At 45.6% G+C, this 288,358-nt stretch overlaps 2 protein-coding genes and 1 long non-coding RNA gene across 4 annotated transcripts; 2 read left to right on the plus strand and 1 right to left on the minus strand.

The window, feature by feature from the left end:
* Positions 1 to 283: 283 nt before the first annotated feature.
* Positions 284 to 154,730, plus strand: Odad2 (outer dynein arm docking complex subunit 2). Its single transcript, XM_021654551.2, has 21 exons — positions 284 to 305; positions 1,287 to 1,425; positions 4,378 to 4,639; positions 10,210 to 10,367; positions 13,381 to 13,567; positions 14,301 to 14,407; positions 14,613 to 14,749; positions 17,262 to 17,378; positions 23,654 to 23,850; positions 25,817 to 25,912; positions 27,193 to 27,340; positions 47,919 to 48,065; positions 48,431 to 48,640; positions 51,770 to 52,021; positions 52,789 to 52,899; positions 54,433 to 54,587; positions 57,335 to 57,577; positions 81,170 to 81,284; positions 118,004 to 118,192; positions 119,933 to 120,154; positions 154,488 to 154,730. Exons 3-21 carry the CDS (start codon positions 4,416 to 4,418, stop codon positions 154,599 to 154,601), a joined length of 3,129 nt encoding a protein of 1,042 aa, XP_021510226.1. The 5' UTR covers positions 284 to 305; positions 1,287 to 1,425; positions 4,378 to 4,415; the 3' UTR covers positions 154,602 to 154,730.
* A 58,995-nt stretch (positions 154,731 to 213,725) lies between these two features.
* On the plus strand, positions 213,726 to 279,158 carry Mkx (mohawk homeobox). Of its 2 annotated transcripts, XM_060380626.1 has the most exons (8): positions 213,726 to 214,029; positions 215,669 to 215,922; positions 217,591 to 217,750; positions 224,685 to 224,838; positions 225,224 to 225,559; positions 276,503 to 276,536; positions 276,646 to 276,793; positions 277,910 to 279,158. In XM_060380626.1, exons 2-8 carry the CDS (start codon positions 215,735 to 215,737, stop codon positions 277,970 to 277,972), a joined length of 1,083 nt encoding a protein of 360 aa, XP_060236609.1. In that variant the 5' UTR covers positions 213,726 to 214,029; positions 215,669 to 215,734; the 3' UTR covers positions 277,973 to 279,158. The 2 variants fall into 2 exon arrangements, with proteins under 2 accessions (XP_060236609.1, XP_060236610.1); XM_060380627.1 differs by having other exon boundaries at positions 276,646 to 279,158.
* On the minus strand, positions 241,976 to 248,469 carry LOC132653150 (uncharacterized). The gene is made up of 2 exons (XR_009590887.1): positions 248,233 to 248,469; positions 241,976 to 244,038 (listed from the first exon to the last, which is right to left on the minus strand). It is a non-coding gene; the product is annotated as an uncharacterized LOC132653150 (long non-coding RNA).
* Positions 279,159 to 288,358: the final 9,200 nt, after the last annotated feature.

A 288,358-nucleotide genomic window follows, 5' to 3' on the forward strand; every position in this document is an offset into this window, starting at 1 on the left:
CTGTGGCGTGTTCGGAGCTACCCCCACCCCCACCCCGAGTCACTGGACTGAGCCAGCCTGAGCCGTGGGGTTCCGCGGGGGGGGCGGGGCAGGCGGGATCCGAATGTTTCCAGGGCGCGGGGATGGGACGCTCAGGGTGGGGGTGGGGCGGGGTGGGGGCGGGGGAGAGGGTTCGGAGCTGCGGCGCGACGGGAGCCCGGGGCAGGGGCGTGCACGTTTCTTCCCGGGGCTGCGGGCGGGTGTTTACAGGTGTCCTAGCAACCGCGTGCGGGGGGGGGGGGGGCGGGCGCCTGGCGACCGTGCAGGTGAGTGGCCGCGGCGGCGCGCATGGCTTTCCCCCGGGCCGCTGTCCTCGGCTCTCCTCTCCTCCCGTCTCTCCCCCGTCTCCCTGCGTCCCTCGGTGGTGCACCTCCAACCCTCCGGGGTGGGTCGGTCTCCCACCCTCCCGGAGCCCCTCCAGTCCCCCTCCGCCCCCTCCCACCCGCTCGGGTCCTCCCCACCTCCCGTCCCGGAGCTGCCCGGCGACCTCCTGGCCTCCGCCACAGCCCCGCTCTGTGTTTCCGTCCCTCTGTCCCTCCCCGGTCTGAGGACAGGATTCCCCTCCAGCCCTCCTCTTGGCCTCCTGGCGCCCTTGACCTTCTTGCTCACCTCTCCCTCCATCCAGGCAGGGACTGGAGCTTGAAACACGCCCTCCAAGGCGCCCAGGTCCTCCAGACCACCGGGTCACGAATGAAACTGCAGCGTGCTCACGCCAGCGCTAAAATTCGTTTTTGTTCTTTTTTTTTCCCATGGGGTTTGCCGAGCGCCTTGTTCATGCACGGAGTGGCCACGCAAGGAGTGGGCCACCCACGTCCTGCCTTGCCACAGACGTTACACTTGAGATTTCACATAGCTTCCGGGAGAACTGAGTTGATTATTTCCAAAACTGTTGCGTTTTGTTAATGATAAGGGAAGCTTGGAGCTTAGCATAAAAGAAAAGTTTTATTAAATGAGTCGAGAAAACTAGCAATTAGATATTACATTGTTACACGTGCGCATGTGCGAACACACACACACACACACACACACACACACGGAAACATACATATTTGCTCCTTTGTAACTCTGAACTCTTCTTGGAAACATTAATTCAAAGATACGGATATGTTTCGTGTGTTGGCTGTAGCCGTGTACTCAAGGTGAAAGCATTAATGGAGTGGCGGTGATGGGCTGGGAGAAACCGTCCTGATAAACCGTCCTAGTGGTTTGTTTGAACACACCCCTTCTTCTCTTTTCTCACCTGCAAGTACTGGCTTTCCGGATCATCGCAGCAGCCTCAGGCTCTCAGGCGTTCTTCGGCCTCCTGCTAATTCGCAATAGAGGCCTTTCGGTCCTTTCTGGGCTCCTGGTCATTGACTGGGAAAAGGAATCTTCATAGATTGAAATGTGAGTTGAACGTTCATTTCTATAAACATTCCCTCATGAGCCAAAGAACTTTCTGATCGTCTCTGTTCCTTTTAACTTGTCTTCTAAGAGGTCGCGATGGTGTTGCCTCTCGGCTGCCGTATCCTCGCGTAATCTATAAAACCATTAAGAGCGATGGAAAGAAGGGGCGCGACGCTGCGTGCACACGCTCTGAAGCAAAGATTATTACCAATTAAACGTGGGCAGAGAGCCCACTGAAGCTTTTCTGAAGTAGATGAAGCATTTGCACACTTCTTTTGCTTGTTTATTCTCAGAACACTAGAAAACTAAAGTGTCAGGCACACATGCTCACACATTTGACACTAAAGCACTTTTTTTATCAATCAGCTATAGAAAAAAAGAAATCACAGGAAAATCTGTACATCACATTTTGTTTCACTGATACCTGTGTGTCTACACGTGTGTGTGAGTGTAAGTATGTGAGTGTTTGTTTGTGTGTCGAGAGAGAGAGAGAGAGAGAGAGAGAGAGAGAGAGAGAGTCAGAGACATACACAGGGAAATGGTTTTCTACAACACCTGGATTTTGCAACAAATATCTTATAATGACCCTTAGATATTTTGAATCCAAGAGTAGAGAAAATAATCCTAAATAGATAATATAAGATAGACAATCTAAAATAGATAATATTTTGAGCACTAATAATGCTCTGTGAAGGTACTATTATTCTGGAAATGTTTAGAGAGTTATCCAGCCTGGGATGGGTACCCAAACGTGGTATGTTTCCAGACTCCGGCCGACAGCAGCACGTCAGTCTGCATCTTAAAACCTGTGCCTGACGTTATTGTCACACTAAAGCTCTGTGTAGGGTGAAGTGTGCAAACTTCTGTTTCATTTCTATGATTTCCAATCATGTGACGGCCGATGCACACACAAGCTGCTTTGTGGCTCTCCTCAAGTGGAGGGAGACGTTAGGCTGCAGTGTCGCTTACCCAAAGTTTTCCAGATGCCAGGCGCCTGCAGGTCCTTCCTGCTGGGCATTCCTGTGCCCGAGGAGAGCATTTCCATCCTTGGCATGCATCCCCAGATGCCAGCAACCTCTCTTCCTGTCCTTTGGTAGCTGTGAGTTGACAGGTCCACACTGCTGCCGTCCTGCTTCCCAGTGTGACACAGTCCCCTGGAGAGAGGAACCCAAGTCCTGTTACTGGATTTCACATCGTAATATGGAACAGAAAATAAAATCCCCACTATTTGTGTCAAACTTGTGTTTCAAAGCCTTTGTTAAAATGGCAGGTGATGAGAAAAGCTCAGTTTATTTTTTATTTGATTTTATTACAATGTACTATTCTGGAGAGAAGGTCAATGGCATGACAAAACCACAGATGATCTTTAAACAATACTATCATTGTTAATAAGTTGTTGCTTTGTTCTCACTTAATTTTTCAGATAAACTCATCTTTTTAAAGACCCCCTTTTAGAGATTAACTTCTGTCTAGCCAGAGTGAAATACATTTTATTTGGATTTGTTTTTTTTATTTTTTATTTTTTGATTATTACAGTTTATTCACTTTGTATCCCAGCTGTAGCCCCTCCCCTCATTTCCTCCCAATGCCACCCTCCCTTCCTTTTCTCCCCCTTTGCCCTTCCCCTAGTCCACTGATAAGAGAGGTCCTCCTCCCCTTCCATCTGATCCTAGTCTATTAGGTCTCATCAAGACTGGCTGCTTTGTCTTCCTCTGTGGCGTGGTAAGGCTGCTCCCCCCAGGGGGAGGTGATCAGAGAGCCTGCCACTGAGTTCATGACAGAGACAGCCACTGTTCCCCTTACTAGGGAACCCACTTGGAGGCTGAGCTGCCATGGGCTACATCTGAGCAAGGAGTCTAGGTTATCTCCATGCATGGTCTTTCATTGGAGCGTCAGTCTTTGCAAAGACCCCTGGGCTCAGATATTTTTGGTTCTGTTAGTCTCCTTTTGGAGCTCCTGTCCTCTCCAGGTCTTTCTATCTCCCGCTTCTTTCATAAAATTCCCTGCACTCTGCCCAAAGTTTGGCTATGAGTCTCAGCATATGCTTTGATACCCTGCTGGGTAGAGTCTTTCAGAGGTCCTCAGTGGTAGGCTTCTGTCTTGTTCCTTTTTTTTTCTCCCTCTTACCATGTCTATCCCATTTGCTGTCTGAGTGAGGACGGAGCAATTTCCCTAGGATCCTCCTTTTATTTGGATTTGTTTTAAATTTTATTGCTACACTGTTTTAATAACCAGTTTATTATTAAATAACCAGTTTATAAATGGGCTAAAAATCTCGACCCTGTTTCTACAGCTGTCACACTTACTCTTAAGAAAATAATATTTATATTTTGCGCATGATCTATGAACAGAGAATATAGAACTTCCTCGGGTGCCCTGAATAAGCATGTGTACTATACTAACTTTCATCAAAAATTAAAATGACAATTCTCAGTCACACTTTGATCCTGTTTTTTTATTAACCCCAGAGGCATGTGAGGGACTCAAGCACTTGGGAGAGAGCTTGCCTGCCTTCAGTGTCCCCATGCTGATATTATGACAGTAAGAGGGCCAGAGCAACAGGCTTCATTTAATTGTCTAATTCTAAATAATGTGTAGCTCAGAGCAATGTGCGTTTCTCACTCAAACTCTAACTCTGTCAGAGTTAGCAAGCAATGTTCCTACTGCCAACCTCCTCTGATTCTGTTTTTCCATTCTTGAATTTTTTTTTAAGCGTCCTGTCCAGCTGTTCTTTTTTCTTGGGCTTTTGGAAATTAGAAAGATGTTATTAAATTTAGGGTAGGCTGATACTGGAAACTCCTTCAATACATGTCGGTTTTGTGTAGCCATGTTTAGCTGTTTTATTGCATTGAAGAGCAGTTAGACTGTTAAAAATGCAGAGTGTAGGTTGGGCTGTACTAGCGTAAAATCTCAACAGTGTGGAAACCTCTAACTCTTTCTCTTTTGCTGTAGTGTGTGTTCTGAGTTTGGCTCAGACTGTCGAGAGCGGCATGGGCGTGGCCCTGGCCAGATTGGCACAGTGGTCGGCTACTGGGTATGTGAATGGAAACCTGGAGCTGACCCCTCTGAATGAGTCATTATTGAATGAAATCATTACGTTTGTGGAGTCTTTTAGATATAACTACCCCCAAGAAGCAAATTTTGTTTTTGAAGAACCACTTGAGTGGGAATCAAGTTTGGAACCCTCAGCATTTGAATCAGGTTATATTGTCAGGTAAGCCACAGACTTGCTTCTAGAATTCAATATCAACTTGATATAGATTTTCATGGACTGGTTGAGGGGTTGGTGCTAATAAATAATCCTTTAAACTGGGAATTGCAAATACATAGGAAACTTAAGGGTATCTCAGGTGGAAACGCGGGCTTTACGAATTTTAATTTAAGTGTAATTTCTTTTTGATAGAGGATGCGCTCCCCAGATCTTAGCTACCAGTGTTCACTCCCCTCTCCTGCTCAGCTTTCCACACATCTGTATGACCTTCTGGACACGAGTAGCTACTGGCTGTGATGCCTGGTCTATCCAAATACTTACAGGACTGAACCATCCCATTCTCTAGAACGACGTGAGGAGGGCAGAGAGTTTTGCCCAATGTAAGAGAGAATAGAACATATGTCCTACATGTTAGACACGTGCTCTATTACTGCTATTCCTCCACAGTCCTTAAAGAAGAAACGTCTTAACAAAAAGAAGTCTTTCAAATCTGAGAGTGGTAAAGATCCTATCAGTAGCCCGAAGAGTGGAATATCCACTCATCTCTTCTGAAAACATGTGTGAACATATATGTATGGCATGCACACACACATGCATATGGACATATATTATCCATGATTAGATGGACCTACATGTATCACTGTGTGCTGTATTTGAGCAATAAGCAAGTCCAGGTGTGTATTTACTTGAGGAGGCAGCCTCAGTTAATTATGTGACTTCGTTATTCTCTTTCTACTCCTTTTTGAGGCTGCATTTTCTCTCTGAAAGACAGATCTCATAGCTGGGCACAGTGGCACATGCCTGTAATCCCAGCACTTGGGGAGGCAGAGACAGGCAGATCTCTGTGAGTTCAAGGATAGCATGGTCTACAAAGCCAGTCCAGGACAGCCAAGGCTCCACAAAGAAAATCCAAACCAAACCAAATAAAAGGTTGATCTCATAAAAAGCAGTTTTCTAGCCTGCTGAAGCCTTCCTACAGACAGATTTCCTCTTTCCCTTTGGGATTGTTTGGACAAAAAAGTCAAGATTTCATTTTCACAGTTGCAAACCCATCCCTGAACTGCATTGAAGAGGTTTTCAGTGCTCTTTAAAACTCTTCAGTCCCTTTTCTGAATTTTTAAATTTTAATATTTGCCAAAAGTGACTATTTGCTGAGAGCTCGCCATTTGTAGATGGCTGCCTAATTCTTGGATGCCTCCACCTAAGTACAATATTTTTTTTATAAACCATTGAAAGATAGACTCAGCTGTAAAACCAATTAGAAAAACGTTAACTACTTTGTGAAAAGATGGTTTTGCAGCAGACGAGAGAGAAATTATCATCATATCTGGCCTCTGCGTTACTTCTATGTGCCAAGTCTAAACATGACCACATCTGTCTCCTTAGTTGGTGGGGATACAACACACTCAATTGTGTCACTGTTTTTCTTTCTCTTGAACAAATTCCTTTGACTTGTTTTCCATATGTAGCCTCTGCCTGTCATCTTTCTGCTTGCTGTCTCCTCCTGAGGGAGATGTGTGGACATTTTGATACCTAGTGTGTCTTGAGACAGTGACCCCTCACTGCTTCACTTCTGTCAATTTCATTAGGAAACTTTCCCATTTTGCTGTCCGCCATGTTTGTTCCTGACCTTTACTGAAGATGTCTTTGATCTTGGAAGGGGTGAAAGAGGCCCAGTAGTGTCACCAAGAGCTAAGCCATGCTTGTGTGGCCCTGATGAAAACCAGATGGGTGCTGACCGCCTTAAAGATGACGGCAAAATTTACAGATAAGATTTTGCTGTTAGCAAAACACTAAATGCTTCATGTGTCTAGGCCACAAGGCCGTCTCTTGTTTTACACAGCTAATTAAGGAATGTAGTCACTGTTCTGTTCCTGTGACAAAAATACCTGAGACGAGCCACTTGAGAGGAGGAAAACTTTGTTTTGGCTCATGGTTTCTGATACTTTTTTCTGTCCCATTGTTTGGAAACTGTGGTGAGGTAGCAGGAGTCTGTTGTAAAAGAAACTTTACTCACCTCATTCATGGTATCTGGAAAACAAAGAAAGAGCTGAATGATCCAAAGCCCCATTATCCTCTTCAAGGGCATACCTTCTGGCATCTTAGTTTTCTTCCCTGTCACTGTCAAAAAAAGTACCTTAACAATTATTACCATTGCAGGTAACCATCCATTATGGCAGGGGAGTCCAGACTGGCAGGAGGGAACTGGTCACAGGGTACCCGAAGCCCGGAAGCAGAGAGAGCCAAATGCTCTCAAGCTCCAGCTCAGCTCCTGTCATTGTTAATTTCTGTCAGTTTGACACAAACCTAGACGTTCCTCTGCACAAAGCCTCTCTAGTGAGGAATTGCCACTCCAGCATGTCTGTGGGGGATTTTCTAAGTGGAACTGATATAGTAGGGCCAAGCTCACCCGCATGGTGCCATCTCTGGGCAAGTGGGTTTGGGCTGTGTATGAAGGGTGTCTGGAAATCTCAGGAGAGCCAAGTGTTCCTGCTTCTGCTTCAGTTCTTACCTCTAGGTTGCTGCCACAGCTTTCTTTGATAAAGGCCCAGAACCTGTAAGCCAAACAAACCCCTCCTTCTCCAGGTAGGTTTTGGTCAGTTCTTCACAACAACAGAAAGTAAAGCAGAACAGAAATTGGTACCAGGAGCACAGGGTATTGCTGTGTGGACTTGGCCATTTGGCTTTTAGCCCTTGGACTACTGTGGGAAGAAGGTGACAGTTTTTGGAACTTTGGGCTGGAAAAGCTGTTTGAGTGTTCAGAGCTGTTGTAGGAGCCTGGAAGATTAAGACTATTTAGAGAAATGCAAATGGTGGAGGCTAATGAAGTTTCAGGGGAATGTTTGAGTATCCCTAACATACTATTGGGGACATTTGTGTGCTATTTTGAATTTAGAGTCTGTGGATTCTGGTCAGCTGGGGCAGGAGAATCGCTTGTGATTAACATGAGACAAGCCTCATTAATTTGAAGTCTTTGGTGTACTGGGGCAGTCGATGCTGGTTAGCTGCCCCTAAACAGTCAGCATTGATTAATAGGAGACCAACTTCACAGAAGTGAAATCTGGGAACCATTTGCTCAGGGTTAGCACACAGAAGCTGTGGTCCCGAGGGGCCAAGGCCACACCTCCTTCTGGATGCTGAACTTGGCAATGTGTGAGATTTTCCCACGTGGTGTGGGTTTTGAAGGCATGAAGAGCTAGAGAAAGAACCTGAGGTTTGGAACCAGGCGAGGTCTGCAGAGAACAATGCTGCAGGTGCAAGCCCAGTTGTAGAGTCGTCAGGGTGAAGGGTTGGCCTCATAAGGAGCATCCTGTGGTGATGGAGTTCTTCCTCCTCTGCTGAATTATAAACTTCAGCTGGTGAGCAGTGAGGGACCCCTCCAACCCTTTCCTAGTTCCCACCACAAGTTTCATTCTCCCCAGTTCTACGACTTTATGCTTTTGGCTGTCAATCAGCCCATTGCTCAACCCTATGGCCATCTATTTAGTATTAAGTGACCAAGCCTTGACGTGAGGCACCTTTAGAAGTGTTCTTCATCCTAAAGAGGATTCCAGGAGCTTGTGTAGAAAAGTTTCTTCACAGATGTCATAGCCAAGCACACAAGCACATTGGGCATCCAATTATCCCAGATAATTCACCATCTATTCACCATCTTCTAGATGCAGTTACTGTTTGAGAGACTGGGGTGGAGCCAGGGTCCATGGGTACCAGGCAGTACCACACTGACAGAGACCCTGTGGTAGCTATTTGTCACTGCCACCAATGACCACAAAACCAATCACTAAATGAAACATAAAGTTTAGCATAGTTCTGGAAGACAAAGTCTAAAATGAATCTGCAGGGTAAAAAAAAAAATCAGAGTATGATAAGGGCACATTCATCCAGGAGACTTTAGGAGAATGTGTTCTTTTCTTTCCCAGATCCTGGAAAGTTCTTCCGTTCTTTGGCTTGTGGCCATACCTAGCTGTCAAACCAGCTTCCATCCTTGTGTGGTCTATACGTTTCTGTTCCTGTGAGGACTCTTAGAATCTGTTTCTCTCAGCGCAGAGGCAGTGCAGTCTTCCTGGGTCAAAATCTTTGTTAGTCCACCTGCTTATCCATCAGTTGAATCTCCTTTTATCCTAAGGGGAGTATTTGGAAGGCTGTTAGTCTGTCTCCCGAAGTTTCCTGCTCTCTTTGTTTTTATTTTAACGACACAGTAATGTGATGTGTGTGTCCCAAAGGCTCACGTGAAAAACGTGAAAAAGCCTTGCTCATCAGGGGAGTGCAGTGGGAAGGTGGAAGGGCCTTGAAGAGACAGGGCTACTGAGAGTCAGGCCGCTGGAGGCAATCAGCGGATAGGGAGGTCAGGACTCAGCCCCTCCTCTTCCTAACACTCCTCGGCCTGAGCTGTGTGGCATCTGAGCTGCTCTGTGCTTCTGCCCTTAGCTGCACCCCCAAAGCAGCAGGGCCAAACCAGTGGACTAGAGCCTTAAACGCTGTGAGCTCCAAACAGCCTTTCCTGTTCTGAGCTGATAATCTCAGGAATTTTGGTAAGGGCCCAAAACTGATTAACACAGCACCAGGAGCCAATCACCTGGATCTGCTGGATTTTCTCCTTCTGGCCAATCAGGATACGTCTACATCCCTTTCCCCACATTGCGGCTTCGAATAGACTGTCGGATCTTCACATGCAAGGGCCTTCTCAGGGATACCAGCATGTAATAACATAATACAAGCAACACCTAATTAAAAAACAAACAAACAACAAAACCTACACATTTAGTTTATGTTGCAAGTGATAGAAATATATCTCATGAAATTTTGGTTTTTTTTCGAGACAGGGTTTCTCTCTGTAGGCTTGGCTATCTTGGACTCATGTTATAGTCCAGGCTGCCCTCAAACTCACAGCAATCTATCTGCCTCTGCCTCCCTGAGTGCTGGGGTTAAAGGTGTTTGTCACCACGCCCATCTTTTGAAACTCTTAAAATACTTAAATCCCAACCTAAAAACAAAAACCAAAACAAAAGCCCAAACCTTAAAAATGGGTAAAAACACTGAAATCACAAGGTCTAATAATATCTGACCAGGAAAGGTTATTTAGAAAAACTAGCTATGATGCTAAGGGCAAAAGAAACTGCATTACGATATTTAGAGTGGTTCTAGTTTGCCTTTCTGTTCATGAACTCAAAGTAGATGTGAAAATTCCTAGCCACTAATTTCCGTGCCGTAAAAATTTTACAAATGAGGTAACGTTGGAAACCTTGAAGTGTGAGTGCCTGGGTGGAACCAGTGAGCTTTTCAAAAGACACCAGAAACAAGCACATCCTTAGAGAAACAAAGTTGACAACTGACTGAGTCCAGAGCAAATTCTAGGAACTGTGGGGACAATGTCCTGGGAGGCTGACAGCTCATCTTGGCCGCTGCCAGCTTGGGGGCTGAGTCACAGCATGAGATATGGAGGGGAAGGAAGAGCTTGCAGTCAGAGCCATGTCTAGTTCTTGAAGACTCCAGGATAGTCTTTCTAAGTATCTTCATGGTAAAGTCTTCTGGCGGGAAGGTAACTTCAGCTTTCATCTCATCCCATTCCGTAGTGAAGCAGAAGTCCGGTCAGAAGAGGTTGACCAAGATGGACAGCCCCTGCTGCTTCTCTGTATGCCTCATATCCAAGTCAGGAGCTTTGGACTGCTGTCACAGTTGTTATCATTTGAGAAAATCAACAAGCTGCAAGAGACACAAGCCTGTATTGAAGGTGATATGCACTCTCCACTTGGGATTTGAACTTTGAGACACAATCTTGGGGGAAAGGGGAGGCCTTGATTATATTCTGTTGAAAAAATCCTACCATGTACAAGATAAAAAGTCATGTGGACCATGAGAATCATTCAGCCATCTTAATACTCACATCCAGTTTCTGCTTCAGAAAGAAAGCCTGATGTGTCATGGGTAGGCTTCTCATTTTAGCATATGGCTTCCGGAAGGCCCAGTGCCCTGTGGTGTGTGGGGTCATGCTCAGCCATGGGTTACAGGGACCAGCTTGAGTCCGGCTCCCTGTGGCATGCTTGGCACTGTGTTTCCTCCAAGAGAGATGTAAGCTCTTTTTCTTTTTCTTTTCTTTTCTTTTCTTTTCTTTTCTTTTCTTTTCTTTTCTTTTCTTTTCTCTTCTCTTCTCTTCTCTTCTCTTCTCTTCTCTTCTCTTCTCTTCTCTTCTCTTCTCTTCTCTTCTCTTCTCTTCTCTTTTCTTTCTTTCTTTCTTTCTTTCTTTCTTTCTTTCTTTCTTTCCTTTCCTTTTCTTTTTTTTTTTGAGGCAATGGCCATTCATATGTTCCTTTTTTCATCTCTCGGCGTGCTCTGTTTGTGACATCTCAGCCTTCTGTGAGTAACTGTGTGTATTCAGCTCCGTGGGAAAGTTTTCCTTTCACTCATGATACACACTGACTTCTTTCTGTTCATTTCTAAGTGTCTAATGTGAAAAATCCTGACTGGCTGCCTCTTAAGCTTGTGTTATGTGCATTTCCCATCAGGAGGAAAGCCCACTCATGGGCAATGATTTATCCCATGTCTTTTGTGGGTTTAGACTAGGTGACCAGTGGATTCCAAGAACATAGTAACTGAATTCTGCCTACTTCTATGTGAGGTGAGAGTGTCCTCTTAAAAAAAGAAGACATTAGGGCTGGAGAGATGGCTCAGTAGGTAAGAGCACTATGCAAGCATGAAGGCTTGAGTTCAAATCCCAAAACTGACATAAAATTCTGGGTGTGGTTGTGTGTGTCTGTGGGTGTGGAGACAGGAGATGGTCTCAAGCTTGTTGGCTGCCAGCCTAGCAGATTCAGTGCAGACCCACATCGATAAGGAGAAAAATGACAGAGCAGGGCACTGATATCCTTGTAACCTCAGCACGCATGACTGCGTGCCACACATACATGTCATCTGAGCAGCAGTTTCATTTTATCTCTTTCCAACTATCCACCGTTCCTTACGTAGCCACCGATAAACAAAGTTAAGTAGGATGAAATTTCAAGTGCACAGCTGGATTTAAGACAGTAGTTAGCATAAGAGACACAATCTGGGGACTGCCACATTCACACTGTGGCTAACCATTCAGTCTCTCCTGGATTTTGTCCTTTCTGTAAGGGCTTTGTTCAACCTCAGGTCTCATAGCACATGGCCATTTGAAAGAAAGTTCATCTTTTGTGTCTTTTAAAGAACTTTTATTAGGATTCACCCAACAGGGGATAGAACCAGATGCTGAGACTCAGGGCCAAACTTTGGGCAGAGCGCAGGGAGTCTTATGGAGGAAGAAAGGGGTGAGGTTAGAGAGACAAGGAGGGGACAAGAACCCCACAAGGAGACCAACAAAACTAAAAGATCTGTGCCCAGGGGGTCCAGCAGAGACTGATGTGCCAACAGAGAACCATGCATGGAGAGGACCTAGACCCCCTGCTCAGATGTGGCTGACTGGCAGCTCAGCTTCCATGTGGATCTCTGAGTGAGGGGAGCAGGGGCTGCCTCTATCATGAACTCAGTTGACTGCTCTCTGATCACTCTCCCCTGATGATGAAGCCTTACCGAGCCACGGAAGAAGAGCATCCAAGCAGTCCTAAAGAGACTTAACAAGCTATGGGCAGATGGCAATAGTGGAGAACTCCACCTTTCAGTGGACTTGGGGAAGTAGTTGAGGGGAAGAGGGAGAGAGGGTGGGACTGGGGGAGTTGAGGGAGGGGACTTCATCGGGATATATAATGAACAAATTGTGAAGAAAAAAATAAAAAAAACAAATTATAGGAAATGAAGAATAAAAACTTTATTAGTCACCAGCTGCAAAGTGGGTAAGTTGAAAGTGCTTGAGAAGTGGTCTGTTCCCTGGTCCTATATATATATATGTGTGTGTGTGTGTGTGTGTGTGTGTGTATTTTATCTCACATAGGACCACTCCAGGCAGTCTTCTGTGGTATAGTTTACTTCCTGTTGCAGAATTATCATGTCAATCAAGTCAGACTTTTAGAATTCTCACGGACATTGTCTCTTCCTATCCCAGTATATTCAGATTTTTGTCTTGAATGTTATATTCTAAACAAAGTTTTCCTTCATTTTTTTTCTCTCAACTGTATTGTTTTTATACTTACAAACTCTGTTTTCTGCATCACTGGGATCCGGTTCTCATCTGCATCATTTTTGCCATGAGTTTTTACTTGTCCTTCACAGCCTTGATACACATGCAAATGCTGGCATCATTGACTTTCCCAACTCTTAGGTTCAAGAGGTATGCACCAAAAGGCATGGAGAAGTTGGCCCCTTCAGGCAGATGGAAAACTGCAGCAGACCTGTAGAGTGAAGGAAGCCTGCTGGGGAAAGACAGGGCTTGGGAACGAGGAAGAATGGCAGGCATAGACACAGGTGCACACAGCTTGAGTGGTGGTTCTTCTGGGGAAGGCTTCTCTTCAAAACAGTTCTGAACATGCTAACTGAATGTATCTGCCGTGCACAAATTTCCATAGTCAGTCAAAGAAGGGAGCTCATCTTGGCTTTGGTCTTACTGAGGAGAGGGTGCACATGGCTGACATGATACGGGGGAAAAACACAGGAAGAGGTGTGAGGCAGCTCCTAATACCATGGTCTCTCAGGAGGAGGGAGGAAGTCTAACAAGCTTGGCCAGAGGAAGCTGAGTGCAAGGAACCCAATGAAGGAGAATTTGGTGGGATTTCTCAGTCTTCGTATTTGTTACATGGGGTAATCTTTATTATTTATGTTGATGTTTTTGTCAGCTAACAGAGACCCTATAGTGAAAATCTTGGGATCCGATTATGGTGAGATAAAAGAAGAGTCCAGTACCATAAATATCATTGATATGTTCACAAAAGATAGCAAGTCCTATATTAAAAGGAAAATTGCCATCCTGCTGAAGCAGCTGGACCTGAATCTGCTCAACCACTCCCTAAAGCACATCTCGCTGTGAGTGTCTGAGAAATATCTCCAATGCAGCCGGGAAAAGTGCTCTCAGCCCCTTAGGAATACAAGAGAAAGGGGAGCATTTACCGCTGTCGAGTTAACATTTGCTTTTACAGGAACAAAATGTCCATTCTATTGGGTTTATTTACACAAGTTCCAAAAACAATTCTAGTCACTACTGCCAGGACAGTCTAGTGGGGTTTTCTCCAGGTCAGAAGGCATTGAACACCTGGCTATCTTCAAAGACTCTTTAGATAATTACACATGTTATTAAGTGATAGCACAAATAGAATATTGAGTTTGTGTAGTACAAATTGTGATCACATTTCTAGTACTTTTTAGGAGTATGGTACTATTGTTATGAAATGAACTCTTGAGGGCAGGCAACATAGCTTAGCAGGGAAAGGTGGCTGCTGCCAAGCCTGATGACCTATGTCCCATCCCATGGCAAAGGGAGAGAACTGACTCATACCAGTTGTCTTATGACCTTCATAGATGAACTATGGCATACGTGTGTGCCCACACACAGAGACACCAAATCAATAAAAGAGTAATGATTTCTTTATTTCTATAAAACCTTGGCCAATGTAAATTTCTTGACATTTTCGCCAGTAATGTCACATGATTCTAACACTGGCTAAAAGGAATTTCAGCATTAATTGTTCCGATGTAGCGGAATGTTTTTGTTTCCTTTAGATTCTGTTTCAAAGTACTTTATTGTTAATGTTTGTTTCAGAGAGATTTGCTTGAACCCAGCAACGTTTAAGAAAGATGTTGAGCTGCTCCAACGTTTCTCAGGAAAAGGGGAGCATACAGTGCTGGAGTCGATTGATTACACTTCAGGTTTGTCTTCTCAGGCTCATTTGATGTCACTTATATTTTCATAACTGTGTCCATACACTTTTCCGTAGTTGCATTCCAGACATTGGAATCTTCAAGACAATGCGCTCTCTCATTTCCCATAAGATCGGCTTTACTGAAGCTGATATACTTTCACCTCACAGAACTGAACTGCTCCTACTGATGGTTTAACCATCACTGTTTTCAGATTATGAATTTTCAAATGGGTGCCGCGCCCCGCCATGGAGACAGATTCACGGAGAAATTTGTTACTTGATGGTGAAGCCGCACGACGTGGAAGCCCTGTGCATTACCTGCTGCGTGGAAGGGGTGTTTTTAAATGGCGTGAGTGCTCTTTAAGGAAGTGTGTGAGGGGTGGCTCGAGTCGTGGGTTGTGTCCTGATGATGGTGGAAAAAGGAGCTCTGCTCTGAGGCTGAAGCCCCATCCCTTTCAGCACACGTCCTGGGCAAATCCCAAACCATCTTAGAACCAGGCGTGGTGGCTGTCACTGCGTGACACGGAGCCAGTTTTTGAAGAAACAGAAATAATCCTTGCCACCTCTCCAACCTGGACTGCTAACAGAATCCGTTCCCAGGTTTAGCCACACACAATTGAAGGTAGAAAAGGCCAAAAGGAAAAAAAAATGGCAATTTTGGAAGTAACAACCATAACTTCCATCCTGAGTGTTCTAGGGCCAGGGAAGCCAGGAGCAAGAGCCGCAGCAGGCTGGGATCAAGGTGGCTGGGGAGTGGCTCCTTCTAGCCTGCACTGCTTCCCACGGGGCTTGGACTGTGTTGACAAGCAGGCACGTGCCTGGGGAGTGGAGAGTGTCCAGTTCATGCTGGTGCCACAGGGGGTGGCGGACCTGAGCCTGTGAGGGGGCAGCGCTTGTCATCCACTAACCACATCTCATGGAGCCTGCAGGGAAATGAGGAACTGGACATGGGAACCAGCCATGCACCTGGAGCAAAAGCCTGTGACAGCAGTGGCCCACCGAAGGGCAGGCACGTTAGGAGGAGGGACATTTTTCTTTTGACCCTTGTTGTCTGAACTCAACCCAAACAAAACAAAAACCGAGTTTAGATTCCAAGACCAAGGATCCCAAAGGAAGTTTGGATAGGTGCCTCTGTGCTAAGAGATAAGACAGCATGTAACCACTGAGAACCCAGGCTGCAATGTGAATCTTGCTCTTTCTGAGTCACTGAACTAGCCAGGAGGGGCTCAGCTGCCTCCTCAGCAACACCTCAGTTGGGACCCTCAGTGTGAGTTTGGGACTCACAAGGAGGATCCGGGTAGTGACTGAGAACCCCACTGTCACAGGAGGTGGCCAAAGGTCTTACACCTTGTGTTGATTTCAGGATCCTGGTACCACCTCTAGGATGGCCCACTGGAGTCCTCCGCTAGCACCTTTGAGTTCCTTTTTTTAATTAACATTTAACTTGACTTATTTCTGCAAAGAGGATGTAGGCTATAATTCTGGTTGTTGATTTGTTTGATATTTTAGAAAAGTTAAAGTTCTAGTTAGAACAACATAAAAGAATGATTTCTTTGACCTTATAGAGAGGATCAAGCAGCTTTTGTTTTTGTCAAGATTATATTGGGAAACATTAAGTACCCCTCTCAGATTTAAAGGAAAAACTCAAAAACTGAGAACAATCAACAAAAAAACTTTTGTTAATTTCCAAACATTAAAGACAGCATAGTCGTGTGTTTCTGATGCAGGATGGAAGAAAAAGAAGTGAACTAAAGGCAGAGGCAGGTGGAAGAGGGGACAAGGGCAGGGGGAAGAAGGGACATTAAGTTCTCTAGAGATGTTTTCCCTAGAAAATGAACTCAATGTGCAATCCACTGCACACAGAGCAAGCCACAAGCATGCCTCTGACACAGAATTTTCTCTAGTGAAGTTCTAAGCCTTAGTCCCTTTGTGATGTCATCAGTTAAGGTTCTTTAAGTCCTATGTGTTTTCACAGTAGAGGAAAGTAAGGACTTCAGTGGTTGGCAAGCAAAGCTCTACATTTATAAAAGAGGTACTCAAATGTGGTGAGAGGCAGATGTTGTAAGTGACAATTAATATTTACTATTGATATATCTTCTGGTAATGCTGCTGTTAATCCTAAACAGCTGTATACCCAAATCACCACACAGAGACTAGGATTTATTATTTAACCTAGAACACAATGCTGGGCAATAGTTACTCCCTCCTAAACCTCCAAGCCCTCGTAGTTTCCTAACATTTAGATTTTACCACATATACTTGCTTTTTGTGAAATCTTAGGTCTGGTTCATGCTCCATGTCCTCCAAGAACTGTCCTTCAGCTCTCTCTCCCAGCTCTCCCTCTCCCTTTTTTACTCCCACTCATTTCCTGTCCTCTGGCTCCTCCCCTCTCTTTGCTCAACATTGTGTCTAGTTGCTTTATTTTGGCCTGTTTACACAAAGTTGAGACAAGATGCTTAGAATAAGTATCACAATGCAATATCCGGGGTGGGGGAGAAATCAGCATTTGAATGAACAAGGGTAAGGTGTATACATTTCAAAAGAACATTATACCAACAGGCAGATGGATGGATAATGAAATTAAGTCAAAGGAAAAGGGCCTTGCCAATACACATCATACACACAGGCTGCCACACGACCCCTTTAGCCAATACAAAAATCATGACCATTAATGAGGGTTTGTAGGGAAGTAGGGAGGATTGATAGGGGTGGGAAATGAGAATGATTAAAACGAACTCCTATTGTATGAAATTGTCAAAACAAAATAAAACATCAGCATGTACTCATAGGCCGTGGCATTCTGATCTTGCTGCTCTGTTGACTACTGTGTTAATCATTCCATTGAACCATTTCTCCCAAAGGGAAAAACAGACGACGAGGGGGAAATTAATTATGAGAGACAAGGTGAAGTTTACAAAGACCTTTTTACATGTTTAAAGGACAAATCACGAATGTTTTCAGAGAATATGTCGAAACAGGTAAGTTCAGGTCATTCTTTTATATTACTTGATTACAACTTTTTATAGCTTTTTCCATATTTTTGTTGCTCTAAACTCAAAGCATATACCTGTTAAGCAAGAACATTCTATTCTTCCTTCTACCTATGATTTCTGGTGAACACTAATATAGTCTAATTTACCCATTCTAGATGATTCATATCAGTGCAATCATAGGACCCACTTAATATCTATGTGAGAGGAATCAGATTAATGGGCACATGACCTTTGTGATTTATTTGGTTTATTCCACTTAGCATGCCGTCTGACCTATCATGTTTAGATTTTCATTTCTTTTTATGGCTTCATTTGATTCCATTTACATGTATGCTGTCCTTCGTTTCCTACTGGTTTGAGAAAACACCCCCCCCAACAAAAGCAACTTGGGGGGAGAAAGGGCTTATTTTGGCTGGCAGTTCCACGCCACAGCCCATCATTGCAGGGAAGACAGCGGATGCTTCCAGCGGCTGGTCACACGCCCAGTCAGGAGCGGAGAGAAGAAATCAGGCTTTTAGTGCTTAGCTGGCTCTCCCCACGCTCACATAGGTCAGGGTCTCCTGCTCAGGGGATGGCTTGCCCACACTGCAGGTCTTTCCCCCTCAATTAATGGAACAGTCTCCCACACACAAGCCCACAGGCCGTTATGGTCTGCACAATCCCTCCTGTAGGCCTTCCCAGGTGGCTTTAGACTATGCCAAGTTGACAATTAAAACTAACCAGTGCATACACATGTTAAATTGGGCTTTTTTTTTCTACCCCATGAACACCAGTCCACATGAATCCACTTGAGTTTGTACTCCTTTGGGTGGCCACTTGAAAGTGGACTTTTGGGTCACGTGGGAATTATTATATCATTCTTGTAGGAAACACCAAACTTCTCCAAAGTAGCTATAACATTTTAGATTGCAACAGGAATGTACAAGGAGTTCATTTCCTCCGTATCCTCTCCAACATGTACTTTATGTTGTTTGAAAGAATCTTAGTGAGTTACTGGCAGGCCTCTGAAGCCTAGCCTCTGTTTTCTTTTATCTCATCCTACTACATTCTGGCTTGGCATTCTGAAAACACCTAATTTGTCTTTCAAATGTTGTGCATATCTTTAAGTTTTAAGGTTTCTTATGAGATTATTTTAATTGATTACCTTTGTTCATTGACAATTCCATGCATGTATGTAGAACATTCTATTTACTCTACCCCCACCGTCTTTTGCCTCCCCCCCATGTCTGTCATCCCTAACACTTTTCACTGCACAGTTCCCTCCCAGTTTCATCTTGTTTTGTTTTGTTTTGTGACCTACTGATTTTAACTTTCCAAGTAGCCACAGAATTGGAACTATGCATTGGGACCTGGTGGGCTCAACTGCTTGGAACACAACTAAAGATAATGACTATTCCTCCCCAGAATCCATCAGTTGCCATAACAATTGATTCAACAGAGAGGGTTGGGCCCCCCCCTGAGCACCTCCTGATCTGTGATTGGCTGTTGACAGGCCTAGCCTTGCGTAGGCTCCTTAGTAGCTAACTGCAGCTGCCGTTGTGCAGTCTGGTTTGCAATGTCTGTGTAACGTCCCAAAGATATTTGCAGACCTTTTCCTGACATCCTTGGCTCTCACACTCTTGGTTCCCTTCTCTGCGGTGTTCCCTGAGCCTTAGAAGGGCAGGGAATGTAAACGTTACGTGTTGGGACACTGCTTTCCCATTCTCAGTGTTTTTATGAACTTTGTCAACCATTTGCTGAATAATCCACCTTCTCTCTTAATGTACTGCTGATAGTTGTTTCTAAAGAAGCTTTTGCTTTTGCATTTCCCTGTTCTCCAGAGATAGAGTCCAAGAGAGAGGGAAGAAAGGAGAGAAAGTAAAGAAGAAAAGGAAAGAGAGGTGGGGAGAGGGTGAGATAGTTTCAGAAAGTGGCTTCTGCAGTTTTGGGGGACAAGGAAGTCTGAAATGCAGAGGCAGGTCAGTCTCGTGGGCTGGAATACAGACATGCACAGAAATCGTGTCTGGAGCCTCACTTTCAGGAGACAGTGGTGTGGAGACTCAGGCAAGGTTCTCTGTTGGCAGCTCAGAGAGAGTTACCCCTCTGGGAAATCTCAGTCTTTCCTCTTCAGACCTTCAACTTTCCAGGTGAGGTAGATTCACCTACAGAGTACAATCTGCTCAGAGTCTACTGGTTCAAGTGGCAGTTCGTGCTAAGGCTACTTACACATCTGTGTTTAATGTGCAATGTTACAAAAGCAATAGACAACTTAGTCCAAGCAGGCAGACACCAAAGGAACCATTAAACCTTCTTCTGTTGTTTTCCTTTCCCTCTTACTTTTTTCCCTCTTGTTTTTAGCAGTGTGAAAGCTTCAGGGTCAGGCTCCCCACCCCCAAGCCATCCTGCCATGTTGATGTTCCTCTCGCTGCCCATCAGCGCTGGAGATTTTTGTTTAGTTTGTTTCACGAGGCAAGATCTTACTAGGTGGGGCGAGCTTTCAACTCAGGATTCTTCTGCCTAAGCTTCTAATCCAAACATGTGCTATGATCCCATTCCAACAATGAAGCACTTTATCCCAGGAGTCCCCAGCACACGGTGCTAGAGAGCGTCGCTCATGGTAGTTAAATCTCCAGACAATGCTAATCTGGTGTTTGAGCTGGGAATATAAACCTTGGTTGAAGGAAACAGCTCTTGGGTTGGTGACATTCAAGGCTCAGGGATTCACCCTAAGGGCAGGGATTCACCCGAAGGGCTCTTGCTGTAGGCTCAGGCCTCACTCTACTTCAGCCATACCTGAGTATTACCAAGTCTGAAGTGTCTCTGGTTGTTTTGACAATGAAAATAATTCATTTCCTCTAAGAATAGAGAAGAAGGAAAAAAATGTACGTTTTGATGTGCATTTGCATTCCTCAACCTGTGGGTCACAGCCCCTTTGGGGTAGAGCAGCTCTGTCACAGGGGCCACATCAGACATCCTGCATATCAGGTGTCTACATTATCATTCATAATAGTAGCAAAATTGCAATTGTAAAGCAGCAATGGAAATAATTTCATGGTTGGGGTGACCACAACACAAGGAACTGTATTAAAGTGTCTCAGTGTTAGGGAGGTTGAGAACCAGCAGGAGGGCTGGGATTGGGGTTAGGCTCTGGGACATCCATCAAGGCCTTGAGATGGCCTCTGAAGAGTCAGCTCCATGCCACATCCAGAACTGAAGTCTTCCCATTTTTGAGCTCCAAAAGTCTGCACTTTGCACCAAAATCTTTTCTGTGTATTTCTCCCATGAGAACCATTTACCGTGTGCTGTTGAAGCTATTTTGATGTGCGTCATCTGTCTTTGATAAGAATGGAGTTTTGTGGGGGTTTTCAGACCGAGAATAGTGAAGGCCAAGTCTATCTTGTTAGAATCAGAAATCCAGTATGTACATTTAATCATATCCTTTCAAAAAGAACATTTAGCACAATTCTCATATAGTAAAGTTTACAGATCTTGCATGTAGAGTTGCATGCGATTTGGATAAATATCTGTGGAGCACCCTGATCAAGATAGAGAATATTCTCATCATTATTGGAAAGTACCTTAATATTGACTTTGATTTCATCTTTCTTTCTCACAGATAACCACTTCAGATTTCTGCCCTTAGAGATTTTTTTTTTTGCTTATTACTTCATTTAATTAAAAGGATATAATAAACTTCAGTCAACTTGTTTCTGAGATTCATCAGTGTTTGTATTACAAGTTCGTTACTCTATTTCTTTAATGGGTATCATTTTATTGTGTGGACATTCCACACACGGTTTTACCCACTCACTTGCTGATAGACATGCAGGCTGTTTCATGGCACGGGCATTCAGAACAGTGTTGTGTAACTCTGGATGTCTGCAGGTCTGCTGTGGTGAGCCCTCTTTCATGCCCACATTCGTTCATGTCTTGTTTTGTTTTAACCCATCTGAATAGAAGCGTGCCCATCTTAGCCAGCTTTCTAAGAGTATCACCAATTTTCTCCAGGTTTGATTTCTATTTTACTAGTGCTCTTTACATCATCTTCCTTCCTTCTTTCCTTCTTTCCTTCCTTCCTTTCTTCCTTTTTTCTTTGTTTCTTCTCTCTTTAGGATATATTTGCTTTCCTTATTGAATTTCTGAAGTTGGAAATTTAGCTCACTGATTTGAAATCTCTGTCTATGCATTGTAGCTTGGTTATCATTTATTGAACAGATAATATCCAGATATAAATAAATAAATACCATATTTATCTTCCTGGGTCTGAGTTATCTCACTCAGAATGTTTTATTTTTTGTAGTTCCACCCATTTACCTACAAATTTCATGTCATGTAAAAAAAGCTGAGTAATACTTCATTTTATAAAGGTAGCACATTTTCTTTGTCCATTTCTCAATGGGGACATGTACGTTGTTTCCAAACCTGGCTACTATGAACAGAGCAGCAATGGATGTGGTTCAGCAAGTGTCTTTGTGGTAGGACAGAGTCCTTTGGGTATACGCCCAGGAAAGGTATAGCTGGATCTTTAGGTAGCTTGATTCCCATCTTCCTGAGGGACTGCCACACTGGTTTCCACAGTGGCTGTACACATTAGCACTCCCACCAGCAATGGAGAAGTGTTTCCCTTACTCCACACCTCACCAGCATAAGCTGCCACTTGTTTTATTGATCTTAGTTGTTCTGACAGGTGTAACATGAAATCTTAAAGTAGTTTGCATTTTGAGCGATTTGCCATAGGGTATCAATTTGCTCCTGCAAGGTATCGGACGGTCTGATGCTCTTTGGGTGGATGACACCTAAATGAACATCTGTACAAAGTCCCAATTTATTTCTAATATCAGAGATCAGACCTCTACTCTTGCCTGATGTGTCTAAAACAAAAAGGGGGAACTGTAGAGAGCTGCGGAATGCTATGCCTTAAAGATGGAGCTGGTTTCCGCCTTCCACCTTCCCGATGGTGAGTGCTCTCTGTCATGAACAACTCCACATTTGGCTAAGGCCGAGGATCTGGCTTGCTTCCATGTATGTGGACCTATCTGCATTGCCCCCGTGGCACGCCCCGTTGGCTACCCAGAGGCTATTTAAGCTGTGGGCTGGCTTTCCCCGGGGTCCGAGGATTGTTCAATGTTCCTGAATAAACTGCATTGAAAAAAAAAAAAAAGAAATATAAGACAAAGAATGTAAATGAGAAAAAAAAAAGTAGTTTGCATTTGCCTGGTGACTAAGGATGTTGGACATTTCTTTAAGAGTTTCTCAGCCATTTGAGTTTCTTCTTTTTGGAAGTCTCTATTTAGATCTATATCCCATTTTAAATATTAGGTTGTTTTTTATATTTTGTTTCAAAATTTTCTTTATATATTTTGGATATTAGCCCTCTCTTAGCTGTAGAGTTGGTAAAAATATTTTCTCGTTTTTTAGTCTGGTGCTTTTTCCAAATGATGGCATCCTTTTCCATGCAGAAACTTCTCAGTATCATGAGGTCGAATTTATCAATTGTTAATCTTAGTGCCTGTGCTAATGGTGCTCTGTTCAGAAGTCTTTTGTTGTGCCTGTGAGTTCCAGGCTATTCCCCGCATTCTCGGCTTTAGTGTATCTGGTTTGATGTTGCGGTTCTTCTATCTGGAGTTGAGCTTTGTGCAGGATGATACAAATGTATCTATTTGCATTCTTCTACATGTAGCCATCCAGTATGACCAACAGCATTTGCTGAATATGCTCTTCCTTTTTACAATGTATATTTCTGGCTTCTTTATTAAAAAAAAATCAGGTATCCATAGGTATGTGAATTTATGTCTGGGTTGTCAATTCAATTCCATTTATGAGGTAACTGAGACCCATTCTTAACTAGGGAGCCATCTCTACAGGTCCAGAATATGTCTTCTAGTTCTGGTTACTTTCAAGATGCTTCTGTTATTCTTGATTTGTATAGTTTTCATGTGATGTGTCCTGGGCAACCCAGGAATAGAGTTTTGTTTTGGGGGGGGGAGTTTTGTTTTTTGTTTGTTTGTTTTGTTTTTAATCCAAGAGATGCATGCTGCCATAGAGCTGAGTTCAGAAACATCACATTACTCCCTGCCTTAGTTAGCTAAGGTCTTGGTCTTGACATTGCTCTTTTTCAAACGATATGCTAAGCCACAGCAGGTAGATGCGTATGAGTTATCCATCCCTATCTTCAGATGGCGCTAAGTCGTTAGTGATGATAACCTACTCAGTGAGGATGAACTGAGAAGTTCAGGGGTGATGTCACTGTAACCATTACTCTCTCTCGTTTTTAAATAAAGGAGCTTAGATTGGCTGAGGAGCAACAGAAGGATAAACAAGTTTTTGAGAAACCCAAGGAAAATACTCCATCATTGGTAACTGTCTCAGAGAAGAGTAAAACTGCCTCAGAAAGGAGCCAGATTAGCTTTGGGAAAAGTCACATGACCAAGAGACTGGAGCCAAGCTTAAACTGGAGAGCAACTGTTGATTACAAAGAGTATGTGGTTGTTTAAATATGTCTTTAATCACTATGTATTTGCCTAACTTTTCCTGTAGTTGTGTGTCATGTTAGAAAACGGTACATGTATTCCCTGTCTTTTCTGTCTGGTTACTTTTTCCTTCTTTGTGTATCCTAAATGGAAAGATGTAACAGTAAGACTGCTTGTGTTTGAACCACCATCATGGGAGGAGAAAAAAAAATGTTACTTTTGTGTAATGGGTGAGTAAGAACAGCAGTATGAGACAAAAAAAAGATGCTAAAAATACATGGAGAAATAACATGGAACATGAAAATGTAGGGGTAAGGGGAATTTCATGATTACAGTTACATGGAGTTCACCAGGAAATTTTTTTTTCATAGCAATAGTTCTGCAAGCAGATCTTTACACTATAAAAAGGATGTGGTCTCAGCAATATTAACAGATTTATGTGAAGTAGATACTGGGATATTATCTTTGTTATGGTAACTATTGCTATGATGAATCACCATGCAAAAGCCACTTGAGGAGGAAAGGATTTATTTCACTTACAGTTCCATCTAACAGTTCATCAATAAAAGCAGAAAGGCAAGAATCCAGGCAGGGTGGGAACCTGGAGGCAGGAGCTGACACAGAGGCCATGGAGGGGTGCTGCTTACTGGCTTGCTCCTCACGGCTTGTTCAGCCTGCTTCTTACAGAACCAAGAACCACCAGCCTCCCTCATCAATCACTTATTAAGAAAAATGTCCCACAGGTCTACAACCCAATCTTACAGGACTTTTCCCTCAATTGAGGGTCTCTCCTCTCTGATGACTCTAGCTTGTATCAAGCTGACATAAAACAACCCACTACGCATACTAAACCTAATATAAATAAAGCGAGCAAAGATTAAAAAATATTGCTACTGAAGGCTCAGCAGATGGCTCAGCCAATAAAGTGGTTGCCTTGCAAGCATGAAAACCTGCCTTCAACTCCCAGAACTCCAAAAGCAAAAACAAAACAGGGCAGACATACCGGTACGTCCCTGTAATTCCACTGCTGGGGTCCTGAGGATGGGGGTATTACCTGGAGCTTGCTGGACGCTTAGTCCGAGTGCTGGATTCCAGGTTGAGAGACCGGATTGCAAATGGAACGTGACAGCGCTTGAGGAGCTACGCATAGCCAGGCTTGTCCTCTGGCGCCTGCATGCACATGCATGCACGCGTGCTCACCTACACGTATGGAATATGCATGCATATGTAGATGCCTCCCTATCTCTCTCTCTCTCACACACACACACCTTAACGCTCTCATGCACGTACGATGTTCACGGGTGTGAATGTCATTGCTGCTCAAACTCTGGGGCTGCCAGAAGTTCCTAGAGCAGATTAGCCATGTTGCCATCACCCTAACAAAAATGCCGAGTTATGCAACTTACAAAGAGGAAACGGTTGATTAAAACTCATGATCTTAGAAATTTCAGTCCAAAATCTGTAAACGATTATTTTTTTAGAGTCTGGTGGGCGCACTAGATGCCCAAAGCCAGGAACTTGTGGTAAAGCGGGCCTCCTAAGGCCTCTGTGACTGAGAGCTGAGGGGATGTGGAGGGTGAGGGGTTCACTTAGCCATGGCGACCTGTGAAGAGCTCCTTCGGCACAGTGCATTGGACAAAGAGCTGGCGCCTTTTATTATTGCTGCTATTATTGTTGCTTTAAGATGGTGACCGAAGCCCAAGCTTGCCTTGAACTTGGTGTCTGGAATTCCAAGTTTACCCTACCACAGCTAGCATAGCCAAACAGCACACAGCGCTTCTTCAGAATATAAGACACGAGGCTGTGCCTGGAGATGGCCCTGTAAGTGTGAGGCCAGAGTGTGCTAATCATTGTCAGGAAAGCGCACTGTTCGGGTTCATGAAAGTGCTCAGACATCTGTCTGTACCTCCATCTTTTATGTCCTGCTTGCCAGCGCAGCATACTAAAGTTCTGTTTTGTTTTATATTTATGTAGCCACAAAAGCTCAACGAAGGATAGCCATGAGGAAAAACAAGGAAAACAAGAAAGGTCGTCAACATCTGTTTCCTCAAGCCGGGCACAGACAATTCGGTATGTTTCGGTTGGTATGGCCACCCACACAAAGTACCCAATTGCCATGCAGGCTACAGCCCTCAGCACTATACCAGGGCCCACAGGTACTTAACATACCCATGATTACTAGTTAGCAAAGGGTGAGGGTGATGGGTCCCTCTACGTCCATCCCAGGATGTACCTCTAATGCAATTATGTGGCTCACAGAGAGGGAGGGCTTGCTCCCTGCTGACTCTAAAGACAAAGGCCCATCCGAGGCAAAGGCAGAGAACTGAGTGGGGCTGCTGCTCACAGCTCACCCTAGCGCTCACCTCCCAGCAAAGTTGGGACATTGTCCAGATCACTCCTTGTTTACTGATGACTCCTCCAGCCACTTAGGGACGCATGTGGTTTCTGATTAAAACAATCGACACAAGGCCGGCTATGAACACTGGGCATGATTTTCAGTTTAACAAAGAAACACAATAATGAGAAGGGTTGGCCATTTGCATTGGAGGCTTTCATAGCGGTGACAGGAAGAGGGTGAGAGATGCTCATGGCAACATTTGCCCCCATGGGCGAAAGCACAGTCCTTCAGACCCTGAACTGTATAGATGCTTTACTTTTCGGTTCACTTTAATAAACACATTCAATGTGTTTAAGGACTTTCATAGCTTTTTACCTTTGAAATAATCAGAGGCTCATAGGAAGCTGCATAAGGCAGCAATCTCAGTATCTCACACCCAGCTTCTCCAGTGACAACACAGTATGGGCACAACATGAGGCCGTGAACATTGCGTCAGTGTGCGTGTCATTTACCCAGCTGTGGCGGGGCAAATCTACCCCCTGCTGTAAGGAGTGCAGCAGTCACGACACGGGATGTCACCAGTTCTAGCCAAGCATTCCTCCGTTTCCCAGGGTAATAATTGGTCTTTAAGGCGTACGTGCCATCTGAAACACTGTTTTGTTTGTCTCTATGGCTTTCACGCTTTCCCTACATTTCTGTGGGTTACTGAAACATTTAGATTTGTCTGTGGTTGTTTTGGATTCATCTCTGACTTTGCTCCAGGTGAGTTGTTTTATTTTGGTCTCTCTCTCTCTCTCTCTCTGTGTGTGCCTCTGTGTGTGTGTGTGCCTGCCTCTGTGTGTGTGTGTGTGTGTGTGTGTGTGTGTGTGTGTCAGCACGTGTGTAGAAACCTTGCTTTCCTCCGGAAGCTCACAAGACGTAGCTGTCATGTGCGGCTCCTCTGTGGCTGTGTTATTGTTACAGTCCTGCTCATACACCGTACCTTACACTGTGGACTTGTTACTCTTCTTAGTAAGGGTGGCGAGAAGATTGAGGAGATGGCCAGTGAGAGCTCCTCAGAGAGTGAGGAGGATGAGGAACCTACGGAACACCGCCAGGAAGCCAACGCGGACCTGCCTTCGGAATACTGGCAGATCCAGAAGCTGGTGAAGTACTTAAAGGTACGAAAGCCTCCCATGCTACGTTTGCAGCTTTAGCAGGAATTATTTTCTAAACCCATGTCGTCTCCTCCTAAGCTGATGACACGCCTCTTAAGAGCCCCGTGCCCTGTGGTTGTCGTGTGCGCACTCACTGGAGAAGGTCTTACTGTTCTGAGGACCTAAGCCTAGACCTCATGAGCATCACTGACTGGTCTGCTGAGTGTGTGTTGGGGGTGGGGTAGGGATTGGTATTGACTTAGTGTGTGCTTTACGATTTTCATTCAGTGTGGTGGAAAGAGCTTGGTCTAGCTTCACTTCCAGCTGCGTCACTGGCTAGCAGAGGGGCAATGGCGGAGTCTGTGGTTTGAGCCTTGAAAAGCCTCAACTTGCACAATGCATGGAGGAAAGGCCTGTGCCACATTTTCAAGACTGAGAACCACGCTTGAAACAAGTGTCATACATGGCATCTACCCATTGTAGGTGCTTGAGATAGGCATTGGCTGGGACGCACGCGCACGCGCGCGCGCGCGCGCGCGCGCGCGCGCACACACACACACACACACACACACACACACATATCTGAATGGAAGATGAGGCAAAGAAAAATAGGTTGTCACAGCCCAGATTAACATTCCTTGCTGCTATGTTGAAGCCTTCTGGACAGCTGAAGTCTAAAAATACGGGTAAAAAAACCGAGACAGAAACATTTGACAACCTCATGTTTTCTTCTTTTTCATATCTTTGGCCAGATCAGCCAAGGGTATTGCTATTTAAAAGGTATTGCCATTAATAAGGGAGGTCTTCTTTTCCTTTCTTCTGATCCTAGTCTATCAGGTCTCATCAGGAGTGGCTGCATTGTCTTCCTCTGTGGCCTGGTAAGGCTGCTCCCCCTTCAGGGGGAGGTGATTAAAGAGCAGGCCAATCAGTTCATGTCAGAGACAGTCCCTGTTCCTATTACTATGGAACCCACTTGGACACTGAACTGCCATGGGCTACATCTTTGCAGCAGTCCTAGGTTATCTCCATGCATGGTCCTTGGTTGGAGTATCAGTCTCAGGAAAGACCCCTGTGCTCAGATTTTTTTGGTTCTGTTGCTCTCCTTGTGGAGTTCCTGTCCTCTCCAGATCTTACTGTTTCCCACTTCTTTCATAAGCTATCAGTGAACTTGGGGAGGGGCATGCATGCAGAGGGGGGAGGAAGTGAAGGATTGGGAGGGGAGAAGGGAGGAACTACAGGGGGGGATACAAAGTGAATAAAGTGTAATTAATAAAGAATTAAAAAAAGAAAAAAGTCAAATTGCCTTCTACTTACATTAAATAAACATCCATTATTTTTTGGCTTCTTTAAAAAAATAATTCATAATATAATATTTTCTAGTTGTTTATAAAAATTATTTCACATGCTTAAATCACCAGAGATAGAGATAGATATTTAAATGCATGAAGAATGTTATATAAGTTTAACTTAATTTTATATATCTTCCATTCCAATTATGCTTTCAAATTTTATGTTAATCATTATTAAATCATGCAAGTGTAATGTTTGCCTTCCATTTTATTTTGACATTATACATATGTCTTTGTAAATTAAAAAAAAAAGACATTGCCTCATAACTGTGAGGCAGCATGGAAAACAGCTTTTCTGCATGATTTTGAGACTCCGAGAAAAGCCTTCTGAATGGATGGTCTTAAAGGTGTCAAGGAGCTGAGGAAAATCTTGCAAGGAAAAAATGAGCTTCTCTCTTCTAAGGGCCATGCTTTTGGCAAAAACTGCCAGAGTTTCTTAGAAAAAAAAAAAATGTTTGCCTGAATCCCAGAAAACTTAGTGAAGACATTGTGGAATGTGTTTTAATTCTCCTTTGGGAATTCTGGTTCTCAGTCCCCTCTGATGTGGATCATGATGAGGTTATTGTTTAGAAGGGATTCATTTAACAGACAAGAGCAGAGTGCTTTGCCAGTCGAAGGCACAGGCAGGCACTTCCAGGTACCGGGGTAGGTCCGTGTTGGAACAAGAGCAACCACCGTCTAATTAGCTTTTTTGTGTCTGTTTTCGAGCTCTGAATGTGTGTCTGCTGCTAACCTGACTCATTCTTGCAAAAGTTAGTGCTGATTGGCGGGAGAGTCGGCTCAGCCAGTAAAGGGCTGGTTACATAAGTGTGCGTTTGGATTTTTGGAGCCTGTGGACGAGCCAGGCATGCATGGTTCCATATCTGCAGTCTGAAGCAGTGCGGCAGAGAAGCCCGTCCCTGAGCCTACCCAATCAGTGAGCTCTAGAGTCACTGAGCAAGCCTTTCTCAGATGATAAGGAGGAGACCAAGGGAGAAAATAAATAGCCCTACCGAGCCGTAAAACCTGCAAAAACTACTGGCTTGGCAAGTTGACCCCAGTGGAGCAATAATGGCACACCTTACTTGGGGTTAACAAATACCAGTATAATTGTACTTACGACCTGATAAATAGGAGGGAATTCATGCCAGGTGCTATAAACCCAACCACCTGCCAATGGCTGGAAAGGTCATAGACCCTAGAGGAGACCCCCTACTGACATTTCCCTTAACCAACATAAGTCCTAACTACTCTACTGACTCCTGACTCCTATTTCCACACACACACGTAAGTGTAGTTCTTGCCTGTAGTCAGAGAAACTTCTTTTTGCAGCAGAGCTCCACGACTGTTAATAATACAGAAAATAAGTGGCCATGGGTGCCCGTTTCCTAATGTCTGCAATGAAACTGCTATCCCTAAGGCTGAGGGAAAGTTGTGGAAGATGGGACGGAAAGATTGTAAAGGCCAGAAGACAGGACACCTGCAGTGAGGTAATACGTGATGCATATGAAATAGACTCTGAATAGACTCCTGAAATCTGAACAACATGGTCACCTAAACAGCACCTGCACGGTGACAACAGTGACAATGGCTGAGGAAACCTGCACAGGGCCCCACCCCTGGACGGAGAGCTGCAGGCAATCAGCGGTTCCCGAGAGAGGAAGAATCAGCTTTCCTCGGGGTCATGGGCCCTGATGAGTTATTCCGTTCCAGTGAGGTCCGCTCTAAACACACGTGTATATGAGCAACACTAAGCAGACTTGGTTGCTTATGTCCATCTATACATAACGATAGCTGAAGTTGTATGCGTATGTAAAGGGAGTTCCGATGGAATCAGCTTATGGTGGGGAGGAAAGGCCTCTCCCACACACCGTAACAGTACAGAACAAGATGTGGATTACTTCTTCACAAGATATTCACCAGTGAGATCCTGTGGACACCTCTCCCCAAACATTACATGATGTTTCCACTGCTTTGGTTACTGTGGAACTGATGATAAAGATCCTGGTCCTGAAGACACCATATACTTGAGTCATAGAACATGGAGCATTGAAGCTGGTCCTGATTTGGAAGCTTTATAGTTCAGACTCTCATAGAAACAGGCAAAGAAAGTCATCAATAGTCTCACCAGCTGCAAAACCCAGGAGCTATAAAAATACCTGGCGAGGTATGCCACTGCAACTTGAATGTTACGGGAAACAACCAACCACTTTCTAATTGGATTGAAGACTTCCTTCTCCACAAGAGCGAACTTATGCCTAGCACCATTGACTGGATCAAAAACCCATGGTTGGCTAGGTCATAGGTGCTAAGCAGGACCTAATCATATTCTGCTAAATGGAGAGACTCTTAAACTTCCCCTAAGTCCTTGTCTTTATATGCATAGACTAACCTTTATCATCTCTCAGGCTTTATCAGAGAATCTTCTGTTTGCAGCAAATGGTGGTTCAATGAAACAAACACCCACAGCTGCTGAGGGGGCACAGAATGAAATACCATAGAGTGCTCATCTCTAAACCGGAAATCTGTCACACTTCCTCCCCACAAGGCTCCAGGGCAACCACCAAGATTGGGTGTAAAGATTGCAAGAGCCAGAAAGAAGCAGGGGACTTTTGCAGTAAAACAATATTTGTCCGACATGACAGGACACATGAGTTCACAGCGTCTGTGACTTCCTGCACAAGATCAAGCCAGCAAAAATCCCTTCATGGAGAGGGAGGGCCTCGGGAAGACCCACCCCCACCAACCGGCAGTTCATGGCTTCTGGGAAGAGTCAATCTTTTTCAGGGATGTGTCTCATAAGACACTGCCTGTGCTCTAGTGTGTGGTCCTGTGTCCAGGCACATAATGGTTGTATTTAGTGGACATGGTGTTTTGTTGTCTTAAACGATTTATTTATTTTATGTATATGAGCGCTCTGTTTTCATACACACCAGAAGATGGTGTCAGATCATAGTAGAGATGGCTGTGAGCCACCCGGTGGTTGCTTGGAATCGAACTCAGGACCTTTAGAAGAGCAGCGAGTACTGTTAACCACTGAGCCATCTCTCCAACACCCCCCCCTCCATTGTTGCTGTCTTTTTTAAGGGCACAGGAGTTTTGGAAAGGAATTGAGGGAGGATGGGGAGGAATTGGAGATGAAGGAATGGGGCAGTTGATAAAAAAAAAATTGTAGGCATATATGAAAATTTCAAACAATAAAAAAGAGAATAAAAATCCCCACATTAACCTCTGGCCTCCACACATTCACAGACATGCACAAATATGTATATTCAAGTTCATGTGAACAAGATTATATGCACAAGTAGCACATAAACATACACGTGCAAAGATCTCTTTACACCATAAACAAAAAGAACTAAAAACGGAACACCTGGAATTGTGACATTACTAGGAAGAAGGAGCGCTGTTCTCTTGAATAACAGTCCGGACAGAATCTTCTTTAACGTGACTTCTAGAACATAGGCATGGAATTGAGTCAAACTGAATAGCAAAGGCATCCTAACAATGATGCAAACCACATGTCTGATGGTCTAATATGCAAAATAAATAAAAACCCAGCTCAATTACAAGAAAATAATACAGTTAATAAATAGACACATGACCTAACCAGGCTTTTCTTTAAAGCAAGCCTACACAATGACAAAGACAGATCAAAAAACGTTCACCGTCAGTGAGTATCAGGCAAATGAAAATTAAAGCCATGAGATAACCCTTCCTACCTGAGTGACAGTTGTCAGAGAGATAAAAGACAATGCACACTCCCTGGAGAAAAGGCAGCCCTTGCACAGGGTTGGTAGGCTAATACAGTTAGTGCAGAAAACAAAACGGAGGTTCTCGGGTAACTGGAAATAGACACGTGGCTGAACCATCCTACTCTAGGGCTCATCTTGGCTGTCACCTTTCACACCTGGAAAGAGAGACCCTCAAGTGAGGAATTGCCCGTGCATCTGAGGGACAGTGTCTGGATTGCTGATTGACGCAGGAGAGCTCATCTGACTGTAGCTAGTGCCCTCCCAGGTGGCAAGCAGAATAGGACCCTGGAGGCAAGCCAGCAAACAGAATTCCTCTATTATTAAGGTTCTTACCACTTAAAAACACTGGAAAGAATATTGGGGCAAATATGGAAAGGAGGAGTTTCTGGGAATTTCTATAAATTTTTTTTCTACAAATTTTTCACTTTTAAAACATTTTCCAATCTTGAAGATCCTTGTTTGTTGACCATTTGAAAGTGGTAATGGAGGAGATGAGGGACAGACGGTGGGCTTGGAGGGGATGAGGGAGGGGGCTACAGCTGGGATACAAAGTGAATAAACTGTAATCAATAAAAAATTAATTAATTAAAAAAGAAAGTGCCAATGGAGCACAGGTGGAAGAAGTGTGGCGCGCGCGCGCACACACACACACACACACACACACACACACATAACACACATTACCAGGACTGTGCCTGCTCCTCAACCCAGCTAGACAGCCAAGCCCTCCTTTCCTCATTTGTCTGGAGAACAGGGTCCCGGTAAGCAGCCTAGGGTAGCAAAGAATGTCCTAACAGCCTGGGTGTAGAATGCTACCTAGAGTCATTCAGCTACTTAGGATAAATCCACACAGCACTTGGGCCAGAAGGGGATGTGCTGTTTCTGTCCCAGAGCAGCTAAGGAAAACATTTATTGATGAAGTGCTACTTAGCCGCACACAAGTTATTCATCAGGAAATCATGTGCAAATGTGATACTTTTGGCCAGACACTAAATTGCTTGGAATTCTTATAGCTCCCACAGGTAAATACTCTTAACATAGCCAATAAAGGGAAAAGTAGATGTACAAATGATTTCAGTGTTTTTGACACAGGTAACTGGTTTATGCGGAGACACAAAAGGATATTAAAAAGTCTCTGAAATGCAAAACTGGATGTCTCTAGGAAATCTCAAAATAAATACACCTGACATTTTAATTTCTAAAATTGTGGCACCAGTGTAGGCCTAAACTAGCAGAGAAATGGTAATGTTGACTTTCTCTCTACCATTTTCTAAGGATAGAATGTCTGTGATGTTGAAAAAAAATTGATGAGCTCATTAATATTGGAACAGGTCAATGAACTGTAGCTTATTATTTATCCAGCATTATGAGCTCAGAGCCTGGCATGGAAGAAAAGGAGTTGATGTTTCATTCTTTGGCTTTAACCTACATTCACTTCAACTTGCAAAAGTTTACACACACACACACACACACACACACACACACACACACACCTTCTGGGATTTTAGAACACATTTTTGTTGTTGTTGTTAATTGGGGACTACGCTGCATTTTTTTCACTCATCAATCCTCCAGCTCCCCTTGTCCCATAACCAATGAGTCTGTGCACAGTCCCCCACCCAGTCCTAACCAGGCCAACTCTGCTTACCTCCCGACTTCACGCGTGTTCAGGGTGGTATGGCCGTAGCCTGTTCACTAATTCTAAATGAAGTGCTATGCTTCCTTTCGGCCCCCTTCCCTGATGAGTGTGCTCTGTATTCTGCTGCCAAGATGGCTGATGGCTCAGGTTAGCCAACTTCTTACCTGCTTCTTCAGTGAAGAGGCTGCACTCAGCTCTCTTCTTTACCTGCAGGGTGCCTTGCTAAGGGTCGCAGCTTGACCCCTGAACTTCTGCCAAAATGGTGCAAAGGAGGTTGAGGCTGCTCCTGCAGAGCAACTGCATCCTTTCTCCCAGCCCCTTGGCAGCAGCTAACCTTGCCTCCCAGTCGGGATCCTTTCCATGGATAACGCTCCTCACTCTCTCCCTTCCCTCTTAGTTCCCTGTCTCTTTAGAGATACACTCCTATTTTTGCGTCTGCTGTTCTGATATAGATACGCCTTCCTCTGCTGGCCAGGGGTGCTGTAAAATATTGCAAGAAAATTTTTCTTTCCAATAATTTGAGGCAATGGTTTGTTAATGTCCATGCTCTACATTTCTTCTGTGTCCCCGGCATCACAGTGATATTTCACTTGCTTCTAAACCTGGTGTGTGGAAAAATTGCTGAAATAAGAGAAGCATTGGTTTGGAAGAGAGGGCTTGTCATTCACAAGGGTTGTCGTAAATTGATACAGATGGATGGTCTCCGGTAAAGCCAGGTGGGACATAGGAAGGCAGATTTGAATCATAATGATTTACGTAGCCTGAAACGAAAGAATGAATGACTTTGCCCAATGTCGAACACTGGGGAGACTCCATTTCTGTGTGGATTATGCCCAGAATTTGACTCTAAATTAAAGGGAAAACTGAGGTGGTCAGGGAGACGTGAAGGGCACGGTGGGTGACAACGATGAGGGTGATGACTCAGGTGAGGTTGGTCTCTGGTAGTTTGGAGGGGTTTCTGGGACGTCTGGGATCATGTTTCTTTCACCTTTTGGTGTTGACTGGGGCTGTCGCCTCAGGAGAACATGTGTGAGCCACTCTGGCCTCAGCTCTAGGCTCAGTGAGGTGACGTTGAGAAGCAATGCTGGAGACACTGAAGTATTGTGCTCACAGGTCTGACCCCGGCATGCTTACGGAACAAGAGAGAAATGCAAGGCGGGTTCCCAGGGCCATTTCTCCATATGCCCCACTGGAAGAGTCAGGAGAGTGGGCAGGTTGAGGATAAAAGTACTAGGTTAGAAAGATGTGTCCAACAGCAAGGGGAGGAAAAATGCACAGGAGCGGAAAGGATCTGACCAGTGACAAACGCTGCATTGGAGGAGAGAGAATTTCAGCATCACACACAGGAGGGCCAGGAAATGCACTAGGTTGCTAGGGAAGGAGAGCTGACTTCAGAGTGACATTTAAAGATGCTCATACCGGAAGGACCACTACGCCATTGTTTCAGGAGACCTGGGGCTCCCCAAAGGGGGGTTCCTGGTAACAGATGTGTTTCCAGCTTGAAATCCTTGTTGATAATGCAGTACTGGGACTCTGTTCCTAAAACACCCCCCCCCACACACACACACAGCTCTTAACTGGTTAACAAGTTCTGAGTGGTAATTGGGAATTAAATGTTTTTTTTAATTGTAGGAATTTGATGTACTTTGCAATCAATTACACTTAATTAAATTCCATTCCCATTACTTGCGTCTTAGGCTTGGAGTGGCAGGAGGTTTGATCCCTGTTTCATTGGTGGAAAAGCTGAGAAATCCTTTCGCTGCAGGCCACACAGAAGGCGGCTGCGGGCTGGGACCATATCCAGCTTCTATCTTTATTGCCTGTTGCCTGGCGATTCTGTCCCACTGTCAGGAAAATCAGGGCCCAGGAGTCTTGTAGACATTGCTCCAGCATCTTTTCTCTCATTTGCTTCATTTGAGTGAGAGGCTGAACAGGAGCCTCTTAAAAAGGGACTTGGTGTTCACTTTTTGGAAGGCAGCACTGGTGTGTTCTTTGACTAGGTTTTTCAGAGATCGAGAACAGTGGTGGCACAGCTACGAGGGGGCGTTTGAAAATGGAAAGCCCAAGGACCTGAGTGTGGCTGTCTAGCTGGGCATGGCTGTGTAACGCTGTAAGCTCAGTGCTGGAGGACGTGCAGAGACTGATGGCTCTGGGACTCACTGACAGGCATTCTAGCCAAAAGAGTGAGCGTTGTGTTCAGGGAGAGACTCTGATTAAAAGAATAGAGGGAAGAGTCATTAAGACATTCTGATGTCTACCTCTGACATGCACAAATCTCCACCTGTGAAATTACCTGTTATAAATCATGCTTAAACCCTGTCATCTATAAAATTTCTGCAGGGTGGTGCACATTTATGTGCTCATAAATATACATTCTGGGGCTACATGAAATGTATATTATCTGTAAGCTCAGATTGTACACAAAATAATTTGGCGCATTGCAATTTTTCACTTAACTGGTGTGTGTGTGTATGTGTGTGTAAGTATGTGTGTGAAAGCATGTGTGTATGTGAGTGCATATGTGTGTGTGTATGTATGTTCGAGTACATGTGAACATGTGTGCATGCAAGCAGCGCATTATAAGCATAGAGGTTGGAGGACGACTTGCTGGAGTCAATTCTGTCCTTGTACCTCGTGAGGCCTACACTTCAAAACGACGTCACCAGGACTCAGAGGTTTCTTGGGTCTTTTTGGTTGGTTTTTGTTTGTTTTTAAGCACAAAAGAGGCGATGAAGGAAGGAAGGCACACGGGCCTTCATAGTGAATCTGAGCTCCACGAATGAATAAAAAGTTTTGTCCATCCTTGCCCTTCTGTCTGTCATCCATGAGGGAGGGGGTAACAGAGCAGTGAGGTCCGCTTGGTAATTCAGTGTGACTCACCAACGAGACTGCCAGGAGTTAGTATCACACCACCACAAGACTAAAAAGTGACCGTGCTAAAGCTCTCCTGCTGGACACAGTGCTACATGCTTGTAGTTTCAGCGACTCAGTCCATCGCCGGAACAGGAGGTCAGTGAGGACGCCATGGCAAGACCCCAGCTCAAAAACAAAATGTCAACACCCACGCTCACATGCACGCTCACAGACACCCTCTCTCTCTCTCTCTCTCTCTCTCTCTCTCTCTCTCTCTCTCTCTCACACACACACACATACACAGAGTAAAGTCCCTGCAAGTGCTAGAATTCATGCTTACGATGCTCGTGGCTCCGGGGTACATTCAGCACCCTCTCTCCTCACGAACGTCAGGAGAAGTTCATGAGCTTTAACTAATTCATTGGTTGTGCATCGATTTACACACAGGTAGTGTGAGCTAGCCATCTAGTTACCCATAAGATGGTTGTGTTGTAAAATTTTGATAGCTAAGACAGTTACACGGAATGGCCTGAGCATGCAACGTAATTTTGACATAATCCCATTCCTGTTGTGTGTCTTGCGCCACATTTATTCCTGAAAAATGTGCTTTTCTCCCAAACCTATTCAATTGGAGAAAATTTGCCCTGGCTGGTTCCAGTTTGTGTAATGTGAAGGACCGATTTGCTTTTAATAATATGGCTTCATGTTGCAGACACTTTTGTAGCAAAAAACAAAACAACTAAACAGAAGTGAGCGGCTCCCAACTTGCTCATTCACTTCACATCCGCATAGAGGCATGTCTGCCGTAACCGACAGTGCATCCTGTGTATTTGCAGGAAAACAGGAGCCTCAAGTCCCTTCCTGGTCCACTAGCCTTTCTTTCCCATCCTGGCTCTCCGGGTGGGTGTGGCTGTGTGCTGTGGCCTGCCAAGACTTCTGCCGTGCACAGAACAGCGGCATACGTAGGTGGGAGACATAGTCCCTCCGGTTTCAGCTCCTAAAAATTCTAGAAATGGTTAACTAGTGCATGTTCACTGTGAAAATTCAGGCTGGGTGAAGGAAGGCTTCTTGACAGATATTTCACAATTTGTACAGATAAAGTCACTTTTTTGTTGTTGTTCTTGTTGTTTGCTTTTTGAGACACGGTCTTATCAGAGCAGGGTGACCTGAAACTCGATATTTAGTTTGGGCTGTGTGTGAACTGACGGCGGAGCTGCCGTCTAGGTCCCTTGAGTGCCGACATTATAGATGCAAACCATCATTCGCAGGCGACACTTTTCTTTTTATATTTAATATTGTGCTTTGGTTTGGCCCATTTGATTCCCATTTGATTACGTGTAATACTTCATTACACGTAAACATTATTTTGTTTAGCAGTTCCTGTAGTGGTGATGTCTGATTTTCACTCTAGTTATCTGTCAAATAACTGGGTGCGTCCCTTAGACACGCACACACTACTTGTGTGGGACAGATGTGTTAAAGGGCAGTGTGGGAATGAGCTCTAATGTGGAGTTGTTTACTGTGTGTGAGTTTTTACTTAAATAAGATGTGAATACCTTTTAGCCCCGTGTAACGATGTATACCCATAACCCCAACACTCTGGAGGCTGAGGCAGGAGATTGAGTTCAAAGCCAGCGTGAGCCACATTCAAGGGCACAAGCCGGACTAGAAAGGTCACACTGCGTGTTTTAAACTCGCTGTCAGCCGACTGGGGTTGGAATCTCCAGAGGGACACGCCTCTGGGCTCGACTGCAGGTTCTGCGGAGCCCTCCCTGGGCCTCTGGACTGCTAAAAGGAGAGAGACCTGAGCACACGCGCTCTTCTCTCTGTCTCCCACTGTAGGTGTGATGTGACCAGCTGCTCCGAGCGGCCACCTCGACAGTCTGTGCCCAAAGCTCTGGTCCCTTGAATTGCTTTTGTTAGGGTAGCTTGTGACAGCAGCGGAGGCGGCTGAGGCACTCTGCCTTAAAAGGAAGCAGTAGGCAGCTGCACCACACGCATGCTCTTAAAATCTCAAGAGGCTTGGGCCAGGGAGATCAGTGTGTACAGTTCTAAGCCACAAGTCTCAGGACCCAAGATTGGAGCCCTGGGGCCCGCTCCTGGCACCCACATAGATCACCAACTTGTGTATATTAAATATGAACAAATGTTTGTGTATGAACTTATTCCAAAACAATTTTACCTTGGGGTGTGTGTTATATGGATATGTTCATATTGGTGTGTGTGTGTGTGTATGTGTGTGTTTGTGTGTATGTGTGCAGGTGTGCAGGTGTGTGAGGCCAGAAGTCAACAACTGTTTGTCTTCCCACCTTAATTTTTTTTTTTTTTGTGGCAGGATCTCTCTTTGACCTGGAAGCTCAATAATTTCAGCAGACTTGTTGGCCAATGAGCTCCAATTGTCTCCACCCTGGACCCAACACTGAGGTTACACACTCCACATGTGGTTTTTCTATGGGTTCTGGGCTCCCAAGTTCAGGTCCATGTCTTTTGAAAAAGGCATTTGCTGACTGCGCCATGTCCCCAGAGCCAATAAGGCGATCTTCAAAAGGGAAGAACATGCGCACCATAAAGTTTGAGAAGGCTTAATGACTTTCTTCTGTAAAGGGAACTAATGATGGAATTAAGTTTAGTTTACAGAAGAGAAAATCTGTTCTCTCCTGGCAAGAAGCACATGTCAGCATTCTACAGTCACTAATGTTTTCAGCTCCCAATGCGGAATTAAATCATCCGAGGGTGTTAAAATGAAAACTAACCAGCAGCAGGCCCTGAGGCCCAGGTAGCAGCCTATGTGGATTTGGTTGACTTGACCTGGGATAGGGTCTAGATACTCACAGTCTTTAATAATGCTCCCAGGACGATGTCCTTCCTCGGGGGCCAAACTCTGTTGCTACGAGTTCTCATGAATTTTCAGTGCTTTTATTTCAGCCAGTTCTGATGGGAAAAAACTGTGTGTTCTTTGGGCTTGCACAGTGCTGGCCACTAAGAAGGCTGCAAACCGTTGTCATTTGTCATAGAGCACTGTACCACACCCTCACCCTGGGCTTTGTGTGGCCCATGAGCTTCCCGTTGTACAAGCTAGGAATGTTTCCCAAGGCTAATCAAGGATGAAAGAAATAATTTTTGCTTCTGGTAGACATTTGTTTGTGCATTCAAATTTTGCTTTACTTTATTCTGTTGTTAATATTTTTCTTCTTAGTAGCTCTTTGAGAATTTTGTACAGTGTATTTTGGTCATTTTCGTGCCTCCTCCATCCTCCTCCAGATGCCTCTGTCTCCTTACCTACCCAACCTCGTGTCTCGCTTCAGGTTTTAGATCCATCAGTACAGTTTGTTCTGTCCATACATTCTCGATGTGTGGCCTTTCACTTTTGGCATAGCCGGCCTAGCATGGGCTACACTCTTAGAGAAAACAGAATTCTTCTCCCAGCACCTATCAGCTGCCAGCAGCTCCTCGATAGGAGTGGCGCTTCATGCCAGCTGCCGTCTCCAGGCCGCTGTTTTGTTGGCTTGAGCTCACACAGGTCTTGTGCGTATTGTCATGACTGCTGTGAGTTCACATGTGCAATTGCCCTTCTGAGGACAGAAAACATTGATGGCTTGTACTGTCGTGAAGGCATGGAGAACACCTTCCGTAAAGCCACAGAAGACACTTCCTCAGGCCTGCATAAACGCATGCCCATCCAGGTCTGAGAAACTGAGTTTTTCAGGTTTTACAAAGGAGCCCAGGTCCAGTGTACCTGGATTTCACTGCTGTGTGTTATAGGGACGTAGCTAACTGCATTCTGCCTCTGTTAGATGTCAGCACGGACAATAGGCTCATCCGTCCTCTCTGTCCTCCGATGGCCTTGTGCCACCGCTGTGGACCCGGCCCTCAGAGGGAGTTTTCTGCATTTCTTTGTTGTTGCTAGCTTGGTTCCATACTGCACAACTTTGCTGTGTGTTAGCATTTACTTGTCTTAAATGTTTAAAAACTAATTTCTGTGTATTTCCATTTCTGGTATTTCTGTTGTCGTTTTGCCACAGGATCATGCTATATAGGTCAGATTGGCCCCAAACTCATGGCTCTCCTGTCTCATCTTCCAGACCTGCTTCAAACTCAGGGTCTTCCTGTCTCAGCCCCCCAGAGTTCAGGAATTCCTGGCATCTGCCACCATGACTGGCTTCAGGTCAGCTTCATAGTGAGTTCAGAATCATGTTTAAAGGGAAATGGTTTGAGATTTTCACTGGTTTGCATAAATTTGTGAGTTACTGCTGGGTGAATGAAAACTCTAACAACACTTCAACACCTCAGTTAAGCCTGGTGTGACCCTCTAATTTGCTGTCACCTTCATATGTCACTAAAATTACCTAGCTTTCCCTGGACATAGCAGACGTGTCTTCTGAGACATACTCACAGAGATTTCCCCTATTGTTATAAACACGAATGTGGGGATTTTTCGTGCTGCCTGTGATAGTTTATTGTTCTGGGGATATGGGTGCAAGAGCATTCATTTTAAATGTCCTTTCTGCGTCTAGCTACTTTACTGAACTATTCTATTAAACATTGTCTTTGAGCTCATTCCCCTGTAACTTTTTAGGAAGGCACTTACATTTGCTACAGTGTTTCCACATTGTAGTCACTAACTCTTTCCAGTAAGTTGTCAGTGTCCACAAATGTCCCTCAGCTATTTTAAAGGAATGCATGTAGAGCCGTTGCATCGCTGCTGCTTACTCATTTTAAGTAAAAAAAATATAGTAAGCTTCTGCCGTGACAGCTTGAATCTAAACGTCATTAAGCACACGCGCACGCTCGCACGCACACACACAGACACACACTTTTTCCTTTTTTAAAAAGAAAAAAAAACCCAGTATTTTCTCATTTTCCTTGGGGTTCTGTCGAGTCTTAGGTTTACGAGTGCTGACTCATCAGTATAAAATAGATGTGTAAATAAGCAGAAGACCAAGCAATGGGTTTTACTGCTTTGACTCACTTGGTCATCTGCCAGGCGCTTGAATACCTTTTGCTATTTCTGATCCTGGGAGACGTCTCCAAGCTCTTGCTGGGCACTGGGCCTCTGTCATCATTACCAAGTAGACACTGGAAGGGGTTCACTCTTTTGGATTTCTGAGTGGTGTTTTTGGAGGGAGAATGCTAAGACTACCCCAGGCCATGTACTATGGTGGCTGTTTTTCACAGGCCTCCCTTTGCTAAATTGCCAGAGGTGGGGATGGGATAGGAGAAGCCTCTGGGTGGGCTTGTGCCTCCATCTTCCTTGCTGGCCCCCTGCCCAGAGGTCCCTGGCAATCCATGCCCTCTGGAGTTTCACCGCGTAGAAGCCTTTCCTGAACAAAGGAAAACTCAGCAAACTTCCATTTCTAAAGTTGCCTGCGGAGTGCTCTGAGTCAGTCAGCTCAGCCGCCCACTCCTGCCTCCCTCTCTTCTCTGGAACATTGCAGGGAGCCAGATGTTTCCCCACGTCCGCACTTAGCTCTTCCAGCTGAGAACTCCCACAGCTGGGGTGATCTTCTAGAAAGGTCGTCGGCTCATGCTGGCCAACCCTGGAATAAAGATTAAAATCCATCGAGGTGTGGAGGTGCACACCAGAGCCCGGCTGCTAAGGAGGAGCCGAAGGCCATTTTCGCCTGTTTAGTGAGTTGAGGGCCAGCCTGGGCTACCGAGGGAGACACCGTCGCAGATTATTAAAGATTAAGCTCTTCATTTGGGCCCTGGGCAGGAGCTGTGTTTGTCCACTTGCGGTCTTGGCTCACTGGGTCAGGGCCAGCCACACTGACTGTAAGAGTGCCTACCCAGGCTGTGCACCACACCATACGGGGATTCTGCACACAGACCATGTCCCTCCTCGGCCACCAGGGAAAGCTCCTCCTTCCCACCAGATTTCAGTTTACGCGCTCTTCCTCCAGGCCAGGATGGCCCAAGGTCATCCATGCTGCCCATGCTTCTGCCTTGCGGTACTTTTCAGACACCATTTCATTCACTCTAACTGTATAAATGTTCTCTGAGATCTGTAGACACTGGGTTTGATTAATTTCAATGTGTGTGTGTGTGTGTTACTTGCAAACGTTTATAATAAAGTTTGTTTTTTTCATTCACGTGGGCTTTAAAAAGTGAAGCCCTTTCTCTTCCACTTAACCCCCTACATTCCAGGAAGGCTGGAGCAGGTCTGATTATGTTTACTGGCATCTAGTGTCTGGGCAAATAGTAAGCATTGCCAGTCAAAGAATACAAGCTGATTTTGAGCTGGTTTGAAAATATTATTTATCTCAGCGCATTGAAAGTTTATTTCTTCCTCACAGGCAGCGGGAGGGAGCATTGTACCGTCCTGTAGATAGTATAATCTGTCCTTATTTCAAAGATTTTGTTTAGAAAAACAGCTTTATTTCATTTTGCCTTTGGAAAAGAAATGCTGAGCTGGGTGATGGCTCAGTGGCAGCAGAGTACTTGCTGTGCTTGCATGAGGCCAGGAGATCAGAGCCGCAGCGTTCGTGCAAATGCCAGCTAAGTCTGGATACCTGTCTGCATTCCCAGCACACGGGAGGTGGAGTCAGGTGATCCCCGAGCAAGCTGCTGAGCCAGACGAGGTGACCTGGAGAAATCAGGTGTGCGACATTGATTCAATACATGTAAGATGCAGAGAGACGGAGGAAGACGCACAGTGTCAACTTCTGGCCCCCACGTGCATACATACACATGTGTACTTACACACGTGTGAACATCCATACACAGGCAAATGAATAATGCTATATTCACTCAAGCGTTTACCGTAGGCCAACAGTTTCCTCACAGTAAAGGGAAAAAAGCAATTCTTTCTTATTTCTTCAATGCACGTGAAAACCCAGTATGACTAGCTTTTCCCATGACCGAGGTACCGCACCCCTCTATGCCACCTCAACACGGGCCGAGATTGTAGCCGGAGCATGTGTTTAGTAAGAGAAGGCCCATGTCAGTCCTCACCACCACAAACAAAAAACAGTGTAGTATTCAGAGTAAAACTGTGTAAGGGAAAAGCAAAGTGAGGTTAAGCGGGAGCACGGGTCCAAGAGAATGGTCTTTATTTCAGCTCTGTGTGTTGCAACCCAATTGTGACAGTGCGCAAGCATCTTCTGGATGAAGAAAGACGTCTAAGCTGCAGGGGATGGAGGCTGGCCTGGCTGAGCGGGGGCCGAGCCGGAAGTCAAACCAGCAAAAGAATGGCATTCATATCAGAAATGGAAAAGTTCAGGGGGTGCATTTCCAAAAACCCTTCAGAAGCTAGTGAAATATATTTTTGCTATGTTTTCTCCAGCTTTTGAATCTCCACAGATGCGAGTGTGTGATAAAATGTGAAAATAAGTATAAGCAACTACTTATGCTCTCGTCAGATTTAATTGCAAAGAGGAGATGGGGGTGAGTGGCTTCTGCCCAGCTAGATGTTTGTGGGGCATGGAAAACATGGGGTGAGCATTCAGGGTGCTTTACAAAGCTGATCCATAGAAGAATGGTGATGGCCAACATTTGTGGCTCTGTATGTTGGATATTTGGGCTCCTGTCTTCTGGTATTCATCCTGAAAGATTCATAATCCTTTTGGGAATGTGATCAGTGACAAGAGTCAAAGGAAATCCTGAAATGTGGAAAAACTAACTTTTCCTAATATAAAACTGTTCTAAAAAAACCCCTCAATCCTATGAATATGTTTCCAGATTTTCAGAAAAAAACGCTGATTTACAGATTTTTTTTTCCTTCGGTAAGGCTCTAACTTCAAACCAGTAAATCTGAATCTTCTCTTTGATTCTGGCATTGGCCTGGACATAGATAATTCAGAAGAACATAAGTCCGCACCTTTTGGGTACTTCCTAAAACAAATGGCTCAAAAGTGGAGAAGAGGCTAGAAGGAAAAAGGGAACTGGACAAGATACACAAAGACTGAGCTCAATATGAACCCAGGAACTCTACTAAAGAAAAGAAAAAACGGCAGTTCAAAAAATCTGGATTATGTGCAAGCAAGAATGTCTGGACAGGGCAGTCTGGGTCCTTGGAGGCTTCCAGGCTGTGACAGAGGCTGCATGCCCTGTCCCATGGCAAGCTCTCTCGTGCAGTTGCCCTGAAGACTTCCTTCCACCGCTCGCCCTCTGTTCAAATCCCCAAACTCCCAATAGAAGAAACTGGTTCAGAGCCTCCAGCACCTTCCTGGGACCTTCTGCTGCCTTTTAACCATGGGGACATCTCCTCTTGGGAGAATTCCTTCCTTGCCTGCCTTCCTCCTGCTGTGGACCCCTTTGTGTCGTTGCCCGAGGATGGACTGGATGGAGGGTTCTCTGGAGGGTTTCTGCTTCTTTTCTGCCTGTTTTTTTTTTTTTTTTTAATATGGAAAGTAGCAATCGGTAGTACTCGAGATTATCGCGCCCTCGCATGATGGAGCTGTTAACCCAAAGAGAAGGGGCGAGGGTGGTTTTGTACCTTGAAGCCAGCAGTGGGTAAGTGGTGGCTGCGTTTCTCTTGCTAGTCAGAAGGAAGAGACACGAAGCTATAAAACCACATACTTTACACGCAGCTGGTGAACTGTTGTTTCGTTATAAACCTCCTCTCTATCCAAGAATTACCTCAAGGGAGGAAAAATGGCCACCCCCAGTGACAGCACTACCTGTCAATCTCCAAGAAGCATAGGACATTTTCTTGGACTAGGAAAGCAGGACTCTAAATCCCTCCCTCTTCGCCTGTTGACGTACACCGTTAAAGGAGTCCCTCTTAGTTTCTTGTCTTAAAAATACTAAGTTGTGCATGTTCACACAGGGATTAAATATGCACATGTATGTGTGATATGAAGGAGGAAGCTTACTGCTTGCTGTTTCTATTCTGTGTAGCCTTTACGTATTATTGATTATATAAAAGTATATCTTTGATTGCTAATTTTTATATTTATATGTTAAAGTATGGATAAGTAGAAAATATAAGTGGACCATAAACATGTATTTTAACATAAATATGCAATGGTTGCAGTCTATCTTTTCTATATCTGTCAGTCTGCTTTTTGACACGATAACCCAGGACTTATTAAAGAAAAGACATTTATCTCTTCATCATTTTGGAGGCTAGGAAGTCATCCAGAACCGAGTCTGGGAATGGCCCTCTTGCTGTGTCCCTTGGGCAAAGGGTGTTCCATGGAGAGAGAGGCCGTATTCATGCTAACTCACACACTCCACGTTGGCATCAGCCCCTCCGGGAGGCAAGGTCCTCATCTCTTCCTTCATATTGCAGGCGTTCAGCTCTAAAGCAGGGCAGTGTGCTGCTGCCCTCCACCCGTGATTTTCTCCATTGGGCCACTGAGTCACTCCCAGCCTTGAGGCTTGCATTTCCTTCTTCCTGCCACACTTCTGAGGCTCTGATAGAACCAATTTCTGCTTCACAAGGCCCTCCCTGCCCTACTCGAGGTCCCGCTCTTCTGCTGCTTTCCGTTTGGTTTAACCTCTCCCCAGTTCCTCTGTTCCAGACCGTCCCGTGTACATACGTGAAGGAAAAACATTTTCCCCTTCTGCTTTCATAGCAGAAGACTTCTGTGGTTTCAGAAAGCGTGAGGTTTTTGTTTTTTTGTTTTTTTCCCCTGCCAGAGAACCCCTCTTCTCACGGGAGAACCTGGAGTGGCTCCAACAGAGGCTCCCGGAGGTGGTGCTCCTTCCCGCATCTAATGCCCATGACAAGGCCAACTATGACCCTGCTTCTCACTAGTTAGAAACAGGATTCTCACAACACTGATTTGATGAGCCTTCTAGAACCCCTCACAGGCCTCAGGAAAACATGCTCACTGGCTGCTCTAGCTTGTTTTCTATCCCTGTGATAAACGGCATGACCAAAACCATCTCAGGGAGGGGAAAGGGCTGGTATCATTTTACAGTTTCCAGTCTGCCGTGATGGGAAGTCAAGGCAGAAACTCAAGGCAGGAACCTGGAGGCAGCGACGGAAGCAGGTGCCATGGAGGAGTACTACTCACTGGGTTCTTCCTCGTGGCTTTTGGTGTCTGCTTCCTTATGCAACCCGGAACTACTCCCCCAGGGGAGGCACCCAGATAATGGGGCTGGGCCCTTCCATATCAACCATCAATCATTAATCAAGAACACACACCACAGACTTGCCTATAGGTCAATATGGTGGAGACATTTTCTCAAATGAGGCTTCTGCTGCCCAGATGACCCTTGTGTACACTAGCTTGTGTACACTTGGTAAAAACTGAACAGCACACTGGTTTGTTCCAAAGAACGTTACAAAGCCATGAAGAGCTGTACTGGGCAAGGGTTTCCCAGCCCTTTCTGGACACACCCCTCCCTCCCTCAGGAATGCTACGTTCTTTGGGATTTTTTTTTTTTTTTTTTTTTTTTGAGAGACTGCACTTGAAGACTGACTGATGAACTTTTTGGCCACTAGTGACCAACCTCACCTCCAGGCCTGCTCCCCTTCTCCGAGGCTAACTGCTAAAGCTACAATTCCCAACCCTTGGGTTTCCTTTACCCTCTTGAGGACAGCCAAAATCTTGACCCCAAACAGGTATCAGCCAACACATTAGGGTGTAAAAGGCATGGATCACTTTGACGATTACAAAGATCTAAGAACCGGATGTCAGAAAACTGGGCGAAGCCCCAAACACGTGCATTTCTCAATCTTAGTAAGAGAAAAGTTCAGATGCAGATTGCGTTGCCCAGTGCACTGGTCAAGAACTGGGGGACCATTTGTTACCTCGACGTACAACCTCCCTCCTCGGTCACTCCCTTCAGGTGTGCCCCTGGCTCTACTTCATGCCTCCATATCACCCACTTCTGTAGCTGCTTAAAAGGAGCCCAACTGTAAACGCCGGCGCTTAATTGGAGTAACATTTTATGACGCTCTGTACAGCCTTTCCACGCTCTGGCTCGCCATAATTCATTTAACAAATTATAACCCACTCAGAGAACTTTTAAAAGTTTTATGTGCTGTGTATGGGGAGACTCGTTTCCTCACTGTGGAGTCGTCTGAAAGGGATTGTGGCTCTATTTAACCTTTATATGGTATTGTATCTTCCTAGGGGGGAAATCAGACAGCAACGGTGATCGCCTTGTGCTCCATGAAGGACTTCAACTTAGCACAGGAAACCTGTCAGCTGGCGATTAGAGACGTTGGGGGTCTTGAAGTCTTAATAAATCTGCTTGATACAGATGAAGTCAAATGCAAGGTAAGACACTCCCGGCGATGGCCGAGAAGTCCCGTGTCCACTCACAGCCGTGGAAGCCGTGGCTGTCTTCTGCACCCCTCTGTCCCGTCCTTTACTGTCATTGTCGATGGCCCACCGGCTGCCCTTTCTTTTCCTTCTCCTTCTTTCCCTTCTTCTCTTTCTACAAGCAGCTGCTTGTGCTTTTGGAATGAGAACACAAGCGAAGGAGAAATATAAAGAAGGTGGGTAATCTTCAGGGGTGTGAACTGTTTCTTAAAAACCCTAATTGGGGAAGGCTCTCAGGTAGACTCAGACTGTTTAAAAAAGGATAGCGCTGGGGATATATTAAACTCTCAACCATCTGTCACCTTTTCTCCCCCACACAGATCGGCTCATTAAAAATCCTGAAGGAAATCAGTCATAATCCTCAAATCAGACGTAATATTGTTGACCTTGGGGGCCTACCAATTATGGTTAACATACTCGATTCTCCACACAAGAGTCTTAAGTGTTTAGCAGCTGAGACGATAGCAAATGTTGCCAAGTTCAAGAGAGCCCGGCGGGCAGTGAGGCAGCATGGAGGCATCACCAAGCTGGTGAGTACCACCACTACCATCTCCAGACACTGGCACCCACGCAGCCCTGCCTTCCAGTGTCACCTGCTGCTCGCCGCTGCTAGCCACCATGATGTGTGGCCCAGGACTCTTCTGTGTTCTCTGTCTTGGAACACGTCTTTAAGAATGATGTACACAAATTTACATGAGCAAGGGCCATAAAGCGATGTTCGGCTTTGGTTTTCAAATAATAAAGAAGTTCTCAAGTAGCGTCACCTGAGGCATTGGTTAGAAGCCACTGCAAGGACAGCAAAAACCAGAAGGTGGTAATTCCAAGGCAGCATGGCAGCTTCATGATAGACGGAATGCCTACTGTGTGTGAGGCCGTGGGCTAAATCCCCGGGGTGAGGGAGAGATTTGGGGGAGGTAGGAGTGAGGTGGGGAGGAGAGGGGCAGAGGAGGGGAAGGAGAGATGAGGCTCTGGGAGGGCAGCTCCAGTAGCCCAGCCTCTGGTGTGCTGACTCACATCAGAACCCCCTCCATGGGGACAGTCAGACCATATGAAGGCAGCCTGGGTGCGGACACTCTTCATCCGGTGAAAGTTTGTCTTGCGCCTCTGAAAAGCATCTGCGTTTAGCAGCGGCAGCAGCACTGCGTTTTGGAAGAGTAATATTACATTAATATTTTATGTTATGTAAAATCATAACAGGATCAAATTGTTGATAAAGAACTGCCCGCCACGGGGAAGTCTACACACACGATTAGAAATGTACACCGGAAACACACAGAAGGACTTCCTCACGGAGGGCTCTCCTGGTGGCTGCTGGACTTGAGGGGAAAGCTGTGGAAATTTTTAAAAAACATGAATTTCCCTTTACATTAGCTCATTGATCTTCTGCGTATAACACTTATGTTATTACTCAGGAAAAAAAAAATGATTATTTCAGTAACTGCCATCAAAAGAAAAAGCATTCTTCGCCCTGTTGCTCCATCATCACAGAGCTTAGAAAAGTAAATGCTGGGGGCTGGTGAGTGGACTGAGCAGGAGTGCTTGTCACCAACCTGACCTGTGTTCAGTCCTGGAACGCGCATGGTGGAAGGGGAGCGCCATCTCTCGCCTGCTGTCCTCTGATCTGCACACACACACACACAGCCGGACACACTACACCCACAGCAAACATACACACAATTTAAATGTCAGGAGAAATGCAATAATTAATATGACTACCACATTATGAGGTAGATAAGTGTGTCCGTCCATTAAAATAACTCCCATAAATTATAAGAATAAAAAAAATAAATGCCAAATACGGGTCTTTGAATCTCACATCACATTTGGGAACCTAGTGTTTGTCCAACTGCACTAACCTAATAAGATGAGGACTCCCATTTGATTGTGAGGTGAAATAATGGGCAAATTCGGAATAGGAATGGTCAGCATGGATGGCTGCTCTGAGTTCTGGGGCTGAGAATGTGACAGGGTGCAGCGTGCAGAACAGAAACGAACACACCTCTCTGTCAGACAGGGAGAAGACAGGTGTGTAAACTGTCTCGTGCTTGGTAGGCATTCAGCTGAAGCCAGCCCGTCCGGGGAATGGTACAGAAATAGAGGAGGGTGGGCGGTCACTTCTCCTCGAAGGGGGAACGGCAGGAAAGGCTGGAGGAGATGCTGCTTGATGGCTTGGAAGGTGTTTGGTAGACAGACACACCAGGAAAGGTGTTTCAAGAAGATAAGGCCGTGGCTGACATGGAAAGTTCCCAAGTTGCTCCTGGTTCAATGTGGCCGAATCCGTGATAAGTTGGCTGGAGAAGTGACGTGAAAACAGGAGGCTGTGTTGCCACTACGGGCCTTATCCAGAGAGTGAGAGGGGGTTAAGTAGTTTGAACTTTAGAGGGATAATGAGAATAACTGTTGCAGACAGACAGTTAGGGCTGTCTGCCCTGAGCAGCCCCACCATCTCAGAACCTTCTTTCTGTGTGTGGTGTCTCTTGCAGTTCACAACCGAAAGCTGCGGCCATCCTTGCCTCCTCACTCCTGTACTCTGTTGTCCTGGAGGCCATAACCAAATAAACCAAGAATATGGAATTGAGATTGAGGCTCTGTTTAGGATTGGGTGTTTCCTTCCAAATTTGGCACAGGTAGTTTAGACTCTGTGGTGAATAACAGTGGGATTTGGCCAACATGAAGAAACAATAGGTGAGAGTTGTGATTTCTACATCCCCAGAAAAAGATACGGAGCCTGAAGGCTGACAGGCAGCCTCCCTAGGGGTGGGGGGCAGCTTTAATTCCTCCACAGGGCATCCTGACCTACTGCTCTGTCCCGTTAGAAAATTGTCCCTTTAATGTCTTTGGTGATTTGGTCATTAAAAAGAAAAACGGAGGACGACACTGGCAATTTAGTTTAATGGGTTCTGTCAGTGTGTGTGCATAGCTGCGCCCTTCCCTCCGTGGTTTTGAGAGGCATAAGCCGTCTAGCTTGCTTTGCAAAGCTTTTCTGGCTTTGGAGAGCCTGGGGTTTGAAATGCTGGCAGTGACAGCGTGGGTTATAATAGCCGTGGTCCTGTTGCTTGTACAGAGGTTTCGCCCTACAGTCTGGGCTAGCCTCACGCTGATTAGCCCAAACTGATCTTGGACCCTCGATCCTGCCTATGACTTCTGAGTGCTGAGATTATAGGTACACACCTGATTTACAAACACTACCAGAAGTTCTAGAACTGTACTGGAAATACTATCTTGGTGAGTATTTTCTCAAGGGAAGAACGCACAAGAGGCCCAGAGCTAGAGGAAAGCGGCTGTGACGCTTTGTTTCTTTGTTTCTACTGCCCACAGCTTAGTCTAAACATGCTGTTCAGTGCAGTTTTACTTCTGACAGAGTTAATCAGTAGCTATCCGGTAGGTACTGAAGGACCGACTCACTTTTATTTTAAACACTTCCGTGTTTGGGCTGCTGGGATGGCCCAGCTGGTCAAGACGCTTGCTACCAAGCCTGTCATCCCAAGTTCAATCCTCAGGAGCCACATCACGGAAGGGAAAAACGGGCTCCTGCAAGTTGCCCATGGACCTGCACACACATGGGTTTTGTATGTACACGCCCTCACAGGCACACGCAGGCACACGCTTAAGGAGAAATGGGAAAGGTGGCTGAGTATGCTCTGCGTCTGTTCCCGCAGGTCGCCCTTTTGGACTGCGGACAGAACTCGACAGAACCAACGACCCAGCAGCAGCAGAGCCTGTACGAGACGAGGGACGTGGAAGTGGCTCGCTGCGGGGCGCTGGCCCTCTGGAGTTGCAGTAAGAGCCATTCGAACAAAGAGGCCATTCGCAAGGCCGGCGGCATCCCCTTGCTGGCCCGGCTGCTGAAGACCTCGCATGAAGACATGCTCATCCCAGTGGTGGGGACGTTGCAAGAATGTGCATCAGAGGTGCCCAAGCCATTCTGCATCTTTTCGTTTGCCCTTCCGTCCCTCCTTCTCTTCCTCCTTCCATGCTTTTTATGTATGCGGATGTGGTTGTGAGTGTGTACATGCGTGTTCATGTGTGCGGTCACAATTAGGCCAGAACCTAATTTTGAATGTCTTACTAGATTACTCTCCACTTTATTTTGGGGGGCAAGGATTCTTTTTTTTTTTTAATTTATTTTACATCCTGATCACAGCCCCCTCCCTCCTCTCCACCTAATCCCACCCTCACACCATCTTCCCCCTTTCTCCTTGCCCTTCTTCTTAGAAAAGGGGACCGCCGACCCCTGTCATTTCTTGATGCACCCGAAGCTTGCTGATTTGGCTTGCCTAGCCAGCTAGTGTGCCCTGGGAACCCTGTCTCTGCTGCCTGGCTTTCGGGTGGGCACTGCTGACAGGAAGTCTGTGCTCATGCCTTGCCTGCCAATCAGTTTTCCATCACCCCAGCCCACTTTTTCTCTCTTTAGTTAAGAAAATAATCTTAAATTTATGTGAAAGGTAAGGTTCCTCTTCTTCAGATGTCTGTTCTTCTTGAGAGAGCAAGAAAATCAAATGAATAGCACACTGGCTACCTTTCGTCTTCAACGTTGGCTAGCTCTTTTGCCACTTGGACACAGACTGGAAGCTTGGGCTTTGCTGTCTGATCAGTTTGTTCAGCATGGTCACCCATAAATGGTCACGACTGTCGTCATCTTATGCACACGTGAATATTTATATTTTGATATTTCTAGGAAAACTACCGAGCAGCCATCAAGGCAGAGAGGATCATTGAAAACCTGGTGAAGAACCTGAATAGTGAGAATGAGCAGCTGCAGCAGCATTGCGCCATGGCCATCTACCAGGTGGGGGCCGGTCTCTACCCTGGCTCTCCCTCCTCCTGCAACTAAAGGCAGAGTCTCTAAACACTGTCGTCTCCTCCTCTGAGGAGCTCGTTAGTTAGTGTACTGTGTCTCAAGCACCTGGCAAGAACCGGAGAGGAAAGACTGACTGGGGCTCATCACACCGGGGAGGGGAAGGGAGAAAGGAGAGGGAGAAGAGAGGCAGGATGCGGGCAGGAATAATGCTCTGCGCACTGCTGTTGTTGCGCCAAATCTTCATGCTGACACTCGGAAATCGGCAGTTTTGGCAGATAGCCCAGGGGTCTCTTATAGGGCTGAGAACCACCGTCGTTGGTGGCGAAGCATTCACTCAAGCATGTGACAATGTATCAACTAGTCTGCTTATTAACGTTCTGTGAGACAGTCGTGTCCTCCTCACTGTTTCTGAAACAATTTACTCAGGGTAAAATAGCTCTTTAGTATATGAGGACCCTACGTTGCTTTTCCCAGATTCTGTTCAGAGACAGTGATCTTGGGGAAAGAATGGGCACGCACGCTCTCAGTGTGTTCGGTTGTGGGTAGAGTTGGTTTTTGTTAGGAGTTCACTTATTTCATTTTCCACTAACTGTGGATTGTTTCCTGGTACACCGGGAGCACAGAGTAGGATGACCAGGTGGCCTTGAAAACGAATGTCTGGCTGGTTATGGCCACACCAGCTTCTCTGTAATCAGAGTGGAGTAATCGTAAGTGAATACTCTTAAGGCCAGCGTGCTAAGAGTGGACTACAAACGGAGTCCGAGACCCTAGGGGTATGTATTCACTTTCAAAGGCTTCTGCTGCTAACCACAAAGGGTGGCTTCCAAAGAATTTTGCTTCTGGAGTCTGGAAGTGGGTGTCAAGGTGTCCACAGGGTACTTTCTTGAGAAACCACTGTCCCTGACTTGCGGTTGACTGCTTTTTCCCGTGTTTTCACACCATGTCTCCCTACTATGTGCTGTAACCTCTCTTAGAGGAAGGGTATTCATCACAACTTAAGGGCTCGCTTTAGGTGCTCATCACAACTTCTCGCCTTAACTGCTTCTTTAAGCCTTGTTCCCCACAACCCCCGCCACAATCATATTCTGAGGCACTGGGCATTAGACCTTCAATTTATGGATCTTAAGAGAATATAGATAAATGTATATTAAGGGCAAATAGTCCCGATCTGCACACACACACACACACACACACACACACACACACACACACCACTGAACCACAGTTGAAATCACAGGAGAAAGCTGGTTCCATGTAATTTAGTTGTTAAGGCATGGACTCTCTGGCCCAGTTGTGATTTGAGTTTACGAACTCTCTCAGCTCTCTACCTCTATCCATATGCCCCAGCCCAATTCTTCCTCCGTGATACAAGGTCTTGGAGACACCACTGGGTTCCCCGGAACTCTGACGCACGAGGTTGTGTAAAGGAAACAGCTTGCGCTGAAGAACCCCCACAGATAAGCCTCACTGAATGCGCGATGGCTTGCTCTCTGATGGCCTCTCGTTTGACGTTTCGCGCAGTGTGCTGAAGATGAGGAGACCCGGGACCTGGTGAGGCTGCACGGAGGACTTAAACCCTTGGCCAGTCTGCTCAATAACACCGACAATAAAGAGCGGTTAGCGGCTGTCACTGGGGCGATCTGGAAGTGCTCCATCAGCAAAGAGAATGTGGTTAAGTAAGTAAGGCAATTACTGTTCCACAGCAATCTATCATACAAGGCAGCCGAGTGGTGTTTACTAAGGGTTCTCTCCGGCTATAGTCAACAATGTGCGTGATTAATGTGGACCAAGGGTAGGCTGCAAAGATTCTTAGGCATCTCCCCATCCTGCTTCCCAGAAAGTTTGTGTGTAACAGTGGCTGGCATGATCTTCTTGTGTGAATAGGCTGCTCTACATACGAAAACATAAATTTAAAATCTTTCTTATGTTCTCTACTGAAGTGAGAAAGTCTTTGCAAATAGAAGTGACCTACACATCCTTCCTTATTCATTTTATTTATTCTTCTCTCACACAACACATCCTGACTATACTCTCCCTTCCTCCACTCTTCCTGGTCCCCTTCCCCCCTTCCTCTCTCCTCCATATCCACTTCTCCATTTTCTTTCAGAAAACAGCAGGCCTCCCAGGGATATTTTTAAAAAGATTATTTGTGTGCGTACGTGTGTTCTGTGAGTGTGTGTGTGCTTCCGAGGCCAGCAGAGAGAGTTGGGCGCTTTCATCTGTCGCCGTTACCTATTCCTTTCAGTCAGGGTCTCTCCCTGAGCCTGGGCTGGCTTTTTCCTCAGCTCAGTTGGAAGCCTAGTTGGAGCTATGGCGCCTGGTGGAGAGCACTCACCCAGCTTGCTAGTTGTGCTTGTGTCCGAACTCTGGTCCTCATGCTTGCATGGCAAGGGTTGTTAGCTAACTGCTGGGCCATCTTTCCTCCCTAGTTTCCATTTTTAGGAGACAAAAGAGTCAGCTGAATGGTTCTAACCACTCTTAAATTAGTCAGCAGACGGCTACTCACCACCCTTACTGAGTAGGTATTTTCAGTTAGGATTCCATTTAATTTTGTTTTAATGTATTTGTAAAGGTTTGTGTGTTGGGAATGAAACCCAAGGCCTTATGCTTGACAAACAAGCACCCTACCACAGAATCTTTATGGTTCTATGTTGTTTTTTATTTTTAAAGTTGACTCTGTATCTATTTAGAATTCAAATTCTCCATGAATATTATAAGAAATTTTTTTTCTGTATTTTGTATTTTCTTTAAGAAATTTGCTTGTTCTAACGGAAAATAAGCTTGCCTCAGAGTAAACAGCAGAATTAGTCACAGATCAAAGGTAGCCTCCATTAATGCACATGCAAACCATGTGAATGGAAGCAATACAATTCATTCACATCTGTACACAAACACTGATGACATTTATGAGAAGGGAGAAAGAATGTTATACAGGGAAATGGGAATTCTGAAATATAAGCGATTCATTTGATTTACACGCACACTGAAAAAGATCAAAGTAAAATTACATGAAGATGGATTCTAAAACTTACCACTGACTAATAGTGAAGCAGTCTGAGAAGACCAATCAAAATGTTTTATTTAGTATTCATTCATGTATATGACATGTTTAGATCAAATAATTCACGCTGTTCTTACCACTTCCTCCTTTCTCCTCCTCCCAAGTTTACGTGCTCTATTTTTTATCATCATTTTTTAACATCAGGTGTTCGTGTATAGCCCTTTAGAGCCACATCCCTGAAGAGAAATGGCTCTTTCTCTTCTCATGTTGGGTGGCACATCAGGAGCCCCTCCCCTGCCCGCAATGGCTGGATTGATTGTGTCCAAGCCTTGTGGCGTGAAGTCCCAGGCCTTGCGAGTTTGTGTGCACAGGTGCGCTGTTGTGTCCAGCAGACAGGGTTTCACAATGGACATCTGCTCCTCTGGCTCTTATGGCATTGCTGGTCCCTCTCCCATGACTTGAGGGGGAGGTTACTTAGAGCTGACTACCTCACAGGGACTTGTTCTGTGCTCGCTGAGCTTGGGGGGTTTACTGCAAAAGCAGCTTCTCTGCTGGGATTCAGAGACGCACAGATCTATGGGTAGAAAGATGAGAGCTTAGAGGATGGCTTAATACTTTGCCCACCTAGCATAACAATCATCACTGGAGCTCTCCTGGGGCACGTGACCCAGCTTGTCCTGGGGTTCGGGTCCAGTTAATTCTGTCTCACCTCTCGAAAACCCTGTGGGCATCCTTGTGTTGTTCCTGATTTTAGCGAAGTGTTCTGAGCTTTTGTCTGTGGAGCATGCTGCTGGCGGTCATTGTTCAATGCTTGTACTGTGTTTGCATATGTCCCGTGTAGTCCTAGATCCTCCGGGAATTTTATCCTGAAGGGATGCTGGCCCTTTCCACAGCTAATGAAGATGATCACGTGGTTTTTGCCCTTGAGTCTGTTTGGTGGACTGCAATTGCTGGTTTCCATAGGTCAGAGCAGAAAACTTTTAAAATTTGAGTTGCAGTAGCTCTCCTGCTCATTTTTGAAACACAGTGATTCTATGTAGGTGCAAAAAAAAATAAAATAAAATACATAATGCAATTCATTCCTAATATGTGTTTAATATAGTTTCTTCTAATATAGGATTATTATAGTTTGTTCATGTAAGTTAATCTCTGTGAGAGGAAAAACTTAGAATGGATTCACAGATGCTAAGATTCATGGATGATCCTGGCTGTCTCAGAGGCTATCTAACGTCAGGATCCAGAACACAGTAGGCGGCAGGTGTCTGGGTGTGGGTGCCAGCCTTCCTGCCCAACAAGCTGGAGATCAGTTGTCTGATAAGACAAATTGCCTGATATAAATAGCTATTTAGGATAGCTGTCGTCTTCCTGAATAGCTTTCCGGCTACCTTGGCACCGTCAGCAGCCTCCCTTCTCTGCTCTTAGGTTCCGAGAATACAAGGCCATTGAGACCCTGGTGGGACTCCTCACGGATCAGCCCGAAGAAGTGCTTGTGAATGTGGTCGGGGCCTTGGGAGAATGCTGTCAGGAATTCGAAAACCGAGTCATTGTCCGGAGGTGCGGCGGCATCCAGCCTCTCGTGAACCTCCTGGTTGGAATAAACCAAGCCCTACTTGTGAATGTCACGAAAGCGGTGGGCGCATGCGCAGCAGAACCAGAGAGTATGGCGTAAGTGGCCCTGGACACACGGAGATTTTACCTGCTAGTGTGAAGGGAAACGTTTGGGTGGTCATAAAATGGTCTGTCTCATCACTTAGAATGCATGCGCACATGTGATGGACAACTGTGTTACCACATGAATATTCATGAGGTAGCTAACCAGTACGTTATTTTAAGAGAGGCGGACCTGTGCTGGGCACTGCTGGGAGGAGGAAGGATTTCCAAAAGCCAATAATCAAATTACCATGTGGAAATCATGCACAGTCAGTAAAAAAAAAAAAAAAAAAAAAAAAAAAAAAAAAAAAATTCTCTGCCTTTTAGAGAACAATTGTTTCCGTATATAGTCTCATTTTTCTTATTTCTGGTCTATTTAGAAAACATATTTGCATCACCTCTAAAGAGCAAAGAAATACCAAGGATTTTAAGCTTAATCCTTGAAGAGATTATTGTGTACATAAAAAATAGAATATTTAAATGTGAATTGAAAATATGTTGGAAAAGCCATTGGTCCTGAGCATTTGCGAACTTTTTCAGTGTTCTAACTACAGTGTGACATCAATTTGGGTGTGTAATATTATGCAGCCTGTAGAGCTGATGTGATGCATAAAGGAGGGTGTGCCTGCAGCACGCTCGGACACCGCACCTCTGTATAAAAGGGGTGCGAGCACCCGCGCACGTGGATGTTTGTGGGAGATCCTGCACCCTAGCCTTAGCAGCTGTCAGAGGACAGCTGTGTATTTCTTTATGCATACTTTATACATACGTACCTACCTACACTCACCTGTGTATGTATCTATGTGTGTGTCTACCTACCTACCTATCCTTGAGAGAAAAGTTTATTTTGAGAGTTTGGCTTCTACAATTGTGCAAGCTTGGTGAGTGCAAAATCTAACAGAGGTTGGGTTGGAGACTGGAGACTCAGGCTAGCACTGTGCTGGCAGAATTCTTTTCTCGTCCAGGTGATAGCCAAATGTATGACGAGGGGTGATCCGTTTTTACTCCAGCACCTTAAGTGTTAATCATGCAAAATACCTTCCATAGAAATATGTTGCATAACACTTGCCAAAAATGTGGGAACTGAGGACCAACCAAACCGACACACAAATTCAAGCATGACTAGCTCATTCATGCATGTCTGTAAGCCCTGTTTAAGACAACAAGGAGAGGATGCTTTTGTCCTGTGTGATTCCACAATCCACGAACAACTGGAGAGTTCTTTAGCCGTGTTTGTTGTTCTTTTCAATAACCCTTGATTCAGTCACTATGTAAAGTGAACAGCACTTAGATACAAGGATGTAACGTTCACAAATCTCCTGTTATAAAATGAAGGTGATAAAGGAAGGGGGAGGTAATATCCATAAAATATTTATAGCAAAATAAGGAAGGAATCATCATTTCTTGCAGTTCTTGTTACTGGTCACATGATATACCTCGTACTGTAAGCTTCCACTGTTACCCTTAGCAAGCACATCACCCAGCTGTGGATTTTATTTTTATTTGTTGAGTGACTCAAATTTATATTTCTCAAAGGTCTGGGGCCTTAGTTGTTTTCTATTGCCACAGTAAGACCCCATGAACAAAGCACTAAATAGAGGAAAGAGTTTATTTGAGGTTTTTGGTTTCAGAGGGTGAATTCATGACCTTGATTTGAGAGAGCATGGCAGCAGGCAGGCAGGCATGGTGCTGAGGCTGTGGCTGAGAGACTCTCTACCCACCAGCGGGAGGGAGAGGCAGAGAAAGCTGTTTGGGAATGGCCTGGGCTTTTGAAACCTCAAACCCAACCCCTAGTGTCCCACCCACTTCCCCTAACAAGACCATGGCTCCTAATCTTTCCCAAGCAGCTCTGCCAAGTAGGGTCCAACACTCAAATATATGAATCCGTGGAGGCTGGTCCATTCAAACCACCAGAGCAGTTTTGGCTGGATCGGGTTGCTGTACTTTTCCATTGGCTCTAACCACAGATTATGGCAGTGCTGAGCTGCATCAGGGGACCCCTTGTATTTCAGACAGACAAGTCCTTCTCTAATCTCACTGGAATGGCTCCTTGGTAGTCAGTGGTCACTTCCTTCTCTACATCATGGTAGACTGACTCACAAGTCATCCACAAGACACTATTATTAATCCATATCTTGGTCAATATACAGAGATTAGAGCCTGTTCTTACGGAATCCTTATATATCTCATTGTCAATGATCCTGACAAGCCATTTCAAGTTCACTGCTTCCATCACGCAGCACCCAGCTTCTCTTAATATTTTAAGTAGATGTTTTGAATTTTCAATCAAATGCATTGAAGTAAAGGTCAGGGAAATTACCTTCATTCTTTTCTTCTTCTGATTTTTGGAGATTCTAAATATGGAAACACAAAAATGGAAAAAAAAAAAACCCTAGGCTTCAAAGTTTCAGTTCTGGAGAAAAACAAGTAAAACGAAAACTTTAAGAGCTGAAAATGTCAATAAATGTGTCTATGAGTCAGTCTACAAAACTCTCTGTGGATCTTCAAGAAAGGGTTTACTTACTGTAGGGACTATAAAAACCATAAAACACTAAAAGCTAAAAATAAAATGTATTTTCCCAAGCAAGGAAATCATCAGTTCTACAGATCTGAACTGTGAGATACATTTGTCAAAGGTTGAATCGTTGACCTGAAAGTAATATAGCGGATCTGCCATGCCTCTTGAGGCTCCACCCCAAATAAGACCTGTGCATGCCCACTGCACAGACATCATTACTTTTTACGGAGAGCAGGTCGGAGAAGTGAATGGCCTCAGAAGAAGTATGGAATTCCCTGCGAGATATACAGTTACGCATTATAAAACATCAGGAGAAATGGAGTCAGGAGAGTCATATGTCAGCGCTGGGGATTCTGGGTGCCAAGGATGTGGAGACAGTGACTGTCAGATTGCTGCAGACTGAAGCTCTAAACCTAGGAGTCAACCTGATTAACTGTTGAAATGCTCAGAACTGGGTAGAGGTGTGTTCCCTAGACAAACAGGAAGGAATGCTTTATGGAGTTCCATGAAGAAACTATCTTAACGGCCAACAGATAAATTCAGATAAATCATTTTTTTTTCTGCAGCTGCCGAACTCAAGTTTTTAAAAAAGATTAAATAAGGCAACACAAACCACTTTAAGAAGCAGATGGTTATGGACTAAAGGAGGACAGAGGCCGGAGAGATGGTTTGGTGAGTGAGGTGTTGCAGTAGAAGCCTGAACATCTGTGTGTGCATCCCTAGCACATGCTGAAGAGCTGGGGTGTGTTTCTGTAATCTCCACACTGTGCGGTGGAGACAGGAGGATCCTGGGGGCCTTGGCTAATCAGTCTAGCCAGCTGGTGAGCTTCAGTTTCAACGAATGACTTTGTCTCAAAAACTAAGGTGGAGAAGAGTGGAGGAAGCTCCCCGGCATCCACCGCTGCCCTATACCCATTCACACACACACACACACACACACACACACACACACACACACACACTCACCCGGTGCATGGGTGTGTACCCTGAGAACCCATATTCATTCCAGAATGCACAGTTTAAAGAAGCTTGACGCGGTGGCTCAGGCTTGTAGTCCCAGTGCTGGGGATGTGGAGACAGGTGAATCCCTAGGCTCTCTGCAGGTCAGCCTAGACTGCTTGATGAGATCCAGGCCAGTAAGAGAGCCTGCCTCAGTGGTGGTCAGTATCAGAAACACAACACCTAAAGTTGGCCTCTGGCCTCCACATGCAAAAGTATACATGGACATACCCATATGTGCACATGAAAGAGAGCCAAAAGGAACAGAAAGTGAGGGCTTAGATTTTTCTCCAAACCTCCTTCACTTAGGGTTCTTAAACACCTTCACCTCCAACCCCCAAGCTTAGGTAGGAGATTAGTCGGAAATTGGACTGTAGAACTCTTTTATATCTACCTGCTGCTGATTAGAGTAGATGGGTCTTTAGGGGATTGTCAGGATACCAGCAGTCCAGTTCCAAGGCCAAAAATAAGCCGCAGCCCACATCAGCACAATTCAGAAGATCAGGACGAGTCAGCAAAAGCCGCAAGACTCATTTGTATTGCTCCTAGAAGCTCTCTGGGACGCTTCCCTCTGCGAAGTCAAGTGTCGAAACACGAAGATCAATGCAGTGAGAGTCCGTCCACGCTTGTTCTCAGCTGGCCAAAGTCATGCCCTTTGCCCGAGAGAGCTCACAGCAAAGCATCACGTGCCCTCTCACAAGACAGCTTGCTGCAAAACATCACGTGAGAAAACCGGGTCTTCACCGAAACCAGAAACTTCCACCTCAAGAAGGTACAGAGTGCACAGAATAAACCCTGGAATAAAACAAATTCTATACAGCAATTATCAAAGAATCATTACATATGTAACTAAAACATTCTCAAGATGAAACATTGATAGCAGAATTGCTAGTTATTCATCTTTAAAGTTACTTTTAAAACTAATGAATGCATTTGTTACTAACTGAAATTTGGTTCAACAATGAACATTTGTTCTTTACTAGCTACTCATCTCTAATCCATTTCCTTCAAACCTTCCCCCACTTCTGAATCTACAATCAAATAATGCATAGGAAGACCCTTACATCTTAGTATGTAATACAATTCTTTATATCCTTAATAAAAATGCTACTTGTCTCATAAAAAAAAAAGAAGGTACATAGGAGACAGCCGAGCTGATAATGTGCTTGCCCTGAAAGCATGAAAATCTGGGTTCCAACCTCAGAGCCCACATAAAAAACCAGGCGTTGTGGCATACACTTGAAGTCCCAGCCAGGCAGATCCCAGAAGCTCCCTGTCTGTGTACTAAGCACCTGGCAAACTGGCTCTGTGGATGGTGTATAGCAGAATAGCAAAGTAGATGGTGTCCTGAAGAAGAACATTTGAGGGTCATCTCTAGCCTCCACACACACTTGCACACATGTACTTGAGCACACACACAGACACACACACACACACACACACACACACAATAGAAAGAAAACAATTATTGAGCTAAACACTTGGGCACAAAGAAAATACAATAAATATAACAGAATAGTCAGGAATGTGGTCTCCACAAAATGAAATGAAAAGAACAAAGGTGATAGTCAAAAGCAAGGAGATCTAATGAACGGTTGTGTGCAAGCTGTAACACACTGGCACATGGGCTGGCACATGGGCTGGCACATATGCTTCTGCTCAGAAAGCACGTGGGGCTGAGTTCTAATGCCCAGGACTACTTAACACAAAGCCAAGTGAGGCAGCATGGGGCCGTGTCCCCAGCGGGTAGGGTAGGAAGACTCCAGGGACTCACTTGTCAGCCGGTATAGCCAAAGTACGAGTTCCTCATTTAAAAATGAGCCTCTCCTTCCCGGTAACCTCCATCATGTTTGACTCTCCCTACACTGTACTGTGTTTGGATAATTGCTCTTCCTCTCACTTTGAGACCTACTGTGACCTTGAGAAACTTTCTTCTAGTAAACTGTGCCTTCAGGAAGGAACGTTTGTTTCTGCCGAAGTCCGGCATTCTGGAGTCACCACCTTTACAACATGGCAGCAAAGCCAAGGGGAGCTAGAAGGCCCCTTTTAGAGACAGGAAGGGGAATTCCTACTGTGGCTACGTGACCTTGGTTGGGATTGGCTGGTGCCCGTGGAGGTTATGTGACTCAGGACTTAGGTGCTTTTCAAACCAGTAGTTCAACAACCTGATCTTCCCCAGACCAGATGTCTTGGCTGTTTCTGATTGGTTGTACCTTTTCTGTGTTTTTTCCTAACTCTTAGGCCTGTTTTGTCTAGCAAGACAATGAAGCTTGTCATGGAGTTGGTCAGGCTTATTTAGCCAGGCTCTTTCAAAGTCACAAATAAAGGCAGCTGATGCTAAGCCTGTGTAATATTAAGTAATGAGGAACAGAGAAACTGTCAGGTTCAAGAGCTGTGAAATATGAGATGACTTGAGTGGGAGTTGTAATGAAGAGTGGGAGTTAAAGACAGCTGTCAAATGTTCCACTCCCAGATGCAGGGAATACATCCAGGGAAATAGCAAGGGAGGCTAAACCTCACACCGGAAGACAGTTTGTTAGTCATACATCAGAAACATGATCCATACCCAAGCATAGGGTAGCCACTCAGCAGGCACTTGCTACCTAACAAATGATGGTGAGTTTAGCTGCAGTTGTGTAGATATTGAAATTCCTGTGGATCGACGCGGCCAAGGCTGCTGGCCAACCTGATGTTCATGGCTAAAGCTTAGGATGAAGACTTGAGATTGGCATCGAGGGTAGCCACGACCTAGTGACTGAATCAAGAGTGACAAGGAAGAGAGCAGTAAAAGGTGAAGTGTGTCTAGTTTTTAAGGAAAATGATAAGCCTAGAGTTGTGAGGGAAGCTAGACAAAGTATTGAAAGAGATAGGTAGGTAGGTAGGTAGATAGATAGATAGATAGATAGATAGATAGATAGATAGATAGTAGATAGATTGATAGATCATAGATTGATTGATAGATAAAAGAAAATGGAAGGGAAAGAAATTGATCAGAGTATCTAAAGTGCTTTTCTTGTGCAACTTTCTGTGTGTGCTCTGGTTTTCCCACACGTGTTTTTAGAAATTCACTAAGGCAATTTTAGAAGACAGTATTTTAAGTCTGGTAAAAATCCAAACAATATTACTCTTGGCATCATATTTCAGACATGGCTATTATTGCTAGAGTTTTTTGATTTATTGCTTCTTTAAGCCATAAGCTGAATGTGAGGAAACAGTAAACATGTCTTTTCTGTGCTGATTGTACATAATTCATGGGTAAGGAACTCGGTTTGATGAACAGCAGCTGTACCTGTTAGTGATTCATGGCTGTGGCTTAGACTCAGGTCACATAACTGTCTAAACATGTACACTCTCGGCAGCCTCGCTAACTGCAGTGTAGTGCAGGGAAAGCTCTCGATGCAGGGAGCAATGCCATCCTATTAATAACAGTCTGGTTGCCGAACCATGAGACCTCTCACAAAACGCTTTTATAAAATTCCATTGACTTTTTCAGTACCGTGACAATAACCGCAGACGTTTCATATTGATTAGGTGTCCCCTTGAGATGCTTAAAATATCTGTGACTAGGCAGATTTGTTTATGCTAAACTTTCCTTAATTTATGTTTGTCTTTCTTGTTGTGCGTATGACGTGTAGGCACCTTTGCGTGTGTGACTATCAGTGTGAGCATACGACAGCATGCCCGTGAAAGCCCAGAGACAACCTTAGCAAGCGTCAGTCTTTAGGAGTCATTTCCTAAAGCGGGATCTCTAATTGGCCTGGAAGCCCCGGCACGTAGAGTAGCCTTGCTGGACAGAAAGCCTCACGGGTTCATCTGTCTGCCTTCCAGCACTGTAATTACGAGTACACACCATCACACATCCAACTTGTTTTTCTTTTGACATGGATTCTAGGGATCAAACTCAAGCCCTTGCAAGAGAAGCACCTTTATGACTTGTCCTAGTTGCTTGGGTGCCATGGCCAAGGCTACTCTTAAAAGAAAACATTTCCTGGGGCTCACAGTTCCAGAGGGGTAGTGCCCGCCCTTGACCATCATGGTAAAGAGCATGGCAGCAACAGGCATAGTGTCGGAGCAGTAAATTAGAGCTTATGTCCTCATCCACAGGCAACAAAGCCAAGAGAGATAAGTGGGGGTGTCTCGAGACTTTTGAGACCTCAAAGTTCTCAGTGACACGCGGCCTCCAAGAAGGCCACACTTCCTACTTCCTAACCCTTCCCAAACAGTTCCATGATTTGGGAACTAAATATTCAAATATGAGCCTATAGGGGTTGTTCTAATTCAAACCACCATGCTAACTGAGCCATCTCTCCAGCTTTTGATGGTTTCTTTGTGTCCTAATAAAGGATGGATTTTTTTTTGACTCTCTGGCATGGGTATAGAAATGTAACTTTCAACATATTATAGAGTTTTAGGTCCTTTCTTCAAAGCTCCTGTGGCTTAGGTCTTTCCACTCATTATTTTTTGTGCGTTTGATTTCTAAAACTGAAACTGGTTTAACAAGCTTGTGTTCCCATCTATATCCTCCTTCCTAACTTGTGGCTTTGTCTTCTTAAGGCAGAAGCTGTATTATTTGGTGCATAAATTCTAATTGTTGTAGGTTGTGGCTTTTAACGTTCATGTTGCTGTTCTTGGCTCCTGGTTACTGCATATTTGGAGTTGTTTTATGCTTTGCATGGCATCAGGATGTCACTGCAGCCTTCCTGATTGTTTGCTTGCCTGTTACATCTTAGGCTAGGCTTTTCCTTAGTAAACTTTACCCATCTTTTGTATACAGTATGTATGTGAGTCTTGTTTGGAGAGCTGAATTAAACTAAGACTTAGTTCAGTAAGTGAATTAAGCCATTCACAAATGTTTATCAACAGGACGAAAATATTTGGGCTCAATGAATGTCAGACTTTCAAATTAGTTGTATTCTGTAGAATTTGATGTGGTTCTTTATCTGGTTTATAGTCTTTACAAAATTTGTTGTTTTTATTTAGGATGATTTGTTTTTGTTCTAGTTGTTCTTACCCCAACAAATTCTCTCACTGGACTTTGAGCTCTCTGCTTTTGCTAGACTGGCTGACTGACAAGCCTGTGGGAATCTACCTGTCTTCATTCCCCAAGTTCGTGCCTGAGCAGGTTACACCACTCCTGAATTTTGTATGAAGCCAGGTGGATCTGAATCCAGGTCCTCATGCTCGCGAATTAAACACATCAGCAGCTGAGCCGCCACTGCTGCCCCTGCTGGCATCTTTTTATTCACATCTGTACAATAAATCCGTAGGTCTGCTTTATTTCCTTTCCTCCTTCCATGATTTATCACATGATAATTAGTGTTATTATCCAGATATTACTCTTCCAACCTGTGCTCTGCCGTATATCGGCACACAGCACATACTAACCATTGGGTTCTTGCTGAAGTGCTGGTCTTATTTTAATTATTTAAAGCTTGTCCTCCAGTAGAGCCATCAAAGGCGGCTACTGGTGACTATTGGGTTAGGACTGGCTTTAAATGCATGCTTCGATGGGAGCCTGATTAGCTGAAACGTCTTTGGCTCCCACTCTCTTTCACTAAATTTAAACTATGCTGCCCTTGTTACTTTGCCGGAGGTCCTGGACACCTGCTTCTGGACAGCGCCTCCCATTGTGACATAGAAAACGAGCCCATGAAATCCCAGCCTTACGGTTGTCTGAACAAGACTGGCATCGTGACACCAGGAGACATGACAACATGGACATGGCCCTGCCCCTACAAGAAAAGCTATAGGCTGTCAGTGGCTGCTGAGAGACGGAGAATTAGTTTCCTCTAGGGAAGAGCTCCACATTGGGTACCCAGTCCTAGTGATCAGCCTTGGGCACATGACACATGAACAATGCTCAATGGGCTCATTAAGCTGTATAGTCATACATGCGTATTTAAATAATGGTGACAATTAAAGAAGAGGTTATGGATTTGAGAGACAGAGGATGAGTTTAAAGGAAGGAAAGAAGGAAGAGATGAAGTGCAGTGGATACAGTGTTCATGTATGAAGTTACCAAAAAAAAAATAACCCTCAGGAATTTTTATTATTTGTGATTAAATAGAAATTTAAAAAATTAGTTCGATACTCATCTAAGTTTTTTTTTTTCTTTGTAAATTATTCTGTAAATTATTCTCTTTGGTGCCTAGAAAGTGTTTTCAGTAAATAGTAATTTTCTATTTATAGTATATACGTGCATACTGTTTTGTGAGCCTTGTGTTTTTGCAGTGTGAGTGCTGGGTTTGACTGCTCTGGTGTCAATGGTGGCTGGCCTGAAGTGCAGCTCATGTAGAAAGGCAGAAAGGAAAATTTATTTGTCTCTTGTAATACAAAACCAACTTTCAAATACACAAATTTTCAGAGGTTCCCAAGAAACTTCAATAGTAAAAAGAGCTTTCTTTTTTCTCTTTCCCTTTCTTCCTTTGCTACAAGAAAAAGAGATTATGAACCCATACCTCTTCATGATTTTTTTTTCAGTCCTTAATGTTTTATACAAAGTGCCTGGTGCACGTGAGCCACAGTCTGCTGAAATCCTGATGCTCTGAGTTTCCTGTTGTATCAAAATAACCGCAACACTTAAAGGTCAGCTCTCAAACATAAGTGCGTTCTGCAAAGAGTTAAATGTCACCTTCTTCAGGAGACCCCATGGTGAAGTCTGTTGCACCCAGGATTCATTTACTGAACTGGCACACAAATTTCCCACAATTCAGCCTGCATTTTCCTCCCATACATAGTGAAATGAGTATTTGTTGAGCCGACTGTCACGGGGCCCAGTGTCATGTGATCAGGTAGTGAAAGCCTCTTCATACAGCAAACACAAGGATAGAATTAAAGCTATGATGGGATGGAGAACTCTTCAGTTTCCTACGTTCTGTGGTTCAAATATAATTATGCTGTGTTTACATGGCTTTAAACGACTTTTGCATTGGTTTATCTGTTCTTTTTAAAGGAAAAATGCCTAACTATGCTTGTATGTATCCAGAAGAGATTTAATCCCTCTGTGGCTTCCCTGATGCCCTTGTTGCTGTAAAACCAGTGTCTGTGAGCTTTTAGGGTTTACACAAAGCATGCAGCAAGTACATGACTTGTTTGTAATCATAACATTTTTCTTTATATTGCAATTTCTTCATTTTTGATTTCTGTGCTTTTAAAAGCATGTAGATGAAATTTAAATACAAAAACATAGGTCTAATTTTTATTTAATTTAATTTACATGTATGGTGTATTGCCTGACTTCATGTCTGTGTACCACTTGGGAGCCCGGTGTCCCCAGAGGATAGAAGAGGGCATCAAAGGCCCTAGAACTAGGTTTATAGACGGTTGTGAGCTGCCATGTGGGTGCTGGGAACTGAACCCAGGTCCTCTGGGAGAGCAGTCAGTACTCTTCACCACTGAGCCATCTCTCCAGCCAGAATTTCATTATCTTTAAAAAAAATATATTTATTTTATTTTATTTGTTTGTGTGTGTGCAGGTGAGTGCTTGTGTCTGCAGTGGTCAGAAGTGGCCTCCAGATTCCCCTAGGGCTGGATTCCCAGGCAGTTGTGGGCCACCGGATGTGGGTGCTAAACACTGAATCCGGGTCCCCCAGGCACACTCAGTCGCTGAGCAAGCCAGCCAGCCTCCATTTTCCTTTCAAACAAGCGCTGCACGCGTTCAGCTTAAGGTGGGAGTAGGTGTCGTTTCTGCACATTAAACAAGCCAGTCGTTGTACACATGTAGGTCAGCAGCTGCAGAGACGGCCAACTCAGGGTCCTCCCTCTCGTGAAAGAAGACCTGTGGACACAGTGAAGAAACAGTAAGTCCTTAACCTGTGATGTGCAGGCAGGAAGGCACAGCGCGCAGCTGAACACACGAGTGAGCTATCGGAATGAAGCAAAGGATGGTAACACTATCCTCAGCTCTGCTGGCTCCACCACGGCCTGCCACAGACATCCGTCTTCTGTCTTGTCCTTCTGGCTGTTTAGTGCCTTGCTGTCTTTAAGAAGGCCGTGCTACAGACTGATTTCATTTCTACTGCAAGCGCGTGTGAGAGGAAGCTGTCGTGGGCGCCGGTTTTGTCTGGTTTTTCTTGTTCCAGAATGACGGGCTGTCTTTTGCTGATTCAGTCTGATGAGTCTGAACAGCTGTGTACATCCACCTGGCCCCCACCCACAGGGCATACAGAGCATGCGCTTCCCCCCTGAAGGGCTACCGCTGATGGTTAAATTAGTTTTCATGCTGACCTAGTAAGCGCCTGCTTGATCTCTGGCTCGCTTCTGCACATCTCAGTGAGCCTTTCTGTTGCGGAGTAGATTGTTAGGAAGTGGTTGTGGATTTTTGCTCTCCTCCCAGTATCAAGCACCAGACTGTCAGTTTTCTTTCAGAGCAGTCTACTTGGATGAAATGGTTGCTGCCTGTGGGGCTCCTTTCTATTCTCTGATAATGATATGGAGTAACTTCCCTGTTACCCACATGGAAATCCTTTTTTTGTAGTTTCCGTGCTAATTTGAATAAGTCACTGAGATAGTCTGGACGCACACTCAGGCTGTCTTTTGAATGGCAATTTGTAATTTGATGAAGTTGAAGTTATTGCTTTTTAATTTTATTGCTAGTGGGCTTTATAACTTAGAAATGAGCTGTTTTGTTTTTGTTTGTTTGTTTGTTTGTTTTCCACTTTAAATGGAAAAGGTCAAAGTTAATATTTCACTCAAGCTCCAGGTCTCCCAGTCTCATTTGTGACCCTGACTTGGCGCCTTGGTTGTGAAGTGACTGGTTAGGAAGAAAGGCCTCATGCAGCTGTGCTCCGGTTTCCTTACAATCAGTTTGCAGGTATTCTATGGCTATGTTTGGATTTCTAGATAAAATTTTGTATCATTTTATCTTAATTTTTATAAAATACAATTATAATAACTTCTAGGGATTATTGATTAATTTTGAGAAATGTAAAAAATAAAATAAAATAAAATTTGAAACCAGAGCACATTCTGACCAATAGCTGGAACCCTTAAGATGGACTGGGTACCACAGCAGACTCCCTTGTGGGGTAAGCTGCTGCCCATTCAGAAAATCCAGGTCCGAGTCTGCAACAGACAAGATTCAGCTGCCTTCTTTGCCAGGAGCGTTTGATCTCTCGGCCTGGCACTCGGTGATACCTTTTCTTGTGCTGGGTAAGGCAGCTGCTTTTGCCTCAGGTCAACTCACTTCCGACCTTGGAGACATAGCTGGGCCACACTAGGTGCCTCCCAGAGTGATGCTCTTCAAATGGTTAGGTTCCCTTCACCGTCGTCTGCTGCCCAGGCTGCAGAGGGCAAAAGTGAAGGCACTTCCACTCTTTTCCTAGGATGCTATTGCGATTGTGAACATGTGTCTAGTATCTCCATTCATCTGAATGTTTCATTTTATAGCTATTAATATAGAAAATGATGTAGAAAATACGCATTTTTAATACTTTTCTAAGTATCTATTATGTTATCGTGATTAGTAATTATTTAAAATCTTTCCCCAGTCAGTGTAAGCTTTGATCATTCTTGGCACATGCCATAATTGCCTGCACATTAAATCACATTATCTACAAATAATGGCAGTTTGCTTCCCAACCCTCACCAGTGTGCACGCCTTTCATACCCTCACTATTTGCCTTTATTTTTCTTGTCTTACCAAAAAGTCCAGAACTTTATTTTCTGTGCAGTGAGAGCAAGCCTTTCTTAGCTGTTGCTGACCTGGAGGAGAAATCATGAATGTTCACATTTTGTGTGCCATTGTATATTTGTGTTTTGTTGCTGTCTTTTATAGTGCTCAAATTTCCATGTATGCTTAGTGTCAGTTTTGTTTTTGTTTTGTAAATCACAAATGCATTTTTTTTGTACCTCTACTGAGATGGTCAGATCCTTTTTACTTTGCTCTGTTGATTAGTTTTTGAAAAGTTGAGCCCATCTTCCATGCTTCCGCTGTCTTAGCTACTTTTCTATCACTATGACAAAACACCTCAAGCAAAAGCAGCTTAGGAAAAGGGTTTATTCCATCCAGGGACGTTAGGGTGAGAGCGTGGGGGAGCAACTGATGCAGAGGCCATGGAAGGGTGCTGCTTTCTGGTTTGCTCCTCACGACCTGCTCAGCCTGCTTTCCTGTAGAACCCAGGACCACCAGCCTGGGGTGGCGCCACCCACAATGGACAGGGCCTTTCCACGACAATAAGTAATGAAAAAGATGTCCTTCAGGCTACGACTCTGTCTTGTGGAGGCAAGATAGATGATTCTAACTTCTGCCAACCATCACACACTGACCACACAGCATAGTGTCCTCTTCACATTTTCTTGCGTCCAGTTTGATGGTGCTTTGTATCTTGTGCTTACACATGGGTGTTTTGGTTCATTTTATTTTCTATGCTAGTTGGTCAAAGTTTTTGTTTCTGTATTAAGTGGGTGATGCTGAGAAAACAATTTTCTCCTTATTTCTGATAGAATTTGCACATGATTATTCACTACTTAAATATTTGATGTAATTTACCAGTGTTTGATTTTGTAAATTATGAGTTATTTTCTTTATTAGATGTGGGTTTTCTACTTTATCTTGGGTTAGTCTTGGTAACTTCTGTTTCTCAAGAAATATGTTCATTTTATTCGCTTAATTTATTAGCATGAATTGCTTATTCTCTCTCCCTTATCTGGAAGGCTCACAACCCATTTGCCTTTTTTTGGTTTTTGACAATTTCAAGTACGTATACAACATATTATGATGACAGTTCCCCACTTTATCCTCTGGTATCTCTTCTCCTTTCTACATAAACCCAACTGAACTCCAGTGGCTACACTGTTAAATAAAATGGCAGCTCCTCTTTATTCAATTATTAAGTCAAAAACAACCTTCCAGACAGGTGGGGGCTCATGGCTGCTTTCTCTATTCAGGATGGGAAGTTGGAAGCCTAAATCTTATGCAGGTATCCAGAGCTGCCTCATGTCCGCGGTTACAATGGCTGTGTCCTATCTAGATGACAGTTTCATGACACTTCCTGCCATCCTTTGGCTTTTAAGATGTCTCCATGCCTCCTTCCATGATTTTTCCCGAGTCTAGTGTATATGTGTGCCCTTGTGCGTGCGTGTCTGCTTGATATAGATATCCCGTTTTGGGCTGAGTGCTCAATAGTCGTTTATTCTCAGCAGTCTGGCCTGATAGGAGTGTCTACATTAGCTATCACCCTCTGAAAAAAAGAATGTGCGTCTCTGCCCCAGGCTGAGCACTGTATGGGTGTAAACATAAACATTTAAAAGACTGCTTGACAGGGTATCAGTTGAGGGAAATGATAGTACGTTCTTCTTAGACCCACGACACAGGCTGAGGCTGCCAGACGTGTGCTCTGTCCTGTGGAGAGAGCCTACCACACAGAGGCTGGTCACACCCCAAGGAGCTGCACCACTATGGCAGCAGTGGGCGTATCTACCCTGGCAAGTACCCAGCTTAAAAACAAAGTGACTTGTATGTGACTGCTGCATTCTATGCAATTTTGCAAAACAAAAGAGAACTTATGACAGAAGCATGTCACGAAGAAACCTGAAATGTGTGTTCTCTGGCCCCTTACAGAATAGACTTGTCAATACTTAGTCCACTCTAGTAATTTAGTAATTGCATTCTTCGTTGACTTTGTTGATTTTGTTTTTGTTAGTTTTTTGTTGTTGTTGTTAATTTTGCCTTAATTTTTTGCTTCCTTTTCTGGTTCTTTAAGGTAGAAGCTATATTGTTACATCATTTTTCTTTCTTACATAATCATTTAAAGTTTTGCGTTTTCCTCTATGTGTTATTTTAGGATCTTCTGCAAATTTCGGGTCTGTTTTAATTTTCATCTAACTCAAAATATTCACCATTATTTTCTATTTAAAATCCTTAAGGTTAGAGAAATATGTGGACATATAATAATTGTAAATGTTTATGAGGTTAGTATGATGACCCCAAAAAATGTAGTGATGAAGTCAGGATAATAATTTTTTTAAATATTTTTTGAGATTAACTTTATTTTGTACTTGAGTGTTTTGCTGGGATGAATGTCTGTGCACCACATGTGTGCTTGGTGCATGTGGAGTTTAAAAAAGTGTTAAATGTAGGCGCTGCTTTTTATTTTATTTTATTTTGGCTTTTTATGCCTCTACCTTTCCTCCAGCCCCCTGACCCCAGGTAGGAGAGAGAGAAGGTTGAAGGGGCAGGAGTTGTAGACCTCTTTAGATTCACCTCCTTGGGGCAACTCCAGTCTTGGTAGTCAGGGTATCCATCAGTCCAGCAAACCAGCAACAGCACCTGCAGAACCAGCAGCCCTCCCCTTTCCTTGAAGCGCTCCCTTCCTCTCTCTGCGCTCTGGATCCAACAGTCTGCAGCTGGCAAGAACCACGCCCCTCACCAAGCCACACAAGGCTGTTCCCAGCTCTGGACAAACTATAAGACAGCCCTATATCCCACACTTGGGATTAAAACAAAAACATGTTTGCATAGCACAACAGAGTTTCTAAAGAAATCAAAACTTCCCTTGAAACTTGGGTTACAAATGTTTGTGAGCTATGGCATGGGAACTAGGAACCCAAACTGGGTCCTCTTCAGGAACAAGTGTTCCTTATTACTGAGCCACCTCTCCAGACCTGTGTCCTGGTAGTTACTCCCGTCTACTGAATATGTATCATTTCCTTGTGTTGGAAGATTTGAACAGAAAGAAGCTTTCCTTTTTCTAAAATGCATATTGAATTGTTGTAAATGACAGACACCTCACTGAACGCTTGAGCTTACTCTTAACTAACTGTATTTTGGTACCCGTCATCTGACCTCCCTGTATCCTCTCCCGCATGCCCTATTTAATCACTATTCTATTCTTCACTTGCATGAAGGGAACATTTTCAGTTGTTTTTCTATATATGGCTGAGACCAAATAATATCTTGTTTCAACTGTCTTATTTCCCTGAATATAATTCCCCACATTTCCATCTATGTTGCTAAACACTGCAGGCTTCCATTCTTTTTATGGTGGAATAGTCTTCCCTGGCGGCTGATGGAGACTTACATTGGTTTCATAGTTAACCATTGTACAAGCGCTGTAATAAACACAGGCCTGGACATTTCTGTTTGATCTCTCTGATACTCCCTTTGTTTTTTTCCTTGTACATGAAAGTTAGCAGCTACTGCTTAATTTCTAAAAGTTTCAGTATTTTGCATCTGCCACATTGTTACCAATTTCTGCTGAAAACAGTAAAGGCAGTGAATACATTTTCTGTGATCTCAGGCTTTTTTTCCTTTCAGTTTTAGTTTTATTGCCCAGGGATCTGGTCTACTTTGGTAAATATATACTTGCCCTATGGAAATGTATATATTCTTCAGTAGTTTCGTGTATCGTTTCTGACGTGATTATGGAAGGGATGTGGCTGCGTGGTAGCACACTTCCGTAGGCAGGGCCTAGGGGTTCAACCCCAACTAAATAAAACAACAAAAATAAGCGTTAAGCTGGGCCAGATAAATGTATTGTTTGATTTTTCTTTATATTGGTTAAATACTTTATTTTACAAACTCCTCAGAAAGGACTTGTGCTTTTTTTTTTATCACAGTTATAGATGTATTTGTAGTGTTTTCTTCTGCGATTCTTTCCCTTGGCCAGCATGAGCCCTCCTCTGTCTTACCTGCTCCTCGCTCGCTTCATTTTCCTGCACTCCCAGGGTTTCCATCATCCGCAGCTCCCCCCCCCTTTTGCATGTGTTCTACTCGCTCTTCTGGAACACTGACTCACCCTCAAGTTATTCAGGTTTCTGTTGCAGTGACAAAATTCCTGAGAAAAATAATTTAAAAGTGGAAAAGTTTATTTTGGCTCTCAGGTTCCATAACCGTCTCCACTGGTTTTTAAGCTGTTGTGAAATCCAGCAGATTGGCTCAGGACACACGGTGGAGCAAGGGACTTAGCTAGTGGAGCCAGGAAACATAAAGAAAGGGAGCGACCGAGAAAGGAAGAGAGAGAAGAGAGAATCTTTAGACACGGCTAGCCCTTTAAGAATATACCCCTTGTCATCTGATCTCTCCAATGAGGCCCCACTTCCTAGCCTCCACCACCTCCCAATAATGCTGTCACATTACAAACACAGCAGTTGGCTATGCACCAATTATGCCAGAGCACTCCTGGTCACTTTCCCCAGTCCCCACCTCTGACCATTCATCGGCCATGCCCCGGGGAGACACTGCACGCTCAGATCATGACTACCGTGATGGCTTGTTCAGGCATGTTCCTTCTGAGTTTCCCGTTCAGCCACGGGGATTTCCTATTGTTTCTGTCTTCCTCACGCTGTTCAGACCCCAATGCTCCACTCCAGGCTGCTGCATGTTGCCTACACTCTCCTCACTCAGTTGCTTCTTCTTCTTCTTTTTTTTTTTGAGAAATAGTTATTAAAATTTTGACAATGCTTTGCATAAATTGCTAAGGCAGTCTATGAATAATAAAGTATATTAAGGGTTTTAAGCTCATAATATCCAACTCACTTTGCATCTAACATGTCATTTTATTTATTTGCATTTTTAAATTTTTTTCTTTAATTACAATTTTTATTTGTATTATTTATTACAGTTTATTCACTTTGTATCCCAGCTGTAGCCTCCTTCCTTGTCTCCTCCCAGTCCCATTCTCCTTTCCTTCCCCCCACCCCCCATTCCACTGATAGAGGAATTCCTCCTCTCCTAGCCTATCAGGTCTCATCAGGATTGTCTGGATCCTCTTTCTCTGTGTCTCATGTCAGAGACAACCTTTGCTTCCCTTACTAGGGAGCCCACTTGGAGACTGAGCTGCCACGGGCTACATCATAGCAGGGGGTCTACGTTATATCTATGCATGGCCCTTGGTTGATTCATCAGTCTCTGCAGGTCACCCTGAGAACAGTTTTTTTTTGGCTCTGTTGCTCTCCTTGTGGCATTCCTGTCCCGTCCAGGTCTTTCTGTCTCCCCCTTCTTCCATAAGATTCCCTCCACTCTGCCCAAAGTTTAGCTATGGGTCTCAGCATCTGGTGGGTGGAGTCTTTTAGAGGTCCTCTGTAGAAGGCTCCTGTCTTCTTCCCTGTCTTCTACTTCTGATGTCTATCCTGTTTGCCCTTCTGAATGAGAATTAAGCATTTTTCCCTAGGGTCATCCTTGTTATTTAGCTTCTTTAGGTCTATAGATCAAATAGTGTGTTTATCCTATATTATATAGTGAACATCCACTTATAAGTAAATATTTACCATGTGTGTCTTTCTACTTCTGGGTTACCTCACTGAGGATGATCTTTTCTAGTTCCGTCCATGTGCCTGTAAATTCCATGATTTCCTTGTTTTTAATTGCTGAGTAGTATTCCATTGTGTAAATGTACCACAATTTCTGCATCCATTCCTCAGTTGAGGGACATCTGGGGTGTTTCCAGATTCTGGCTATTATGATAAAGCTGGTATGAACATAGTTGAGTAAATGTCCTTATTGAATGGTGGGGCATCTTTTGGGTACATGCCTATAAATGGTATAGCTGGATCTTGAGGTAGCACTATTCTTAATTGTCTGAGAAAGTGCCAGATTGATTTCCAAAGTGGTTGCACAAGTTTACATTCCCACCAGCAATGGAGGAGGGTTTCCCTTTCTCTACATCTTCTCCAGCATGCGTCATTCCTTGAGTTTTTGATATTAGCCATTATGATGGGTGTAAGGTGGAATCTCAGGGTCATTTTGATTTGCATTTCCCAAATGACTAAGGGCATTGAGCATCTCTTTTTAATTTAATTTTATTTTTATTAATTACAGTTTATTCACATTATATCGGAGCTGTAACCTTCTCCTCCATCCCCTCCCAATCCCACTCTCCTTCCCTTTTCTCCTATGCCCCTCCCCCAGTCCAATGATAGGGGAGGTAGTCCTCCCCTTCCATCTGACCCTAGCTTATCAGTCTCATCAGGACTGGTTCATCATCTTCTGCTGTGGGCTGGTAAGGCTGCTCCCCATCAGGTGGAGGTGATCAAAGAGCCAGCCACTGAGTTCATGTCAGAGACAGCCTCTGTTCTCATTACTAGGGAACCCTCGAACACTGAGCTGCCATGGGCTACGTCTGTGCAGGAGTTCTAGGTTATCTCCATGCATGGTCCTTGGTTGGAGTATCAGTTTCACAAAAGACCTCTGTGCCCAGATTTTTTGGTTCTGTTGCTCTCCTTGTGGAGCTGCTGTCCCCTCCAGGTCTTTCTATCTCCCCCTTCTTTCATAAGATTCCCTGCACTCTGCCCAAAGTTTGGCTATGAGTCTCAGTATATGCTTTGATACCATGGTAGATATAATCTTTCAGAGGCCCTCTGTGGTAGGCTCCTGTCCTGTTCCCTATTTTCTCCCTCTTCTGATGTCTGTCCCATTTGCCTTTCTGAATGAAGATTGAGCATCTTACCCAGGGTCCTCCTTCTTGATTAGCTTCTTCAGGTGTACAGATTTCAGTATGATTATCCTATATTATATGTCTAATATCCACTTATAAGTGAGTATATACCATGTGTGTCTTTCTGCTTCTGGGATACCTCACTCAGGATGATCTTCTCTATTTCCCACCATTTGCCTACAAGTTTCGTGATTTCCTTGTTTTTAATTGCTGAGGGTAGTATTCCATTGTGTAAATGTACCACAATTTCTGTATCCATTCCTTAACTGAGGGACATCTGGGTTGTTTCCAGCTTCAGGCTATTACAAGTAAAGCTCCTATAAACATGGTTGAGCAAATGCTCTTGTTGTATACTTGAGCATTTTTTGGATATATGCCTAGGAGTGGTTTCTCTTTAAGTGTTTTTCTGCTATTTAATAATCATCTGTTGAGCATTCTGTTTAGTTCTGTACCCTATTTTTAATTGGATGGCTTGGTTTGTTGCTGTTTAACTTCTTGAGATCTTTATATATTCTAGATATTAGCCCTCTGTCAGATATAGGGTTGGTGAAGATCTTTTCCCACTCTGTAGGCTGTCATTTTGTTTGGGATTTTGAAAAATGCTTTTTCAGCATCTAAGGAGATGATCATGTGGGTTTTTTTTTTCTTTTCAGTTTGTTTATGTGGTGGATTACATTGATGGACTTCGGCATATTGAACCACCCCTGCATGACTGGAATGAAGCCCACTTGGTCATGGTGGATGATATCTTTAATGTGTTCTTGGATTCGGTTTGCAAGTACTTTGTTGAGTATTTTTGTGTCAATGATCATAAGTGAGATTGGTCTGAGGTTCTCTTTCTTTGTTGGGTCTTTGTAAAGTTTACGTATCAAGGTGACTGTGGCTTCATAGAATGAGGTTGGTAATGTTCCTTCTGTTTCTATTTTGTGGAATGCTTTGAAGAGTATTGGTCTTAGCTCTTTGATGGTCTGGTAGAATTATGGGCTGAAACCATCTGGCCTGGGCTCTTTTTGGATGGGAAATTTTGATGACAGCTTCTATTTCCTTATGGGATATAGGACTATTTAATTTATTTACCTTACCTTGATTCAGCTTTTATTACTATGTGGGTCTCATGTCCCCACCCCCAGCCTCAGCCTCCCAGTGCTGATGGTGACAGGTGGGCCCTGCAATGTCCAGCTGTAACCTGCCCTCTTGCTTCAGTTCTTATCCAGTAGACAGATGTTCTGTTGGTGGCCAATTGATGACATGCCAGTGCCCTTTTGTGCTTTGGATTGGTGGTGACGATGTCATCAGATGCCCCTAAAGAAGAGTCCTGAAGCAATATCCAGGATCTGTAAGCACCAGAAAGCCGTACTGTCCCGTTCAAATACTTACATCTGATGAGTTTTGTTTGAGTGCTGTACCGTTTATTCAGTAGCTATTATTTTAAGATGTACATAGAACAGGATTCATCCAGCAATTAGTGAAAATGCTTGGGCCAGCGGCTCATAAGAAGGAGCCTCTTTGCATCAGCCATTCAATATTTGCTCATGTGAGGTTTGTGATGACTTTTGAGAACACAGCAAATCCTGCTAATGAGAGTTAGATGTATTTATTACTTCCAAATGCCCAGTCCTTAGAGCTTATAGGCAGTCACGGAGTTTTATGAGCAGTCGTTCGGATGAGAGAATTGGAAGGGCTAGATCAGTTTCTTGAAAAGCAAAACAAAACAAAAACAAAACACTGAATTAATACCACTCGGGCAACAGAGAGCCATCAGAGATGGTTTAGTCCCGAAAGGACCCTTTCATTGTGAATTGCTCAGCAGGTTGATGGACCCTGGAGCAAGGTGGTGTGGGGTCAGGAGCACCCCTGGGTCACAGGGAGCTTGTGTAGAAGCTCTGAGCATGGGGCGCGTAGTAGGGACAGGAGTGGAGAGAAGCCGGCCCATCAAGCCAAGGTGTGCAGGCTCTGCGGCAGAGCAGGTGACAAAGGGACAGACGACAGAGGGACAGACGTAGGGACCGAGGCTGTGAGGGTCAGTGACTTCCCGCTGAAGATGGAGAGTGGGAGGGGTGGAGGGTAGGGGGGTCTAACTTGACTCAGTTCCCGTGAGTGCAGATGGTTTTGGCATCTGTTTTAAGACACCAGTAAACCATCATGACCCTTATTTCTTGTAACTAAGCAGCTGATGGATTTCTGAGGCTACGGAGGGAAAGAGGGAACAATGGATCCCCTTTTACAACAAACAGCCAAATTTTGTAGGTAACTGTAAACATTTTTCTGGGGGAAAATGATGTCTTAGTTACATGTGTGTGCCTGTGTAAAGTGTATATGCATGTTTCTACATGTGTGCATGTAAGTGTGCATTTGGAGGTCGGAGGTTGACATAGAATGGCTTCCTGGATTACTTTCCTCTCTTTTAATTTTAAATAATTTAAAAATTACATATATACCTATGTGTTTGGGGGGTAGGTATATTCCAGAAGAGAACAGAGGATCCCCTAAAGCTAGAGTTTCAGGCATGCAACTGAGAGCCACCTGACTTGGGTGGATGAAAACCGAACTTGAGTGATCTCAGTAGGAGAAGGTATTTTCTAAAGATTCCTTTTCTAAAAAGAAAAAAAAGGAAAAAAAAAAAAAAGAGGCGGTTTCTAGCTTACCATAGGCTGTTAGCATCACCCATAACACAAAACTGCCCGTAACCTTCCCCCCACCCCGAACTGTTGGATTATGCAGGTTTCCGCCCTGCCAAACTCATCTCAAGTAATCAAGAAACGTAGATTTCTTAGAATGTCAACAGTAAAGGAAGGACTCCAATGGCATTTTAAAAGCTGGCCGAATTTACTCTTTTTGGGGCTAAATGCTGCATGTATTCAACCGAACTGGGGCGTACAAGTCAAAGGGACTGTGATGGCCCTTATCTCTCTCTCCATCCGTTCTGAGTTTCCTGCATCTCAGAACAAAGCCGTGTTTGTGACGGATGTTAAGGTTCGTTTGGCCTTCTCCCTCGCCCCCAGTACGCCGTGGACCTTATTGCAAGGTTCTGTTCGCTGGGCTGATTGATACATAAACAGAAGACAGATGGCGCGGAGATGGCTCGGATGATAACTCATCTTTCAGCTAGTCATGAAGATATTTTGATTACAGTGTGTTTAAGTAATTACAACCCTGTCGCTGTACCAGGCTTGCTGGGAAGGGAGCACATGGAAAAGCAGTTATGTGTTATCCGTGCCCAGCAAAAGCTGCACTGCGGCGTGACGGTTTTAATCCCTAATGCTATATTAGGACTGCAGGAGTTTCAAATATGTCAGACCTTAGGTGAGTCAATTAAACCGAGACCAAATAAAAAGGGTGTGTCCACAACTCTGAGGTACGCATGCTTTGTTTTGGAGAGGCTTTAGATGTTATTATGTGGGGAAAAAACAAAACAGTATTTTTACGTAGAGTTAACAGTCTGGGAACAGCTAATTAAGACATTGTGTGGCTTGATTTGAGATTACACGAATCCTAATTGTCATTCAGCGTGCTTTCTGAGTCAGGAGGACTGAAACTAAAATCAGAGGGCTTCAGCACTCAATGGTGTGTGGTTTCTCCTGTCCTGGGAGTCCTGATCCAAAGAGACCCCAGCAGAATGCCTGGGGAAAGCTGGAACTGTGCGACTAGGCAGCTGCTTGCCTTTTCCCACCCGTTTGCAGGTCGTAGTTGACACGGCTGTTTCTGGCTCCTCCACAGGATAATCGACCGCTTAGACGGAGTCCGCTTGCTGTGGTCCCTGCTCAAAAACCCACACCCAGACGTGAAGGCCAGCGCGGCGTGGGCGCTCTGTCCCTGCATCGAAAATGCCAAGGTAGAAGGGCTTGCAAACCGGCGTGTTCTAGAACTTCTGAGCGCTTGAGTAGTATCAGCACCAGCTGCAGATTTACCCGAACTCGCCCTCGGTGAGACTGGCCCGGGAGAAAAGGAAGGCTAAACATTTATGCTAAAATGATTTCCGGCTCTGCTTCCTTCTTGGAAAGATCTCACATGAGCCTAGGCAACGGTACCGGCAATGTAGCCTTGCTGAGACGAGAACGCTGACGTTCCACTTTCTGTTGCTTACAGGGAGGACAAACCGGGGGCCCTTGGCTGTTTTTCCAGGGTTACGGCAGCAGGAACGACAGGGTGTCCCTGAAAAGGTCACTAAACATTAATGGCCAGATCCAAAGTTTCTTCATGTGTTGGAAGAATCTGTTCGTTAGTTATTTTAGTTTTCATCTGTGCATTTTGTTATTTTTCTTCAGATATCCGTCTTCGGCCTTGTTCTGTTTTTGTGGCGCTGGGGCGGAGTCTGGGTCTCATGGGTGCTATGAAGGTGCGCTACTACTGAGCCAGTCGGTAGAGACGGAGTCTCGGTTGCCAAGCTTGACCGCAGCTTACAGGCAGGTCTTGGGATCCGCTCCCTCAGCCTCCCTCCCAGGCAGCCGTGATGTTAGGCGTGTGCCCACCTCTCTCACACCTTTACTTCACAGTGCCCAATTTCTCCGAAAGACTCTCGCCACTAAATGTCTTCTGAAGAATTAATTTCTATAAAAATGTAGCACGACCCAAATTACCATCCTAAATGTGAAAAGGTGAGGTTTGCTAAGAGTAGATTTTGACTTTGCTGTTGTCAAATCATTATTGAACCATTATTTTTATCACAGCAAAAATAAACGAAAAAAAAATAAAGATCTCAAGCGTCTACCTAGAGGAAAATGAACATTAGAACAACAGTCAATTCATGTTGTATTATATAGCACAGCAACAGAAAATAGGTTTATTTAAGTAATGTGTTCTCAGTGTTGTCGTGTCTTACAAATGTACTAAACCAGGGGATGAGTGGCAGTATCTGTATAACATGATTTCTATTAAAATGCAAACAAGACAATATGAAATTTAACTGTTACTTAGGAAGCAAGAAAGTAGCCCACTGGTTAAAAATTACCACATCCTGTGCTCATAGGGTAATTCTTACCAAGCTTCTACACCTGCCATCTCAGCCCATCATTCATAGATGTTCATAAACATTAAACCAAGAAAAAATATTTAAAAAATATTAATGGTGGTGAAACGCAAGCCAAGATTAGCAGAACAAGCTCACGAAGGTAAGGTGAGGCATAAAATGCACATTTAAAATTTCAAACACTGAATCTCCTTGCAGATCTAAAGGAGAACAGTGTGTCCAAATAGATGGTTATAACAAAAATTCTGAATAAGGGAAGTTTTTTCTTTCTTTTTTTTTTTTTAAGTGACTTAGCAAAACAGCATAGTAGCTCACACCTGTAATTCCAGAGCTTGGGGAGTCTGAGGCAGGAGGTCCACCATGAGCTCAAGGTCAGCCTGGACTGTATATTAAGTTATATATCTACCTGGGCTATGAAATGAGATCTTATGTCAAAAAAGCTTGAAACATTATTTAATAAAAACAATATATTTAACATTACTCCTAAGGTTGGTGTGACCAGATAATTATCTGAAAGATAAGGTCTGGTGATAGCCAAGAACGCAAGCAGAGTAAAAACAAAGCAGGACGTGACAACACGCGGAAAAGAAGAGGGGAACATAGGCAAACAATCAGAGGTTTTTTGAGGAGCTTCCCTAAGTGAGACTCTCTAAATTGGAACGATCCACAAGTGCCAGTCAGGGAAACCGGCCGGCAAATACCTATACCTGTACACAAATGTAAACACTCAATTCCCAGAAACCAAAGAAACAAAACAGTCACATGAACTTAACAGCATTTTCTTCTGTAATTTCTCACTAGCTCTCTGAAAAGTTTGAATAATGTATGTCAGTCATAGTCACCCTTCCTTCATCTCCCATCGTCTCCCAGGTCCACCCATTTGTGTCCTGTTTTTAAAAACCCAGCATGGCCGACTTCTCTGCCTATGCTGTCCTGGATGTGTGGCCTTCTGTGGAGTATGGTGGACCTACGAGGGGACATAGCACCTCAGCATATGTTTTGATACTCTGCTGGGTGGACTCTTTCAGAGGCTCTTTGTGATATGCTCTTGTCCTGTTCCCTGTTTTCTTTGAGGACTTGGGATACACCTTTCCTGACCCTTATATCTTTTTTTTCTCATTTATTTTATACACTTTGCATCCCTGTAGCCCCTTCCCTCTTTCCCTCACAGTTCTACCCCCTCTCTCTCTCTCTCACTTTCCCCCTCCCCTGTTCCTCAGAAAAGAGGAGCTCCCTTTCCCATCCACTCAGCTCAACAAGTGCATCAGGACTGACTGTGTCCTCTTCCCCTCTGGCCTGGCAAGGCAGTCCCACCAGGGGAAAGTGATCTAAAAGCTAGCTAGATGTCCCTCAACTGAATAATGGATAAAGAAATGGTGGCACATTTACACAATGGAATACTACTCAGCCATTAAAAACAAGGAAAACATGAAATTTGCAGGCAAATGGATGGAACTAGAAAAGATCATCCTGGGTAAGGTCACCCAGACCCAGAAAGACACACATGGTATGTACTCACTTATATGTAGATTTTAGCCATATAGTACAAGATAAGCAGACCCAAAAAGAAGATTAATAACAAGGAAGAACTGAGTGAGGATGCATAAATCTCACTCAGAAGGGGAGACCAGACAGAGGTAATGGCTGAAGAGAGGGAACAAGGTAGGACAGGGGGCACAGAGAGTTAAGAGGGTGGAGATCAGACCCGAGGAGTGAAAAGGTGAGAGGACAGAAGGCTGTAGAGAAAAGAGAAACTGAGGGTGGGGACATCTCTGTGACAAGCTGGAAGCCTAAGTCAGGGTAGGCTCCTGGGAGGACATGACGGACATTTTGGCCCTTATATCTTAAAGGTCTCTGTTCAATAATCAAGTGTTATTGTAATGGACCTGCCTTTATAAATGTGACCTGACTTTTTTTTTCAGTTTTCAATGTGTTTTCTTTATTCTGTGTTTTTAATGTTTTAACTATAATGTGTTATGGAGAATTTCCTTCCTGGTCTCATCTACTTGGTATTCTGTAGGCATCCTGTATCTGGGTGGATATCTCTTTCTCTAGGCATGGAGGGATTGTCTTCTATGATTTTACCTTAATTCTTGGTGATCACTGAAATTATCCTACCTGATGTAGAGTCCGAAGGTACGGACGGTACCTTTGTGTATTTTACATACAAAGCATTTCCACGTCGTGCTATTATTACATGCACGTTTTATCCTCTTTCTCATGGACTTCATTTCCAAATCTTCCTATTTATCTTCTCCTGGGAGTAAGAGAAACAGTCATTTCCATTGTCATGATGTCTGTACAATCATTGGTTCCTGAATATCTGGCCCGTCTTCTGTTAGATCAGTCTACAGTGGACTCCAGTCAAAGGAAACATTACCCTGCGCACTTCTTTAGACTGATGCTTCCTAGAGCGCAATTCCCCTCAGCCCATTTCTCTTGCATGCTGCCTGCTCTCTGCTCGCTCCCCATCAACTCAGCACAGGAATTTGCAACCATGTGTTCGTCTTACTCGTTCTGAGGAGGAAGGAGCACGTGAACGGCCATCTCTTTCTGGCACCTTCTGTCACTGACTGTTGGACTCTCCTGCCATGTCCAGTTGTTGCTTAGGCAGCGAGAGCATTTGAGGGGTCTTAAGCGAGCCTGGATCATTTGAGACTGCATGAGTGGTGACCAATGGAGCTGCTGCTGCAGTGTAGACGGGAACAATTGAACCCAACACAGCAGCAGGGTGACTGGGAAGAGCAAATGTGAGGAATACTTGAGAAATACAGTCAGAACTGGTACCTGAAGGGGAGGCTGTGAAGAGGTGGTCAGCAAAGATACACAAATGTATTTTTGTTTGCTTATCTTTGACAGTTGGCACATGTTGCAAGCTTCATCAAACCTAGGAGGAATACAATTTTGGGGGCAGGGAAAGATGGTGAATTTGCTTTCATTCAGGTGGAAAAGGCCAGGCATTTAATATATAAATCTGGAGATGTGTGTGTGAGAGAGAAAGAGAGAAAGAGAAAGAGAGAAGGAGAGACAGAGACAGAGTCAGAGAGGCAGAGACAGACAAGGAAAGGAGAGGGGAGAAAGAGGAGGGTGGGGAAAGGAGAGGGAGTAGAATAAATGGAGAACCTAGCAACAGTGCAAAGACAAAAAGGAAGTCTGGGGAGTGAGAACCTGACTAGGAAAGAGGACTGCAAGAAAATACAGGAAAGACCAAATCCAGGAAAGGGATTAGTCAACAGTGTCATTGGCCCAAAGACGGCAATTATTTAGTGCTTTGACAATGGAAAAGAAGACGTTAAAGGTGAGCTATTTATGGTCAGTGGTCATCACTTCCTAGTGGGACTTTATACCAGATACTGAAAGATGAGCAATGAAGTGAGAGAAGGAAAAGAGGGGGAAATTAATAGTTCTTTCTAGAAGTTTTGTGACAGGGAGGCTACATGAAAAAAATAGAGAAGATAATTTAGACTTACGTGACATAAGTTCCTCTTATTCCTTATGGGAGAGGCGTGTATGTCTATCATCTATCAAGTTATCTGTCATCTATCTGTATTTGTTACCTATCTCTCTGACTATCGTCTGTCTATCCAGCTGTCTACTAATTGGCCTCCATCCATCCATCATCTGTCTTCTATTATATAGGTAGAGATAGAGTGAGCTTCGACACAGGGAAAGGAAGCTCTGGCTCTTTCTGTGCCTCAGTTTTACAAGTGCATTGAGTAAGCAGTATAAAAATTGTTTGTGGAGGGGCATGTCAGTCAAAAGAACAGTGCTAGTGTGTAAATATCCTGACGGGAGTCCAATGAATCAAAGGCAAAAGTTTTCTGGGGAGAATCACCGAGAAAGATTCTTTCTCGTCCAGGAAGCAAACACATGGCTTTTCTATGTATGCTTCCCTGTCAATCACAGAGCTGGCTTTGAGTTTTAATTCCGAAGTTAGAAAGTTATTCACAGGATATGGATTAACGCCCTTATGTGGATTTAACAACTTGAAGCCACACTATCCGAGTCGATTACTAATTTAGCTTTCAATAAGGATTTGGTCTTTCTGGTTGGGTCATAAAGAGAACATTTATATAATATGAATAAATTAAACTCCTAGAATTAAAATGTTGATGTTGTATATCATATATATACATATGACTAAATATGTGATAAAACATCTTAGGTGCAAAAGTAGAAGAAGAAATTGAACATTTTTAAAAGTGTATTGAGCAATAGCTGAGGGAAAGTTCCAAAAGCATTATTCTAGCATTTGAGGTCTGGCCTGGCCTTTGAAGTGGGAGAAAGAAATGGCCTGATTTGCGGGGATGGGGGCCTTGTGAGGGTTCCAGAAGGAACTGGCCTTCCGTTTGCGTCTTTTGACCACACAATTTATTCTCCCATGGCCAAGGGATACTCAGGAATAGGGCACCAAAGATGTCAGGGAGGCAAGCAGAAAGAACTTACATTTATAGTTTTTAAAATATAGCATATTACTATGTCTACAGACATCAGTCAAGACACAATAAAAGAATGTTCTAGCCAGTGAAACTGCCTACAGTGTGGAGGATGTGTTGTTCAGATACGGCCACCAACAGATGCAGGCCCTGTAGGGCCCTTGGGGTATGGCCAACTTGATTTTTCTCAAAGCCAAGCATGAACACTCTTGCCCAGGCTGGGCTCTGACTCCTGGCACTTCTCCTGTCTAACCCTCTTGAGCACTGAGATTACAAGTGTGGGCCTCCATGCTGCCTTCCTATCATTTTCTTTGACTGAGTAGTGTTTTACACGTGGCCACATAGTTATTTATGTAATCAAGTTTCTAGTATTAAAAACAGAATGAGGTGAAGTGAAGCAAAATCTCCTTGGAGCCTTGAGAATGTTCTTTCATGTAGAAAAAGTAAAACTACCTATGCCTCCTCAGTAGAATTTTGAGCTTAGGAACGCGGAAGAGTCAGCATAATAGTAATTGTGTGTGAACGCAGGATATCTTTGACTTCCTTTGGTTATCTGAAGTAACGTGGACCGAGATTCATGTTATTGTGAATTTGCACACGTCTTCTGCTCTGTGATTTTTCCAACCAAAACTTTTTCCATGTGATTATACCCAGTTTTGCACTTTCAGCCAGAGTTCTGTACGCTGTTTTACAGTGCTGACACGAGCTGACATTTTTTGCTGATGAGATCATGAATCCTGAGGGATGGGCAAGGAACTTTGCTTGAGTGTGGCAGTAAAGTCAGGGAACTGGAAAAGCCTGGCAGATGCTTCCTGCTTCCTTCCCACTCCCCTACCTACCTACGCCCCTGGCTTCACTGGGGAGCAGGGAAGACGTTTCTCCTTTATTCGTTTGGTATGGAACCCTGGTCTCAGTTTTCACTGGTGATGCTCTTGTAAGCAACCTTAGATTTACTAACCCTGAATCATAAGATTTGATACCATTTTGAAATTAGTGTCATCACTGTTTGGATTCTTGGCTCTGACAGCCAGGCTGCAGAGGCTGGTCGCTGTCTGTCATAGATCGGAGCTGTGGGTTGAGGACAGAAGCACCGGCCCTGCCTCCAGATAAGCCCTTGCTTTGTTAGGAACCTTGCCGCACAAGTCAGATGCCATGAAACCCTAGGAAAAGATAGCTGTTCAAAACAAATGTTGACTAATTTTGTATTGCTGGAACATGTTCATTAGAATAAGCAATCAATCGTGTTGACTGCTTAAGAAAGCAAGATGTTACAAATAAAGCTGCTACAAACACAGTTGAGCAAATGTCCTTGTTGTATACTTGAGCATCTTTTCAATATATGCCTAGACGTGGTATAGCTGAATCTTGAGGAAGCGCTATACCTAATTGTCTGAGAAAGCGCCAGATTGATTTCCAAAGTGGTTGTACAAGTTTACAGTCCCACCAGCAGCAGAAGAGGGTTCCCCTTTCTCCACATCCTCTCCAGCATGTTTTGTCACTTGAGTTTTGATCTTGGCCATTCTGATGGGTGTAAGGTGAAATTTAGGGTTGTTTTGATTTGCCTTTCCCTGATGACTAAGGAGATTGAGCATTTCTTTAAGTGTTTCCCTGCCATTCTATATCCCTCTACAAAGAATTCTCTGTTTAGCTCTGTACCCCATTTTTTAATTGGATTACTTGATCTGTTGCTGTTTAACTCCTTGAGTTCTTTATATATTCTGGATATTAGCCCTCTGTCAAATATAGGGTTGGTGAAGATCCTTTCCCAGTCTGTAGGCTGTCGTTTTGTTCTGACCACGGAGTCTTTTGCTTTATAGAAGTTTTTCAGTTTCATGAGGTCCAGTTTATTGATTGTTGCTCTTAGAGCTGTGCTGAAGCTGGAAACAGCCCAGATGTCCCTCAGTTGAGGAGTGGATACAGAAATTGTGGTACATTTACACAATGGAATATTACTCAGCAATAAAAAAACAAGGAAATCATGAAATTTGCAGGTAAATAGTAGGAACTGGAAAAGATCATCCTGAGTGAGTTATCCCAGAAGCAGAAAGACACAAACAGCATATACTCACTCATAAGTGGATATTAGACATATAATATAGGATAAACATACTAAAATCTGTACACCTAAGGAAGCTAAACAAAAAGGAGGACCCTGGGTAAGATGCTTAATCCCCATTCAGAAAGACAAAGAGGATAGACATCGGAGGAGGGAGAAAACAGGGAACAGGACAGGAGCCTACCACAGAGGGCCTCTGAAAGGCTCTACCCTGCAGGGTATCAAAGCAGATGCTGAGACTCATAGCCAAACTTTGGGCAGAGTGCCAGGAATCTTATGAAAGAAGTGGGAGATAGTAAGACTTGGAGAGGACAGGAGCTCCACAAGGACAGCAACATATCCAAAAAGTTTGGGCACAGGGGTCTTTTCTGAGACTGATACTCCAGCCAAGGACCACTCATGGAGATGGCCTGGAACCCTTGCACAGATGTAGCCCATGGCAGTTCAGTGTCCAAGTGGGTTCCATAGTAATGGGGACAGGGGCTGTCTCTGACATGAACTGATTGGCCTGCTCTTTAATCACCTTCCCCTTGGGGGTGTGGGGGGGGCGAAGCAGCCTTACCAGGCCACAGAGGAAGACAATGTAGTCACTCCTGATGAGACCTGATATACTAGGATCAGAGGGAAGGGGAGGAGGACCTCCCTTATCAGTGGACTGGGGGAGGTACATGGGTGGGAAAGAGGGAGGGAGGATGGGATTGGGAAGGGAGAAGGGAGGGAGCTACAGGGGAGATACAAATGAATAAACTGTAATTAATAAAAAATAAATTAAAAAAGAAAGCAAGATGTTAAATTTGTTCCAGTGAATGTTTTATACCTTATTAGAAGACACTTACTTCTCCTTACCCATGAGGCAGCCAGTCAGCACAGCTCCGGAATCAAAGATTTCAGTAACTGAGGTGGTGATTTACAATACATGCTGACAATGCACTTGTACCGTAATTATTTGATTATTAGGGACATAAACAAATGCTGTGCTGTATTTTTAAGGTAATAGTAAAAACTATTGACTTTTTCAGCAGCACATTTATGCATCTACCTGTTTATTTAATCACTTTACAGACTGATCCTAAACCCTTCCCACCTCTCCTCCCAATCCTACTCTCACATCCTCCTTTCCCCATTCCAACCTTTTCTTCTCAGAGAAGGGAGACTCCCAAGGGTTACCAAGCCACCCTGGCACCTCAAGTCTCAGCAGGACTAAATGCATCCTCACCCACTGAGGCCAGACAAGGCAACCCAGCTAAGGGAAAGGGATCCAAAAGCAGGCAACAGAGTCAGAGACAGCCTCTACTCTCATTGTTAGCAGACCTACATGATGACCAAGCTGCACATCTGCTACATATGTGTAGGGGGCCAAGGTCCAGCCTGGGCATGCTCTCTGGTTGGTGGTTCAGTCTCTGTGAGCCCCCATGGGCCCAGGTTAGTTTACTCTGTAGGTCTTCTTGTGGTGTCCATGATCCCTCCAGCTCCTTCTATACCTCCTCCCACTCTTTCACAGAACTCCCTGAACTTGGCCTATTGTTTGGCTGTGGGTCTCTGAATCTGTTTCCATCGGCTGCAGGATGAAGCCTCTCAGAGGACAGGTATGCTAGGCTCCTGTCTGCAAGCACAGCAGAGCATCATTAATAGTGTCAGGGGTTGTCTCCCATGGGGTGAGTCTAAAGTTGGGCCACTCATTGGTTTGCCATTCTTTCGATCTTGGCTCCATCTTTATCCTACACGTCTTGTAGGCAAGACAAATTTTGGATCAAAGGTTTTATGGGTGGGTTGGTGTCCCCCTTCCACAACCTCATTACCCCCCTCCCACCCTTTACTCTCCCTCTGTCTACTTCAGATGTCTATTTTATTTTCCTTTCTGAGTAAGATTCATTTTTTAATTGGGTTATTTGGTTTGTTGGTGTTTAATTTCTTGAATACATATATATGTGAATATTGGATATTAGCCCTCTGCTGGATGTAGGGTTGATGAAGATCTTTTCCCAGTCTGTAGGCTGCCATTTTGTCCTATTGACAGTGTCCTTTGCCTTGCAGAATCTTTTCAGTTTCAGGAGGTCCCATTTACTAATTGTTCATCTTAGTCCTTGAGCTGTTAGTGTTCTGTTCAGAACGGTTTCTCCTGTACCTGTTGTTGTAAATAAAATGGTGGGCTATATATGTGTAATATTTACCTTATCATAGTTACAACTGTATTATTTAACCCATTATCACAATTGATAAGACAAGACAACTGTTAAATTTATAATTTCCTTGAAACACCTTGGGCTGGGCAGATAATTCACCTATGATGTCTCAATAATCTCACCATCTACCTCCCATCCCCATCAAATGCCATCCTCCTTAACCATCCTTATTTGGGCTACCTTCCATCCAGAATCTTATAAATATTTGCTTGTAGTCTTCATCCGGGCCTTTCCACGACGTTATTGGAGTTTTTCCTTCAAGCACATATGGTTTCTTCTCCACGCTAACCCATTATGATGTCCTCCTTCCTCCTTTCTTCCCATCCATTTTCCATCTCTTTCCCAGGATTCTCTTGAAACCAAAGCCCAGGAACCTTAGCCATGTTTACCGCATTCTGCCTTGACCAGATTTTTTTCCCCATTGTATGGTTTTTGGTTCTTTGCCTAAAATTATGTGTCCATAGCTGTGCAGGTTTGTTTCTGGGTCTTTGATATGATTCCATTGACCAACTTATCTATTTGTAAGACCAATACCATTTGGTTTTTATTACTATTGTTCTGTAGTACAACTTGAAATCAGGAACAGTGATATCTCTAGAAGTTCTTTTATTGTACAGAATTGTTTTAGCTATCTTGTTTGTTTGTGTTTTTTTTTTTCATATAAAGTTGAGCATTGATCTTTCAAGGTCTGTAAAGAAATTGTGTTGCAATTTTTATGGGAATTGCATTGAATATGTAGATTGCTTTTAGTAAGATGACCATTTTTATTAAGTTAATACTACCAATCCATGGGCATGGGGAAATCTTTCCATCTTCTAATATCTTCAATTTCTTTCTTCAAAGACTTGATATTCTTGTTACACAAGTCTTTCACTCACTTAATTAGAGCTACACCATGATATTTTCTATTATTTATGGTTTTGTGAAGTGTGTTGTTTCCCTATTCTTTTCTCAGCACATTTATCATTTGTATAAAGGAGGGCTACTGATTTTTTTTTAGTTAATTTTGAACCCAACTACTTTTCTGGAGATGTTTATCACCTGTAGGAGTTCTCTCATAGAATTTTGGAGGTCACTTATGTATACTATCATATCTGTGAATAGTGATACTTTGATTTCTTCCTTTCCAATTTGTACCTGCTTGATCTCCTTTAGTTATTTTATTGCTCTATCTAGGACTTCAAGAACTATATTGAAGAGATGTGGAGAACCTTGTATGGACACAAGGTATGGGCCTGTGTCCCTGATCTCTCCAAGACTTTTACCATGACAAGGTGTTGGATTTTGTTGAAGACTTTATGATCATAGGCATCTAACGAGATGATTATGAGATATTTTTTGTTCTTTCAGTTTGTTTATATGATGAGAATTACATTAATGAATTTTCATACATTGAACTATCCCTGCATCCCTGGGATGAAGCATGCTTGATCATGTATTTGATGTGTTCTTGGTTATGGTTTGTGAATATTTTATTAATTTCGAAGCAATGTTTATGAGGAAGACTGATCTAGAATTTTCTTTGTTAAGTCTTCTTGTGGGCTAGGTATCAGGATGACTGTGGCCTCATAAAATGAGTTTGGCAATGTTCTTTGGAATAGTTTAAAGAGTATTGGTATTAGCTCTTCTTTGAAAGTCTAGTATAATTCTGTGCTAAAACCATCTGGCCCACGGGTTTGTTTTTTTTTTTTTTTGTTGTTGTTGTTGGGAGACTTTTGATGACCTCTTCTTTTTTCTCGGGGATTATAGGTCTATTTAAAATCTTTTTTTACCTGATTTTAATTTAATGTTGGCAGGTGATATCTATATTAAAAAACACAGTCCGTTTCACTTAGATCTTCCAATTTTGTTGTGTACAGATTTTTTAAGTAAAACTTAATGAGTCTTTGGATTTCCTCAATCTCTGTTATGGCAGCCTTTTCATTTCTGATTCTGTTAATTTGGATGCTGTTTCTTTACCTTTTAGTTAGTTTAGCTAAGGGTTTGTCTATCTTGTTGATTTTCTCAAAGAACCAGCTCTTGGGTTTGTTGATTCTTTGTATTGTTCTCTTTGTTTCTAACTTATTGATTTCATCCCTGAATCTGATTATTTCCAACTATTCCTGTTGGTGTGTTTGCTTCTTTTTGTTCTAAAGCTTTCAGATGAGAATTGTTAGTATGAGATCTCTATAACTTCTTTATGAAGGCTATGAACTCTCCTCTTAGCACTGCTTTCATTGTGTCCCATAAGTATGAGTATGTTGGGCCTTTATTTTCACTGAATTCTAGAAAGTCTTTAATTCTTTCTTTATTTCCTCCCTGACTCAGTGGTCATTGAGTAGAAAGTTGTTTGGTTTACATGAGTTTGTTGGCTTACTGTTGTTTCTGTTGTTGTTGAAGTACAGCGTTAATCCATGGTGGTCTGATAAAATACAAGGAGTTATATTCACTTTTCTTGTATCTGTTGATGCTTGCTTCGTGACTGACTATATTTGGAAAGATAACATTTTAATAAACTTTAACAAGTTAGAGAGATAATATACTAGGTGAAACATATTTTTCCTGATTAATGATTTGCTATTCATTGTTCATGTGATTGAAAATTCAAAGCTTGAGATAGCAGTCTGTCTAAATCTGGATGAATGTTCAAGATAAGGGATTGGTGCCCAGTGTTCTTCAGTCTACAAAGGTCACCTGGTTACCAAAATGTTCACTGCACATTGTCTTCAGGAGTTGGATTTAAAAGCTTATTATTCATAATGTTTTCCACATGAGGGTTTGAATATTTTTCCAGTTATGATCAATTAAGAAAAAAAAAAAACAGATATTCTAGGGTTTCACCTCTCAGTGACATTATTTGGTCCCTCCCATATGCTAAAAAGCTGGCTGCAGGACTAATCAGGTCTAAAACTCTGTAAATGCACAGAGAGAGCCATTGCTTTCAAGCTGAGTGATCAGACACATCTTGGGAGGAACCCAGCAGCTGAACAGGTGTTCAGTGTTATGGAGCTATAACATAAAGACAGCAACAACTTAACCTGGCAGATGACATGTCATCATTCTTAGCCATTAAACAAAATGTCCTGCAGCTGTGCCTCTGCATGCCTCATGCCGTACTCTGTTGAACACTGACAGGAGCCCATGAAGGAACTCATTGTGGTGTCTTTACACACAATTCCTTGATGCCTTTGGACAATATCTGTAAGAACTGTATTTCTTTCTAAATAGTCATATTTTTAATATTTCTTTTGTCAAATGTCACTAGGTCAGGGGTTTCTCAACCTGACTAATGCTGCGACCCTTTAAAACAGTTACTCATGTTGTGGTGACCCCCAACCATAAAACTGTTTTTGTTGCTACTTCATAGCTGTAATTTTGCTACTGTTAGGAACCATCATGTAAGCATCTGTGTTTTCCCAATGGTCTTAGGCTGCCCCTAGGAAAGGGTCATTTGACCCCCCTGAAAAGGGTCAAGAACCACTGAAGGAGGCGGTATTTAAAGTGCTTTTTTTAATTCAGTTTCTTTCCATTCATGAATTTAAAAAGTTTTCATTGAGAAAGAACGAGAGCATGTGTACTTTTCATAAGAAGCACTATAATTCATAAAAGTGTGAATTGTATAATTCATATTAATTTATAATAGCTAAATCTGTGTGCATTAAATAGAAAACAGATATGTTTATTTCAGAATAAACAATAAAGAAATCAGTTATAGAATCAGGAAGAAACTCAATGGTTTCTACATCTGTTATGTATCCATGCGGTTATTTGGTCTCAAGGCCTCCTTAAACCTGATTTTGCCTCTTGTGTAGAAGATATTGTCTGGCTTTGAAGATTGATCTTGGAGGGGGGAAATCTCTAGTCTTTTCAATTCCAGTCACATAAGTTGGCTCCAACTGAGAAGTCAGTGTGAGACTATTAAGTACAACTCCCTCAAGGAAAGGTTAATTCTGTAAGGCTGGAGGACATGCTTGGGCAATTTTAGCCAGGAGTGCTGAGCCCTGAGTGTGGACAGAGCCAGCTTCCTGACCGCAGGTGTGACAGAACACAGCTGACCAAACAGGACAGGAATGTGACATCACTCTGTTTAACTTCAGATGCCCAATGAGCCATGGCCACTCGGGGAGCCAGAGAGAACCTGAAGAAGGCCTGCGGAGGGTTAGTTTCCTACGGAGTCCACCGCTTTTCATAAACACGGCTAGGAGCGTCCACGAGGCCAAGCTTGGCCCACAGAATGCACAGCCAACCAGCCTCATTAACAACAGCCTCTGTTGAATACACTCTGTGCCTGTGCTGTCCCATGTTTTGGGGACTCTGCTAGCATTTTAGCTTACCAAATACTTCAGAGTGTGCGCCTTTCTAACCCAGCTTCTAAAATCTTTGAAGAGGAGAGCAACAAACTGTTCTGCCCAGTTCACGAACCCCAAAAGACCAGGAATAACTAGACTCCACTGTAAATACATGAGGTTCTTTTTTATTACAAATTACAAGCTGCAGCCTGGGCCCACGCCCCCCACCGCTGAAGCAGTGGGAGCCAAGCGCCCTGTGCTCAGGTTAGTTGGATGCTTTAAAGATTCTGGTCCCTCCCAGCATGCCCAAGACAGGGGCAATTCCTGCCTGGCAAGCATCTATTGGTCAAAATGCTACATTTTGAATTGATTGGCTATAGGAAGGTCCCCAGACCATAATGACCTGGTGTCCCTCCCTAGGGGGATGGGCCAGTTTCCTAGCAACTGTATGTCTAGTGGATGGGGAAAGAGTGCAGTAAGGCGGTCCTTCCCCTCAGGGCATTACTAGACTTCTCCACCCACCTAGTTCAGGCCTTAATTAATAATAGCTGCTAATTTTTAATCTTTTGGTCTCTCATTTCCCCCTTTCCCACAATCATTTGAAGACCCAATCTTGGGTCTTCCAAATATGATCCCTTGTATCCTATAGATTTACCTTTTTATAGTGGGATCTGAATACCATTAGTGTATTGCTCTCAAGTATTTCTTTACGAAAGCCATCAAGCAATTGAAAATACAAGGCCCAAAGATAAAAATCAAAATGAGTAGGGGTCCCTTCAGGGTGGATATAGGGGTAGTAAGCCAAGGAAAATTATTATCCTTTCTCTCTAGGGTCTCTCTAGGCTTTTAGCCCAGTTGCTGCAATATTAGTTTCCATTTCAGCTAAGTAGATGCCCAAGATAATAGCTAATGTCAGCCCCTTTTGACAGCATTTCAGCCTGCTAGGTGGGATTTTGGGCCGAAGATCCATCTTCTGGAGCTTCTTCAATGATAAGAACCATTAGCATCAGGGGCTAGGGAGGCTGAAATGCCAGTCAAAGGCTGGGCAATGGTGCAGTCCCAAGCATCTGGTTAGTTGATCCACCCGAAGAGGCAGGGAGCAACCATGTCAGTTTCCAGGAAGTCCAGATTTCAGCTTGCAGTCCATAGCTGATCCTGGAACAGTCTAACAGGTGAAAATCTGCTGAGACAAATTCAGACTGGAGACAGAAGTTAAAATTTGTCTATTAAATGGGAAAGACCAGGGAAAATCTCATCTGTCATCCTTTTGAGCTATACCAGATCCAGGTCACATCCTGAAACTCATATGAATTTTTTTGGTACACAAAAGGAAATATATATTCAGCAAATCTAATATAACATTCTGAGAGTAACAGGTAAAACTGCATCCCAGTGAATGAGTATCAGTTAGCCATTTGTTTTATAACCTTCATAAACAACTTAAGTTTGTCCACGGTAACACTTCTTCTGTGGGCATAGCTGTTAGTAATCAGGCATGAATGGAGCTTGGCCATTTTTCATATACTCAGCATCTACTTTTAGCCCCCATCTTCATGTTCACACTGGAAAGTTAGGCAGAAATACATTACTGGCTTTAGTGCTAACCCCTGGATGCTTGGATTTTTCTTTATAAAGTAACTAGAAGGAATAGGTTTATGATATTGCTGTGTCAAAGTCTACCCCATAAATGGCAGATATTAAGAATACCATACTAAAAGCTATGACTTTGGGGTCAGATATACACATTAAATAGATGTTTTTAACATGATGAGAAGCACCTTTAAGTCTATCTCCAGAAGAGAACCAAAGGAAATCAAAATCTCAAGCTGGTGACTGAATAATAAGCAGTCAGTGCTCCATCAACTTATCAGAACTCTATTGATTAATGCCAAAACTCTGAACTTCTGAAATCTTATAACATAAGCACAACAGTAGCAAAGAGGGTGGAGAAATCTAAAATATCTCCCATTTTTAATATGCTTTAAATTATTTTTGTATCTTTATAGCTCATAATTATAAACCTTAAAACACCTATCTAGACTCTCCAATCTTTTGCATTTATCAACCCTGAAACATTTTTCCAGACCAAATAACATTCTAGATTTTTATGATCTAAACTTCTATATCCTCAGACCCTTCATAAGCTCTATATTTTTTTATCCATTTATTTATCTTAAGACACAGGCAACTAACATGAATCCTGTGAGCAAGGCAAACCTGTTTTTCTAAATAAAAGATCTACTTAGGAGTTCTAGCTAGCTAATGAACTGATCAATGAACTAACAGTGGATCTAATTGTCTGCTCTCTTGCTGTAAAGCTACCATAAGCTTAGCCTAGCCGTCAAAGTGATCAGAGACCTGAGAAGGATAAATTATAAGATAAATAAATATACCAATCCATGTGCCAATCAAAATGACAGAGATGACTAGTTAGTCCATCACCTAGGCAGTGTCCCTGGCTCCTGTGGTTTGGCATCATGAGCAGAGGCAGTCCAGCCAGGCACAGATAAGAAACTGCATCTGTGGAAAGAGGAGCATGAGAGATTGACCTCACCTTGCCTCTTGCAATGCGAAACAATGGCTCTCCAGGTGTTCACAGATTTGTCCACAGTTTAGGCTAGGCCCTAGCAGTGGGCCAGTTGAGGCAGTATTGCCCAGTGGTTAGCATACCACAATCTGAGTCACCATCATCTGTCTTGCCCAAATCTTCTCGGAGACCTTGGAGGAGCTACTGCCAGGATTTTGGGACTCTGTCAAAATAAGCTTACACATGTTAAAATGCCATATTCATCAGATCTCTGACAAGCTTGAAGGCCAGCATATCTGAGTTACTCTTTGTTTACCTTTATCTGCTCTAAACTGTGTCCTATAAAACAGAATGCTATGATCTCTAATTCTAGCATATTTTTAAGATGCATGTTTTAGAACTATATTTTAAGTAGCCTAGGCTTAACTTTAAAAAAAACCTAAACAATGAGACTAGGTAAGGCTCAACTGCAGTTATTTAGTATAACTTTAAATCTGGTCTTTCTGAACTTAACTCAAAGCAAACCTTTTAATCAGATACAGTTTATAGAGAGGCTAGCAAATCTTGCTGATCCTACCACTTTGCATTAAAATTGAACAGTAAAGAGCTTTGCACTTAGCACTAATCAGAGGACTGACCATAACTGATAGACCTAAACAAAGATGGTTGCAAACTCAAAGCGCCACCCTCTTTGTCCCTGAATCATCATGGCAGCTAGCCATGTGTTAGCACAGGCTGCAACTGACAATACCAAATATAGCCATTAGGTGCTGCTGATGATACAGCAAACACTGTGGAGTATCCACAATCCTCCACAACCAAAAGTTCTAACATAGTGATCAAATAAGTTTTAACTGCATAACAGAAAAGTACAGAACAATTTTAAACTGTATGAACTATTCTGGCCATACCAAACCTATCAGCCAGAATTCTTCCCCTTTAAAGAGCATAAGATAACATTTTGCAATGAAGAATCACCAGCCTTTTAAATGAATTATATTTTACAATACAGTACTTTCTCAAATCATATTAACTCTCTGACTTTTTATAATACATTCACTAACCTTCTGCAACATTCTATATTCCTTCAGGTTCCTAGCTTCGTTCTTCTGGCTTAACCAGACATTCTTATTTTAGACAAGCTATTTTTTTTAAATATCTCTTGCTCTCTCCCTTGCTTTTCAGACAACATAAAAACTCTCATTAAAATCCTTTCCATCCTGACATGATCCTGCTGGAGCCCAGCGACCAGTGGGTATAGGAGGCATGGGCCCCAGGAGACACTGAGAGTGGGCTGTTGCCCAGGAGACACCTAGTGGTGCTCACTGGGACCAGGCAGTCTGGGCCTGTGAGAGCAGGCCTTCCGGAGCTTACAGTGTGGAGGGGTGACTATGCCCTGCCCCGGAGCCGGGAGAACAAGGTCGCTGTACTCTGCCATGTTGGACAAGGTCACCGCGCTCCGCCATGTTGGTAGTGTGTCTGGCAAAGGTCTAACAGTTTCACTCCCAACAGACACACAAAAAAACCAAAACAGACTAGACAGATTACCCACCAAAATACTGATTAAGCCAGAGATGTCCCCCTGAACTTCGGCAGCTGTGACCACCAGTGCATCCACACTGATCACGTCTTACTACCCAGATACTGACACCCTGAGCTCTGAGGAATTTTCAGAATAGAGAACAGAAAGTACTGCACATACAGACATTGCACAGAGACATTTAGACACTTACTGCCAGCATAAAAAAACCTCTGGGTCAGATTCCTGGAGTCTTGGGATCCCGGATGAGCCCCCAAAATGTTTTGCCCAGTTCACAAACCCCAAAAGACCAGGAATAACTAGACTCCACTGTGAATACATGAGGTTCTTTTTGTTACAAATTACAAGCTGCAGCTTGGGCCCACACCCCCCCCACCGCCGAAGCAGTGGGAGCTGAGTGCCCTGTGCTCAAGTTAGTTGGGTGCTTTAAAGATTCTGGTCCCTCCCAGCATGCTCAAGGCAGGGGCAATTCCTGCCTGGAAAGCATCTATTGGTCAAAATGCTACATTTTGAATTGATTGGCTATAGGAAGGTCCCCAGACCATAATGACCTGGTGTCTCTTCCTAGGGAGATGGGCCAATTTCCTAGCAACTGTATGTCTAGTGGGTGGGAAAAGAATGCAGTAAGGTGGTCCTTCCCCTCAGGGCATTACTAGACTTCTCCACCCACCTAGTTCAGGCCTTAATTAATAATAGCTGCTAATTTTTAATCTTTTGGTCTCTCACAAACCACATTTTTTCTTTTTCTTTTTCTCTCTTTTTTCTTTTTTTTTTTTTGTAGCAGATATTCAGGTGGGGATGTTGTAGCAAATGCTATGAATGGGTGCTTAAAAGCCTCTCATCCAACATTAGTGTGCATTATGAGTTACATATGAAAAGACCGTCTTCAGAGCACAGCTGGAAGAGCCGCTTGCTGTGGAGCTGACCTGTGCTCTCACCTGGATTTCCATCACGCACACCTCTTGCTTTTTAGCTCTGATGGGGCTTGAGGGTCTAGCAAGGCGTGGGATGGCCACAACAAAAAGTCAGGACTGCGTTGTACTTCCTACTTTTGCACGTGGGACTTTTCTTTTCAGGTCTTGTGTTTAGGTCTTTGGTCTATTTTTGAGTTAATTTTCGATAAGGTGGAAGGTACACATCTTTATTGCTTTCACTTGTAGACAGCCAGTTTTCCCAGCACGTTTTGTTGAAAAGACACATTCATCATCGGATGGTCTTGATACTCAGGTCAAAAGTCTTTTAACATGAACATGCAGGCTTCTCTGGGACTGGGCTCTGTTTTAATGATCTGTATGTGTTTCTATGGCTGTGTGCTGTAACACAGTTTGAGATCAGGAGATACACAATCTTCTTTCCCCTTTCCAAGATTGTTTAGGTTTTTTTTTTTCAGCTGCTCTTAGGATTGCACATAATTTTTAAGATGGATTTATGTTTCCAAGAATAACTAAGATTTTTATCTTAAAATTTGTATGAGTATATTCATTATGTACGTGTGTTATGTATGCACATGTATGTTCATGGCAAGGCCCTCATGTGGCCATCAGGAGTCAGTCTCAGGTGTCAGTCCCTGTGTTCCAGCTTGCCATTTGCTGTGGGTACTCCTGACTCTGCCTCCCATGTCACAAGAGCACTGGTGTCACAGATGTATGCCATCGCACCCAGACTGACATGGTGTCTTAATCATTGCTTTGTTGCTGTGAAGAGACACCATGACCAAAGCAACTCAGAAAACGAAACGTTTGGTTGGAGGCTTGCTTACAGTCGCAGACGCTTCCTGCTTTATCATCCCGGCAGGAAATGTGACAGGCGAGTGCTGGAGCAGCAGCTGAGAGCGGCATCCTGATCCACAGGCAGAGGGAGACTCTAGGCTTGGATTTGAAGACCTTGAAATCCACCTCTAATGACACACCTCCTCCAACAGAACACACCACCTAATCCTTCCAACTCTTTCAAGCAGTGCCACTTCCCAGGAGCCGAGCATTCAAGGAGATGAGCCCAAGGCATCAATTTTTATTCAAATCACCACCCATGGGTTCTCAGGAAATGACGTTGGGTCCTCCCTGTTGTGTGACAAGCATTGTACCCACCAAACCGCCTCCCCAAACAGGGCCTTAGGACTTTGCTGGCATTACACCGAGTGTGCAGATCTCTTTGTGTAGACTTGATGTGTTAACACGAAATCTTCTAGGCTGTATCACAGGACTTATTTGCCTTCTTCTACTAAGCTTTGTCTTTTTCGTTTTTGTCCTAAACAGAAACGTTTTCCTAATTTTCACTTCGGGTGGTTGTCTACCCCTGTTAATGGATTCTCCTGCTGCAGAGACAGGAGCTGATGGGCATAAGCCTTTTTTGCCCTGTCACTTGGCTCAGTCCTTGCAGCTCTTCCCGGGTCCTCTGTTCTGTGGGTGAGATCTTGTCACTGTGAGCACAGCCAATGTGTTCTCCTCCCTTCTAATTTGAGGAACTTTGATGTGCTTTCTTGCCTCCCTTTTAAGAGCACCTCTGTGTTCTATCGGATGAACCTGAGGAGAGAGGGTATCTGTTTATTGTTTCTGATGTCAGGGGAAGTGTCTCGTCACTGACAGATGCGAACTGTGTGGTTCCCCACAGAGGGCTTTTATCAGTTTGAGATAGTTTCTTTTCCATCCAGTTTACTTGAGCTTTGCTTTGTTAATCGTGAAAGAACATTGACCGTTGCCAAATGCTTTGCATTTTCTCTTTTGGCATCAGTCCTGAGGGCGATGGATGTTTTTACCTTCTTTTTGTGTACGGATGGATTATGCATATTTTTCCTTTGTTTAACCATCCTCTTGTTCTCAGTATAAATAGAGTGTTGCTGTGAAGTAGCACCTTTCACACACTGTTTGATTTGGTGTGCTAGAAAGTCACTGCAGAATTGTACATCTGTGTTCGTAAGTGATGCTCGCCTGTTGGCTCGGATTGGTCACGTGTTAGGGTGTTGGCTCTGCTGCTACAGCGCCAGCTGTACAAGGTGAGCTCGGTGATGCTCCTGCCCTCTTAATTCTCTGAAAGAGTTTAAGAAGAACTGATGTCAATTCTTGAAATATCTCCACACTTCATCCAGAAAGCCATCTGGTTTACCTTTCTCTTTGGGACACCTTTAAAATGCTCTTCCAGTCTCTTTGGTCATTATCTATTCACTTTTTTTTTTTTTTTTTTTTGTCAAGATAAGTATTTCTAGGCTGTGTGTTGCTGGGAATTTGTCCATTTTGAGTAGGTCTGTTACATTCAATGAGTTGGCACGCAATTGCTCATAATCTCTTCTAATCTTTTTTATTTCAATAAAATCATCCTATACCTCTTCTTTCATGACTGATTTTACTTGTCAATCTAACTCATAAGTTTTCCTAGTCAGTGCAACTTATGGATTTTCAGTTTCTTAATTCTTTTTGATAGCTAGCTCCTGGTTTGATTGTTTTCTGTTGTTTTTTGTTTTCCTTGTGGTATCGTCTTTGATTCTTCATTTATTTATAGATGCATAGTTAATTTTCACATGACTGTGAATTTTTCCATTTCTTCCAGCAGCAGATTTCTTCTTTTATTTCACTTTGTTTACAGAGATACCTTATAAGCAGTGGCACATGCCCAGAAGCCCAGCACTCAGGGAAGCAGAGGTTGGCAGGTCTCTGTGAGTTTGAGGCCAGCCTCGAGTCTAGCACAGCCAGCACTACAGAGAGAAACCCTGTCACAAAACAAACAAACAAACAAACAAACAAACAAACAAATGATCCTTTACATGAAGACTTGGTATCTGAATGTGGCCTATGCACTATGTAGAACATAGAACTGTAGTAGAACATGCACTATGCACTTGGAACAGGCATGTGTCCTGCTATTGCGCGCAGTGCTTGCTGTACTGCTCATCGCTCAAGTTCAAGTCCTGTTTCCTTAGTCATCTGCTTTCTAGTTCTGCCCATGATGGACAGTGCAGCGTTGGTGTTCTCCACCATTGTCGGGAGATGTGTTTTCCTCTCTTCAGGTCTGCAAACACTTGCTTCTGATTTTTTCTGAAAACCAGTTTTTCTGTATTATATCTTAGTGAATTGCTTCTTTAGCCTTTCAAACTTTATCCATTCTTATGTGTATGGTGTTTTACTTTCATGCACATCTGTGAACCACATGCTTACCTGGTGCTGACAGAGGCCAGAAGAAGCTGTCCATGGAACTGGACTTAAGCTGGTTGTAAACCACCATTGGGTGCTAGAAATAAAACCTGGGTCCTCTGGAAAGCCATTCCTTCAGCCCCATAGTCTTTTTGTCTTTTACAATAATTTTGACTCAGTCTATCTGTCATTTAATAACAAATCTCCCCTTCTTTCTCGTTTCCTAGTTTCACAAATAGCTTTCTGAACCTTTTGTTTTCAACTGTGTATGCTCTTACATCAAGCGAGTGTCTGTGTGTGCAGCATGTTGTAGGAAGGTGGCTTGTTCTGATAACCCATCTTGGCATTCTTAGTTAATTTAATTTAATTCTTAAATTAATTCCATTTAATGTCATTACTGACAGGGAAACACTAATTTTTTGCTATTTTGTTGAGTTTTTTTTTTGTCTCTGTTTTATAGCTTTTCAACTCTTGTTTCCTTAATTACTGCTATCTTTTGTGTTAGTGACTATTCATAACAACACATTTTAATGATTTTTTTGTTGTTTTGTGTACGTTTTATTTATGTGTGTGTGTTCACCATGAACATTGACTACTCTATTTAAAGCTGCGTTAAATTGATAGCATCTTAATTTCAATCACGCATAACTTTACTCTGTCTACTCCTCACAAACTTTATGTCATTACTATTATAAAATACCCCGAAGTGTACATTGACAATAATATTTTTTGCATTACTTTTCAAATCTTGTAAAAAGATAAAAGTGGCAATACAAAATTGGTATCAGACTTATAATTAAATTTTTCTTCCATTTTTCTTTACTATAGAACTTGATTTTTTTTATATGTCTAGAATTCTTACATCGGTAGGGTCTCGTAAAGCAGGTCTACCGGTAATAGCCATTATTTTTGTAATATTCATTTTTTTTGCATTCTTGTCGAATGATTTGCTATATATGCTCCTACATTTACCTTACAGATTTACCTTTATTGTGCTCTGTGTATCACCGCTGTCATTTGGACTGGAAGCTTCCAACTTTCAGTGAGTTGCTGGTATGTGACTCACTGATTTCCCTTGCCAGTTTGGAAACTATCTTGGAATAATTTGAGTGTTGTATGTCTTTCTGATACTTCTTTGACTTGATGTTTGTATATTTTTACCTTCCGTTTGGAACATTTCAGCCAAGAATTCTTCAGAAAGTGTTACTCTTTTACATTCATCATTTTTTTTCTTTGAAATACAGTTCTTTTTAAGTGAAGTCCAATGGGGCCCCCTAGCCAAGTCAGGACTGCAGGTAGCAGAAGCCAGAAGCAACGGTAGGTACATGGAAATTGCCTTGTTTCACAGGGAAGACATCACAGGCAAACAGAAAAGATGAAACGTGTGCCCACAAGAAGCTGGAGTGAGATCTTGGGAGTTCAGACTTTTTTTTTTAAGAATGTATCCATGCTTCCTGACCCTTCCACTGTGCTGACTTTGGGTTACCCTCCTCTGGCCGACCTTTCCATTCAGGCATCATATTTAGGTTCAGAATTTCTGTTTGGTCCCTTTCATATGAAGAATTTCTATTTCTTTGCTGCCACTTTCATTTTTTTATGGCAGGTTTCCTGATTTCATCTAGTTCTTAAGTTTTACTTTTGGGTAAGTTTGTAATGCCGTTGCTTAGTAAATCTGATGCACTTGTTTCTTTAGAATTGGTTTCCAGATAAATTTATTGCATTCCTTTACCTGATTCATGCCTTCCTATTTCTTTGTATCCTGTCATGTATTTGCTTAAAATTGACTATTAGAAAAAGTTACCTTTAAAGGCGTTGTAGACTTGGCTGGATAATATGTACCACATTACCAATGAGTACAAAGGTGGAATTGCCCAGAATGAAACTGTCAAGTTTCTCAGGTACTTTATGGGCATATATTCTATCTGAATGTGTGTGTGTGTGTGTTAATTTGTCACATACACTTAGCAGCTTTAAATGTCTCCCAGGGAGCCTCATTCCCGCTTCTCCACAGACGAATGTGTGTTTTGTTGTCTCCATTTCCTGTAAAGTATTGAGGTGTCTGTGAAACTGAAGTCCCAGGGATCTCCACCCACCTCCCATCGCCTCTGCAGCCTCTGTCACCTCAGAGCCCAACTGAGCTACAGTGCCCTGTTTCTACTCATTTGCATCTTTCAAGATTCTGTCCTGCCACAGTCAGCTTATGGCATGCTTAAATTTAATCTCCTTGAATCTATCACACATGGAATTTGTTGATTTACTCGGATGGGTAGATTAAAGGTTTTAACATAACTCAGAAAAATCTTGAGAATTATATTTCAGACACTCCACCTGCCTTTTCCTTTCTAGAGCTGTCAGATGTAAATAGATGCACGTGATAGCATCCCAAGTCTCTGAGATACTGTTCAACCCTCTTCGTTTTTTTCTTTCTGGCTCTTCAGACCAGACAGTATGGCTTGACCTATGTTTATCTTTGCTGACTCCCTCCTTCTCCTCCTGCTCCACTGAGCCTTTCTTTTCTTCTTTTAGTTATTAAATTTTCACCTCACCTGAATAATTTTAACTCCAGAAGGTCTATTTCATTCTCCATTAAAATTTTAAATCTTCTTATTGATATTCTCTTATTCCGGAGAGAGTTGTAAAAATCTAATTATTTAGGGATGATTTTCTTTAGTTTCTTAAAGATATTAACAAGAGATGATTTAAAGTCTTTGTATGGTAAATCCAACATTTTACAGGCTTCTTCAGAGGCAGCTTCTGCTAACTGCTGTCTTTCCTTGGGAGTGCACTTTTTACCTTCTTTAGATGTCTCATTATTTGGATTGAAAACACTTGAAATGGTATGATTTGAGGACTTTGAGGACTTTGAAGACTGAATTTCTCCTTTCCAGAGCTTGTTGCCTCCCCACCCCGCCTCTCTCTGTGTGTTATTTTTTGTTAGTATTGAAGGTTACTAGTTCTGTAAGTGACAAAGTGTGTTGGTCTCTGAGGTGTGTCTGATTGGCTGATATAATCATTCGCCCATTTATTTGTCAAGCTCTTCCTTCCTTTGACGACAGCCATTGTGGCACATCCTGTCACACATTCTGCATCTCACTTCTGTCTGCATAGAGCCTCCAGAGTGGCTAAGGTGGAAGCCATGTTTATGTGGTACCTTCCTGTCTCCAGGGAGTGCTGGAACCTTGCCAGCCGATTATGAATGTCTCATTTCCAAGAGCTCTTTAATGTTCTGTCTAGGTACTTGTTCGCCTCTGTGGGTTTAGCCAGCTTCCATTCAGGTCAAAGCATCCTCAGTCTCTGAGATTGGAGCTCCAGGCCTTTCATGCCCCACTGTGGTTGCTAGGCTGCATATTTCCCTCAACAATATGCTTGAAAGGATGCTGAAGAGCCAGGCAAGAGCTGGGGACAGGGCGACTTACACCACCACAAAACTCTATTGCTCTTCCTGGGAGCTCTTGAGTAAGGGCTCTTTGTTTAAAAGTCTTCATTGAGTATAAGCATTTTTTTTTTAAAAGCTCTCGGCGTTTCTAATTTTTATTGTTTTTGCTTTTTTTATTACAAAAACATAATTTTTTATTATTAATTACACTTTATTCACTTTGTATCCCCCCCATAAGCCTCTCCTTCTCCCCTCCCAGTCCCCCCTCCCTCCCTCTTCTTCATGCATGCCTTTCCCCAAGTCCACTGACATGGGAGGTCCTCCTCTCCTTCCTTCTGATCTTAGTCTATCAGATCACATCAGGAGTGGCTGCATTGTCATCTTCTGTGGCCTGGTAGTTTTTGAAATTGGCATTGAGACAACTGTGTCACTGTATTTTCACAGCCCAGCCTTTGCTCACTTTCTGCTGGTGAACTTGTTGTGGGGTGTGTGTGTGTGGGGGAGTGTCTTTCGATGTCCTCGTGGTAGTGTTTCCAATCATGCGTGCATCTCATGAGTCTGTTCTTCAGCTAATCAAAGGCAATAGAGTTACTCATTTCCTTTCAACACCAATGCTGCATCGTTGGAGCAGTAACAGACACTGTGATTATCATCCATGGGGATGATTCCCTGTCCTCATTACACATTAAAAATGGCCTTCATGGATTTAAAAATAGTAAATCTCTATCATTGAGATTGGGAGCGGGACACCTGAGTTTTAAAATCACTCCAGATAATTTTGTGTGGAACCAGAGCTGAGGAACAGTTAGTTGTGAATCTGAGAACACGAAGCATAGTATCAGATATTCCTGATAGGTTTAACTCACCAAGGACTGTATGAATGAAGTGGTTTCAATTGTATAAATAAACATAAAGTTATTGTCTAAGAACGGTAAGAAGAACTACTTCTGAATATGCAATAAAATGCTTGCTGACACCTGAGTTATTGCTTTGAACCCATAAGAATAAATAAATACAATTAAGTTTTAGTACAAATAATAATAAATACAAATAAGTTTTAATTTTTATTAAGTTGACATTTTGATCATGCCAACTAATGATCAAATTAGCAATTATCTTCTCAAAATAGCACCAAAATAACTCAACAGCTATTGCCATATATTAGGTACGTGGCTATAGTCTCTTCCTTATTTTCTCTTCCTACACACACACACACACACACACACACACACACACACTTTAACAACCTTCTTTTTCTCAGATGAAGACATTAAAGCTTAGAAAGCAGTAGTTCCCTCAACATTACGCTGTTAATGATCATGGATCAGGATGCACCCCGAGGCTTCCATCCACTGACCTGTAAGTCTTAGGCTTCCAGCTCCCATGTCCACACATTATGACCCAAATGATTTTGAATATAACTTGGGTGTCTTGATCTATTTCTGCTGCTGAAATTTACTCCTACAGAACTTAAAACAAGAGGAATTTGGTTTTTGTTTGTTTGTTTGTTTTTTATGGTCTGGACCAGCCAAGTTCAAGACTTTGGCACTGTGTCTGGGGATGGATGCTCCCTGGTTTTTAGAAGGTACACAAAGCAGAGGGCAAGAAGAAGGCCTTTCTAGCAGGACTTGATATCATCCCCTGGAGCTCTGCCCCCATGACATAATCATCCCTAAATGCCTCTGACTACTGTCCCATTGATGGTCAAGTTTCACTCTATGAGTGTCAGAACCTAAGCCATAACATTGCGCTGAGGAAATTTTAAAAATTCCCAGAGTGACGCTAACATGCACGAAAGCTTGAGAATCACTGTTTGGTTTTGTTAAAAAGAAATGGCAACTATATTTTTGCCTCTCCAAAAAATTTGCTAAAACAAGAATCATTGAATGCCTTGCTCACATGAAAGGATTCAGACACCTCCTTAGTTTTTCCAAGATCCATACAAAAATCCACAGGGTGAGAGGTAAAACCTGAGAACTCCTATCAGTTATATGCAAACTATTCGACTTAATTATCACCATAAAGGGTGGCTAAAATCCCCTAAGTGCACAATAAGGGTGATGCGGTAATTTATGGAAGGCAAGGAGGGCTTTCAGCTGGCTTCAGAATTAAACGTAAACACAGCAAACCTGAAAGAGCTCATGGTCATCCGGTACACAGCAGGGGCCCCGTGTCCAGATCACAGAAGATAAGTAGCCCAGCGGAAGAGTGCTTGGGCCCACATCTGGAAATCTCCGTTAAACTCTCGGTGAGTTTAAAAAGGAATTTTGAAAATTGGGAGAGGAGGCCTATGAAAAGCATTTAATATGGAAATTAGTTAAAGGTATGTGAACACGAGAGACAGCACAGCTGGCTTCACACATCAGGAGAGCCTTCACACAGCTGAAGATCTGATACCATCAGTGTGTGTTACATATGTCCTGAGTTTAACAGGTTCTTGTGTGCCAAGTCAGTACGCAGACCACATATTTGTAGAAAAAGCTCAGAAAGCAGTCTCTGGAAGACGAGGGCTCCGTGCTTCTGGGGTTCAGTATCTCGTGGAGTCATTTTTTTCTGCCGTGATTGCCATTTTAGGTCCCCTTAGCCTGATCCACGCAATTCCCTGTCCAGAAGCATCTGAACCTAACCAGGAATTCACTTTTTCTGAATCTGTACCACGACATAAACATTTTTGTTTTTTAAGTTTTAAATATTCGATAACATCAAAACATACACAAATATGCACCTCTAAAATATATGCAAATACATGTGCATTGAGTTTGTGAGTCCCATCTATTTTAAGACGTGTTTGTTTAGCACCTTTCAAATACATCACTGGTGGAGAATGTTGCATCATTAACGCTGAGCGTCTGGTACACAACAGTGCCTCACAGTTTAGAGCTCATTAATGCGATATTCACCCAAAGCAGAGGCAGCACAGAGCACTGGCATGTGGGGAAAAAAATAAACAGCACCACTTTATGTAATGTTTAAGAAGATTATCCTGAATTAGTTTAAGGAATTAGGAAAAAATTAGAACCACTAATTTATATTCTTCTTCTTGAGAATCAGTTGGTTGAAAACTCCCTTCAGAGTAAATGTGGATTATAAGGCTTGCCCTGTTTCTTCTCCTGAATCTAATTTACATTGCCTTCAGCTCCTACAGAAAAGGATGGGAGCCGATACTCTGGTTCCTTTTTTTTTTTTTTTTTTTTTTAACCTGCATTTGAAAGTGTAAGAAAATTTCAAGTTATTCTGCTAGGCTAGGGGCTTTGTTAGCCACCAGGACAGAACAAGGGTCTTACTGTGACGGACCCCACAAACAATGCTCTGTTCTCAAGCACACAGAGATTCTACTGAGACTTTTAAAAGGTTGAAGTCACTGTCTACACTCTCAGGGTGGGATGTTCCCCCTGAGCTTTGGATTCTCTGACATGCTATTTGGATGCAAATGGAGGGGGTTGGAAATTTTGCAGGCCGTGAGCTGTTTTTGAATCGCTTTCAAATACTATGCCATGCATCGTGTGGCCACTTTTTATAGCTTTTCTGATTCAAAAAATCTTTGCCCGTAAGTCATATTCTTCTGGCCTTGTGTGTGCTTTAAAGTCATACTGTGTAGGTGTGACACACTCAGAAAGCTGCCTGCTTCTTTTTTTAGCTAGGGGTCAGACTCACACCCCTGCACACTAAGAGCTTTCTGTGCAAGTGCCTGGCTCTCTGTTTTATCCATCCATCAGTAAATAACTTACTATTTCCTACTGGTTACATTTTAGCAAAATGTTAGTATTTTGCCGTCTTTACATTTTCATCTCACTTCTGTATCCTGCTTGAAGTTGTTTAATTTGGACTTGACACTTTTTTCTAGGTCTTCAACAGCTCCACTTTAATAGCGTCCTCCACTGGTTGCTCTTGCTTGGTCACAGAACTCGGCCTTGCTTGGCGTCAGGACTCCCCTGCGTTGAGCAGAGGGTCCTCTGAGTCTCTTCCTAGAGATAAAGTAATAAATACAAACATGAGGGCTTAGGCTCTGCTCTGCGCTCCGTGTAAAGTGAAAAACAAAAACAAAAACACTAGATTTTTGCATCTATCTAAATACATTTGGCTGCTATCTATTTATGAGCTTTGAACCCTGAGTCTCTGCAGTGAGGCCCTCATATTCCTTTAGGTTATCTTGTCAGAATCAAAGGGAGAACGGAAATCCTTTCTAAACTGTGAATTATTAGGCATTTTTTATTCTTATTTCTAAGGGTTTTCCTACTACAGGCCAGCCTCTGAGTTGTGCAGGACAGCATCGCACCATGGTGAAACTGGCACAGACCAGCTTCTAGGACATGTGAGAAGGTGAAAAATGCAGAGGCTTTGCCCAGCCCGTTAGCATTAGTGCAGGACAGCTTTGGCAGAGCCACCGTTTTCCACCGTCAAATAGACTGACCCCCTTTCCAGAGCAACTATGTGAGTGAGGCAAGATGTCGTATGTTTAAAATCTTTAAATCTGAAAAGAAAAGAAAAGGTCTCGCCTCCAAATGAACAATCAACTCTTCAGGAGGCATGGGCGCTTGGGGCTGACTTTTTTTTTTTTTTTTTTTTTTACTGTTCCAAATACTGCGAAGTGCCGGTGAGCTGGGTGGCCGAGACGTGGTCTCAGCTGAGACTTTGGCTCCCTGTTTCTCATACCATCCACCTGAGGAAGTCCTTGGAGCAGACTCCGATGTGGTCACCTTTGTCATTTTTCCCAGTACAGCTCCCAGCACCCCAGGAGCTGGTAGGTCTATGAGCCGAGCTTTGTTGGATAAAGACTGATTCTGAATTTGACTCATTGACACGAGATTGACGATTTAAAGTCCAGCACAGAGACATTGCGTTCCTTAGTTTTTTGTGTTTGTGACTATGACTAATCTATGCATCTATCAATCATCTAGTTAGCTAGTTGTTTGCTTAATTATTAGTTTTGGCAGAGTTTGAGATTAAACCTTGGCTCCTGCACATGCTAGAAAGAGCTCTACCGCTGAGCCACATTTCCAGTCCTACGCTCAAGTGTCTAGAAGTTATGATTCTCTCAGTCTTAAAAGAGTCCATCAAACACTTAGTGAATGTCAACTGAGAGATGGGCAGAACCTATTTCCTAAGGGAGACAAAGAAGATGACTGAAATAATCTGTTCTTTTTTTCCTTTCCTTCCTTTTGTCTTTGTTTCTTTCTTCCTTCCTTCCTTCCTTTCTTTCTTAATTAATTAATTAATTAATTTTTTATTGTTCCCAAGACAAGGTCTCACTATACCAGTCAGGGTAGCCTCAAATTCAGGCTTCTTCTCCTTTGCTACCCCAAGTGCTAGGAGCTGCCCTACCTGGCTGGGTATCTCTGGTCTTCAAGAGAGAACCCTGAGAAAAACCACTGCAACATAATGAAACAAGACTCCGGGCATTTCTGCTGTCAATGTCAACTTGTGTGTGAGGGTTAGGGTCAGGTGACTCAGTAGCTCCGCAGGCATCATGAGGAGCAGACTTGCTTTCCTCCTTCTGTTCTGCTTTTCTTGGTGCAGTCAATTATGACAATATCCTTAAATAAGAAGGAAAAAAAAACTTTCCAGGAAACTTAACTGACACCATCTCTCAGCTCACTGGTGGCGCTTAGACCCTTAAACAAAGAGCAAGCGTCTTTGAAATCCATGACAGACTTAGGACAGCCTAGGGTCACGATCAACAGACGAACGGGTAAAGAAAACGTGTTGCCTGCACACGATGGAATAGTATTTAGTCATAACAAGGAATGAAGCCTTGTAATTTGTACCAAATGCATGGAGCCGGGGGACATCTTATCAAGCGAAAAAAAGGCAGAAACAGAAAAACTCACTATTCTCTTATTTACAGACACTAAAAATGTCAACCTGAACATAGAAAGATCAGGTAAGGTTGGTTTTGAAAAGTTGTGGCTGTGTGAATACAGAGCGGTGGACTGCTGGGTCTGTGCTATGTGAACCTGCTGACATGTTTGTGTTCTTTGTTTTGGTATGTGCTTTGTATCCCTTGATCTCTCCAGAGCTTTAAACATGAATGGGTGTTGGATTTTGTCAAATACTTTTTGGGCGTCCAAGGAGATGATCGTGTGGTTTTTTTCCTTTCAGTTTGTTTATGTGGTAGATTGCATTGATGGATTTTCATCTGTTGAACAATCCCTTTTTGCCTGGGATGAAGCCTATGTGGTCACGGTGGATGATATCTTTGATGTGTTCTTAGATTTGGTTTGTAAGAATTTATTGAGTATTTTTGCATCAATGTTCATAAGCGAGATTGGTCTGAAGTTCTCTCTTTTTTTTTTTTCTTTTTGGTTGGGTCTTTGTGTGGTTTATGTATCTAGGTGACTGTGGCTTCATAGAATGAGGTTGGTAATGTTCCTTTTTCTATTTTGTGAAATAGTTTGAAGAGTATTGGTGTTAGCTCTTCTTTGAAGGTCTGGTAGAATTCTGCGTTGAAACCATCTGGCCCTGGGCTTTTTTTGAATGGGGGATTTTGATGACAGCTTCTATTTCCTTAAGGGATATAGGACTATTTAGTTTATTTATCTGATCTTGATTCAGCTTTAGTAAATGGAATCTATCAAGAAAATTGTGTATTTCATTTACATTTTCAAATTCTGTTGTATATAGGCTTTTGAAGTAGGACCTAATGATTCTTTGGATTTCCTCAGTGTCATTTGTTCTATTTTCATTTCTTGTTTGGTTGATTTGGATATTGTCCTTCTGCCTTTTAGTCTATGTTTGTTTGTTTGCTTGCTTGCTTGGTTGGTTGGCTTTTTATATTTTTGGTTGTGAGCCTAGCCTTTCACAGCTGAGCCATCGACCCAGCCTGTTTGGTTGGCTTTTTAAATGTCTAATAGTTAGATGAAGATATGTCTTTGTGTGTAGCTCATGTTTGATAAGTTTTCCGGAGCACATTACTTCAAAACCCTTGGGTTTTACTTACTTCCGGAGAGAAATCTCTCAATCTATGTTTTAAATTCCTTTTCTAGCACTCTGCTTTTCTTCTTTGGGACTCTGGCATGTGTGCTGTGCCTCTGCTCATTCCTCTGTGCTTTTTGCATTATTTTGTTGTCCATCCTCTATTTGTTTAAAAAGTAAAGTCTTTGTTCTTTTTTGTTTTCCTTCTGGGTCAGTCTGATTTCCAAAATGAATCTTTCCTTCTTGATTTTAGATCTTTCCTTTCTTTTTAAAACTTTTTCTTTTTATAACCACAGAGTATAAGAACTGTTGCAAGTCTAATCCCTCTTGCTCTTGTGGCTTTTATGGTTTTCATTCAGTTCTTTCAATAAGATGACTAGGGTCTGGGGGCATAGCTCAGGGATGTTATGCACATCCAGCGTGCGTAAGATCCAGGTCCATCCCCAGTGTCATAAAGACAAGAATGATTTATTGATTCTCTGTGAGTTTCACATCATGCACCCCAGTCCCACCCTTGTCCCCACCCTCTGCCCTTGAAACCTCTCCTCTCTAAATAAACACGCACACACACAATAAACAAAGTAAAGCACAGAAAACATCTCATCGTGGAAGCTGTAGTGTGTCGCAGTGTGTCCTACAATATCCCCCTCTGTGCACGCATCTTCACGAGTGAATGTTCATTGCAATGGGTCATCGGTCTGGTTTGAGATCTCTCGCTTCTGTGACACCATCAATGTTGGCTCCTCACCGGGACTCCTCCCAGTTATCCTGTTGTTGCCCTGTGTTATGGAGATCCTGCAGCTGTGGACCAGCAGGACTGGCCCTTTTGTGCACCCAGCAGTTCACAGATGACAGATTTAGGACAGTCTAGGGTCACGATCAACAGATGAACGGGTAAAGAAAACGGGTTGGGTAGGTTAACTCAAACCCTAGGCCTGAGCCTGCGTGGGAGCTGAGCCAGTCAGTCCACTGGCTTTCCCTTGTCCACACTGCCAGGGTGAGCACTGCTCTGGCCAGCCACCCAGGGCAGCCATCATCAGGAGGCAGAGTCAGCTCACCTGCTGTGATGTAAGATGGAATCTCAAAGTCATTTTGATTTGCGTTTCTGTGATGACTAAGGATGCTGAACATCTCTTTAAGTGCTTCTCAGCCATTAAAGATTTGTCTGTCGAGATTTCTCTGTTTAGCTCTGTGCACTATTTTTTAAATTGGGTTGTTTGTTTAGTTGCTGTCCTATCTTCTTGAGTTCTTTATATATATTTTGGATATCGGTCCTCTGTTGTCTGTAGGATTGGTGAAGATCTTTTCCCAGTCTGTAGGCTGCCTCCCGTATTGTCTTTTTGACAGAGTCACTTTAAGACAAGTAAGATTAGCTAGTTTTTTAGGAGACAACAATGGGCAAGAGGGTGCTGCATATATTTGGAAGCTATTGAATTTTTAAATATATAATATTCAAGTCTGATAGCACCTGAGTGCTCAAAATTTTAATAAAGTACAGTGTAGACCAAAGTTGTAAATATAGTTTATTTTGTATTATAATAAAATCTTTACTGTAGAAAATGGAACAATTTGAACTAATTTAGTGGGCACGTTAGAAGCACATGTCAACTACCAGAAATGATGTTCACATTTGGCATTGAGGAGTAGGCCTCCAATATTGATCCTTTGTGTTCCCATAGCAAGGAGAGAGGGCTGTGAGCTTGGGGATGCCCCCTTGGTCCTTGTGCTTGCATGGATCTGGCTTGTTGTTCTAGATTTACCATCCACTGGGAGAATATGCTGGTTTACTGTGCATATGGGCTTGTGTGTGTGTGTGTGTGTGTCGGGGGGGGGGGTTCTCTGAGACCTTCTCCACAGCTTGACAAGCCCTGGGAGTCGTGGAGGCAATCTGGCTCAGAACAACTTAGTAGCCGATATTGGCTCAGACTTTGGGAGTCTGGCCCTGAGCAGTTTAGCTTAGGCATATTTAAGCACAATACAATTTGGTGAAAATCATTCTGGTGATGACCAACTCAATCTCACAGGTGCAACAAAGCACACATGAATCAATCCGAGCAGCAAAGTAAGCTAAACACAGACGGGCCGTTCCTACAGTGAAACTCTTTGTCAAGTCTGGAAAGATGGGTCCTACAAATTGACTGAGAGAAAAAAAATGTGATGATGGTCTGAAAGAGAATCTGGGGCTGGAAAATCTCCAGTCACCCAGATAGTGCAACGGCCACCAGGCTCGAAAGCAGGTCTGCCCCAGCCATGCGGGCAAGGAAGAGTTTCTCTATCCCTTCCCGCAAAGAACAACCCTGGCAGCGTAACATTCCAGGCTCACTAGTGCACGTCCTGTGTGAGCACAAAGACCTCCGTGCCCCCTAGAGGCCTGCGATGGGGGAAAGCCCATGATCCCAGCAAATGCTAACTGGCAAACGCTGGCATGGTTAGTTTCAAGTTCTAGGTAAAAGGTGAACAAAGCCGTTCACTACCTACAGCGGTCTGTGCTTCGAGTGACACATTTCAGGAGCTGCTTAGCCCAGTTCCCAGCAGAGGCCAGTGGACCAGGGCTTCTGGGGATATTAGAAGTGGTCAGCTTGAGGCTGCAGATGAAGGTCAGGCCTGCAGAGTGTGCCTTGGTAACTGTGCTTTGAGCTTGAATTTTTCTCCTGCAGCGGCAGGTACACCATGGAAGAATTTACAGGGTGTGGGGATGTGAAAATCAGTTGATGATCGATAAAGCTCTCGTGGTATCTTGTCTTCACTCAGAGCATACTCTAGCCCATAACTTTCAGCATCTGCAAGTAGCTTTTAAAATGTTAAAGACGTTTTAAAGTCTGAACTGGAATAACCCCAGCGTTTCAGTCAGCCCTCTAGCATGTTTCTGCCCTACCCACCTGCTCCTTGGCATGCTATTCACTGTATTTCACATCCATTTCTCATTGCTCCCCCCCCCATCTCCCTGTGAAGGCAGGGCCTGGAAGTTCAGGCTTTCGTCAGTCTCACGATCCGCCTGCCTCAGCCCCATGCTGGCGTTACAGGCTTGCACCACTGTCCCCGCTGGAACCATGTCATTTCTCAGTGCTCGTTTGACTTCCCCATGAGATGTGCCCAACGCAATGGCACAAGGTGCATGTACCGACATGCCTCATTCACAGGTTCTCCATAGAAGCCTCTTTGTAACCCCCAGCTCACCCGAGGGCCTTCCACGGTCATTCTCAGAGACACATGGAAAGGTGCAGGTCCTTTTTGGAGGTGTGCTCTTGGCTGAGGCTGAGGCGGCCACACAGGTCACTTGACACTTTTGTTTCAGATCATCCTGGAAGCAGGGTCCATTGTGAGTCCACACAAAGATGCGTTTCCCACCTTTTTGTGCTTTGTGTTCATTATTTCACTGCTCAGCTGTCCCCAGGCAGAGTGCGGAAGCACTGCCTACAATTCCTAAGCGCAATAAGGATTTGATGTGCTTTGAGGGGAAAATACTTGTTAGACAAGCTTCCGTACACGACTTACAGTGCTGTTGGCCGTGATGTTGATGTTAATGAGTTAAAAAAAAAATATATATATATATATATATATGAACAAGCCAGAATGGCAATTCGGCTGGTAAAGGCGCTGGCTGCTAAGTCTGACTCCTAAGTCAGATCCTCTGGAGTCACGTGGTGGAAGGGGAGAACCAATCCCCACAAGCTGTCCTCTGACCTCTAGCAATGCACCGTGACAAGTGCACACCAATAAATAAATAAGCGTGATTGTTTAATATACGAAATAAGGTGTGCTCAAACAGAAGCATAAATAACCACATCATCTGTTGATCAAAATACCGCCAAAAATATTGTCCCCAGGGGCCTGTGAGGACCTAAGCCTGTGTTTCCTCAAGGAGTGACTCACTGTTGGCTAGTTCAGTGTTTGCAGTGACTTTCGATAGCAGCCTGCAGGTACTAAAAACAGGCTGTATTTCGTTAGCTGCTCAGTAGCTCCTATGGTAAACATTCACACCCAAAGCGTATATACCTGTTGTGTGCATATTATTACATACATAAACGCACACATATATACATAGAATTCGAAAATACAGAAATACTAATTTTTTTTTGTCTTAAAATATACCTAAGAGCCTTACTACTAACTTTCTACCTTTTGAAAACTAGCCTGAAGGAAGGTGTTTCTCTCTCCCCTAGGACGCTGGAGAAATGGTTCGCTCCTTCGTTGGTGGCTTGGAGCTTGTCGTCAACTTATTGAAGTCAGACAATAAAGAGGTCCTGGCGAGTGTCTGTGCTGCTATCACCAACATAGCAAAAGACCAGGAAAACTTAGCCGTTATCACAGACCATGGGGTGGTCCCTCTGCTGTCCAAACTTGCCAATACAGTAAGTAACCCCTTGTTTTTATGGGGTACTCTCAGAGCACGTTAGAGCGGAAAAGAGATCTGAATCTGGGTTTAGTGAGCCTTGCTTATAAAGTGTAAGATTTTCTCCAGCTCACTGAGCTTCCTCAAGGCTAACAGACGCAAAGACACGCTTTCGTAGGGAGTATTAGTATGCAAGATCTTTGTTAAATAAAAGGGTTTTTTTTTTTATTTGTTGTTGGCAAGCAAAGCTGTGGCAAATACAAGTGCTGTTATGTAAGCGTTAGCTGTCAGCTTCCCCGCCACTGCCATTATTCTTGAGGTAGCACTTCATTCCAACATCAGAGGCTGAACAGCTCCTCTCCCGGCTTAGAGACCCGGGGTTGTGACAGAACCAAGTCCGAAGGCTTTGGCAGAACTATGCGATTTATCTAAAGCTGTGCCAGCTAGAGCAGGGCCTGGCGACAATGACCTCACCACGCTCCTGTCGGAGCAGAGCTTGCACTGCCACTCAGCAGCAGGGTGACAACACAGAAATGCAAACCACTAGGATGATATTCGGTGCAGGACACCCAGCGTTTCCAAGAGAACCTGTCAGACTCAGAGGGCAACACGTTCTCTGAGTCAAGGGACAGTGGAAAACCGTGTCAAACCGCGTTACTCCATACCATATGAGGTAATCCTAAACAAAAAGTCTCGTCTGCGTAGAGAAAATACAGCAAGGACCGTAGACGGCCCAGCGGCTGTCGCGGTGCGTGGTACTCTGTGCTGTCCTCCTCAGAAATTAAGGTGGGGTTTGGGGCCTCTACAGATAAAGCACCTGCCACTCAGGAGGGCTGGAGCGGGGGTCTATCTGCAGTCTCAGATCATGGGAAGGAGCCGTGAGGGGTCCCCAGGGCTAGCTGGCTCGCAGGAACAGCTGGATGAGCAAGACCGGGTTCAGTCTGAAGGTGACCAAAGGCAGCCCCCAACATCAACCTCTGGGCCCCGGGTACACCTGTATGATCGTACACACATGTGCACCTCCCTATAGCAGACACACATGCGTGCCACACACGTGCAAATGCAGAAACTGCCGTGGGAGTTAATAGGTCGAAGAAGTGGAGTTGGTCCACCCATTCCAATAAAATGAAAAAGTCCTTGAAGAACATCCAGAGTTCAAGAAATATTTCATTATTAAGCAATTTGATCATTTATATGTTTTTTTCCGACATTTTATGTGTGTGTATGTACGTGCATGCACACGTGTGTGCCATATGTGCACAGGTAGGGTGCAGGACAACTTTCACCATGAGGGTCTAGGATGAAAATCAGGTCATCAGTCTCAGGGACAAGCTCGTTTACCCTTGGTCATCTCGCTGGCCCTGGTGTGTAAGGCTTTGTTCTGAGTAGACTCGGGCTGAGCAGGCACTCAAGCCTCTTGACACAAACGACCAGTGGTGGGCGTCTGTGAGGCCAACAGTAAGGCCAGACCCTTAACCTTGCCACTCAAGGGGCAGAGGCGTGTGCATCTCTGAGTCAGAGAGTGGCCTGGTCCACACAGTGGGTTCAAGATTGGGCAGGGCTACACTGCAATACCCTGCCTCAAAGAGATGAACACACTTTTTAAAAGAAAGAAGCCAAAAATTCTAGCTCCTCCAGGAAACTTCCAGCGTGCCTGGGCGTGCTTCTGCAGAGGGCATCTCGGTGGGCAGCAGGTGTGAAGCGCACGACGCCCTCATGGAGTCACGGCAGCACCCCCTCGCTTCTCCCCCTCGCGCAGAATAACGACAAGCTGAGGCGGCACCTGGCCGAAGCCATCTCCCGCTGCTGCATGTGGGGAAGGAACCGAGTGGCCTTCGGCGAGCACAAGGCCGTGGCTCCCCTGGTGCGCTACCTCAAGTCGACAGACACCAACGTGCACCGGGCTACAGCTCAGGCCCTGTACCAGCTCTCGGAGGACGCCGACAACTGCATCACGATGCATGAGAACGGTGCTGTGAAGGTGAGAGGGAGTGCAAGGGCGTGGATGGGGGCTGGGGAGAGCGTGAGGTTCTACTGCAGGGGGCGTGCTGTGAGCTGCTCAAGCTTGGAGACTTGAGTCTGGAGCCCCGGAGCCCGGGAGCCCTGGAGCCGGGGTTCAGCTCGCACATAAATGGCAAAGGACAGATACTTCTATCACATCTTTGCGAACAGCAAGAGAGGAACAACTCTGTTCCAATGCGCCTTGGCTGCGACACCATAATGAAGGCGTGATCCAAAGACGGATCGTTTTGTTTTGAATCTGCATCTGATTTCATATACGTGATTTTATATACACACGCTTTCTGGGCCACGTCTCACGCAGGTTTGAAATGTACCTATGTGTTTAAACCACATACAATGCTTTGATGGTGACCCATACAAAAGCACTCAGGACACTGGGTCTGCAGCACATGTCTAAACCCAGTACCTGAGAGGCTGAGGCAGGAGGATCACAATTTGGGGGCCAACCTGGGCAAAGTGGTGAGACCCTGACTCAGATCACAGAACCGGCACCTCAAAAAAAAAAAATCAAAAAATGAAACATAAAAACTCTTGGAGTACATTTACCTACATCAGGAAAAACAATAAAACTATTCTTCTGATAACTTGTTCCCTTGCATAACATAATTTTATTGTTTGCTACATTAATTCTGAGCCTTTGTCAGACAGATGTATTTACATTGGAAATGTAAACCCAAAACTGACATTTTAGACAAGAAAGAGAAATCTCCAGCTAGTCATCTTGTCAGATCTAGATATGTCGGCATGAAACATCTTAGGAATAATGTTTTTAAAATGCCAACCGGTAATTTACAGTTGATTATTTTAATTTATCCTCCAAACTTACTATGGTTTTTTTAAAAAAGGGATGTTAATGTTTCTGATGTTAAACCCAATTTACATTTAAATGTGCCAATCTTTTCATTATATATGTTTTATGGTGCATAAGTTAGACGTATGTGCTTCTTCAAGCAAAAATTCTTTTTTAAAAATCTGGCATAAAAAGTAACTTTTAACTAACATTCCTAAGAAGTAAATTATATTTAAAAAATCAGCATGTTGACTTCAAGTTGCTGCAGGGTGACATAAAGGCTTTTATGTGACTGCATTCACACTTTGGAAACAAGAAAAGCCTGATTCTAAATTATGTCTTCTGCAACCGAGCAAAGCTTGCACTGACTATAATGTTTTAAGTATGCAGGGTTTGAAAACTGAAGCTATAAAAGTAAGTAGCCTCATAAGGTGTCTGCAGTATAGCTCAAAACACTTTTGAGTTTTGTAAAGTTTATGTGTTATGGCCCGTTGACATAATGGCGTGCACACACACAGCTCTCAACGGTTTCTTCTGAGGCAAGACAATAGATCAGAGCCCCGCCCCGGGCTCATCACCCTTCTTCTGCAGCTGTGTTAGAGCAGAAGCCAGAAAACGACAGAGACAGACAGAGAGGGAAAGCGAAGCCATGCAGAGCATGCTGGGCTTGGAGCCTTTCCTGGGTGACTTTTATAATTCATAGAAAACCTTTCTAGAAGTCTCAAATTTGGTTCCTAACTATCTGTCATTTTTTACCGAAGGATAACCAAAGAGAACAGGATTAGGGGCAGAACAATAAACTCATCTTAAATAGTAGCAAAGGGTCCGGGGAGGTAGCTCAGTTGACTAAGGACCCACTGTACAAGCATTAGGACCTGAATACAATCCACAGTGCCCTGTAAAAGCTGGGTGTGGTTGTACAAATCTGTAAGCAGCCTATAGGCACAAGTCTATGGACACAAACCTATAAGCAGCCTATAGGCACATATTTATAGGCACAAGTCTATAGGCACGAGTCTATAAGCAGCCTATAGGCAGAAGTCTATAAGCAAGAGTCTATAAGCCGTCTATAGGCAGAAATGAGGTGATCCCTGGACCAGCTGATTGGTCAGCCATCCTAGTAAAATCAGTAAGCTCTATGTTCAGGGAGAGACCTTGTCTCAATACTAAGGTGGAGAGTCCACAAGAAAGACACCTGACAGTGGCCCCTGGCTCCCATGTGCACACACATACACACACACATGCAAACAGGCACAAACCGAAATGTACATATATAATCACCCATAAGAACGTACACATACGCCACCCAAACAAACAAGTAAACCGATAGAAGCCTGGCCTTCCCGGGAGAGGTAGCAGAGGCGGGTCCGGCAGCTCAGCGGGCCTTCCTTCTCTCCCGCCCTGCCAAGAGCAGCAGGCCTCCCGGGATGTGGTCCACTTCTCTGCTTGCCTTCGAAGCCTGTGGTGCAGATCCATGCGAGCTGGTAGAATAAAGAGTTTAGTAGTTCCGCTGACATGGGAAAGGCTCTTGAGTTAATTCAGACCTCATGTCAATAAAGAAAATTCCACTGGATGAATAAGGCCATCTGTTGATGTGGTCAAGAGTTTCTGTGCCTACAGTAACACGTACTACACACAGCAGCTGTCTCCTCCTTCCTTCCTTCCTTCCTTCCTTCCTTCCTTCCTTCCTTCCTTCCTTCCTTCCTCCCTTCCTCCCTTCCTCCCTTCCTCCCTTCCTCCCTCCCTCCCTCCCTTCTTTCCTTCCTTTCTTTCTTTCTTTTCTTTCTTTCCTTTCTTTTCTTTCTTTCCTTCTCATCTTAAGCTCAGTGGTTCTCACCCTTCCTAACGCTGCAACCCTTTAACAGTTCCTCATGTTGTGGCGATTCCCCAACCATAAAATTGTTTCCATTGTTACTTCATAACTGTAATTTTGCTGCTGTTATGAACGGGAAAGTAGATATTTTTTGGAGATAGAGGTTCACCAGCCACAGGTTGAAAAGCCAGCTTTAGATTCTCGTGACCTTCATTTAACTCTTGGGATGAATTCCTGACTATTTCTGTGTCCTATTTTGTTTTGGTGGGGCTGGCGAGCCAAGCAGGGCCTGACACATGCTAGGAAAGCACTGTGCCCCCCTTGGCTGTTTTTGTTGTAATTGCTGCTGCTCTGCTCCACTAAAAGCCTGATGGCATCGTGCTTCAGCCTGGCAAACATCCCTGCTGTAGCTGCAAGGAGCAAACATCAGCAAGGTCTGTCCCAGCCACCAGAGTTGCCCTGTCATCCCGGTCACAAGGAAGGATTTGTGGTAGGCTTGCTTCCCGAGTCCGACAGTTTTCTCAGTGGCTTTGCCTGGCGTCATGCAGTGTATCTGCCGCACACTGGCTGGTATTCTCCAGCAGGCATGTGAGGCACAGCTCCAGGGACAGGGCTGAGAGCCTGCTCCTCCGTGTGTTCAGTGCAAATACCATTTGAAAAGCAGGACTATCTGATAGGCATGGCATGCCAAGCCAAGCACAGTGACCTATGCCCTTGGTGCCAAGACTGGGGAAGCTGAGGCAAAAAGAATGATTTGAGGCCAGCCTGGGCTACAAAAATGAGAAACACCCCTCAATCTCAAAACAAAAAACAAAAACCACAAATGTCACGTGGCCCGTTTATACATTAGTACTTTTTCTACAAGTCACAGTTTAAGGAAAGAGTCAAGTAAGTAAAGTTGGTTTCGTAATGGACTTTAGTCCAGCTTATGCAAAATAGTTTTAAGTGTCTGATCAATATAAAATGGCAAAATACTATATTACTTCTCTTCGAACCAAGTCTTTGGAGTTGGACGTGGGCCTTACTGTGCCTCAGTGCAGGCCATGCACAGCTGACGTACACAGTGAGCATGGGGCAGCGTCCCTACTGGACGCCGAAAGTCCAGAGACAAGGGGGGGGTGTTGATTCAGGGAGACACGGAGTCGTGAATTCGGCTGGACCCAACATTTTCACCACCAAGTTTAGAGAAGCATGGGGAATGTTTTGCATTGGCCCTGGGGGTCTGTAGACTAAAGAGAAACCTGTCAAAGAAAACTTGAAACATTAACGGGTTCTCGAAAGCAGGTTTCAGATAGTTTTCTGTTTAAAACCAGCTAAGAGGTCAAAAAGCATTTCCTACGTCAGTTATGCTGAAACATAATCCCGTGTCTGAGGGGTCGCCAGACAGAGCCTCTTCTAAATCTACAAATCCCTGCCCTGCCCCACACATAGTGGGACAAGCATGATTCAGTCTGGCCTCTGTGATTTGGGGGCTGTATCACTCCAGAACCTAGCGGCTCTGAACCTTGTCTGTGGAACCCTGGATTGAAAGTACGAGAAGTCAGGTACGTTTGTGTTACTTGCTAATTGGTACAGCGTCATCCTGAAGGGAAGAAATGGCAGGGAAAATAAACAGTACTCGTCCTTCGCTAAGGCAGAAAAGGATCAAGGGGAAGGCGAAGAGCAGCTATGCAAGGCACCGAGTTTTCCCCATGGTGACATGGCATTTGTTTTCACAAATGTCTGTACCAGGCAGGCAAAAGCCGCTGTGTAATTCTGGAAAAGGCAGGAAACTTAAAAAAAACTGCAAAAAACTTCGATCATAAATTTGCCACACGTTGGCAGAAGTCAGGAGCAATTCAACTTGGGTGGAGCAAAAAGGGTGGCCTTGGCCACCTCATAGACTCCATTCACGGAGCAGCCAGATGGCCAGCAGAAAGAATCCAGAATCCACCCCGTAGTTTTGAAGCCTAGCATGAGGAAGAAAAGTGACCGGCGTGTTTGTGAGTCAAGCGAAGGGGCTTTAGGGACAGCTCTCTGGTGTCTGCCTCCTTGATGGGTGTGTTCTATCCGTCAAAATCCCTGATTAAGCATTTTCATTTCCAACAGTTCCCCCCCGTTTCAGATATTCCAGAATGTTAGGTTGTAGTGTAGAAACGACAGGTCCGTGGAGCACAGGTCGCACAGAGACTTTTCTCTGTGATTAATGAGTTTTCTTGACCTTTACACTTTCTCTTCAGTCACTTAAGAGAATGTTCCCATTTAATACTGCATCTGCACCGGATGTTCCCTCACTTCGCTTTTTAACGTTAAGAGATCGTTATAGCATAATTGAAGGATTGTTGCCAGGCACATTTCTGAGCTTAAAGTGTGTACCCTTATAAGTTGACACACACGGTCATACACACAGCCACCCACACACATACACACATTCACACGCACGTGTGTACAAAATTGTTACCAATCCAAGAATATGAGCCCAGTGTTTCCTGGCACACCTTGGTGACCAGACTCTCCTGCCCCTTGGGTCCAGACAGCTTGTGCTTGCCTTGTGTGTTTGACTTCTGCTCAACTTAATCATTTTCACATTCATCCATATGCTGACAAGTATGAAGGGTTCTGTCTCTGTGTGTGTGTGTGTGTGTGTGTGTGTGTGTGTGTGTACATGTGTGTACTATTCCATGCCCATGAATGTGGAGGCCAGAGTTGACGTGAACTGTCACTTTCCACCCCCTATGCATTTCTTGTTTATTTGTTTTGTTATTTACTTATAGGCGAAGTCTCTACAGAGCTCTGCCTTGGAAATTTCTCTAGACTGGGCTGACCCCGGTCTGTTTCTGCCTTGGCTATAGTTCGTGGCGGTAGGCTAGGAGGCATGGTGTCATTTTAATTTTCTTGTATCTGTTGAGATTTGCTTTGGGTCTGAGTATGTGGTCAGCTTTGGAGAATGTTCCGTGTGGCACAGAGACGTCTTGTAGTTGTTTCTAACTTTTACAAACAGCTCTTACCAGGGGCCCACACTTTGAGCTTTCATAAATGCATGAATTACATATGACAAAAGGACTTTCTTCTTTTCACAGCATTTTTATCATTTGGGATTTTCACATCATGAGCCCCAATTATATTCACTTCCCAGTCCTCCCAAGCACACCCTCCATATTTAATAACACTCCCAAAATAAGAGTAAGAAGAAAAGGATCCAATTTGCGTTGCCCGTATGGTCACTGGAGCATGGTTGAACTCCGGTGGCCAGCCCCTTAAACAAAAGCGAGTCCTCCCTCACCCCACCAGAAGACATCAACCGTGGGAGCTAACGTCAGCATCCCGTCACACTCTTGAGAGTTCTCTTCGGTGGCTTTCATGCAGGCTGTTACTTTTGGGGAGATGGGGTAGGCTAGGGGTTGTCATGCGAGCCTTCTATGCCCCTCTTCCTCACCTTGGAATCAGCAGTCATCAGCACTGCAGCAAAAATAGCTTCCGTGCCCTTTGCCACGAGCGGGAGTTCCTGGACTTCCTCAGGGTCTGCAGCATCAGTGAGTCCCATGGACTGCAGCCTGGTGTCCGTACAGACCACGGACACCACCATGGCCCTCTGCCACAGCGTGAGCCTCACACACCGTCCCAGCCCTCAGTGTCAGCACGGGCCAAGGACATCCACGTGGCCTTCAGTGGTGACATGGGCCACAGACAGCACAGCTCCTGCTGTAGTAGGAAAAAGAAAAATTCTTTTAAAAACTTTTTTCTTTATTATTATTATTTATTACAATTTATTCACTTTGTATCCCAGGTGTAGCCCCCTCCCTCATCTCCTCCCAATGCCACCCACCATCTGTCCCCCAAACTCCTCCCCTAGTCCACTGATAGGTAGAGCCTCCTCCCCTGCTATCTGAACCTAGCCTATCAGGTCTCATTAGGACTGGTTTGGATCCTCTTTCTCTGTGATCTAGTTAGACTACCTTACCAAGAGGAAGTGATCAAAGAACCAGCCACTGAGTCCATGTCAGAGACAGTCCCTGCTCCCTTACTAAGGAACTCCCATGGAGACTGAGCTGCCCATGGACTACACCTGAGCAGGGGGTCTAGGTCCTCTCCATGCATGGTCCTTGGTTGGAGTATTGGTCCCTGAAGGCCCCCTGAGCCAAGATTTTTTTTATCTCTGTTGTTCTCCTTGTGGAGTTCCTGTCCGCTCCAGGTCTTTCTATCTTTCCCTTCTTTCGTAAGATTCCCTGCACTCTGCCCAAAATCTGGCTATGAGACACAGCATCAGCTTCCATACCCTGCTGGGTAGAGTCTTTCAGAGACCCTCTGTGGTAGGTTCCTGTCCTGTTCCATGTCTTCTGCTTCTGATGTCTATCCTGTTTTGCCTTTCTGAAAGAAGATTAAGCATTCACCCTAGGGTCCTCCTTGTTGTTTAGCTTCTTTAGGAGTATAGATTTTAGTATGATTATCCTGTATTGTATGTCTAATATCCACTTATAAGTGAGTATATACCATGTGTGTCTTTCTGGTTCTGGGTTACCTCATTCAGGAGGCTCTTTTCTAGTTTCCACCACTGGCATGCAAATTTCATGATTTCCTTGTTTTTAATTGCTGGGTAGTATTCCATTGTGTAAATGTAACACAGTTTCTGTATCCATTCCTCAGTTGAGAGGCATCTGGGTTGTTTCCAGATTCTGGCTATTACGAATAAAGCTACTATGAACATGGTTGAGCAAATGTCCTTCTTGTGTACTTGAGACTCTTTTGGATATATGACTAGGAGTGGTATAGCTGGATCTTGAAGTAATGCTATTCCTAGTTTTCTTAGAAAGTGCCAGATTGATTCCAAAGTGGTTGTACAAGTTTACATTCCCACCAGCAATGGAGGCGGGTTCCCCTTTCTCCACATCCTCTCTAGCATGTGTTGTCATTTGAGTTTTTTATCTTAGCCATTCTGGTGGGTGAAGAAAACATTCTTAATCAAATCAAAGAAATGAAATTGAAAGTCTAGGTTCAAACTGGGAAACCTGGTATCAAAAGCACCCAAGTGTCTCATCACAAACCACAGACTACATCATTCATTTCTAAACCCGTGTAGCTTGTCAGGCTTGAGAACACACGTAGCATTTATTATATAACTGCAAGCCTCCATAATTATGTGTAGGTTGTATTCTGCGGCTTCATGTGTCAGTGTTTCCCACAGAGTGACCCACAGCCTTACTCACCTGGAAACGATGGGAGCTTGTTTTAAAAACAAAACATGAAGGTTCTCAGTAACCCACATGAATTTCAGTGTCACGAGAGATAGACCTGCGTCTTTATAAGTTCCCCACCCCCAAGTATGCTGAGCATGGGAAACAAACTTCAAAGGAAACAGAGAAGCCCGGAGAGTGAAAAATCTTCTGAGCAAAAAAGCTCAGTTCACACAGCAAGGCTCCACTGTGCGTTCAAACACTCTAGTGTGTATGGATTGAGGGTAGGCAGGGAGCTGGAGAACTTGGCTTTTTTGTGTCCTTGTGGGTACCAGACAGTCATTTGGGGCTACTGTATTTGTTTCTTATCAAATATGAATAAATAAGGAGGGCACACTACATAAAGATACTAAAAGCTAGAACACGGTGCTCCATCCCCTGTCCAACCCACACTACTTCCCCTGAAAGGATCTGAAAGGAGACACGTAATGATATATTGTGTTCTACAACTCCCTGACCAGTTATCCCGCGAACAGGAAAACATGGTGTATGCGTAGGCTAAGTGGACAAGACCACTCTGGCTTGGAGGCAGCTCGCCTGGGTTCTTCTTGCACTGGGACTCTGCTGGTTGCTGAGATTGCCGAGGACCTTCTGTTCATCACAGGATACTAGACAGAGCGAACAAGCCCACCTGGCTGCTTGCTAGAAGTGTAGGATCTCAACCGTCCCCACCTGCTGGGTGGAAATCTACATCTCTCTGGGGTTTTCAGAGGAGTCTCACTCAGCACAAGACCCAAGAGAGCCTGTCCCTTAACAAGTGTAAACAAAACCGACACTGAATGCTGTTTCCATGGCTGGCCTGCAGACAGCCAAATTCACACACTTCAATTTTTCCTGCAAAACTGACTTGATGCCTTCGAAAGTTGGCTTGAATGTGTACCACCGAATGAATTTCCATACCCATTCCAGACTTGTTATACTTTAAAAAGCGATTTTAAAAATCCCAGTTTAAAAGCAGAATGTGTGATCACGGAGTTTTCTAAGCGCTCCTTAAATATTTCATATTGTCACCCAAAAGCACCCGTAAGTCTGCTTCAGTAAAAGAGACTTTCTTTTTCTGCCATTACTGACATATTTCTTCATATCTTACAGAAACATCCCTGTGTGTCAATGGCCTAGAATTTGCACAATTAGACTACTGGTCTTCTTAAGTAATTACTACTCTTCTAGAATGTCAAATTTCAATGCCAAGTTCAACAGCTACCTCTCAGTACTAACAAATGCATGCACAGCCCTCTCTGCCAGACAGCTGCTCTGCTCTCTTTCTCCAGGCACCATACTTACTGCATACAATATAGTTATTTTCACACCACGTGTCTACACGGATTGCTGGAGTGGCTTATACTTTATCCATTTTCAGTGCCTCAGGTGGTCCTTTTCTAGTCCTCAGAGTTCTCATGCACAGAACTGTATGTCGATAGGTTGTTTCCATTTTATTCTAACACTTTGAGTGCGGTAGTGAGTTGCTTCCATCTATGTTTTTTAAACCATGGCACTAGTTTCTAATTTGATCCAAAAGATTTTCTAATTTATCTTGACACCATTCTCTAGTTTGTTCGAGAGAATAGATAATGTGTTGCCTTAAGCATATTTACAGATTCTTACAGCAAGTATTCGACATTCTGAGAAACTTGCTTATGGGTAACCTCTGTAGACTGTGTACACCGTAAGAGTGGAATTGGGTAAGGGTGCTGCCAAAAAAGCTCTTGGCATGCCTTTGGTGGATATGATGACCAACTAAAGCTGGGCAGACACCCAGAAGCTGAGCTGTGGTCAAGGAGTATGTGCATAATTAGTTTCAGTAAATTATTTTAAGTGATTTTTATTCTGTTATTTCATGCCAAATGAGAGCTCAAATGAGAGCTCAAATTAGAACCTAGATAAATAGTACTGTTCTTCCAGAATTTTAATTAACTGACTTGATTTTTCCTCTCTTTATTATTTAAATTTAGAGACCTCACTCTTGATAGCTACTTTGAGGACAACTACTTTATGTTCATCTGTCTAAACATAATTCATGGCTTTATAGAATCTTCCCTTCCTTTTCCCTTGTCCTCCTGCCTTCCCTCTTTCTCCCACTTTTCCTTCCTTTCCTCCTTCCATTCATCCATCTTTTCTAGATGTTGGTAATTGATCCCAGGCCCTTGAACAAGCCAAGCGATCTTCCACTGAACTACATCTCTGGTCCCTACAGAAATGTTTATTTTAGATAATTTTATGTGTTCTTCAGTTTTCCTGACAGAGCAGTCCATCAGATGATAGAATACAGCCTACTGCCTTGTGGGAATGCAAGCTCTGCTTCACTGTAGTCCCAGATTCTGGCTACAACTTCACTGAAACCGTAGGAAAATACACATTGTTCTTTGTTGTCGAGAGTAACCACATTGCATCTTGGGAGTTCTTTCAGTAAAGTGTTAGCTGCACAAACAAGAAGATCTTAGTTTGATCCATGACACCCATGAAAAAACTATCCTGGGCATGGTGATGCATGCTTGGGGGTGTCAGCAGGGAGCAACCTGGAGCTGCCTGGCCAGCCTAGCCAACTCTGTGAGCCCCAGGTCCTAGTGAGAGACTTTAAACACAAGGTGCAGGACGGCTGAGGAGTGACACCCAGAGTTGACCTCTAACACACATCTTGATGATATGAACTCTGGCACGAAAGATAAGACTGAGCTTTGAAAGAATCTCCTTCATTGTGGCTCTCCATAAAAATACTAATCGGAAAGACAGATTTTGCTCTGGTTTCCTAGTTTCTGTCTGTCTGAATTTAAAAAGTGGGTTAAAGTTTCAGTTCTTGGTTTTGCTTGTATGATGGGCAGAACAGTTCTCTCACAATTTGTTGTCCTTCTTTTCTCCTTCTTTCCTTCCTTCCTTCCTTTTCCCCTCCATTTATTTATTTATTTATTTATTTATTTAGCAAGAGTTATGCTCTGCTTGCTAAAACTAACTTCAATCTTCTATTCTCTTTCTCATCTTCCAAAGCAACTAGTATTAGAGGAACCTATCATTGTACCTGGCCATGTGAACAGTGTGTGTGTGTGTGTGTGTGTTTGTGTGTGTCTCACAGGGTAAAGTTTAACTCAAACAGCAGATCATATCCAGCGGTGACATGCAGATTCCTTTCTAAATTGTGAAGGTTGGATGTGCTTCTGTGATCTGGAAGACCCAGTGCCCCGTCACTGTGTGTCATCACTGTGCCCCCGTCACCTGGTCTCATTCCTACGTGCTATTGTTGTGCCCTATCCATAGTACTTCAAGGGTAACGGGTGAAGAAGAGAATGAACAGGGGCCCAGGTATGTGGAGGACTTTAAGGCCACAGCAAGAATTTTATACCAGAGTTCTAAGAAGCCACCTCAGCATCTAAATCACAGTCCCACTGTGTGTCAGATGACAGATCCTACGGGTGCCTAGGAACTGAGTGAGGGAGAAGGAAGTGGATCCACTCAGGAGATCGATGCCTGGTCACTGCATGAGAATAGCGTGGACTAAACAGGCCTTAGTGCTGTGTGATGTTCCTGGGGAGACATGAACAAAAGTCTATTCACCCACAAAAGTTCACTGGATGTTTACATGTAGAAAAATGCAAATAGATCCATATTATTCCCTTAACACAAAACCAGACACTAAACCTGCTAGAAGAAAAGGTAGGGAAGAGCCTGGAACTCATTGGCACAGGAGACAACTTCCTTAACAGAACACCGACAGCACAGGCTCTAAGATCAACAATCAGTAAATGGGACCTCATGAAACTAAAAAGCTTCTGTAAAGCAAAAGATACTGTCAACAAAACAAAACAGACAGCCTACAGACTGGGAAAGGATCTTCACCAACCCTATATCTGACAGAGAGCTAATATCCAGAATATATAAAGAACTCAAGAAGTTCAACAGCAACAAATCAAGTAATCTAATTAAAAAATGGGGTACAGAGCTAAACAGAGAATTCTCAACAGAGGAATATCAAATGTCTGAAAAACACTTAAAGAAATGCTCAACATCCTTAGTCATCAGGAAAATGCAAATCAAAACAACCCTGAGATTTCACCTTATACCTTACACATGGCTAAGATAAAAAACTCAAGTGACGATGACACCTAAATGAACATCAGTACAAAGTCCCAATTTATTTCTAATATCAGAGATCAGACCTCTACTCTTGCCTGATGCGTCTAAAACAAAAAGGGGGAACTGTAGAGAGCTGCGTAATGCCGCGCCTTAAAGATGGAGCTGGTTTCCGCCTTCCACCTTCCCGATGGTGAGTGCTCTCTGTCACGAACAACTCCACATTTGGCTCAGGCCGAGGATCTGGCTTGCTTCCATGTATGTGGACCTATCTGCATTGCCCACATGGCACGCTGGGGTTGGCTACCCAGAGGCTATTTAAGCTGTGGGCTGGCTTTCCCCAGGGTCAGATGATTGTTCAAGGTTCCTGAATAAACTGCATTGAAAAAAAAAAAAAACAAGTGACAAAACATGCTGGAGAGGATGTGGAGAAAGGGGAGCCATACTCCATTGCTGGTGGGAATGTAAACTCATACAACCACTTTGGAAATCAATCTGGCACTTTCTCAGGCAATTAGGAATAGCACTACCTCAAGATCCAGCTATACCACTCCTAGGCATATATCCAAAATATGCTAAAGGATACAACAAGGACATTTGCTCAACCATATTCATAGAAGCTTTATTCATAATAGCCAGAATCTGGAAACAACCCAGATGTCCCTCAACTGAGGAATGGATACAGAAATTGTGGTACATTTACACAATGGAATACTACTCAGCAATTAAAAACAAGGAAATCCTGAAATTTGCAGGCAAATGGATGTAACTAGAAAAGAGCCTCCTGAGTGAGGTAACCCAGAACCAGAAAGACACACATGGTATATAATCACTTTTAAGTGGATTTTAGCCATATAATACAGGATAACCACACTAAAATCCACAGGCCTAAAGAAGCTAAACAAAAAGGAGGAACCTAGGGAGGATGCTTAATTCTCATTCGGAAGGGCAAATGGAAGAGACACCTAAAGTTGTTGAAGAGAGGGAACAGAATGGGAGCCTACCATAGAAGTCCTCTGAAAGACTCCACCCAGCAGGGGATTGAAGCAGATGCAGATACTCACAGCCAAACTTTAGACAGTTTTATGGAAGAGCGGGGGAGGGTATAGAAGGACACAGAAGGGAAAAGAGTTCTACAAGAGGGGTTCAGGGGGGAACTGCAGAGAATGATGAATGCAGAAAATCAAGGACCATGCACGGAGAGGACCTAGAACCTCTGCTCAGATGTAGCCCACAGACAATTCAGTCTTCATGGAGGTTCCCTAATAAGGGGAGCAGGGGCTGTCTTTGACATGGGCTCTGTTGCCAGCTCTTTGATCACTTCTTCCTGGAGGAATAGCCTTGTCAGGCCATGGGGGAAGATGATCCAGGCAGTCCTGATGAGACTTGATAGGCTAGGGTCAGATGGTAAGGGAGGAGGGCTCCCTCTTTCTGAGGACTGAGGAGGGGAAGGAAGGGAGGCTGGGATTGGGAGGAGATGAGGAAAGGGGCTACAGTTGGTATGTAAATTATATATTAAAAAAAGCAAAAGAAAGAGAGACTTCTCATAGGCCATGGAGCTGCAGAGCACTGAGAAGGCCCTGGGGCAAAGGACCTTAGAAGGCTTTTAGCATCTTTTCAGCCTGTCCTCCCTCCCCTTTCTTATCTGACCCATCTGATTCTTCCTTTGATAATTGACTTTCTCTCTTTGTTCAATGCTTCTCCTGAATTGACACAGTGACCCAAAGTGGCTATACATTGTTTCTGACAATAATTCAAAGTTCTCAGAAGAGAGACTACAATTGGTCCAGGTTAGGGAAAATATCCACTTGTCCAGTCAACTGTGGAAAAGAAATGTGTGTGACACTTTACGAAATACCTTCCAAAGCTTGAGCAGGGGAGTGACACACAGGGGTCCAGACCATTCTCCCTGATCTGGGAAGGTCCTGACCAAGATATGTAATCCATGGGATCTGATCCTGGACCCACTAGCAGAGAGATTCTCAGGTCGGCTGACATTCTCTGCTGCTTATCACGCATTGGCTACTAATATTTTACTTCTAGAATGAACTACTTTTTTTTTTTTGTTGTTAAGATGAAAAATTCTAGCTGGCGGCTTTGGCTAGTTTTGTTAATTTATTGTTATAACCAAACTCTTTGATGTGACAAGATTCAGCAGTTAATTTGGAATAAATTGTAAAATGCAAAGTAATCATAATTTGTATTGAGAATACAATACTCCTAGCTTAGATTTTGATAACAGCCCCCTTCCTTTTCCTCCTCTCTTCTTCCCTCTTCCTCATCCTCTTGCTCCTTGTGATTCTATGAGATACCTAAATACGGAGAGAAGATACTCCTTCCCTGCTTCAGATCTGAGCAGTTCAGTCTTCGCTGTGCAGAGCCCCACGCTGCTGAAGGGATTTTGTTCTACAGTTACTGGTGTTTTCTCAGTGGTCAGTGTTGGCTGCAAACCCAGCTGAACCCTGCAGGTCTGTCTGGCAATCACACCAAGCTAGGAAGGCTTTTGTAGCAGCCAGTCGTGATTAAACGTGACAAATGGAGACATTAATGCCTGTGAGAACCCGGAGCCAGGTGTAACACAGGGGTAGAGCGCTTGCCCAGCATGGCCCTGGGTTCCACTCCCAGCACTGCAACAGTGAGCGAATTCTCACACGCACACCCCCCTCAGCAGGGATGCATACACCTCACCATTTGTATCCGCTCCGTTTAGAGGAAACCAATGAAAACTTTACAAGAGCAAACCGCTTTGCGTAAACCACTTCCTAGGCAGGACTGTCTTTCCTGAGTTCTGTGGAGCCAGGCCCCCTTGCTCATCTCCATTCCCGGCTCTGTTCTCAGAGGCCATCCCTTACACGTAATAAGGTTGTCCCAGAACCACTGCCAGCTGAGGGAAAAATTCAGGCCTGAGGCTATCAGATTCCACGCATATGTGATTTTTGTGCTGGAGAGCTGCTCTCCTCCTAACACCACCATGTCACCACAGTTAGGAATGCTGGGCTGCAGCAGAGTTTTAATCACGAGTGGAGGAAAATGACAGTGCTGGCGAGCCTGACCTCGCCTAAACTCTGGTCTGCGCTGCTTCAGACTGAAGTAGACATGAGTGTCAGCCCAGGCTCTCACCAGACAATGCTTCTGAGTGTCAAACAGCATCCTGCTGAGCCACGTGTCCATCAGTGCTGCTCAGCGCTGGCTGTGCCGCACAGACAGACTGCCTTTTGTGGTTTTAGGTAAATGATCCGTTTCAAGGAAATGAAATTTCAGCCAGCTCTGAAGAAAGCATCACTTCCCACCATGAGAGACCATTCAGGATAGTCAAACCACTGTAGAAGGTGCAAGAAAGCAAGCTTACAGACATACTTTGGGGGGGGGCACCCTGCAGATTACACTGGCCATTCGGGATCCCAGCAAGTTGGCGCCCACACAGAAAAAGCAGCCCCAGCTCCTATCTGTGTTTTGCTTCTGTTCTCATCTAGCGTTCAGGAATGTTGGCCATGTCCTTTTCTCCCAGCCTGGCCCTTTTGCTAAACCACAGAGCGATACTGACAGCTCTAGGCGACCTGGTTATCCAGTACATCCATCTTTGGGCTCGAGGAGTGTGTCCCCCCTCTGTCAGGAACCTCTAAAAAGCCCCACGCGCATTTGTGGAAACAAGGAGCAAAACTTTGACTGTAGTAGTTGGCAGCTCTGGATTTGGTGCAGGAACGCAGAAGGCCAGCTCATTATTCTGGCTCTCAGCTGACCCAAAACAGTTTTCTCAAATAAAAAGCTAGTCACAGAGGCTGAACTTAAGATTTACTACCAGTAGTGGTGACGTTCCAGGCCTCATGAATAAGCAGCTTTTAGAACTGAGAAAAATAACTTCTGTTTCCCCTCAAACACAGCAATCCTGTTCTATACAAAAAGTAAACAGGGCTTGAATTAGCACCTTGGGGTCTTCAGTGTCCCAGAAACATGCATGCATTAGCAGTCCAGTCTAAGGCCTCTTTCCACCTTCTTCAGGACCAGTCATGTTTTATTACTTAAAAAAAATAAAAAACCCTTAGTGGTATATTCTCAGCCTATTGCTGTGGTATGTGATGTTTCTTTTTGAAAGGTCTTTGGGCACAAATACAAAAGTATCGGGTGTTAAACAAAGATTTCATTTGAAGAATCAAATTAATTCTGACTTGCACAAACGTAAGTGGAAACAAGCTTGTTCTGGGCTCAAGAATGGTGGCACCCGGGCCAGCGAGGTAGCTCGGCGGGAGAAGAGCTGTGAAGCCCAATGGCCAGAGTTCGGCCCCCAGGCTCCTCGCAGTAGGAGGTGAGGCCTGACTACCTCGGCTTGTCCTCTGAGCCCCATGTATGCACTATGCAGCACACATGTACACGGGGGCACACACACACGCACATGCGTGCATGCCCCCCCCCATGTGTAATGTTCTAACAGAGCACAGACCCTTGTTCCAAGGGGCCTGTTTACTCCGCTTAGTTACAGTGTGTGCTACAATTATGTCCACCCTTTAATGGCGTGTGATCTAGAGACCCGGGTGACCATCGCATCCTTGGAGCAAACCCTAGCGTGGCCAACAGTAGTCGGCTCCATCCAGAAGTACAGAAAGAAAGACGGAGGAAAGGAACCCCCGAGGGCACGCCCTCTGCGGCCCACTTCCGTCAGCTGTGCTCCACCTCAGAAGGTTCCCGGAACTTTCTAAATTAGAACCATCAGCTGGAATCAAAAAGGATCCAAGCCTGTGGGGAACATTACACATTCTACCTTTGAGCCACGAGTGGAATGAAATCCAGATGGATTTTATTTTGATGGCCGTGTCTTCCTTGTAACAGCCTTTTCTGTGGGCAACCAGTTGTGAAAGTGGAAACCAACTCTATAACCCAGCTGGTGCCAGTCTTCATCCTCCTGCCTTAGCCTCCAGGGTACTGCTACGTCAGGAATGCGCCCTGAGAAGCAGCTTCAGCCGGGGTATGAAGCAAGAGCTCTCTCTAAGCAGCGGCCATACTCTTTCTATTTGCTCTGAACACAGCCATCTGTAATCTAGGCCCTGTCTGTCTCTGTCGTCATCTTGCCCCTTCTTCTACATCTTCCCTTATGGTCCAGACTGCTGGATGGCCACACACCCATTTTCTTCTCTGCTTTTTCACACCAGCACATGCAGCCAACCAAAGACCGTGTTTCTCCTCCTCTCTTGAACCTTGATGTAACCCTGGGGCTCCATTCATGTGAATAGCCAGTGAGGAACAGTGCCTGCTGCTTGTTTCTTCCCGTGGATGTAAGACTGTATCCGTGGGCTCCATTCCTAGTCCTCACGGCTGGGGGATAATAGCCACTGCAGTGGCTTCGAACTCTGGGATGGGCCAACACATAGCCTAGTGATTCTGTGAGGCGGGACCACTGACCACAGAGCACTGTTCAGCTAGAGTGTCCCCTAGCTGAAATGCTTAGATTTGTTTGGGATTTCTTTGATATTTCAGAATATTGCCAAATACAAATGATATGCCCCCTAGGTGAGACCCAAGTGTAAACACGAGAGTCACTGGCATTGCATTAAACACATAGCCTGAGAGTAATTTTCTTTCTTTCTTTATTCTTTAATGCATCTGCCATTTCTGGGCTGTTCCATGAGGCCAGATCATAGAATTTTCCACCCATGACATCATGTCAACAATGGAAACGGTTCAGATTTTGGAACACTTTTGAAGGTCAGGGGTTTGGATTGATGATGCTAATCTGTACAAAGGAAAGGAAGGTTTTTATTTATTTATTTATTTATTTTAGTGCAGCACATCAAAACACCAACGGTTTATCCTGAACTCAATACATGTGGACTGTGTCGTGGCTATCATTTGCTATGTGCTTTGGAGTGGGTAAGCTCAGCCATAGTCCTGGCTAGCCTCATGTGTGTTTGCACTCGCTGCCAGTCACTGCAATGGCCGCCACCTGCCTTTTCACCACTGCCTTCCTGGACCCAGAAAGTCTCCACATCACACAGGGTTCCTCCAGGGTCCATAGTTGGGGCTTCTGATCTACTCTTGAGGTTCAGTGTTGCCTGTGTGTGTATCTCCTTCCTCCTCCCCCCAGCCCTTCCCCGTGGCTTCCGAGGACTTGTTTATCCATTGTGATGTCATTGGTAAGCTCAGTAAGCTAAGAATTCCTTTCTTGTCACTACTGCAGAAACAAATTCAGCACTTGCCGTGAGCAGAATGCCACAAATACTTGCTGACTGAAGCCCTGAAATGTTTTCCTATTTGAGTCCCTAACACATTCTAAATATTATGCAAATATGAAGACACAATGAATAGTATCTGAAGAGGGACAGATACTTACAACATAAGCCACAGACTTAAAAATGTTTATTTGAACTTTTCAACAATAGGAGAAGAGGCTGAGTTTCACCAGTCTTCTTTATTCTCAAGTCTGTATTTTCCTTGCTGCTGGAGAAGTTAAATTTCTGTCCGTTTATCCTCTGGAAAAGTTAGGTGATAAATATGAGTGATCATTGTGATGTCTGATGATTGCCAGGTGCTAATATTTTTAAATTGCTGGTGATTTTTAGGGACACCACAAACTGGCCACAATGTTAGAAGCGTTTGGCAGTTACGGCTGGCAGCAAGTACACAGACTGTAAATTTAGAAAGCGTTGCTCTGGGCTTGAGAGTGTGCCTCAGAGTCACCTTCAAATACATCATGTAGCTGGGATTCCGGTAAACGAAACCACCCTTTGGTATGTATTTTGTGGGATATGAAAAACTTCAAAAGGCATGGCAGAGCTGACGGAAAGCCAATTTGTTGGGCTAAGGTACAGCTCTCCTCCCCACACCCACCTGCCGCTGGCATGCTGGAAAGCCATGCTATGTGACGCTTTGTCCTTAACACCCCTTGACTTTGGGGAAACAATTTGTAAAGCAAGTTCTACCCCTTCCTTTAATGATCAAGAGGGCAGCTTTCTTGGCCTCTGCTTCTGTCACAATAGACAGGTGTGCTGAAACAGAGATGCCAGGCTTGTCTGTGTGAGCTTAGCCTCCACCCTGCCTCAGGGATGAGGGGTGAAGAAGGGCTGCTTTGCAAGCAGACCCTGCCAAAACTGCACTAAGCCTCTGGACCTGCGTGCTAAGCAATAAACCAGAAGGGGGAAAATGGTTCCTAGCCACAGTCTCGGGCATTCTGCTAACTCACGGTGTGTGCCGATCCTGTAATGGCTCCTTTGCTGCCATAGTTCCACGTGAGCACACCAAGACTGCGCGGGTTCTAAGTGAGCTTGGCAAAGCTCTGTATCAAAGCCATTGGAAAAGTCAGGACATCACAGCCACCCTTGTGCCTACCCTTACCGTGGCGCTGCTCCGAGCAGCAATGTTAAATCAGCCTTGAAGCTCCGGAGCAAATACATGGATAAAGAAACCATGGCTATATTTATAACGGAGTGTTACTGAGTTGTTAAGAAAAAAAAGTCATGTAATTTGCAGAAAAATGGATGAAACTTTTACCCCCAAGGGGAGGGTCTCTAACTGGTTTTCAGTTCCTTTTAATAACAGGCCAATGTGTTTTAGAGATAAAGCAACTGCCACATTAAAAATCAGACTGTCACATAGAGGCATTTGTGGGTGTTTTATCCCCTTTTACATGTACACACTGAGACACCTTCAGATTTTCCTAATTTGTTAGGATTTAAATTTATAGCTCCTTATCGGATTCTTATGAATTCTTAAAGCAATGTTATAAACACAAAGCCACCTTTCGTGTCAAACTTCCTTTAAAAGGGTGATTGTTTTGCAATAAACTAAGACTGAATCTTGTTATGTTAAATTCCCAGTTGTAACTCTTTGCCTGCATTGAGCTGAGACATTATCCCCATGAGCTTGGTCTTGATACCTTGTAAGAAAGCAAAGCTCTAACGGGCAGGAGGCGCCTCAACTTGCTGTCCCCACTTGTGGCTGACACACAGAGAGAGACCACCTGCCTCCCACTTTATGAATACTTTTGCCAGGTTCCATTCTCTGCCCCCGAACCCCAGTTTCCCCTCCCGAGACTGGAGACTCTTCTACTGGCTGGTCCTGACGGGTGCATCTTCAGTCTGGTTTGCTCCGTTGGTTTAGGTAATAGGGGTTAGGTGTGCACGCTGCACACGGGCTGTACACGGAGCTAGCCACAGCCCTCCCTCTGCATCTCTGCTCGTTTCCTAACGTGCTATCACTGCTACATCCACCTTGCTCCAGAACCCCCCACATGGAGGAGTAACACTGCCTAAAAGCACATGGCCAACCACAAGCTGGCTTTCGCTTCAAAACTTCAGAGACTGCTCTGTCGATGCTGTCTGCCATCTTCAAACGTCCAAACCCCAGGGACTCTTCCCAAGCTTCTTAACCTCTGCAAGGATGCTGTAATGTTGACCTTGCTTTTCCCATAAATTGCTGTGCCTCCTTGATGCCCCAATTCCATGGCACCTGGGTCCTCTTGCTGCCTCTTGGATGGCACTTTATTTCACAGGGCTCACTTCTTTCCAGCTCGTCTGTTTATTAGCTTTAAAAAAACTAATCGACAAAAAGTAGTTTATTAACTATGTTTATGAGGTACAATATGACCTTTTGACATTTGCATGTGCATGTGTGCATGTATGCATACATGCATATACATTATAGAAACTAATTGAAGAACATTGTACAAACACATTGAAAAAAAAACTAATTGGCTGTGGTGATTTAAGTGCAAATGACCTCCATAAGCTCCTATGTTAGAATGTTTGGTCCCTAGTTGGTGGAACTGTTTGGGAAGGATTTAAAGGAGGTGTGTCACTCTAGGCTTAGTTAGCTCTGTCTCTGTCTCTCTGTCTCTCTGTCTCTGTCTCCTGTCTGTGGATTAGGCTATAAGCCCTCAGCTACTGCTCCAGCACCATGCCTGCCTGCTTCTTGCCACACTCCCCATCCTAATGATCATGGACTAACCCTCTGAAACTGTAAGCAAGTTCTCACTTAAATGCTTTCTTTCATATACTTTGGTCTTGGTGTCTCTTCATAGCCATAGAACAGAAACTAGCCCATTGTCAAATCCATCCTCTCATAGATATTATCTTTTACAGTTAAACTGACTTAACTCTAGGTTACTTAACCACACATATAGTTAAGTCCACTCTCATATTTGAGTAGTCATTAACTACAGTCACTGGGCTTGTATGAACTCTAGTTTTTCCTTCTGTCCAACTAAAACTGTATACATTTTGTCCAACATATTTTTCTGCATCTAATATTCACCCGACCAGTCTCTGACAACCATGACTGTTTCTGCCTCTGTGTGCTGACCTGTTTTATACTCTGCATGTTAGGTGGTGTCTCATGCTTGCCTGTCTGTGCCTTCTTTTTTTTTTTTTTTTTTTTTTTTTTTCATTTAACATGATGTTTTCCAGGTTCTTCTATGCTGACATAATTAACAGGACTTGCTGTCTTAAAGGCTGAATAGGAGTCCACTGTGTATGCCTCTGGCCTTTGCCCGTTCATCCTGTGATAGACACTCAGGCTGGTTCCATGTGTTGGAGAGTCTGGGAGTGCAGATGTTTCTCTGGTTCTGTTAAGTTTGGACATGTACCCGGAAGTGAGATCACTTGAACATTGGCTATTTCTATTTCTAATTTGGGGACACCTTCCTGTTCCTTTCAATAACATCTGTACTGATTTATATTCCCACAAACAGTATACAAGGGTTCTCTTCGCTGCCTCTTTCAGAATAGGCTATTGCCCTGACAGCAGACATTCCGACAGTGGTAACATACGTCGCCGCCATGCTATTTGCGTTTCTCTGGGGACTGGTAACCTTGAACACTGTTTCCTTTCCCTCTTGTGCTTTGTCGCCTTTTGGAAATGTCGACTTCTATTTTGCCTATTTTTATATTGGATTATCTACTATACTTCTGGCTTGACTCCCTCATGCGTTTTCATTATTAACCCCTTATCAGAGGCATTGTTCGGAGGACCGCTCCCCACTCTGTGGCTGTGTTCCATGGATCGCTTCCTCGGCTGTCTACACAGAAGCCTCTGATGTTGATGAAATACCATCTGCCCTATGCTTTGCTTGTCCATGCCTCTGCGTTTATTTAATGAACAACACAGCAAACAAACCAAACCAAAATGAAGTAAAAATGACCGCCCAGACTGATGTCAGCTTCCTTGAGCTTTCTTCCAGTTGTTTTATAGGTTCGGTGCCTACGTCCGCCTTAATGCATCTCACTGACTTTTGTAAATAGTGCCACCGGATGGGTTGGTTGCCATTCTTCTTCATGTAGCCATCCAGCTGTCACTGCACTGTGTGCTGACGTGAAAGGTTCATGTCTCTATTCCTGGAAACTTTGTCGAAATTAAACTGGTCAGAACTAAGCAGCTTTATTCTAGGACCTTCTGTTACGTGCCATTTCCCTGCTTGGTTTGTGGCATTTTAGTAACAAGGCAAAGCACAACAAAACACGCTCACCAGTGTGCTCTCTGTGAGGTTTCTCATACTGGCTTCCTGGGTTCAGGGTTGGCATCCATCTTAAGTGTTTGACTGTGGGAATTGTGTGTTTGTTTGGGGGTCAGGTACTATGATGCCTCTAATTTTGTTCGTCTTGGCTCAAGATTGCTTTAGCAATTTGGGTTATTTGTGGTGGTGGCGGCACCATGTGAATTTTAGGATTGGCTTCTGTTTGTAGTTATGTGGGGAAATGTTTCTGGGTGTTGGGGAGGGAGTCAACTGGCTCTGTAGAGATGGCTGGGGCAACTGTGGACACTTTAGCAACGTTAACTCTTCAATCTGTCTACAGGGATGGCAGCTCAGGTGTCTGTGTCATCTCCACTCTTTCACTGATGTCTGACAGTTTTGATTGTAAAACCCCTTTTCCTCCATGGTTAAATTTATAATAATAATGTTTGGGGCTTTGTTTTGTGTTTTGCTTTGTTTTGTAGCCCTTACAAGTGGGTTGTTTGTTGATATCTTTTATCACAGTTGATTGTTAATGTTACCCCTTCTAGGACATTGATTTACTATCCTGCAACTTTCCTGGGTTTATTGAGTAGCTTTAGTCTTTGGGTTTTCTGTGTAAGATTTGAAACTCCACTCCCCATTTGCCCTAGTTCCCACTGTGAAAACAACAAACAAATCAGAACAAAACCATCCTTACGAGGCTGCTGTGTGTATCTTGGTCAGGGTGACTATTGCTGTGGTGAAACACCGTGACGAAAAGCCAGCTGAGGAGAAAAGAGCTTGTTTGGTTTCCGCTCCATACAGCAGTGGTCCATCGCTGAAGGAAGTCAGGACAGGAACTCAAACAGGGCAGGAACCTGGAGCCAGGGGCTGATGCAGGGGCCACAGAGAGGTGCTGCTTTCTGGCTCAGTCATCATAGCTTGTTCAGCCTGCTTTCTCATAGAACCCAGAACCTTCAGCCCACTCATAATGGGCTGAGCCCTCCTCCATCAGTCACTAAGAAGATGCCCCACAGGCCAGCTGCAGCTCAGTCTTGTTGAGGCGTTTTCTCAGCTGAGGCTCCCCCCGGCGCTAATGACTCCAGCTTGTGTCAGGCTGACATAAAACCAGCCAAGACAGGGTCCAAAGTCAAGATTTTAAATTGGAGAAATGAAAGGAATATACGTTGCAGCAACCCCAAAGCCAGGCATGCTGGCCCATCATCTGTAATCTTGGCACTCAGAAGGCTAAGTAAGGCAGGAGGATCATGAGTTCAAAGCCAACCCGGACTATATAACAAGACCTCACCTTGAAAGCCAACCCACAGAACAAACAAAAAGAAGCCACTTCCAGGGAGGAGTAGAGATGTAGAATTCTCTGAAAGTCCTGTCACTGTTTCTTTTTTCTTTTTCTTTTCTTTTTTTTTTGCTGGAAAAAAATTCCCCATACAATAGATCATGGTTTTCTCTCCCCCAACTCTTCCCAGATCCTCCCTACCTCCCCACATACCCCAATTTTATACCTTTTCTTTCTCTCTGTCTCTTTAGAAAATAAACAGGCAAACAAACAAGAAAACACCCCAGAATTTAAAAAAAAGAAAGATCTCACACACACACACACACACACACACACACACACAAACTTTTAAAAACACAAAATCAGAGAACATAACATACAAGCAAAAGACCAGTAAGACAAAAATTCCCAACCAAAGCATTGTGAGAGAGAAAGCCTACAAAAACTGAATTTGCTTTGTGTCGTCCAGCTGCTGCTGGGCATGAGTGTGGTTAAGGCATCCAGGGAGCTTGTCATCATTTCTAAGCTCAGAGTTCATTTCAGAATTTTTTTTCTTACTCTGCCTTTGCACTTGGAAAGGAGGAATGCTCCTCTGACGTTCTGAAGTGTTTCCCCTTTTCTCCAGATCTTCCTTGCATGCTATGGCTTGGCCTCATCAACAGGTTCAGGCAAGAGGGTATCATAGCTCAGACTACAACTGTGGAGCTCATGGAAAGAGGTCAGACTTGGGGTACATTTTCAAAGTAGACCCAACCGGTTTTGTTCCTGGCTTCAGTTAAGGCTGCAAGACAAAGAGAGGAGTCAAAGGCTCTCCACAGTCTCCAGTGCAAACCAATGGGGAAATGAATTGGCTTTAATGGGGGTAGGGCAGCCGGGATATCAGAGCTTGGATGGAAGGATCACGAGTTCAGTTTTATACATGTGAAATTTGAGGTGCCATTTTGTTGTTGTTGTTGTTTTTGTATCTCAGCAGAGATGTTAAGTAGTGAACTAAATATCTTAGAGTTCTGTTTAGGACCAGAAACTTAAACTTTGGAGAAGTCGCACTAAGTCTAGCTTATATTATGTTGTTTTCATAGACACGCATACATTCTATCGTATGCATATTTCAATATTCTCAGAAAACCACACAGACTTCAGTCTCATGAGTTCATAGTCTCATAGTCAGACTCATAGCGCACAATGAAGGCACTATGCCTGTAGTGGCATCAGCACGGCACGTTCAAGTGTGGAAACCTGTGAGTGGTTCTACGTAAAGGCAGAAAAGTAAACTCCTCAATCTAGTCAGACTTCCTTTTGACATTGTACAAATGTCAGATCCGAGGAAACCAACACAGAAAACTGAAGCAAAGCCAAAACGTGGACCAACATGGGAAGGCTGACCTGAAGAGCTGCACAGGAAAGAGGCTCAAACAGGACTCAGAACCATCCTGAGTGAAGCTCAGATTGCAGGGGGCCACCGTCTGGCAGAGTTCAGTCCCCATGGGGGAGGTGGGAGCAGAACCGTGCACAGCAGAGATGCCTCAGAGCATGAGCTGATGGTGCTTGGTGCCCTTGCAAGGGCTGACGGTGGTGGCTATGGCAAGAACTTAGCAAAGCCAGAGCCCACCCAGCTCCATCGAGCTGATTCCTAACCCAACCCCAAGCAGCAACTGACTACAGACAAGAAGACAGTAGCGGTTGGCAGCAGTGAGTGCGTACTGTGGGCAGAGATTATGATGCCACATGCCTGTGGGAGAGGAAGGGCACCTTCCAGGAAGACCTATCTCCAGGCAGCATTCTCGGGTCAGCTAGGGAGTGCGAACCGCATTTCAACTGCCATCAAGTGACATCCACCTGGAGGACGCAACTCTGAGGAACTCCAGAACCCCAGATGGCTGGAGCAAACAGAAAGCTGAAAAAGCCCAAGGATCACGAAAGCAAGGGCTTGACCTCTGGTGGGGAAGTGTTGGATGTGGCAGAGACCAAAGTGGATGGAAATAAGCAGGCAGAGCATACCAGAGGCAAGGGCGAGTTGAACTGCTAGCATCCTTAGTGTGATAGGAAAGCCATTGTCTCTCCGGAGGAAGCCAGGTAAGACCCAGCTTTTAAAAACAATTGGGAGACAAACATTTTAAATCAATGAAAAGCTGAAAATAAAATTTGAGAAACAACATAACTAGATTAAAATTCCTAATTTGGAAAAATACAATAGATGCCTGGCAAAGAATTTTACTCATTCTTCTGTTGTTCTGTCTTAGGGTTTTGAGACAGGGTTTTACCGTATAGACAAGGCCTTGAATTTACAATGAGTTCAGCCTATTGCATGCTAGGGTCAAGTGCTACCAAACTCTGTGAATGTTAGTCTTTCTGTTCGATATCGTCAAACTCCAGGGAACAGTGACGACAGCATTGCCAGCCAGCGCTGGTGCTGCAGTACTCAGTACTCCCTGTCGTATTTAATCCCCTTATCCACCCTGTTAGGAAAGTACCTGACAAATTCTGATCTTACGGTAGTGAGTCTTGGAGAAGGTACAGTTAGAAGGTAAGGCTGGGCTTCAAACTGAGAGGTCACAGCCAAAGTGTCAACCCAAGCATGCACAACATGGTCCATGGGGCTGTCCCTCCCCCAGGGGGATAAGCCACTGCAATTTAATCTGCAGAACACAGTTCCAAACAATTTTATCCAATCATTCCTTTACATTTTTAGCCAAGGGAATATACACATATACACCTGACACTTGACACGATGAAAACTTGGGGAGAAATGTGAATGTATTCTGATTGACAACATGGATGGGGCACAAAGAGGTTTGCCAAACCCCTCCCTCTACTGTGCAGTGTGGAGTGGGGTCCCTGTCTCCTCACCCAACCCATCAAACCATTCCCCACCACGGTGCTCCTACAAACCATTCCCCACCCACAGTTCTCCTACAAACCATTCCCCACCCACAGTGCTCCTACAAACCATTCCCCTCCCACAGTGCTCCTACAAACTGTTCCCACACACACACAGTGCTCCTACAAACCGTTCCCCACCCACACAGTGCTCCTACAAACCATTCCCCCCACACAGTGCTCCTACAAACCATTTCCCCCCATAGTGCTCCTACAAACCGTTTCCCCCCACAGTGCTCCTACAAACCGTTTCCCCCCACAGTGCTCCTACAAACTGTTCCCACACACACACAGTGCTCCTACAAACCGTTCCCCACCCACAGTGCTCCTACAAACCATTCCCCCCACACAGTGCTCCTACAAACCATTTCCCCCCATAGTGCTCCTACAAACCGTTTCCCCCCCCCACAGTGCTCCTACAAACTGTTCCCCACCCACAGTGCTCCTACAAACCCTTCCCCACCCACAGTGTTCCTATAAGCCCTTGTCTCTCTTACATGTCCCATTCACCATGGAGCAAACATAGTCAAATGTGAGAGAAACCTGGAGGGGAAGGGCACCAGTTCCATAAAGACAGCATCAGTACCTCGGCTCACATAAATGTGGTTCTTAGTCTACTTTCCATTACTGTAATAAAACATCACAGACAGAGTAATTCATAAATAATTTTGAAGGCTGGACAACTCCATACTGAAAGACAGAGCATAGCGAAGCCCTCCTTGCTGGTGAGGGCTCCCCACCGTCTTACCTCAGGTCATTGCTCTTCTCAGAAAGCCACAGTCCCATTGGATTAGGGCCCAACCCTATGGCCTCATTTAACCTTGATCATCCCCTGACTCTAAATTGCCAGAGATGAAATGTCCACACTCTTAACATCTCACCGTAGGGATTACTGTTCAACGTGAGCTTTGGTGCAGGCATTCAATCCCTGGTGCCAACATGCTCTTCCGTCAGCTACAGAGCAAGCCCCGCAAGCTGCCCTGGCCAAACAGAAGTGACATTTTTGTCCCAGGCTGCAACAGCAGAATGTATCCTGAAGGCCCTGGCTTGGGTCCAATATGGTATGAAATGAATTAGCAAGGTTCAGGGCCTGGCTGTGGAGAAGCCTGGGCAGGAACGGTAGCCCAGCCCAGCCCAGAGGAACAGTGGCGAAGCGCTTTGCAGGCAGAGGTGGTCATTACAGTGTGGTGCCCTCAACAGGAAAATGGCCAAAGGCTTCTCCATTCAAACCAGCTCTGGAAACTTGGGATCCTGCTGGGGGGGAAAAAAAAACAAAAACAAGTTGGGTACATACTCAGGTACTCTGGATCTCCTCTGGCTGTAACTAAAACCCCTGTGTTTCCAGACCCTGCTCACCCGATGTGGAGTCAGTCCACGAGGAAACGTGCTATCACTCAAATGGGTCCATATTTTTGGTACAACTGAATGGCAGCAGAAAGCCACGAACTGTTAAATCTGAGAGCAAAATTGGATACAGGCACTCGTTGGTTCCCAGTCTGCCCAAGTCTCACCTTCTGAGAGACGTGAGCCACAGGGCACAGCTGTGTGCTCAGGGTACACAGATCAAAGCCCTTTCCAGCGGAGGAAAGACCCGCGGCCCTCGAGGCCGAGCCACAAGCCACCCATTGAGCCCTCCCGTGTCCTTGCTCAGCCCAAGCTGTAAAGCATCATGTGTTTGAATGATGTTTTAAAGTGCTCTGTGCAATTAAATTTTAAAGCAAAGAGGCCGTTTTTCCTTCGGTCCGTATATGAAACTCCCCATAAACATAAAGTCCTTGGGTGTGTTTGGGGGAGGGGATGATTAAAAAGAGAAAAGCTTTTGAAAGGAGCAAACACTTCAAAAAGTGAAACCCGGGGTGATTTTCCCTCCTCATATTATTAAAAAATGCCTTTATAGTTGGGGAAAAAAAAGTCAATAGATCAAAAATACATAGAGTGAAAAGAGCTATCTGGACTCTGTGTTCACTCATGCGCAATCTGCATCCGCTCTCCTAGGGAACCCCCTGCTTTCTGAGCGTAGTTATCACAGAAGACTGTATCCGCCTTCTCCCGGGCTCCGCACTAGTGACAGGATTACATGCAGCGCTCCCTTAACGGCTGGCTGCCTCGCCAAATCCAGGATTTGGGCCAAAGCTGCTGCCTGGTGAATATTTATCCTAGTTTTAAAGCATTCCTCCAAGGGAGTTTGTTTGTGAAGCTCTTAGAAAAATGAAGACATATTCCAGCGTCTGGTTCCAAACCAAGACACATACCTGGTGCAGGGTTCAGGTGGTGGCTTGGGGTAGGGGCAGGCTCCTGCTCACTCTGGAAGACAGTCTGGGCACAGTCTCTCACAGCAACAAGTAACATTCACTGACAGTAAAATACTGCGAGGTTACGGAAAACCGTGGCTTCAGACTGCGCAGCTAAACCAAAAGGGTCCTGGGAGGAGGGCCTCTTAGCTATCAAATGGGGCACCCCCTGGTGGCCCGGTGTTAGGGTGCAGCGTGCTCTCTCAAACACCAAGCTGTTTATTTTCCGGGTGCGCGGAAAATTCCGAACTTGCAGCTTTATATTCTTGTTTGAGAATGTTTCTAGCTAGAAAAAAGAAAGGACCTTGCAGGCTGCTTTGATTGGTGGGGAAGTAGTCGCAGTACCTGGAAGAGAGCAACTCGGTAGCTAATAAAACCATTTACACTATGCAAACATTAGGTCACCTACAGGGCCGCCGCCAGAGACATGCAAGGCAAATTTAAGAAAACGACTACAGCCTATCTCTTCTCATCTCTGTTTTTAGAGTGTGTGTGTGTGCGTGTGTGTATGCGTGTGTCTTCTATCCCTGTCCACAGAGCCCCTCACTCGAGTGGATCTTGCCACAGGGGTGTGAGCCAGGCCGACTGGCTAGTCAGCCCCCAGGATCCATCTGCCCCTACCTCCCCAGGCCTAGGATTACATGTTCAACCTTCCAAAACCATAAACAGAGGACTCAGGACCAGAGGACTGAGCTCAGGTTTTTTGCAAGACAACACTTTACTGACCAAACTATCTCCCAGCCTGGATTAGACTTTGAAAACAGTGTCTCACGGGGCTCTGTTGGTCTGTCTTTAGCAAAAATGTCAATAAGCATTCTACGAGGGCTACAGAGCTAAGCCTCATGTTTAATGGAGGAGCTTAGGCTATGTGGATCCCCTAATGGGAGGCCATCATCTGGTGCATTGTCGGGAACGGGGAAGTTCATTCAGCGTCCCACGAAGGTGCCAGCCTGGATGAGACACCTAGCATAAAGCATGTGAATGGGCAAGAGATTCTCCTCTTCCAAACTTTTACCTGGATGACCCCTAAAAGAGCCAGCACTCAGCCAGTTGTCGCTCACAGCTCACTGGTTTCTTCGGTGTGGAATTGTGTAACACGAGTCCAGGGTTTGGAAATAAACACAGCCGACTCTTGGCGAGCCTGAAAGGGGACCACAGAACAACCTGGTCTGAGAGAGGAGAAACGAAATGTGTGCTTCGTTCCGACAGGCATCAGATCAAGGGTTTCCTTTCCAAGGGAGCCTGGCAAGGAGGCAACGGCAGGTGCCCAGAGAAGCCTGGGTCATGGAACTCGAGAGCAGGGGCCTGGAGCAAGTGCTGACAAGATCCAGTTTGACCTCACCTCCTTTTTCCTTCCTCCCTAATCTACCAGGGCTAACCTCCAGCAAAACAACCAGTCCTGGAAACTGGGGAAATTATCACCAAAAGAATACCATTTCTGGGACTGTAGCTCTGTGCTTGGCACGAGGGGTGCTTTGCAAATAGTTATCTTCAGAATGCCTGCTGGGCCAGTCCTCACTGGAAGTACAGTCTGCAAAGAAGCTAGGTAACTGAGAAACAATGGAAAGCCTCCTTTTTCCTCTTCCCTTCTTCCCTCCCTCCCTTCCTTTATGGGTCCTGGGGATCAAGCCCAGACTCTCAGGCTTGGTGGCAAAGGCCTTGGCCCTCTGAACCATATCACGGAGCCAGAAAAGCATGTTTAAATGAAGACGGAAAAGAGCCACTGGAAAGGAAAAGGGTGGAGAGCATCTGAGAGTAAGACTTCCTAGAGAGAGGGACCCGGATGGAGAAATGTGATGAAGGCCTTGGAGAGGTGGGCAGGGCACATGCCGGGCTGACAGGAGGCCACAAGGCTGCTGCCGCACTGCTGCTGTGGCTCCCATTACAGCTGTTCCCCTATGGCAGCTTCTGTGACTTTCAGAGCTCAGCTAGGTTACTGCTGAGGCCCTGCTGGGAGGCCGCAGAGGAGACTGAAGAATGAAAACCTGAACTGGACTCTGAGGAGCATGGGAAAGGAACCCGAGTAGAGAAAGAGACACCTTTAGCTTGCAAGGCAGTAGGGGAACCCATGGCAGCTGGATTTACAGGAGACTTACTCGCCTCATTGTTTGCACACAGCCTCCTGCCAAGCTCAGGCACCGGTGATCACCCAAGAGTCAGAGGTGGCTCTGTGACCACCCTGGCTGTGACGAGTGGATGCCACCGAAGAAGCTTTAAGAAATGTAAAAGGACGACTACAGAGATGGACTGTGGATACAAGCCAATGTACCAGGACCCCTCAAGAAAAACATTAAAAATCCAAACGGCTGTAACCACGGATTTTCCTCCCCCATCCATTTCTCGAAATAAAGACTCTGAGACTTTGTTATTTATGAATAAATGCCTACGTCGTCAGCTTTGGCTTGTTCCCCAATTAGTTTTTAACTTAAAATATCCACAATTTGCTCAACCATATTTGTAGCAGCTTTATTCGTAATAGCCAGAATCTGGAAACAACCCAGATGTCCCTCAATGGAGGAATGGATACAGAAATTGTGGTACATTTACACAATGGAATACTACTCAGCAATTAAAAACAAGGAAATCATGAAATTTGCATGCAAATGGTGGGAACTAGAAAAGAGCATCCTGAATGAGGTAACCCAGAACCAGAAAGACACACATGGTATATGCTCAATTATAAGTGGATATTAGACATATAATATAGGATAATCATACTAAAATCTGTACACCTAAAGAAGCTAAGCAAGAAGGAGGACCCTGGGTAAGATGATCAATCCTCATTCAGAATGGAAAACAGGATAGGCATCGGAAGAGGGAGAAAACAGGGGACAGGACAGGAGCCTACCGCAGAGGGCCTCTGAAAGACTCTGCCCAGCAGGATAGCAGATGTTGAGACATAGCCAAACTTTGGGAAGAGTGCAGGGAATCTTATGAAAGAAGGGGGAGATAGAAAGACCTGGAGAGGACAGGAGCTCTACAAGGAGGGCAACAGAACCAAAAATTCTGGGCACAGGGGTCATTTCTAAGACTGTTACTCCAACCAAGGACCATGCATGGAGATAACCTAGAACCCCTGCACAAATGTAGCCCATGGCAGCTCAGTGTCCAAGTGGGTTCCTTAGCAACGGGAACAGGGGCTGTCTCTGACATCAACTCAGTGGCTGGCTCTTTGATCACCTCCCGCTGAGGGAGGAACAGCCTTACCAAGCCACAGAGGAAGAGGATGCAGCCAGTCCTGATGAGACCTGATAGGTTAGGGTCAGATGGAAGGGGAGGAGGGCCTCCCCTATCAGTGGACTTGGAAAGGGGCATGGGAGGAGAGGAGGGAGGGAGGGTGGGATTGGGAGGGGATGACAGGGAGGGCTACAGCTAGGATAAAAAATTGAATAAATTGCAATTCATAAAAAAATAATTGAAAAAATACCCATTTATTCTATAATATGAGTGCCTCTTGGCTGAGTTTACCTTTCCTTGATTTCATATGTACATCTCCTTCAGAGTCCACAGGCAAAATCTTCTGCCTCTCTCTCTTTCCCAGAGTTCATTATCTCTCTGCTGGAACTCCCACCTCCTCTGTCTTGCCTCAGCTAACAGACGATTAGCTTTTTTATTGACAGGTGAGTCGTCCGTGCAGACACAGAGATTCCTTCTACATATGATAAAAGCAGACACGTTATGTGTCACAGGGGAGGGGGCTGCAGCCAGAGAGTTTGGGTCAGAGAGCTGAGAGCGCTGAAAAGTGAAGACCACGGTGTGGTCCTGGGGTGGAGGGCTAAGTGACGTAAAGGTCAAGGGACAGGGAAGGCAGGTGACCGTCAGTAGCCCAATCTGGTCACGACGTCCTCATATGCAACCTGTGAATGGTTTACATGTCTTTAATTCTCACTTAAGACATCAGTCCACTTGGGCTGGTGTTTATGGGTGATGGGATGAGATTACCATTTTTATTTGCTGTTTGGGTAGCCAGTCTTTCTTGCACCATTTGATTGTATATTTCTTCCCTAAATGGTCACTAGATTAATTCCTTCTTCACTGCACTTATTCCTCGCTCGCTACCTGTCAACTCTGAGGTGAGCCGGGCCTCCCAGCATCTTCTCCCTATGGTCCATAATCTGTACGCTGCTGTTAAGCTCTCTAAAATACACACGTGGCCATGTCGCTCTGGTAACTGAGATGAGTAAATCATTTCTGCTGTGAGAATACAATCCACATCCACACGTGTGGCCTGTGCCTCCATCGCACAATGCTTCCCTTCCCGGCACTCTTTGCCGATAGCATCATCTTCATGTCTTGGCATTATCCAAATTTGTGTGCAGTACTTGTGCGTAGAAAGTCTAGAATCCAATTAACTTCTAAAATATCTTAATGAGTCATATTTGTTAATTTTCAAAAGCTGTAGTTCATTGATTTGGCATTTACTTGGCATCCGATCTGTGCATGCACTGTGGATGGCATCATAAATTTCCATGAGTGTTCACGATCCAGCCGACAGAAAACAGGAACCCAATACCTGTTTAAAGGGAACCAGCCTAAGTGCTGTAGACATCTGAACCAACTGCCAAAGCCCAAGTGGGAGAAAGGGCCCTTGGCTTGATGAAAATCAGTTGTGGCTTTGCGGGATAGCTGTTTGTTGGGATATACCGGTGAATAAACCTCTACACAAGGTGAGTGAGCATTACAGAGCCATGGAAGGGGGTGCGTTAAGGCAAGAGGTGGCAGCAGTTGAGGCAAGGAGTGTGGGGAAACGGGACCTTGTGGTCTGTGGTAGAGGAGAAGTGAATGGCTGGAGAGCCAGAGGCCAGAGTGCACAAAACCCTTCCCTGGCATTGGGGGGTACAGTCTGCTAAGGCGCTGGGGGGATGAGGAACCCACTCTCAGGTGGACCAAACGCTAAAGTCAAGGTGCTAAATGTAAGGTGTGCTACCTCTTACATGTGGGGTGGGGTCAGTGTGGGGTCAATGTGCTGCTGCTCTGTCCTTGAGAAGGTAGAAAAGCTAAAGGGCCGTCAGAGGAACTTCCGAAGCAGGCTGATAGCAAGGAAACAGCAAGGACATGGGAGGAACTGCTGCACGGGGGTGAGCCTCCGAGTCACCTGAGTGGCTTTCCTCCACACGCATGTCTGTGTGGGTGTGCACGTGTGGGGTGAGAGGTCATCTCCGTGGTGGCTACAGAGGGCACAGGGGTATGCCTGCTGTCCCGCTTCATGATCCTCAGCCTAGTCCCGCGGCTCAGGTTTCCCATGGGCCCTGAAACTCGCCATTTCTATACTACCCGGCTTGCAAGCGCCCACCTCTGTGTGCTGTCCACCGAGGGTAGCTCAGGCCCAGGAGGCCGGGCCGGGCTTTCCATGGGTGTTGGGGATCCCAACATGGTTACACAGTAAGCTTTCGTATCCACAAAGCTGTCTCCTCTTAAAAAATCCATGCTGCTCTTAAAAAATCCATGCTGCCTTGAACTATTTCCGTGGCCTAGTTTGATGCATTTGGATTAATGATTTCATTCCTTTCTTTCCTCTTCCTGGGGATGTGACAGCTTCTACTGGACATGGTAGGGTCCCCAGACCAGGATCTTCAGGAAGCTGCTGCCGGCTGCATATCCAACATCCGAAGACTGGCTCTTGCTACAGAAAAGGCTAGATATACTTGAAATCTGAATGCACCCGAGCCACCAGCTTCTGTGACAAAGGATGTATCACTCCCTTTTTCCCGGGAGCCAGAGTTGAAAATCATTTATCAACCAGTTCTTCAAACAGTCTAGACAAAAAAAAAAAAAAAGTGTATTAAAACACAAACACCTTTTGATGAAAATTATAAGAACCATCTCATTCAATTTAATGAAAAGTAAGTATGTAATGAAATGTAAATCTCAATAAATTCGTGATAATTTTTCAAAAATTCGGAGGTCTGTGTGTGCGATCTCTATTTTTAGTTCAAGCACACTTTCGCATCTGCAGCTGATGCAGAATGTCGCTGTCTCAGCGCGCAGTTCCAGGTTCACCCATGAAGGTCTAGAGAGCCCCCTCTCTGTTAAACCGATCTGGCTGTCCCGGCTCGGTCTGCCTGCAAACCACAGGAGAGTTCTGAGGAGATGCGCTGATCTCACAAACGGTTATGAAAGAGGATTCGGTGCGGAGCAGCTGCTCTCAGCGGGAGCATTCCGAGGTCACCCCAACCTTCTCCCATACCATCAGACACCCGAGACAAGAGCTTACAACTCTCCCCACATGGCGGCACACGGATCGCAAGGACAGGCAGTCCTTTCACTTTGGGACGGACCGAGTGTAAACAGCGAAACCTTTCATTTCCCTCCCGGGGAGTCAGCAACACTTTTATTGAAATTAATTTATGCTGATGTAAGGATAGTGTTATTTCATATAAAATTACTCTGGATTTCTGAACTTATTTCCCAGCACACGAAGTACTTTTTAAAAAGTGGCTAGAGAGGATTAATCGCATTTAATCGGGTTAACAAACATTAGAACCCACTTTAAAAACTCGCATATGTAACCTCGGTGTGCTGAAATGTTTGGGAACTAAGTGTCTCAACCATCTCACAGTCGCCAGAAAAACAGTTTTGTATGCATCAGCTCGGAGAGCCAAGGGTCTCCCTGAGAGAATGAGCTAGTGAGCAGGCAAGGCCATTTTACTGAAAAAATATTAGGTACTGTATATGTCATCCTTTGAAGGAAACCATAAACTTAATTGAATTCAATGTAAATAATTTGTACAAAATGAAAAGCCTGTGCGAGACGAATATTAGAGCAATAACAGAGGCTCCAGTAAAAAGGTAAGTGCTTCTGAGAACTTTAAGGTTTCATAAAACACCCACTTTCTTCGCTGGTTTTCAAAGGAGAATATAAATGAGAATAATTCAGGGAAGGAGGCAGTGTTAATTCTAAGGATTAACTTTAAAGAGCAAAGCGCGGCTGTCAGCTTCCTGCACTAGATCTCTTAAGGGTCCTACACCCGGCCACTTCTGTTTGGCCGCACTGAAAACACCTAGAGGCGGTAGGCCGTGATGGCTACAGGAAATGAACGAGCATTAGGTTGTTATTTACAGGGTCCTTGAAATCTCACCACCGACTTCAGGTCTTAAAATATTCTTGTGTCACTGGGTCCTGGAACTGAAGATGAAAACAGCAGCGGAGGGACATGTGAATACTGATGAGGACGACCTCGGGCTACGATGCCCGTGGCGTTTCTGTTTTTACGGTTAACAAATGCGCAAAATAAAAGCAACGGAGCCATTTTCAAAGAAGCCACGCACTCAGAAACAGATAAAGGCAGCTGGGTAGCGTGACCGAGCGCTCTAAGGCACTGAGTTAGGAAATGGGAAAAGGCAACATGAAGATTGTCGTGAGTGTTTTCTAAGTAAAAGCTTCCACTCAAATCTCCAGCAAAGTGCCTTTTAGAATAAGATGCTGATCTTAAAGGTCAGTTTGGGCTTAGTTTGTGAAATGGTGTTACGGAGGTGGCTGATTTTACTAGAAACACGTCAAAGCCTACACAGCACACTCAGTTTTCAGAGGGTGTGGGTGGGACGGATGATCGCTCCCTTGGTCAGTGAGTGGACACTGTGAGAATACTTAAAGGTTTTTTGTTTTGTTTTGTTTTCTCCTCCTATCGAGGTTCTGTGTGATATTTGTCTTACGCCAGCGACTGTTTAATTCTTTACTCTTTGATGGCGAGTTTCTCTCTCTGTCTTTATTCTAACTGGATGCAGAGAGGACACAACATACCCTCTGGCTCCTTCGGTGTGAAAGGGGTGTAAGGTGGAAGGAATTTTAATTGGATTTCCTTTGAGAGACCTGAGCTGTGATCCTCCACCTATAGCAATAGGAATTTACTGCTCTGGGGATGACTTGCACTAAAAATAACGTGTTCCTTTTTAAACATTTTCTGAGTCCTGAAGGCAGACGGACAGTTCTCTTGGGCCTGGCACGGCGAGCTCCGCTTTCTCTTCGACTTGGTGTTGCAGCTGTGTCTCAGACGGGACTGAGCGGATGGTTTCAAGTACTGGGAAAATATTCCCACCCAGAAAAGCAAGTCTCTGCAGCCGCGGCACAGCGGCCGAGAGCTGTGCGTGAGCCTTTCTTTTTCCTTCACCTAAATGCAGTGAGCCAACAAGATGAAATTTCCCAGTCCACGTGGTGTGTTGACCCTAATTCCATTCCATGAAGATTCTGGATTACAATAACCTATGCTCATTACTGCAATTCCAAGAAAATAATGTGTTTAAAAACCTCACTGCTTCAGGTAGAATTAATATTCCTAAACTAATGTCCACATGTACTGAAGTGTAAGATTAGACCAGAAAGTAAACTTTTTTTTTTTTTAATATAGTGCTACTATATTCAGGTTCAGTATTAGGGACATAAACTTTTTAATCACCTTATTTATTTCATGGTGGAGGTATGTGTCATGGTGGAAATATGAAGGTCGGAGGCAGCTGCCAAGCCAGTACTCTTCCTCTCTCATGTGGGCCCTGGGGATTGAACTTGGCTCGTCAGGCCTGGTGGCTTGCACCTTTACCTGCTGAGTCAGTATTAGACTCTTTTGATCTTGATTAATAAGCAGGGGGACCGACAGAACAGGTTCCCTTGTCTCTTAGTGGGGGAATATAGCAAAATGCCCACTCTGCAGGCGTGCTGAGACTTTGTGATTCTGTGTGCTCTGCTCTGCCCCATGCTCCCACCTGATGTTTCTACCTTCTCACGGGCTTAAATAAACAGGACCAACTGATCACAGACCAGACTAACAAGGCAACCCTTTTCTCTTTGAAATTCTATTTCTCCCAGATATTTGCTGTGGTGCTGGAAAGCGGACTAATGAATTACGTTTACAACAACAGAAATGTTAAGAAAACTTTGACTCCTTCTCTCAGAGTTCAGTCACACACTGAAAGTGTGTCTTCACAGAATGATCCTATAAAAGGTCTTTCAAAAAATACTGTTAAGTTCCAAAGCAGGTTCTGAAGCAATATAGTCTGAGATTTTGGTTTGCTTGAGTAAATCATGACCTGAGGATGCGATTCAGCAGGTAAAGATGCTTGCTGCCGAGCCTGATGATCCAGTTTAATACCAAAGACCTACAATGGTGGAGGAAAAGAACTGAATCCTGCAAATTGTCCTTTGACCTCCCCATACTCACCGTGGCATGAATCCATTTTCCCCACACGCAAGAGATGGATGGATGGATAGATGATAGATAGATAGACAGACAGACAGATAGATAAGTTTTGGTTCTGTTTTTATGAGATTTTAGAAATGAGGGAGAGCTGACTGGGATAAGCGGAAGATAAGGGAGGTAAACAGACTATATTATATACATGCACAAAACTGTCAGATAACAAATAAGAAAATGTATCTTTTTTTAGTCACAAAGAAAAACTTTGAATTTTACACAGCAAATTATAAATCAGTGTGCATCCTACATTGTAAACATAATTGATTCGTTTCTTGTTTTGTTCATCTGCATATTTTAGTCTATGTTACAATGTGTACTTACCACTTGTTAAAAATATAGACACTCTCAATTAAATCATCATTAGAAACGTGCACAGTAGATCACAACTCCTATCTCTGAACACTAACCTTAGGTTTACAGTCTATTTTCATTTTCATTTATTTGTATGTGCATGCATGCCATATGCATGTGGGTGGCTGAGGAAGCCAGCAGGGCATGGGCTCCCCTGGAACAGGCCGTGGTGAGCAGCCTGTGTGGCCGCTGATAACTGACCTGATGCCTTCTGGAAGAGAAGACAGCACGTTTCATGGCTGAGCCATCTCTCCAGACCCTGAACACTGACTTCCAAGAAGATATCCTGAGTTTACAAGTGAAATATACAGTATAAGCATAAAAGAATTGATTTTTTTTCCTGGCTGTTTTTTTTAACGGTTTTATACATAAGTACTATATTTACATAAATTCTACCTGCCCCTCCAATTCCTCTAGTGCCCTCCCCACCACCTCTCCAATCAATGACCTCTTCTTTATTTTTTCACTTAATTTTTTTACCTCTTCTTCAATTACATAATAAAATTATATTACAAATATTACACATGTTAATAATATATACACACACAGCCTCATGAATGCATTTGCTGTTCTCATATGTGCATATGTTTAGGACGGGGTAACCCACTCTGGAGAAGATTAATTCTCCCTCTCTCAGAAGCCACTTAATCACCTGTAAAAGAATTGACATTTTGAAAATAGTAACTTTACCAGGTGTAAAATTCTCCAAAAAAAAAACCTGTAAATTAATAAAAGAACTCTGTGTGTGTGTGTATTCGCTAATCATGTTATGACCTTTCATGGAGGGTACCTAGAACCCCTGTTCAGAAGAAGCCCATAGGTGGCTCAGTTTCCAAGTGGGCACCCTCCTAAGGGGAACAGGGGCTGTCTCTGACATGAACTCAGTGGCTGGCTCTTTGACCACCTCCCCCTGAAGGGGTGGGCAACTTTACCAGGCCACAGAGGAAGACAATGCAGCCAGTCCTGATGAGACCTGATAGGCTAGGGTCACATGGAAGGGGAGGAGGACCTCCCCTATCAGCGGACTAGGGGAGAGGTATAGAGGAAGAAGAGGGAGGGAGGGTGGAGTGAGGGGAGAGGGCTAGAGCTGGGATACAAAGTGAATAAATTATAATAAATAATTAAATTTAAAAATATTTTCATGAATTCTTTGAGAAGTTCATATATTTTTATGATATTCACCCCATCTCCTTTTAACACTTCCCAGATCCACCCTCTACTTCATGCCTTCTTATTTTATTCTATAACCGTTTAAATCTTATTTGTGTTGTTCATACACTTCTGGGTGTGGGGCCATCCACTGCAGTGATCTACAAAATACTCATTTGTAAGAGTTTTAAATCACAGTTAAACTTCCCACAGCACAACTGTGGGAAGTTTCCCAATTGTGGCCTCCCAAATGGCCACAATGTAAATGTTGCCATTTATCTGCTTTTATCCATTAAGCATCTTGATTCACATTCATTCATCCACTCTCTTCTCTGTGTTTCTGTCTCTCTGTGTCTGTCTGCCTCTGTATGTGCACACCTTTCTGTCTCTGTCTCTCTGTATCCAAGGCTACCTCGAATTCACTATATAGCTGAGGGTAACCTTGAACCTCTAAACCTCCCCATTCTGTTTTCCAGTGCTGAGGTCACCGGCATGCAACCACACCCAGGATATGTGGTGCTGGGGGTTGAACCCAGGGTTTCATGACTGCATGCAAACACTCTGCCAACCAGGCTATGTGTCCAGCCCTGGACTCCATCTTACTATCACAGAAGATGGAGCGAGTGAAGTGGGGGGAGGATCACTGAGAGATCACTCCATGCAACACTGTTGTTCTAAATAGAGTATGATCATCCTGACTGATTTTGTTTAATTTATATCCGAGATGAACAGTATCAGGATGGCCTCGTTAAATATTCTATTGGTGTATATTATCAACCAAAATATACCAACTATAAAGCATATTGTATAGGCCTGCAAATTTCCATATTCCTTTGATATTTTTTTGTTGTTTTTTTTTTTGTTTTCTGTTTTTTGTTTGTTTGTTGCTTCTCTCTCTCTCTCTGTCTCTATCTCTCTCTTTCTCCAAGACAGGGTTTCTCTGAGTAGCCCTGGCTGTCCTGGAACTCACGCTGTAGACCAGGCTGGCCTCAAACTCACAGATCCGCCTGCCTCTGCACTCTCCTGAGTGCTGGGATTAAAGCTATATGCTGCCGCCACTTGGCTTTTGCCCTGTCTCAAAGTGATCCCTTAATTCCATTTATTTCCAACATTTGTTCTCTCCACACTAATCTCTGCATCCGTTTCCACTCCCATTTTCTCTGACAAAGGATTCCTGTATTCTCCAGCTCTTAACGTCTTGTATGCTTTGGAGGATGTAAATGTTGCCAATGTGCAATCATCACAACTGACTGGAAATCATGAAATACATGGACTTCTTGTGCTCCTGATCTATGAAACAAAACCAGCACGTTCCTCAGTGAATCTGTCAGGATAAACAAGAGACTTCGAGTCCCCTAACCTGTCAGCTGCTGAGAGACGGTGGCATGCCAGTGGGTCATGCAGAAGATTCTAAATGGCTTTCTTTCTCCATGTCTAGGAGAATAAAGAGGTAAAGACTTTGGAGACTGGAGCAGACAAGTAAACCACTGTTCCTTGTTAGGTATCTGTTACTCAAAATCCACGTTTAGTAATCCCTTAAATGTAAAAAGTATCGGCTGTATAGGCTTGGAGGTTCCAGGGCCCATAGTATGGAGAATGTGTGGTGTTTGTCCTGTCGTGTCTGGCTTGTTTCATTTAGCACAATGAATCCCAGTTTCTCCCAAAGTGTAGCATGTGTTTAAATTCTTTCCTACTACAAAGCTGAATAACATCCTGTCGTGTGCTTTAGAAAATATTTTGTTTACTTCCCTAGTGAACTCACTGGCTGTGGCCAGCGTTGGGAATCCCCAATGTCAGTGACTGCACATAAGTGTATCACCGTCCGTTCAGGACCCAGCTTTGGGGCCTTTTGGTTTTACGCCAGAATCTCAGTTGCCAGATTGGGAATGTTGCTGGTGGAGTGCTGTCTGGAACAGGCGTTTCCATGTTCTTGGTGCCTTTTTCAAAGAACCGAAGCTCACAAATTACAAAGCGCAGAACTTTATTCAGAAGCACAGGGATACGGATCAAGTGCACAGCAAGAGCCTCCTAGAGGAGAAGCCAGTTTCTAACAGGTGTGGTGGTAGGGTCTCTTTCGGCTGATAGGCACAGGCTGAATAAGCCTCTCTTCACTGTGCATGTCCTTCCTGTGACGCACCTGATTTTAATCATATGTGTATCCAGAGGCATAAGATGGCAGACAGAGGGGACAGTGACTTTCCCTGGACGTTCACTCAGAGGACTCCCTGCCCTGCACCCACTAGTGGCTCAGGCTTCGTCACTGCATTACCCTTAGTTCAGGGATGTTCTTAAACCCCCAGAAAGCAGCGTTAAGAAGGGGCTTTAAAGGGAGGAGCCACCTATTAGGAGTGGGGGTACACAGGCAATTTGATTCGGGGAAAAGGTGGCAAGCGTCATTAGTAAGTGTGGGTAGTCCACGTCAAACGAAATCCCGGGTCACTAAGCTATGCTTGTACTTGACTGCGTCTGGAATAGTATTTTTAAAAATGACCTAGTCAAACCTACAGTTAGAAAAGGTGGTCTGGGGCATTCTTAAATTGGAGACAAACCCACACAGGGCTTATCTCCTCTACAGGGAGCTCCCTACTAAGTTTCCCATTCGCTGACTCATTAGACAAGAACCCATTTTTCATGGTCTGAGTGTGTCCTTAAATGAACATGCTGAAACCTAACTCCCAAGAGAATGGATCCAAGAGGTTGGGCCGTAAGTGCGTCACTGTCCGTTCAGGTCGATAACATTTTAAAAGTGGGGAGCCCGCTAGGCTCGCTGCCTCTGTGTAGGAGAACACATGGAAGGCACTACACATGGGCAAGAAACCCTGACCAGACACCAAACATGCCAGAGCTTCGTGGCGGACCACCCAGCTTTCTGAACTGAAGCCGTGTGCCTGTTGTTTATAAACGGTGCCGCTTAAGGGTTTTGTTGTCACAGCCCGAGCAGCTGCTCACGTAAACTACTGCCGTCAGGAGAGTGTAGAGAAACTGGTGTCCCAACCGATCTGAGCCCGCCTGAATGCTGTCCACCCGGGTCTGCTCGGGAGGAGACTCGGTGCTGGCAGAGGGGACTTTGTTTCATGGTTTTGTTTTCTCCAAGTTTTGACTGTTCTTCCTAATCTTTGGTTGCAAGGGGTAAAACATTAAGGGATCACTGTAATTGTTTTGTCCTGTTGGAAGCCATCAGCGGTTGCTGATCTAAACCAGAGCCCAAGCAAGTGCTTTTTAATCTGCGAGGTCAGTTTGTTTGGGCTGTGCCTTCAACTGAACTAATTACGAGCTGAAACAACAAACTGGAAGGTGTAAGGGAAAGGGAAGTGTTTTCGTCTCTGCTTATGTGCTGTGAATGTGTGGGACAGATGTTTGAGACAGCTGCGGTAAGCCAAGACTCAGGGTCTGTCTCCTGCTCAGGGGCCTTCAGAGACAAACTGACTTCTCCTGTGCTGTGGCCAATGTTTTGGGGGTTTTTTTTGTGCACACTTTCCTCACGGTGGAGAAGGGGGGTCTCACTTTTGCCCTTTCGGAGAACCTGTGTTTCAGAGAAGCTAAGAAGGATCTCCTCAGGAGTGCCAGGAAAGCCCTGTCTTCATTCCCCGTTTACCACATAGAGTCCCGGCCCTGAAGAACAGAGCTGACACGCCCATGGTTGCTGTTTCCTCCATCCACTGGCATTTCAACTCACTGCCCGGTTTTATCCGCCCCCCTTTTAAATATACTTTACGTGTATACGCTGACATATGTGTAAACAGAGTATAGGATACACTGTAATATATGTACACATATCAACATATATATGTCAACATGTATACACATATATCCAACACATGTGTATATGTTCACATATGTTTTCCTAGAAGTGAAAAGATCTATGTAACTTCCTTTAAGATTTATGTAGGTGTGTGGACCCTCTTTGCATTAAAGAAAAAAAAAAAACCTCCTTAAGCCTGCACTTTCAGCAATCCCCCTTCCCTGCCGTTCTCTCACCCCTCTCCCCTGTGAGGAAGGGTAACTGTGGGAAGACTAGACAGGCCATACTCCCAGCATGGAAGCTCCCTGTGCTCCTCTCTGAAGCATGGCGGTGCCCTTGCTCACAGGCATCCTGCATTGCTGGCATTTGGAGTCCAGGACTGATGCCCTGTGCTATTTCTCGCAGCTCCTGGTAAGAGGTTTCTCTCCATATAGGCCTGGTGTTGTCTACTTGCAATTCTAGCACCGGGGAGGCTCGGCACAAGAACTGAGACTTCAAGGATAGCTTGGGATAGTGAGACCCTAGATAAACGTAAATAAAACCAAGCCAACGCGCGCACACACACACACACACGAAGGAAATGGGCTGGAAAAATGGCTGGTCAGGAGCACTGGCTGATGCTCTTCCAGAGAACCCAGGCTCCATTCCCAGCACCCACATGGCAGCTCACACCTGTCTACAACTCCATTTCCAAGATATCTGACAGCCGGTTCTGGTGCTCTCTGACACCAGGCCTGCAAGTGGTACCCAGACCTGCAGCCAAAATGCATGTATGTGCAAATAAAACTTAAAAATAAGAAACAAAACAAAGCAAAAACCAGCCACCCCCGCAAAAAAAAAGGAAAAGAAAGGAGGAGTTGGGGTGTTGCCACACAGCCCCTGGGTTCTGTCCTCAGCACAAGGATGCTGCCCTGTCCACAAGGATGTAGTCCTAGACTCCAGGCTCTTCTTGAGTCTTCTTAGCACTGCCTGTCCACCCGAGAGTCTGAGAAATCCTCCCAGCCATGAAGAACCACGCCTGAGGACCTAGCTCTGAGCTCAGCGGTCTCCCTCGGCCCTGCAGGCTGGGATGCTCAGTTGAATCTGGCTTTCTGGAGAAATCACCATCACCTGCTTCTCCTTTCTTCCAGCTTCAAAGGGCGCCAAACTCTCGGGAGTAGCCTGGAGTCTCTCTCTACTTGCACTCTCTGGCATTTGCTTCCCCAGCACAGGGATTTAGCTCTGCTCTCTGTGTGACGGAAACTCTTTTCAGTGGCCTTCTGCATCCTTCACTGTGGCAGATCCTGCCACGTTGGGCTCCTCCTGGAGCAACTGTGAAGTCTGAAAAAAACCTCTTCTGTCCCGAGCATCCTGCCTGGTGGATTGTTATTTATGTGCAGACATAACTTTGAAAGCATAGTTCAAAACTCCAAAGTGAGCAGAGTTCCTTCTTCTGGGTGTGTTCAGTGTCCTGTTTTTGACAAGGCGTTGTCTTCAGCCGCCTGGCTTAAATAGAAGAAAGGCCCCAGTCCCTGACAAACAAACAACTAACCAACCCAATGGACAAAATAATGGGGTCCAGAAATACTAAGGAGAAAATATAGATCATATGGCATTTCAGAACACTGCCTCCCGCACCAGCCACACTGAAGGCTTTCCCACGCGGGTGTGAAGGCCTGCTTTCCACGTCCACAGCATGTCTTTGGTGCCCCCTTCGCCTCCAGCACATCAAAAGCTTGGCCTTCCACTTCACACCTGCTTTGCTGCTGTCTGGCTCTGTGGATCGCCCATGTAAATGGTTTCTCCCTCTTCTGTTTGGTGAAGGCGGAAGGAACGTTTTCTAATACTGGAGCTGAACTCCGCGTTGGTCTTCCCACAGCGTCCCTGTTCCAATGAGAGCTAACTAAAACGCGAAGCTTTGCATACGGAAGCTCCTGACTGCTCCTGGAAAGGATGTGGGAAGGGCCAGGCGAGCGGCAGTGCGCCAGCGGCTTTCGTCGGGAGGATTTTCATAAACTTGGCTTGAGCCACAAAGCTAGGTCCCAGAGGCTTCCAGGGACCCTGAACTCCCGAATCACCTCATGATCCTGAGCTGCTATATTTTTCAACTCTCCTTGCTCCACACTTTGCAAGTGGGAAGACATTATCCTTCCCTTCATTCCTCATGTAATCTTGAATATAAAGCATGGCTCCTTTCTACTTGACTTCCCTGAAATGACACTTGCCAAAGGCAAACATGAATAGGGAACATTTACTAATGATTCCTGGGATGTGGGCAAGACCAAAGAAAGCCTTACTCTCTGACCCTCCTCTTGGCTCTGCCCATTTTCCCAACCAAGAACTTTCACTGGCCCACCTGCCTAGTAGGGCTCTTCCTGTCTCATTGTCCATCTTCTCCCAGCCTCTCCTCATTCCCAGCACTCTCCACCCTCATTGCATTGGTTATTTAACTTGCTGTGACAAACTACCTGGCAGAAGCACCTTAAGGGAGGAGAGATCTATCTTGGCTCACAGTTTCGAGAGATTGCAGTCCACTGTGCCAAGAAAGGCATGGAAGCAGGATCAGTTCATATGCTGTTGGTGGAAGCTTGAGGAAGCTACTCAGATCCCAGCAGCAGACAGGAAGAGTAGAGCCTGGAATTGAACCAGAGGTGGATAAAACTTTCAGAGCCCCCCACCCCCACCCCAGTGACCCATTTCTGTTCTTTAGCTAGCATATCCTAATGGCTCCAGGGGACAGTTGCCAGCAGAGACCAAGTGTTCAAGTCCTGTACCCACTGGGGGCATTTTACACCGCCATCTCAGTGCTATTGTGCCTGTATTCAAATGTTTCTGTTAGCTCTCTCTGCTTCGCCCACCACTAACAGCCATTCCCTTGACTTGTGACTCTGCTGGCCAGCAACTGGGACTGGATTCCGCCTCTTAACTCTGCTGTCACCTGTAGGCGGGCTCTGTGTTGTTCTGTTAGGCTTTAATGTTGTCTCAACAAGGATGCCTGTGCCAGCCCGAACCTGACCTGTCCGGTCTCTCATGCTCTCAGTGGCCAGCCTGGGCATGTGGAGGTTGAGCTAGGTTCCCACAGATAAAACAGCAGCATGGACCAGTTCTTACAGGGTGACACACACACACACACACACACACACACACACACTTTCTTCTGAAGCATTATCTCAGCCAAAGCAAATCTCTAGGCCTTCTTCATTGGGGAAAAAAAAATCATTTTTCCAGGTGTGTTTATAGGTAGGCATCATAAGCACAGTCATCTTGTCTTCTGGAATTATGGTGATAGTTTCATGCTTTACCTTTCTGTTCTTTTTTATTTAGAACTTTTAAAAGAAATTCATGTATGACTACTGTTAGATTGAGATTGATGGAGGCAACTGTAGAAATAGAAGAGAGCCTCTCCAGAGGCAGAATCATTTCTTTTGTCAGAACTACTGTGTGCACATGGCTCAGGGGACTTGGGGTTTCACAGGGAAGAAAAGGAGACTTTGAGCATAGAAGATCCCATCTTCAGTGTCAAGTGGGAAAAAGTAGAGCCTGGTGTGTTGATCTGCTTATCAGAAGTTTCCTAGGTTCTGACAGTCCGCCTTCAAGTCAACTTTCCTGTCTGGAGTTTCTTAGCCCACTTGGGATTTTTTAGGACCTTAAACTTTAAAATAGACACCATTTCTACTTACATTAGGAGTACTGTAGTACTTTTAATGATATGACTACATGAATCCATGCATTCATAAATACATCACCCTTCTAATTCCTATGTCCCCTCATATATATATATACACACATATGTGTGTGTCTGTGTGCATATATAATGGATACATATATAGATAATCAAATGTGTGTGTGTATGTGTGTGTCCTTAGTTTTGCTCTTGGTTGTAGGTGTTTAGAGCTGACCAGTTGATACTGGAGAGTCTGTCAGGGGTCTCAGTTTTGGAGAACACTGATTCTCCCTCCTGCATGTGTTCAGTACATCCAGGCCTGGGTCCTCCTGGGTTTCTTCCCCAACTATTCTGGCATGTCTACCGGTGGTGTCACCATACAGACCTTGGCTGGGTGACCATACTGTTTTGAGTACTTGGGGACATCACTTTTTTTGTAATAACACATGTTATTATAATGTCCTTAAGATAAGGAAATGATTTAAGTGCATTTTTATTTCATTTTCTTGTATCCTCCCCACAGAATTACACAAACACACATACTAGAACACCTTAAAGTGTGATGAGATGGGTTTCTTGCTACTTTAACATTTTCTAGAGAAAAAAATGCCCCAACTACTAACTGTGAAATAGATTTTAAGGTGCACCAGAGGCAGATGGCTTGTTGCAAAATGCATCATCAGGCAAAGATCCTTTCTAATGCAGTTTCTAACAGTGGCAGAATCGGTGAAGAACTAAGGAAACTGAACCTTCTGTGAAAGTCATAATATTTTTTTAAGTATAGCATTTCTTTCCTAAGGAAAAGAAAAGAAGCTGATGAGGAAAAAATAATCAGTTCTGGGAAAGCAAATTCCAACAAGTGCAAAGCATTGGCAGCAGAGAAGAGAAGAGAAAAGAGCATCTGAGTAAAAGATAGAAGTCCTCAGTGCTGGATGCTCTTTAAACAGACAGGCCTGGCAGGTGGACAGCCTGGCGGAAGGCGCAGGGCAGGGAGCAGGGAGCCAAGTTGGCAAGGCAGAGCTCTCAAAGGCAACCTAAAAACTACAAAAAGTATCCCGCCAGATCACCAAGGACGAACAAAAAGAAGGACCCCAAAGGTGTAGAGACCACATCAAAAGGACAAGATGACATCCTGTGGGGAGACGTAAAGGCCACCAGGAAGCTCTTCATCAAACAGCCATAAAAACAAATGTGAACTGGCCATCTGAGGGGGGGCGCGACCGCCCCTGCGTTTCAGATAATCCCTCCGGCACTGCCTGGCTCTGCAATCAGTGTCAACAACGGCATTTTCTGGTGCAAATAAAAATCTTAACTTAAAACGGACTTTCACCTCCTTCGCTGTGGATCTGGAGAGCAAACATGGAGCCTGGCACCTGCTGAGAACAAATGATACCCGCCCCCCGCAAGACACACCTCTCTGGGTCCCTCAGAACAACCTTTTAAAATAGTGGAGATTATACAAAAAGGTATTTGAAAAGGTCAAAGCCAAACTGACCTTTAGGAAGTTTGATGATGGTTTGACTTCTATTGTGAAGGAACCCAGACTCTGCCTCCTTTTATAGAGATTCAGGCGTTGGGCTCCATACAGACTGAAAGGTTGTGGTAGCCCTGCATCGGGCTAGTCTATCAAGGATGTTTTCCTAACAGCTCAGATGATGACTAGCATTTTTATCCAAAGTGCATTTCCTAGTTAAGGTGTTGTCCCTGTTGACAGTATTCCTGGGACAGAAGAACAAAGGTCTCCTCAGCTCAGAACGAACAACAGATCAGAGTAATAAAACCAACAGAAGCCAACTGGGACAACCAACTAGTTTGTTGGGTTACTTGCAGGAGTATGAACAGTTCAAAGGGCAGCACATCACCAAAAACTACTCCAGTGTGGGTGATGACTTACCAAGACCGGGGCTCTAGAACTCTTCCACAAGATCTGTAAACTGCTCCACAGGCCAGGCTCCTCTTGCTAGCAGTCCTAACTGATTGTGTGATCTTGGGGTGGAAGGAAGAAATCTGCTTGTGAAAACATTTCAGGGACTTCCTGAGACTCCTGAGTTGTTTGTTCCCTGGATATCAGTGAGCCTCCCTTTATAGCTTTCTGAATCTTAATGAGCGCCCTCCCAAGATAGAATGTTTCCATACAGAGGAAATCGCTACACAACAGGTACAGTGTTTCTGTAGATACAATGTATTGCACACTTGAGAGAGAGAGAGAGAGAGAGAGAGAGAGAGAGAGAGAGAGCAGAAATGGGGGGGCATTTCTAAGACAGATGAGGCTTCCTGGAGTCTATGGGGGGGTGACCCTAGCTGACCTTCGACCAGCGGGGGAGGGGGAAAATGGGGGGGGATATGTAGCATGAAGAGGCTACCTCCTGTAACCAGATGGAACTTCCAGTGGAGGGAGGAAGAAACCAACCCACCCACAAGACTTTCCACCCAAAATTTGTCCTGCCTACAAGTAGTGCAGGGATGAAGATGGAGCAAAGATTGAGGGAATGGCAAACCAATAACTGACCCAACTTGAGACCCCCCCCCCCATGGGAGAGAGCCAACCCCTGACACTATTAATGATACTCTGCTGTGCTTGCAGACAAGAGCCTAGCATAACTGTCCTCTCAGAAGCTTCATCCCACAGCTGATGGGAACAGACGCAAATACAGCCAAACAATAGGCCAAACTCAGCAAGTTCTGGGGAAGAGTGGGAGGAAGGATTGAGAGAGCTGGAGGAATCAAGGACACCACAAGGAGACCTACAGAGTGAACTAACCTGGGCCCATGGGGGCTCACAGAGACTGAACCAACAACCAAAGAGCATGCATGGACCTAGATGCCGTACACATATGTAGCAGATGTGCAGCTTGGTCATCATATGGGCTCCCTAACAACTGGAATGGGGGCTGTCTTTGACTCTGCCGCCTGCCTTTGGGTCCTTTTCTCCTAGCTGGGAGGGGGGAGGGTGAACTTAGTCTTGCTGTGACTTGTTGTAGCAGGGTGGGTTGGTATCATGGTGGGGGTTCCTCCTCTCTTCTCTGAGCGTAAGGGGATGGAAGAATGGGGGAAGGAGTGTGAGGGCGGGGCTGGGAAGAAAGAAAGGAAGGGAGCTGGGTCAGACCTGTAAGGTGAATTAAAAAATGAAAAACCTTAATTAATGTAAACATAACTTGTATATGCACTGAGACACAACAAATAATATGCACCTCACTTTTTCTGTGACAAGCAAACAAACCCATGATGTTATGGTTTGATTCTTAGATGGTTTCTCAATGGTGTTTTTTTTTTATATTGTTTTATTTATTTATTTATTTATTTGTGTGTGTGTGTGTGTGTGGCCAGAAGTCAATGTCAGATGTCTTTCCTCTATGATTCTCCATCTGTAGCTTACCAGGGCGGCTGGCCAGCATGTTCTGGAGATCTAGCCGTCTCTATTCGTTCAGCACTAGGATGACCATACCTGACCTGGTGCTTGGGTTCTACTCTGAGGTCCCATGCTGTTGACTCTACTGACCGGGCCATCTCCCCGGCTCCCTCCTCACTGGTTCATGTTGTGAATGCTGTTTCCCACCAGCTGGCACTGAGGATTGTGGACCCTCCGGGAGACAGGGCCTCGCTGGCGGAAGTAAGCCTTTCGAGATGGTCCTTTGGCAGTTCTAGCTCAAGCCTCAGGCCATTGTCATGTGAACACTGGTGCTCCTGATGTCACACAGAGCTGCTGCTCTGCCATGTCTTCTTCCCTAAGCTGGACTGAAACTCCCCCACGACATGAGCTAAAACAAGCATTTCCTCTCTCAAGTTGTGCCTGCCAGTTGTTTGCATCACAGCGATGTGAAATTAACGAATACACATAACCTCAAATGGGACATCATTCTCAGATATCATTCCTCGTGGCTTCAACATAGCTTCAACAATTCCAGCTCTCATTTCCTCACCCTGTTCCCAGGATGCTCTCGCACCCAACTGCAGAGTAAATTACCATGGCCTCCCTGGGCAGATCTGGGCCATTACCAGACACTGGCTAGGCCTGGGTGTTCCCAGCTCTGAAGAACCAAGAACGGGGCACTTGGTCAGGGGGTGATTGCATCTGATTTGTACGGACCCTGTTGAGACAGGCCGATCTCCACGCACAAGACATGACTGTGGCAGCTGACGCCTTGTGAGGAGACCCTGCTGCTGACAGAACCAGTCAGGTGCCTACCCCAGGGGTCTGGGCTGTGAAGCAGCAGCTGCTTCCCCTTCCCCTTTCCAAGGCTCCTGTACAGTCAAAACAGCAGGAACAAGCTCAGTACCCAGCAGCTGTGGGGGTTAGAGAGCCATTCTCCAGGAAGGAAGCTTAGGCTGAGCTTCCCGCACTTTCTCCTTAGAGAGAAGCAGGAGTTGTCTGGCTCTGGAGCGTAGCTTCCGGGCATCCTCCGCACGTGGGCAACCTTTGCCTTCAATCTGATTGGCTCACCAAGTGAACAGAAGTGAAGGCCCTACCACGCTGGGTCCTTGAAAGGCCCGAGGGTTCCTGTGCTCGCTTCATAATAACACTAAAAACATGCCAAGGCAAAACCCTGCTTACTGCTGTACTTATTGTCTGAATAAATCATAATTTTGATGAAATTTAATTGGGGAGTGTGAATGTGTGGGATACATTTTATGCTCCTGAACAAAGAGATTTTTGCTCTGTAAAGGATAATTTCAGTATTTTCTCTGTAATTACGGCCCTTGATGTCTGAAATTTCTAGAAAAACACCTTTATCTCTGATAGAAAATGCTTGGAGAAAGCTGCTAAATATTGTCTTAGAAATAAGAATAACTCTGTCTGCTTCATCAAGTGTCATGAAGATGAAGAGGCTGATCCATGGAAATGACATGCAGCAGAGCCCAGCACGTCTAACACAGCTTAATCATATTTCATACACATAAGGCACAGATTGTGTGTTCTTCATTAATGCTGTCGTGTGTCTCCTTTTGTATTCCATTTACCTGGTCTTCAGTCTGGACCCAGGAGGCTGGTATTTAGTTTTCAAAGAAGCACAAAAGGAGTGATGAAGAAGGCTTTGATGTCTGTCCTTTCCTCTACTTAATGACGATGTGGCTTGAACCCACTATATTGGGCGTGCTAAGCAGGTGCTGTGCCACTGTCTACAGGCCTGGCCCAAGTTTGGAGTTTTGCTTTCAGAGTATTAAAGCAGGAAAACATCGTTACTATTAAGTGGCTAAACACTAAGAATTTAAAATATCCTCAGGTTCACTTTTATGGCAAATACATGAATGAGAAACTAGCTCTCCCAACTGTTTACAGTCAAAGCAATCTTCCTTTTCTAGGCCCTTCTGCCTTCTACTTTACGGGTTCTTCCTTTTCCTAATTTTAGTTGAGAAAGCAGTTAGGCTCGAATATTCAGCAGTTAGCAGGTAGCCATGGACATTAAAGGAAGGAGTGGAGAAAGAGAAGCATACCATTGGTTAACAAGGAAGAAAAGGCTTGCAGGAAAGACAGAAGATAATTCATGTTATCACCACCAGGCCAATGGCGTGTTTAGGTCTGGATAAAATTGGAAGAGGCCTGAAGTAACTGTGAAAAATAGGAAAAGGAACCAGCTGCCTGTCAAGAATGCAACAGTTACCGCTTTGGTAAAGTGGGACAGAAGATGAAGAAAAAGTTCCCGTAGGCACAGTTTTGCAAACTTCTTGTCTCAAGTTGTTTGGGTAATTATTGAATTTGTGCTAACATTTACACTGTATCGATGGTCACCTTTACTGAAATGACATTGATACTGTATCAGTTTCTCCCGAATTTCTAAAGGGAGCTGTTACAGAATGTAAATTTTTTTTTATATGTACTTACAAAAATAGTCAGCAAGATACATTAGAGAGAATTTAAGACTCCATGCAGAAGAGTAAGTATATCCTTAAATGAACACAAGTAGATGTCTCTTGGGCTGGGTCCAGTTGAACTTTCATTCAGTTTATATAATGCACCAAAAAAGAGAATTGCATGTAAAAATGAATGTTTTATAGTAGTTAAGTCTCTCATTACTTAACTTAATTACCAAATACCTGATAGGACACAGCTTAACGAAGGCTGCTTTACTTTAGCTCTTTGTTGGCAGGGAGAAAGGCATGGCAGCCATGGCAGCCATGGCAGCAGCTTCAGCCATGGAAGCATCTGCAGCCTGCTCATCACTTAGTGCCAAGCGCAGGAATCAGATGCTTCATGAACACAGCCACTCACCTTCTCATTGGGGTTCACTCCCAGATGCCAGCCCTCAGGACAGTGCCATCCTCACTCCGCCTTCCCTCCTGCAGCAAACATTTTCAGAAACACTCTCACAGATGCTCCTGGAACTGTCTCCTAGGTGACTCTGAGTCCATTCAAGTTGCCAGTCAAATAAAACTGACCACAGACAAATAAAACACATTTAACGGTGCCCGAGGAGCCTGAGTTCTTCCCTTGTCCTTCTGACGTCCTCAGTATTGGTTTCATTTCTACATCCTGTAACAAGATGGCTCATCACTGTCAAGCATCATGGCAGAAACAGCAGTGTGCAGGGCACTGTGAGCCCCTCCTCACTGAAGGAAGAATTCCTTAGCTGCAGCACAGCTCTGCTGGGCCAGCATTGTAATTCCTGCACAAACAATTGTACTAGTCACTGCGGCCATAATGGCTGACAGAGAGATTGTGTTGAGGGGAGAGTGAGTAGTACGGCTTAGGATTCCGGAGCACTTCAGTCTACCGTGGCCGAGCAGTGAGAGAGTGGAGTGTCATCTGCTCACTTCATGGCAGACCAGGAGCAGAGAGCACAAAGCGGGGGAGGGAGGATGGGATGCATGTTATCACCTTCAAAGCCTTGCCATTCCCCCTGCTTTGTGACCTGTTTCCATCTGCTAGGTCTCATCTCAGAGAGGCTTCACACCTTCCCAAAAGAGTGCCATCAAAGTAGGCATGATGTCGTTTCCAGATCCTGGCCATTACAAGTAAAGCTGCTACGAACATTGTTGAGCAAATGTCCTTGCTGAATGGTGGAGCATCTTTCCGGTATATGCCCAGGAGTGGTATAGCTGGGTCTTGAGGTAGCACTATTTCTGGTTTTCTGAGAAAGGGCTGGATTGATTACCAAAGTGATTGTACAAGTTTGCACTCCCCCCCAGCAATGGAGGAGAGTTACCCTTTCTCCACATCCTCTCCAGTATGTGTTGTCACTTGAGTTTTTGATCTTGGCCATTCTCATGGATATAAGATGGAATCTTAGCTAAGGACATTGAACAGTTCTTTAAGTGTTTCTCTTCCATTAGATATTCCTCTGTTGAGAATTCTCTGTTTAGCTCTGTACCCCATTTTTAATTGGATTACTTGGTTTGTTGGTGTTTAACTTCTTGAGTTCTTTATATATTCTGAATATTAGGCCTCTGGCAGATATAGGGTTGGTAAAGATCTTTTCCCAGTCTACAGGCTATTGTTTTGTTCTGATGACAGTGTCCTTTGCATCACAGAAGCTTTTCAGGTTCATGAGGTCTCATTTATTGAGTTGACCTTAGAGCCTGTGCTGTTGGTGTTCTGTTCAGGAAATTGTCTCCTGTGCCAATGAGTTCAAGGCTCTTCCCCACTTTTTCTTTCTAACAGATTTAGTGTGTCTGTTTTTATGTTGAGGTCTTTGATCCACTTGGACTTTACTTTTGTGCAGGATAATAGATATCGGTCTATTTTCATTTTTCTACATGGGGACATCCAGTTAAGCCAGCACCAGCCTAGATGTCCCTCAACAAAGGAATGGATACATAAATTGTGGTACATGTACACAATGGAATACTACTCAGCTATTAAAAACAAATTATGAAATTTGCAGGCAACTGGATTGAATTAGAAAAGATCATCCTGAGTGAGGTAACCTAGAACCAGAAAGACACTCATGGTATATATTCACTTATAAACAGATATTAGCCATATAATATAGGATAACTACACTATAATCCACAGATCCAAAGAAGCTAAATAACAAGGAGGACCCTGGGGAGGATGCTTACATCTCATTCAGAATGGCAAACAGGATAGACACCAGAAGCGGTGGAAGAGAGGGAACAGGATGGGAGCCTACTATAGAGGGTCCTCTGAAAGACTCCACCTAACAGGGGATGGAAGCAGATGCTGAGTCTCACAGCCAAACTTCGGACAGAGCGCAAGGAGTCTTGTGGAAGAAGGGGAGATAGAAGGACACAGAGTGGACAGGAGTCCCAACAAAGCTAAAATGTGCATTTTCTAGTACATACTGAAGATCTGCAAAAGTTGATGAGTTACTTGACCAAAGCCGAAGTGACAAAAACAAAGCAATAAAACTACAAAGGCCGCCATCTATACCTGAACATAACACAGAAATCAATACATTTAGGAAGTCCTAAACCCACTTCTAAATAATCTGTAGATCACAAAAAGAAGTCATATTGAAAAATTACAGTTGGCACCATCAACTTTGCATTTTAAAATGTGTAAGAGCTTGTTTGTAGAGAAAATTCTTTCTGTATTCGGTAGGGCGTGTCTTTTTCTATTTCTATCCAAAATGGTGACACTGATAGAAAAACATAGGGAAATGTCCTTCCTCCATAGATGCTGGGAACTCTGCCCTTCACTTTTTCAGTCCTTGGATATTTTCTTGAAATTGCAGTGAGAATCCATATGCTGTCCATTTGCTCCTTATTAAACGTTTTACACAGATAGCCAGCCTAGGAACTTTAGCCTTTCCAGTTTCCTTATTCTAAGAAGGTCCCTACCTGAAGACTCTCTGATCCCGTTCCACTGAGTAGAAACGCTTCCCTCAGGAAGGAGTGGGAGGCAGCTGATGGGCTGAGAGGTAAACAAAAGGTCTTAAATCTGGGAAAACAGAAACGTGGAAGATCCCTTCCCAGCCTTAAGCAGTCAGAAGCTGCTCGGGGAGGGAGGAGCCCCGGAGCTGTGGAGAGAGATTGTCAGACAGACTGGAGAAAAGCTTATAATCTGTGCAGAGAGCTCCAGGGCTTCTGCTTTCCCTAGCCCTCACCCGTGCTGGGGTGCACTTTCCAGGGACAGTGTGCTCTGTTCTCACCCCTGCTCCTTTGAGGAAACCCACAGGCATTCACACTCACGTGTGTGTGTGTGTGTGTGTCACATCTCCCTAGGAAAAGTCGCATCTCTGTCAGCACCCTGTGAGAACGGCTAAATGACCCCAGATATTTACAACTTGACCGTCTCTGCCTGGATCCATCACTTCCTCATCAACTGTGCACAGGAAATCTGCTCTGATCAAACATCCCCACGTGCACATTTAAGCATCTGTGCAAAGGAGATGCTTAGTTTACAGCTGTGCAATGTCATCCTTCTAATTTTAAACTAAATGAATTTTGCACTCGCCCTCTTGGGGAGAAGAAGGAAGAAATCACTATTTTCCCGTCCACCCTGAAGACACAGGCCTTGCAGAGAGGGCTTTCTGCTTGACTTGCGTAATAGAGAAGATAGTCATAGGAAGATGAACACAGTGGTTCCAGCTTCCAGAACACACAGTTACTTCCCTCCAAGCTGATTTCTTCTCCTCCACATTTAAAAATACACAAATGCTGTTCCTGATCACAGTGTGGCAAAGAGCAATTTTGCACATGGCTGCAGGAAGGAAGCTGTTGGCACACGCCTTTGTTAGGCGAAGACTTCCTCAAACATATTTCAGGATAATAGCTTTCGTTTTGTTTTGTTTGGCGGGACGTATGCTGCCTCTCCGAGACCTCAATTACATAACCTGGAACTTCCACATTGTTTTTGACAGAAAAGTAGAACCAAAAAAAAAAAAAAAAAAAAGAAGTTATGCAGGCAAAATTTGAAACACATGCTATGGATCTGAAGGCCTTCGTGATGAAGACGCTGTCTGGGTGTGTGGCAGTCAAATAGTGCAGTGGACGCGTTTCTAAACAAGCTCGCAGTTCGGGGCGTTTGGCCAGGGTGTGTCGTTTCGGGAGTTATTTAAAAGTAGACCGCTGCTCCAACGCTCAGCTGCGCTGTGTTTGCAGCTGGACTCCGCAATGGGTGCGGGATGAAAGCTGCAGCATGCTCTGACTCCCGGCTTCAGTTCTGTGCTGAAGTATGTGCAGCCACTGCAGCACTCTGGCTTGAGTGGCATGCAGAGCAAGACTGTGGCGGCGGAAGACTAAATAAAGGTTTTGAGAGGCTGTGGACTTTTATGACAGATGTTCAGCTTTTGCTGCTTTGGGTGAATTAAGCTATCTTAACCTTCTAATGTGATGGAGTGAAAGAACAGTAACCATTCATCTGGTACCTATATTTCAGTTCTTGGCAGACTCAGGCGACCTTGTACATCTGTCTGATAGAAACTATGGCTCTGTATCCAGACATGAAAAGAGCAACCATCAGAATTTTCCTATAGGTTCAGTAGCTTCACAGGTCCACGAATTCGCTTGTGAGCTATAATACTTAGGCTTACCATGCTCAAGGGCCCAGTGTGTTGCTCAGGCTGGCCCAGAGCTCATGGAACTCCTGCTTTCTTTTATTAAACCTGTTACCTGCCTGAGGACCACCTGTCCTGGGTATTTAAAATGCACATGAATTTCTGAAAAGGAAAAGAAAACAAATACAATCGTTAGAGGGAATTTTAAGGTGTGTAATCTTTCAACTAACAATCTACCTCCATCCCCAAACTAGATAAAGTGTCCTATCAGTTTCCGTACCCCAAGCACGTTTTTCCTAAGAGATAAGAAAATTCTGACTCACTCTTCTAAGTTGCCACAGCTGTAAGAGAGCATTCTGTGGTCCTGGAAAAGTGACTCTGGGTACTTGGATTGAACACGAAAGCATTCTCAGTAGAAGCATGTCTTCTCTGAGCGTTCTCTCAAGGACCGCCTTGACGAACATGCTGTACTCAAAAGCACGAAACTAGAGGATGGTAAATGGCTTTTATTCTAGAGGCCATTCTGTGATTCCATTTCAGCATCTGTACGTGATTTTACAATATGCCTAATGGTTTGCATCACAGCTTCAACATTTCAAATAGTTTTTTGAGTGAGTTTTTGGGTTTAGGTTTTGGGTTTTTTGTTTTTTGGTTTTTGGTTTTTTTGTTTTTGTTTTTGGCTCTGAAACAACAGAATCATTCTAGCTTGCAAAACATACATATATTGCTGTAACAAACCACTTCATTTGTGTATTTATCTTTCAATGCTGGAGAGCCTAGAGTCTTTTATATGCCAGGCGAGGGCTCTATCCCTGAGCTTCCCTCCAGCCCTGGAATGCCACTTCAAATCACAGACATCAGGTTTCTATAGAAAAACTAAAATGTGATTTAATAGTCCTCATAGAATCTGAGGTCTTTCCTCCACTCTGTATGTGTGACACAATTTCATAATTGAATTACTACAGGTACATTTTTTTTTTTTACTCAGTATATATAATACAAATTAAGACTGCTAACTATGATTTTGTTACACCCCAATTTTCTGGCATAATCATGAGATTTAATCCACAGTAGGAAAGATATCAGCTATCAGGGTATCACTTAGAAAAAAGACACCACTCTGGGCAAAACCGGAGAACAGCATCTGGAATAAGAAGGAGGTAGATTCCTTCCCTGCACTCCGAAGTCAGCAGATATCTACATTAATCCTCTTTAATCCTCTTGACACAGTGTTGTTCATTGCCAAGGGAGAAAAGGGACGTCAGGGCATAAATCCTAGATGGTGCACATGTCACTCTGCCACCATCCCAACATAGAAACAAAGCTGTCTTTACGGACGCAGAAACCGCCAAACCCCACTTTTCTGGGATGTTACAGGCCATGGTCAAATGGGCTAAGACCAACTAATGGAGGAAAGCCACTGAAGACCCCTAGCCATCTCTGCCGCAGCCACCAGCTCCTTCCTGTGACTCCAGCACTGTGGCCTGACCTTCAGTGACAGCCTTTTATATCCCAAAGCTAGATCTTCCTGTTCACAGAGCCTGCTTTTCAGCAGAACGGCTTCAAACTCAATCTTTTTGTTGTTGTTTCCATGGGTAAAAATAGTTAACAACAACAAAACTATTACTTGCCTTGAGCTAGTTTTATTAACTGATAAAAGAGGCACGGAACAATCCGAATCCTAAAGCATTTTCTTCTAACGTTTCTGCCGCATGTGTTCCTGAAGTAGGAATATTGACCACGTAAATTATTAGATGAAGATTTCGGATTAAGCCTGCTAGCGTGCAGGTAAGACTGCAAAGTTTTCTTTTAGGTTGAACCGAATCAGGAACAGGTTTGTTCTCGTGGCTGGGACGTCCAAAGGAAGGCTGATTTCCAGACCCAATTATAGTGAGTCCATATTGGCAGACGATACAGTGGGAGGTCTGGGGCTCTGGTTCTCGACCTTCCTAACACCGTGACCCTTTAATACGGTTCCTCACGTTGTGGTGTCCCCCAACCATACCATTATTTCTCTGCCACTTCATAACTGTAATTTTGCCACCACTGTGAGTCATAATGCAAATATATGATCTGCAGGGTATCTCACATGCCACCTCTGTGGAGGATCATTCAACACCCCGCCAAGAGGTCACGACCCACAAGTTGCGAATCTCCTGTCTGGAATTTTTAAAATTTATTTATTATTTATTATAACTTATTCATTTCATATCCCTGCTGTAGTCCCTCCTCATCCCCTCCCAATTCCACCCTCCCTCCCTCTTCTCCCCCTAGGTCCCTCTCCCCAGTCCACTGATAGGGGAGGTCCTCCTCCCCTTCCATCTGACCCTAGTCTATCAGGTCTCATTAGGAGTGGCTGCATTGTCTTCCTCTGTGGCCGAGCAAGGTTGTACCCCACCAGGGAGAGGTGATCAAAGAGCCAGCCACTGAGTTCATGTCAGAAACAGGCCCTGCTGCCCTTACGAGGGAACCCATTTGGACACTGAGCTGCCATGGGCTACATCTGTGCAGGGGTTCTAGGTTATCTCCATGCATGGTCCTTGGTTGGAGTACCAGTCTTAGCAAAGATCCCTGGGCCCAGATTTTCTTGGTTCTGTTGCTCTCCTTGTGGAGCTCCTGTCCCCTCCAGGTCTTTCTATCTCTCCCTTCTTTCATATTTTTCCCTGCACCCTGCCCAAAGTCTGGTTATGAGTCTCAGCATCTGCTTAGATACCCTGCTGGGTAGAGTCTTTCAGAGGCCCTCTGTAGAAGGCTCCTGTCGTGTTCCCTGTTTTCTCCCACTTCCAATGTCTCTCCTGTTTGCCATTCTGAGTGAGGATTGAGCATGTTACCCAGGGTCCTCCTTCTTGTTTAGCTTTTTTTAAAAAAATATTATAAATAACAGAAATTGACAATATGACTAAGCTTTGGGAAAAAGGGAGACTATCATAGTGATGTGGGCATTGTTCATGGAAAAGAAGAGAAAACAGAAGAATCAGATCACACCAGGGTCAGAGGTTAAACTCTGAGGCTCTAACACCACCATCCTCAGGAGCAGCCTGCTGTGAAAGGGCCTTTGGGAGTTTAGCCCTGAGCACTGCTAGACTCTGGGTTTACAACCCCGGAAGATGATGCTTGAGGTTAGTGCTATGGTGTGAACTGTGCCTCCACCAACCCCATGCTAACTCCCTAAACTTGTTTCCCAGATGAACCTGTATTTGCAGATAGGACCTTTGAAAAGGTGACTGAATTATAATTGTGCTGTTAGAATGTCTTTAACCCAAGAGAGCTCACATCTGCCCAAGAAGAGGAAACAGGGGCAGCGGCACAGAGAGGGAGAGAGCAGGCCGTGTGAACACAAACCTGGCCACTCACGCCCCAGAGCTGTTCTGGAAGCTGCCAACATCTTCCTCTTAGACCTGAGAACCCCCCTAAGTACAGAGAAGAATAAGACACCCACATGCTGTAGCACCCCCAGCAGGACGACACAGGGGTCCGCATTTCCCTCAAGGCAGTCTGTGACGAGGCAAGTGAAGTTTGCCAAAAGAAGCAGCAAGAAGAAATGGAATAAAAATATGGTAAGAAACAGAAACGGAAACTATGCCGTGGGATAACCGAAGGCTTTTTCATCTATTCTACGGCACTGAAGAAAATCAGTGTCCCTGGAAGGCCTGTGAAATTACGTAACACCCTCAGGGCAGGCACAGCTTCCCAGTAAGGAGAAGGGCATTGGCCACCCTGCTCCGACTGTGAGCAGTGAAAGGTTAGCCCTCCTCATGTTTGTGTGTACTCGCGTGTATTCATGCTCATGCGCACACACATATATGTGCTTGGGCGTGCAGGGGCAAAGGTCAACCCTTCAAGTTGTTCCATCTACCTGTTAGGTGCTAAACCTGGGACAAATGACTGAGGTGCCTACTTAATGCATGAAAGCAGACCTGGTCCATACATACATATATACATATATATATCATACATACATGTGTGTGTATGTCATACAAATATATCGTGTGTGTGTGATTATAAAATAAACCTTCTCTTCCACCATACCTGAGACCAGTCCTTGTTTTCGGAGGCAGGTTCTCTCACTGGTCCATGGCTTGCCAAGCAGGAGGGCCGGCTGTCAGGGGTCTCCTGTCTCCTGCCCTTCCCCCAGCACTGGGATTACACGTATGTGCCACCCAACCAGCTGTTGTGCGTAGGCTCTGGGCCTTGGACTCTGGTGCCGGCGCTCACACAGCAAACGCACTACCGGGGCTGAGCTGTCCCCGCAGCTGACACTGAGGGCTCCTGCTCTGCAAACCAAGCAGCGTGCTGCTCTGGACCACATCTCTCAGTACAACAATGAGCCTGTGCGCCAGTCATCACCCACTTCAAAAACGGCGAGGCTGGATTTTAAAAATCGTAAAATCAGACTTTGAAACCAAATCTGACAGAAGTCGGAGCTAGGCTTCTCGGCGGAGGGAGAAAAAAAAACCTCATCTCTGCTGTGGCTTGACAGAGGATGTGGGCATCTCTTTGTTTCAGCGTGATTAACACATTTTAGGGGAAAGCAGAGATGGTACCTGAAGAGCAGTCATTAACGAGAAGGAGGATGGGAGAGGCTCGCCTTACATTTTGCACTCAGCGAGCTTTTTTGCATGGTGGAAGCAAGTCAGGGATCAGTTTTCAAAAGACACCTGTTTTTTTGAGGTCAGACCGAACCCCCAGAACCATCTCCTGGCAGGGCAGCATCTGCCAGAGCAGGCTGGGCGCTGAACCGCCTGGGAAAGCCGTTAGAAGCCCAGGCCTCGCTCCCAGGGCTGCTAACACGGGGTCTGGGCTCGTCTTTAGACGGCTCCCTCCCTCGCTGCTTGCGGTCTGCACCGGGGGCTGAGCAGAGCCGCCTGAGAACCAGACAACCGACTGCCCCGGCGCACGGGCCACGGCACCCCGCTTTCCATAAATCCCCCCAAAAAGGCGTCCGTTATCTCCCGCCTCGGTTCCAGGTCCGAGGGTAATAAATCCAGCCGGGCCCGGCGCGCAGGAAGCCCCGCTCCTTCCCCGTCGGCACCGCGCGGATCCCCCTAAGGTCGTAAATTCTGCTCAATGACGTCTGCACGCTTTTGTCTCACAAGATCATACTGCAGGCAAACGATCGTGCCTCGAGGCCTCTAGGGTTACACGGCGCTCACGGATGGTCCAAACGGGTATACATTTATGGGAAGGGGAGGGGGTGGGGGAGAGGGGGTGGAGGAGAAGGCACACACCGCTGGGGACACACTGGGCCTTGTCGGAGCTGGTGCCCTGCCCCGGAGCTACGGCTCAGCCCTGTGCTCCCAGCTCTGCCTTGAAAAGTCCCGCGCAGGTGCCAGACGCGCCGTCGTGGCGCCCGTGCCGCTGCCGCCAGCTGCAGCTCTGGGCCAGCCACCGTCACACCGGTACACACCAGCGCTCCACCGGGCGCCACGCTGCTGACGGTGGTGTCGTGAGGGCAGGCACGCTCCGTGCCTCTTTAAGGCGCAGGGGTCTGTCACAAGGTGGCTCCATCACAGGCAGGGCTTCACATTCATAAAGGCAAACGGCTGGCCCTTAAAGGTCCTCTGTTGGTAGTATGTGACAGGGTCACGCCCACTACACTTTTAGTTGGTGACGTCATCAACTTACGGGTTGGTTTACCAGAATGGAAGCTGAGAAGCATCTGCAGTCTGTGTCGTTTTCTCTTCTGTGTTTACTTCTTGTTTTTTTAAATTAAAATATAATTACATACTTTCCCTCTCTTCCCTCCCTTCTTTATTTCCCACTCCTGAGTCTCACTCAAATCGATGGCCTCTTTTTCTTTGATTTTTTTTTTATGAGAGAGAGAATGAGAAAGAAAGAGCATGAGAGCACTCTGCTCAGTCAGCAGCTTAGCGCATTTACTGGTGTTGGTAGGTGATCACTCAGTATTGAATAACCGACAGGGAGCTTTCTCAGAAGCGGGGGTTTTGTTTAGCGTGCCTTTAGTCGCTGTTGTCACATTTTGCCGTGTAACGAACACTGTCCCCCGCCCACTGGTGAAATACAAGCATGCACCGCTTGTCCGTCCAGAAGGAGTTTTGGATTGGCTCAGCAGCCCTGCGGATCTTCACAGAGTTGGGAGTCCACTAGCTGCTGTCTGAACTGGGGAACAGTACAAGGCTGGGGTGACAGGCATGCATGGGGGGGTATATATGGGGGTGTGTGTATGTGTGTGGGGGTATATGTGTGTTTATGTGTGGGGGGGTGTGTATGTGTGTATGTGGGGGGAGTGAATGTGTGTGCATGCATATGTAGCACATACGTGTACAACCAGGATGCACAAGGAGGACAGAGGCTGACATCAAGTCCAAGTGTGTCTCTACCCTTCCTCCTGAGACAGGGTCTCTTACTACACCGAAGGCTCACCACCTGCCGACAAGGGTCCAGGCGAATTCCGGGGGTCGGCAGATCTTCCTCACGCACCACACACCCAAACTGCCAGTCAGTATTAGACAAGCCATGTGTAGCTTTCCCATGGGTGCTGGGGACCTGGGCTTGGGTCCTCAAAATGGTGCGAGTTGCCAGCTGGGCCGTCCCCCCAAGGCTGTGTTCCTCATCTCCTCCTGGAGCCCAGCCCAAGCGTGTGCTCTTGCTGATAGCGGAGACACCAAAGAGGGGGGCACACACAGCTCGCCCCTTCGCAAGACTGCTTGTGACACTCCCAGGGGATCCCACTAGCCAAAGACAACCACGAGCCTGGCGCTAAGGGACTGGCAGTCACAGGACATGCACCCAGGGCAGAACAAATGTCCTCACAGCACCAGACCATAAAGGACAGGCCTGCCTCCTAACCTCTACCTGAGAATACGGCTGTTAGGTACTTACACATATGTGGTTGAGCTGTCAAGTGCACAAGCAAACCAAACCACAATGCACGCAAGCGCAATCGTGCCCCCAAGATGCTGAAGTAGGAGGGAGGACCACTGCAAGCCGGAAGCCATCTCGGTCTACAAAGTGAGACCGTATCTGGAGGGCGGGGGCAATGAAAATGAACACAAAATAAAGGTTTGTGTCATGGATTAGCGGGCTCCTTGCCAGTTGGGGAAATAAAGCGCATTTGAGGGGCTGCAGAGACCGTGCAGTGGGCAAGCCCTTCCTGTGTAAAACAAGGGCCTGGGATTCACTCTTCAGAACCCACATAAAAGCCAGGTGCAGCCATGTGAGTGTCTGTAAGCTCAGCACTCCATGGGACAAGGAAGGATGGGGATAGGAGATGCCCAAGGAGATCTTATGGGCCAACAACAGCTGACCAGGAGAAGTCAAGATTCAGAAAAATGTGTGAATGGCGCCCAAACTTTGAAAATCAGCAGGGCTCCAACAAGCTTGTTTCTACCTTTTGACTGAAATGAAGCTGCCAATAAAATGTACACAGATGTTTCTGGTTTGTTTCTAGACCGTATTTCTAACATTCTGAAGACAGAAATCTAGTTGCATATTGTACTGATTTGTATGAGTAAAAGGAAGGAGCCCTCCCGGATGCCCAATCTTTCTGAGCCCTGACTTGGGCAGCTGCTATGAGAACCTTGGCCCTCCTCTCCCATCCAGGGAGTTACACAGCTCGGAGTTTAACCTGAGAACACAATCTCACAACAACAGGAGACATCTTCTCCAGGCGTGCTTCTCCCAACATTACTCCTTTCAGCCCCAGAATGGAAACAAACTCAGCATCCGAAAATAGAGAGGCATTCTTAAATAAATCATGTTTGCAGCCACTTAATGCACTGTTCTGCAGCAAGCAGATAAATAATTTGTGATCATATTTGAAGAATCGCTTCAGCACTATCTTGGAAAAGATCAAAGCAAATTTACAATAGGCTTTCCTTTAAAACTAATAGAGCTATTTAAAAAAAACAAAAGGGCTGAGAAAGAAATTAGGGAAACAACACCCTTCACAATAGCCACAAATGACATAAGGTACCTCGGAGTAACCCTAACCAAGGAAGTCAAAGACTTGTATGGAAAAAATTTCAAATCTCTGAAGAAAGAATTAGAAGAAGATATGAGAAGATGGAAAGATCTCCCATGCTCATGGCTTGGCAAGATTAACATAGTAAAAATGGCCATCTTACCAAAAGCAATCTACAGATTCAATGCAATGCCCATCAAATTACCAACACAATTCTTTACAGACCTGGAAAGAAAAATTCTCAACTTCATATGGAATAACAAGAAACCCAGAATTGCTAAAACAATCCTCTACAATAAAAGATCTTCTGGAGGTATCTCCATCCCTGATCTTAAACTTTACTATAGAGCAACAGTTTTAAAAACTGCATGGTACTGGCATAGAAACAGAATGGTGGATCAATGGAACTGAACAGAGGACCCAGAAATAAACCCACACACTTACAGACACCTGATCTTTGACAAAGACGCCAAAACCATTCAATGGAAAAAAGATAGCATCTTCAACAAATGGTGCTGGTCCAACTGGATGTCTACATGTAGAAAAATGAAAATAGATCCATACTTATCACCCTGCACAAAACTGAAGTCCAAGTGGATCAAAGACCTCAACATAAAACCAGACATATTAAATCAGCTTGAAAAAAAGTGGGAAATACCCTAGAACTCATTGGTACAGGAGAAAACTTCCTGAACAGAACACCAACAGCTCAGGCTCTAAGAGCAACAATCAATAAATGGGACCTCATGAAACTGAAGAGCTTCTGCAAAGCAAAGGACACCATCATCAAAACAAAGCGACTGCCTACAGATTGGGAAAGAATCTTCACCAACCCTTTATCTGACAGAGGACTCATATCCAGTGTATATAAAGAACTAAAGAAGCTGAAAAGCAGCAAACCAAGTAATCCACTTAAAAAATGGGGAACAGAGCTAAACAGAGAATTCTCTGTAGAGGAATATCGAATGGCAGAGAAGCACTTAAAGAAATGCTCAACCTCACTAGCCATTAGGGAAATGCAAATCAAAACAACCCTGAGATTTCACCTTACACCCATGAGAATGGCCAAGATCAAAAACTCAAGTGACAACACATGCTGGAGAGGTTGTGGAGAAAGGGGAACCCTTCTCCACTGCTGGTGGGAATGTAAACTTGTACAACCACTCTGGAAATCAATCTGGCGCTTTCTCAGACAACTAGGAATAGCGCTTCCTCAAGATCCAGCCATACCACTCCTGGGCATATATCCAAAAGAGGCTCAAGTACACAACAAGGACATTTGCTCAACCATGTTTGTAGCAGCTTTATTTGTAATAGCCAGAAGCTGGAAACAACCCAGATGCCCCTCAACTGAAGAATGGATGCAGAAATTGTGGTACATCTACACAATGGAATATTACTCAGCAATGAAAAATAAGGAAATCATGAAATTTGCAGGTAAATGGTGGGATCTGGAAAGGATCATCCTGAGTGAGTTGTCCCAGAAGCAAAAAGACACACATGGTATATACTCACTCATATAGACATACAACATAGGACAAACCCACTAAAACCTGTGCATCTAAAGAAACTAAGCAAGAGAGAGGACCCTAACTAAAATGTCCAATCCCCATCCGGAAAGGCAAAGAGGATGGACATCAGAAGAAGAAGAAAACAGGAAAAAACCTAGGAACCTACCACAGAGGGCCTCTGAAAGCCTCTGCCCTACAGACTATCAATGCAGATGCTGAGCCTGATGGGCAACTGTTGGGCAGAGTGAAGGGAATTTTATGTAAGAATTGGGAAATAGTAAGAGCTGGAGAGGACAGGGTCTCCACAAGGAGAGCAACAGAACCAGAAAATTTGAACACAGGGAACTTCCCAGAGACTCATACTCCAACCAAGGGCTATTCATAGAGATAACCTAGAACCCCTGCACAGATGTAGCCCAGGGAAGTTCAGAGTCCAATTGGGTTACATAGTAATGTGAAGAGGGACTGCCTCTGACATAATCTGATTGGCCTGCTCTTTGATCACCTCCCCCTGGGGGGAGCAACCTTACCAGGCCATAGTAGAGGACAATGCAGCCACTTTTGATGTGAACTGATAGACTAAGATCAGAAAGGAGAGGAGAACCTCCCCTATCAGTGGACTTGGGGAGTGGCATGCATGCAGAGGGAGGAGGGAGGGTGGGGTTGGGAGGGGAAGAGGGAGGGGCTTATGGGGGGATGCAGAATGAATAAAGTGTAATTGATGAAAAATTAAAAAAAAAAAAGAAGCCACAAAAAAAAAAGAAAACAAAACAAAAAAAAAGTGACAGGCAGGGCCCAGGAGGGAGCTCCTGGTGCTTAAAAAGTGACAGGCAGCAGGAGTGGAGGGAGGGGAAAAGGAAGGGAGAGAAGAGGAGGGCAGAGCAGAAGGGTCCCCCACACGCCCAGGCTCCAGGTGCCTGCTCAGCGGTGAGAGTCCTGAGGTACAGAAGAAGGAAGGGTGAGGAGGGAGAAGCAGCCTGGGGAAGAAGGCCAGTTCCCAGCCACTGGCGGAAGTGCCGTCGCTCCACATTCTGATTGCTTCCGGGCAGGAAAAGATGCAGGCATGGAGGAACCAAAGACAGGCCGCATAAACATAGCTCAGCAATGAACACGGCTTTACCCCAACAGAGAGCGGATAGGAAGAGGGGATGAGCCTGTTAGTGGGAATGAGGGTGGGGTAGCAAGGCAAAGAGGAACTGAAGAATCTTCCCATTCCTACCCGAGAGTGCCTGGACCAAAACCCTTAGGATTTCCACCTCTTACAATCTCTGAGTCATTACAGCATTATCCAAAGTAACATTCCCAAACAGCCCAGCTGCTCATGAACTGAATGAATAGACAGGATGGGAGTTCAAGGCCAGCCTTGGCTGCATAATAAACAAGATCCCATAAGACAGGAGCCCAGCCTGTCTTAAAGGAAGGAGGAAAAGCAATGGAGAGTAACTGTGCACACAGGCTAAAGGCAGCGCTTTATCCACATCCTGGATTGCAGGGAGGTTGATCACTCAAGGATGCAGCCTCAGGCAGGAAAATGCCAATTCCCAGATGTGGTGAATCCCTTCACAGGGCTGGGTGCCAAACTGCAGGGCCAGGGTAAGAAGTCGGTCACCACATCGGACCGTTCTGCACCCACTGGTCACCGCCTGGGGCCTCAGTCTTCTGAAACTCAGCCAGGAATGTGAACAAACAGACCTTGACACCATGAACTATCAGGTAAGTGAGATGGAAGCCAAGAGGCCACCAATATCCACATGGAAAAAAAGCCCCTTGGAGCCCATGATAAAGAAATAGCACAATACCTGTAGAAATATAGCACAACAAAGAAAAAAACTAGAAAGCTTTATTAAAAATTATAACCTACAACAGAACAGCAGCAATGAAATCTACAGCCTAAACGCTACAAGAAAGCCCTGTATAAGATGGTAAGCTGAGGCAGTCCTGAGGTACCCACCACTGAAACACTGAGGCAGGAGGATCAGAGGAACCCGGCAGTATGGGTGAGACCTGGTACCCAAACCCCCCGCCCTTCCTCCAAAAAACACTAGGTGAACTCTGGCTATAAGAACATGAAAAGACACAATGGTATCTGAAAACCAGAGTGCTAGAACAATAGGAACTTTTTATTTCAAAAAGGATGCTTTATCCCAGACCTAAAATGCTGCTACAATGCCTGGTGCCACACTAAGTAGAGAGATACGGTGCACCTACAATGCCCATTGAAAGAGCTCACAGGAAAAATCCCAAGCCAGATGAAAGCAATTGTCTGAGGTGATAGAGCAACAGATCTGCTTCCGTCTTAATTAAACTACACATGGATTTATCCTTCCTTCCCAAAGTCACTGAAATGTTCTGTGAGATAAGCAATAAAGGGAGAGGGCTTATTACAGGTCTAGACCCTAAGGAAGAGAATGAGCAGCAAGCTGGTGTGTGATACCTGAGGGATGCTAAGTGACCGAGAATGGGTCTGTGCAGATCCCCAAGCCCCAGACTCGAGAGGACCGCCTTCCCACAGACGAGCAGGGCTGTGGAGCCAAAGCAGCCCATGCACTATGGCTAGGACTCCTAACTGTAGGGATGCAGTGCTGTGAGGCTAGCATCCCCCAGAAATTCAAACATTTTTGTCAGCATAAAGCCTAAAAACAGTTCTATAAACAAAACAGAGCGGCTATGACTGTGGGACCCGTGTGCAACCATAGACTGAAAATACTCCGAGAAAAAGAACTTGTGGTGAGAATTCCACATGCTTACAAAAGGCTTACAAAAGGCATGCTTACAAAATATTTTTAGACTAAAGTACCTTGTAGCCAAAAGCCAATTGAACCAATATAGCATAAACAGAGCTAGAGATAGCTAGCTAGGCAGAGCATGTTTTTCAGAAGACAGGAAAAGCTGCCTAAATAGTCTCATGATGCTATATTAGACAAAGCTAGTAGGAGCATTGAGAATATAATTTTAAAAAAATAAAGTTCAACATACATCATTAAAATGTGAAAAGCCTGGTGTATTTGTAACACTGGGCAGAAAAATAGATATTTTCGTCGAAGCCACTCTCTTTTTCTTTCTAAAGGAGCCTCACCTAGCTTTGCTTTCCTCTGATGGCCACTGGAATACTTCTGAAGTATATTCACAGATTTCTTGAGGTTCCCATTAGTATATCAGCCTTCCACTCCTGTTTCAAAATGCCGGAGCTAGGCAATCCTGCAGAGGTTCACAGGGCCCGTGGCCATGCTGCTGAGCCTTTCTGGGTGTAGACTGCCCCATGCTTCCAGGTGACGGCCACCCTATCTGACATTTTTCTACGGCCTCACCAAGAAACTAAACCCTTTCAAAAATTTAATCCTCGCTAACTGTGAGATTAAAATTTGTTCTTGTAAGCTGGTACTTTGTGGGGGGGGGAAGTAATTTGATCTGCATAATACCAAAGGAGGGAGCCAGTCTTCCAGGAAAGTTTGGACTCCCCGAACCTGAGGTCAAATCTGTAATTTATTTACTTAAATTCACAAATGAAACTTGTAAATGCTTATTACACACAACATGTTGTTTTGGAATGTGTGTGCACTGTGGAATGACTAGCGTGACTAGCATCTTCATGTCTTCTCACACTTCTTTCTTTGTGGTGAGAACACGTAAGGTTTGCTCTCTTAGCAGTTTTCAGCACAGAACGCTGATGATAACGGCAGTCCCACTTTTCCTGTCTACATCTTCCCTAAGGCAGGCAAGCACAGTTTCCTCTTACATCAGCTCCGATGGTAAGACATTACTGTCTTCGGCAGCAGAAAATGGCTGTTCACAGATCTGGAGGCTGAAGACCCTGCCGAAGGTCCTTCCTCCTGTGTCCTTACAAAGGAGATAGAAAGGAGAAAAATAGAAAGGAGGGAAGGAGAAAAAAGAAACTAGGCGGAGAGAGGACGAGAGGGATCCTCTTTTCTTCTGAAAGACACAATCACATGATTAGTGAGACCTCCAAGACCTCATCTAAACCTAATTTCCACCCTAAGCCGCCTTGCCCAAATATCATCGTGTTGGAGGTTAAGACTTAATCTATGCCAGAGGGCATTCCGTCCCTAGCAGTTCTTTCAGTCTGCTTTGGAACACCTGTGGGCCCCTGCACACGTTATATTTATTAATAAAACCATAGAGTGAGTCCGATTGAAAATAAGATCCATACAAGGACATCTGGCATCGCCCCTCCATTCAGTACGTTACTGGAGACCACAGTACACGGAAGGAAAACAATTGTATAAGGTTTGGAAAGGAAGTGTCCAAATGTCCTTTTTCATAAATGACAGGCTCATGCAACAATGAAGAGGGACTTTGAACAAATCTTTATTTATTTTGATGTAGTTGTAATTTTTTTTTTTTTTTTTTGAAGAACCATTAGACAGCCTCTACCAAACTTAAACACGCGGTTTCTATTCCAGTGCACCACTCCCAGGACGCCTTCCGGCCGAAAACATGAAGATGCATGAAGTGTGTATGCGCGTAGTTGCTTCCGTTAACAATGCTTGTTGTGGGGGTGTGATAAGAAGGATCCCGGATGCCCAACGGTTAGAGGGAACAAGCCAGTGCTGCTGTGTACAGATAGCCGTGTCATAGTTAGGCTGGATAAAGTATGTTTTACAAACTGACAAGGTTCAGAAACATAGCAGATGAAAATAAGGGAGAAAATACTATAAAAATCCACTGCGGGACTCAAAGGACGGGTCTGTGGAGAGCGTGCTTGCTCTGGAAGTGTGGGAAGGGAGTTTCAATGCCAGCAGCACTGAGACGGTGCAGGGCCTGACTGTAGTCCCAGCACCCCCGGCGAGGGGACAGCAGGTGCCAGGGGACACCTAGCCTAGGAGACTAAGCAGCCAGTGAGCTCCCGGTTGAGTTCAGAAACAGCCCCTGCCTCAGTAAGTGAAGGGGAGATGACTGAGAAAGACACCTGACGCCAACATGGCCTCCATACCCACGTGCACACACCAATGCTTGCACTTGTGAGTGTTTTTACTCACACATGTGCAAACACACATATGCTCATGCACATCACAATAAAAAAAAATCTACTTGTGAATACACATGTGCATAAAGTCTAGGGAACACATATTTCAGGACCTAATTGTGGCTGAAAGGATGTAAATACTTTTCACTCACCTCTGAAATCGTTCAACTCTTTCAATGGGAAAAGCCTTATTGTGTGATAGAATGGTTTGTTACAATACCTGGTGAGGAATAATTCTTTAAAAAAAAAAATCACATACATCTGTCCCAGTGAAGTACAAAAGCTGAGGACTGAAGAGTGGCCTACTGAGGAATAACTATGTCTAAGTTTGCAGTTGGCCAACACGTGCTATTTTGTCAATTACTGTAACCACTTGCATCTACAGTGAGAGAAAACTAAAGTCTAATTTACATGCGTGTGCTGCTCAGAGCGGTTGTCTGTGAGCGGTTGACATTTCACTCAGGTGGCAACACTAAATGTCTCTCGTTAGCGAGCAAACAAATGGAACCATTTTATTATTATTATTATTATTATTATTATTATTATTATTATTATTTTATTTTCAGCCAAACACCTTAGCAAACCATGATGGTTTCTTCAGAAATTGAGCCGCAGAACTTAGACTTGGAATGAGCTGATGATGGCTGCACTCTTTTCGTAAACCATAGCCACGTTCTTATCTCCACGCTTGCATTCAGGCAAGGGTGGTCCCCTCGAGAACGGCAGCGGTGTCCATGTGCATCTCAGTTTTAACAAAGACGCTGCGGTAACTGCCATGCATGGTGGTGCCCGCTTGCCTTGCCAGCACTCAGGAGGTGGAGGCAGGAATCATGAGTTCAAGGCCAAGGGCAGCCTGGACTTCACAGCAAGAACTCTGCCAAAACACAAACGAACAACAACATTCTGTAGTATTTCTTGACGCCAACTTCATTTTTCTGCATTTGTATTGTCCCCTGGTCTTGCAGCACAACGCTGTCCTAGTGAAATAGCTGCTGTTTGAGCCTGTGTTGGGAGACCCTCCAAACCCGAAGGCCACCCTCCGAGTCAAGGTTGCGTTGAAGTGGCCCCTGAACAGCCTCAGAAGCCCCTGGAGAGACCCCAGATCCCCGTGGTTTCCCTTCTCTGGGTCCCAGCATTTTGGTGTGCCAGGAACTGCCGTGAGTGGGGAGATGAGGACTCCGAGATACGGCAGAACCCAAGGTTCCTAACTCCTCAGTACTTAGGGAGGCCCAAGGAGAGGACTTTACCCCCTTGCCTCTTTTTCTAATTTGTTTTATTAATTTTTTTCTCCTCCTGTGATGTGTGTGTGTGTGTGTGTGTGTGTGTGTGTGTGAGAGAGAGAGAGAGAGAGAGAGAGAGAGAGAGAGAGAGAATGTTTTTGAAACAGACTCACTTCATATAGCTCAGGCTGGCCTTGAACTCACCATTCTCCAGACTCCCAAGTACCAGTATTATGAATGGGTACCACCATACTTGACTTTCTTTTCCTTTTTCTATCCTTTCTTTCCTTCTCCTTCCCATTTCTCCTCTTCCTCCCCCCCTTGTTCTACTCCCACCCCTCTCTCCTTTCTTTGCATCCTGTGTATTTGGTGCGGAATGCAGACACGGGTGCACATTCATAGGTGTGGGGGGGGAGTGTCTGTCTGTGTGTGGGTGCACATGCATGCGTGTGTGAGCATGTGCATGGTTTACAAACAGTGTCTGTTGCCTTCCACAGAGAGACAGGTTGCCTCCCTTAAAGAACAGCCATCTCCCCACACCCTCTTTATACCTCTCAAGTTCCCACATTACCTGAGGGAGGCAGGATCATAGAACTGCCTTTGTGTCACCGTGGCCTCTGAGAGCCACTGCTGTGTCTCCGCATCCCCAGCCTGACAGATGGGGAGGACGGTTGGCGGCAGGCATTAGGGTCTGTTGATTTAGGATGTGGAGACGCGGTGCCCTGCCTGGGCCCGGCACTCCTCCTACGGATGCTTCCTGAAAACCAGGGAGCATCTTCTTGCTTCGAAGTGCCCGCTAGCAATAATCCACACGAGAAACACGTTCTCAGCGGAATCCTTCCCTCCTCGATGCAACTGACATTTGAAAGCACTCAAATTATTCTGCAATGGGAGAACCTGAAGGGAGAGAGAGCTCTCTCTAACACGAAGCCTGTGTGTGCTGTACACTGCGGCGTTAGTTTTCCGGAGCTCCTTCCTCCACAGCCTGGCTGTTCAGGGTCTTCCTCTGCTGTTGCTGCGAGTCTGCTTGGCATTCACCGTGGATGAACTTTGCATCTGATCCTTTGCTGGAGAAACAGCCTGACAGGATCTGACTCTTAGCTTAAGGCTCTCTCAGCCTCATTACCTACATTTGGCAGCGTCTCTCTTCTCTATTTCACTTTCCTTCCTTGAATTTTTTCCCCTTTCCTTGGTCTCTATATGTTCTTATATTGGGCTAGAATTTGTCAGTCGGGTTATAATTTAGTTCAGTGCTAACTAAAAAGAGATAGCACTGAACAGCGGGAGAAATATCTGTGTTTTGGATTTTTGCCAAAGATGCCACCAACCTCTCTCTCCAAATTGCCTCAGTTTCTCTGTACCAAAAATATCAGAAAAACAGCTTTTCTCTCCCCTACCCAGCCCCACACTGAGGACAGGGTCTCACAGGGCACTGTTTTGTTTTCCATACTAAGAGGCCTTGGCTGGCCTAGGCTAGAGTCGATTAAAGAGCTATCGCAGCCTAACAACTTGCTGGGCCAAGGACTCTGCAGTGAATGCCGTAACAATGATGTGAGACTTCAGGTCCAGCACACCGCCATGGAGGAGCCAGCACCCCCCAACGGCTACCTCTCCGTCTGGAAAACACGGGGCACCTCAATAAAATTCTTCTGTGTTTCTAAACCAGCAACCAAAACCCGACCTGCAGGAGAACGAAAATGAAAGATGTCTCAAACTCCGACCTTTTCCTTTTACAGGCCCAAAGCACCTGGGCTTAGGCTCATCTCTGCTTCTAAGAATGAAGAACGAGACTGGAGCAATAAATCCCAGTGACAAAACTTCGCACCTGCAGAACCGCTTAGGGATTCCAGAGTCTGTTAAACTCTGATAAATAAAACTAATAGTTCTAGTCTTTGAAGCATCAATTTTATTGAGCGTCTGCAGCAAGAAGTTAGCATTTAATATTTTCACCCTATATTTGTCAGTTTCACGAGTGCTATAACTTAAAGACATTGAGCGCTTATATTACAAAGGATAAATTGTTTTCTTTTCCCCCTCAAGTCTCACTTTGCAGTCCTCCTGGGGTAGTACAATGAAAGCCATGCTTCAGAGAACTGGAGGTGAGCTGCTGTGTCACCAAAATGCAAAAATAACAAACCTTAAAGCAAATTTGAGGGATTCCAGCATTAGAATAGTAAAAGTGAGTACAAACAAACAAACAAACAAAAAACTCCAAAACAACAACAACAAAATCAACTCTGGTCTCTGTCAAAGAAGGAATCAACCCTGTCACAAGGTCCAGCAGCAACCAAGGAGGAAAGCGGGGAGAGGGGACCTCCTTCAAATAGTGAGAGGTTGGAGTAAACGTAAAACGAAGGAAATGGCTCCTTCTTCAGAAGTATTCAAAACATGGTATTACCATCTGACTGTGGTCTAGACGAGACATGAAAAGATAGATCTTGTAATGCCTCGAGGTCCATTTCCACCTGCGGTCCAATGCATCCCCTCTGAATAAACACTACCAACTGCAAATAAAATGTAGTGAAGAGCAACCGACCGCAGACCAGGCCAGCCTTGAACTCACAGAGACTGGCCTTTCTCTGCCTCCCTGAGTGCTTGGGCTCACAGGCATGCCACCTGGACCGGGTTCATGAACTGGTTTTAACTGCCCCATAAAGACCCATGTTTGAAAGCATGATGCAGCCGGCGGTGGGAGCATGGGAGAATCGCAGATCGCTGGTGTGTGGCCATGAAAGGGTGAGCGGAACTCCGGTGCCCCTTTCCTTCTCTCTTTCCTTGCCTCCCTCTTGCTTCCCTCCTCCTGGCCATGCTCCACACTCTCCGTCCTTGTCAATCCCACCAGAGGGAGAAAAGCAATGTGTCCACCTGATCATGAACTAGGGTCTCTAAAACCATGAGCCCAAACAGACACTTCTTCATCAGCTGGTTATCACAAATCTTTGTCGTGGTGATGAAATGCTGAGTAGCGTACTCTGCATGCCACCCATTTTCTAAACTTTGTTTTGAATACTAGGAAATATTGTCAAGTATATTTCGTCTTTGGTAGAAAAAAAAAAAACAGGCAGTGAGGTTCTTGGGAATCTTTGATGAGCACACAGGGGAAATTTCAGTATGTTTCCATTTTATTCTTACAATACATGCATAACTCTTACATACTTAAGAGATTATATTTTACTGGTTTGCACACGGAGTGTCTAAACCAAAGGTTTTCTTAAATGTCTTAAGTTGGGCAGGAAAGGATTAACCATGCAGCTTCTTATCTGGCAATGTGAAGGAGGTCAGCCATCCCAGCTCTCTAGGACTTACCATGAGACTTTCAAGGCTAACTTTAACAGTTTAACATTATACAAAGTGCCTGCCTGTGCACCTCACATGTGTGTCTGCTGTGAACAGGAGTGCTCAAACATGCACTGACAGACGACTCTTCAGATACTAAGGCTTTTTCCCCCCATTTTGTGGCCCATGGAATGAATTATGCAAGGAGACAGGAAAAAGCCATCAAAAACAAACAATCCAGCACATAAAGCCCAAAGATCTCAAAGTATCTGCACTGTCAGGTGAAAAGGGGAAACCCCCAGAAATGAATGCCCTGGTGAGCACTCAGACCAACGTTGCTTTTGGAATGGTGCTTCCCTGCGCATCCTGGAAAGAGTTCTTGGAGGAAAGGGGTCGTTGAGGCTGAGGGGCTGGCTCACAGTGCCGACAGAAAGGGATTTTGGCATTTTTGCATGTGGGGTGTGTGTATCTGTGCATGCTCTTCAGCCTGTGAGCTGGCACAAGCAGAGGCCAGAAGACTGCTGTGCGCCTCTGTCACCAATCACCTCACGGTTTCGAGACAGCCTGTCACTGAACCCAGCGCTGTCTCCCGCGGTCTGTCTCCACAGGCTGGCCAGGGAGTGGCTGAGTCTTCACAGCCAATGCTGGGGCTTCAGGCACTGCAGCTATGGCCAGCTTCTCATGTGGACACTAGAGGCTTCCTCAAAGCCTCACGCACGCACACCCGGTGCTCTTACCCACCAAACCCTGAAGATTCCCAGGCCCTGGCCTACAACTTTTTGAACCAAAAACATCCCAGGCTCATTAATTACCCAGGACAAGACTGTAAATATTTTAGACTCAAACAAGGAGAATCCATGACTGGATACGTACAATGTTCCTACTGATCTATGCCGTCATTTGAACTGATAATTAAGCAAACATATTGGGAATTTTTTAAATATTTATGTTGCCTTTCTAGTAAGACCATATTTTAGTGTAACCAAAAATCCTCATTTCTTAACAGAAAACTTTATTTTACAGAATAATGCCACATAGAAAAAGAGATGTTGGCAATCTCTAATAAAATGATCAACGTGAGTAAGGGTTATCAATTAGTTTTACAGGATTACAACCTGTTTTAAAAGCAAAATTACAAGAGTTGTGAAGAATCAAGTGTTCCCAAACGCCTAAAGTCATACCAGAGATCTTTACAGTAGTAGGAGAGGGGTGTATGTGAGCCACAGAAAGAGCAGGGGGTTTTCACTGTCCACTCGGTTCCACTTATGGGCACCATCAAATATTAGGTCTCCCACTGTGACAGACCATGAGATGGAAACCATCCCCTGTGATGTGTCCTGCTAAAATGCTTAGTGTGAAGTGAGCAAACTTTCGGGTCTAACTTGTATGTAAAAAAAAAAAGCAAGGGAAGTGAAAAAGTCAAATGGAAGTAACAGAATGCACTAAAAGAAATTAGGAAGGTGAATTATTCTGGTGGGCCATTGGTCTGGTCAATGCAGTAACCCTGTGTGTGATGAGAAAACCTTATGGCTGATTCTGGCTTCCAAACAGAGAAAAATCCAAAAAATTCCAAACAATCACGTTCAAAGTGTGGCCCGGCGTTGCCCCTCGTTTGGAGAGACTAGCCATAAAGGACACTTGGGGAATAACTGAAGATTTCTGAACATGGATGGACAACAAAGATAAGGTTTCTCAAAACTTGACTGACTCCAGGATTGGTGGCACACCCTGAAATCCCAGCACATGGGAGGCTGTGGCAAAGGATCAGGAGTTTCAGGTCATCCTTAGCTACAGTAAGTTCAAAGCCAGCCCTAGCTGTATAAGACCCTAGCGCCCCAGATCTCTCGACAAAAAGCTTCAGTTATGAAAGTGAAGATCATTTAATTTAGAAAAATATTGGTAAAAAAAAAAAACGTGTTTTTATTTAACTGGTTTGAAAGGATAACCAAAATCATATTAACAGATGATCCCTGGGTGGTGGGAAAAGTTTTGTCTTATTTTGCTTCCCTAATTTCCAATTTTCTCCCTGAACACATATGGTTTGTGTCGCACTAAAAATACAGAGAGGTGGAAGTTCACTGACGTTAGAGTTTTAAAGCATTCAGCACCTGTAGCTGGTTACTACTGCCGTTTTTTAATGACTTTAAACAGATTATTTTTAAAAAGCCACGTGTGTCTGCTCTCATCTATAATCCCAGGACTGAAGAGGAAGAGGTCATGCAACTTCAATCCCAGCATGGGTTCCCTAGTGTCAAGTCTTGTGGGTCTACACAGTGAAACTTTGTCTCAAGCAAATAAACAAAAGAAATGATCCCCCTGGAATTGAATCTCTTCAGCTGGGGCCCTCCCAAGGACACAAATTCATCTTTGTAGCAGTCAAAGAAACCGCCCTAATCATGATGTTACATCTTATATGTTTATGTGCTGGCAAAACTCAAAAAGAAATATTCAAGTGTGTAATATCAAATATAAACAGACAAACAAACACAATTTAAACGTTAGGGAATGTCCCCCAAGAAGTGCAGAGCACAGCAAATCCGTTTGCTGCAAAGTCAGCCAACAGTTTCCGCTGGTCCAGCTTGTGGTCTACTCTGGAGGCAAGAGCATGGAGAGCAGCAGCAGCAGCAGCAGCAGCTACAGAAGCAAGGTTTGTTTCTAGGGAGATCCATGTTCCGCACCCAGGCCCTGGAGCACCTCCAAGGTCTCAGCGGGGAGCCCCAGCTGGGGCACAATCAGCAGGGCCAGGGCCAGGCTAGTACTTGACCTCAGTGACCACCACTGAAGTCATTGTGTTCAAACAAACACACCAGCTTCTTTATTTAGCAGCTGTCTGACCCTGAGCTCAGATTCTTGATTGGGAGGTCTGTGATGGGAGCGGTTCAGACGTCCTTGTGAGTTTTAAATGAAGTGATACAGGAGGAATCCCTTGAACAGTGCCTGGCGCCCAGACTCCATGGAGGTCAGCAATCTGTGCAGCATGCTCCCTCAGGCAAGGGCTCCATCGTTCACCCACCGCTTCAACTGCAAGCCACCCACCCTTCCCAGGATGAAACCTGTGCTTGGCAACAGATGCCTTCATTCTTATTTATTCATTGCAGAATTTATGTGCCAATTACTGATTAGAACAAGGTCTCACTGGGTAACCCCAGTTAACTCTGAACTTGCAATCCTCCTGTCTCAGCCTCCTGAATTCTGGCATAACAGGAGTATGCAGCCACACCTGGCACTGATCACTTCATTGTTGCAGAATAAAAAACACAGACTCACGATTAGGACAGAGCTGCTGTTCCACAGCTGGTCCATGACCGGCAGCCTCACAATGGTCACAAATTCCTTTATCTTCCAAATCTCAGCTTAACACCACAGCAAAGCCTGTGTCCTCGCAGGACTTGACTTTGAACAGAAATCTTACAGATATTTTAAAAACAAGACAAAGAACACAGAAAACACTCCTCCTCTGCCCCCTTCAGGTAAAGATGACGTTTAACAATAACAGAGATGAGAGCTGTTTCCAGTTACTGGCTATCTAAAACGGTGTCCAGCATTGTAAGATTTTTGCTTCTGAAAACAACCTGGCAATTGAAACTCTTTTAACAGTTAAAAAAATAAAAATAAAATAAAGGGAATACAACATTTGATCCACTTTACACTCTCCCAAACAGTTTCAGTGAAACACTGGTCTTTTTTATAAAAATAAAAACATGGTTGTTCACTAGTTTGAAAGAACTCATTGCTATCAAGGGAGATTTAAAAGTGCAATTTCAGCAAAACCCTTTGTATACTTTGTGGCTGGGGCTAAGAACTGTAGGTGTATTCAGAAGCCCATTCCCTGTGTCACCCATTATCTTGCCTGGAAATGATTCTTAGGGATGACAACATTGTGAAGTTGAAAGTGCTTACTAGTAACAGGGAAATATTAAAGTATAGAACTCATTGTCAAGGAGAAATAAATTCAGAATTCATAACCAAATTCAGAATACACTACACTAATGCCAACAAAAATACTTATCATCATGTGTTAAGAATTATAGACTATAAAGAAATATAAATTGGGACATCAAAAAGTGGAGGGGTATCAAAGTATAGACTATTGGTCTGTGCACACGCATGGGCTCCTGGGCACACTGGAGTTTGTAAAGTGGGCAGAGATCCATGATAGATACCTTTCTCAAAAACTCTCCACCCCTGAGTGCTGCGATTAAAGCCGTGTGTTCTGGAGGGCTGAATTCAGGCCGTTTGTGGCGCAAGCACTTTACTGGCAGGGTCATGTCTGCAGGCCTGTTAGAGTTGTTATTAGATGTTTTACGTGGGCTTCCCGGTACCCACAAAACAAAAGCCTGTTGGAGATTTACTAGAGATGTCGGCGCTGAAAACAAGCCTTTCTGATCTGAACCGGATGCCGATGTTCCAAACACTGTTACAGCCCGAGTCAGGAGCACAGCATGGAGCTGCTCTCATGAAGGTAACTGAGCTTGTAATGTTAGCAGTTTTTATTATTCATTAACAAGATATTTGTGGAAGAAAAATATTTTTCTATTAATGAATACACAAATTCCCAAGTCTATAGATAAAAAAAAAATATTTAGTCTATCTTTGGTTTGATTCTGTTCTGTTCTTTCTTTTGCCACTGGAACTTGAACCCACAGCTTTGCACAGGGCAGACAAGACTCTTCCATCCATTCTATGCCTGCTCTGCAGCTTTTGAAAGGTTTCCTTTTCACCTGCTTTAAAATGTACATACCGTAGCAGCGCAATGTCCTACCTATGTACAAACAGTTACCGTAGGTTGGAGCGATATTTTACTAATAAAAGTGTGCAATCGAAGGGGCTGGTGGGTGTTGCTCTAGAGTGATTCTTCTAAGCACAGGGCTCAGGAAGTAGCCCTCTGATGGCACTGTGCATCCTGCAGCCCAGAAACGCTGAGCTTGGGCATGCCGGGCTGAGACCTGGAACCTGCTTTTCTAATGGGCCCTGGCTCCTGGGCTCTCTGTTGGACATCCCCAGAGGGCAGCTGTGAAACACACCCAGGCCGATGCAGCTGCCTCCTGCAAACCCACCTTGTTCAAGCACACCCACACACCTGGTTGTCAGTGAAAACATTGTTTCCCCACGGATGACTCTGCAACCACCCCACGCCCTTTAAAAATACATACTGTCCCAGAAAGATGTTACTGTCTTTCTTGGGGTTGCAGTGTGTGTGAAGAGCTATGGGACCATTAGGGGCTGCCCACTCAGAGAGAGCCTTCAGGGAGTTCCATTTCATTCTAATTATTAAAGGGGGAAATTTAGCTAGGATGTGCCAAGGTCCACACGGAGGTCAGAGGCCAACTGATAGGGGCTGTTTCGCTTCCTCCACACGGATCCTGAGGACCGATTTCAGCTCACTGGGTGTGGTGACCTGATGGGCTATCTCAACAGCCCTAGACTTTTAAAAATACATGAGTAAGCACTGTAACTCTCAAAGGTTTTATGGGGGCATCCCCACAGGAATCAGAAACAAGCAAACAGGCGACCTATTGGAAACACACAAGGAGCAACAGCTTTAAAAACAAATCTCCCAACGCAGCTCAGAACTTTCTCTGAAGAGTCTAAAACACACACACACACACACACACACACAGAGCGAATATATCAATGCCCTGCTGCGTGGGACTTAGTGCACTAAAGGACACACAGTGCTGCGGTGTGTTTGTGTGTGTGTGTGTTGTTCAGGTGTGTTCGTGTGTGTGTGTGTGTGTGTGTGTGTGTGTGTTGTTCAGGTGTGCCATGGTTTGTATGCGAAGGTCAGGCAACCTCAGGTGTCCTTCTGTGCTTTCCATCTAACTTGAGACAGCCTCTGTTGTTTCCTTGTACTCAGACTGGCTGGCCTACACACTTCCTAGAATTATCCTCTCTTGGCCTCTCCTCTCGGCACAGGAATGCTGGGATTACAGACGTGCACTGCCGAGCTTAGCCGGACATGGACTCTAGAACCTGAAACGTAGGGACCGTATGCTCACATGGTCTGTTCTCGCTGAGTCATCTCCCCACCCCTCCCGAAGGGCAGCTGTAACCCCAGCATCTGTCCCCGTGACTTCACACCACTCTGACCGCAATGAAATGCTCCTTCTACATATCATTTGTCTTCCACCCGCACACTCAAGGGCGGTCAGACTCTAACACTGAAAACATTTGGGCCTCCCTGCCAAGAACCCTGGAGGACAGTGTTCTTCCTGACAGTAGAGAAAAGCAACTCAGTCAACACACAGAAAGCATGAATGCGCTTTCCAGCCCACTGCCCATCCCTGGCGAAACTCTGAGAGCATCTTCTTGCTTTTCCAGCGTATGCTCCTGGAGGGATGTAGCCAGACTTGCACCAGGCAACAGAAGACCATCAGGTAACACTGAGGCTGAACTGTAGCTTGGTTGGTAGAGATTGCACCTTGAAGGCATAAAGCCCTGGGATTGCTCCCCAGCGCTGCAGAAGCCAAGAACGAGCCCGCCTGTCATTGCAGGACTCAGAAGGTAGAGACGGAGGGTCATCAAGTTATAGACATCATCATCAGGAATAAGGCCAGAAGAGGGCGTGTGACTAAAGGTCCTCACAGGTTGATCGATAAATGTGCAGGTGGAGAGAAGGCAGTTGTGAGTCTGACAGCCAACTGTTCTCAAAGCAAAAATATGGTAGAGTTAAAAACTGAAGAAACAATCCGCATTAGTTAAATTGTATGTCCACTATAATTTTCCCTTTCTCTTCTAATTTTTGCATACCACTTCACAATTAATACATATGAGGCTAATTTTATTTTAAAATTCTTCATGTTTATTGTATATTCCTTGATGAAAATTGTTTTCAGAGTTTGGACATTTTCAGTAGGTTTACATTTATTTCTAACTCTTTAAAACACAAATCATCAGGGAAGGTTGGTTCTGATAACATTTAGTTATTTTTTTTTTTTTGCTGAAAGGAAGAAAAAAGTATATTTCATGATATAAATAATTATGAATCATTATTTATGGTTTTCAACTTATTTCTCATTTAAGGATTGTAAGCCTAGCCACAAAACACCGAAACAGTTGAAATAACAAATTTGTGTCTGATGTTTTCCCAACAAAAATGTTAATTTCATAATAGATTTTTACCCAGCACGATGCTTTATTTGTTAAGAAGCGTCCTATTTAGTAGTGTAGCAGTTTGATGTAGAACTTGTAAATATTTAGGCATATGGTGTGCGGGCATTCGTTTGTCTTCTTGCCTCAGGCTGCACACATGCTAGTAGCTACAGGCCTGAGGAGCCTACAAGAAGTGAACACAAGACAAAACAGTGTGAGCACGAGTTCAAAGCTGACAGAAGTGCTTGAAGGTCGTGCGTTGAAGCGCAGCCGGGCCGTGTCTGCTCTCACGAGAAAACATCATGGCAGCACCCCTGGGGCCATTCCAAGGCGTGCTGATTTCCGTCCTCAGAGTGAAGGGTGCCGTCCTTGGCGCGGGAGCCTCAGCGTGACTCTCCCTCCCACAGTGATGGGGCTGTTGCAAAGCCATCCTGCTCCAGGCGCCGAGGGGCTTCTTGGTCCTCACCTAGGGAAGATGTCAGCTGCGGAATGAAAGTGTTCCACAGCGACTCGCTGAACTCCCAGACACGCGTCTGCCCCCCCCCACACACACACACACCGACAATGAGCAACCAAACTTTACAGCTTTTCCTCCTCCCGTGTTTGACCACAGGAGTGACGTCGTGAGTGTCTTCACAACCTCTGGACTGCTCCACTGACCGCCACCACAGGCAGCCCCGTGCCCAGGCGTGCTCTTCTACCACACACAGGGACTAAGTGGCGGCTGTGGGGAGCATACGGGTACTACAAGTGTGTGGACATACAGTGCTATGTATCTAGAATTGTCTTAGAAATACCCCGTGTGTTCCTGTTTATGGGAGTCTGGAAGAATGACATCCTGGTGTGATGCCTCCTCCAGTCCAGGGAGAAATGGAGACATTCGGACACCGATAGGTCCCTCTGATCTTAGACTTGAGGCCATTTCAATTGCCCATTAATTAGAGCAACTCCTTTTCCCCCATCCAGAGGTCTCTCCTGTGCCTATGACGTCACAGCTCCCTTAAAAACCACCAAGGAAGACAGAAGGTGGCTGGGGGCTTTGGGGCACAGGCTGCTCATCATCTGCTGCCCGCTCTGCAGGGTTGTGGCCCCAACACTTGTCTCCCCATACTAGGGACAAAGGAGCCTTCCCTCCGCAAGCACCACCTGCCTCGCTGCCACACAAACAAGTTCATGCCAACAATGTCTCTTTCCAGTCCTGCTCTCCCTTCTCTTCACAGGTACAAGACGTTTGTACTGGTGGAGGAAGGAGGGAGAAGGGGAAGGGGGAGGAGGGGCTCCAGTAGACCAGGGAGAAAGAAAGGAAAATCAGGATCTCAGCTCAATGCATTTCTTGTTACCGCCCCCCGCCCCACACACACACACAACGGAAGCCCTAAAAATCTCTCTTGAAACCCAGAGGGTTTGGGCATAAAACTTGAAAAAGTCTGATGTAAGAGGTGAAAATACTGTTTTTCAATCAGGCTCAAATTTCTGAAGTAATGTTCTCTTCTTGCATGTTTTCGGGAAGGATGCTGGTAATATGGTTACAAAATCTTTAGCAGACACATAAAGTGATCATTCTATCGTCTTCGAGCTCCCTCATGCCTGTGCACAGATGATTTATAGATTGAGCTGGTCTCCGCAATCTTTATATCAGATACCCTAAAACTTTTTAGATGAGGTTTGTTTTCCTGTTCTTTCCTAACAGGGTCGGAAGGCCGGGACCACGTCTTTCAAATCAAATTTGATGTCCTTTCTGGCAAAGAGGTTTTCATGCAGGTGCCCCATAAACAGCTATGATTGATTATTTAAAAGCAGCAAAATCTAGTTTAAACTTTTGTGGGTGCTCTTCTGTATTGGGATCAGGTGAGCCAACCAGCCAGAAAACAGCAGTGCCTAGAGACCGGTCACCACCACCCACTTACAGAGACACAGCATTTAAACCTGAACACTTGGAAATATATGGAAAGCTAAAAAGGGAAGGAGGAGAAGAAGGAACAAAGGAAGGAAAAAAGTGAAGGAAGGAGGGAGGGAAGGAGGTAAGAAAGTCTGGAGTTTTAAAAACACACACTAAAATACTAGAAATCACTGGGCTGATTCTCTGACACACACAGCAGGTCCCAGCAGTGGTGGAGAGCAGTTTCCACACTCTCTTTTCCAGCTTTCCTGGTTGTAGCAGCTTTTGTGTTATATTTATTTATTTTATATATAAGCCACCTCCAGCCACTGAGATCATCTTGGCACAAGTCTATCTACTCTTTAGGGCACTGACAAAGTACTGCAAACACAAGGGAAGCCCCCAATAGAGACTAAAATAAGCTGTTTATTTGTCCCTGAAACTCAAAGCTGAGAGCCAGTGAATTCTGACCTCGCTTGAGCAAATTTCAGACCAACCACCAGGAGCTGGAGAGATGGCCCGTCAGTTAACAGTACCTGCTGTTCTTGCAGAAGACACAGCTTGGATTACCAGCACACGCATGCACACAAGGCAGCTCACGACCATCTCTAACTCCAGCTCCAGAGGATCCAACGCCATCTTCTGGAGAGCAGCAGACACTCACATAATGTATATACGTAATCCAGGCAAAACACTCATACACATAAAATAAACATACATCATCTTACACACACATATACACACAGAACCCCTACCTGTTCTGGCTCCTAAAAATTGCTTTTACATTTTTACATGGTTGCAAAAAAAATGAAAAAAATATTTGTAGCATGGAAAGATTGCATAAAATTTAAGTTTCAGTGTCCAAGATTTATTAGATTTGTTGGAACACACCAACACTCCTTCACTGAATCACAGTCAAGAGCTGGAGAGGAAGGAAGAGAGGTAGAAATGGTTAAATACAGTCCTGATGCCTGAAATTCTCAAAAACCAAAAACGGTAAAGTTAGATTAAAAAGAAGACAAATTCTGGGCTAGCAAACAGCCAGGAACTGCTGCTCAGTTCTCCTTTGCACTCGGCAAGCTCAGCTGACAGCGCTGCCTGATTCTACGGCGGGTTTCCCACCTCAGCTGGCACAGTCAACACAGACTAGTCAATATGGTAGCTATTTTGTATTTCCTTCCTTCCTTCCTTCCTTCCTTCCTTCCTTCCTTCCTTCCTTCCTTCCTTCCTTCCTTTCTCTCTCTCGCTCTTTCTTTTTCCCATTTTTCAAAACAGGCTTTCTCTGGCTGTCCAGCAGCAACCTCTCTAGACCAGGCTGGCTACAAGGAGGACAGCTGAGCACCATGGCACATGCCTGTAATTGGGGAGGCAGAGGCAGGCAGATCTCTGAGCTAGAGGCCAGACTGGTCTACAAAGCGAGTCCAGGACAGCCAGGGCCACCACACAGAGAAAAGGACAAACTACACAGTCCTCTTTCCCTCCACCAACACAGTGGCAGAGCCACCAGCAGACTCCAGGCTGAGTCCACGGGAAGAAGCAAACGTAAGCGGCACACATTGAGCAGGCACACGCTCACTTCACCGATGGTCTTATTCAGATATTTTACACGTTGTTGCTGGATGCAATTGTAAAATGAAATCAGAGAGTATAATTTGGAGAGTCATATGAAATTTTGGCACATATTGAACTATACACACAAAGATTAAAATTTAAAATCTTGTTATCTGAAGTCCATTTGGTTCCACATAGAGTCCTGCTACATGGTGGGCAAGTTTTGATAAATTCATTACACTAAATTCCTTCCTTCCTTCCTTCCTTCCTTCCTTCCTTCCTTCCTTCCTTCCTTCCTCTCCTACTTTCCTTCCTTCCTTTTTTCTTCCCTTTCTTTCTTCTCTCCTTCCTCCCTTCCTTCCTTCTCTCTTACCTTCCTTCCTCCTCTCCTCTCCCCCTTCTCTCCTATCTTCCTGCCTTTCTTCCTTACTGCATCCCAATTTGCCTGCTTGCGCAGGTCTCCAACTCCTAGGAACAAGCAATCCTTGGTTTCCACAATGGTCAGGACCATAAGCATGACTGCTTTTGACATAAAGGAAAATTAGTTCTCAAGCTGGAATGGTGTTCTCAAAATAATTTTACTGTCAGAGTGTTTCCAGCTCTCTGAAGAACAGCAATATGGCTATTTTTCATGTGCGTACTACAGCAAGCACGCACCTGAGCTATAGTTCCTAAGCCCTTTGGTATCAAGGGGCAGAGAGCCCATCTGTCTTCTTTCAGCCACTATGAAATAAAATGAGATACTCCACTGGGGCCTCAGTTTACTGGTTGCTCATTACTTGTATATTTTTTACACATATAGCTATTTTTTTATCCTCTAATTTCTTTATTTTCCCTCTTCTGGCTTTTTTTTATTAATTAGTTCAATTTATATCTTGCTCACAGGCTCCTCCCTCTTCTCCTCCTAGTTCCACCCTTCCTCCTGAATCCCTCTCCCCTATTCTGATACCCAGACACCCCAGCTCATCTGTTCACATGAGGACTGAGTTCCTCTTCCTCCCCTGGGGCCTAGTAGGGAAGTTCCATCAGGGGGAAGTGAAGAAAATGTGGGTAACAAAGTCCATGTCAGAGATATCCCCCATTTCCCTAACTAGTGGGCTGACATGAAGCCTAAGATGTCCATCAGACTTATCTTCTTGGGTTCTATACATTGTAGTATGTCTATCCTGCATATGTACTAAAATATGCTTATAATTGAGTATATACCATGTGTGTCTTTCTGGGTCTGTCAGGGTGATCTTTTCTAGTTCCATCCATTTAAAAAAATCAGAAATGAAAAGCAGGACATAACAACAGACTCTGAGGAAAACCAAAGACTCGTTAGACCTTATTTCAAAAGCCAATATTCCACAAAACTGGAAAGTCTAAAATGAACGGACAATTTTCTTGATAGATTTCAGCTACCGAAGTTAAATCAAGAGCAGGTAAACAATTTAAACAGCCCTATAACCAAAAGCCCAGGACCAGATGGTTTTAGTGCCGAATTCTGTTGGACTTTTAAAAAAGAGCTAACACCAATACTCCTCAAACTATTCCACAAAATAGAAAAGAAAGAACACTGCCAAATTCATTCTATGAAGCTACTTCTTGACTGTAGTAACAAAACCCTTGTGTTTTTAAAGGGACGGGGTAAATTTTATTCATGAATAATTATCATCAAAGATAGTTATCTTGCTGGGCATTGTGGTACACAGCTATAATCCAGCCCTCAGACAGATGCAGCAGAAGGCTGAGGCAAACCTGTGTTACACAGTGAGACTCTGGCTTTAAAAACTATAAATAAAAATTAGCCATGTGGTGGTGGCACACTCCTTTAATCTCAGCACTTGGGAGGCAGAGGCAGGCAGACCTCTGGGAGTCTGAAGCCAGCCTGGTCTACGGAGCGAGTTCCAGGACAGCAAAGGCTACACTGGGGTGGTGTGTAGCCACCTGTCTCAAAAAAAAAAAAAAAAAAAAAAAAAAGCAAATTAAAAATTATTGATTCTGGAGAGATGACTCAGCAGTTAAAAGCACTTGTTGCTTTTACAGAGCACTCATGTTCAATTCCCAGTCCCCTATGGTAGCTAACAATCATCTTCTTACCTTTATTAACTGCTTTGTATGAAAAAAAAAAGTTTATATCCATGATAAATTAAGCAAGGAGAAGGCATCGTGTGCTGAGTACTGGTACAGACAATGACACCTTGCCCCATATTGCTCAGAGACCACTCTTCCTTGTTAGGGAATCCTGAGTGTGGGTACCCCTGGCTCCCAGGAACACCATGCTGGAACTCCTTTCCTGCTTCTGAGTTGATAAAAGTCAGGCCCAACCACCTTCATCAGAACCATAGCCAGGAAGCACATTGGAGCTGTGCCCTGAGGTTGCAGAGGGTATAATACTGAACATCTTTGGAGCCTAAGATAGCTCTTAAGAACATCCTGGTCATTCTGCAGCATCTCCCTGTCTTGTCAGATCAGCCTACACCCGGAGAGGGATTCCCAGATAAAGAACACTTACTTCAAATCAGTGGGGTGAGATTCCCTATTAAATTCTACGGGCTAATCAGCTCGTTAGAAAACTTTAACAATTTATGTTTCTGTCTCACAAGACAATGAAATTTCAGAATTGAAGAGCCGGGTGCGAACAATCTTTAACAGTATTGAAAAGAAGGGGTGGGGACCGGAGGGCTGGCTCAGCAGTTAAAGAGTGCACACTGCACGGGACCAAGTTCAGTTTCCAGCGCCTATGTTGAGCGGCTCATGACCACCTGCACTCCAGCTACAGGGAATCCAATACCCTCTTCTGACCTCCCGGGGCATTCTTACACACACACACACACACACACACACACACACACACACGCACGCACACACACACACGCACACAATACATCTTCTTTGGGAGAAAAAAAAAGGAAAAGTTCTCAGTATCAGACAAAAGTATCACAAAAAGGATAACTGACATCTATGGGTCACATTTAAACCTCCCAGAAGGCAGAGGCCAGAGGGTAAAGGTGGGGCTTAGACCCAGCAGGACATTCACTGTGTGTAAACTGCCCCATACACACATACGCACAAGCTTTCTAAATCAGTCAGCCATCTAAGCGCATGAGCAAAGGTGATTTGATTTAAAAGGTCAAAGGGCTTATCCAGCCAGGATGCTGCACGTCTGTAATTTTAGCACTGCGGAGGCCGAGGAAGGAGGAGTCTCACGAGCTCAAGGCCAGCCTGAGCCACAGGAAGTCAAAACACTTCTATCAACAATGATGATAAATCAAGAAAGCAAAGAAAAATTTCTCAAGCGAGACCACATTACAAACACTGAACCACATGTACTGCATACCATATGGAAAAGGATGTGTGTGTGTGTGTGTGTGTGTGTGTGTGTGTGTCACGGGAGTGGGTTGGAGGTTGGTCTGATGCTGACTAATTACTGCCTTCCTCATAAACCTGCCTAAGTCATTATACCTGGCTGGCTAATTAAACAGCCTATACCCGGGCAGGGAAGAATGGGGTAGGCCTGGCTAGGGTTCCTGGGCTTTGGAGAATTCCTGCAGGAATCATGGGAAGGACAGACAGACAGGAAGAAAGGAAGAAGGAGGACGCCAGGATGGGTTAGCCTGGAGAAAACACTACGTGGCCAAGAGGAAGAACTCCAATAATGGCAGGAAAAGGCCCAGGTGAACAAGCAAGTACCATGGGATTATGGATGGAGGGTAGATCAGATGGGGGCTGGGAGGTGAATGGTGAGGTGAATTATTGAGACAGTGTAAGACAAATATCTGCCCTGCCCAAGGTAAATAAGGCAATTATAAAATCTAACCCATGTCTATGTGTGATTATTTGTGATAGCGGGTTAGATAATAATGCCATGATAATCTTGGTGCTAAAAATAATAAACCTTATATAGCCCAATACTCCTTTCATTTTTTTTTAACAACAACAGGAATGGTATGAGACGGGCTGGGAAGGAGGCTTGCAATGAATTAAAATTTGGGAATGTTGATAAGTCTATACGAAAAGAACATGCTTCCTTCAACCTAGCAATTCAGCTGCCATGCAACCACTTCTAGAAAAATGCTTAAGCAAAGGGAAGAATGTTACGCAAGGATGTGCGGTAACTTTCTAATCATGAGGACGGGAGTGCTCGTGCAGGGATGGCTGGATAGATCATGGAGCATTAGGCAACAGTGTAGAAGAACTCAGGGCTGCACCCAGGAACAGGGAGGTTCTCTGTGGCACCACTCAGCGAAAAGGCAAGCATTTCAGTCTACCAACTGGCCATTTTAAGACGGGTGTGAGAGTACGTGTTCTGGTGTCCAATGTGATCCCACTCATTTGCAAACTGAAGAGCCGTAATGTGTTTCCGATCACGCCTGTGAGGGCGCTGCGGGGAGCCAGAAGGGGGTGCACAGGGCAGTGGGCACATTTCTGTTCCTCCGCAGAACGCAGCTGGCCAAGGTGAGCTCGGGCTGCCTGCTGTTCGTCCCTTGTGAGCTAACTTAAAGGAAAGGTTCCACTCTTCCTTCCGGAAGCTGGTGCTTACGACATTAACATGGAAACGAGGCTGGGGGGGGGGACACACACATTTCAGAGCCTGCTCATGTCCCACCTTTCTGACTGGACTGGGCTCCACAGTCAACCTGGCTATCTGTAAAGTGAGCCAGGCCAGTGTCCACACACTCGCTAGCTCACACTTGAGCGGAAACGCAGCCGTTTATACCACCTGCTCCTTCCGCCCCTAAGTTTTAACTGGTAAAATGTTTAAAAATACGTTTTATCTCCCCTCAAGCACTTTGACCAATAGTAATTCTGAACTGTCAAGGTAACTTGGTAAAAATATCGAAACACCAAAAGCAACCCCCCCACACACACACAGTATAGGGTGAAAAGAACATATATCTACAACTATATCCTAAGTTAAATAAAATAGCTCGAAGATATTGCCAAATGTCCCTAACCTCTCCCTGGCTTCAGAAATGGCAGTATGTTACTTACACATTTTTAAAAAATAGCATAAGGCAAGTTTGTGGAAAACTTATTATTTTTATTTTTCACTTCGGTAAATTCGGACAAAGCTAACATCCAATTAGCTAGAATTAAGTTTAGGGGCTTGGGTTTCCTGCCTTCTGAGCAGGGGGCTCATTTCCATCTCTCCTCCATGCTTGCTTCCCTCTCCCCGGTGCTGCCTTAAACGGCAGGCTTTGTCTGAGGATGATGGTGCAGCGCTTCACAGACTGGGGGAGGGAAGACGTCCCAGAGTAAAAAGCAACTTAGGAAATTTAACTTAGTGACATTCAACGCACGATAAAGGTGTCTGAGCTGCTAGGAAAGAAGATGCTCCCCTTTCTCACACACAGGCTGCAACCTGGAACGCGCCCTGTGAGCTGTCCCTAAGACACTTTCATTTTTAACACGGGCCCCGCTACTGTCCCTCCATTGGAAAAAAAAAAAAAAAAATAGAAGCAAACCATTAAGCCCCAGTCCAAAGGAGGTGTAATATATTATTTTTCATTGACCTCACATGAGACTAGGTTGTGCGTGGCAAATAAAAGGTTTTTTTTTTTAATTTATATGTATATATATCATGCGGAGTGTGTGTGTGTCTCTAACAAGCCAATGTACCCCGGAGTCCCCCGATTCTTCTTTAACGCATGCAAGTACACTGCGATCCTAAAGATCACAGAATTCCTTTGTTCTGTACTGCAGAGGCATTACTGCGGCACACAGCTCCTACACCAGCAGATTGTTATAAAGTGATAAGCACAGCCTGCGATTGCTGCTTCGCGCCGGGGAAGGGCAGCTGGGGAGAGCAGAGGGCATCCCAGGGCCGGCCAGCATCTTCAGGGACCACGGGCCTTTTCTTCCCGTGGATCGTCGGCTGTGCTTGCCTCCGCAGTGAAACCCGCCCGCTGAAAACCGGTGGTTGAAGCTGTTACATCTGCCCCCGAGGTTAAAGCCGCGGCGGGGACGTCTGTGAAAGAGCCCATCCGGTCCTCAACTTTCTGCACCAGCGCGGCGCAAAGGACAGCGCTGCGGGCGACCGAGGAACTGCGTGTAACGGAAACCCCGAACGAACCGCTCGCAAGCCGGAGCGCGCAGAGACGAAAAGCCGCGCTCCCCTCTGGTTCAGACGGAGCCCGGCTGGGTTTCTTGCCACTAATCGAGGAGATAACAAAATCCGGAGAATCCGAGAGTGCGATTAGTCCTGGAAACATCGGCTTCCTTATATACTTCAGCCGCCTCTAGGCCACACGAAAGGCAGATTCTTAGGGGGAATTCAGGCCGTCGGAACGGGAGGAAGATCCAAACGATGCTTTCGCTCTTCAGAGCCGCCCGGCGCCGAGAGCGGCGGGAACCCAGCCCCGGGGGCAGGCGGCTCCCTCTGGACTCCGCGCTCCCTCCTCCCGTCCAGCTGCGCGCACCTGGGAGCGTTGGAGAGCGCCGCTCGGGGAGCGAGGTGGCCGTCCCTGCCCACCGCCGCTCGTGCCCTGGTCTCCCACACCCCCGCGGCGCGCGGGTGCAGCGTCCCGCTCGTCTCCGCACAGCTGGCCGCCGCAGCCCCGGACCCTGCGAGAGCGCGCGCGCGCGCGGCGCCCACCTCGGCCTCCCCGCAGCCCTACCTCCGCGGCGCTCGCCCGGCCCGGGCGCGCCCTCGCCGCGACACCTACAGGGCTTCCCGGGCGCGAGAAGCTCCGAGCTCCGGCGGAGGAGGAAGGAGACGTCTGGACCTCCCCGCGCCCAGCCGCGCTCGGCGACCTTTCCGGACAGGACGCGGGTTACTCGGAAGGAAAGAGCCCTCCTGGCCGGCTGGGAGGACGACCCCGGGGAGCGGCGCCCCGCGGGGAGGACGCGGCGCAGCGGCCGCAGAGCCGTCTCTCCGCCAGGGGGTTAACTGCAGCTCGGGCGGCCCGGGCGGGCGCGCTCGCTTCCTCTGCCGCCGCCCGGGAACATGGATAGCGCGCCCGCGGGATGTTCGCGGGCTGGGCCGGGCAGGCGGGAAACATGAGAAGGCCCCGCTATTCCGGTTCCCGGGCGGCGCGCGCCCGTCTGGGTAAATAAAGGCGAGACCGCGGCGGCGGCGGCGGGGAGCGCGTCGGAGCCTGCGCCGGGAACATGCGGCGGGGATGGGAGCGCGCCTAGCCCCGGGGCGGGACAGCCAGCCGCCCGCGGCGGCCTCCGCGGCCACAGGTACCGACCCCCGCCCCCGCGAGCCCCGGCCCGGCCCGGGCTGCGGCCTCCCTGCCCCCCGCCAGCCCTGGGTCTGCCCTCCCCTCCCCCCCTCCGCCTGAGGTCTCATGGGGCACGCGCCCGGGTGTTGGTCCAGGCTGCGGGGGGCGGAGAGGGGGGTCCGGGAGGCCGCCCTGGCTTTGCTCTCTTGATTATCCGCGGGGCGGCTCCGCGGGGGTCGCGCGCCCCGGGGAAGGGCAGAGGAGTCAGGGACCTCTCACGGGAGCTCCGGGACAGCCGGGGACCGCGGGTCTCGGCCGCCCCAAGCCCCGCGCCCGCCGCGATGGTCCGGGGCTCCGGGACGCGTGCCAGCCTCCGGCCGCTGCGCAGTCCGCGCCGAGATGTCCTAGGCGGCGAACCTCACCGAGGCTTCGCTCGGGAAAGCGTCTAGAGCTGGACCGGGTGGAGAGAGGGAGGGAGAGAGAGACCGCGCGGCGCGGGGCTGGGGTGGGGGGCGCCTGCCGCTGCGATGGGGGCTCCGGGCTCGCGGACTTGCTTTGGCACTCATCGCGGAGGGGGGCTGAGTGCGCGCCCCGGGCCGGGCCGTACCTGTCAGCCCCGGGGCGCGGCGCAGCGGCCACCGGAGGTCTGACTTCTCTCTCCACGTGAATCCTGCCTGGCGGCGGTGGCTTGGGCGCTGTGGCTTGTCCTGAATGTCGCGTGTGGCGGCCGCTGCGGTGACGGGAGGGCGGGGCGGGGGGCGTTGGCGAGGGTGGGCGCTGCGCATCCCAGAGGCAGGGTGCGTGTGTTGAGCGGGCGCGGGCAGCGCCGCGGGAGCAGCGTAGACCGAGTCACCGGGGCAGGAGGTTTGGGGGCCCAGGGCTGGCTGGCGGGTGGGCACGGGCCGGATCGCGCGGCCAGGGTCGCGGCTGCTCCGCCGCCACGCGGCCTCGCTCCTGCTCCCCGCACCTGGCACGCCGAGGCCCCCGCGGTGGCGCCCCAACTCCAGCGGGGAGCCCGGGGCTGTCCGGGAGCCTGGCCGGCGCGGTCCCAAAGGTGTGCGGGTCCCGGCCAGCTAGGATGGCTGCGGACAGTAATCCCCGGGGACCCAAGTCCCTGGCACCTTCGCCCTGAGTTCCCCAGGAAGATGGGAGAAGCTGTGACACGTTTGTCTTGAGACCACTTAATGTTCAGGTCCGGGGCTCTGTTCCTGACCTGCCCCGGCCCTTATTCCCACCGGGAGGCTTTAACCTATAGACGTAGGGGTTTCCACCGTCTGATCCAGGATCTAGAAAACATGGAAATCCTGACACCAACACCTAAGACGCACTGACAGGGCCCTGTGGGTGCAGGCACACCCCTTTCTTGTTTATTCTGCCTCGCCGTCCCGCCTGTGTCTCTGTTAAAGACTTACTTGCTTTACCTCGGTTAGGTGAATTATCTCTGTTTGAAGTTTCTGGAGGTGTGGGAGGGGAAGGGCAGGGACCTGTCCCGGGAGTGCTGTGTGAGCGTGGAGGTGGCCAGGTGTGGAAGCAGCCGTGCAGCCCCGCAGCCCCGCAGCCCCGCAGCCCCGCAGCCCGGCTTCCCTAGCAAGGTCTGCGGCCCGGGACCGCCACCCTGGGTACAGTAGGGATTAACGCCATGCTCCTTGGTCTTCCAGAAGCCGAGCCCTGCTGCGGAGCTCCTGGCGGCCCGGCCCCCGGGCGCTGCGGCGGGGACCCTCACCATGAACACCATCGTCTTCAACAAGCTCGGGGGGGCCGTGCTTTTTGAGGACCGAGGCCCCCCAGAGCGGGAACGTGGCAGCCGGCCGTACGGTGGCGTCCTGGACCATCCGCACACCCGCCCGGAGGTGGGCATTCCAGAAGGCCCGCCCCTCAAGGACAACCTCAGCCTGAGACACCGGAGGACCGGGTATGCTCGTGCCCCCTCCCCCGGGGCCCGTGCCGACCCCCAAGGCCGGAGGGGGAGGGGCGGCGAGTCGCGGGTGGGTGAAGGGTGAAGCAAGATCGAGAGTCTGCGGCTTCCCCCAAGAGGGCTTCTGCGCATCCTGGACGCGCACTCCGTTTCTCAAGGATTTACCTTCTCGGAACTGGAGGGTTTAGTTGCTTAGAACTATTCCACAGAGACCTGCGCTGGCGCCCAGCCCTCCCGCACCTAGAGGTCCCGGCACTCAGGGACTTGGTGTCCTTTCTCGCTTCCTCTGCGTGTGGCAGGAGCAGATAGAACTCCGCGCGGGGTAGAGAAACAGGCGGGTCCCAGGCGAAGCCCCGGGCTTCCTCCTCCGTCACCCGAGGGTCTCACTTTGGTCTTGGGGTTCCCCCAGCCGGGGACTAGGCGTTGGGAGGGTCGGCTCCCGTTGGGCGTCCCCGCTGCGCACGGCTCGGCGGGGCCCGCGGCGAGCCCGGAGGAGGCTGCCGACCTGCTGGCTTTCGGGTGTCGGGGGTTAGCCGGCTCTCGGGGCGCGGAAGGGCCGGGGCGAGCCCTTTGCTCCGGTCCCGGGGCGGGCAGGGCGCTGTGAGCGCGGCGGGGTCCTCCCGGACCGCGGCACCGGCCGCCTGGTTGCTGCACCGCCGCTTGGTAAGAGAGATTAGGCTTCGCCGGGCTGCGGCCGCGGGTCGGCACCTTCGGAGCTGCTTAAAGAGCCGGGGGAGGCTGGAGCCCTGGAGGCAGGGGCGCAGGCGCGCGAGCGGGGACCGGGGCCGCGCGCGCTCCCAGCCGCGCGGCGACACCTCCCGGAGCCTCCCGGGAGCGCAGCGCCCCACGCCGGCTCGAGCGCCAGCTCCCCTAGAAGCCTGCCTTCCCGGGCTCTTTCTCCAAACCTTTAGCTGCGGGGAGAACGTTTTACCCTTCACTCTTCCTACCGAGGGGATGGCCGGCCCTGGAGGGCTTTGTAAGGTCTGCTTCTTTTTTTTTTTTTTTTTTTTTTTTTTTTTTTTTTTTTCCGGCTTCCCGCATTTTCAGGGCATTCAGCGAAACGAGCGAGCGTCCAGAGAGCCTAGGCAGCCAGCATCCTCTGCTTTGTTTCCGCCCTTCAGTGTGTGTTCCCTGACCCCTGGCGGCCCACAGCCCCAGGGCCTGAGCAAGAGAACGTGGAGACCTGGCCCTCCCTCGAGGCCAGGGCCAGTCCCTGGCCGGTGGCAGAGGCGAGGGCAGCGTCAGGTAGCGCCGGGTCCAGATCTGCAGCCTAGCGAGTTTTCCAACCACGTGGCGCTTGTCCCTGCCGCCCCAAGCCTGCCTCCCTGGGATGAAGACAGCTTCCCCTTTCAGTATCAATGCTAGGCCTTGCGCCGCCCGTGATCCGGTGGCCAGCTGGCTATTCAGAGCGTGCATAGGAACCGGTGCTCACACTGGTTGAGGGCTTCTTTTTCTTGCGTTTCCCCAAGTCTGGGGTCTCTTAGAGTTGAGCTGCGTAAGAATAGACGCCCTGGGTTGCTGGGCGCGCGCGGGCGGGGCGGGGCGGGGCGGTGCTCTGCGGTTAAGCCCAGGGCTGACGAGGTGGAAATGCGATCTACCACGGAGGACCTTCAGGCCGCCCCAAAGGTGTCGCTAACAGGTCCCTCTCCTCTCCCCGCGTCCCAGGGCCCGACAGAATGGAGGGAAGGTGAGGCACAAGCGACAGGCCCTGCAGGACATGGCGCGGCCGCTTAAGCAGTGGCTTTACAAGCACCGCGACAACCCGTACCCCACGAAGACCGAAAAGATACTCCTGGCCCTTGGCTCGCAGATGACGCTCGTGCAGGTAAATCCGAACGCCTCGAACCTGGGACCCCGAGGAGCAGCAGCACGGCGCTCCTGTGGTTGTGCCTCTCCCTTGGGAAGGGTGGCGTCTCAGTGAGGTCCAGATACTCTGCCTTCTGTTGCTGAGGAGGATGAGGGCGAGGCACAGGGGCCAGGTCCTATCAGTCTCCTCGGTGGGAATGATTGGGTCCCAGGAGCAGTTTTAGCGATGCTGTGTGTGTGTGGGGGGGGAGGGCATGGAAGGCCAGCTGTGCTATGAAGATGGGCAGGAATGTGGATTCAGGAGCCCTGCTGGATAAGGACGCTCCTCCACCGCGATTTCCAGCCTTTAGTGTGTATCGGTTACCAGGAAGTCTCCTTAGAGCGCAGCCTGTTGCCTCCAGCTGCTGCGCCCAGATCCCTGTGGCAGGGCTCTACTGTGCATCTCTAACAAGTTCCCAGGGGATGCTGAAGACGGCGGCCCAAGGTGCACGTTGGACCCCGAGTGAAAACTCACACACTAAGTAGAAACGTTATTCAGAGGTAGGCAGAAAGCAGGAGAGGAGGGAAGAGGCTTTTAAATGCCCTCATCTTGGCACATCCGGAAGCCACGGCACATCTGGAAGCCACGGCACATTGCCACTACTTTGTGCTGGGCTAGGGGGAGAAAATTCCAGATTGCGAGTGGTTGGTTCCCGTTGTCAGTGCAGAGAAACCACGCCAGCGCGCTTCTTCTCCAGCGAACAAACACTGCTTTCTACTCAGCTAGCTTTTCTGGGCACAGTCAGTGTTTGGTAGTCCCCCAAATAGGCACTACAGAGCACTTCCTACCAGCGTTCTGCCAAGGTGAGGAGTGGAAGGTAAAGGACAGAGGATTCCCGGGTAACAAATCCCAGATTAGGTACCTTCCCATCACAACGCAGTTCTCTTTACTAAACGTAAGGATGCAAACCTCTGTGCAAACAACAGATTGAGAAAAAGGAGGCCCGGGGTGAGCTGGAAAATTCTGTATATTGCAGTAGCACAAGCTTGAAAGTTTCATCAAACACAGGACAGGAAGACAACCCAAGATCCAGGATGAAACTGCGCACGAGAAAATAAAAATCTCTTTCCAGAGTGTTTACAGTTTCATCTAAGAATTGCTGGAAAGTTTGACAAGGCATTTGTGTTGGCTTGTAGCAGTTCTCCACAGAATTCTAATACGTATTTTTCTGCTTATTTTCAGAATAAAGTTTTAGAGAAAAACATCTGCTTTCCTTCCTATTAACAGGAAATTGTAATAACGGTGATTTGCCACAGCACTGGAGGCAAAAACTCATTCTGTGTTCCTGGGTTGAGATCTGCTTAACACAAAACTGTGAACGTTGCAAAAGCAGTTTCTAAATAAGTTACTACAATCAGAAAAACTTGACTTGTGAAAATAAATGCATATACTCCAATGCCAATTTAAGCAGGCCTGCTACTTATTCTGGACATTTGCCTGCTTACAGAGGGCCTTGAATAGTAGCAGTGAGGTCACAATAAGGCACTAAGTTATTTTCGTCACCACATGGCTGTTATCACCGCTGTTCATATGGAAAGCAAGTCTATTGGGCATGTTTTTAAAAACAGGTTTTAGTGATTAAAAAGTAACGTTCGTAGTTATGATAGAAATTCAAATTATCGTATTTAATTGTTATCTTGGGTGAACTGCAAAGTTATGTTTTTAATTTAGTTATGTAGTATTTACCAACTTGTTATGATAGTTTCAGTATAAAGAACTGCTCTCACACTTTTGGTGGCACTATTACATTTTTTAATTTATGTGAAATTTTCATTAATTTTTTTTGTTCTTTTCTACGCTCAGAATAAAAATATGTAATTCTTAAATGGAGCAGAGATTGTTTGAAACGATACATGTGTGGCAATGATTTTTGAAATTGTTGTCAGCGAGATAAATTTCTTAAACTTTAAAGTGACCAGTGGAAAAACTTGAATGCATAAAATTACTACCCAAGGACCTTATTTATAATCCAGCTTCAGTTCGGTTATTTTCAAGCATGCGCGATGGCATCTGTAGGGAATATATGTGCTATCCCTACCCACACATCCACCTATCTGTTTTTATATATAGGAATTTATATAAGTCAAACATAAATCAGACATCCAGAGCATCTTCCAGCTTTATGGAAACCGCATCAATTATGTAAATACTTTACACTTCTGGAGGAGGAGGGTAGGGTTGTGATCTGAGTCAAGTTTTCGGTCCCTGCAAGTTAGGCTGCGTCCTGAGTCAGCCCCTCACGGTGAGTCACCGTCTCCTGTGGAGTCAGCCTTCTGGAGAAGATGCTCGTGTCTTACTCATAGGACCCACCCCACACTATGGGTCGCTCTGTGACGCACACTCACTACGTGCTTGTAGGGCGAATGCCTTGAGAAGTGACATTCGAGTCACACGTAGCTCTCCAGACTGTCTTTCTGACAATTATAGGAAATCTTCAGCGCTGTTTTTAGTTTTAGGACATCGTGGGGAACCTGAGGGCAGGCTGCTATCACCTGTAGGAGGAGCAAGCAGCTGTAGCATGCACTTCTTTATCCAGTGTCTGTCAGACAGTGACACGCAGGCCTGCAGGCACCCGTGCAAAGCTGCCTCAGTTCTTGGTTCCTGATGGCTACAGGGCCTCCGAGTGTTTCTTCTTCCTCTTGCTATATTGCAATAGGTTATCACAACACGGATTTTATTCCTAAACAAAATATCATGAGTTTGGGCATCTATTTCGTGCTTAATATTTTCCTCTGAGCATGTGTCCAACTCTCCCTACATGGTAGTTTTACTTTCCTTTGCTGCCATTAAGCTGCAGAGGAAGGGTGTGAAATCTGGTTGGGAATGTCCCATCAAGCATAAAAGTAAAAAGGTGGAAATATGGTTTAGGACTTTTTCTGCTGTCCAGAATCACAGAGGACTCTGGTTAATACCTACAGTTTTTCATCCCTGAGAAAATGAGACAGAAATGCATGAATTGATCATGTGACTCTCGGTTGTGACCTGATTTGGGCCTGATTTGCTGTAACTGTGCTTAACCTCCTGTTTGCATGTGGCAGCATCTCAATGAGATCAGAATTCAGGAGAGTATTTCTATGTGGCAGGCTTTGATGTCAGCCAAACAATACTATACTGGGCTTGCTTTCTGTCAGTAACACTGTTCATTATATAGTGTAAGAATGTGCCCTGCACTGTTCAAATAGGCTACTTTGTGTCGTTGTGGAACATTAAGAAGGAGTGTGAGATGGAAAGTTTGTGTTACTGTTGATGTATAGCTTAGCAAGGTTTGGTATGGCTGAGTTTTCCAGCTTCTTCTGTGACTCTAATTTCACATTCCTGTGATGTGCTCATGTGTTTGGTAAAATCACAGTGTTACAAAGTTTTTGCTTCTAACATTGGCATAGCTGTTTTTGCTGGAAGTTGAGTATTCATTATGAGGTGATACTGGTCAGGTATCCAGTGAAATCTTAGTCGGCCTTATACATCATTCCGAGTGTTACAGGCACAGAAGGAAGAGGCCCAGTATTTAAGTTAGTACTCCAGACTGAGCTTGATGATTTGATCTGTTTAAAGCTGGGGAGACTCTGGTTCGTCTCTCTGGGTTCACCCTGCAGTTTCTCCGTCCACATGACAAACCTAAGCACCTTCAGTAAAGACGGTGGAAAACAGTTTTCTCTTCCGGCTTCTCGATATTTGGCTCTCTAAGCTTTCATTATAAACATGGCGTTTTAAAGGCACTTCTGACCTAAAATGCTGTTCCAGAACTTACCCTTAGAAAGGGAATATGCTTGACAACAAGAAGGAACCCAAAGGAAGTGTAAAATGTAGAAAATGCGAGTATATATTTTTACTGCCAGTGACACAGGAAATTTCCATTAAGTCATGAGGGAAATTGCAGAACATGCAAATTCATCAACCGTTGTATCTCTGCTGTTCGTGGGAGTCGATATTAAATACCTCAGCCTGCACCTCACTATTAAGTTGTACTGCATGGTTCAATTGATAAAATATGGACGGTGATGTATGCTAGCAGACTGGGTGTCAGTTGAATTTATAAAACCAGTTTAGAAACAGCCCATATTAGATAACACAGACCTTTCTGGAAAATCTCCAAATGTCATTATAACAGGCTGAGAACTATGAGCATTTAATACATTAGAAAGCCGATGTTCTCTAATTGTGAAAAGCCAATTAATCCCTCATGACCCTTAAATGTTCTTCCATTTTTTATATATTAGAATTGTAGTGTACTGTTTGTAATCAGACGGCCATTCCACTCTTACTATATGAAGTGTCATGAGAATTGGGTTTATTCTGTATGATGTGGCTGTAATGCAAATTAGTGACATTGGTTAGGATCTAAATAATGCAGTCTTAATTACATACTCTTTAGTAAAGAAAGCAACACAAAAAGTTTGGTGTTGGGTCCTGTGAAATGTGATAGCCACCTCAGAGAAGATGCAGGCTGGCTTCCTGTGTGTGAGAGGGGAAGGCGGACCTAGACACATGCAGCTGATTTTTCAGGAGCATCTGGTGAGAGTAGGAGGCAGGCTGGACAGCTAGCTGCAAAGAGATCGGCACATGTGCAGGCAGTGGAGGCTGTTTCACAGCTCTTGGTTTTCAGAGTTGATAAAAAAAAAAGTTAGGGAACATCTGATCCACTTTATAGTGAAGGAGTTGTGTTGTGTTGTGCTCTGTTGGGTTGGGTTGTGTTGGGTTGCATTGTATTGTGTTGGGTTGTGTTGTCCTGTATTGGGTTATGTTGTGCTATGCTGTGCTGGGTTGGGTTGTGTTTTGTTGTGTTGGGTTAGGTTGTGTTGTGTTCTGTGTTGGGTTAGGTTGGGTTGTATTGTTCTGTGCTGTGTTGTGTTAGGTTAGGTTGGGTTATGCTGTGCTGTGTTGGGTTAGGTTGGGTTGTGCTGTGCTGTGTTGGGTTAGGTTGGGTTGTGCTGTGCTGTGTTGGATTGTGTGTTTTCATGTTAAGGGTCAAACCCAGAGCTTCGCATATGCTGGAAAGTGCTCTGTTGCCCCTGTGTTACAACCCAGCTCCTGGATGAAGCATGTGAAGTTCAGAAAAACTTGGAATGAATTAACTAAGTTTGCACAACAGGGCATGTTTTTAGGAAATTCAGGACAGGAAACCAGGCCACTGTTCCACAGTCACAGCACAGACTTGAAGAAGTAAAAATAATACATCACGTTTGAATTTGATAATATTTGTGAAGTCCATAGAGGAGAAGAGAATGGAAACTAGGAAAGTTTGGAAGAATATTTTTAAAGCACCTAATCATTAGTCATGAGGATTGCATGAAAATTTGGGGAATGAGTGAAAGAGCCAGAGCTGGGAGGGAAAGGTAGCCAAGAGGAGACCAAGTGTTTCTAGCTTCCACAGTGAGTGACTGCCCTGGGCCTCAGATTATCATTGTTATTATCAGGGTTCAGGTGAGTGCTGGATGCCTGTAGATTGTGCACATGTGTGGATATGGCCTTGCCAAGATGCGCACTTTACACCACTAGTATGTAATAGCTGCTCTGTGTATTTGTTGAGTGATACTCCTGGAAGCTGCCTGTGTGTGGAGGTTGAAAAGACAGAATTTGAAGGCCCACTGGATCAAAGTGCAGCCCAGCTGGAATAGAAGTTGATAAAGACTAAGGTTTTTGCAGTGGCCTGGTTCACAGTGTAGAAAGACAGCCATCTTGTTCAGGGCAGAAGGGGCAAAATGAGGGTGTCAGTGTTGAATTCATGTGACCAAAACAAAGTGTGTTAGATATGGAAGAAGGAAAATGTAATTGTGCTTTTGAAAGCAGAAATCACAATAGTTTCATATAATAATTAGGAATTGAACAATTTACAAATATACTTATTTTGTATTTATATCACTTATAGTGTACTATAAATACCCCGAGTGTATTTGTAGTATGATTAAGAAAAAAAAAATCTTCCAGTGAAAACATTGTCACACAGACTGTTATAGTAGCAGGAGTTTGTGTTCTGAAACAAACTCACAGGAAAAATAGTTATATTTGTATAGTTTATATTTTAAAAGCAAATATTTTCCTTTCAGGTTTTATTTTAATTTTTTGAAAAATCTATATGCTGTTGATACCCTGATATTTTATGAGAAAAGTGCATTTTCTTCTCTAGGAGCTCAATAGCTTCTTGAAGGAAGAATGAAAGTAATTTTTCTTTGCTTTCAAATGTCCTTCTTTGTTTTCACTGATGTGGAGACATAAGAAACAGTGGACTTTGAGTTCCAGGCAGGGCTTTCCTGGGCCGCCTCCTCTCCTTCCCACTCTGGCTGTAGTTTGATAGTTTGACTGTAGCCTTTGGTGGTGTTGCTAGCTCCTCTTTTAGGTGTCTAGCCTCCTTATGTGGCATCCAAATCTTGGCCCTGTGCTGTCTTCCTTATGCCTGCTCACAGATCAGTCTTCACCTCCTTCTGAGACTCAACTCTGACCCTCCCTTCTGTAAATCTCAGGTGTGTCTTTCGTTTTCATGTTGGACCTCCATCTGTGAGCTTCCTCTGGTACCCTAACCCAGACATTCCCCAAACCAGGCACATGGGCACAGCCTCAGAAGGCTGGCTGGCTTTTCAAAATTTCAGGTTGGTCCACTCTGTATCATCATTAACTTTTCCACTCACTGTGTTTGTGGATTCTTGTCTAATTCATCCTCCCTCCCCCTCTCTGCCTCTCTCTCTCCCTCTCACCTCCTCTCCCTTTCCGTTCCCCCTTCTCTCTTTTGAGATGGTGCCTTCCATCGCTTCCCAATCTGACTTCAAACTCTGGTCAAGTCATTCTGCTCCTGAAGCCTCCCAAGTATTTACAGCACAGGTTTATAGCAGCAACCCTGGCCTTGGTCCTTTAAGAGAAAGCAGTTGCATAATCACCGTGTTTTAATGCTGGGTTAATTGACAAACTATTGCCATTTTAGGTGTCAAACTGGTTCGCTAACGCCAGACGTCGCCTGAAGAACACTGTCCGGCAGCCAGATTTAAGTTGGGCCCTAAGAATAAAGTTATACAACAAATATGTGCAGGGCAACGCGGAGCGGCTCAGCGTGAGCAGCGACGACTCTTGCTCGGAAGGTTCGTCCAATTTCTGTGTTCTGTCTTTGCTTTGATGCTGCAGTAAGTTCACCCTAGGCGCCGTCTTAATGATCCCACAAAACATGGTAGTGCCACAGGTTGCATGAGGTAACTTCATCTTTACAGTTTTATAAAGCAACAAGAATTGCAGCCATTTTTGTTGTTGTTGTTGTTTATAGATTTGTCATGTGGGGGGATAAAGCATTTTCATTAAAATTAAATACCCCAGGGAACACTCACACGGGTTCCTGCTTCTTTTGACCTGAAAATTAATCTTATAATCTTATATGTTCGTCCTTTGTGCTTATTTGTAATGACTAAGTGTGACAGTTGAGCAGCTGGGGAAAGCGTGTGCTAATACTAGTTGGTGGTATCTTCCCCCCAGATGGAGAAAACCCCACAAGAAATCACCTGAGTGACACAGGCTATAGCGCCCCTGCCCACCACACAGCCATCAAAGCGGAGAGCTCAGCAAGGAAGGCTGGAGAGGGGGCAGAAGCCAGGGCCTCGGAGGACTACGTGTCGCCTCCCAAGTACAAGAGCAGCTTGCTGAACCGTTACCTTAACGACTCTCTGAGCCACGTCATGGCCGCCAGCACGGCCATGACGGGAAGAACGAGGCAGAGGAGCCACTCGGGGTCTTTCAGCTCCAACGAGTTTGAAGAAGAGCTGGTGTCTCCCTCGTCATCAGAAACCGAAGGCAACTTTGTGTACCGCACAGGTAAGCCTGTGCTTTGACGTGATCACGGAGGTCTGTGTAAGGCACGCAGGTGCACCAGAGGAGTGTCCTGTAGCAGATAAAAGAAAGTCGTAAGGTGCACGGAGTGCCGTAATTCTGGAGTAAAGCCTTTGGTTTGTTTTAAACTGGTGCTTTTACAGATGCATTCAGATGGTGGTCTCAGACAGCCTGTGATGTTTTCCTTTAATAGTGAGGACAAGTGTCTTCATTCTTAGTGATAATTTTAATCATGATGGTAACGGTATTGATTTTTTCACTGTGTGCTTTGTGTGTGCAGCTGTGTGCGGGCCCCATGTGGTTAGGTTTTCAGGCACATAGTCCAGCATGCTTGGCTGTGTTGAGGTGGGTGCTGGGACCTGAACTCAGGTCTCCATGCTCATTCAGCAGGTGCTCTTCACTCTGGGCCGGTTCATCTGCTGGATGATAGCAATATTTAAAGCGCGCATATGCTGCCTCTCTGAAGAAGCCACACGGTGGAGGAATGTGCTGGATTGTGGCCAGCCATGCAAATGTTTCAGGTTCTGTCTTTTCTTTTACATACTCTGATTGCTACAAGTGATAGGAAATGAATACAAATTAACACAAGTGCCAGGATTTTCAGAAGGGAAAAAATACAAACCTGGATCCAGTTGATTTGGAAATTTCGCTTTCATTCCTGGAAAGTACAAGTAGGGCTGATAAACAGCTTTGAAGATTTTATGTTCATTCCAGAAATAATGAGCCGATTTCTACCTGCCCAAAGCACTCAGATGGAGTAGCAGGTTGGCGAAGGTTGTTCTCTTGACTTTAGCTCAGAGAGATTTGCTTTTAAAAGAAGCATTTGAACAGGGTTACTTTGGAGGAGGGATGGGTGAGGTCTGCATTTGCAGCCTGGCTCCTAAACACACCAGTGAAAGAGCTTTAATGTCAGACCTGGAAAGGAGCGAGCTCTCAGCCTAACCAGTCCCCCAAGATGAGAAAAACAATCGCAGACACACAATGTGCAATCATTAGCTGAGCAGGACTGCACAGGGGTTTTAGGAGGGGCACCTCTGCCAGCGCTGTGATTGGGTCTACTCCCAGCAGTCACCCTGCAGTTACCCTAGAGCTCAATGCCCATAGCTGTGCTACTGCCTGTACCACCAATGACTGCCTGTAGTTCCCTGACCAGTGTCGTTTTCTGCAGTTATGCTGCTGCCACAGACAATACTGGTATTTCCCCAAAAAATTTATTGATTATCATGTGGCTAACATCCTGGGCAGGTGTGATATACACATTATAGTTTTAGGGAAGACTGAGGTAGGTAATCCCTGTCCCCGGAGACTTTTCCAGTAGGATTTAGTTCAAGTCTCTTTTTAATCATAAAAGTCATTCTTCAAGATGTATTGTAGGACAGGAACGAGATCAGAAAGAGCACAAGGTGAAATGTGAAGCTGAAGTCCCTGGCTTGAGCAGGCTTCTCAGAGGACCAGCAAGCCTATGGTCACAGTAGAGCTTTAGGGAAGAATCCGCGGGTAGAACACAGAGTCCAGCCTTCCGATTGGTTAGCCAGAAATCTCCTCAAGCCTCTGCAGACGTGAACAGCATCATCATTCCAAAAGTCTCAGGACATCCTTTAGATCGGAGTCACCGTTTTTCAGTTTGTAACTCTAGTTCCCACATAAAGCCATTCCGAGCACACAGAAATACAAACACATCCTCAGAAGGAGGGATTGGCGGCTCATAGCTGTCTGTAATGCCAGGTCCATGGGATCTTACACCCTCACACAGACATGCACATACAGTAAAAAGAACTAAAATTCGAAAGAAGAAGAAACAAATGTGTAGTTAAATTATTGTGAAGGGACCAGGGAGATGGCTCAGTGGCCAGAGCATCAGCCACAAGTGCCAAGTGGGGGGACCAGAGTTCAGATCCCCAGCCCCACAGGAACGTCAGCTGGGTGTGGTGGCTCCCCTGTCACCCCAGAGAAAGCCAGCCGGTGAGGCCAGCTCCGTCAGCAGGCTCCGGCGGCAACTGAGAGGCCCTTCTGTGGTAGACAGGGCTGCAAGTGATTGAGGGAGACTCCAGATATCAATACACATGCACTAGCACAGGCATGAGTGCCCGGACATGCGTGCGCACACACATACAACCATCACGAAGTGCTGTGAACAGCTCTTTGACAGTATATCTTGTGTAACTCTGTGCACAAAACATTTATGTCATCCCTGAAAATGAATGATAAATTCATGGGTAGGAAAGTTTTACACGTGACCGAAATAACTCGGGAAAAATTCAGGATCTTAGTGAATCCAGTGCTCCAAAACTAAGAAATGATTGAACCATTGGATCTTGTTTTTTTTTTTTTTTTCAAGCTTTGAATAAATAAATCCTCTTGTCCTACACGTTTTCTGGAACATTTAAAATTATAGGAAGTGTCTCCGTTTTAAAATGGAAATATAATTCTAATCCCAGACCAGATTAAGGTAATCCGAAAGTCTTTTTGTGGTACAGAGCACTGAGCTAGTTGAGAGATTTTTCCAGTTCAAGCTCTTCAAAGTGTGGGAACATGGAACGCAGCAGTGACAGTGCAAGCAAGTAAGGGTGTGTGCGCAGGGACGGCACAGGTTTCTTAGAAGGAAAGTGCTGTTGGTGGGGTGAGGTAGGCAGCAGCTGTTTAGGAAAAAATGTGTCTTACAAACATATGTGTGCTACCCAGTAAAAGCAAGGTCACGTGTGTGTAAAGTGCCTGTTCTACTGGGTCTTTTGAAAATGGGTGTGCTTTTTAAAGGTGACAAAACACAGAATGCTGTGCTTGCGAGCCAGGCTTTTCAGACTTAGATATGTTGGCTGTTTTTCTTAATCCATCCCAGAAGTGCTTGGACCTAATTAAGCACTGCCCATGGACCAAGCTCTCTTTAGAAATGCAGCCAGTGAGAACGCGACCTCGGCACGTCAACTCTTTCATGCACGTGTGTAAACTTAAAAAGGACAGCATGATTTCTTTCCCCTTCATCATGTTCAGTCTTGGAGCATTGAGAGAGAGAGACCAAACGCCTAAAAGTGCTATGCAAAGCTCTAGGCCAAACAGGCAATGGCTGTGTTCGGGGGGGGGGGGGGCTGAACGATACCATTAGCGTGTATGTGTGTGTGGAAACAGAAGCTCGGGGGACTGGGCCTGAGCGCTTTCTGAGTAACTGCTGTGGCTTTCCTTGGCATTGGAGTACAGGCCAGATTCCTTTGTTTCCATCTGGTTGGGTCTTTCTCCTCATCAGGACAGAAATGCTTGAAGTCTGCCGTTCACCCACTCTCCTGGCTGTCGTACGAAGACCTTAGGTCCATTTTACATGAGCATCCTAAGGGAGATTTGTTCATCTGTCTAGACCAGGCAATTACATCTCCCTGTCTGCTTTCTGGTGTTGTTTGTTTTGTTTTTGCTGCTATCTAAGAATGCGCTTCATTAAGAATATGAAATCAGGACTCGAAATGAAAGTTGGTGTGTGGAAGGATCATGGGGAACTGAATTTTATTTTTTCCAATTCTTTTTTTTTTTCTTTTTCTTTTTTTTTAAGACAGAGGCTCTCTGTGTAGACCAGCGTGGCCTAAGACTCTGAGATCTGCCTGCCTCTGTGTTTTGAGTGTTGGCATTAGAGGTGCTACCACCACACCGGCCTTACTAAATTCTTGTTAAATCTTACTAATAAGAGAGTCTGGGTTTTGAAGTAAAAAGCCTCAGTAACACGTGGATGTTTTGTTGCTTTTTATGTAGAGATTATTTCTGTGTTTTTGCAGCCTTGGGCGTTATGCCAAGGCCGTACCAGGTCCTCAGGAAATAGTCACTGAAACAATTTCAGTGCAACTGACCAGCGTTCCCAATCTTATAAACACAGTGAAGTGACAATGAAGGCAAGCAGTTGCTCCGTATGTCCGTGGGAAGAAGACCTGTAAACTTAAACAGCGATTCGTTTTTGTCCTGTTAGGCTAATGACTGGGAAATTTCAGGTAGTTGCTGGAGTGAATTTTGGTTACAAACCCAAGCTTCTGGTGCTGAGGTGGAGCCAGGGCCTCAGGATAAAACTCTCCGGTCATCATTTGTCCCCTGTCCCATCTCTTCCTTATACCCTCCACCGGAGACCAACTAACTGTGCTGCCTTTTAAAACAAGTCCTCATTAGTGCCTTGCCTGCACCATTTCAGTTTGATTCCTGCCTCCAAACCCTGTGGAAGGAGGGAGAGAAACTTCTGAAACCTGTGGAGACTAGAGGACCCCGGGAAAGCCTAGAAACAAACCTTAAGGACATCTGCTTTCTACTTGGCTGGAGAGCAAGGCAGGGGAGTGAGGGAGGTGTGCATGCATGCTTGCATGTGTGTGCGTTTGTCTGTGTGTGTGTTTGTCTGTGTGTGTGTTTGTCTGTGTGTGTATGTTTATGTGTGTATGTATTGATGTGTGTCTGTATGTGTGTGTGCACGCCATGTTTTGTCTGTGTGTTTATATATGTGTATATGTTTGTGGGGAGGGGTGTCTGTGTGTGTGTGTGTGCGTGTGTTCTCGTCTCACGAATGACCCTCCTTGTAAGTGACTGGGACACTGAGACTTTTCTCTGAGTCCCACTGTCAGTATATAATTCATCTTTGTAAGAGGCTGAGCGTTTTAACTCCGTCTTGTTAAGCTGACTTAATTAGACACATCTGGCCTAGACAAAACATCCATGGCCGCTAGGACTGTTTTCTGTGTGGTGTGAATTAGTCATGTTTAGCTTTTCCTGTGCCTGACTGAGGTGAATGTCCCCAAATAAAGGGAAACATAGAGAGCACAAAGAAGTCATGTTCTTGGTGCGTGGGATGCGGGAACTGATTGGACCGCCTGCCATGGTTGCAGAACCGAAGCCAAACGAGAGAGCAAGGCAGTGGGGTCGCCTGAGAAGTACACAAATGGTTGTGGAGAATAAGGGCCAGCTGCCGTTTCTGAAGGTTTTCCTAGCTGGAGGTGACCCGTGGAGGGATAAGATGTTCCTTTCTCTCCCGTTCCCTGCACACTCATGAACGCTGGAATTTAGGCTGGTGTCTCCAGTGAGGTCCAGGTGTTCTAGAACCCAGCCGTCAGGGCCGCCTGGAGGTCACCTCACTCTGCTTCTGACAGCTGAGGAATTCTCTTCTTCACAAACGAGTCCATCCTGCCTGTGGTTCTTCTGTCCATCGTCACTCACAAGCGGGGCACGAGGGCCAGGAACCCTGTGCCAAAGCACACTTCTCAGTGTGTGTAAAGAACCAGAGGGAGGGGTTTTGGAGGCGCCCTGAGGGGCTGTTGCAGGGGTGAGAACCAGTGTGACAGGTCTGTGTTAGAAAGCCCCAGGTTTGTATTGGCGCCGTGAGGCTGTGCGAAGGGCAGCGCGGGAGGCTCTGTGTGCGCATGACATTTCTCTTTGGATTGCGTAGATCAGAATTTCTTCTTTGAACACAGTTTTCTTTCTTGTTCCATTTTGTGTGTGTGTGTGTGTGTGTGTGTGTGTGTGTGTGTGTGTGTTATAATTTGCCTGCTTCTTGGTGAAAGTGTTGAGCTTTGCTGTTTCGGAGTATTCAGAACAAGGCAACAACAGTTGATGAACCCCAGCAGAAAACAGTGATACCATCTACCTCCAGTGAGCCAGTGACTTCTAAAGGAGGTTTGGAAGTTTGCCCACGTGGTTTGGGCTTGTACCTTACTATCTGGCAAGGAGATAGTCAACATGAAGGAAATTCCAAGATGGCAGAAATAAGTATAAATGTAAAAGTACAGACTTATCTACTCCTCTGACACCAGAATATTAAACATTGCTTTCAGCGTGTGTTTTAAGGACCCTTATTTTCTCATGTGCTTCCTGCCTCACCCGAGAGCTTTGTTAGGTTGTTACTTTCTAGGGTTAAGATCAAACTCAGGCAGTTGTCTTGCTGAACCTACCACTGGGCCATACGCCTTTCCCTCCAGATGTTTTTAATTTATTTATTATTTATCACAGCTTACTCACTTTGTATCCCAGCTCTAGCCCCCTCATCTCCTCCCAATCCCACTCTCCCTCTTCTCCTCCCATGCCCCTTTCCAAGTCCACTGATAGGGGCAGTCCTCCTCCCCTTCCATCTGACCCTAGACTATCAGGTCTCATCAGGACTGGCTGCATGCATTGTCTTCCTCTGTGGCCTGGTAAGGCTGCCTCCCCACACTGTCAGGGGAGGTTGATCAAAGAGCCAGCCACTGAGTTCATGTCACAAACAGCCCCTGCTGCCCTTACTAGGGAACCCACTTGGAGACTGAGCTGCCATGGACTACATCTGTGCCTGGGTTATCTCCATGAATGATCCTTGGTTGGAGTATCAGTCTCAGAAAAGACCCCTGGGCCCAGAACTTTTGGCTCTGTTCGTCTCCTTGTAGAGCTCCTGTCCCCTCCAGGTCTTTCTATTTCCTCCTTCTTTACACAATGGAATACTATTCAGCAATTAAAAACAAGGAAATCATGAAATTTGCAGGCAAATGGATAGAACTAGAAAAGATCATCTTGAGTGAGGTAACCCAGAAGCAGAAAGACACACATGGTATATACTCAACTTATAAGTGGCTATTAGCTATATAGTACAGGATAAACACACTAAAATCTATACTCCTAAAGAAGCTAAAAAACAAGGAAGACCCTAGGGAAGATGCTTAATTCTCATTCAGAAGGGGAAACAGGATAGACATCAGAAGTAGGAGAAGACAGGGAAGAAGACAGGAGCCTACCAGAGAGGGCCTCTGAAAGACTATACCCACCAGGGGATCGAAGCAGATGCTGAGACTCATAGCTAAACTTTGGGCAGAGTGCAGGGAATCTTATGAAAGAACGGGGAGATAGAAAGACACCCCACCCCCAGATCTTTTAAAAATTCATTCTGACTTTTCTATTCAGAACTCTCATGGTTCACCACAAACCCTAAGTGGACCCTAACTTCTTTGAGTAAAGAACACAGACTTGTTTTGAAGGGAGTGGGGCTCTCCTAGTTACTTATTTCAAAGCAGTAAGATTTCAAATAGGGATTTCTGACCATTGGGTAAGATCATGGCCACATTAGACAAGGTTTTTAGTAAGCATTCAGTGATGGCCGTGATTGCAAACGTTACTCACAGGGCTTATGTGGAATGGAGCAAATTGATGTTGGAATTTACATTAGCTTTATAGGTTTACCTGAAATATGGAAATGGCCTTACAGAAAGTGTCCCAGCCATTGTGAAGAACTGAAAAAGACAGGCAGAAGGGAGAGACAGACACACAGAGAGACATACAGAGTTCTACAGAGACTCTGTATGTATGACTCACCCTTTTCTATCTCATGGGTACCTGAGAAAACCAGAGCAGGACTCTGAAACTGTCAGCCTGGGAAGCAGCAATGGCTTGCAGACGAACCCAGAGTGGGATCTTAGCTTGGGGAATGTACAGAATTTTTTTTAAGAACTGCATTTGACATATTTGTCCTTTTTATTTGTAATATTTACCCAGATAGCAATACTAATTTCATACTTGTCTGAATGTAAACAAACAAGAGATGTTGTGGGGTTTTCTCCTAAAATTATTTCTGTGTGTGAGTGTGTGTGGGGGTGTGAGTGAGTATGAGTGCATGGCCATGGTAGGAAGTACACATATGGCAGCTGGAGAGCAGTTTTGCGACGGTTGAGTCTCCTTCTACCTTTACGTGGGTTCTGGAGACTGCCAAGGGTGCCAGGGGTGGGCTGTAAGCACTTTTACCAGTCATGCCATCTTGCCATCCACAAAGTGTGTTTTGTTTTGTTTTCATTCATTTACTTCTTTACTCACTTTACAGCCTGATTGCAGGCTCCTCCCTCCTTTCCTCCAAGTTCCACCCTCCTCCCCCACTCCTCCTTCCCCTTCTCCCGAGAGCCTCCTCCCACGGGTACCAACCCCCTTCCCCCCCCCCCCCCCCCCCCCCCGCACATCAAGTCTCAGCAGGACTAAGAGCATCCTCTCCTACTGAGGCCAGACAAGATAGCCCAGCTAGGGGAAAGGGATCCAAAGGCAGGCAACAGTCAGAGAGGCCCCTGCTCTAATTGTTATGGGACCCACATGATAACCAAGCTGCACATCTGCTTCGTATGTGTAGGGAGTTTAGGTCCAGCCCATGCATGCTCTTTGGTTGGTGGTTCAGTCTCTGTGAGCCCCCATAGGCCCTGGTCAGTTGATACTGTAGGTCTTGACCCCTCGGGCTCCTGGTGTGTTTTGAAGTGCAGGCTCATTGTTTTTCTCTCCCTCGGGTAGTGATTTATTTCAGCTGCTTTGCATGAATTACAAGTTCTCAGTGGCCCCAAATGTGTGCTGTATTGACTGAGTTTTTATAAGCTTCCTAGCGCTTCAGGTAGTAATAGATTTGCTACATAAATATTTCTTAAGGGACTGAGCTGGTGTTTTAATGATTTGGTTTGTTCTTCACATTGACATTTAAATGTTCGTTGGTACGTGTTGGTCTGTGTTTATCATCAGGACAAGAAAAATAAAAGGATTCTGAGTAAGTTTCAGTTAAGGAAACCCCAGATTTTTAAAGAAAGAAACATAAATTTTTGGAACTATGGAAAGCTTAGTTAAGGACGAAGATCAGACGAGTTTCTAAGATGAAAGTGATTGGATTTTAAATAAAAGGAACTTCCAGGAAATTGACAGGTACCAAGCAGGAGAGTTCCTAGTTGAAAACCTTCACGAGTGAAGCAAACATTCAGCAGACGTGTCTGTCTACACTGAGTACATAGTCTTGGAGACAAAGTGAGATTTAGACGCAGTCGTTAAAGTCCTTCTGTCATTTCCAGGGCGACAAGAATCGAGAGCAAACTTTTGCCTTTTTAAGAATTACTGGAGTTGAGGATGTATCTTAGAACGCACGCCTCCCACAAGTGAAGGCTTAAATTACATCTTAGAACAGGAGACAGTTCATGCAGAGACCTTACATTTCTCCTCCTTCTTACATTGAATCAGGAGCCCGTGCGTTTTTACCAATTTTCCTACTAAAAACAGGTTTGTGAGCAGGAGGCTTCGGCCCACAGGAGCATTCTCTGTGCTTCGCCCTGTGTGTCAGCAGGCCCAGCACAACTAGCTTCTGATGCTCAAACTTGCCGCGGCCAGCCTCCTGGGCCGTCCGTCCCTTGCATGTGCTTGCCTGTGTCAGTGGGTTTAAGGCTGTGTCAGTGTTTCCATTAAGAGACCTTTCATTCCCTGGGGTTTCTAAATAAGTCATTAAAATTCAAGCCAAATTCAAACCCTGCTGTAAAAGGCTCCTCCCCCCACCCCTTCCTCTATGCGTAAGGAACCTAAGCCAATAACCCCCACTCACTCGAAGTTTCCTTAGGAGCTTTGACTTTGTGCACAGCAATGAGCCTAAGTGACCTCGGCACCGCTGTGTGGAGCCAAGGCCAGAGAAGGTGTAGAATGTTTTACGGCCTGTGAAAATAAGACGCTCTGTTTAATGAACGTGAACGGACAGAACGCGAAGTCTCTCTCTTCGTCTCTCTCTCTCTGTCTGTCTCTCTGTGTCTGTCTGTCTCTCTGTGTTTCTGTCTGTCTGTCTGTCTCTTCCCTTCCTCCCACCCTCCCTGATTAGTTACTCTTAGTCTCCACACTCCTGCTTCCATCCTTACTTTGTCTCTGAAATTCAGCAGGTATTTTCTGTCTAAACGTAGCTTTGGGGTCGCAGAGGCTTTACTCTGGGTAAATACATACTTTCTGGCAGCCCTGCGCATTTTGGTCCTTTGAAGTTTTAAGGCCTCGTGTTCTTGTTTTCTGTGATTTATTAGATCATTGATAGCTGTGAGTCTCCAGGAAGCAAAGGCAGATAATAAACCTGTTTATCCTAAGCATGTTTTTTTTCCCTCCTTGGAACACTTTTCCTTGCTCCTGAAGGTCGATGGAGGACGGCATGTTTAGCAGTTGTGTGCTTGACCCCCTGATGGTTCTGTTACACTTTCTGTGTGGTGCGCCAAAGGGGCTGATGGTTAGGACTTTCCTGATGGCTCCTCAGATTCTGTCTCCTACTTCCTGACGAGGAAATGTCTTTGGGTGCTACGTTCACACTGTGGGAGCCTGCGGTCACGACTGGGAACGGGGCCAGTGCTAACAGCACCTGGGTTTGCTGGTTCTGAGATGTGGCTCAGTCTCAGGCTTAGGCAGCAGCATGCTGTCTTGCTTGTGACAGTCTGAGAGTGCTCCGTCAGACAAGGGAATCAAGAACTTTCTCTGGTCCAGGGCAGAGCAGTTCACCGTCCTGGAGCTCCTGTAAAGGAACACTTGTGGGCACTTCCCCAAGTCAGATTGGGAGCACCTCAAAAGGTCAGATTGGGAACACTCCCTCAGGTGGGATGAGGAGCACTCCATAAGGTCTGTATGAGGAGCACTCCCTCAGGTCAGGTTAGGACACTCCATCAGGTTAAACTTGGAGCTCAGATTGGGAAGGTTTCCTAGAGTCAGGTTGGGAGCATTACCTCAACACTTCCTAGGGTCAGGTCTAAGAGAACTAGATGAACTTTAAACTGTACTAGCTCAGGACACTGGAGAACATTGTATCCACTGACCCTGTAGCCTTGGCTCTTCAGGATCTTCTGCATAACTATGGACAGGGTTAAAAAGCGCCTCCCTGCTGGCTGACATTTTGGAGCATTTTCAATTCTGTGATAGAAACAAACGTCTCTGGTAGAAAGAATGTGTTGGGGTTTTGTGTGTGTGTGTGTGTGCGTGTGCCTGCGCGCATATATGTACACTTGTAGACATGTGTATCATAAAACAGATTTTGCCTTTGAATACTTTTCATTCAAATGAAGTGGATTGCTGTTTGTTTGTATGTTTGTTTGTTTTTAATAAAAGCAATGCAAAGAGGAGTATATCAGGAATGTAAATACCAGAATGAAAACACAAAGAACTCAAAAAAAAAAAAAAAAAAAAAAAACCTTTAAAACACTGGAAAGCGGTGGGAGACAAGTCTCCACACAGTGAGCTTTCCAAGGGACATGCTGCTCTGGTGTTTTCACATAGCTGCCTGTGCACTGAGAACGCATTGTCCCTTCACCCGAGCCAGGCTCAGGCAATGGTGGACACGGCTCAGTATGCAGGCCTGTTTGGAGTAGGAATGCCCTGTTCTGCCAAGACTGTCATTATGACCCTGAAATGCGCCCTTTTGGGAAGGGCCAGAATTCGGAGGCTGCCCTTCCAGCTTCCACAGTGATTTAGACAGCAGATGCGTTAGAAGGCAACGTGGTATTTAGAACCATTTGTCATATGGCTTCAAGGCAAAAAAAAAAAAAAAAAAAAAAAAAAAAAGCCCAACCTCTCTGGCCGCACCAAGAATTCCTTCAGCGTTACTCGGCCCTACATTTCCAAGTGTAAAACCCCAGGCCTGGAGTGGCCGGCGCCTCGGACCTCTGCTGTGATGTCTCAGCCGCGTGTGGCGCTGCCGGCTTGCTGTTGTGGGTGCCGTCCGCGTGGCCTCCCTGCCTTGCAGCAGAAGCCACGCTGGAGGACGTTACTGCTCCCTTGTTCACTTGCCGCTCTGGTCCCATCTGCAGGGCTCTGTTTGCCTCCCTCCCAGCCGTCACCCTCCTGTGTGCTATAAATGTGTCTGGCCAGACCAAGGGTCCTGTCACAGCCTCGCCAGGAGCGCGCGGCCTTATTTCAGCCCTGTCTCCTGGGTTCCTTTATTTTAGACCTTTGAAGAAATACAGCCCCAGTTCGGACTTTTTTCACATCTCACGGGGACCACAGTTTCTCTAACCTGTGTCCTTCCTCTCTCAGGTTTTTCTTAATTTATACTTTCCCCCCTTTAAACTCTGCTGGGAAAATATAAACATAAATCCTCTGGAATAGTAATGGTCACCTGTGCTCAAAGATGTCTGAGAACTATTTCACTGTGGATGAAGCTTTAAGGCTTCATTTATAGATGCAATAACTTTCCTCATATATATATATATATTCCTTATATATAAACTCAGTTTTTGTTTTCATGACATCTACCCTGAGATTTCATGACATCTATCCTGCTCACAGCTGGCGACACTCGGAGCATGTTACATTCCACAAAGAAGTCCAGGGGAGCAGGCTTGTCCAGCCTGCACTCAATGTCCCTCACTGCTGTTAAAATGACAGTGCACAGGCCTAGAGAGGGGCTCTGTTGACACATTCCCAGTTGAATCATTATTTTTATCGTCGCTCAACACCTGTAGCCTCTGCTGAGGTTCAGAAAGCAACCTCGCTGGACTAAGATTCTCTCTCCAGCCAGAGCCTCCTTCCCTGACAGGAACAAATAGCCGGATTGCAGGTCACAGGCTGGAAAAGCCAAGGCGGTGTCTTAGGCTGAGGAGGTCTGGTGGATCCAGAATGGCTGGCAGTGGGTATGTGTTCTAAGGTGAGTCCCTTTACCAACCCAGCCCACCAGTTCCTGTCACTTAAGTCACAAACATGGTGATGGAGTCTCCAAGTGACACGCCTCTGAAAGTCACTGGCTCTACGAAAGGCGTAAGAGAGAGGGAAACACGCAGAAAGAAAGGTACAGGCGGATGCTACCCAGGATAAGCAGAACTGAGGCTCCGAGCAGCAGGCCAGGGCCACATGGAAGGACTGTTAGGTCACATGGCTGCAGGAAACCTTCCCCACTAGAGGAGGACTTTGGGTCCCCCGGGGTGGGACAGGGGCTCAGAGGGCTCAGCTGTGTCCGTCATGGTGGGATTTGTGTGTTGTGTCATTTTAAAAAGATCTAGCCAAAGTCTATAGACGTCTGCCGTTTTCGCTAATATTTTAAACACTTAAATTGTATAGCACAGCTTATACTCTAGCCTTAGAATTGATTTTTGTAACTTATATGAGGTAGTGATATGACTTGGGTGTTTACTCATTTATTTATTTTCTGTTTATTAATATTTTTTATTAGTCAGAGTCTTACGTAATCCCAAACTCTCTCTATAACCGAGAATAACCTTGAACTACTAATCCTCCTGCCTCTCGCTTCTAAGGGCTAGGATTTAACTTCCCCAGTGGACGGTCAGTTGTTTCAACACAATTGACTGAGTGCAGCAGAGTTCCTAGCTGACTGGAAAAGCTATCTTTATTGTGTGTGTGTGTGTGTGTGTGTGTGTGTGTTTTCACTTCATTAGGATGCCAATTTATTTTTTTATTTTTTTATTAATTACACTTTATTTACTTTGTATGCCCCCCTGTAGTTCCTTCTCTCCTCCCCTCCCAATCCCTCCCTTCTTTTTCTTCCTCCACACATGCCCCTCCTCGAGTCTACTGGTTGGGGAGGTCTTTTCCTTCCTTCTGAAGGATGCCGGTTTCTAGCTGGCATTGACTGTGCTCAGAGCTAATCTGCTCAGTGTTCAGCAGCAGACCACTCTCCCAACTCTGCTTTGATAGACCATTTTGGCACTTAGCAGCATAGCCCACCTTCATTTCTCCTTGACATACTCTCCTCTAGGTTCCTAAAAGCTCAACTTCCAGCTGAACTTTTGAGTAAATTTAACGAGTTTCATTAAAAATATTCTTGTTAGAAATCAGTTTGATATCACTTTGAATATTAGTCTCACAGTGAGCATTATTAGTTTGGAGAATATTTTTTTCTTTACCATATCACATCTTCTGGCCAACTTCTTATGACATTCAAAAAATTTGCATACTTTATATACGATGAGCATATTTCTCATGAAGTTAATTACTAAATATTTGATGTGTGTGCTTAACTGTTCCATTATATGTAATTTCTTGACAATTTTCGATGTCATAATAGCTAACCCTGATACATAGAACAGCTATTGCATTTTTTTATATTTTCATTATAGCCAAGTGGAGTTTCAAAGTGCACAGTATCCTGTTCAGATACCGTTTTTTGTACGTATCCTCTTTTCTCCCTCGCGCCCCCGTAATTGTGCCCTAGTCGTGATTCTCCCAAACACCATTGGATAGCAAACATTACATATAATTGTTCTTATATTTTACCAGTAAGTATACCTTGCAGAAGGCTTTGGTTATCAGAAACCAAGAATAAGACAACTACAGAGTAAAGGAATTCTTCAGTCACTCCAATGATAATAATAAAATCATATAATCATAAATATATTAATATTATCATTTGCACTTACAAAGTGCTATCTCCACAGTCCTTAAAATAATTCTCTAGATCTTTTAATCCATTTGTGCTATTATTTTAAAAGTAAATTTCCTGTGTTTAATGTCCTTGAATTCTTAGAGAAATTTTTATTTCATCATACTATATCATTTTTTTAAAATATATATGAATTCAGTTTACATTCTGTTAGCAAATATTCATTTACATTCTATTAGTAAATATTATAGTTTTACATCAAGATTCTCGAGCAAGATTTGCCTGTAGTTTGATGTCATTCTGGTGCTCTTACACAGCTCTAGTCAAAAAGTTATGCTCAGCTTTTGGAAAGGACTGGAAAGTACTTTACCTTTTTTATTATTCTGGAAACTTTTTTTATTTTTAAAAAATCCCTTTATTCAATTTCTTTTTTTTTATTAATTACACTTTCTTCACTTTGTATCCCCCCATAAGTCCCTCCCTCCTCCCCTCCCGATCCCACCCTCCCTCCCCTTTCTTCATGCATTCCCCTGCCCAATTCCACTGATAGGGGAGGTCCTCCTCTCCTTCCTTCTGATCTTAGTCTAACAGATCTCATCAGGAGTGGCTGCACTGTCATCTTCTGTGGCCTGGTAAGGCTGCTCTCCCCTCAGGGGGAGGTGGTCAAAGAGCAGGCCAATCAGATTATGTATCCTGGAAACTTTTAAATGGTGTAGAAATTCACCTATGAGATGGCACTGGCCTGCGATCCACTGAGGTGACACTGGCCTGTGGTCCACTGAGGTGACACTGGCCTGTGGTCCACTGAGGTGACACTGGCCTGTGGTCCACTGAGATGGCCGTGGCCTTGAGCCGTTGAGAAGAACTTGACTGTGAGTCATTGCTTCTCTGCTTTTCCCGTTATTCACCTTTCTCCTGCATGTCATAAACATAATTTTATCTTTCATGTTACTAGTTTGGGCTGCCATCCCACCCGCATTTATTGACCAGCTTGATTCTGAGGTTGCTGCCTTTTATTTTGGTGTCTTCTTCTCATCTGTTTATCTTCTGTCACAGTAAGAACTTTAAATGTCCCTCAGAACTCATGGTTCGGGTCGGGTCAACAGTGTAGGGGAGTAGTGGGACCTCTGGGAGGTGAGGCACAGGGGAAGAAAGTTGAGCCTTTGGGGCCTCCCGTGAAGGGACTATCGGGATTCTGACCCTTTCCCTTTCCTTTCTGCCCCTCCACAGGACCCAAACTAATAGAAGCAACCAACCAGAGACAGAAACCGTGAGCCAGACAAGCTTTCTGTCTTTGAACTTGGTTTTGCATCATGCATTTGATCGTAATGATAAGCACAACCACGTGTTATCACTCAGTTTCCATAGCAGTTGTGACCTGTGGAGAGGGCAGAAGTTACTTGAAAATATTTTCACGAACACACACACAGGTGTCATGCCTGCTCAGCACACACTACCACAGCACTCCACCAGCAGCTCTTGATAGTTTTAAAGCCTCTGTGAAGAGCCTTCTTTACTGACCTGTGTAAGGAATAGTTAGGATACCGGTGGTCAGGTGACCTGTTAGGCTCTCACGGAGTGAAGGAGGCAGGAAGGCGAGGCGTTCTGCGGGTGGGTGTCCTTGAACTGGCCACTCTCGTGGTTCTCGTGGGCCCCTCACTTCTGGCCAGTCTATTCTGCATTCTGTGGGAAGGAGCAGCTTGCAGCCCGCTCACCTGTCCAGCTGGGGCTGCCTGCTGAGATCTCTGCACCAGGCCGTCTGTATCTCCTCGCCCATGGCTTCTCGGCTTCTCAGATTTGACAGTGATTCTTCTGATTGCTTTCGTGCCTTGTCACGTACATATTTGATTTTACATCCTATAATTTTAATATCATTTTAAAGAACAGATGAATCAAACACTCGGTGTACCAGCTTCAAAGAGAACTCTGTACACTGATTGAGTAAATGATTAACGCCCTAGAACCGATGCACACTCCCTGGCTGGCGTGTCTGACCTGCGATATGACAGGAGGACAGAGCCTCCTGGGAGCTTCAGGTCTGGAAAACGCAGCACAGTGAACAGGAGAGACCCTGCCCACTCTCAGGTCCTCTGAGCCCCAGATGTGTGCCATGGTGCACGCGCACCCATGGGCTGTTTTAAAACTTAAAAATTTGCCGGAGAGATGGCTTGGCTGTTTACAGTGCCTGCTGCTCCTCCAGAAGATCCAAGTCCCATTCCCAGCGCCTGCGCCCCGCTCACAGCTACACACGGCTCCAGCTTCACAGAATACAGCACCCTTTCTTTTGGTCTCTGTGGGCAGCCCTGTGTATGTGGACACATGCACACACATCCAGAGAGAGAGAAAACCAGTTTTAATTCTTTTTTAAACATTTTAATAGCAAAGACTTCCTAAATGACATTGCTTCTAGGAAAACTAAGTATAGTTGAATTAAACGCGCCTGTAGTTACAGCAGTGTGGCGAGGGGTGCGCCACCGTTGCACCCCTGGAAGTCCACCCCTTCGCATGCTACTGAACGTGGACTCTCCCTCTTTACTTAAGCGCACAGAGGAGCGTGCTGGAAACTCACTCTTCTTTTTGACTACCCACGGAAAACTTTTTAAGTTCTTTGAGGAGAAACTGGTGGGAATTTTTAAGGGAAAACAAGGAACTATGAATTCCACTACTTTCTGCCAATGTTTCCTTCAAGTAGAGTGATCAATAAATGGAGCGTTAAGTATCACGTGTTTCAAATGTTTTTTTACCCTTATGTCCTTGAGTTACCTTGTGGCTTTGGCTGTAAATGTAGTTGACGAAGATCACCCAGGGAAAGCAGTGGGAGGGAAGGGTCACGGGGTTTGAAAAGCATCGTATTAATTAAAAGACATGCTAAATTTGGCGTGCGTGCCTGACTTGTAAATGTCAGAAATATATTTGCTTTCCCTCGCAGCTTGCCCCTCTTTCCTTCTTCCTCCCTTTTTCTGATAATGGCGTGTGCTGTCTTCACAGAACAGCCCTGCTTAGTCCCCCGTGGTTGGTTTGGCTCTGACGTGTCCAAGAATATATTCCACAGTAATTCTGTGTCTCTAAACAGTGATAAACCGGCCTCCGGCTATTTTTCTGTGTGTTTTCTTTCCTCCTTCAGGAATATAAGGCTGATCCTCCTTCTCTTGTCACCACGGCGGCGGCGGCAGCAATAATACAGGCCACTGTCCCCCGGTCTTCCTAAGGCTGGATATTTTCTTCACTGAACAACTAGCATTTCTAGTGTCCTTTCCTTGCGGTGAACTGTTTTCGTCTTTCGGTGCCATGTGTTTTCCCCTCCTTCCCTGTGTGACAAAGCTGCTGCTTTGATCCATCCTTGACGACCGTGACTCCTGCTGCTGCGGCAGGTTTCACCGTGGAAAGGAAGCACAGCCACGTATCGGAGTTCATCTGAGTCAGGGATTGCAGCAAACTCTTCCCAGAGGTTTTCCGAGGAAGACGGGGATGGGAACTAGCTTTTTTCTTTGCTTTTTGTTCCTTTTTATCAATTGACGAACAATAAGTCCATCCATTTATGAAGTGTAATGTGATGTTTGATACAGTATACATGGAGACCAATCAGATCACGTGCATTGCCTCGAATGTGGTTTGAACAGTTAAGGGCTTCTCAACCCTTCTGATACACAGCACAGTTGTTGCTAACCACGCTTGATTCTCGGCCTTGGATTGGCTGGGTCTCATGGTAATTCTAATTAGGCGTTCTGTGGACTCTCATGCCGTTTCCTCTGATGGAGTCATTTACATCTCTATCAACAATGCACACAGGGCCCCTTTTGGCCACAGTGTCTCTAGTGCTTGTTATATATTTTGATAACAGACACCATAATTGATAATGAAGGGATTTTGTGGCTTTAATTTGCTTTTATCTTATGCTTAAGTGACACTGAACATTTCTAAATATATCTTTGGCCATTTGTATATCTTCTCTTGAGAAATACCATACAAGTCTCTTTATGGTTTTTTTTTGTTGTTGTTGTTGTTGTTGTTGTTTGTCGTTCATTTGTTTTTGTTTTTTTGCAATATTTCATAGGGTTGATTTCTTGCTGTTGAGGAGCTGGTCCTTTTTCTGTGCTTGGACATTAGACTGTTCTTTGTACTTTTTCTTGCTATTCATGACTGTCTTTTCCCTCTGTTGTACCCTTTGACCTGTATACCTGTTTTAGTTTGCTGGCAGTCCCACTCACCTCATTCTTCCTTCGTCGCCTGTGCTCTGGGGTTCATATCCAAGAATCATTGCCTCCATATGTCATGAGGCCTTCCTCCTAGTTTTTCTTCTAGCGGGTTTATGGTTTCCGGTCTCCAGTCCTAAAGAAAGGGTTTTCTTTCCCAGTGATTCCGCACATCCTTTGTTGGAGATGCTCCTTGTCAGTGGCACACCCCAACGTTTGTCCTAAAAGAATAGAAAAAGAATGACAAGGAAGAATGCCAGAGGGTGGCTTCGGATCGCCATGCCCATATCGCCATGGAGAGAGAGCTTGCATGCATTAGGCGAGAAACGAGGCAGCAGAGGACACGAGGCGTTGTGTGTTGCCTGGTCAACAGTGCGGGTTTCTGAGCCTGGTCACAATACAAGAACAGTTCTGTGCCTGTGAAATAGTTTTCTATTTTCACATAACGAGTTACCAGAAACGTTATAGCTCAGCACCATTGTACGATGCCATCGTTCTGGAGGGCGGAAACTAGTACAGAATCGCTGGTGTCCCTACTCAGGGTCTTACAGGCTACCCTCTGGATGTCAGTCATTTGGTTCCTGCTGCTAGCACAAGCAGAAAACCCACTTGCAGATTGGTTTACACCATTGGCAGAATTTATTTCCTTGTGGTTTTAGGACTGAGGTAAACATTTCCTAGCTCTTGTGATTCCACAGAGTTCTCTGGCCTCTTCTCTGGCTTCTTGCTTTTTTCAAATAGCATCAAATAGCCCTGCCAAACATGGCTCTCTCTGATTCCCTCTTCCCTTTAGCCAGCAAAACCTTTGCATTTAAGTTGGTGCCACTATAGTGAACCCACCTACTCTCTATTTGGGGTCAACTAGTTGGTGACCTTAATGGAATCTATAAAGTCCATTCCCCATGTAACATAACAGACTTATCTGGCACCAAGAACAAAAGTTCTGAAGGGCAGTATTTTACCTTCCATCTTGTAGACCACAAAATAAGAAGATTCTGAAAGGTTTTTCTCATGCCTCCTCCAATGTACAGATGATAAATATAGTATTAATAGCAACCGAAGCCTTTTAAACATACACTATCAAACGTATACTGTTTAAATGCTCCTGGTATGGCCAGTCTACAAACTGAGTAATGAGAATCCATCAAAATAAGTAAGTTCAAATTTATGTTTCATTTATCTGCATGTAAGCCTCCATCCCTCACTCTCCAGTGCTCTTTATATATCTGGTTTACTTTCTTAAAAGTTATATATTGTTTCATGACTTGGAGAGGGCATCTGAGCATGGAGTTGGCCATCGCGTCATTGGCAGGGTACGTCTGAGGAAGCTTGCTAGTCGTTGCAGTGGCCGGAGGAGAGTGATCAAAGCTGCTGTTTGTCACACAGCCAGGCGCGCCTGGCAATGTGTGATGTGCTTTACCTACTTGCATCACTGTTTCCATGTAATCCTCACAGCAGCTCTGTAACATGTGTCACTGTCTACTGAGAGCAGACCTAAGTACTAGAGTGCACGTGAGAGCTGTGGCCACAGAGCCAGGGTCCAACTCGGGGCTGTCTGACTTCAAAACCCGGAAAGCATCACCGAGATGAAGATCTTACGTGCTAATGATTCGCTCAACTCTCTATCCATCACAGTGGGTCATTTGCCCCCTCCGTTGAAACCTACAGACTCCCCCCTTCCCCATTCAGGATCTGAGAGCACTTACACGAGGGCACTGGAGTGGCAGAAATAGCAGTGTCATGAAACACTCTCAAGAGCCACTCCACACTCATTTCCCCATTCGGGCCTCACAGCCACACAGAGTAGGCACAGTTGCTGCCCTCATTCCCACAGGAAGCCGTGGGTCTCCAGGAGATGAAGACTGTTTCATTGGACTCCTTGGCTGTTGCAGGCATCATTCCTGAAGATTAGGGTCAGCCTGTGAACTCCTTCACTGTTTAGCCCATCACTGTTAGTCTGTAGAATTGCTCCATCCCTCCTTCCTCTGTTTAGCCCATCACTGTTAGTCTGTAGAATTGCTCCATCCCTCCTTCCTCTGTCTGATCCTCCGCCTGTGAGCATGTGAGACTGAAGACAGTGGAGTACAGACAGTGGCCTTCTGGCCGTAGAACTGGGAACACTAAGGAATCTTATCTGGGGACACACTCTGTCACTCTGTTACTAGCAGAGGGAGGCAAGTGCCTGATGTGGCAGTTCTGCAGAGCTGTCCCATCCAAAACTGAGGAAGACAGGACAGAAAGTAAACAAGAATGGTGCCTGGTCACATGGACCAGAGTACCAGCTCTTTAAAACTGCCCATCTGCAGGGGACAGCCACTCTGCTGCTGCACCAGCCTGCGGGGTTTTTTTTTTGTTTTTGTTTTTGTTTTTGTTTTTTTGTCAGGGTGGCCGCAGGCCTGGAGAGACCTGACCTGGCGCCTGAGGCCAAGGACTACTCATTGCCTCTCTCGTAGACTCTGCTTAAACCCGTCATGCCCTCCTCTACAAATCCACAGTCTGTGAAGGCGTGCCTTGGTTTTCAGGATAGATTCCGAGATTTTAAAGCGCTTAAATGAGGTCAAGTTTCAAGGACAGTACCGACAGTGTTTTCAAATGAGCCTGCAGAGAAGCCCTGTGACCTGTGAACAGCAAGTCTCAACTTGAGTGTTTTGTGAGCCTCGGCTCTAAGATCTGGGGCTTTTCTTAAATCGAGGGTAAAGCTGCATGGTCAGCTGTCCCCTTGTTAGGTCTGTCACCATGTCGTTGGTAGTTGGTAACGCCTGCTAACACTTAACATCCAGGGTTTAATGTGTGACAGAAATACAATTCGGAGTGAGTGGGCTCTGACTGCTGTGGTTTAGAAGCCCCGGCAGTGTGCAGTGTTACCTCTGTGTGCTCCCCAGTTAGTCCTCCTGTGTCAGCGAAGACGGTCACTTGAGGAGAAGGACTCTTTTTAAAAATACTGCATCCACGGTAGGACTCGGTAGCATTCCTTTGAAAGGACTTTCACTCTTAAACCATAATTAAAGGCAACATTTTCTTTTCATTTTAAAAGCTTGTCCTTGAACTAAAATAACATTTTAAAACGTGGCTCCAAGCAGCTGTAGATACATTTCAGTCAAACCACAGAGGCGGCAGCGCTGCTTCTCAGGGCCAGGTGGACTACAGGCTCTAACTGCAGCCGATCAGGAGCGAACCCGTGGGTTCCGTGGGGCTGGAAGGGCTGGCTGGGATTTTCCGGAGTTGTCCCTGCCTTGGGGCGGTACCCAGGGCTGATCCTTGCAGATGAGATCAGATGGTATGCGTGCCCTTTGCCATGGCCTTGGCCCCATCCCCCACCCTGTGCTCCCTTCCAGAGGAGGAAGCCATGTGGAGAAAGCTCCCAGACAGAAGTTGTAAAGTGAGGCCAGAACACACTGAAACTCTAAGGCTTGGACGTGTGATAAAAATACCATTTAGAGCGAAGGTGATTGTTTATCATGGCAGGAGAAAGGGTTACAATCCGTGATTGAACTGTAGAAATATTTTTACTGAGTTCGTTTTCGTACTTACTATTCTGGTATTTGATTAGCAAATCTCCTGCCAGGTTGGGTCTAATAATATCTTATATTGTGTCGCACTGTATTTTGCGGCGTGCAGGAACATCTGTTACTCTGTTTGATCCTCATTACGGCTCTATTCGGTAAAAGTGCGGATAATTACTCCCACGTTCGACAGGCTGGAGCGAATGACCTCCGCAACTAGGCGGGGCCAGAAAGAGACGTGAACTCTCTCAGCGCCTGATGCAGGCTCCTTCCATCCAATTTTACGGTGTTTTCCATCCTGGTTAAATGGACTAAAAAGTTAATAATTTTTTTTTTTTTTTTTTTTTTTTTTTTGTAAATGGTCTGCTTTAAAAGTTGCCTAAGAAAAGCCAGGAGGGGGTGGTGCCCATCTGTAATCCCCGGCATTCAGGGAGTCAGAGACAGGCGGATCTCTGTGAGTTCGAGGCCAGCCTAATCTACAAAGCGAGTCCAGGACAGCTAACGGTACACGGAGAAAACCCTGTCTCAAAAAACCAAGACAGGAAAACAAACAAAAATAAATAAAAATAAAAAACAAAAAAAGTCATATAAGGGGCTGGAGAGATGGCTCCGAGGCCTTCCAGCAGACCTGAGCTCAATCCCCAGCACCCACATGGCAGTTCACAACTGTCTGTACTGCCACTTCCAGGGGTCCAGTGCTCTACACGGAGAAAGCCACCAAGTCACACAGAATAAAAACAAGTACATTGTAAAAGTTGTGTAAGAGTTTCTGGGAAAACACACAGCTTCCCCCTGCCTCTTGCAGCATGTGTAACGCAGGTGTCTCGGGCCTGTGCTGCATGGTGCCCTCGTGCTGTGCAGGTTGACGGCTGCTGTCAAGCCTGTGGCACCGTCCCTCCCAAGCATGCTCACCTCACGGGCTGTGGCTCTTCTATAATGCGCTTCTGTTCTGTAGCACACTGATCCAGACGCAAAATCAGCCTCTTTCTCCAAGTGCAGGAAGACCTTGCTCTCCAAGGCAAGCACACGAGGTAGTGGATGGATGGAGAGCACGAAGGCGGCCTTCCATCCCGTCACTTCCTCCTCCTGCCTTCCACCTGCTCCCTGGCACTGGGGATTCAGCAGTCTCCTACAGCCTAAGCTCGTGCCCTCCCTGCCCTTGTCTCAAAGTTTTTTGGCCTTCCCACACGGGCCGGCCGCTCCCCCTGTTTCTCCTTCCCACAGGGCCTCACGGCATCTGCTAGGGCTACGCTTCCCTCTGTTCTTCCCCTTTCTACCCTGGTTGCCCACCCACGGCTGTGCTGTGGTCAGGTCAGCTGGCCCTCATTTGTGGATCTGCCTGTTCCCCTCAACTGGCTGGTCAGGAGACACAGCTAGTATAGAAACATTACAGGAGTACAGAATGGTAGGAAGGGGCTTTATTCTTTTAGAGGATATTTCTTTCTTAAGTTAAATGTAGTATTTTCATTCTTTGAGAGTTTTATACACTCATACAATGTACTTTCAAACATTGGCTCCACTCTTCCGTCTGATTCCTCCTAGATCCGTTCCCCACCTCCCCTTTCCTATCCATGTCTTCTCTGTTTTTTTTTTTGTTGTTGTTTTGTTTTTTGTTTTTTTTTTAAATAGCCCTCTGAGTCCATTTGTGCTGTCCATATCCCCATGGGCATGGGGTTATCCACTGGATCCGGGTGACCCACCAAGGACCACACCCCTAAAGCACACTGATTCTCCCTGCTCTGGTAGCCGCAATCTGTCAATAGCTCCTCAGCTTGGAGTGGGGACCAACCGTGAGCCCTTCCTATCTCCACGCTAGGATGTTAGCTGCCTTGAGCTGTGCGCTTCTTGTGAAGGCAATATCCAGAAGACACGGTTTCACTCCAGGCTTTCCTGATGAGCTTTGACAGCTGTATTAATGTATGGCTGAGGGAAATGAGGTCAGAGGGCAGGTCAGTGCTTTGTCCACTTGGCAGAATAACAGCAGCAGGTCCATCCCTGGATCCTGTGAGCTCCCAGCCACGGGTTATTGGCCATGTTTATCGTACCAGCGCTTCCTTCTGCAGAGTGGGCCTTACACCCATACAGACAGTCATTGGTTACTGTCTTAGTTGGGGTTTTATGGCTGAGAAGAGATGCCATGACCATGGCAACTCTTAAATAAAAGCAAATATTTAATTGGGGCTGCCTTACAGTTTCAGAGGTTTCGTCCGTTATCGTCATGGCGAGAAGCATGGTGGCATGCAGGCAGGCACGGTGCTGGAGGAGAAGTTGAGAGTCCCACATCTGGATTCGCAGGCAGCAGGGAGAGACTGTGTGCCACACTGGGTGTAGCTTGAGCATAGGAGGCCTCAAAGCCCGCCCCAACAGTGACACACTTCCTCCTAATGGTGCCACTCCCTATGGGCTAAGCACTCAAACCCATGAGTCTATGGGGGCCATAGCTATTCAGACCCATGCGCTTAGCTCCATAATATCTGTGCCACTATTGCACACGTGGGCATATTTGCCAGACTAGTCATCACTGTAGCTCACGGGACTCAAAGCTGAGTAGCACCATCAGGCACTGTGGAAGCCAGCCAGCAGGGAAAAGCTTTCTGGTAAGTGCCAAGTTGATTTCTCTTTGTCCCATGGCCAATTTGTGTCCTTATGTGGTGTGAGGTCTGACAGTCAAGTTCTGATGGACAACAAGGAGCAATGGAAGTGGCCTATACTCTTTGGCGGGGGGGGGGGGGGGAAGGGCGGTGGCTCTTGGACACACTGGACCAACACCTGGAGGGCAGGTCTTGCTGGGATTTTTCTTTGGCAAGTTAGACCTACTGGGAGGAACAATCTCCCCTGGGTGGGGTAACTCCAATTAAGATTCTTTATATGAATATACATACACGCGTGTGTATATACACACACACACATATTTGAGGCTTATAAAATGGAACGCTTCTGTGGGCTCCCTGAAAGCCCTGCTGCTGACAGTGAAGCAGTCTGGTCCATAGAGAGACAAGAATGAAAACTTGGCTCAGCTCAACTTTGTTAGCCAGGCTGGATCAAACTTCTGGAGTCTGACACCAGGCAGTTTATGTGGGCATATTTAAGTACCTTGGGGGGGGGGGGGAAGGTTCCCGGTAACAATTCTCCCAGTCCCATGTACACGATAAAGCTTAAGGCATGACTACACCAGAACTCTTTTGTAAAGTACTTGTGCCCCCCACCCTGAAGACAGGTTCTGTGGTTTAGAGGCCGAGGGCCTGTGGTCTCTGACACGCGGTGTAGCTGTGAGCAGCGCATACAACACGTGTGACATGGGTCTGTTGACCGAGAAGCAAAGCTAAAGTAGTGAGAGGGAGTCCAGGATGGAAATTCTGGGGGGTCTGGTGAGGCCTGGCTCTGTAAAGAGCAAAGGTAACCAGGGTGTCCATGTCCCTCCCAGCCTTTTGGGGGCAGGGGGGAAAAGGGTTCCTTTCTTCCACTGAGGACAGGGCCCTGTGAGATTAACATTCCTGGTCTCTCCAGTGCGAGCACTCTGCGAGCACTCTGCCTGCCCTCTGCAGGCTGTTTTTCAAAGTGCTGGGCCTGCTCTACCCTGCTGTTCCACCCCTCTCCTCCTGGAACCCTCTCTCCCCATCATTCTCCTTTCCCGTTCATATCCTCTGTGGTGGATGTTGATTTTAATTTCGTCTGGTTTAGGTGTGAGCCGTTGTGCTAGGTCACCTTCCTTCCTCGGCTGGGAGCATCTGTTCTGAGTGATGCCAGGCTCTGTCTCTCCAGGTGATCTAGCAGCTGTGTTAATCTGTAGCCGAGCCTGGGCGCTATGGTTGCTGTCATCCTGTTCGATTAGCAGGCTTGACTAACATCTCACATTTCTGGAGGAAGCATTTAGCGCACCACGCTGACTTACAAATGTCCCTGGTCCAAATGCATCTTCAGACCCTGTGAGGCTTGTCTAAGTATCCACCTCCACCTTCCCAGCCCCTGCTAATAAGGAGTACCAAGATACGTCGGGGAGGCGGCTTTGTTCTGCTGTTAGAACACAACGGGGTAGCACAGTGCACAGCAACCCAGTTAGAATTTATGAAGTATTAGACGGCTCTGAAAATACAGCAACGGAAAGGAAACAAATGTTAACAGATAGGAACATGCTACGTGCATGTGTTGACGTATCACCACACCCTATAAATATATACACTCATTACTTACATGCTACATTAGTTACTTTTTGGTCATTGACAGAGTAACCGACAGACACCATCTGAGGGAGGAAGGATTAGTTTGGGCTCATGCTTTCAAGGTGTTTCCGAGCATCGTGGAGAAGATAGAGCCAAATAGCTGTGAAGCCGTGTCTTGTTCACATGAAGCAAACAGGAAACAGAGAAGTTAGCCAGAACCCAGGATAGGTGTGATAGGTCAAGGTCTAGTGCTGGTGAGCTATCTCTGCTGGCTAGGTATCAAAAGGCCCCATAGCCTTCAAGGTAGTGCCACAAGGGCCCAAGTCATAGCATAAGCCGAACATTTCAGATTCAGTTTGTATGTCTTGCTAATCTAAAACTTAAAAAAAAATCAAGGTCAGTAACGGGAATAAAAAGGAAGGAAGGGAAGAGGCGGGGAGGGAGGGAGGGAGGGCAGGAAGCACAGATGTCACAGATGTCGAGAGTTAAGGAAGGAGAGACAGGAAACATCTCACGATGGCGGCTGTGGCGTTGAGAAGGTAGACATCCATCGTTGGCTTGGAATTTGGGCCCTGGCCCCGCCAGCCCTGCTTGGCAGACTCATCTGGTGCTCTGGAGGCTTTGGTGTGCTGTTGAGGTGCTAAATCACCTCCATGGCTTGCGGCACAGTTGGTCTGCGCTGGTGAGCTTATTCCTCTCTCCTCTTTCTTCTTGGGAAACTCAGCCAGGGTCAAGGGCACTTGACTGTCTCTTTATATGACTCAGGTGCTGCTGAGGATTTGCACTTAGGGTAATTTAGGGAAATTATGTGGCATTTTCTTTCCTGGAAACTATGGGATGTCTTTATAGTGGAGTACGGGTCAGAAAACTCTTCGTTGATACAGGCTTGAAAAGACCTGGCCTGGGGCGGTGGTGCACTCAGGAGACGGAGGCAGGAAGTCTAAGAGTTCAATACCAGTTAGCTAGGCTATGGCATCAGGCTGTCTCTGGGAAAGAAAAAAAAGAGTTGGAATATCTGATTTTGAGACTGAACAAGCCAGAACAAAACACAAGAGGCAAATGTACTCACCTGCCAGTTTTAGCACATGATGGTAGCTCAGATATAGAAAGACACAGTGGGGAAAAAAATCCGGAGATGGGAGATGCTAGAGCCTTTCAGGGGTGCAGAAAAAATACATCTGAAGCTATGACTTGGTTAAAGAAGTAAGAGAGGGAGGAAAAGTGGAAATGGCAACCTAAGAAAAAGAAATTTTAGAAGTTGGCCATATGTGCTAAGAAGGATCAGAGTGTTTAAGTACAAGGAAGTAGCCATTGACAAATGGGGTTGAGCGTTCTCGTGAAGGAATTGTAGAGTCCATGCTGAGTAGTTCTCGGCTTGTCCTTCAGTTGATTCTATACAGTGTGTGCTGTAACAGGTACAGTGTTTTACTTTAGCACTGTTCTTTACTTATTGAGTACTGGGAACTTGTTCATAAGCATTATACAGTCTTCTCCCAGAACCCACGACCACGGTGCATGAAGAGGGGAGTTTTGCTGAGGTGCGCCTTGAGTCAGCACTGCTGGGAAGCAGTCTGCCCCGCTCACCTCAGGCTGAGGCTAAAGGTGAGCTGATGAGGTCAGTAGCCCAGCCACTGTGAATCTGGGCAGGAAATTCTTTCAGAAATCTGGGCCCAGGGGTCTTTTCTGAGACTGATACTCCAACAAAGGACTGTGCAATGAAGATAACCTAGAACTCCTGCTCAGATGTAGCCCATGGCAGTTCAGTCTCCAAGTGGGTTCCCTAGTACTGGGAAGAGGGAACTGTCTCCGACATGAACTCAAGAGCTGGCTCTTTGACCACCTCCTCCTGATGGGGGAGCAGCCTTGTCAGGCCACAGAGGAAGACAGTGCAGCTAGTCCTGATGAGAAAGGCCTAGCCAGAGAGTTATTTTGGACAGGAGGTAGATGGGTGCTCTTAGCATCTCCCATCTGGGCGGAAGCGTTCAGAGGGCTTGGAGGCCAGTCTGATTCCACCCAGAGCCCCAGTCCCCAACTCTCTGACTCCCGTGGTCATCCTCTGAACCTCTACATGCTCACCTTGGTAGATGCTGTCTCCCACAAAACAAATAAATAGAAATGTAATTTAAAAACCTTTCTTAAGAGTGGGAGGCTTAATACCTGCTGTAAATCAAGATGAACCAGGTCCTCAGTTTTTTCGTTGCGTGAAGAGTCCAGGAACGTCTGAGTTCACGGAGATGCTGTATGTGGAAGACGACAGGCCTTCCTGTACTTTATAAGACGACTCCCGTGTCGTGTGGTGGGCGTCAAGTGTCTAGAGTGGTCAGCGTCATAGACAGAAGAAAAGTGTGGCTGGGCCTAGTGACAGGTGCTGTGGAGAGGTGTTTAGTGGCTGTGCACATTCAGCTGGAGAAGTTGAAGAAGTCCGTGACGTGGATGGCAGGCATGGTTGGATCAGGCCAGTGTGCTCACGCTACTGACTTGGAGTCTCGACAATGGTTAAAACGATGGACGTTGAGCAGGTTTTCCCCTGGGAGGGGGCGGGAGAGAGGGGACTTTCATCAACCCACTTTCCAGGCAGGGTGCTGAAGAGCCAGAGTTAAGCCTCTGATTCACACTTCTTATTCATACTCAGAAGGGTAAAAAAAATAAAATGTAGATGACAGTGTATATTACGTCCGGACATCAAGAGTGAAGCAATGGCTTTGTCTCCCCGTATGTAGCAGCAGTCCAGGGGGTGTTTCTGCACTGGTTAAGATGGCGGCCTTGAGGCTTCAGTCCCCGATTTTCGGTTTTGAAGAACAGTTTTCCACCATCACTAACTGCGAGTCACTAGCGAACTCATCTCTAACTTCCCCAGTCTGCTTTTATGTGTATGTATAAGAAGCAGAAGATAAAAAATATCTCGCAAAGCTGTCATGAGGGTCATGGCCTTGACAGCAAGCTCTCTGCTGTGCTGCGGGAGCGCCACATTCTCCCTCTGTGGACGCTTCTCTGTCCGGAATTGTAAAGGCTGGACTCCCCTCTGTGGCTCTGAGCCTTTCTGTGATTCCACTCACCTCACTGTTTCTGCATATACGCCAAGTTTGCAAGGGGAAAAAAAATAGTTTTTTCAATTCCTTTGCTGAGATTTTACCAGGACATCTCCCAAACCTGAAGCTTTTTGTGAAGCTAAGAAAACGTTGGTCACTTTCTTGTGAAAAATGAAATAAAAATGTTTATGTCTCTCAGCCCTTCCTTGATGAGCTGGAAGCAAGTACTGTTTTTGGTTTTTTTGTTTGTTTGTTTGTTTGTTTTTTTATGGTGTTTCAATTCCGGGAAAAGTGAAACCAGAAAATACGAGATTTTTCAGATTTTTGTTGGAAGGCTTTCTTTTTCTTCTTTTTTCCTTTTCTTTGTTTTGTTTTTGTTTTATGATGTCTGTGCCAGCATTGCTTAATACTGTGAAAGGCACTGACCCCCAGCTGCACGCAGATTTTCGGCAGACTAATTCTGGTTAGTGATTCATGGCTCTTTCTTCTGAATTAATGGTTTTAGAGAATGGACTGCAGTCTGTTTCCTGAGACTCAAGGCTGACTCAAGACAATCCCAATGAATGGAAAATAATTTGCATACATAGGATTTTTGTGCTTCCTTCTGTGAGTGGACGCCCATATCAAGTTTCTGTCTGAAGTTATATGGCTGCTCCATTTTGGCAATTTGCTTTCATTTTATCAGCAGCTAGCCGGCTACAGGGCTCTTCACTTGTAAAAGAACTTAGTTCCTTTGAGTTTTGCGCATCAGCTGCATCTTGAGCCCCTGGTAAGGTGAGAGGCTGCTTCTCTGCTGGTCTCCAGCTTCCCTCCCCAACTCCCCTTGAAACAGCTCAGGCTTTCTAGAGGAGCCATAAAAGAGTTTTTCCAGAGCAGCAGCCTTGACCCCGCTGGCTGGCCTGCCCTTGGCTTTCTCCCATGGCTGGGCTTTGAGAGAGGAGGCTGCATGCCCTCGCTTTTATTTTAATTTGGTTCTATGGCTGTCGTTTGAATCTGAGGAATCTTCTAGATCTGGGAAGATGGTGGATCAGTCTTGCATTAAAATCAAAAGAGGCCTCAGCGTTCTCTCAGAGAGATGGCAGGAAGACGATGCCCCTGTCCCCAACATGTGCTGCAGGGTTGTTTGCTGATGTTAAAGGCGGGCACACGGAAGAGCACACCCCTTCTCTCACACATACATGTCTGATCCGTATAGCCTATGTGCTTATGTATACAGTCTTTTATACTACTGTCATCTTATAAATACCCATGTATGGCCTCCATCTACTATGGACCTCAGAGCAAAAGCCTGAGGGAAGGCAATGTGGCGTGTGCTGTGAGAGCCGTTTGAAAAGCCTCCGTGAAGGAAATGCACTAGCAATCACAACACTGTAGCAGGCTGTTACCTCGTTAGCTTAACTTACAGAATGCTTATCTAAGCAGATTTTGCAAGTTAGGGCAAAAGCCAAAGCCATCAAAACCTCTCCCATTTGTTACTTTTCAGACACTCCCTATCTCCCCATGTTCACTGAGCTACTGGCTCAGCAGTTCTTACCTTGTGGGTTTTCACCCCTTCTGGGGAGCCTAATGACCCTTTCACAGGGGTCACCTAAGACCATTGGAAAGCACATGTTTTTACACTACGGCTCATAACAGTAGCAAAATTACAGTTAGAAAATGTTATCGTTGGGGTCACTACACCCTGAAGAACTATACTGAAGGGTCACAGCATTTGGAAGGCTGAGCACCACTGTCCTGTTAGCAATAGCACTGCAGCAAGTCTGCTGATTGACAGGTTCGGTGATTAATCTCTGGGGAACAGAGGTGCCTCCACCTTCGCTTCCATCGCAGCTTGAAGAGGAAAGCATGTATAGCTTTTGGTGTGCAAATCTGACAACAGACAATGTAAATAGGATAGGCCAGAAAAAAGATCTCATCTAATTAGGAACAGAGCCTGTGCAAAGGAAATGGTTTATGTTACTGTAAAAGCAAAAATCTGCCTTTAGTGTCAGATACAGCGGTAAGACCTGGAGCGTTTGCCTTCTGCCCCTAGTGTAAACACGATTCCGAGACGCCTCTGGAAGTCATTTACTCAATTCTTATTTCATATGCATGTTCTGTTCTGGGGCTTGGTGCAGAACTTGATGGAAAGTTATTTTCTTTAAGTGACAGCTTGTTTACAGAAATTCCTTGAAATCTGGATGGTTATTGAAAAGACCGAAATGAACGTTGCCTGCAGCTGCCTGTAGCCGGGCCCCGCCACACCTTCCAAAGCAGTCTCATGCCTTGCCAGTAAATCATACATCAGCCATAAAGGTCATGCAGATGGCTCCCTTTGTAATATGAAGTATTTATGTTTCTATTGCAAAAAAACATACTGTGAATCATTTTGGTGTTTTTAGGTTGAGGGTACGTAGTAAATTATTCCAGAATTATGGGGGCCAAATGCCATTCCCTCCAGAAGTTTGTGTAATATCTATTCAGCTGAGGGCACATGACTGCTTCAAATAACCAGGGGCAGACTTTGTCAAGTCAGGTTTGAGTAAACACAGCTGAGCGTAAGCAGTTGGGCTACACGGCTTGCCTGAGCAGTGCCAACAGCATGTGACCTTGGAGAACGCTGTTTTTTGGTTTGTTTTTTTTTTTTTTAACTACAATCTGCTTTCAATGGAAAAAAGAATTCTTTTTGCTTCAAATTAACAAGTGATGATTAGAAGCTTGCTATGTTCTAATTTTTAGAAGCAGGACAAACGAACACGGGTGCACGCACCCAGCAGAGCGGCCCTTCTGGGAAAGCTGTCTCCAGCCAGGGAGCAGAAAATAGCGTGGATATCGAGGCAGAAGCCAGCTAAATAGAATTTGTCTGAGAAGAAAAAGGGGAGCACCATTTTCACTCATTCACTTTTAAGTCTTTGTGCTGTCTCAACAGATTGAAATTGTGGTTCCAATGGGCACTAGCAAATGAGATTTGCTAATTTAGCCATTCTTTTTTAAAAGTGTACGCGCATGCGTGCATGCGTGCATCCAGTATTAAAAAAATACCAAGGGCACTTTGTGGTGGAAGTAAGGATACTTTAAAATAGCTCATGTCAGGGGTGGGGCTTTGAATGAGAACTTAGGTAAAAGGTGAATTACTTGGGATTTGTCTTGGAACTTCTGGCCTGGCTGTCAGCCAGACGGCCTGCTCTCCTTCCCTCGTTTGGGGAAATGGTTTCTTTTCCCTTTACCCATTGAGTGTGTGTTTCCTCCTGAGACTAAATGCAGTATGTATGAAGGGCGTGTGGCTAGTACAGATTTTTAAAATAATTCATCTTTCAAGATGTTGATGTTTTATAATTGAAAACCATGTTGAATAAAATCAGATGAGCGTATGGAGAAATGTTCAGCCCTTTATGCTAATATCTTATTCTAAAGCTAAAGCCTTTATTATTTACTTTTTCATTATTCCATCCGCCCGCCTTTTCCTGGATTTCCACGAAGAAATGCCTAAAGAAGAATATTTTTAAATGTGTGGCTAACCCAGCATCACAGCCTGCCTTTGAGTCATCTATCGGTCTAGACCTCTAATGGCCAGTTCATACACACACTTGAAGGTCAAAATACATCAGACCCTGGGTGCACAGGAGACAAACCTTGTGTCCTGCCTGCGGTGGAGGGAAGCCTTCCCCCACCCTCTCCTGTCTAACCCAGAGAAGGCTGTCACTGATAGTGCCTTCTCCCAAGGCAGAGTCTTGAGGAATCAGTTAGATTTTTGCCTTCTCGTCCCAGTTCCACTTGGTCTTTTAACAGTTCCCCAGTCTGTCTCCACCCCGCCTTTCCATCCTCACTGCAAATTCCAGGGACCCCTCACCCCCGCCCAGTTTCCCCCGTAGCTTCCTGTTAGGATCCCCCCTCTCCTGATTCCTCGGTCTTACATCACGGCAAGAAGAATCTCCCTGATGTCCACATATGACCCCGTTTAAATGTCCGTGCTCTCTCCTGGCTCCTTCCAAATGAGAGTCCACGTTCCTCGAGTTGCACACAAATCCACAACCTTTGGCTTTTGCTATTTGCTCTTGGTTCCCTTCCAACTTCATCTCCCCATCTGTAATTCAGAGAAACAATCAAAGGGGCCGTAACATTGCATCCTCGCCAAGCACTCCTCTCCCATTGGAACATTCTCTGTCACCTTACTTCAGTGCCTCCTTAGTGCCTCAGCAAGTGCTTCCACAGCTTTGCGTGTCGGCCCTGAGGTAAGGACACCACTGGTTAGGAACATGGCACAAGGAAAGACTTTCTGCTTCAGGTTCTATGGGGTGTCCATCCCTCCGCGACAAGAGCATTGTCCTCTCAGGACCCACCCTCATCGCTCCGTCCTTCCACGCCTGTCACAGCACCAGTGTAAGTTCCTGCCGTTCATTTACCAAATGGCCACCAACTGGGGGATGAGATCCTTCCGGAATCAATATTCCCAGGGTCTGTCACGGTGGATGGTGTACAGCCTACATTCAGGAAGTGTCTGCTGGGTGAGCCAGTGAGACTGTGGGTAAATAAATGAAGGCAGTGTGAAGAAAATTCTACTGTACTTGAAAGAAGAAGTGGTGTCTGGCCCCATTGTTTCCTGACATCTGGGCCTTGGACATGCCAGAGACTTTTTCTGAGTTTTATTTCCCACAATGGGAAATAAGAATTTTTTTCTTCCAGTGGTAGAAATTGAGCCTAGGGCCTTGCTCATGCCAGGCAAGCAATCTGTCATTGTGAACCCTTATCCCAAGAATATGTTAAATCGTGTCAGTGTGCACAAAAACAGATTCAGTTAATCATGGCTAGGATGTGCAGTAATTCATAAATGCTGTTATTATCACCATGAATCATGATTGTCCTGGCCCTTAGTTATCACAAAAGAGAGGACAAAATTCTAAATACAAGGTACAGACTTGGGTTTTTTGTTTTGTTTTGTTTTGTGTTTAGTTTTTTGTTTTTTTAATGTTATTTACTTAGAAGCATTTAAAATGTCAACAAAACAGCTGCATTTTTTTTTTTTTTTTTTTTGGAAATTACAGAGTGGTATTCAGTTAATAGACCAACAATTATCTTTGTATAGGCTGCATCACAGACAACTTAAGATGGAAAAAAAAAAGAAAGAAAGAAAAGGAAAACAACAGCAAAACCCCCTGCCGTCCCCATACATAACTAACGTGTGCTGGGCACCAACATCCTGCTTTAAAATGTCCATGCCATTTACAGACTGTGCCAGGCAGGGTAGTGGCCACTGACAATACTGCCAGGACAGGGCTACCTAAAGACACATTCGGTAGTGTGATAACTGCACCAAAAAAAGACACGGTACAGTTTAGGGGCAAATCTTACAGAGCCTGACATTTCAGTTTTTTTCTTTGAAAGGGGTTGTGTACAGGGGAACTAAATGCTTCACAGACAAGAAAAAAAAAGTGCTAGAACCAACTTATTCATCATCTTCCTCTTCCTCCTCTCTTCATCATCTTCATGCTCCTCCTCATCCTCCTCCTTCTTTTTCTTGCTCTTCTCCATTTTGACCACCCCCTTTTTTGAGGCATTGGGTTTTCTGTTAGCTCTGTAGGCAGTGATGTCCTTCTCGTACTTTTTCAGCTCGGCGGCCCTCTTCTCTCAGGGCTGCTTGTCGTCGGGACAGTGTTGGTCCACATCTCTCCTGGTTCCGATGCAACATTCCTGACAGACGAGCCGTGGGAACAGTGCTCAGATCAGGAAGAGAAGGCCAAGGGAGGTGCGTTGTGTGGGATGGGGTCCTTGAACTTCTTCCTGGTCTACCCTGTGCGGGATGTAGCTTTTCATGCCGCTCTCGTAACAAGCCTCACCAGCCTTCGCCGTACCTTCGGATTTCCCCTTTTCTTTGGCAGGCACACTCTTCCACCTTTCTGCGCGCTTCTCGGAGAACTCTGAGAAGTTGGCCGAGCATTCGGGGCTGCCTTCTTGTGCTCTTCCCCGCAGGTGTGCACAAAGACACACATGAAGACATTTGCCTCTCCTTTTCCTAGGATCTCCTTTGCCCGTGCTTACTTAATTTTTGTCCACGAGGCACAGAGTCAGGTGCCCATCCAGCTCCTGCTGGCCCCGGCCCTGTCTCTCGGTATAGGGATTTTCAGACACTCAACAAAAAATAGTTTTCCACTTGGGTAAACTTCAGATTCAGTAAAATACGGTTACAGATTTTCTATCACAGCACCAGGCATCTGAAGATGGGAAAAAAAATTCAAGGGAAGTCAAACGTTCTACGAAAGGTGGCCTGTCATATTTAAGGAGTTAGGAGCAAGCACTCGATTGTCCAAAAATTCCTGAGACCGGCTTAGCACAGAGCAGTGGCACGGCTAGCAATGTGTGGCCATGTATGTTTACATAGGATTTAGCACTTTGTGAACAGTAGATAGAAACAGGACCCGCTCGGATGCTCACAGGAAATCTTAAAGGAGCAGCTTTTTAAACGCGGGAACTCTTCAGATTTAAAACTTGCTGCCGGCGATTCAGAGTAAAGCACCTAACGGGTGTAGCTCGGTAGCAGAGCTGAGCAGCATTAAGAGGCCTTGTGTCCAATCACCAGTCTCTAGTTTTTTATTTTGTTGGTTTTGGTTGGTTGGTTGGTTGGTTGGTTGGTTGGTTGGTTGGTTGGTTTGGTTTTTGGTTTTTCGAGACAGGGTTTCTCTGTGTAGCCTTGGCTGTCCTGGACTCACCTTGTAGACCAGGCTGTCCTCGAACTCACAGCGATCCACCTGCCTCTGCCTCCTGGGTGCTGGGATGACAGGCGTGCGCCCCCACGCCTGGTTTGGTTTGGTTTTGTATTAAGTGCAACCTTGTGACATAGTGCCTGGATGATGAGTGTGCAGGCTGCTGGTGCCAAGGCCGCTGCAGGCACGAAACTGGGTAGTGAGCGCAGAGTGGCAGCTGCCCAAGGCTGCTCTTTACTCAAACACGCCCTCTCACTGTCACTGAAGATTTCTTCCTAATGTGCTGCATACAGTGGCTGTCTGCCAGCTGCAGTGACCTTCTCCAGGCGCTTGCAAAACTGAAGCTCCCATAATTATGTATCGTGCCCTTTGAGAATTTTCCACACTGGCGCTGCCTAGACATAACATGGCTTAGATGATTCAAATACAAACTCAGAAGAGCTGTTGTGTTTCTTATTATCTGTTCCATTTCAAGGTAAGTCTTCAACAGTCTTCAACGTCTGCCGCAAAAACCAGCAAAGGCAGCGGTGGGATTGCCTTCTGTTGTTGCTGGGTGCTCCATGGCTTACGGAAATTATTTCTGATTTTTATAACCATCCTGTTTGCTTTTCCTACACCCTCTGTGCATATTTTAAAAAGTAAGACTAGATCAACTGAGCCACCTAACTCAAATTGCCAGCAAATAAAATAGAGCTCCCTGGCCCTCTCTGTCCTCCTTTTCGGAATACCTCACCGTTTGGGGGGTAAGGTACCGTGAATTCAGTGTCATAGGAGTTTGCAGTAACTGTTGATAAACAGGTTCGTCCCGTTCAAAATAATCCAGGCAGAGCCTGGGGTCTCACTGGGAAGCGGCCTTAGAAACTCATGGCAAGCAGAGACAGTCTATACCCTGAGAATGGAGACTGCAGCCTCAAATGCCGCAGGGTAAGAACACAGCACGCTGCTCCAACATGACGTGCCTTGACCTACAAGTGACTGTTTCTGGAATCTGTAACTAGTTTTGGGAGAGTGAGGTTGACAGGTGAGCCTGGGGCTGTGAGGCCGTGGATAACGGGACACCAGTAATGCCTACCTCACAGACGGATGCCTTCAACCCCTGCCCCACACAGACGCCCGGTGAACGCTTCCTTTCCCCGCTCATGTTTTATGCGTCCTTCCAACCAGCGTGCCTCGTAAGCTGTGTCTTCCGAGCTGGCTTTTGTAAGCCTCTGAAAGCGCTCTGTGAAAAGAACCAGCTGAAGAACGTGTCTAGTTACCTGGGGCTTGGGAAAGATAAGGACAAAGTTTCCCCTGGGGCGCATCTCTGGCCACCTCCTCTCTCCTACCCCTGTTCTCCTCTTAAGCTGGCACTGGCTGACTGAGCTAACGCGGTGCCCTGCGGTCTGAACAAGGGCTCATGCCAGCGGGTGGCCTCAGAAGGCCTCTTGTGTGTGGTAGATGACTTTGGCTCTGTGGACCCTGCTTAGGCCATGGGCGAACACTTTGCAGCACAGCGGCCCACTCCCACTGGGTGACAACGAGGGGTGTGTCTCACTGGACAGGCATCTACGCTAACAGACCATCAGGAGCAGTGGTGCCATGGATGTTTCTAGGTGCAGGCATCCTTGCAGCTCTTGGTTTCTTCCAAAAAGCTATTTCAGTCCTTGAATTCTGACCTATCCGTGCAGACCAGCCTTGCTTCCATCGTCTGAGTGATGGAAAAATGACTGATACAGCCATATTCTACCAGGAAGGGGTCATGGGCCTGCAAAGCTTTGGAATCTTACAAAGAACGTGTGACTTTCCTGGCTTTTATTACACACAAACGCAAGAGAAATTGTTTGTGCGTCTATGACAAAAGTATGTTGTCTGTTTACTCCTGTGTGAGGGAGCCAGGCTCATTGGTTGAATGCTTGATTCAAGGAGTGACTGCTATTGGCCTGCCATTGCACGTTCCCTGGTTCTGGAGGTCTTAGCAGGTTGCAGGGATCTGAGATCGTGAAATTTGATCTTCAAACCACTCTTGAGTATATCTAGAGTATATCCTGATCCCAAAAGTGGGTGTATCTGATTTGTCCCGAGAACATAACATTCCTGTCTCTATGTCTCTCTGTGTGTCTCTGTTCTCTCTATCTCTCTATCTCTGCCTCTCTCCATCAGTTCTAATTTGTTCTGTTCATATACTCTCGGTTGTGTGCCATCCACTGGAGCATACCAAACCTACCAAGAAAATCGGTACACACCTTTACGGAAAACCGACTCTCCCTCCCCCGGCAGTGATGAGTTACCAATAGCTCCTGAGCTAGGGGGCCAGACTCCATGGCCACCTCCCCTCTCCATGCTGGGATTTTATCTGGCTTGAATTGCCACAGGTGGGTCATGTGCCTGCTGTCACAGCCGTGTGGCTATCTTGTAATGTTTTATAATGCCTTGTCCCACCACATTCGTGGAGCAGAATCCGGAGGTGGGCTAGGCAGCTGTTTTAGTCAGGGTTCTCTAGGGTAGCCATGCTTATAGAGCAGGTCTTTAGTTATATAGAAAAGTGGATTTATTAGAATGCCATGCAGGCGGTGGTACGGATAATCCAACAATGGCCACTCATGGGTGGAAGGTTCAAGAATCCAGTAGTTGCTCAGTCCATAGAGCTGGCTGTCTCAGCCAGTGTTTGGTATGTTCAGAATCCCTAAAAAAGTAGGCTCCGATGCAGAGAAGGAATGGACTTGCTAGCAAGAGCAAGTAGGCAAAGAGCAAAATCTTCCATCTTCCCTGCCCTTGTATAGGCTTCCAGCAGAAGGCGTGATGCAGATTAGAGATGGGCCTCCCACCTCAGAGATCCAGACTGAAAGTGGACCTCCCCACTCCAAATTAAGCAAAAACTCCTAGCAGTAATGTCCTTTCATTTTTTTTTAAAATTCCAGATGTAGCCAGGTTGATAACCAAGCATAGCCACACATAATCCCTGTCGTGTTCCACTTGGGTCTCATTGCTGGTAAAACACTGGAGGGTGTTTTCTGAGCATAGGACGGTCCCGCTTGCTCTGGTGGAGGAATAACTCAGCCCACCCTCTGATCCGGCCCCCAAGACTCCCTCTCAGGGTGCAGCCTCTCCTGGAGCCTTTAACATGGGGGCTTTGCTACATTCATTCTCAACAATTTGGTCACTGGCTTTGCTCTATTTTTTTTCTTGGAATGTTCAGTATCCAGGCACTGGCATTCAGTGAGAGTTTCTTGTCGTACCATCCCATGGCAGAACCCAAGAGGGCAAGAGAATGTGAGCGCGCAGAATAATGGGATAAACATACCCTGTCTGAGAACCCCACACCAGTGATGAGCAACGCATTCACCCATCCGAGAGGACAGAGCCCCGGAGACGTCCCCACATCCTAAAGTCCCCGTAGCCTAGCAGAGCCTAGCAGCCGCTAAGCTTCCACAGTGGGGATGGGAGGGATCACTCGGACCACTGCAGTGCCCCGCCCTTTGGTCACTCAGGCCACTGCAGTGCCTGGCCCTTTTGTTCCAGGCAATTGCTGCTTGCTCATATGCAGAAGCAGGCAATGGCGTCTGAGAGCCACACAGTCCGCCTTCACAGCCAGCTCCACTCTCTCCGCCCTCTGCTCCAGGCCCGTGGCTTCAGGCTTGACGGCTGCCTAGTTGATTTCAGGGTGTGCTGCAGAAACCCTTCCCCGGGGAAGTCATGGCCAAAGGTCACTCAGCCAGGGTGTCCACCAGCCAGAAGTGACTGTGTCTCCGAAGTCCAGCTCAGTGAACCAAGGAGCTTATTGGGCTCACAAGAGCGAGTGGTGGGGGTGACGTAGAGGAGTTGGGTGGCCCCAAAAGCAACCACGTCACCAGAGGTTCTCACCCTGCCGTGGATGATGACTTTCCCGTAGTTGTAGAGACGGAGTTCCCTCTTCCCTCAAATGGTCACCCTCTGTATTCCTGTCACCTCCCAAGGCCACGGGCTCACACCCGCTGGGGTGGAATTGCATGTAGCTGGAAGGTAGGAGTAGGAAGCATGGCTTGAGTGAACATCGAGGGCCGAATGACTTCCCCAGCAACTCCTCCCACGAGAAGCTCAGCCGTTCGGGTATCGGACGTCTCTCACGAGCAGACACAGCTGCTTTGATTAGCGTGTAAAGCCGGGCATGTTTAGAGGGCAGCGGTCTACAACACAGGGCAGTCCTGCCCTCACTATCTCTCCCTCTTCAGAGATGAGATAGACCCAGCCACCTCTCAAGGACACCATAGAAATGACAGATTAAAAAGAACCCTGTGTGGGGGTGGGGAGACGGCTCAGTGCTGCATGAACGTGAGGACCCGAGATCGAGCCTCCAGTACTCCCATTAAAAAGCCAGCTGTTGATGAGGGTGCCTGTGCTTCCAGGGCTGTGGGCCGGGCACAGGAGCATCCCTGAGGCTCGCTGACCACTTGCCTAGCATCAGGGATTCCGAGAGAGACTGTCTCAGGAGAAGAAAACAGAGGGTGATAGAGGGAGACAGCCGATGTCCTCTGACCCCCACTCATGTTATGTGGGCGATTGTGCCCGCACGTGGTGTGTCATATACAACACACAACCAAATAAAAAAAAACACAAACAACAATTTAAAATACAGTAAAAGACAGCCCTGTCTGCAGAGCTGTGCCTCTGTGTCAGTAGAAAAAGAAACAGTGCTCTATTCTTTGGAAAAGGGGCTGAGCAAAATGTTCAGGGGAGGGTGGCAGGAGCCCTTGATTACCCTCCCTGGGAGGAATTCCTCTGTTAGACTGAGCAATTTGTTCTCGAAGACCCCGTGTGGGTTACTGTGTGCTACCCTGTGTCCCCACAGGAAAGATCAACTAATAGAATAGGAGACCTATGAAAATAAAAATCCCACTTCCACTGCAACGTAAAGCTGGGCCAATGTGTTTTATTTCAGAACACGTACAGCCTTTTCAACAGGCTGATACCATGACTATATCGATTTGGAGACCTGTTGATTAAGTACTCTGTAGTCCAGTGATAGCTTGAATCCCTTGATTCTCAAGTTTGTATTGCTATTAACTTAGCGTATCCGATGTCATGGCACAGAAAAATTATGATAAGAGAGCAAGAGTTATGCAAAGGGAGTGGGTCATTTTCCCTGTTTCCATCCTGCCTGTGTCTAAGCAAAGGAAAATGGAAACCAGTGTCTTTTTCCTCCCCTCGATGCACAACCTCCCAGAACTGTTCACGGCCTCACAGAACAGCTGTAATCGCAGCCCACACTAGAGCAAAGTCAAGAACACAGCTCTCCTTAGATGCTACTTGACCACCGTCAGAATAGTGGAAACCCAACGATGATTTCTAAAACACCAGAGAATGCTGCCTTGTGTTGCCACACTTGAGGGAAGGCCCAGAGCTTCCTGCGTGATCCTGAAGGCAGCATGCTTCGGATCCCTGCAGGAGTCCCCCACTGGGCCACCCTCTGCCTACCTCAGAGCTTCAGAGGCATTCCTTCCTGTCACAGCCATCAGTCCCAGAGTTAGGACCCGGAGATCTACCCTTTAGAAACCCCGACCCCACCACCACCCCTGCCCCTGGAGTTTTAGTCTCTTCTTTACAGAAATCCCAAGAAAATGGACTGGAGCCCTATAGATTGGCAGAAAAGACCCGGGAGCAGTCAGGGCGCCTCCACGGATGTGGGGCAGTGCTGTGCCTCTCAAAGGTAGCTATGGTGTGGCTCAGAGCAGCAGGAGCCATAGCACCGCAGCCCTCACCCGGCCTGCTCTGGCGCTGTACTTTTGGTACCTTGTTGGTCTTCCGGGCAATCTTAAGAATGATATTATCACCCCGTTTACAGGGGGGAAGCGCAGGTACTGTGCGTGAACAGCCCACCTGCTGTCGCCTGCTAACTGAGTCTCATTACTGCTTCCCTGTGATCTCAGTTCAGAGCTTGTGCCCTACCCAAATTATTGCAAAGAGTACGGTTTGTTACCCTATAAAATGCTTTGGCTGGGCCAGCAAGATGGATCCGTGAGGGAAGGTGTTTGCCTCCGAGCCTGAAGACCCGAGGTCAGTCTCCAGGATACATGGGGTGGGAGGCAATGATTGTGTGTTACAAGTAGTCCTCTGACCTACACACACACACACACACACACACACACACACACACACACACACAACAAAAACAAAACAAAACAAATGTAATAACATTCTTAAAGTGTTTTTGCCCCTTCAAGACCAGCTTGTTAGGTTAAAGCTACTTCTTTCATTGTTTTTCTAGAAACTCCCTGTATTCTAAATTTTGGTAATAATAGTGAAATGAGCTCTATGTGCCTCAGAAATTCAGTAGATGTTATTTTTATTCAAATTCACTTTTAATCGATTCATAACGTAAACATTCCACACACGTATGGGATACTGTGTGATAACTGTACATTTAAAATGCAGTGGGTGTGCATTTTAGTTAAATTTCATCTCTATGTCTTAACTGGCCCCTGAAAGCATAACTGTATTTTGTTAGGGAGTACCATGCTGTGGTTGTGTTGGAAAAGGAGCACAGTCAAATATCGCTGCGGCATCTGTCACCGGCCCCTAGGTGTGGCTGTTCTTAGCCAGAACCTGTGCCCAGAGCCAGACGCCAAGGATTCTTCGGTGTTCTTTCAGCCAGATGTGGGGAGGGCACCCACGTGGCACAGTGCAAGAGTGAGGTCAGAAGGCATCTCAGGGGTCCTCGCCGTCCGCTTTGTTTAAGACAAGGTTTCTGTGCTGTTCGCTGTTCTGTATGACAGGCCAGCTGACCCCTGAGCATCTGGGGACTCTCTGGTCTCCACACCCCCATCTGCTCGCGGGGCGCTGGGGCTGCGGTTGTGTGCTGCTGTGCTCATCTTCATGTGAGAATTCTAACTTCGGTCTTTGTGGTCATATGGCAAGTGAATTCACCCTCTGAGGCAGCCCTCCGTTTCTCATTCCAAGTACACCTTTGCTCCTGTCCAGGCTTTACACCGTGTTTCAGACCCTAAAGCTTTCAGCGTTTAATTTTAGTTTTTTTCCAGAGACCAAACCCTAAAGGTCAAAATTGCAGGAGCACAGAGCGCTGCTAGGCTAAATTCGGTCTTAAGGTTCACATTTATCAGGAATGTTGAAGGGCATTTGGAATGCAGAAAGATTGGTGATAGAGTCCTTGTTTCTAAAACAATTTTTTTTCTTTTGTAATAAATGGAGCAGCCGAACTGTAAATATAGAGCAACTGTCATCTGCTATTTTTCTGAAAGAGCCAAGATGATTGTGAACGTCATCTTTTTATTGTGTCACTTCTGGTGTTAATGCAGTCAGACAGACTGAACCCCGGGATCGCGCAGTCTGAAGTATCAGTCCTGGAGACGGGGATGTGAGGAATTTGAACACCCTGGCAGTGGTGTGCGCCAACTCACAGATACACTGCAGTTCATGTATCAGAGGAAAAATACTTCTTGATGGTTTTTCGGAGATACTGAAGAGTTTGAAAATGCATGGACGGAGCCAGACGTTCCAGCCCATTTCCAGATTATTACAAGTGAATATTTTTCCATTTAAAAGGCTTTTATTTTGCTAAAGGAAGCCATATTAGAAGTTTGTAGCCTAATGTCGTTCAGCTGTGTATTTGTTAAACAGCCTCGCCCTTCCAGAACTGCAGTGGGCAGCTCAAAGCTTGCTCTTGCGGGAAACAGCGCTTGTGCTGTGGAAGAGCCCAGAGGAATGAAGAACGGTGTTTCTACGATGGAGCAAAACTAAGAGCATGACACTTTCAGGACCAGTTGCCCAGTGAGTAGGCAGAGCGGACGGCTTTATAGAAGATGTGCAGGCACACAGAAGCGATTCATGCACAACTACCAAGCCACTGTCTGAGACGTGGCCAGAAACCCAGCTTTCACATGTGAGGCATTTTGGGTAGCATCTCCAATATTCCCTTTGAGAAAATGAAGTAACAAAACCCATCAGACACTCGAGGTCAGAAGCTCTTTAATGTGGCTCCAGGGCTCTTTGTCCTGGAGTGCTGTGATGTTCTGGCACGAGAGAGCATCAGCAACGCCATCTTTGTCTTTGAAGACAATAGATTCCACACACTTAGTTCATTAGTCTGAGTTGATGGGTTTTGCCTGGAATTAAATATTCTCTCCTTACATATTAATTTTCATATTAATTTCTAAACAGTACTTATGTTCTCAGTGACTGCGTTCAACCCCTTTTTATAGATGTAGAAAAATAAAGTGAGACAGACAGTTAGGATATTTTTTACAATAGTGTGTGTGTGTGTGTGTGTGTGTGTGTTCAAATTCTTTTCTGATGTATTACAAAATATTGTCATGTGGTTTTTATAACCATCCCACGAATCTGTGATCCATTTTCTAAATGAGAAAGTAGAGACACAGAAAGTCACATGCTGGCACTCTCTCAGACAGCAGAAGAGGGCAGGGCCCAGATGTGCTATCAGAGTCTGCCCCTGTGTTACCCAGGGTCTGTGCCACCTCCTCCGGACACCTTCAGAGCTGATGCAAGAAAGCAAGGAAAGCGAGTGCTCCCATCTCAGACGCTCTGCCTGCTCACCCACCAACTCCCCCCCACACCCACACACACACAGACGGCACTCTAATCTTCAAAGCAAAGTTTCAGACTGGAAGCTTTCAGCCCAGCAAGGGTGGAGTGGTCTTGGAAGAGGAGACTATGCAGAAGAACTTTGCATTGAGAACATTCAAGACGGTTAGTGGGAAAGACTGAGAGTGAAGCAGAACTTCCTCCTGGGGTAAGGCTCTGTTTATTGTAAGGAGCTGCTTTGCACAGATCCCACTCCCTGCGCTTGTAATCCACCTTTCCAGATAGGGAGAGCAGAGCAAGTGCCACCCAGAAGAGGGACGAGAACCAGGAATGCTCTGCGCCAGAGTAGTTGTACAATCCGGCAACACAGAAGCACAGGGGAGTGAAGCAAGGTCTGCCAGCAAAACCCGACATGCTCTGCCCAGCAGCGAAAACCCACAAAGGCCAGCATTCCCCTCTGAGTTCCCTGAGGGACCACGGCCTTGGTGCTCCTTCGAGGGGACAGTGCTGTGCGTTGCTGCTAATGGCAAGACTGCAGCCCCTGGGAGTTTTGCGATGTCAGTGCGCCCCATCCAGATGGAGAGCTCTTCCCCATTGGCCCCACGAGGAGGGGTGTGGCTTTCTAATCCTTATATTCTCATGTGACCTGAAGAGGGTAATGCCTTGACAGAAAGGCAGCAGAGGTGGGAACCCTACGGATCCAGGACATCTGGGCATCATTAGTGTTAGCCAGAGCCAGCCCACAGGAGAGGTAGCAGGAAGGAAAAGACTGTTGGGCCAGATGTGGAAGCCTTGCTAAGGGAAACACTGGCTCAATTTTTGGAAAGATTTTTCCTCAGACTCTTAACTGATTTTGGAAGCCTCCTAAATAGTGACCCCGAGATGAATAATTTAGCTAGGATATTGCAAGGGGGTGGTAGATCCGTCCATAGGGGTGAGAGTGCCCTGTCCCTCAGGGTTATTATTTCCAGACAACCAGAAAAGATTTGGAGAATTCCCGGGATAATGGCTCACATAAGCACGAGCAGTCGATAAACTCTCGTTACTCAAAGCAATTCCCTGACATCCAGGGGATCTTCATAGTCATGTTTAAATTGGACAGAGATGGCTTTTGCGCTTTTCAAGCTATTTGTGTTTCTCCCATGTTTGCGTCAGAGAAATTCTAACAGGAAACTGTTCGTTAGAGTGCTATACGATGAGGCAAAAGTGGAGGGTTGGTGAGAAACAGGCCTCCGGGACATGGACTGACGAGGCTGGAGAGATGGCCCCATGGTGCAGCGCGCTGGCTGCTCCTCCAGAGGACCCAGGTTCGATTCCCAGCACCCACATGGTAGCTCACAGCTCTCCGTAAGTCCAGGTCCAGAGAATCTGAAGTCTTCTCCTGGCCTCTTCAGGGACCACACATATGTGATACACAGACGTATATGCAATCAAAACACAAATGAACACAAACTGTCCTGCTTAAAACAGACGAGTACGTGTTGCTTAGACAGTCGTCTATACTGTGATAAACATCACAACAGAAAGCAATCTGAGAAGGAAAAGGTTGACTTCATCATGCACATTAGGCTATATAGTCCGTCGCCAAGGGAAGACAAAGTAGGAAATCAAGGCAGGAACCTGGAGGCAGGGACTGAAGAGAGGTCATGGAGGAACAGCGGTTCCTACCTTGGTGGCCATGGCTTGCTCAACTGGCTTCCGCATACACCCAGGGCCAGCTAACTAAGGGTGGTGCCACTCGCAGTACGCTGGGCACTCCCACGTCTGTTGTTAGCCGGGGAAATGCCCTTTGGGCACACACATCCGCAAGCCAGGCTGCTGCTGCCGTTCCTCAGCTGTGGTTTTCCCACACGACTCAAGTTCCTGTCAGATCGACAGAAGTAAGCGATGCACAAATGTCACTGCTGGCCCTGAGTATCCTGGCGCGTTCTGTTTCGCTCCCTCCCCCAGGTTTTCCACAGTGAGACCTCGTTACTTTCTGGGTTTTTTTTTGTTTTGTTTTTTGTTTTGTTTTTATCTGAGAATACTGCGTTCAGTTCAGTTATTGTCTACGATACATGGGGGAAAAGTACCACCTGATTCGCTAGATTAGCAGGAAGAGTAAGAGCAAGCGCCTCCGCGTGCAGTGTGTGGGTCCTGAATTGTTTTCTTTCCCTAGAAATAGAGCAGAGCCTAATCAATCAGAAGACTTACCTGGAAAGCCTCCGGTTACAGTAGGGAAAAGTCGCCATTTGAGCTGCGGTTAGGGCGTGCTCTCTGTCCTCAGTTCTGATCCGCAACCTTCGTTTAGGCTCAGTAAATACTATGACCTAGATTTTTTCCTACTACCTCACTTTCCTATTGGAGAAAAATAAGAAAAGCTACTTGTTGTTGTTTTTAATTACACTTATTTGTGTGGGGGCAGGGGCAGGGGTGGGAACGCGAGCGCCATGACACACCTGTGAAAGTCAAAGGGTCAGAGGATAACTCGCCAGAGTCTGCTCTCCTCCACGCCGAGTTCTGGGTTCTAACTCAGCCTGTCAGGTTTAGCAGTAACCACTTCACCACCTGAGCCATGTTGCTAGCCCAAACGCTTTTATATAAAAGGAGAAAAAAGTGAAGGCACCACGGAGGCCATCTGTGTATGTGCGTGTACGAGTGGGGGTGGGGGCTGGTCCAGCCAGATGTTCTGACGTGGGGGGATAGACATTCTGAGCGTCATAGTGGCCGATGCTTTCTGCAAGGGCCTTCTGCTTTGGAGCATCCAGCATTTCCTATCTTCATAGAGGCCTTCCGTCCACCACTCTTGCTGGGTCCTGTTCTTTTTGTCAGTCATCCCAGTCCTGTGAAAGCCGGAAGCTGGTCTGGTGTCCATGGGTCTGGCTTTCACACACGCTAAACCCTGGCTGTGCCTAGCTGCCACCACCAGCCGTAGCTTCCGGCCACCTGTGTGGAAGCCTGGCGTTCAGACATGGGGCTGTATGGCTTGCTTAGGTCATTGGCGCACACTCCACGGTTCTCGTTTCCCCGAGAGGACATGGTGGACAGGTCAGGTGGACACTGTCTTCCGCCATCTTAGAACTTAAACCGTGGCCACCTCTTCCCCACCCACCTAGTCCAGTGACCTGTTTCACTTTCCTCTGGCAGAACAGTTTCAGTGTTCCTCCCTCATTGTCTTTCCTGTATTCCCCAACATCTCCTGTCTTTTACTTTTTCCATTTTAATTTAGGGAAATTTCAGTGATCCGATTTTCACATTACTTAATTTGAGAACTAGCCACACTCTTAATCTTCCTTAGTTTCATTTATATCATAGTGGCATGAGTGCTCTTTGGTAAAACACGTAACGAAACATTTCCAGCTTTAGGATTTATTTATTCGCTTTGAAAAATATATCACAGAGGGGAAAGATTTGGCCACCTGTGGTCACTTTCTAGGCCTAGGGATGTTGTTTTAGGAATCTATCTCCAAATCAGTGGCACGGAAGTTGGAAGGCCTCTTGACTACTGAGCCCTGCGCTGACACAGCCCGAGTAGCTGTGCAACTTTGAGGTTTTCGTGCAATTGTTTCTCTGCTTGACTTTCTAAGGAAACACTTGTCCAAACTGAGGATAGCCCTGCTTTAGGTTCCAGCATGCTTTGAGTTTTACAGCATCCAAGATTTTCCTAACTGCCCACCTCTTTCTTCTTTCTTTTTCTTTTTCAGTCTTAAAACACACTCTTTTGGCTGGTTCAGTAAGCAGTTTCTGCCAGCCAGTTGCTTTTATGGTAATTGACAGCATAGCTGAGTTTTGGAACCTTAGAATCTAAAAAGGCGTTTTAGCCCAGACTTCTGGAGGCTGAGCCAAGCTACTCCCAGGGTGAGGTACCGCTGAGCAAATGTCGGTGGTCAGGCCCTGGGTCTGAGCATGCTCAGATTCTCTGCCAAGGAGCCCGCACATGCCTGTAGTGTGGGCCCTGCTTTCTTCTGACTTTCAGCAGTATTCGTTCTATGCCCATTGATGCCCCTCACGCTATGACTCTCTTCAGACAGAAAAGGGATCTTGGAACTACAGCCACCATTGTTACTACCATCTCATTGACGGCTGTTGGAGCTACCACCAGGGCATTAGCCATGAGTCATACTGGGCAGACGGCTCAGACCCTGAATAATCATTTAGCCAATGTAGCTCATGCCTTAGTTGTACATAAAGGAATTAATGCTCAACTAAAGGGAAGCTTGATGGTGTTCAATCAGAGGATTGACCTCTTACAGGAGCAAATTGATACCCTATGGCAAATCGCTCAACCTGGCTGTCAATGAAAGTATGCCCACCACAGTCACCATCAGCTGACTTGTCAGGTCTCGGGCCACAGTCTGGCGCCTTTGTCAGGGGGAGCTGGCTCAGCCTTGAACCGGAGCACCAGAATATGGTCTTTTCTGAATTCAGTTTTCTTCCCCAGTGTTCCTCACGGAACGTGTTCTACTTCTGACCAGCCTTTCCACTGACTTAAACGTCCCTAACCTATTGCTTCACTTTTGACAACAGTTGTGGGGGGGAAAATGGGCAAAGACTAAATTATTAATTTTCTGTCTCTGTCTCTCTCCCCTCTCCCCTCCCTCCGCTCTTGTAAAATGTCCAGTGTTGTCGGCTTCCCTTCCTAAAGACCTTGACTTGTTCTCTGCTCTGGAAGCATCTTGTACCTGTCACTACTGAGTTAGAACAGATAACGGGAGACTTTGTAGACACCAAAGAGGCAGGCAACCCTGTGTAAAGTCACAGAGCTGAACACATCAAACTGAAGACTCTGAGAAGCCTCAGTATCTAAAGATACCTGTTGCCTTGCCCGGCAAGGTGGCTTAGACCCTGGGACTTGAGTGGTGGAAGGGAAGAACAAATTTCTGCTCTCTAACCTCCATACATGTGGCTCCCACATACATCCCCGTTAATAAATAAATGTGATTATTTTTTATTTTAAGAAGCATTACTGAAGAGACTTGACTCATAGAAAATCGTCTATAAATCAGCATTGTTGGAGCTCTGTGGGCTAAAAATTACTGCTCTTTTACCCCGGTTACATGAGTGACTTCCAAACCCAAATCATCCAGCACAGCAGGGTAGGGCTTGGGCTGTCCAGGCCCAGGCAGCAGAGTCAGAAGATTTCGGGCTGATGGCACTCCAGACCCAAGCATTTCCTCCGAGCCCTACTGAATGCCACCTGAATGCGCAGTGGAAGGAAAATGGGGGGTTAACCTTCGCCGGCCTGGGTTAGGCAGGACACCTGTGTATGAGTCGCAGCCACCTCGAAGTGCCCTCACTTGGGACTTATTTTGATTTCTTGCTTTTTTGTCTTCAAGTTCCCTGGCTCCTCGGATTGAAAATAGCTCATAGCAGGCTATTCCTGTCGAGAGACCGGCAATGTTAGCAGGCTTCCGGATTCTCTGTCTGTACAGAGGACGTTGAATTTGGCCACGTTTTACAGCCATGCACTTGCTATCTCTCCGCCATCTTCTTCACCCTGGCAGCTGTTGCCCAGGTTAGACTACATTGTAAGCACATGGCCCTCTTCTTCCCTCTGAGCTCTCCTGGGCTTTGGCTGTTGGTGCTCTGAATTGGGCATTAGACTGCACTGCCCAGAAAACCTTGAGCACAACAGAAGAAACCAAAAGCCCAAAGAAATAGTGAAGAAGAAGAAGAAGAAAAGGCGCAGGGAAGGCCTGAGGCATTTTCTGCGTCCTTTCTGTCCTGGGAAGCTTCCTCAAGTAGATGCTGGCTATTGTCTACTGCTGCTGGTGGTGGTGATGATGACGGTGACGGTGGTGGCCAAGGCTTATCCACGACTCAGGTCCAGACTCTGCCGAGGGGAGACCCTGCACATTTTTATCCCCTGAAAAACCAGTGTTTGTGCTGCACAGACCATGTTCCTTTGGCCCAAGGAGTGAATCAACGCCCAGAACCCGGTTCAGTCTTCCATTATGTTTTTCTGGTGCTGGAAGAGGTTAGTGATTAGAGAGAATTAGCAAATATGCACTGTGTGAGAAAGCCGGCCGTCTCCCTCCTTTCTCTGACAGCAGGGCCAGGAGGATTGTTTCTTCTGATGTGCCAGGAGCTCTGCACTACCGTCAGGATTAGGTCTCTTCCTCGTGTATTGACTATCTGGCTTCTCGGTCTCACACCTCAGGCTCGAATCGCAGAAAACTGTAGAGTAGTAAGGTTGGGGGAGCCTCTCAAAGCTTCCAAGGAAGGGACTTGTTCTAGAGTTGAGGAAAATAAATCTACCTGTGGGCACGGCGATGTGCTGATGGTCTCCAGCAGGTGGGAAATGAGCAAGAGCATCGATGGGCTGGCCAGGGTCGTCTCTCCGCCTTCCCGTACAGCCTTCCCCTCGAAGGCTCAACCTCCCACAGCAACTAAATCTTTCTCACCTCAATAACTTGTGGTATCAGTATAAAAAATAATAATAATAATTTTCAACCACCTTTCCAGATAAGATTTTATTCTTGGCAATTAAGGAAGGGATTTCAGAGATTAAACAGGGCTGGTTCAGTGCTCGAGAGCAGCTTCTGCTCTTCCAGAGGACCTGCCTGTGGTTCAGAGCACCCGAAGCTGCCTGTAACTCCCCCTCCCTTCCCCCCGCAGAGGATCTGAGGCCCTCTTCTGGCCTCGGAGGGTACTACATACATGTCTCTCTCTCTCCCCCACATACACACACACACACACACACACACACACACACACACACACACACACACACACACACACACCCAGGCAGAGAGAGAGAATACAGTAAATCTTGAAAGGAAAAAGTCCAGGAGACCAGTGACCGAATGTTTGCTTCTCTCCACAGACACCCTGGACACGGGATCTGGTAAAGGTGCCAGGTGAGCACAGTGAATTTCGTTGGCCGTTGGCGCGTTGTGTGGTGCTGTCTCCGCTGCACGGCGGCCGCGGTGGGCTTGATCCTTTCTCTTCTCTCTCGCACACATGCAGTGCAGCTCACGGACGGGGGCCGAGCAAGGACGAGACATACTGGAAGGAGATCAACGCAGCCATGGCCTTAACCAACCTCGCCCAGGGGAAGGACGAAGTGCTTGGGACCACCAGCTGCATCATCCAGAAGTCTTCCCACATAGCAGAAGTAAAGACAGTCAAGCTGCCGCTGGCCCAGCGCTTCTAGAGCATGGCCAGGGAGTGCTGAGCATGTCAGAATTTTTTTTTTTGTACCTAAATCCTCATCCTAAGAGCCAAAACAGGGGTGAAGGGACATCCATCTAAACCCCCTGAGATCAGCTATCCTAAATATATCAGTTGCTTCTATAAAAAGACATATAAATTATAAAAAAAATTCATTTTAATCAAAAATATTAACTTATTTTATGTTACTGAAACTATGCAGAAAGCGCCTGCATTTCCATTACAGTAAGTGCCTTGCTTCCCCGAGATAAGCTCCAACGTGGGCACAGAGCCGAGCTGTGCCTCAAACAGCCCACGCCAACACTTGCTAGACCGCATCCTTCCAAACGGGTCCAGAACCGAAGCCAGCATTGCTCAGAGCCCTCGAAATAAATTCTGTCCTTCACACGTTAAAAGTTGGAAATCTGTCCGGCCCAGATGAAATCATCTTTTCTTTGTTTTGGTTTTCTATTTGGTTTTCTCTTTATGCCTACAGGACTGGAAATTGGGTTGTTTTTGTTTTTTTGTGCATTCCAGGGTGAGGGTGAGAATTTTATGTGTGGGTTTTGTTTGCACATCAGATATGTGAGCATGTCCAAAATGAAAGGTCCATGTGACATGTACGTTTAAGAGGGACAGTTTCAAAGCAGTTTAACATTGCAACGTGCACATTGTGATCAGACATTAAGAGCTGTTGGAAAGGAGCCCAGTGCCCTCCACAACTCGTTGGGAGTTTTCTTATTCTGAGGCTTTGCTGAAGTTTTTAAAAGAGCCGTATTATATAAATCATTGAATTTTCCCCCCGTGTAAAACTAAGCCTACAGTTTAGTTTTAAAACATAACCTTGTTTGCGTTTGAGTTCAGTGTTCCTTTGTGGTGGAAGCTGGCTTTCATATGGAGTGCCTGAAAGCTTTTTATTTGGTTCGTTTCAAATCACAGTTCTGATGGACGATTTGTATTGCAGTGAGAAGAAGACAATGAAAGAGAATATCTGTAGTGGATAAACATATACATGCAGAAAATTGAATTTTAAAATTTAAAACATATGGAAACATAGTTTCATCTTTCTGATTTTTGCCAGCTAGAGCAGTCAAGCAAAAATGAAGTGAAATCCTGTGTTAAAGAAAGAACATTCTGTCTCTAAATGATGCCACCGTTGAGTGAAAGCAGTCACTCAAGGAGGAAGCGTCTCCTTCCTGCCATGCAGTAGCATCCTCCCCAGCTCGGGAAGACAGGAGACACAAGAGATGTGGAGACCCCTCTCAACACAACGGAGCAAATGTTCAACAACAGAGTGAAAAGACTGGGCTGTTTGGGGGGGGACTTTTTCTGCGTATGTGTAATCTATTTTTTTAGACTGGAAAGCATTTTTGCAAGTGTGAATGACACGAGGTTGCACATGCTGACGTTTTTCTCTATTTTACAAAATGCTTTTCAAAGCCAAAGGTCGCTCTGGTCACTGCCTGGACGTGACTGTCCTGACGGCCATCACAGGACACTTTTTCATGGGTGACAGCATTACTACGGGGCGGGGGTTGTCCGGTGCAGCAGAGATAACTTGACATGAACATATTTTGTATGTATATTTTTACTTTGTTTCCCTGAGGGCAGTTTACAGTTACAGTAGGCCAGTGTGGGCGGCGGGAGTGACGACTGTATGAGTGGGCGAAGTACCGGGTCCTTCTGTTGCACCCTTGACACTCTGAGATCCAGAGTGCAAAGCGGGCGTCGCTACAGAAACAGCCCCGCCCAGATGTGCTCAGGGCGGGGTAAACAAGGACGAGTACTTCACTCCTTTTCATACTATTATAAGTTATTCTGGTATTAAATATTTTAATAAAAGTGTTCATGTTTAACATGTTGCAATTAGACAAATGAATGCTGGTTGTATTTTATTTGACATTGTCATGTTTTTATTTCCCACCTTTTGGGGGGGAAAATCAGCTAATTTGTTCTGTGTTATGAACGCAAACCAATGACAGGACACTATCCACATAATTTCTTTAAAGAACCAAAGCTTGGAGAACCGGCCTGTACACACATCAAAAATATATAATCAGCATATCTGGGCAGCACCTCCAATTACAGTCATTTTAATTTATTGTTTTTCTTTCCTTGCTGTTGTTTTAATTGTCTGGAAATCAGAACCCCCCCCTTCCCCCGTCGCTTAAAAGCACTTTGAACCATGCCGAGCCAGCAGCCGACAGGCTGACATATAATTTATATTGAAGGAAAAGAGACTCACTCTTTTTATTTTACAACTGTACTTTAATAAAATTAATAACTGTCAGGACTTCTTGACAAATTTAAAATAAAAGTTCGTTTCTAGACTTCAGTGATCATACGGGTTTTGTTTGCCTTTGAAAGCTAGCCAGCCGGAGGAGGCAGCAGACAGGAGCAGCCTCCATGTGGGCCATGGAACGGGGAGTGCTGTAGCTGGATCAAGTGTGAATTCTGTCACTTTAGGCTACCGATCCACCTGTTAAGACCCAAGGACAGAAGCACAGCACTGACTGATCAAATGCTGGGTTGTACTAAATTCTCCCTTTTTTCCCTAGTTAATATAGTAAACGTTCTTTTTCCCTATTGGTTCATCTGTGGATTTTAATTGCCCTAAAACGAAACTTTATTAGCATAGAAAAGAATGGGTTTTGTCGTGACGCTTTGAGCTTTGTTCGCACAGCACTTACTTACTGGTGTGTTCTCCGCAGGGGAGAAGCCTGGCTTGGAAGCCAGGTAGAAGTGCATCGCGGTGCTGGCCCTGCCCCGCTACCTCCGCAAAATCCAGACTGAGTCTTTTTATGTGCAGATTTGAGGAAGGAGCTAGACCATGTGGACTTTGTGAGGGGTTGAAATGAGGGGTGACACATAAAATGCAGGGACAGCAAGATGGCTGGGCGGAAAAGGGCGTTTACTGCCAAGCCTGACAGACTTTTGCTCTCCAGAACACACCTGGAGGAAGGACAGACTCGGCTCCGGTAAGTGGTCCTCTGGTGGCCACCCTCACGGAGTGATAACAAGTGTAAACAAACAGTTACATGCCCCCCGCAGCGGCTGGCTAACAGATGCTCGATAAATCGAAAGTACTGTCACGTGACGTGGTCAGTCCACCTACACGGAAGCATAGGTGTAGTGGGAGACGGATACTTTGACAGAAACCTTGACGTTCCTTGCCATCTCTTTGAACTTGTACACCAGAGCACGAACTGGAGCAAAGTGAGGAGAAGCAAACACAGCAGTCGAAGACGCAATATTCTCAGTGGTGTCCTTTACTCAGGTGACAAGGACTGCGTTTCCTGCTCTCCTTCACACTGCTCCAGCTGGCTACACCGGGCTGGGCCTTGCGCTCCCTGCATGCCCCAGCATGCACACAGCATCCCCCACCAGTCCTCACTCGACCTTGTCCAGCACGGCAGGCAGAGCCTAGTGAACAGGAAGACTTAAGCAGAGCCTTGTGGGTTTGAAAGAGGTCACCCGGTACCCTGGCAGGCATCATGGGGTGGAGTGCAGGGACTAGTAACTAGGGGAGACTTGACACCCATTAGCCCAGCCTGAGCTTCCTCGGTCGGTGAAATCAGGTCTCCGCTGTCCACCGACACAGCGAGTGAAACGCTTTGCAAGCCACACAACAAATGTTCACAGGGCTGTGATTACAAGTGTGTGCCAAGGGCCCCGTGGGCACAATAGCCTTCCTTTCTGGCAGTGTAGGCTGTGCTTGCCACAGAGGGTACAGAGCTCCTGGTTTTATTAGACACATGTTACGGTTCCATGTAGGTCCTCCTGAGCACAGTGCTAATTGTCACAGAAAGTCTTCGTGACAGAACATGACAGACAGGTGCTTGTTATTTTACAGGGGTCCCAGCACCGAGACCTGTCTTGGTTTGGGAGTAACAAACAATAGCAAAATCTAATATTTTTGAAGGTGAAAAGATTTCCAGGATTAGAAAAACAAACAAACAAAAATGATATCCCCGTGCTCTCTCAGGAATCTATAGGAATCCATCCCCGGTAAGGTTCTCTGTGAGAATCCATCTTGTGTAAAGAGTAGAGGGCTTTGAAAACAAATATCAGTCCACAGTCAGGTTCTGCAAATTTTGCCTGTAATACACATAATATGGTTATTCCGTTTGGGCTTTAACTTTAACTGATATAAAATAGCTATTGGAAGGGTGTGATATCTTAGATACATGTGTTGGAGAACAATAAAAAGGCAATTCACATCTCTATGAAGATTTGGTTTTTTGGTTTTGGTTTTTGTGGAAAACATACCAAGTCCTCTTATCTAGATATTGTAAATTGTTCAAGTATTTTGAAGTTTAGAGTAAGTACTTTGTTACCAACTAGTGGGGGGAGCTCTCTGCTCCCTCCACAGCCCCAATGCTACAATAATAATCATAAAACAAACGTGGGAACACGTGTGTCTTGAACACACCAATTTCACTTCATTTGGAGGTACACCCAGGGGTCATGTTTGCATCACGTTGGACAGCTGTTCTGAAGCACCGAGTATCTGTTTTAATCTATTTTGTCTGAGGGGAAACCACACCGATTCTCGTGACTATCCTAACTTGCCTCCTGCGGTGCGGACGGATTCCCTTCTTGGCACATGCTTGCCAGCATTGGCTACCTTACGGTGTCTGCAGTAGCCATCTCTGTTGGACTGGGGTGACGTCTCCCACAGTACCCCTAGTAACTGATGATGTCAAACAAAGCCCTCCCTGGGGACTATGTGAACACCTGCTCCCTAATACCCCGAGGACAAACCACAGTCCAGATCCACCACCATTCAGCCTGGGAACCAACAGGGCTCACCTTACCGATCTCGGGTGAGGGGTCATGGATGGGGGGCCGCTGCACTTCACCCCACATGGATGCCGGCCTCCCCACACCACCGAGCATCCCCCTTCCATTTTTTTCTCCCAGCCTGTGCACTCGAGGCTCTCATCCATACTCTCAGGTCATGGGCAAGTGTGGCACAATTTCCTTAAAATGTCCAGGAGAGGAGTGGCCAGATAATCATGTGCATATGCGGTGGTCGCACCCACTCAGTCTCTTCCTCCTGGAAACGTGTGTCAGCAGTTGGTGCCCTCCTTTTATGGAGTGGAGTCCTGTGGGAGTGCAAGTTTTAGTTACGTTATATATGTTTGTTTTTGTTGTAATCCCAAGTGCGGGGGTCGGGAATCTACAGCTGACAACAGCTGTGAGAGGGTGTGTGATCCTATCAGCTTTCCTGCAGGGGCTGTGGGTTTTGCCTGCTCAAAAAACATCCTGGGGTGGACTCTGAGAGGGTATAAACGGGAGCCCAGAGGGGGTGGGGTGGGGAATGCTTCCATTAGAGACGCTCCTAGAGAGAGCACTTCAAGAAGGCGGCTCCTGCCCCTGCTGCTGCTGCTGGTCACTGCTGCTGCTCTCACTACTGCTAGATTGCTGGGTTTGCTGGTTTACTGGCTTGCTGATTCGCCCTGCTGCTGCGTTTGCCACTGCTGCTGGTTTGCTGGAGCGCTGGGTATCCTGACGATGAAGAGCTGAATCATCCCAAGGAGCTGCATCTAACGAGGTCTACGTCCCTGTTACTAACCTTCTGTCTGTCCTCCCTAGGCTTGGAGGAAAAACAGACCTGGTCCAATATCAGGAGGCTTCCTTCTACGAGTTCCATAATTTGAGGCCTTATGCTCAATTTTTAAAACTTTTCAGCTTGCTGTTATATATTGTCAGAGATTCAGTGATCGGTTTGTTGGCTTTGAATAAAAGTTTAAACTTTGGTGTTTTACAAGACTGTAGTTATAGCTTATATCAGTTGTATAGAAATTTGTATAGTTTCAAAGCTAAGGGATAAAAGGTCTCACATCCCGCTCTCCGGGATCATATTCCCACGTCTCCAGATGACCGTGACCAACAGGATCTGTCCTATGCTTCCGAAAGCTCGGTGAGTGCATACCTCCTGCTTGCCTCGTGCTTTTTTGCGTGTATATTTCGTCACTCTGTTCTTTCACACCCATGTTTATCCTTCCAGCAGTGTATGTGGTTTTCACTTTTAAAATAACTGGGTAAGACTTTTTTCATCTACCATAACCTGTTCGCCAAATGTCCACTGGTGGACTTTGGGGTTATCGATGCTCAGGATTTAGTTCCACGCTAAGATAAGGAGCTGGCCCCAGAAGATAAATGAGCATGCTGACTTCTCCATCAAGAAAACCTTCCCATGGGGGGAGAAATGTCAGGAAAACTGAGTGCCCTTGAGATATCTTGCTTACACTGAGCAAGGCTGTGAAAACACTGGCAGCATCAACAGCCTTGTGCTTCTGAGTCTCCAGGTAGTTGGGAGCCTCTGGAGTTGGTGCTCAGATACTGAATTAACAGGCTGAAGGACAGGGCACTGAGTTCCTTGAGAAGTTGTGACAGATTCTCATTTTAAAAGTCTACTGATCTACATGTTCAACCATAAGATGCTCCTGATTTTCCCTGATCCGGTCAAAACATTGAAGGGAATAAACATTCCCAGGTTTGAGAATGCAGCTCGTCCTCGTGTCTTTGTACTTTTGAATATAGGTGGCCCTAGACAAGGTTATTAGCATTTCCTTTCTGTGAACTATTTGCTTATAGCTTTTCTTCTTTTGTCCATTTGTGAGTGGTTTTTATATATTAAAATAATCAGTGCCTTGTCTAAAATGAGACTGGAATGTTTTTCTGTTATTTTAAGTTTTAAACTTCAAAATAGCATCCAGATAAACATCCAGTTTTTGTGCCCCCAGTGTTCAGAACTGCAGAGCCACCCTGCCAAGAACCAGGCCTGCCCTAGCCTCATCACGGGCACTACAGCCTGGGAGTTGACAGCCATATTGCATCTCTGCACCTGTCTGTGAGATACAGCAGGAGCTGTCCTTCTCACTGTGAGTGTTAGGGTACATTTGAATGAAAGACATCCCCACAGGCCCATGAATTTAAACTCTTCGCTCAGTTCATCACACTCCTCCATGATTGTGGAACCTTGGGATTCGGGACCCGACTGTTTTGCTTTGGAATTTGCTGAGGACATTAGCCAGGGCCATCTGCGTGACTGGGTTTGGAGCTGTCCACTGGAGCCTGGGCTGAACCAGTGGGTGCACAGCTGAAGACACTAACAGCCCCTCCCCAGCCAGACTCCACCAGCTGTCAGCAGTCCACAGCACCCTATCTGTGATGCTTCTGTCCAGGCGAGTCTCCCAGGCAACCCTGGGGAGTCAAGTGAAAGGCTCCTCAGTGATTTCCCTGTGAGGCTGATTCATATCAGCACCTGCAGAACAACTTGGTATTTCCTTCTTTTCAGGCCTGTTTCCATGACAGGAGAAAAGTAAGTATTTGGCCCCACTTCCCTTTTGGTTTTATGCTATGAAACTGACCTTCCCCAGGGACTTCTCTCCCCCCTCTCCGATATGCTGTGACTCAGGTCTGTGTCTTTGAGAGAAACGGGGTGACCTGTTGGCTGTTTCAGGACTCTTGTTCCATTTTTAGAGTGGCACTTGTCAGTCCTTGGTCTCAGGTTCACATTCAGCCTCCCAGAACTACCTACTCAGGAGTGGGCTCTCCTCTCCCACTCTCCCACGCTAAGCGTCAGTCTAGAAAACGGCCCACAGACTTGCCTACAAGCCAATCTGATGGAGGCATTGAGAGAGCCAGACCAATGAAGCCTGACCAACTCCATGACAGGCTTCATTTTCTTGATAGAACAGACCTAAGAGTTAGAGGAGAAAACACGCACATGTGCACACACACACACCCCCCACACACACACACAGAAAAAGGGCAAACAATCAGAAACAGCCAAGACATCTGGCCTGGGGAAAATAAAGGTTTCTTAACTGCCAGTTTGAAAAGCGTGTAAGTCCTGTCCAGACCTCCATGGGCACCAGCCAATCCCAACTGAGGTCACATAGTCACAGAAGGAATTTTCCTTTCTGGCTTTAGAAGGGGCCTTTGAGCTCCCTTGGGGTCGCTGCTGTTTTGAAGGTGGTGACCCCAGCATGCTGGACTTCTCTGCAGAATAAATACTGTTTGCTTTTACAAACTACTTGAGTCTGGCTCTTCCCTTCAGTGAGCTCTGGACCCTAACAGCATTTTCCCTTTGAGGTCCCCTCTTCCTAGATGACCCTGGCTTCTGTCAACTTGGCAGAACTAAGCAGCATAGTGCTTGTGGATGTATCGAGCAGAGATAAGAGTAACTGAATTTGCATCTTCTACGGAAGTCAGAAAAATCACATTCTTATTTTTCTTTATCATCCCCTCACTTCATGTTCAATGGCCCCCCTCATTCTTCTTTAATTGTCAGTTTTTATTAAGGAAACTTCCCCCATTTTAAGTAAAGAGGTAGTTCAAAGTATTTCTAACACAACAGATTTAGAACAGCCATTCGTGAGCTGAAATAAAATGATCTAAGTTGTTTCTAAGGTCAGCTTTCTTAGGGTTTTCTGTTACTAAAATATTGTGTTCCCTCTCATTCTTACGTTCTTTTTGTGTGTGTCTTTGGTTGAGTTGTGCTCTCTCTGATGATCTGTCTAGTTTTAAATTTATGTAGGCTGACCGTACCACCATGGTCCTAGTAATGACTTCCTCCTGTCAGAGCTTCAGGCTGGACTTCTAGAGAGCTGCAATACTCCCAGGTCAATAAAGATGGAGTAGCCATGGAGAGCTGATAACCTCTATTTCATGTTCACCTTCTCACAGGCAATTAAGCGTAAATGTGCGCCATAAAACCTCGTCAACCAACGAGGTTAATCACAAAAGCCTTAAGGACCTCTGCCTTTTGGATAACCTAACTCCCCAAAGGACTGTCAATTTAACCATAACTACCTAACAACCGCCAAGCCAGATTTTATGAGCCACTGTTGAGGGTTCAGCTATTTAAGGCTGATTTCTTTAAATTATTGACATTTCATTGCATTTGCTTGATTGCTAGTGCTGTAAAGAACCACAAATTGGGGGGGGGGGAGATTTTATTTTTCTTTAAAGTACAGGCAAAGATTACCATGTCATCTTTTTTCACATGGTTGGCTCATAGCCTGCTCATTCTTCCAAGTTTGCCCACGGAAAACAGGTAAAACAGGTCAGCTCTGAAGAGGGTGCAGGATTTCTAGGAAAGAAAGCCTGAAGGCAGGAGGCCAGGAGAGGTTGTTAGAGCACCTGAAGCTGGCGTTACAGACAGGAGGAGCTGCTCAAATGGGTGTGGAAAACTGAAGGACGGTCCTCTTACACTTCTGGGAAGTGTGGAGAGCAGCAAGCACTCTTAGCCACAAGGCCTCTCCCAGCTTTATTCCTGCTGTCCCACGTGGTAGGACTTTTTCTTTTGTAGGCCTACCTAACACTCAACATTGATTATTTTTTTTAACCCCAGTAACTTAATCTTCCTACATTGAATACCTTTAAAAAGCCCAGGCTATGTGATGAGGAACACAGAGCCGTAGTTGTGTCAGAGGCTTTCTCCAAGACCGTGAGCTGAGGTAGTCACAGAGCTCCTTCCGGTGAGCTGGCCAGCAGGAGGCTGCTGTTCTCAGAGCCTGCCTCCCTCAGGAGGGGCAGCTGTTGGAGGGTGAGTTTGTGCTCAGTGTGGAGACTGTCCTTGTGTTGTTCAGATGCTGATTTGCAGAGAGCTCAGCACAGGCGGACCTGGGTCTCCCTGAGCATCGCCTAGCCCAGTGTTTCGTAAACATTGCTCTCCACCACCTTCTGATTGGCTAAATAAAAAGCTGAATGGCCTGTAGCAAAGCCAGGAGGGAGTTAGAGACAGGGACTCTGAGAAAGAAAGAGGCACAAAGAGATTCGCCTACCAGACAACAGAGGAAGTTGAACATACGGAACTAAGGCATGTGGCGGAACGTGGATTAAACATAGGTTATAGAGCTCTTTGGGAACAACAGTAAGCTAAGGCCTAGAGCTATCACAAATAAATACGAGTTCTGTGCCGTTCGTCAGAGCCAGAGCAAACACAGGAAGTCCAAATGGTTTCAGGTAGTGAAATAAACATGAATGTGTCAGTACAGCTACTCCCAAGAGTTATCAAGACTCACTGGCTGGTGGCTGCTTCACAACGTCTTTCTAGAAGAGCACAGCACACACCCAACCAAGGAACAGGGGAGCAGTCAGCTTCCTGACTGACCTTGGGCTTGAAGAGCCACAGCCATGGCCCCACCCGTGCTTGGGAAGCAGGCCGGGACACTGGAAGGAACATGCCACGTTGCCAGCCGGTGACTCCAGACCCCCACCCTAGCCCCAAACCCTTAAAGCAAGATAAGGTTTTTTATTTTGCTCCCTTGCTACAGGTAGAGACCATGAGGGTGGGGCTGGGTCAGAAATGCTGAGCAGACCGTAGAACTGGAGCAGCCCAGTTTTCCCAAATGTCTCCTCCTAAAACACTACAGACACGGAGGCATGGATGGCTGAAAAGGCAGATGCCAGGGCGGGAATGAAGTCAGCCAGGATAGAAGAGGCAGTAGGCAGGCTTGGGCTTCTGTGTGAGAGAGAGATGGAAACCAGGGGAATGGCCCAGTCATCCAGGAAACTGGTCATCTGGGGAACTGATTTGTGGCAAAATGCTTTCAGGAAAATGGTTTGTAGCAACTGACCAGCCTGCAGCTCAGTGACCTGGGCCTGTTCACCAACTTGTTCTCAGAATCTAGCAAGTGTCGTCCAGCAAGATGGAAGAGGAAAGCCCCGATGTGACATTATTTTACCCAGTTGTAATTTTTTTTTAAACTATGTATGTCAGAACCCAGAGTTGTTCTGCACGCCTCCTGCCGATGCTGAATGTCACTGCGTTTATCTGTGCGAAGGCTCATGGAGGGGATCTTTCCGGAGTGGGTGAAGTTGCTTGTGATAGCCAGAGCCTTGAGGCAGTCACGTGGGGCGAAGCAGCAGCTGGGCTTGCGGTTGGAGAGAGGGCTCTGCAGTTCGCACACGTGCTGCCCTTGCTGAGGACCTGAGTCCATTTCGTGTCACTCAAATGAGTGTCTAACAGCCAACTGTAAACCCAGCTCCAGAGGACCTGAAACCGTCTCTGGCCTTTCTGGACAGCTGTACCAATGTGTGCATGCAAGGACAAACACACACACAATTTAAAAAAAAAAAATCATTAAAAAGAAACACGCTTTTTTAAACCTGGTCCTTGTGCATCTGCTATGCACAGCTGAGCCAAATACAGGGGAAGTCGTTTTATTTACCAGTCTTCTACTTCCTGTTGCTGAGAGGAAGCACCCTGACGAAGAGGAGAAGAAGAGGTCAAATGATCCCTTTGCAGATGACTTGCCATTATGAAGAAGAGATCCCAGATGCTCCTCCAGAAAGCTTCTAGAAACTGGATACATCATCAAAGTGGCAGAGTGAAAAAAACTTACAAAAGTCAGTAGCCTTTAAATACACCAATAACAAATACTGTAAGAAAGAAATGTCGTACTCCCATTCATTAGAGCCTCAAAAACAAAACAAAACAAAATCCGAGAATAAACTTAACCAAGGAGGCGAAAGGCAGCTACAGTGAAAACTTCAAATCTCTGAAGAAGGA

The sequence above is a fragment of the Meriones unguiculatus genome, chromosome 3 (genome assembly GCF_030254825.1).
Source record: "Meriones unguiculatus strain TT.TT164.6M chromosome 3, Bangor_MerUng_6.1, whole genome shotgun sequence".
Lineage (NCBI taxonomy): Eukaryota > Metazoa > Chordata > Mammalia > Rodentia > Muridae > Meriones > Meriones unguiculatus.

Excerpts from the sequence above, each read along its gene's own strand:
- Odad2 (XM_021654551.2), top strand. The coding sequence starts at position 4,416 with ATGGGCGTGGCCCTGGCCAGATTGGCACAGTGGTCGGCTACTGGGTAT. Across the intron at positions 52,022-52,788 it reads TGCAAGAATGTGCATCAGAG|GAAAACTACCGAGCAGCCAT; the intron begins GTGCCCAAGCCA and ends TGATATTTCTAG. Across the intron at positions 120,155-154,487 it reads ATGAGAACGGTGCTGTGAAG|CTTCTACTGGACATGGTAGG; the intron begins GTGAGAGGGAGT and ends GGGATGTGACAG.
- Mkx (XM_060380626.1), top strand. The coding sequence starts at position 215,735 with ATGAACACCATCGTCTTCAACAAGCTCGGGGGGGCCGTGCTTTTTGAG. Across the intron at positions 215,923-217,590 it reads CTGAGACACCGGAGGACCGG|GGCCCGACAGAATGGAGGGA; the intron begins GTATGCTCGTGC and ends CCCGCGTCCCAG. Across the intron at positions 217,751-224,684 it reads CGCAGATGACGCTCGTGCAG|GTGTCAAACTGGTTCGCTAA; the intron begins GTAAATCCGAAC and ends TTGCCATTTTAG.